At 43.0% G+C, this 288,358-nt stretch overlaps 6 protein-coding genes across 8 annotated transcripts; 4 read left to right on the top strand and 2 right to left on the bottom strand.

The window, feature by feature from the left end:
• Positions 1-73,222: 73,222 nt before the first annotated feature.
• HTR1D (5-hydroxytryptamine receptor 1D) lies at positions 73,223-74,356 on the top strand. The gene has a single exon (XM_065888789.1). It carries the CDS (start codon positions 73,223-73,225, stop codon positions 74,354-74,356), a length of 1,134 nt encoding a protein of 377 aa, XP_065744861.1.
• A 21,418-nt stretch (positions 74,357-95,774) lies between these two features.
• LUZP1 (leucine zipper protein 1) lies at positions 95,775-173,303 on the top strand. The gene is made up of 4 exons (XM_065891923.1): positions 95,775-95,873; positions 148,187-148,292; positions 168,031-171,209; positions 173,148-173,303. The coding sequence occupies exons 3-4, from the start codon at positions 168,150-168,152 to the stop codon at positions 173,301-173,303; spliced, it is 3,216 nt and encodes a 1,071-aa protein (XP_065747995.1). The 5' UTR covers positions 95,775-95,873; positions 148,187-148,292; positions 168,031-168,149.
• LOC136121283 (large ribosomal subunit protein eL43-like) lies at positions 140,674-145,683 on the bottom strand. The gene is made up of 3 exons (XM_065875177.1): positions 145,360-145,683; positions 141,134-141,245; positions 140,674-140,756 (listed from the first exon to the last, which is right to left on the bottom strand). Exons 1-3 carry the CDS (start codon positions 145,681-145,683, stop codon positions 140,674-140,676), a joined length of 519 nt encoding a protein of 172 aa, XP_065731249.1.
• Positions 173,304-178,636: 5,333 nt separating the features above from the next.
• KDM1A (lysine demethylase 1A) lies at positions 178,637-243,457 on the bottom strand. Of its 3 annotated transcripts, XM_065893108.1 has the most exons (21): positions 242,985-243,338; positions 234,940-235,105; positions 220,949-221,008; positions 209,398-209,531; positions 206,288-206,366; positions 205,627-205,719; positions 204,644-204,750; positions 202,991-203,072; positions 201,853-201,947; positions 195,699-195,710; positions 192,897-193,039; positions 192,429-192,519; positions 191,106-191,240; positions 190,271-190,344; positions 189,192-189,303; positions 185,389-185,521; positions 183,389-183,576; positions 182,850-182,964; positions 181,069-181,196; positions 180,230-180,376; positions 178,637-179,144 (listed from the first exon to the last, which is right to left on the bottom strand). In XM_065893108.1, exons 1-21 carry the CDS (start codon positions 243,336-243,338, stop codon positions 178,959-178,961), a joined length of 2,634 nt encoding a protein of 877 aa, XP_065749180.1. In that variant the 3' UTR covers positions 178,637-178,958. The 3 variants fall into 3 exon arrangements, with proteins under 3 accessions (XP_065749180.1, XP_065749188.1, XP_065749196.1); XM_065893116.1 differs by lacking the exon at positions 195,699-195,710 and having other exon boundaries at positions 242,985-243,391; XM_065893124.1 differs by lacking the exons at positions 195,699-195,710; positions 220,949-221,008 and having other exon boundaries at positions 242,985-243,457.
• Positions 243,458-247,645: 4,188 nt separating this feature from the next.
• TEX46 (testis expressed 46) lies at positions 247,646-249,522 on the top strand. The gene is made up of 2 exons (XM_065875062.1): positions 247,646-247,837; positions 249,325-249,522. The coding sequence occupies exons 1-2, from the start codon at positions 247,646-247,648 to the stop codon at positions 249,520-249,522; spliced, it is 390 nt and encodes a 129-aa protein (XP_065731134.1).
• Positions 249,523-266,343: 16,821 nt separating this feature from the next.
• LACTBL1 (lactamase beta like 1) lies at positions 266,344-277,810 on the top strand. The gene is made up of 6 exons (XM_065897770.1): positions 266,344-266,458; positions 267,629-267,738; positions 269,778-269,935; positions 270,947-271,185; positions 276,119-276,224; positions 276,829-277,810. Exons 1-6 carry the CDS (start codon positions 266,410-266,412, stop codon positions 277,808-277,810), a joined length of 1,644 nt encoding a protein of 547 aa, XP_065753842.1. The 5' UTR covers positions 266,344-266,409.
• Positions 277,811-288,358: the final 10,548 nt, after the last annotated feature.

Here is a 288,358-nt window from a genome sequence, read left to right as displayed (position 1 = left end):
GTGTCTAATAATACACACTGTTATTTCTGTTTTTCACCTATGAACATTTTCTCTTTTAAGAAGTTCTAAGACCTATAATTGCTAGCCGGAACTTTTAGTCAGTAAGGGAGAACTGAGGTTAACACGTTGAAGTGGTTATAATTTCAGTCAAAAACAAACTTGGCAGAAGAACTAATACTGAATGCTTCCAATGGGCTGTCATTGTCTTAAGTAAGTGTAAATGTGAAAACTGAGACAGAGACATTTTGGTCCAAGGTCCTCCTGACTAGAAGTGGCCAATCCTGAATTGACCCTGGTTGGTCTGATACCAGAGCTCACATTTTAACCACCACTCTGTACTGCCTTCTGGGTTTTACTTGCTGTGTGCAGTCTTATCTGGTAAATGTCATTAGGCTTCTTTGAAATATTGAATAACTGGGGTATTACTAACTAGTTGGTTAGACTATTAGTTTCCCCAGCTCAGAACTATAGGTGGGGCCAAAGACTAGTTTCATAGAAATGACAGCGTAAGAATTATTTCGTGTTGTGATGGTAAGACTAATGATAGCCTCTGAATAGCTGAGAAGCTTCCGTTTTGTAAATAAATATTGCTATCAGTGTAGCCTTCATTAATTGAACCTTCTTAAACCTATTTATGGTTAACTATTCTCTTTTTAAAATTTTTTTTGTATTTGTGGCTTTTGTCACAAGTTTACTAATCATCTTGTGATTTGAGATTTCTTTTTACCAATTTTAAAACATTTCCTAGTTAGTGTTTCAGGATTTGTTTTAAATTACTTTGAATAAAATGGAGCCAGACTGTGGTATCTTATCTGCAACCACTATGATTTTATATGGAATTCAATTTTATCATCTTAATTTTCTTTCCAGATTGGAGTTCTTACTCTTTGAAGGTAAAAGCTACTTTATTTTTGTAAACACTTCTTAGCTGCCCTGTTTTGTATGTTCCCTGGCTTTCTTTCTTGTCTTTGAAGTGGCTGCTGGAAGGTCATGAAGTATGGGTGCATATATAACCCGGCTTTGTGTAGTGTTGATTATCTTTTTTTTTTTTTTTTTAACATCTTTCTGATTACCTGCAATTGTTATCTTTCTGTTTGTTTGTATGTGTTTTAGAAGTAGGGCATTATTGTTTAACTCATGGTTTGCCTAGGCTAGGGTCATAGACTAAAGATAGAGCAGAACCAGAACTTATTGCCTTGTTGTTTTCCACTCTGATTCCTGGAGAAAGAAGCCTATATGTAGTATGCATAAGCAAAGTTGAATGGCATCCTGATTGCCTGTGAACTTCAGGAAAATCAGTTCTCAGATAGTAACTGATATGTATATGTATATACATATATGTGGCTGGTGAATAAACAGTTTCGCAATATCAGAGTTGGGACTTGTGACTGGAAGGTATTAATCAAAGTCAGGCTGGCTCTAGTTATACTTGGCACCAAGATCAGGTTCAGAATTCCAAATAGGTATCTGACAAACCAAGGTGCCCTGGGTTGCTCTGAGGTTCCATCCAGCTGTGTCCTGTCTAGGAGATTCATAATTACAGATCATTTTAATTGCTGCTCAGTTAAAGGCAGCATTGCTAATGACAGCAGTGATCTTCAGGCCATTTCAGTTGCCCTTTTTCCCAGTCATTATCCTTGATCGTCTTGTTATTTTTGACACAATTGAGTAAACCTTCAAAGCTTTTCTGGCTTTTGCTGGCTGTGGTCCACAATATGTGTATTTCCTTGTCCCTTGTAATGCCCTCTTCCTGTGTCTTTTGTCCCTCTTTAGGGACTTCAGCCACTACTAAGGCTACTTAATTTTTCAGTCTCTAATCTGATATGTACCTCCAGATCACATGAGACTTGATAATGCGGAAAAATAGTTACCAGTCATTTAACAAACGTTTAGTGAGTACATGTGTTCCTGGCACTGGGGATACAAGGAGCAGCATGTGGCAAAGGGAACAAAACCTCGCAGACGTAGCCATGAAAGAATTACGTGTTTTGGGAGCACATTTTGATTGTGTGGGTTGCAATCTTAATAATTCTCCTGTTGGATTTTCTGCTAAGTCATACTGATTCTTCTACAACGTCTTTTCCTTACTTTCTCTAGTTAATCTCCTATCCTAGGGTGGGAGTTCTTAACCTTGCAGGAAAATGACTTGGAACCAGTGCAGGAAAAAATATCAGACCAACCATAAGAACTGACAGTTGTGGGACTTCCCTGGCTGTCCAGTGGTTAAGACTCCACGCTTCCAATGCAGGGGGCGCGGGTTGGATCCCTGGTTGGGAAACTAAGATCTCACATGCCGCACTCCACACGATGCGGCTGAATAAAGAACTAACAGTTGTACTTCACTACTTCTGTTGATTGGAAATTTTGTATTAAAAGATTCTAGGAATTCAGCAATACTTTTTAAGTGAATTATTTTATTAATTACAACAACATTTACATTCAGATTTAGACTATACTTTTAGAGAGCCACTTTTATGCTAAATAATGTACTAGGATCTGAAAATACACTGGGTATAAGGCAGTCTTCTCCCATTATGGAGCTAATGTTCTATTAAGGGAGAAAATTCACATTAAGTTGGCTTGATGTACCCCCAAATCTAAAACTTACAGGTTAGGAGGCATTGCTGTGTGTCTTACAAGTCAATTTCTAAATTATTACAACTCTTCTCCTAATTTTCCTACCTGATGTCTCTCACTATTCTGTTTGTTCTATACAGTTGCCGTAATAATTGTCACACAAATACCAATATTCCCATCACATCATGGTGTCAGATCTGAATTCTTGAAATTTGAGACCTTTTATATACTTCCCAGGTATCTTTCCTTTCCAACCTTTTATTCCTTTCCTATTCTGACATTCTAGTTAAACCTTTACTGTTAACCTTAGGGAAGTTAGACTGCCTTTGTCCACCTTGCTTTAACTCATTACTTCCTAGCAATTACTTTGGCGATTATTCCGTTTTCTAAAGAGACGTGGGTTGGAATGTGATATCATTCATGAAATAACAGGAATATATGGTTGTACTATGAAAATTACTATATACAAAATGATTTCTAGACTCCAACCAGTGGCCCACTTCCGGGAGCTCTTGGGATCACTTAAGTGGCAATTTGACAACAAAATTGTACTGAAACTTATCTAGATGCAGTGGGTAACAAAATCTAAGTAGAAAATGCAGAAGGGTTAGATTTAGTCAACATGGATATGAGAGTTTGCATCAGGTTTTGAGGATGAACCTAGTGACTCACAGAGAACTTAAAATTCTCTTGACAGTTAAAGAGCAATCTTTTGCTTTACAGTTTTCAGAATTACACTTCTTAAAAGTACACAGACCAGGGCTTCCCTGGTGGCGCAGTGGTTGAGAGTCCGCCTGCCGATGCAGGGGACACGGGTTTGTGCCCTGGTCCGGGAAGATCCCACATGCCGCGGAGCAGCTAGGCCCGTGAGCCATGGCCGCTGAGCCTGCGCATCCGGAGCCTACTCTCCGCAACGGGAGAGGCCACAACAGTGAGAGACCCACGTACCGCAAAAAAAAAAAAAAAAAAAGTACACAGACCAAACAGAAAAAAGGCCTAGTTGGCCATTCCTGGCCTAAAAATTACATAGGTGGGTACATAGAATTTCACATGCTGTTGTATTTTCTGAAAGCAAAGGTTCTATTATTGCAGTACACGTCCATATTGCGGTAGTCATCCATACTGTGAGTGAGACTGTTTAAATCTGTACTTTAATCATGGTGATAGATTCCCTTAGACGAAGCCTGTTAGACCTGCTTCCTATGTTCGATGCTCTAGCTGTCTCTTCCTGGGGAAATTAAAGTACAAAAAGAAAGGCTTCTTGATATTTTTGACTTGATATCCAACCCTTCTCACAGTAGTCAAGCAATAGCTCCCATTCATTGAGTTCCTAATGTGTGCCAGTCACGTGCAGCTAGGCGCTTTATGTTATCTATAGTATTCACAGTAACTCCCGTGTTAGGCACTAGTATCCCTATTTCCAGTGGGAAAACAGGCCCAGAGGGACTGAATGACATCGCCAGGGTTGTACAGCTAGTTTGTAATAAAGCAAGTATTAGAACTAAAAACTTTCACTTTTATCTTTCTCTGGAAATATATTTTGCTTTTTAGAGCTAGAGACAAAGCAGTTTCTTAGGTTAGATTTATTGTGGGGAGTTTTGAATTACAAGCTAAAAGCAGAAGGTTTATTCTAGAATATAAGGTTTAAATTTGTAAAATTTAATTTGCTATTGTATGCTTCTATTGCCCTGCTCTTAGCCTCATAGAATATTTTCTTTTCTGCATTTTGTGATTGATATATGTTTGCTTCTTCATATATATGTACACAAAAGCTTTAGTTTTGTAGGGGAAAGGGATAAAAGAGGTTAAGTTGGTTTTATACTTGCAATAGAGTCTGACCACTTTGATTATCCTCACAGCAAACTTGAACATTTAATTCACCACATTTAACATACATATAACACTCTCTGTCTCTATATATATATATAAGGGCATACTGCCTTCCATCTCCTACTATCAATAATAATAATTGATGCCAGGCAAGAAGAGTGTTACCTCATATTTGGATCAGCTATTTCTATGTAAAGAACGTTTGAAAGAATTTGCCTGAAGCTGTTCTGAAAGTTAAGTATCATGAGATACATTGGCAAGACCTGGACTCAAATTCCAGCCATTAAGGGAGCCCATCAGGGAGATCCCTGCTTTTGCCCTTGGAAAAATAAAAATAATAGTTGATAAGGAAATAAAATTTAGGTGAATCTGTGCTCTGTTTAATGCTGATGGCTAGCATTTGTTAAGTGCTTACTATGTGTCACGTACTGTTCAAAGTGCTTTTCAGGTGTTCTCTTCACAGCTTCCCTTTTACAGACGAGGACAGTGAGAGGCAGGAATGTTTGTAGTAGAGCCATGATTCAAATACTAAATAACTGATCTGATCAGAAATAGAGCCCTGCGTCTCAATAAACTAGAAGAAAAAAAGAAAATAGAACTCCATCATGTTGTAGAGAAAGGTTTTTATTTTATTTTTAATTTTGGTGTTTTCTCTCTTCCTTTCCTCCCTGCACTTAACTCTACCCCCATGTTCTGTGTAAATTCCCCACCCCCCAACATTTAAGTTTTACTTGTTTTCCCCTCCCTTTTCAAACTATTTCAGCATCATCAGGAGCAGTAAACTGGAAGTTTATTCATAAGTTTAGAAATTTTATAAAAGACTTAAAAATAATTATACTTCATTGACCTATGTCTTGTCTTGAAATTTTTCATCTTGAACTATGTTGTTTAGGGGGAGAGCTATTAAAGTGTTTTCTCTGCATGTTTATGATACATTTTAGATCTCCCACATTTTTTCCCTGGATATTTATCAGGAGATGGTGTAGAGGTTTGGTAAGTAATACAGTTTGATTTTGTATCTCTCAAGAGTTTCTCATTAAGTCACATAATTGAATTTTCTTTATTCTGACTTTTTTCTCCTGGTGATTCTGTTTGTAGTATTGACTGAAAATCCTTACACTAATGCTAATTTTGATCTTTTTTTTCACTAGCATGTATTGGAGCCCTCAGACTTGAAGAAGGACATAGGTAAAATATAATATGGAACATTTTCTACGTTAGGGTTATGAAGTCTTTTTCCTTTAGTTGCATACTTGTGTTCAATCTGAAAAATATTTACATAACAATTTAAGTGGTATAGGTTCTGCCAAAACGATTACGGGTATTTTGATTCTCTTTTATTTTTATAAACATGTATCAGTTCTCAATCCTTCAGGTCAAAAAAGGTGGTCTCATGTTATATTAGGAAGTACTTAGAAATTTATTTCCCTTCTGTGTGAAATTTCATACAGTACTTGAGTTACTTAATTGTAAAGTGAATAGCAAATACTAATCTAAAACTAACATTTTAGATTTATCGGAATCAGGCCTTACTGCTGCTCTGTCCGAAATGCTTTCTTCCCCAGAAGCCTCAGTGGATATAAACCCCATATCATATCTCTCACATATCTGAGCCAGGTGTGCCAAAATGAACCCTGCAAGTTCTTTTCTATGACTAGAAGTTGTAGAAGAGCAAAGAACCTTGGAAGTGTCATATGCATTTACTCATAAAGTTGTTTTAAAACATCCTTTATTTTAATTTAGAAACAAGGTATGCTACACATTTAAAATTTTTCATTTAGTGACACCAAAAATTTTAACACATTTTTCTGTCAAACAAGTGTTCTTTGAAAACTAAGTGTCTGCAGTTATTTTTTTACTTGGAGTTACTTGAAGTTTGCTTAAACTCCATTTACTTGAAGTAGAACTTCACAGTGAATGAAAAGGACTAGGTTCTTCCGCAAAGTCAGTGAGAACATGAGTTTCTACGTATGGATAATACACATTCTCTCTTTTTCTTCTTTGTCTTTATAATCAAATCTCTGAGAAAAAGGCTCTGATGGCAGTCTTTTAAAAAGCTATAGAAAAAGAATACTTTTTTTTTTTTTTTGGCTGCCCAGCTTGAGGGATCTCAGTTACCCGACCAGAGACTGAACATGGGCCACGGCAGTGAAAGCCCGGAATCCTAACCACTAGGCTACCAGGGAACTCCCAATAATACATTTTTTAAAATTCCACATTTTGCATCTTATTTATAGTAACCTAATTTAGCAAGATCAAATTGGGAATTTCACCCAAGGTATCGGGTAGAACCATTAGTTTGTTGGAGAATTTACTTGGGGGAAAAAAATAGTGGATGGAAGGAGAAGGTGCTGGTTGATAGCAATCAGAAATAAATGTTGTAAAGCATCTTTGGAATTTGTTGTAAGTGGGAAATTTATCTGGTATATAAAAATTTTATGTTTGTTTGTTTATTTTTGGCCATGCCACGTGGCTTGTGGGATCCTAGTTCGCCTGAATGGGGATTGAACCCAGGCCCTTGGCAGTGAAAGCGGGGAGTCCTAACCACTGGACCGCCAGGGAATTCCCCAAAATTTTATGTTTATTCATGGGATTTTTTTAGAAATTGACCCATTTCATAAAGCAAGGAGAAACTTAATACAAGTGTGGCTGTTGACACTTAGAAATATTATGTCCATTTATTTTTAAAAGTGACACTCTAGGTTACATCACAGTCACTGGCAAAGTTCATTCAAATACAGATTTTCTAATTTTCTTCTTTGCTTTAGCATTTTTTAATAAGTGACCTGAAAGTTTAATTTAGATAGGAAAATAAGGGCTTGATTATTGGAGTTGTGTATGATGGTAATAGAGTGCCCATGTTAGTATTTTCATGAAAGGGGGACAGTGTAATAACTGATTGGTCAATGATTAAAAGATAGTGACACATTTAGGATTTCTTATTCTTTGTAGTTTGAGTTAGAAGTTTATAACCTTTGCCTCATGAACCTTGCAGCAGCTCCAGTCACTCCTCCACATCTCTGCCTAAGAGGGAGGTGAAGTCAGAGTCTCCATACTTACATTCACTTTGTCCTTGACAGTCTGTCAGTGACCATGATTTCTAAGGCTCACTCTTGGAACCAGAGGCAAGAAGAAAGGGGAGAGGGTGCTAATCAGATTAACTGCCACCTTTTTAATTTGACCCTTGTTAATAATTTACATGAAAAGTAGTATTTACTCTTTACTCTGCCTGTAGTTTTTTGGTTTTTTTTTTTTTTTTTTTTTTTTGTGTGTGTGGTACGCGGGCCTCTCACTGCTGTGGCGTCTCCCGCAGCGGAGCACAGGCTCCGGACCCGCAGGCTCAGCCGCCATGGCTCACGGGCCCAGCCGCTCCGCAGCGTGTGGGATCTTCCCAGACTGGGGCACGAACCCGCGTCCCCTACATCGGCAGGCGGACTCTCAACCTCTGCGCCACCAGGGAAGCCCTGCCTATAGTTTTAACACTGATTTTTTTTCCTGAAATTTCCAAGAGCTTAGCTCAATGTCTTTTTCAAAGAAAGGGGGGTGGGCAAAGCCCACATATGTTGGGAGAATAGAATTTCACGGGGAAAATGTTTTTCTTAAATTAAAAAAAAAAATGAAAATAGAGAAGAGGTTGCAGGAAATGGAGTAGTGGGGTCAGCATTAGAAAGGGAGGAAAAAAAAAAAGAAAGGGAGGAGATGACATAAATATTAAGTAATTTGATTTGCTTCCTGTGTGGTTTACTTATAACTAACATGAAATGAGTGTTTCATTCCTTAAGTGTGCACTTTGGGAAAAATGGGAAGCCAGGCTGGAGACACAGATCTACAGCAGATGCTCTGTATCCAGGTAGCAATGGCTCTGATGGCATTCAGTCCAAGAGCAACAGCATCTCCAAAGGAAAAATCTATAAATATTCATGAATGTGATCACCTTCACCATCATCAGCCAACTGATCCTATCATCAACCAGGATAGGATAAGGCTTCTTGAAAGGCACTTTGATGGCTTTTGATTATCAGGAAATTTTATGTAGAAAAAAAGTTGAAATTATGCTCAAGACTTCTTTTTCTGGTTTCTTATTCTCTTGATATTTCACATTTCACAACTAAAATAATCGTAACGCCTTGTTATCTTTTAAAATGAATTTTCAGGAGCTGAGGCTACAGAAATCTCCATTTTGTGGGCATAATTGACACTTGACCCTTTGTTGATAGTTATGTACAGAGCATCCCCAAATTGGGAGAGATTGCCTCTTTAAAGTTGGTGGCCATCTTGGCTCAGCGTTAGCAAGGCCTAGTCTACAGGTTCAGTTTTGCTTTTGGCTTTGTCCTTGAGTTGAGAACCAGGTTGAGAGAACCAAGTGGAAGTGTTGGGACCAAGCTAGCAACTATACTTAAAATATATATGAATCAAGTGTACTGTTTCTGAAAGACCAGTTATTGAGCCCCCCTCAGTCAGGAATACTGAATATTGGGTTTAAATGAAACAAGAATGTTACTCATTTTATATGTTCGAAATTAGTATTTTAAAGGAGCATGTAAACACTTAAAAGTGTAGTTGCATTTGTTGTAGGCCAAAAAAATATGGCTGTTATCACTAGGGTATGACTCATGTGGTTCTTGATTATTTACACTATTACAGAAGAACACAAATATGCATAGCTCCAGGTAATTTAACTTTGAAGTGAGAGATTATAAGCACCTTTCTATGTGAAAGAAAGGTGTTTACTTCAAATGAGTGATGAAAACTTGGTGCTAGGACCTCCGCTTTTTCTTAGGTCCAGTGGTCAACTTCTTATAAACCAGGCATAAAGAGAAATAAAAAATAATTAATTCTCCATATCTTGAGCTTTATTTTCTTCAACTGGTATAATGAAACAGGTATAATGATTACATTTCTCAGTTTCCCCCCCACCCCTCCCCTCTTAAGTCTGTAGGAGCAGTTGTGATGTCAGTGGAGCAGTTGTGATGTCAGTGAAGCTGTGGTTAAGTATATTAGATTATATTAGAGGACTTGAAATATAAACAGAAGTGTTTTGTAGTATAGATGTCAGAATAACCAGCTTCAAAATACAAACCCTGAAACTTAATTGTTGACTGTTAACAAGAACAAAATACTACAAACTAGGATGTCTTTAAGAGCAGAGGTCTGCTCTTGCCAACTCGTGGCTCTTAGTTTAACAAATCTGATCCAGGATGCATCTCAACCGTGCAACAAACCGTATTTTATTTTTGCCGAATTTCCAGATACCACTTTAACACAAGTGCTCTGCCCCATTGCTTAGCTTTGAGCAGTGTCCTACTTTGAAAAGAAACTCATATCTACATTTTGTCTTCCCTTTGAATACTATTTAACTGCAAACTAAGAAGCATTGAGCCTAGCATTCACACAGCTTGTTCTCAAACTCTGTTTTATGAAAATTTCTCAGCTTTTTTCAGATCATTCTAAATGGTCATTTCTTTTTTTTTTTTAACATCTTTATTGGAGTATAATTGCTTTACAGTGGTGTGTTAGTTTCTGCTTTATATCAAAGCCTTTTCTTTTTTAAACTGAATTTTGCTTTTTCTTTGTAAAGTTAAGAGTAGGTAACATGAGTCCCTCTTGCCCTTTGCAATTAGAATCTGGCATCAGAAGCAGTTGTTGCTGTGTCTGATTTTCATCCATGAACTTTTCTGGGATGGAAGGCATATTGATTCCAATGTTTATTATTTAATTGGGCAGTATAAATAAATTCACTGGCTCGCCTTCCTGTTTAGCGAACACCTAACCATGATATTTTATATTTCTTACACTTCTGGAATGCCACTTCAAAAATAGAAGTTGCGGGGAGGAAAGAGGGTACTTGGACCATACTTTGAATAAAAGACATTTTGAAATTTTTTTGTTTCTTAAAAACAAAGCCAACTCCTTAGTACCAGATGTGTTCATTATACTTTTTGAGAAATTACTCTGGTCGTTATATTTATCATTCATGAATTAGTATTCTGCCCTAGTCCCTAAAGATAGTTTTATATGCTAACTTTTGTTTTACCTTTCTAGCTGCTAAGATAGATAATGGTTATTACAAGCAGCATGTTTTTAAATGGTCTCCAGTGTGGACTGCTCAGCCAGTGATGGAGTGAGTACGTTGAGGAAGAATGTGTCATTTGGAATCCAGAGCCATTCAACGAGGATAACTGCCTGATACATGGTCGGAATGCTCAAACTAATGGCATACCGATGGCTTTCTCTTCCATTCCCCTAAAAAGCAAGTTTGTGAGCCTGAGTTCCCCTAATCTAGCTACTCTCATTTATATTCCCAAAGTAGTGACCTAATTCTGTCACTTTTGGCTGTCAAAGGGAATTGAGGTTTCAGTGTGTGAGTACAGCAAACATATTTAATGATTTATAGGAAGGAAAGAAAAATAGTTTTGTTTGCTAACTACTTGAAGTGTAGAATGTTTTGGTTTTCAGTTTATGATTTTGCAAAGCATAAAGACATTTCTTGGTAATTCCACATGAATTATTCAATATTTTTTCTCCTCTCTTACTAAGTTAATTTCAGTGCTAATTTCCTATGAAAGCAATTGAATGGAATAAGTCTTAATTTAAAGCTTGTACTAATGATAATCAGGTATGGTTCACTTTTTTTTTTCTGACTTAAGTGATACGTAAGTAAAATACTCATTTCAAATTTGACTGGCAAATTAGAAAATCAGAACAATTTGCCAGTATTTTTCATTCCCTTTCTTAGACATGTTTTTCCTTTACACATTTATAGTGCAAAATAAACCAGTGGTGCAGACTCATACTTAAATTGATCACCGTTTGTCTTGGTCTTCATGAGAATTACATCTTTTTTCACTCAACATTTATTAAAGGAACAAACAAAAATTTTAGGCTATACCAAACTAATAACTTTAGCTTGACTAAGAGCTGAATTTCATAAAGGAACAGAGTATGTAATTCATTTTCACATACTTTAAGGTATGACTCATCCCTATTAAAGTTGTGAGACTCAAAGCTACGCCCGTATCACTTAATTTTATGTCCTTCCCTGTTTACTGTGTCTAACCTTCAAGATTTCGTGACTGATGCTGAAATGGAAGCCAACCATTGCAGAAATTTGGGGGAAAATGAACCTGAAGAATGCAAGGGGAAATAGGAATTCATTTCTAGCATTCCCAAACCTGCTTTGTCACGTCAGCTCCACTACAGTCAGAGGAAAAGAACTGAGTTCATGAAAATTACCAACTAAGCCTTACATCTGTCTTTAATGTTTTTAGGAAATATACTGAAAAGGTAAGTGAGATGTCTGTTTTGAAGAAAGACTTTATTAGGTATTTTAAAACCAGTTCTGTATTAGTAAAACTGGACAGCTTCTTTATTCTGAGCTTCAAAAGTCTTGTCCCCATTTGGTATGGTTCTCAGTAATTGTGGAGAAGGTGGAGTTGTTCCAACCAACACGAAGCTTTTCCTCTACTTCTCAGCAATTAAGCTGGATCTTGCATTGAAGTGTACAGAGTGCCAGTTTTTGTTGTTTTGTGCTCAAATCCTCTCTTAAAAAATTATTTGTAGTTGAGTTTTAATTTTACCCCTTACCATTTAGAAAAACTTTTTAAATGCTTCAGAGTTCCTACCAGAACTACATTTGTATTATATGTAGTCAAATAAGAGTAAAATTACGGAGTTGTATAGATCTCTGTTAACATCCACCTATATGGGTTTATAGATAATTTTTAAATTACTAGGATTAAATTGTTCCAAATTTATTAAATCCCTATATAATAGGCATTGTGCCAGGCCCTGGAATAAAAAGATGGACTAGCACACAGTTCATGTCCTCAAGAAATTCATTTTTATTGATACAATACAGATTGAATTCTAGTTTAGGGAATCAGAATCAAATAAAACGAGGCTAATTCCATTTCCCAGTCAACAATCCACTGTAGCTAGCATGTTAATCTGATATATGACAAATTGTATTTGAAAGATCCAGCACTGCATGTGTGTGAGAGACATTTACTAAATACTTCCTATGTTCTAGGTACTGTTCTAGGCTATATATTTATTTATTTATTTATTTATTTATTTATTTATTTAGTCAGTCCCTATCCCTAAAACTATCCTGAGATAGGTGCTATTGGTTTTTTTTTTGTTTTTTTTTTTGCGGTACGTGGGCCTCTCACTGTTGTGGCCTCTCCCGTTGTGGAGCACAGGCTCCGGACGCGCAGGCTCAGTGGCCATGGCTCACGGGCCCAGCCGCTCCGCGGCATGTGGGATCTTCCCGGACCAGGGCACGAGCCCGTGTCCCCTTCATCGGCAGGCGGACGCTCAACCACTGTGCCACCAGGGAAGGCCGATAGGTGCTAATTTTAAAGCCCATTTTCTAAGTCATTAAGGCAGAAAAATTAGCTTACCGAAGTTTGCACAACTGTCATGTAGGACCAGTATTTGAACCCAGGCAGGCTGATTGCAGAGCCTGTACTCTTCAATTTGGGTGTGATATTTATATGCAGTACCTGGCTAGGAGTACCCACCAGACTTTCCAGATTCTTAATAAAATTTGCCTAGTTTTAAAAAGGAAAGTTTCAGTAATATAGAACTACTATAGATAACAGTTGTCCAACTTTTTAGAGAACCAGAATTTCCCTTTTTTCAACTCTTGGCTCCAAGACAGTCATTTTGCATGATGATCTCCCCTCTTCCCCCTCCCCTCACTCCCCCCAACAGTGTGCGTGCACACACACAAAATTTAAAGTGCTGGCACAGAGAAGCAGAGCTTATCACCCTTATATTTTCTCTTCACTACCTATTGTCACTTAGTCCACCCCTCTTTCTTTCTGTAATATGGACGTTTTCTTTAGCTGCTAAATGATGAGAAATTAAGACTGCTGAGACTTTCCCTAGGATTCTTTAAAAATAGATTAGGCTCTGTACAAAATAAAGAAAAACTGCTGTGAGAACTCCAGGTAGGTAATTTACTTCCTGTTGTATGTATAGTTTCTGAAGCCTCTGCACCTCTAGCCCCTGTTTTATATTTCTGTAAATCTGATTTGACCTTTAATAAACTGTTTTCTGAAGTGAGTGGTTTTTTGGTCTCATTTGGATGTGTATCTCCTTTGGTCACTTGATATTATTGCCACCGTTTCAAAACTGGTGGTTTACTTAAAGTAAGAGTACCTACTATATACCTAGTTTGGTGAGGGTTTAAAAAAACATATGCCAAGGCTTTGCTTTTAACTCAATGCAGGTGCCACCCAGTACTAAAACTTTGCAAATTTTTAAAGGAAAAACCTGGTGTTATAAAATCATTGTGAACGGTAGCTGATTGTATGACTCAGGCAATTGTGACAAGAAAGATCTGCCCTGGTGAAATCAAATTAACGGTTCCATAATGGTTAATAATGAAATTAACTGGAGAAGCAGTTTTGACTATTTCTTAAGCATCAGTGCTTCTCAAACTTGAATTCATATAGGAATCACCTGGTGATCTTGTTAAAATGCAGATTTTGATTCAGTAGGTCTGGGGTAAGCCTGAGAATCTGCATTTCTTTTTTAAAAACCCTGTTGAAACACAATTCATGTAAAATTCACTCCTTAGAAGTGTACGGTTCAATGGGTTTTATTAGCATGCAGAGTTGTGCACCTGTCACCAGTCTTAATTTCATTCAGGACAGTTTTCATCATTCCAGAAAGAAACCCTATGTCCATTAGCAGTTAACCCCATTCATCACCACCCCAAGTCTCTGGCAACCACTACTCTGCTTTCTGTCGCTATGGATGTACCTATTCTGGACATTTCATATAAATGGATTCATACATTATGTGGATTTCTGTAACTGGCTTCTTTCATTTAGCATGTTTTCAGGGTTCATCCATGTTGTAACATGTACCACGTACTTTATTTTATGGCCAAATGACATTCCATTGTATGGACATGCCACATTTTGTTTATACTCATCAGTTGATGGACATTTGAGTTGTTTATACCTTTTGGCTATCATGAATAATGCTGCTGTGAACATTTGTGTGTGAGATTTTGTGGTCATGTGTTTTCATTTCTATTAAGAATATATCTAGGGGTGGAATTGTTGGGTCATTTGGTAACTTTTTAAAAAATTGTAACACTTAATATCTACCCTCTTAAATTTTCAAGTACACAATACAGTTACCTGTGGGCACAACACTGTGCGGTAGATCTTAGTCATATGTTAACTTTAACATTTTGAGGAACTGCTGAACTCTTTCTAAAGTGGCTGTACCATTTGAGAGTCTGCATTTCTGATATAAGCTCCCAGGTGATGATGAGAAGCAGGCTGTAGATTACGTTTGGGCACCTACAAAGTAAACAGTTAGGAACATGAACTTTCACTTAATTCAACTTGCAGTGTCTGACTAGAAGCAAAGAAGGTGTTTTCCTTTCACAAGGCCTTGGTGCCTCATTTCTTTTAACATTAGCCTTACCGCATGTGGGCTTATTTAGCCTTTAAACTCTTCAAATGTAGATTGATACATCTAAAGGGGAAGAGAATATTCATTTTTAGTTGGAAGAGGCAGCTCTAAGTTGGGGACGCTTATATAATTGGCAGAATATTAATAAAGGTCTTTGGTAGTGTTATACAAAAGTTCTGGGTGGCTCTGTATATGCTGGTGATAATATTTGGGGAAAAATAGATGAATGAATGAACGTCAGAATGAGAGGATGTGTACATTTCCTTCCAGTTGAGTTAAACGTTTTGATCCTTTCTAGATGCGTTCAGGGAATGAAGGGTATAGTGGTGGAAGTATACACATAAACAATTTAATACATTTTGGTTAACATTGGGATAGACCAAAGGTGGGTAGGTTCAAAGAAGACTCCCAGGAGACGGGAACTCCTAAACTCAATTCTTTCACCCATTCAACTAAGATTTGACTTAATTGGAGATTCGGATTCTGGGCTTGGGAAGATTATGTGGGCAAAAAGGGGACGTTTGATGGGGAAAGATGGGGAAGATTATGTGGGCAAAAAGGGAGTATAACGCCAGAACATGAAGTATAGCTGAAAGGTCTGTGAGGTTTCCAGTGAAACAGCAATTACTTCCATTCTGTATGAGGTCGGCTGACAGTTGGGGGTAGGAGGTGGTAAGAATCAGAAAAGATTTCTAGGAGATGATACTTGAAGTAAAGCCAGGATTTTAGAAGTAGAGGTGTACAAGAAGGGTATATTCTAAAATGATACAGCAGAAGGCATTAAAATATTGAGGTCATAAGTGGTAGCATAAATGCCAGCTGTCCTTTACTGAACAGCTACCATGTGCCCAAGTGCTGTGGTAAGCCTTGGGTATGCAAAAAGGAGCAAAACAAGACCTCTGCTTTTATAAACAGCAATCAAATAAGAGATTTTAAGTGCCATACAGTGCGATCTGTGTGAAGAGCAGGAGTGTGGTAGAGGTGTAGAAGTAGTGTCAGGAAGGTGTAATTCTCTGGACTGGCCAGTAGTTCTGTTCAGCTTGACTTGGTGGTACCTGAAGTGAAAGGAGTAGGAAATGTGAATGTAAAGGTAAATTGAGATGTCCTTGTTGGCTGTTGTTTTGACAAAAGTAGTCTAAAAACGTGAACACATGGCTAGCACTAAAGATAGGGAGACAGCAGGAGTTCTTTAGTGCTTGTATGACTCGTGATCATAAATCGACGCCTTAAGGCTACTTGGTCTGGTCCTCAGTTTCTAAAAAATGAATTATCTAATATACTCTAGGGCTTAACTTCTACCCCCATAGTTGGAAATCATCAACTGTCCTGCAAAGATTGATTTATGGAGTAATCTTCAAAATAACTTCTTAAGGACAGATATTTTCAGCCTTTTCTTGGCTGTTTACAACCAAGAGTCTTTAATTGTTTTCCCCATTCCAATAGATAAAATTGCAGGACAAAACTTTTCATGCATCACATTGAACAGATTTTCACATGTTTTGGGAAGTTTATGTATTATATATTGTGGCATAACAAATTACCTCCAAAGCTTAGTAGTGTTTTGTTTTTTTAAGAATGTAATTTAAGGTTTAATTTAGGGGATAGCATTGATGATGTAGACATCAATGTTTATATGAAACCAAAAAGACTAAAGAGGAATGAGCTAGTGGCCCAAATAAGCATGGGATATTGATAAAGGTAATCCCATTCTCATAACATTTATACTTTTTGTTCTCAGTATAAATTATTTTGTGGCCACTCAGTGCAGAACTGAGGCTGAGACATTCTCACATTGATTTTATTCCTAGGGTCCCCTCCAGTATGAGTTCTCACATGTCAGTGAAGACAGGAATCACTCAAAAATTTTCCAAAGTTAATACACTTACAGATTTTGCATCGGGGAGGATTTTCGTATATTTCCTAATGTAAGAGACATCATTAAAGGCTCTCCCTCGTTCTTTATATTCACAAATTTCTCTTAAGTGTGAGTTCTCAAGTTTTCTAAGGCATGTGGAAAAATGGAAGACTTTCCAATACTGATAACATTCAATAGGACTTTCTCTCCAGAATGAATTCTCATATCTGTATAAATTGAGAGAACATTCAAAGTTTCCCCATAGTCATTATATTCAGAGCATCTCATCATCATTTGGTCAGTAATGTGAACGCTTGTGCTGCGGAGCTTTCCACATTTCTTACATGAGTGCCAAAATGTAGCTGTTTAAAACAAACATTATCTTCATACAGTTAAACTGGGTCAAGAATTCAAGAGTGACTTGGTTCAGTGATCTGGCTCAGGTCTCAGGAGGTTGTGGCCATCTAGAGGCTTGACTGAGGTTGGAGGATTTGCTTCCGACGTGGCTCACTCACATGCCTGGCAATTAGTACCGGTTGTTGGCAGGAAAAGTCATTTTCTAGCCAAGTGGACATCTTCATTGGACTGACTATGTTCTGGCATGCAGCTAGCTACCCCCCTCACCCAGGGAATAATGTAGCAAGCTCCCATCATTTCCATAATACGCCATCGATCACACAGGTCAACACCATTCAGTGGGAGGAGACTGCTACACAAGAGCAAGGCTACCAGGAGGTGAGATGTTGGGGCCTTCTTGGGGGCTGGCTGCCACAACTTGGGATGAATTTGAGCTATTTGTTGTCCTATTAAACCAAGTTTATAAAAGCTGGCCCTTGACATGTGCACTTAGAAATGCCTATTTATGATTCCTGATACATTTTAGTTATCTACAGTGATTGCTTCAAAAGTATTTTGTCCTAAATATAAATAAATTGGTAGGTGTTTAGCATTTTCTAAGATTTGTGGGCTACTGAATTTCTACACTGAGGTGGGTTCTAATATGTTTTAAGTGTGTATAACGTGCTCAACAAATATTTGCTTAACTGAACCGACAAGAAGAGTGAGGATTCTCTTCTTCAAGCTTATTTGATAAGGTAAAGGCAGGAATTAGGGATTGATGTGGAGGCAGGAGCAGGGTGATGTGTGACCACTAGGTTTCTAGTTAGACTATCTGGTAGGTAGTAGCTATTTCCTGAGGTAAGGAATGCAGGAGCGGGCCTGGGCTCAAGAGGAGCAACAAAGGATTTGAAGACAGTTAGACTGATGTGTCTGGAGAAACCAGAAACTTGAATTTGGAATCTGTCTGCCTGAATGTAGTCTGAAGCTCAAGTGAGAGATCAAGGCCGTAGATAAACCTCCAGGAGGATTGGGAAACAGGAGCAACACTGAGCCCAAGGGAGAGGAGCTTCAAGGAGGGGAAAGGTCAACAGCACCAAATACAGCAGAATGAGAAAGGCGACTGAGATGTGTCCACAGAAATTGGCACTCTGTCGCCAGAGGAACACTGGGGCAGGGGGCGGGGAGGCAAATTGCTAGTGCTTTGAGGAATAAGTGGGAGGTGAGAAAATGGGGTAGTGTAGACTACTCTTAAGCTTGCTGAAAAGGAAAGGGGAAAAACACTGATGTTTAGAGGGAATGGAGGAAGGAGCCCCCTACGCTATATATATATATATATATATTTTTTTTTTTTTTTTGCGCTATATTTTTAAAAGTTGGAAAAGCCAACTGAAAGCAGGAAGGTTAAAAATATGAGAGGGGATGATGACTCTGAAACCAAGGCCCCAGAAAAGATGGGAGTGAGTGGAATGGAAGACCCTGATGAAGCAGTGGACCTTGGACGAAAAGACAATCTCATCCTCTGAGACTGGAGGGAAGAATATGTAAGTTTGCAAGGTGAGAAGGGGAGGTTTGAGAGTCTACCTTATTAAAATGTGTTTGCTTTAAATATTGATTTTTTCAGAAATAACAGTCTCACTTTGTCTTAAAAGTCCATGAGAAGAGGAATGCAGTTTTGATTGTTGGTATCTGTGTCAGGAAGCCCTGTTAGAAGTTCAGCAAACTAAAATTAATACCTTCAGCTCTTCAGACTGACTAGCTGTGAGGCCCTGGGCATGCCCTTTAACCTCTCTGGACCTCAGAGTTCGTCTCTGAAAAGAGTGCACTTTGTGTTACTGTGACTAATCCATCTAAATCACATTTCCCAATGAATGTGCTGCAGGCGTTCAATTTGGCTCACTAATTTAACTATTGTTAAATATGCTTCATTGATATCTTTAAATTACTCTGTAGTATCAGTTATGCTTTAGTATGCCATGTATGTATTTTGTAGGATATATTAATTTCAATAAACATGAATCTCAGCTCTGCTATGTGACTAGGCAAATTACTTAACCTGTCTGAGCTTCTGGTGTCTCCTATGTAAAATAAGGTAGGCTAATGCCTGCCTTATCTAATCTTTGCAACAGGTCTATTATATATGTAAGACACCTACTTAACCATGTTGCTAGAAATATTGCAAGGATTCAATAAATGGCAGGTCCAGAATCCTGTATTCAACATCTTTGTGGCCAGATGTGTTCAAGAATTCAGAAATTTTCAGATTTAGGAAGCTATTCTGGGGCATAGGTACTTGTATGTTATGTTATTTCGCAGCACGGTCTGGGGCAGCATCCACAGTTAACCATTAATACTTCTGCAGGAAACATGATAAGTAAAAACTATAATTAGCCTTGTGTCAGTTCAGGTTTTGCCTCCAAATAAATATTGTACCAAACTTAGAAAAATTATTTTGGTTTTCATAACTGTGTTTTGGGATTACTGGTAAGGATTATGGTCCTGTACTAACCAAGCAGCATGTATTGAGACTTCCTTGGTGGTCCAGTGGGTAAGACTCCATGCTCCCAATGCAGGGAGCCCAGGTTCAATCCCTGGTTGGGGAACCAGATCCCACACGCGTGCCGCAACTAAGACCCAGTTCAGCCAAAATAAATAAGTAAATAAATATTTTTTTTTAAATCAGCATGTATTTCTTAAGCCCTACTTTGTGGCCAGCTCTGTATAGCACTATGGGTAGTACAAACAAAAAATAAGCCCTAGTGCCTGTCCTCCCCTTGCTCTTTGCTGTTTGGACATATCTAGAACCCCGCATGAGGCATTGAGTAGAAAAAAGAGCATGGGATAACTCAATAGAAAACCAGGCAAGAGACTTGAATCATGAATCAGCACACCTGAAAAAGGATATTCCAGTGATAACATATAAATAAGTGCTCCCCCTTATTAGTAATCAGGGAAGTGGCTGACAAGGGTAAGTGTTAGGACATGGAGCAATGAGAACTCTAATTCGCTGCTGGTGACAGCATAGAGTAGAACAACCACTTAAACAGTCTGTCTTAGTAAATTCGAAGATAAATACACATATACCCCATGATACAGTATTGACACTCCTCAAAGTTATACCCTAGAGAAACTCGTACACATGCACCAGGATACGTATACAAGAATGTTGTGGGGGCTTCCCTGGTGGCGCAGTGGTTAAGAATCTGCCTGCCAATGCATGGGACACAGGTTCGAGCCCTGGTCTGGGAAGATCCCACATGCTGTGCAACTAAGCCCATGTGCCACAGCTACTGAGCCTGCATTCTAGAGCCCGCGAGCCACAACTACCGAGCCCATGTGTCTAGAGCCCGTGCTCTACAACAGGGGAGGCCACTGTAGTGAGAAGCCCGCCCACTGCAGCAGAGTAGCCCCCGCTCACCGCAGCTGGAGAGGGCCCGCGCCCAGCAATGAAGACCCAACGCAGCCAAAAATAAATAAATAAAATTAATAAATTTATTTTAAAAAAAGAATGTTGTGGAAGAAAGAAGACTTGTAGAGTTCTATTTCTGCTTTGCATGGTGACTTCATGGGTGTTTTTTATAATTACTCATTAAGCTCTATGTTTAATGCACTTGTCTGTATTGGTGTCATGTTTCACAAACCAAAAAAATGTTTTCTTAATGTATGGGTTTTGGAGTCCAATCTATATCTAAACTTATAAACTTTGTGATCTTGAGCAAAGTAACATCCTTGCAGTATTGTTTCTGCCCTACTTCCCTGCTGTTACAGCTGCTGCTATATCTGCAAGGGAGTTGATGCAGAGTCCTCTCTGCTCCAGGAAGCAGGGAGGAGAGTCAAGCTAAGCCTGGTCTGCTGATCCCAGAGATGGGTGTTACTAGAAGACATAAGGAGATTTAAGATCCAATAACAAATCTACGAAGTAGTGTAGGCAGATGACATCTAAATAAAGCAGACTCAAAGGGAGTTATTTCCCAAAATCACACAATTAGTAAACTGACAGTAGATATCAGAACCCAGGCCTTTTCCTTTGAGGTGTTACTCTTCCATGGGTGTTTTTTTCTTCCTTCCTTCCTCCCTCCCTCCCTCTCTCTCTCTCTTTTTCTTTCAAGAATAGACATTATTTATTTATTTATTTATTTGGCCACACAGAGTGGCTTGTGGGATCTTAGTTCCCCGACCAGGGGTTGAACCCTTGCCCTTGGCAGTGAGAGCAAGGAGTCCCAACCACTGGACTGCCAGGGAATTCCCCCGTGGGCATTCTTAATTTAATTAGAAAACTGGAGAATTTTCCACACCCTAAGAAAGGAATTGTTTAAAGGTGAGATTTCCCATGACATGACCAAGGTGACTACAGTCATCTTAAATATATGAAGATGTATATGGAAGGCAGTTTGGTCTCTGGGCCTCTCCCCACTCCCACACCCTCTGGCCCCTAGCTGTTTTGAGATATAATTAACACACAAGATTGTGTAAGTTTAAGGTGTACAGTCTTGATTTGATACACTTATGTATTGCAAAATGATTACCACCACGGCATTAGCTAACACCTCAATCCCAACCTATAAATGCCATTCTGTGGGCCTTTTGATAATTAATGAGCAAGTCCTTGTGACAAATTACGTTCAAAACTAATACTGGAAACACAAAGGATACATAAATAAGTAGAGAAAAGAAAAAAAAAAACGAAGTAGAAATATGGTGACAAGTTATTCTAGCTCCAAGTCTTGTGCTCTTTCTAGTATTCCAGAGGTTCCTTATGTACGTTTGTTGAATAATTAAGAACAGTGGAAAAAATAAAGGACTAGTAGACAATCTTCCTCTAAAGGAGAAGAAAACGAGTAGGTAGGCAAGACATTGTTAGACTATTTCCCACTCTGTCCACTATGTGGTACTATTTTCACATGTAACAGCTCTTACTGGCTTTGTAGACTAGAGCTACGTTCCCATTTATGTACAGTGTGTTTATGAAACTGTCAGTAGTTCACAGACATTTTTCTTTAAATATCAGAGATTTTAAGTTTCGTTTTTACCTTGACACTCACTGTTTTGAACTTTGTGTGTAAAGGAATGAACATCAGCCTTGAAGAAGTTTTCCAACCGTGTATTCCACTAGCCCCAGGACTTGAGTGATAAGCCCTAACATTCAAAAGCTGTCAGCTTTAGCTTCTGTTTTGGGGATATTGGACTTCCTGACTAAAAAACACTTGTTTAGTTCTACCCCACCCTTTATAGATGCTTATTTGATTTTACATAAACATCTCAGGATAACAATAGCCAATTCAAAACATCAAGAGACATTAGTGATTGAGTGTTTTTCAAAAATTCCTTTGGGTTCCTTTTGACACCATGATCTATTTCAATAATTTCAACCCAATTCAATCAAAATCTGCTTCAATCAGTTCTCAAGGGCAGAGGTAAGAAAGGGAATCAGCTTAGGAAGGACACTGAAGTTAATCTCTTCTGTCTCTCTTTTCCCCTTTTATCTCTTTTTCTCCTTTCCTAACCATCTTTTCTCTCATACTTCTTTTTCTTCCCTGTTCTCATAATGTGATACACATTTAAGTTTATTCCAACATTTTATTATGAATATTTCAAACTTAGGGAAAAGTTCAAAGAATTCACATTGACTACCCCTATACCAACCACCAGGATTCTGCAATTATTTTACTATGCTTGCTTTCGTACATGTCTATCCATCCCTCCATCAATCAATTCGTCTTATTTCTGTGATCCATTTCAAAGTAAGTTGCAGACATCAGTACACAACCTCCCAAATAATTCTGCATGTGATAGGCCTTTCAGTTTATCTGCCAACATGAATCTTTTGGGTTTGCAACATCTTTTCTATGAAAAATACCGTGTACTTTTTTTTTTTTTTTTTTTTTTTTGCCGTACGCGGGCCTCTCACTGTTGTGGCCTCTCCCGTTGCGGAGCACAGGCTCCGGACGCGCAGACTCAGCGGCCATGGCTCACGGGCCCAGCCGCTCCGCTGCATGTGGGATCCTCCCTGACGGACCGGGCCACAAACCCATGTCCCCTGCATCGGCAGGCGGACTCTCAACCACAGCGCCACCAGGGAAGCCCCACTACCGTGTACTTTTAAGGAAGTTTAGTGGAAGTTCCTTTCACTTGATGGAGCTTAGGTTCTTAATTTCTTGCCTTGGTCCTGGCAGGCATCATAACACATCTTGCAATATGAAGACACTTTCTTGGCAGACATCTCTTCTTGGGCCCCATCGAGAATGGTCAAGGATTGGTTAATCATTCATAGTGGTGACCGTGTTAGTTCATTGTCTTTGGCTAGACAAAGTCCTTAGTAACCATTCCCCACCCGCCACACTCCATGCCATGCCTTCTCCCACCTGCTGTGTTTTCTAGGAGAAGCTCTTATTCCTTCCCACATGGATTAGGGAACAATGTCAGTTTCCAGAGCAGAGTGTGTTGCTATGGGAACCTAAAGTTATTTGGAGTTGCAAAATGGTAGCAAGTAATCAGTGACACAACCTGAAACACTCCATAATTGTCCCTGAAGAATAATAGGGTAAAATGTTTTATTCTTAGATGAGGGAACTTCTGTGCTTTTGTCCTCTGGGTAGCTTCTGGGAGCAGTGTTGAGCTGCTGAGTGAGAAAGCAGCGGGCTGGGAGAAGGTGGCTTCAGGTGGCTTGAATAGACTCCTAGTTTTCCCTGGTATGTGTCCCTTAGGTAAGTCGTTTATTCTTTCTTTTTTTTAAAAAAAAAATTTATTTATTTGGCTGCACTGGACGTTCATTGCAGCACACGGGATCTTTAGTTGTGGCATGTGGGATCTTTATTTGCAGCATGCGGGATCTAGTTCCCTGACCAGGGATCAAACCCAGGCCCCCTGCATCGGGAGTGCGGAATCTTACCCACTGGACCACCAGGGAAGTCCCGTTTATTCTTTCTGAGCTACAATTTTCTCTTCTGGAAAATGGAGTGTCAGTCTAGAGCTAAGAGGAAGCTAGGAGACAATCTGAGGTTGTTTGATTCTCTGAAACAGATGATGCCTGCACATTTTAGGAAAAAACCCTCTACCTGTGGAAATCAACAGTGAGCGGGAATGTCTGTACACACAGTCCTGGACTTTCCTGTGCCTTTCTTTTATATGACTCACATGTTCACACGGTGCACTTTGGCAGACCTTAATATTTTAATCTACATGCAGTACTCAGGAGAGCCTGTGACTAGCGCTATAGTATAGTATAATTATTAACCTACAGTCAAAAACAAACGTGATGCTTGCATTTCAAAAGATGACGATGCATTTTTTAGAAGATGTTTTTGTTCTGGTGTAAACAAAACTGTTTATGAACTTAAAGGTAGAGTAGGAGTTGAAATCAGAAAGGTGAAAAGGGTGAGGTCTATAGGATCTTAGAGGCTGCTGCAAGGATTTTTGAGAGAAATGGGAAACCAGTGGAGGATTTTGAGCAGAAATATGACTTTCTCACTCAACTGCAGCCACAGGGGTTTCCATTCCTTGAAAATGAGCAGCTTCCACAAAAATCAAAAAACAACAAAAAAGGGAATTCGCTGACCGTCCAATGGCTAGGACTCCTTGCTTTCACTGCTGAGGGCCCGGATTCAATTCCTGGTCGGGGAACTATGATCCCTCAAGCCGCTTGGCACAGCCGAAAAAAAAATCAAAAAGAAAAAAAAAAACGAGCAGCTTCTATTTCAGGGCCTTTACACTGGCTGTTCCTTCCTGGATTGCTCTTTCCACAGGTACCTGCAAGGCTCATTCTCTCCCCTCTTTCAAGCCTGTGCTTCTCCACAGTAAGGCTTTTCCTGACTACCCTATTTAAAATGGCAACCTGGCCTGGCTTGCCCTGCCTTTGCACTTCTGATTCCTCCTTACCCTGCTGTACTCTTTCTATAGCACTTATAACCATTTAACCCATATCATTTACTTACTAATTATGAACATTATTTATTGTATGTCTCCCTCTGCTAGACTGTAAGCTCCATAAAGGCAGGGATCTTGGTCTCTTTAGCCCACCAAACACCTAGAACGTGTCTGGCACATAGAAGGCTCCCACATATTTGCTGAAAGAATGACTTAAAGGAATAAATTTTGATTATATGGAAAGTTAATTTTTTTCTCATCAATGATGAGTAAATGGTTATTGAAGATTTAGGATCCTGAAGAACCTCTGAATTATTTCATAGAGGTTCAGTTCTGTTCCTTAGAGGTGTTTACCAAGAAAGTGGACTTAAATTCTAGGAATATTTTTAGCACTGTGCAGTGAAATAAAAGGTTTCTGGTCAACTATTTTTGTTATAATTTATTTTCATATAATTCAAACTTACAGAAGAGTTGCAAGTTAGTACAAGGAACTCCCTTGTACTAACTATCCTCTATCTAGATTCATCAATTGTTTACATTTTGCCCCATTTGCTTTATCTTTCCCTCTCCCTGAATGTATGTTTCTTTTGCGGTAGGCGGGCCTCTCACTGTTGTGGCCTCTCCCGTTGTGGAGCACAGGCTCCGGACGCTCAGGCTCAGCGGCCATGGCTCACGGGCCTAGCCGCTCCGCAGCATGTGGGATCTTCCCGGACCGGGGCACGAACCCGTGTCCCCTGCATCGGCAGGCGGACTCTCAACCACTGCGCCACCAGGGAAACCCCCTGAATATATGTTTCTGAAACTTAAGAGTAAATTGAAGACATTATGTCCCTGTAACCATAAATAGTGCATCTTTCAAGAGCAGACATTTTCGGGACTTCCCTGGTTGCGCAATGGTTAAGAAGCCGCTGGCCAGTGCAGGGGACGTGTGTTCGAGGTTCGAGCCCTGGTCTGGGAAGATCCCACATGCTGCGGAGCAACGAAGCCCGTGCGCCATAACTACTGAGCCTGTGCTCTAGAGCCCACAAGCCACAGCTACTGAAGCCCGCGTGCCTAGAGCTCGTGCTACGCAACAAGAGAAGCCACCACAATGAGAAGCTCACTCACCGCAACGAAGGTAGCCCCTGCTCACCACAGCTATAGAAAGCCCGCATGCAGCAATGAAGACCCAACGCAGCCAAAAATAAGAAAAAAAGAAAGAAAGAAAAAGAAAGAGAAAGAATATGAGGAGGGGCAGGTAAAGTAAAAAGAAAAAAGAACATTCTCTTGCATAACCACGGCACAACTGTTGAAATCAAGAAGTTGAACATTGATAGAATACTATTATTTAATCCACAGCTCATTTTCAAATTTCATCAGTTATCCCAATAATAATGTCCTTTGTAGCTATTTGATACCAATCTTGGATCCAAGCCAGGGTCACACGTTGCATTTAGTTATTAGTCTCCTTTAATCTGAAATTGTTCTTCAACCTTTCTCTGTGGTGTTTTTGAAGAGTACAAGCCAGTTGTTTTGTAGTTTGTTCCTCAGTTTGAGATGGTCTTAATGTTTCCTTATGATTGGGTTCAGGTCATACGTGCATATTTAGCAGACATACCACAGAAGTGATCTCATGTCCTCAGTGCATCGTATCAGAAGGCATATTTGCTGGTTTGTCCCAATATTGCTGATGTTAGCTTTAATCACTTGCTTAAGATGCTGTCTGCCAGATTTCTCCATTGTAAAGTTACTATTTTTCCCTTTGAGATTAATAAGTTATTTGTGGGGATATTCATTGAGACTATGTTCCTCATCGAACTTTCACCCACTAGTTTTAACATTATTCCTTCTATACTTATTAGTTACCAGACTACTGTAAGGCAGAACTTTTCTTTCTCCCCTATTCATTTATCAGTATGGACTCATGGGTTCTTATTTTATTCCATGATTTATAACCCATTACTATCATGCATTATTTTACTGCTCAAATTGTCCCAGACTTCTGACCAGCTGTTTGCCTTGAAAACAATTTTACATGAACCATACAGTCTCCAAGTAGGATTTTTTTTTAAGAGGAAATGGGTCCTAATTGAAAAGGTAGAGTTTAGCTTACTGGAAGGTAGAAATAATTAGGTAAGAAAAATTACTTTGGGCAATTTACAGTGACAAAAACACCCTATAGGGACTTCCCTGGTGGTCCAGTGGTTAAGAATCCGCCTTCCAATGCAGGGGAAGCAGGTTCAATCCCTGGCCGGGGAACTAAGATCCCACATGCCGCAAGGCAACTAAGCCTGAGCACCTCAACTAGAGAGCCCGCGTGCCGCAAACTACAGAGCGCATGTGCTCTGGAGCCTGCATGCCACAACTAGAGAGAAGCCCGCGTGCCGCAGCAAAAGATCCCGCCTGCCGCAACTAAGACCCACACAGCCAGAAATAAATAAATACTTTTAAAGAAACACCCTATACACGGAAGTGTGTTAAAATAGCAAGAAAAATAGCACAGCCACTCAGCAGTGATCAGAGCAGTTTCAGTCTAGCAGGTGAGGATGGGTGTATCCTTATGCGAAAGAAGAAAGAGAAAAATGCTGCTTGAGCTACTGGGTTGTTTCTGCCCCACAGCAGCTCATGGAGGTGATGGGAGGAGTGGTGGCTGACCATAAAATCAGAATGTCAGTGCTGGAAAGAATCTTAAAACTATTTGGTTTAGCTATTCTTTTTTTAAATTTATTTATTTATTTTTTTTGTTGCACCAGGTCTTAGTTGCAGCAGGCAAGCTCCTTAGTTGTGGCATGCTAACTCTTAGTTGCGGCATGCAAGTGGGATTTTGTTCCCTAACCAGGGATCAAACCCAAGTCCCCTGCATTGGGAACGCTGAGTCTTAACCACTGTGCCACCAGGGAAGTCCCCTAGTTTAGCTGTTCTTAACCTCTTTGAGGACACGGTCGTTTTTGAGGATCTGATGAAAGCTATGAACCAATGCACATACAGGGCTTCCCTGGTGGCACAGTGGTTGAGATTCTGCCTGCCAATGCAGGGGACACGGGTTCGAACCCTGGTCTGGGAAGATCCCACATGCCGCGGAGCAACTAGGCCCGTGAGCCACAACTACTGAGCCTGTGCGTCTGGAGCCTGTGCCCAGCAACAAGAGGCCACGATAGAGGCCCGCGCACTGCGATGAAGAGTGGCCCCCGCTCGCCGCAACTAGAGAAAGCCCTCGCACAGAAACGAAGACCCAACACAGCCATAAATAAATAAATTTTTTTAAAATTAAAAAAAAAATGCACATACAGTATTAGGTACAAATGTGGAGGGTTCAGAAATTTATCCATGGATACTAGGTCTACTCAATTAACTTCATTTTTCCATAAACTTGCAATTTAAAGAAGAGGGTTTAATTTAAAAGAAGAGTTTCACACTCTTAGAACAAATAGAGGTATGATGTGTTTCACTATGAGATCGTCTACAGATAGATTTTGTTTTACTCTGATGCTTCTCTGAAGGTTCAACAATCAACTATCAGCCAAGAGTTTATGTCTTCAACAAAGAAGGACCATCTCAGAATCTCCCTTTCCCTACCCACTGGAAAAGAACTGTGCTAGTTACTTCAAACCATTAACATGTTAAAGAATAGTTACAGGCTTCTGGTGTCATTGCTTAGGCAACTTTCAGACTATAACAGTGGGCCAAGTTAGGATTTCCAGAACTCTTTTTAGACAAGAAGCATGTGGCTTCATGAAATTGCACCCAAGACCTAGATTACATAGGACTGAATGAAGTGCTGAGAGACGATTATAGTTTGAAATATTACAGGTGGGTTTTTTTTGTTTGTTTGTTTTTTGCGGTACGCGGGCCTCTCACTGTTGTGGCCTCTCCCGCTGTGGAGCACAGGCTCCGGACGCGCAGGCTCAGCGGCCATGGCTCACGGGCCCAGCCGCTCCGCGGCATGTGGGATCTTCCCGGACTGGGACACGAACCCGCGTCCCCTGTATTGGCAGGCGGACTCTCAACCACTGCGCCACCAGGGAAGCCCTACAGGTGTTTTTTAATGTTTTATTTTCTGTATATAAGGAAGCCTTTTATTTTCTTCATAAGCTATGTGTAACCCATGACAATTTAGTAGACTCTGCTTTTGCAAGCTGAGGTGAAACTTCAGAAAAGGATCTTATTCTCATTGGCTCTTCCCTATTCCCCCCTCCCTCAGAAACTCTTACTGAGTCTTTCCAGTTTTCATGGCAGTATAGTTATTTGCATGGGTTTGTTAAGAATATACCCTCCTTTGTTTTTGGCCGTGCCACATGGCATTCGGGATCTTAGTTGCCCAACCAGAGATCGAACCCCTGCCCCCTGCAGTGGAAGCGAGGAGTCCTAACCACTGGACTGCCAGGGAAGTCCCCTATATCCTTCTTTTTGCCATTCTATAATCTGAAAAATTCATTTTGCAGTCAAAGGCTTGCCTTGTCATATTTGAAAGTGATGCTTATTTAATTACCACTTTCGATATGACTGACACTTTTAAGAAAATAGAAGCCAATGGCTTTCACAGCCCTCCCAGGAAAACTGACCTGGCACCCAGTGAACAGAGTTCCCAGCCTTACAGGTGAATAAGGAAGGTCACTTCTTGGTAAGCCCCAAAATCTTAGATATTTGGAGGACTCAAGAGGAGAGGAATTTACCTAAACTTAAAGTCCAATCTGAGATTCCTTATGAAAATTTGCAAAAAATTCATAAGATCTATCTGGTAGATTAACATTCTCACCACACCTATGTACATAATCAGGCCAAACCAAATGAGACCAATCTTATTCTGTGATCAAGAATAATCTTTCTTTGAGATTATTTTTTGGTAAAAGGGGATATATTAGTTTCCTATTACTGCTGTAACAAATTATCACAAACTTGGTAGCTTAAAACAATATAAATGTATTACCCTACAGCTCTGGAGGTCAGAAGTCCAAAATGGGTCTCTCACTAGGCTAAAATCAAGTTGTCGATAGAGCTGTGTTTCTTCTGGAAATGTTAGGGGGAAAGCCATTTCCTTGCCTTTTCCAGCTTCTAGAGGCTGCCTGCATTCCTTGGTTCTTGGCCCCCTTCCATCTTCAAAGCCAGCAATGGTTGTCAAGTCTTTCTCATGATGCCAGCTCTCTGTTCTGACTCTTTTGCTTACCTCTTCCCGAGGAACCCTTGGGGGGCTTCCCTGGTGGTCCAGTGGGTGAGACTCCACACTCCCAACGCAGGGGCCCGGATCCGATCCCTGGTCGGGGGACTAGATCCCGCATGCATGCTGCAACTAAGAGTTTGCATACCACAACTAAGAGTCCGCATGCCACAACTAAAAAAACAAAGATCCCACATGCTGCAGCTAAGACCCAGCGCAGGCAAAATAAATAGATAGATAGATATTTTTTTTAAAAAAACCCTTGGGATTACACTGGGCTCACCCACATAATCCAGGGTAATCTTCCCATCTCAAACTCATCTGATTAGCAACCTTAATTCCCCTCTGCTATGTTACATAACATATCTATTCACAGGTTCCAGGGATTAGGACATGGACATATATGGGGGGCATTATTCTGCCTACCAAACTGAGAGACTATAGAGAAAAATTTATGCTTCAGCAGAGAACCGCATTGTTTAGAGCAGGAGTTGGCAAAGTACTGTATATGGAGCAAATCCAATAGCCACTTGTTTTTATATCCCTTGAGTGGATTTTACACTTTTAAAGTGTTGAAAAAAAATTAAGAATAATATTTTGCGGGCTTCCCTGGTGGCGCAGTGGTTGAGAGTCCGCCTGCCGATGCAGGGGACACGGGTTCGTGCCCCGGTCGGGGAAGATCCCACATGCTGTGGAGCGACTGGGCCCGTGAGCCATGGCCGCTGGGGCTGTGCGTCCGGAGCCTGTGCTCCGCAACGGGAGAGGCCGCAACGGTGAGAGGCCCACGTACCGCAAAAAAAAAAGAATAATATTTTGCGACATGTGAAAATTATATAAAATTCAAATTTTACTGCCCTAAGTAAAGTTGTAGTGGAACTCGGCCAGGTGCACTTGTGTATTATCTATGGCTACCTTCATACCTAAGGGACAGAGTTGAATATTTGAACAAGACCATATGGCCCACAAAGCCTAAAATATTTACTACCTGGCTCTTAACAGTAAAAGCTGACCCTGGTCTGGCACACACTTTTCCAGGTTATCTGATTCTAGCTTTTCATTGCCTCCGAACTACTTTATAACTCTGTGAATTGTAGAGAACTGATAGCAAAGTAAAATAATTCTCGTCTATCCACATGCACATTCCGTCTGGCAGACGTTCCATGGATTTTACTCCTTCACTGTGGAAGAAGCTGGTTTTTCTTCCATTTGGACATTTATGTCAATATCCCTGATCAATAAATGTGTCTGTTCCTTGGATTCTCCTTTGAACTGGTTGTAACATCTTACCAGTTCCTTCATTGACAATGTGTTAAATGAAATCTTTAATATGTGTTCATTTTATACCTGAATGCAAATCATGATTTTACCCTTTTTTCAAAATGGTGTTTTAACATGGGCTATTCAGTGAGAGATGCAAAGATGCATGAGACCCAGCCTCAGCCCCTCCAAATCCAGCCTCTGCCTGGCCCTTGCTTTGGCCCTAAAATTTCCAAAGCTTCCAGAGATACCACAGAAATCGTTCTGCTGCTATCATCCTGCAGCCTGTTCTAATAATGAAAAACCAAGAGGCTGTGGCCAAACCTCCTGGCACCACCCTGGCACGGTAAACAGCAGCTGTTATTCTTATTAGGAGGTATGTGGATGACTGCTTCAATTCCAACTAGTTAATTTCAGGGGCTGAAACATTTTCCATGGAGCAGATGCCCACTGGCTCTAATGACAATCTATGGGCAAAAATCTCTGCAGGGAAAAAAAAAAAATTCTGCAGGATGCAAAGTCTAAAAATTAAACGAAGCCTGAAACTTAAACAAGCCTAAAAATTAAATGAAACAGTTCATGTATGCAGAGTGCTTTGTCCAACGTCTAGCACGTAGCGGGTGGTGCTCCAGAAATGAGAGCTCTTCCTAATATTTATAATTCAACAAGCTTTCTTATGCAGACTTAAAATGGCTTTAGCACAGTGTAAATAGCCATGATTTACAGAGGATTTTTTCAGGAATTCATCTCATGCTTTCTATCAAGGGACTCCTATCTTGTGCAACCATTTTCTCTCTCTTTACAAACCTTGTTAGGTTCTGTGTATTTTAAAGACAAGTTACTTTTTGGCAAGCTTGAATTTGTAACTAGAAAAGGGATATGATTGCTTTAGAACCAGAGAGCCCATGTGTGAGGTTGCCATGGAAACGATTTAATGTAAACTTTATTTTACAGTACGCCCATCTAAGTAATTGGTTGGGAATGGAAGAGGAGGGGAGAAGCTAGAAGCAATGTCCTCCAAAACAGAAGAGAAATAATAACTAGGAAAAGGCTGATGGGTACAGAGTAATCCTTTTCTGCTCAGGGGAAATGTAGTTAAAAGATTCATGCTTCTGATGAGGGCAGAGGCCGCATGGAGCTGGCTTTCTTGTGTTTCCGTCTATGGATTGAGATACAGGGGCAGAAACAGGGATAGAGAAAGAACGGAAAACAGTAAAGTTAAATAGCACTCCCAACTGAAAGTGTGTAGTCTTTACGGCTATGAGAACACCACTGGCAAGTAAGAAAAGCCACATGTACAGCCTTTTGTAGTTAAGGTGTTTTCAAGCCCCACAGGGATATTTAGATATATATCACAGGAAGTTTTAGACTGTTAGGAGATGAAGAGTAAATTAAAGATAACTTCTGTTCTAGCCAGAGCCCTAAGTCAGTGTTAAACCTAACAGTGATAAATAATAGTTAAGAATTAGTAAAAAAAAAAAAAAAATTAGTGATACCTGGCTACTTGTTTTAATCTAATTCTTGTTCTAATTGCATATATTTTAATACAATATATTATTATATAGAACATTAACAGTTTCCTAGTGTTTCATTGGTCTTTTTAAAAAGCAAGTTTTCTCTATTCACTAACCACCCCTTCTGCTAAACGTCTGAGTCATCAGCCAGTTGACAAATATTTACCGAGTGTCTAATGTTTGCCAGACCCTGAGCTAGGCCTATGGGTACATTCGGAGGTAATCAAAGTAAGCAGGGTCACTTCCCTCGTAGATTTTATAGCCTAGGAAGGGAGGTAAAATTCAAGAAAAACTACAGAATTGCCTTATAGTTGCAGGACAAGTCTGAAGATGTGCAAGTAGAATATGAGAAGTGTGAGCCTAAAATTAAGTACTAAAACGTCACTCATGCAGAGCATGACCTCCAGAACTCTCGAGCATGAACGCCAAGAACTAGAATCCTGGGCTTCCCCGGTGGCGCAGTGGTTGAGAGTCCACCTGCCGATGCAGGGGACAGGGGTTCGTGCCCCGGTCCGGGAGGATCCCGCATGCCTTGGAGCGGCTGGGCCCGTGAGCCATGGCCGCTGAGCCTGCGCGTCCGGAGCCTGTGCTCCGCAACGGGAGAGGCCACAACAGTGAGAGGCCCGCGTACTGCCAAAAAAAAAAAAAAAGAAAGGTAAAACTAGAATCCTACGCATGTGCTTTCTGAATTCAGCAAATTTAATTTTTTTTTTTTTGGTATCCATTATGTACAAGGTATAAAACAAATGCGATCCTTGCCCTCCACGAGCTTGCACTGTATGTGGGGAGACAGATATGTGGAAATGACCTATTGTAGTTCTGTTATTAGCGCACAGTCCTTGAGCCCTCGTTATGGGCCTGGCATGAGGCTAAGTGCTGACGTGTGTTATCTCATTTAGCCTTCACAACAACATCGTCATGTCGGTACTATTATTATCCTCATTTTTCATGTGGGGAAACTGAGTCACAGGGTGGTGGAGCAACTTGCTCAAGGTCACACAACTAGGAAGTGGTGGAGTGGGAATTTGAACCCAGGCACTGGGTTTCCAGGGCTTAGCTGCCTGGCCACTGTCTGCTGCTAATCATGTTGTGTGAGCAGCTATTTGAACCTATTTTGGACAGAGGATATTAATCAGGAATTTGGAAAAGTCATACAGTGGAAATGGTGGGAACAGCCAGAAGTCAGGACAGAAATCCCCAGGATTAAGAGGGGCTCCTGGGTAAAAAAGAGACTCCCTTCCGTTCCCCGGTGTTGGAGCACATCTGCTCCTTCCTCCTCACTTTTCGGGCAAGGCACCACCTGATCCTGCTCTGAGAATGCTGAAAAGCAGAGAGTATTTAACAAAAGCTGGAGAGGAAAGAGGGTCACGGGACACCCGGGTTAGCTGGGCACGCGTCAAGCCTGTTCCTAGGATCGCCGGAAGAGAGCAGCCATCAAGCACGTGTGTTCCTCGGAAATGAGCCTGGAAGAAGAGGGAACCACGGGAGGCCCTGGGAGGCATGGAGGTGACAAGCCTGGGTCGGGACCGTGGAGGGTCCCACTCACCAATGACCACTGAGTGACCTTGGGCAGCCATTATACCTCCCTGGGCCTTGGTTTCTTCTTCCCACTATTCCCACTGCTTCCACAGTGTAATGTTTCCAAATTCCTGACTGATAGCCTAGAGTGAGGAAATAGAGGCAAGGTGTGTGACCTTACTCAAGGTCAAGGCTAAGAAGTGGGGAGCCTGGATGCAGATCCAGCTCTCCTCCCCACCGATCACACTCAAAGGCCCAGTTCCCACACTGAGTCAGCCCCCTGAAGCAGAGGACCAGTTTGCTTTCAGGTGGTTTCCCTAAATCAGTCCCATCGCACACCACCTTCTCCCTCCCCCTCCTGGCCACCCCAAGAGCTCCCTGAGAGCCCAGTGATGTAGAGCCCTTCACCCAGCCCAACCCACCACTGAGCACTCAGTGGAATGGGTCTGTGACTGATGGATACAACCATTTTCCTGATAAATAATTAAAACCCACTGGACATTTGCAGCCTCAGCTTTTGGGGTAGCAAGTGCTGCCTCGGTTATTTCTGAAATAATTCATGAATGTGCTTGTCTAATCTCACTTCGGGTGTCAGGAGCAGGCAAAGTGGGGGGGTCGCTGCTTCTGCCCCACCAGGGACTTGGAGGGTTATTTTTATAAATTGGACCTCAGAGCCTTTGCTGAGATAGCCCCTCCCTCCCTGTTCGGCTGCTTCAAGATGGCAGATGTTCTGGCCAACCCCCCCACCCCCACCCGGAGACAACTCTAGACATGCCTTCCTCATACTCAGGCCCACGCAGCTCCACACACAAGCACTTGTGCACTGTCCCCACCAGCCACACCCCTGAGGTCACCCCACTGTGCTGAAGGCCAGTGGCTTAGCTGTCACATCTCCCATGTGCCAGGCTCACTAGCAGCCTCATTTCCTCTTAGGACATCTTCCTGGAGAGGAGTTTTATCACCCTCACCTCCATTTTCCAGTTGGGGAAACTGAGGCTTAGAGAGGGTAAGTCACCCACCCAGAATCCCATGGGTAGTATATGTCAGAGGTGGATTGGAAGACCAGGTCTGTTGGACCCTGGAGCTCTTAACCAGTAAATTAATCTGGGAGAGCCAGCAGGTCAGTGGAAACCAGGCTGGATGGAAATCTCACAGGGACTGACCATTTGAGCAAAGCATCTCGGGGTGTCACTGGGGAACAAAGCAACCAACTATCTCCTTCCAAAAATAATAAAAGTGCAACTCTTTGGAGTCCAAGCAGCTCTCTAGGGACCATACACCCGGGCAGCCCTGGGCAGCTGGAAGAGACCAGCCCATTCAGCCTCCTTGAGGGCAGAGGCTGGCACTGGGTCCCAGGAGCCTCTGCTCCTCACTCTGCTTGTGTCTCCCTATTCTGTTCCTGAAATGTGCCCCTCAAATGCCACTAACATACTGGAGAGACTGCATGTTTCTCTTGTGCGGGGCAAAGGAGGTACTTGGAGGGCCAAGGTTGTTGGGTTAAAAACCCAGAACCTGAAACTTCTGAGGACAAGGAAAGCAACAAACATCCTGCGAGAATAGGCTCAGGAAGCCAAGAGAAGCTCTTTGCACCACTTTTGAGGCACCAAAGGTTTGCATGAAGATCTTCCAGACCAGAGTCCTCTGCTCAAAATTAATTAAGCATTGTGACAAAAAAAAAAAAAAAAAAGAACAAATCAAAGCAATGGCAGTTTTTTTTTTTTAAGTAGAAATGTTATGCATGCTCATGTGTAAAGAAAAAATTTCTTTTTTTAATGCCTAAACAAATATATGTGTGTGTCTGGGTGTATAGTGTTAGGGCTTCTTGTTTGTTTCTTTTGCTTTACTTTTCTACCAGCAAAAAAATCATTTTTTATTGTTCTAGAACATACATTTTTCATTTAACAATATACTGTGGACATCTTTCCAATATTTTTAGATCTGTGTATTCTTTTAATTAATCTAAAATTTTAATAAGTAATACATTCACGTGGTTCAAAATTCCAAAGGTATACAACAGTATTCAAAGATGAGCTTCCCCCCACCCCTCCCCTTCAGGTGCCTGGCTAGCTCCCTAGAAGCAATGAGCATTACCTTTCTTGTGTATCCTTCCAGAACTGTTACGCATGGACAAGCAAATGTGTACATACATTGTGCCTCCCAGTTTACATATCAATATACATTGTACATATAATGTATTCTGTTCTGCACCTTGCCTTTTTAAATTAATACCATGTCTAGAAGTCGGTCATACCCATATGCAACATTTCATTCTTTTTCATAGTTAATAACATTCCATGGGAGGTAGGTAGACTAATTCCACTGATGGACCTTTAGGTTGCTTCCCGTTTCTTGCTTTTTGCTATTATGCAGAGTGCTTCAGTGAATCTCCTGTATGCCTATCCCTATGTGGTCATGCTTTTATTTCTACCTGACAGATTCCTAGAAGTGGAATTGCTGGGTCAAAAAGTATGCAGGCTTTAAATTTTAGTAAATAGTGCCAGATTATTTTCCCAAAGGTTGTAGCAATTTGTGAGCTCACAAACATTTCTCCATATTTTATTAGTTGTTTACATTTTTGTCAATCTGATGAGAGAAAATAGCATCTCCTGATTCATAATGTACATTTCCCTGACTTCTCTGAGGAGATGAGCATCTTTTCATAAGCATTTTGGCTATTTGCAGTCAATTTCTATGATTGTCCATGTCCTTAGCCCATTTTTCTAGTGAGTTCTTTGTCTTCTTCCTATTTACTTCTTAGGACTATTTCTTTTTAACATCTTTATTAGAGTATTACAGTGGTGTGTTAGTTTCTGCTTTATAACAAAGTGAATCAACTATACATATATATGTATCCCCATATCTCCTCCCTCTTGCATCTCCCTCCCACCCTCCCTATCCCACCCTTCTAGGTGGTCACAAAGCACCGAGCTCATCTCCCTGTACTATGTGGCTGCTTCCCACTAGCTATCTATTTCACATTTGGTAGTGTATATATGTCCATGCCACTCTTTCACTTCGTCCCAGCTTACCCTTTGCCCTCCCTGTGTCCTCAGGTCCATTCTCTACGTCTGCATCTTTATTCCTGTCCTGACCCTAGGTTCTTCAGAACCATTTTGTTTTTTAGATTCCATATATATGTGTTAGCATACAGTATTTGTTTTTCTCTTTCTGACTTACTTCACTCTGTATGACAGACTCTAAGTCCATCCACCTCACTACAAATAACTCAATTCCATTTCCTTTTATGGCCGAGTAATATTCCATTGTATAATGTCACATCTTCTTTGTCCATTCATCTGTTGATGGACACTTAGGTTGCTTCCATGTCCTGGCTATCGTAAATAGAGCTGCAGTGAACATTGTGGAACATGACTCTTTTTGAATTATGGTTTTCTCAGGGTATATGCCCAGGAGTGGGATTGCTGGGTCATATGGTAGTTCTATTTGTAGTTTTTTAAGGAACCTCCATACTGTTCTCCATAGTGGTTGTATCAGTTTACATTCCCACCAACAGTGCAAGAGGGTTCCCTTTTCTCCACACCCTCTCCAGCATTTATTCTTTGTAGATTTTTTGATGCTGGCCATTCTGACTGTTGTGAGGTGATACCTCGTTGCGGTTTTGATTTGCATTTCTCTAATAATTAGTGATGTTGAGCATCCTTTCATGTGTTTGTGGGCAATCTGTATATCTTCTTTGGAGAAATGTCTATTTAGGTCTTCTGCCTATTTCTGGATTAGGTTGTTTGATTTTTTGATATTGAGCTGCATGAGCTTCTTGTAAATTTTGGAGATTAATCCTTTGTAAGTTGCTTCATTTGCAAAATATTTTCTCCCATTCTGAGGGTTGTCTTTTGGTCTTGTTTATGTTTTCCTTTGCTGTGCAAAAGTTTTTAAGTTTCATTAGGTCCCATTTGTTTATTTTTGTTTTTATTTCCATTTCTCTAGGAGGTGGGTCAAAAAGGATCTTGCTGTGATTTATGTCATAGAGTGTTCTGCCTATGTTTTCCTCTAAGTGTTTTATAGTGTCTGGCCTTACATTTAGGTCTTTAAGCCATTTTGAGTTTATTTTTGTTTATGATGTTAGGGAGTGTTCTAATTTCATTCTTTTATATGTAGCTGTCCAGTTTTCCCAGTACCACTTATTGTTATTGAAGAGGTTGTCTTTTCTCCATTGTATGTTCTTGCCTCCTTTATCAAAAATAAGGTGACCATATTTGCATGGGTTTATCTCTGGGCTTTCTATCCTGTTCCATTGATCTATATTTCTGTTTTTGTGTCAGTACCATATTGTCTTGATTACTGTAGCTTTGTAGTATAGTCTAAAGTCCAGGAGCCTGATTCCTCCAGCTCCGTTTTTCCTTCTGAAGATTGCTTTCACTATTCAGGGTCTTTTGGGTTTCTATACAAATTGTGAAATTTTTTGTTCTAGTTCTGTGAAAAATGCCATTGGTAGTTTGATAGGGATTGCCTTGAATCTGTAGATTGCTTTGGGTAGTATAGTCATTTTCACAATGTTGATTCTTCCAATCCAAGAACATGGTATATCTCTCCATCTGTCTGTATCATCTTTAATTTCTTTCATCAGTGTCTTATATGTCTGCATATGGGCCTTTTGTCTCCTTAGGTAGGTTTATTCCTAGGTATTTTATTCTTTTAGTTGCAGTGGTAAATGGGAGTGTTTCCTTAATTTCTCTTTCAGATTTTTCATCATTAGTGTATAGGAATGCAAGAGATTTCTGTGCATTAATTTTGTATCCTGCTACTTTACCAAATTCATTGATTTCCTCTAGTAGTTTTCTGGTAACATCTTTAGGATTCTCTATGTATAGTATCATCTGCAAACAGTGACAGCTTTACTTCTTCTTTTCCAATTTGGATTCCTTTTATTTCTTTTTCTTCTCTGATTGCTGTGGCTAAAACCTCCAAAACTATGTTGAATAATACTGGTGAGAGTGGGCAACCTTGTCTTGTTCCTGATCTTGGAGGAAATGGTTTCAGTTTTTCACCATTGAGAACGATGTTGGCTGTGGGTTTGTCATGTATGGCCTTTATTATGTTGAGGTAAGTTCCCTCTATGCCTACTTTCTGGAGGGTTTTTATCATAAATGGGTGTTGAATTTTGTCGAAAGCTTTTTCTGCATCTATTGAGATGATCATGTGGTTTTTCTCCTTCAGTTTGTTAATATGGTTTATCACATTGATTGATTTGCATATGTTGAAGAATCCTTGCATTCCTGGGATAAACCCCACTTGATCATGGTGTATGATCCATTTAATGTGTTGTTGGATTCTGTTTGCTAGTATTTTGTTGAGGATTTTTGCATCTACGTTCATCAGTGATATTGGCTTGTAGTTTCCTTTCTTTGTGACATCTTTGTCTGGTTTTGGTATCAGGATGATGGTAGCCTTGTAGAATGAGTTTGGGAGTGTTTCTCCTTCTGCTATATTTTGGAAGAGTTTGAGGAGGATAGGTGTTAGCTCTTCTCTAAATGTTTGATAGACTTCTCCTGTGAAGCCATCTGGTCCTGGGAGGACCATTTTTGTATTAACCCTTTGTTTTATGTGGAACTATTTCCCCCTAATTTGTTATTTTGACTTTGTGTGTAGTGTCATGTGCCAAAGAGAAAAGTTTATTTTTGTTTGTTGTCAAATCTGTCAAGCATGATAATATTTTAAGGAAAATAAATTAATTTTTATCTTAAAAGATAAACGTTTTAAATTTAGATAGTGTAATTTCAGCGTGAATGCTGATTTGGCTTGATTGCCAGATACTTTACTATTCTAGGTTTTGTGAAAGAGAAAACAATAGAGGTCATTGGATACAACAAATCTTTTTACTCTGCTTCGTTCCAGATAATTCCCTCCTTCCAGATGGTGAAGATGCTGCTGCTGCTGACGGTGCTGATGACAAAGCACCTACTCTGTGTCAGGTGCTATGCTACACTCTTCCTTATGCTCTACTCTGCACTATCTCATTTAATCCTTAAAACAGCTTTTGGAGGTAGGTTTTTTTTTTCTCTTGAAATAGAATTCACAGATCATAACATTCACCCCTTTAGAGTGTACAATTCAGCGATTTTTAGTCTATTCACAAAGTTGGGTAACCATCACCACTATCTAAATCTAGAACATTTTTATCACCCCCCAACCCCACAAAAATACCCATGGTAAACTGTTCTCATCTCCCCTTAACAGATAAGGAAACAAGCTCACAGAGGTGATGTAACTTGGCCAAGACCACACAGCTGGGTCTGGATTTGAACCGAAGCCCCATTGTCTGGGATGGCATCTTCCTAACTGAGATCCACTATTCTAGACCAGGGATCAGCAAACTTTTTCTTTAAAGAGCCAGATGGTAAATATTTCAGACTTTGTGAGTCACACAGTAAGTAAGTATTCTTTTCACTGAATTTAGGGCAAACCAAGGATAACGCCATATGACAAAGAAATTTCTAAACGCCCAAAAGTGGGTCAAGATTCCAGGGAGGTATTCAAGCAGAGGGTTGGGTCCAGAATAATCCTACTGGAGCCGAGACTCCAGCTCAAAGTCAGGAGCACCAGACCTATGAGACGTCTCCCATCTCAGCTCCCATGTCTAAGAGTACACATGGCCTACAGCAGGCCCTTCAGAAGGTGTATTGTAAGGTCTAAAGTGTCACGTGCTGCCCTGGCATCTGTGAGCCTCCTAGGGCCCCAAAGGCAGTTCCACTGCTCCAGGTATTCCCCCACCCATCAGGAAAGGCTCTCCACCCTGCTAGTTCCCCTATTGGCCAGACCAGCTGCCCAACCTGGTCCTTAACCTAACCTATTTCAACTCCCTGCCAGCCTGAGAAATTATTCAAACAAGCCAATCGCTTCCTCCTGAGGAAAACAGGGGTCACCCCATCCTCTCGTTTACTACAAAGCCCACCCTCCCAAAGCCCCTGCTGGCTCACTCTGTTCCTGAGTGCAACCCCCATGTGGCCCTGTGTGGCAGGCCATGTACGCTTCTGGGGCCGTGCATATGTTTGATTAATATTACCTTCTCTTTGAGTTCATCTGTCCATTGTCAAGTGTCATGTGTTTGGCTATCTGTACTGTTCAGGGCAGGGTTCCTCCCTCACCAACCAGATGAATAGGAGGCAATCGGAACAGAGGCATCCACCGCTCTTTCCCTGAATAATTTTTCCGGTGTCAGCGATCTGATTTTCCCTTGCAGATGTCCCCCCCCACCCCACCTGCCACTCGGACCTTGTGGTTCAGGTAGGACTGGCTCATTAACATATTACGTCCATTTTGCCGCAGTGAGTGGTTCAAAGACAGACACATGACCCAGCTTGATATACTGAGAGTCAATTCCAGGACTTTTTCTGGAACTGTTGAGAAAGAGTCACTTTCTTTCTGCTGAGGTGGCTGGTCAAGTAAGATAATCAACAGAAGTTATTGGTGGCGGCTTTATTGCACTCGTGGGGAGCCTGTCTGAGAATGAAGCTGTTATACTGGAAAATATAGCCTGGATCCAGCTATACCTGAAGTGGTGCTGTTCTTAGACATTTTCAGCTATGTGAGTCAATAAGTACCCTCCCCCCTTTCTTTTTTGCTTAGCTCAAAAGTCGTGACTAACAATACACTCCATAAATATAAATTGAATGAATAAATGCATTCTCAGTGCTTGCTACACTCCTTGGCATATGGTAGGTTTTAATCTGTATCAAATGAAGTCACCCACTTAAGAGAGAAGAAACTTTATCTGTTGGAAACAGAGCAAGGACTAAGATAAGAAATCTAAGATGGTGTGAAATTTTCGGGGCTGTATATTTTCATGTACTCAGGCCACCCACTGAAGCCACCAAGAACCAGAAAGGACTGGTCTGCCTGGGACGAACCTCCCTGTGTCAGTATCATGCATGCCTCTCTTGGTGGTCTTGTTCCCTTGGATGGGTCATCCCAACAAAAGGCTTTTTTCCCCAGGTGTGTATAATGGGGTTGGAGAGCATCATATACTTGGCCAAATATTAGGTCTTCCATGAAACAAGCCATTGATGGGTTACCAAAGCACAACTATGTCTTATTCTAGTATAGCTCAATCCAGTGACCATAGTTACAGTCTATGCAGGGGATGTTAGCCAGGGTCCATGGACAGGATTCAGGCAGGACATGGACTTGGATAGTGGAAAATTATATCTGCGTTTTTACTATCTTTTAACCCAAAGTTAGAATGGATCAAGGCAATAAACTACATATTATTAGCAATTCCTGTGGCTCTGGTTCCTACGAATCATAGATATTTTGGCATCACATTATGGTTATTGCAGATATCTTGAAATATTGTTTATGGTCACCATGACTTTGAAATTAGAGTACGTAGTTATTACACCAGCTGCTAGATCTTGTTATTTAATGTGTTAATAAAAAAGCACTCTTGGGACTTCCCTGGTGGTGTAGTGGTTAAAAATCTGCCTGCCAATGCTGGGGACACGGGTTCGATCCCTAGTCCTGAAAGATCCCACATGCCGCGGAGCAAATAAGCCCGTGCACCACGACTACTGAGCCTGCACTCTAGAGCCCACAAGCCACAACTACTGAGCCCACGTGCCAGAACTACTGAAGCCTGCGTGCCTAGAGCCCATGCTCCATGACAAGAGAAGACACTGCAATGAGAAGCCCATGCACCACAACGGAGAGTAGCCCCCGCTAGACGCAGCTAGAGAAAGCCCGTGTGCAGCAACGAAGACCCAAGGCAACCAAAAAAAAAAAAAGCACTCATTATTATATCATGGGTTTTTAAAAAATTTTTTATTCATTCATTTATTTTTTGGCTGCACTGGGTCTTCATTGCTGTGCTTGGGCTTTCTCTGGTTGCAGCGAGCAGGGGCTGCTCTTCATTGTGGTATGCGGGCTTCTCATTGCAGTAGCTTCTCTTGTTGCGGAGCATGGGCTCTAGGCGTGTAGGCTTCAGTAGTTGTAGCTTGCAGGCTTAGTTGCTCCGCGGCATGTGGGATCTTCCCGGGCCAGGGCTCGAACCTGTGTCCCCTGCATTGGCAGGCGGATTCTTAACCACTGTGCCACCAGGGAAGCCTATAATGGGTTTTTTTTTTTGCGGTACTCGGGCCTCTCACTGCTGTGGCCTCTCCCGTTGCGGAGCACAGGCTCCGGACGCGCAGGCTCAGCAGCCGTGGCTCACGGGCCCAGCCGCTCCGCGGCACATGGGATCTTCCTGGACCGGGGCACGAACCCGTGTCCCCTGCATCGGCAGGCGGACTCCCAACCACTGCGCCACCAGGGAAGCCCTATAATGGGGTTTTTAAAAAGCATTTTGACAACTCTATTTCATTATCATTTATTTTCTTTGCAATTCTACGTATTTTATTTTAGGCATTTAAAAACATGTTCTGAGGAGGAGTCCATAGGTTTTGCCAGGTTGTCAAAGAGGTCTGAAACACAAAAACAGACTAAGAGGCCCAAAACTAGTCCTTTTATAAGTTATACCCTGAATCCAGTTCTTAGCCTCAGTGGACTTCAATGGACCTATCTATAAACAGGAACATTAATACCTATATTACAAGACTATTGGAATGTTAAAATGACATAAACATAGTATCTAGCCCACTGCTTAATATATAGGAGGAAATCCGGGCATGTTTCTTCATTTCAAGCCGTTCCCAACTGGTGAAGCAGCATAAAGCACAGGGAATTGACGCCAGAGCCTCCCGGGTGCAAGTCCCACTTCTGCTGTTTTATTAGCTGTGTGATCTTAGCTCCCTAAAGCTGTCTCCTCATCTTCGAATCGGGTCATTTTTCCCCAGCGGTGTTCCAAGCATGAAAGATTTTACATCTGTAAAATGCCCCACATAGTGCCTGGAGCAGAGGAGATTCCAAAAAGTAGAAGCTGCTCTCATCACCAACAGTCCCATCAGTTCCTGTCCAAAAAAAAACTGGACACTGCCTAGCACATTCCCAAGTCGTCCTTGCTTTGCCAGAGAACCATCCTCATCCTTAGCTCATCCCTTAATGGTCCCAGTCACACTCTTCTAAGTGGTGAGTAAGTATATGGGAATTCCTCTTCCCTGATTTAGCTTTTCCCCCAGTCACCGCCTCAGGATAGCTCTGGAGGCAGCCTGGTGCTGTCCTCATGCATAAAATACTAGGTAGTCAGAGCTGAAATGTCCTCTGGACCTTGTGTTATAAATGGGGAACCTGAGTCGCAGGAGGGTAAGGAGACTTACTCAAGGTTGTGCAGGTTTCCTTCGGGAACATAGATTAAGTTGCTGTCCTTTCTAAAAATTGTTTCATCTTTCCTCTGCATCCTTCCTCCCTGCGAAAGAGAACAAGGAGGGTCAACCATAGGCCTTTCCGGAAAGTGTAGGTGAATAATAATGAGAAAAAATAAAAGAGCTAACTCTCAAGCACTTAATCATGCCTGGCCTTGTGTTAAGAGCTGGACAGACATCCCCTCACACCTCATCACTCCAACCTAGGAAGCAGGTATTACTATCGTCATCTTACAGAAGAGGAAACACCAGAGAGGGCTACATATCTTGTCCAAGGTCACATAGCTAGTAAGTGGCAGGGCCAGGGTTTGAATCCTGAGCTCTCCAATGCAGCACCTGTGCTCTTCCCCTGATGACATTCCAAAGCCTCTTCTGCTTCTCATGTTTACCGAGTTCCAACGACACTGTGACTTTACAGTCGTGCTGTTGCATGGGGTCAGCACTGCCCCTGTTGGGGGCCCCCAATCCTGCAGCCTCTCCCTTGTACAGCACTGTGTCCTCCACCCCGCACCCCAGTGTCAAGAGCTGGTGCCAGCTGCAGTCCCTGCATGCTCCAACCGGAACCCAGATTCAAGGGGAGCCCTGGAGCTGAGCTGACCTGCTGCCCACCCCACGGGCACCACTGTCCCCCTGTCTTTAGATTACAGGGCTGCATGAACCTGCTGATTGTGTTTGTATTGGGGTTGATTTGTGTTTGTGCTCAGCACGTATCCACACCCCCCCACCATGAAAGCAGATGGGCACTTTGTGCCTTCGAAAGAAACATAATTAAGGCAATTTAGCATCTTCCTCAAAGGATGCTCTTCCTCCACATGGGAGGAAATGTCTTTGGAGCTGCATTTAAACGTTTGAGGGTTGGGCTTCCCTGGTGGCACAGTGGTTGAGCGTCCGCCTGCCGATGCAGGGGACACGGGTTTGTGCCCCGGTCTGGGAAGACCCCACATGCTGCGGAGCGGCTGGGCCCGTGAGCCATGGACACTGAGCCTGCGTTCCACAACAGGAGTGGCCACAACAGTGAGAGGCCCGCGTACCTCAAAAAAAAAAAAGCTTTACTTTTATTTTTTAGTATTTGTAGAATTTTAGCCAGAAGGTACCTTAGTAGCTCCTCATACGTAATGTGGAGCATGAAGTTGCTGATGTAATGTAGCTTTTGCTCAAAGGCCTCATAATTAATTTTTCTCATATATTTGAATATGTATTTTGAAGTCACATAAGTTATATGCTTGAAAATAATGCCAACAAGAAGAGGAAAACGCCAACGTATAAGAGAGTGAAAGGTGAAAGTCCCTTGCACTCACCCTATCGCCCTCCCTCCTCAGCTGACCACTGTTAACAGCTTGGTGTGATTTCTTCCAGTCATTTTTCTAGCATTTATGTGCATTTTTACAGCTGTACATATACACAAATGTAGTTTGGGTACCTGAATGGGGATCACAGCATATGCTGTTCTGTAACTTGCTTTTTTCACTTCAGCTTTTTTCACTCAGTGAGCTTATCACACCAATACATGGAGATCTGCCAAACTATTTCTAATGCTTTATGGTAGCTCATAATGTAGATATAATATCATTTATTTAACTAAAAGGAATACAAAGGCATAGAAGGAAATCTAAATATCATCTTCATTTTTTTTTGCGGTGATAAACACATCTGTATGCGTGTGGGAGAGTATATTTTTAGGACGATATTTAGCAATGGAATTGTCATAAGTATGCTTACTCGAACTTTTGATAGCTGGTGCTAAATTTTCTTCCAAAAAGACCACCCTCATATGCACGTCTCCCAGGAATGAATGAGGGCCCCGCTTCCTCACATCCTAGCCAATGCTGGGTATTACCAATCTTTTAAAATTTATTCTCTGATGGGTGAAAATCAGCTCTAATTTTTCAAAATTGCATTTCAAATGAATGTTTATATCTACATGGAATTCAGAGGTTTTTTATGTTTTGAAGGGAACACATGAGATTTTTAAAAAGATGCCTAGGAATCTCAAATGTATCTGTCAATTAATTTTTCATGCCAGGAGGTTCCCTTGAATTTCAGAAACTGTCAAACTTTCTTTTTTTGGAGCGATGAGAGCTGATCTTTCCAGGATACCTGAGGGTTAAATTTGGAAGCATCCTTTTTTTTTTTTTTTTTTCCAAGCCACGTTTTAGAATTAAATTCTGCCTTTCAGCTTGGCTGGGCCCTGGCGGGCATGGTATGATGGGATTATAAAGTAATGAGACTGGTTGATGTGTGGGTTTACAGCATCAGCCTTATTTCTCTCTGCTCAATTCATCTTTGAGAAAGAACCCAATACTTACTGGATTCCTCTCTGTAACATGCACACAGCCACAGGGTGGAAGAACACTCCAGGAACAAGGGGCTCGTGAGCTTTAGGGATACAAGGGGGAGAGAGGCAGGGAAGAAGCTTTGCGGAGCTCTCTGAGGGGGCAGGCACAGTGCTGGCGACTCTCCCTAATATCCTTTAATCTTGGTTCCAGAATAGCAATCCCTCACTTCATACTTTATATTTTTCCTGATGCTCCCCTATGCATTAGGATCTCCTTTGTCCCCCCCAGTCCTTTAAGAGTAGAAGGTATGAGTCCTAGTTCATAGTTGGAGAAATAGACTCAGGCTGAGTGGCGTGGGCCCCAGAGCCAGTTGCCTGCGTTGGAATCCTGGTGCAGTCATTTACTAGCTGTGAGTCCTTAGGCAAATTACCACCCGCTCTGTGCAGTTTCCTCATCTGTAAAATGGGGATAATAAAGCACAGACCTCATGATCAGTTGGGAGCTAATGTATGGAAAGTGTTCCTTGGGACTTCCCTGGCGGGCCAGTGATTAAGACTCCGCCCTTCCATTTCAGGGCGTATGGTTCGATCCCTGGTGGGGGGAACTAAGATCCTGCCAGAGGGCAGCGCAGCCAAAAAGAAAAAAAGTGTTCCTCAAGGCAGTGCCTAGCATTCAGTGAACTCTTAGCAGATGGCTCCTGTTTTTTCCAGCTCTCCCTAAGGAGACCTGGGGAGTTATTTCAGCCCTTTGAGCCTCAGATAGTTCATCCATAAAATGGGGATGATAATCCCCTCTTCAAAGGCTGTTGTGAAGATTAATTAAGGAATTATTTGCACGCTGTGCCCAGTGCCTTGTCACCCTCCTGGCCTCAGCCCTTTCTCTCATTGACATGTTCGGAGGGGTGCCGTCCTGGAATCGTCTGGGAACTACAAGATTGTGGAGGGCAGCAGGGTTGACTGAGGGTGCTCTCTGTGTCTCTCCCTGAGTCTGAAATTGGTCTGTGACAACCTACTGGGCTTCTCAAAAATGGTCCTAATTTTTCTCCCCTCATCTTCCCCACAGCCACTGCTGGAGTCAGGCCCCATACTTCCTCCTGCCTGGTCTTCCCCATTGCAGACCCTAGTCTTCACCCATCCTTTACCCTAGTTCTGGAGTTTTCTCCATATCACATACCAAGTTTGGATTACCAAACCAAACTCCAGCCCACTCGCCCACGCAGTAAAGCCAATTCACTGACCCTGGGTTGTAGTGAAGGAAAGTGCAGCATTTATCGCAGGGCACCAAGCGAGGAGTCCAGGCAGCTGGTGCTCAAAAGACCTGAACCCCCGGATGGCTTTCAGGGAAAGGTTTTTAAAGACAGGGTGAGGGAGGGAGGTTCTGGGGTGTATGATCAGCTCGTGGACATTCTTCTGATTGGTTGGTGGTGAGGTAATCAAGAGTCAACATCATCAACCTTCTGGTTCCAAGCTTTTGGGGTCTACATGCTTGTGGGCAGCATGCATTTAACTCCTTCCACCTGGTGGGGGTTTCAGTATCCGCAAAGCAGCTCAAAGGACATGGCTCAGAATATTATCTATATCCCTTGAGAAGGAACTGAAGGTCCTTGACTTTGTTTAATGGCTAAACTATTATTATCTTGACTTGCTTGACTTTTTCTCACTTCTCTGATCAAATTTATTCTTTGGAACTTGGGAAAGGCCTAGGAGGCTAAAGTTTCTCTACAAATAAGAGGCAGGTGGAGGGCACTTGCGGGTTGGGGGAGGGGTGGGTCCTGTCCCAGGAAGGCCCCATAGGGTCCTGCTCCGTTACATTGAGCACTTACTATGTACCCAGCAATGAGCTAAATACTTTATAGGCATCATTTCATGTGCCACTCACAATATAGGGAGATGCTTTTACTATGCCCATTTAAGAGATGAGCAGGGAAGTAACTCATCTAAGGTCACATACCTGGTAAGTGGAGGAGTGAGGTGAAAACACACTAAAATCCTCACCACAGTCCTGTAAGGTAAGTAATAGCCCTTTTTCATTATTTTATTCATTTGGGAAATACGTACTGTGCATCTAGCATGTGCAGGCATTAATCTAGGGCCTTGGGTAGATTGACAAACAGGATAGACAGTAGTGGAAGAGATGGACGGTAAACAATGAAAATATAACGTCAGGTAAGTGCTAAGAAAAAAACATACTGCAACAGGGTAAGGGGAAAGAGCATGATTGAGAGGGAGTGCTGGGGAGACCTCCTCCAGGAGGAGATAGCTGAGAGGAAACCGGAAAGAAGGTGGAGGAGAGAGGAAATAAGGCCTTGGAAAGATGATGGGTCCTGCCCAGGTCACCTGGCAAGAACTAACGGTCAAGTGAATGGGACTCAAAACCAGGTCCCTGTGCTTTTCTCTGCTTCTCGCCACCTCTTTTCCTCCTAAGACATCCCTAAGACTGCCTGAAGCTGGGACATCGAGGTAGAAGCTTCTTCTTGGCCATTTGGGGGGCAGAAGCATCAAAACCCTTCTCAAATGGCTTTGTCATGAATTGAACCAAGATAGCAGAAAATCTGCTCCTCTTGGGGGACATACCTCCATCCACAAATAATTGACCAGTTAGACTAAGTTGAATGTTGCTTTTTTTTCTTCTTTAAACAGAATTGATCAGTGAATTTTGTTAAAATGACTAATCTGGCCCCAGCTGGAAGTCAGGAAAATGTGTCTTCTTCTTTGCAAATTACTAACTCTCCAACCCAGCCTGGAGAAGATTCAGAGAACAGAGAGGTAGGAAGCTGTCCCAAACCACAAACAATCCTTCCTCAGAAATTCCTTCCCTCCATGAAAAATCCTGGGGAGCTGGTGGTGATAGAGGGGGTGAGGGGTGTTCAAATTTAACAAACACTAAATGAGTGCCTACTATGGGCCAGGCCAAGTGGTAGGTATTTCCATATCCTGTTTCAGTTAATTCTCACAATAACACAGGGAAGTAGGCACTAACATCTCCATTTTACAAGTGAGAAAACTGTAGCTCAGAGAAGTACTGTACCTGCCCAAGTTCATTCCATAAGAGAGTAGCAGAGCTCGAATTTTCTCCCAGGCCTAACTTCCAAGTCCGTTTTCTTTTCTCTCTGACACTTACCTCCCTTCTATTTTCCAGGTTCTGTCTTGTTTATTCCTTGCCCCCCAACTCTGCAAGAAAGATGTTATTATTCTCATCTTATAGGTAGATCAGGTGAATGGGTTGCTGGAGTTGTCCCCATTTTACAGATGAGGATACTGAGGCTCAGGGAGCTAAAGTATCAGAATTTGAACCCAGGCCCACTGGCTTTCCACTATACGCCAGCAGCCCCAGGGAAGACAATCAGAGTGATGTGAATGGAGACAATGGGAAATATCAAACTTTACCTATTTCTTTGGCTGGTTTAAACTTCTTACAAATTGTATCGCAGAATCTAAAACTTCCCAAGATCCTGTAGGGAAAGATTCTTGTCTTAGGGGTCACACCAAATGTCCTCTGTGAGCTGAACTCCTCTGCTGCAACTTAAACCCATCACGGGTTGATCTGAGTCAAGAGAGGCCCTCCCTCCCTTCCTGGCCACCGCGAGCCTCAGCCTCGCTGTCCCCTCAGATTTCTATTCCCTGGGCAAAGCAATCAAGCTCTTAATTAAATTCTCTGGTTCGAAATCAAGCCGGAGGAAAACAAACAGAAAAAGCTCTCCTGTGGGACCTGTCTCCTCCTTTCACGGAGGTTTGATGCTGGAGATATTATCTCTGACGCTCTCTGGACGGCCATCCCTCACTGCTCCCGGGGGCATTTCCTGTTGGCTCCTTCCCCGCGAAGCCCCACCCCATCTGGCCCAGAGGAAATTGCAACGGGAGGTGTAGGATGTTATCAAGAGTCTCCTGCATGTTCCAGTTAGGAGTGAGTCTCTGGACTGCAGTCAAGCGGGGAGGGTGGGGGTGGGAAGGTTTCAAAGATGGGGAGGGTCAGTGGCAGGAAGCACTGAGGCAGGGACTCAGGGACATCTGGGCACTTCTTCCCAAGGACAGCAGATACCTGAGCACACGCATCCCCCCTCCCTAGGTGACCTCCATTCTCCTCCGACCACCACTCGAATGGACACAAGGAACCATGGAGAGCTGGAAAGAGCACTGGACTGTGAGTCAGGGAGCCTGAGGTCTAGTCCAGATCTGTGACTAACTCACTGTGTGACTGGTTAATCGTAATCAAAGCACGATGTGTTGTGGGATTACTTAAGTGTTATGCTAAATCCCATGCATGGATGATCTTACTTCATTCTTATGATTTTAGCCACCCTTCCCTTTTTTTTTTCAAAGAAACTGAGTCTCAGAAAGGTTAAGTGGCCAACCCAAAGTCACACAGCTGGTAAGTGGCAGAGCAGAGATTCAAACCAAATAGTCTGTCTCCAGAGCTCAAGCTCCTGACCACATCCTCTAGTTAGTTCCTCCTTCTAGGTCTCAGTTTCCCCAACTGTAAATTAACGGGATTGGTGTACTTGCACTGTGAAGACCCTTCCAGCTCTGACAATCTGTGTGCCGTATTCAACGTTCACTGGGAATTCCCTGGGCTGAGAATACAAAGATGAGTGAGGCTTAACCTCTGTCCTCAGGTTATAAACTCCTTGAGAGTAGAAATCACATCTGAATTATCCTTGCTGCCCTGCACCATTTACCTTCGCACTGTGCAGAGCGAAGGTGCTCAAAATATTTGTTGATTAGATGCATGATTCATGCGGGGAGCACGGGCTTCGCGACTTAGATATAATCGAGGTCCCATTCTGTTACTACCCTTGCAAAAGAAAGTCCCCTAACTTCCGTGTCTGGTTCTTCATCCAGCAGCAATCCACAATGGTACCTTCCTGGCAGGATAACGGAGAGGGGAATGCATGTTAAGCACTTAGCATTGTGCTTGGCACATAAGAACTGCTCAATAAATATTGGTTCCTTTCCTTGACAGATTCTCCATCCTTCCCTTTACCCTTGCCACCAGCTCTCTTTGTTGTCCCCTGGTCGAAGCTGAGAACTAATTTCCACTGCTGGAGACTGGTAGCAAACTTTCTTAGCCAGCTCCTGAGTGGTGAGGAGGGAAGAAAACAGGGAGAAGGCTGGGCTTCCGGTTTCCTGAAAAGCCCTCCTCTGGATTCTGATTCCCACGCAGTGCCTGCTCCTCCCTGGCTGGTGCAGCTGTCACCTCTGTCTAGACTGCTCTCCCCTGAAGAAATTGCAAACCGCAGACTGTCTGATGACAAAGCTTGCCCCAGACAGTAGTCCCCTGACACACAATTTGTTCAACCCTCTTCAGAAGAGGGCAAGCCTGGCTCCCACCTCCCAAGCAAGGTGGACTCTATGGGAGCAGGAGTGTCTGGGTGGCTTCTTTCATGCATCTATCCATTCATCCATCCATCGATGCTTGAATGCCTACAGTGTGCCAGACTCAGTGCTGGGCACGGGGCATGGCTAGGTGAATAACCTCTACCCTTCAGAAACCCATGATGCTGGGGGAGATGGATGCAAAATAGTTGTGAAAGGTGTGGCATTCCAACTACAATTACAGTGACAGGGAACACTCATGGAGGGCTTACTGTGTGCCAGGCACTGGGCTATGTACTTAGATGCACAAGTTTAAGTTGGCCCTCATCATGACCCCACGAAGTAGGTACTGTTATTGTGATCATTTTACACATGAGCAAACAGGCTCACAGAATTTAGATACGGTAGGTCCCCTACATACGAACCTTCAAGTTGCAAACTTTCAAAGATGCGAACGTGCATTCGCATGTCCAACCACATAAAGTACTGTATAGAGGACAGTAGTACAGTATCTTTATTTCAAGCCCAGGATGTCCGGAAGCCAGTGTAACAGCAGCAGTGATGTAGCTGGTACATACTACTGTACTTTTCAAGGTACTGTACAGTAAGATTAAACGTGTTTTCTTTATTTCTTGTGTTTGTTTTTTATGTATTTTTTGTGTGAAAAGTATTATAACCCTATTACAGTACAGTACCTCATAGCCGATTGTGTTAGTTGGGTACCTAGGCTAACTTTGTTGGACTTATGAACGGGCTCTAGGAACAACTCGTTCGTATGTAGGGGACTTGCCATCACCTGCCCAGGGCTGCACAGCTACTGAGCAAGGTTCAAACTCAGTCTGATCACTGAGTTAACATTTTTACCGCCCACTCGGCCCTTGGACCTCCACAGAGGGAACCACCATTTCTGTTCAGGAGGAAGGAGAGGGACCCTGCAAAGAAGGGGATTTTGGAGTTGGGCCTTGAGGGATGAGTCATGGTAAGCCAAGGAGGTGTGAGATTCTGGAAATGAGGGGGGATTCTGATCAATGGAAATGAAGGTCAGAACTTTCCACATGGGAGGAAAAGCATGAGCCAGGTTTGAGAAGGCAGGGTACAGAGTGGGAACAGACTGGGAAGAGCCTGGAATGCCAGGACAAGGGAGTCAGAACCTCTTCAGGAGAGAATGGGGAGGGCCTGGAGTTGTCTGGGCAAGGGATCCATGTGTTTTAGGAAACCCGCTCTCATGAAGCATGGAGGATGGTTTGGAGGGGGGAGGAAGCTGATCAGGAATTGCCCCAGGTTTTTTCATCATGGCAGCAGTAGGGATTGTGATGATTTCCACATGGGTATCACAGTTCAGGGCACCATGGATTGCCAACCTACCCTGTCCAATCATGCCACTCCCTTGCTCAAAGCCCTTCCCTGGCTCCCATGGCTCTCAGGATAAAGCACAGGCTCCTTTACCTGGCATTCAAAGCTCTTCATAAGCTGGCCCCTTCCTGCCTCTCCAGCTGCATCTTGACTACTTCCCTCCACACTAGCAATATCTACAGACTTGCAGTTTCCCTAACCAAATTCTCTCTTTTAGCCCCTGTGCCTTTGCACATGCTGTTCCTTCTACCAGGGAACTTCTCTGCTTTCCTTCCCCCTTCTTTGCTCAGATGCCTCCTACTTGCCCTTCAAGGCTCAGCACAGGGTGGCCCTTGTTCAACTCCCAGGTAGGGCATGCTGTCCTCTGCGTTCCTTACCCGCCCCCACCTCTCTCCCTTCCGCCACACTGCGCTGTGCTTAATGGCATGTGGGTTTTCTCTCCTGGACTCTGAGCTTCCTGAGAGTAGGGACTGTACTTAACACATCCGCTGGCCCAGGGTGAGGTCAGAGAAGCTGAAGTGAACCCTCTCCTGCAGACCCAGCCTTTTCCTTAAACCAGCCTTCCAGTGGCACTGTGCATCTCCGGCTGCTTTTGTTGTTAAATGATGTCAGCTGTTAGAGTGTGCCGAGATGCTGCACATCCTCGTCCCTTCTGTTTCTCATCACTGGTCAGGGCAGCTTCTGGGGCTGTCAGGGTCTTTTCAGTGAGCACACACAGCCCGGGCATGTCTATATTTTCTCTGCCGCGTGATTTCTGACAGCAGATCTCAGGCTGGTACCTCGGCAGCAGCTACAGGTGCTTGGGCTATGTAGACAGGACCCCTTCCTCCTCTATGAAGCTTCAACTTGGGGCAGCAGCAGCAGTACCTATTTTGGGCAATGCCTACATTTGGCATTGGTCAATCTTCCTACTTCCTTTTTGGGAGAAGAGCCCAGGGCCTGAGTAGAGGGGAGAAGGCCGAGGTGTGGCTGCCGATAATGCCTGTCTATTTGCCAGTGGTTTATTTGCCTGGGATTTGTGCTAAGACAAAAAGAACTTTTTGCATTATTGATGATCATTGATCAGGGCCTTCCAAAAAAGAGAGAGAGATGAAGGTTCCAGGCCAGTCATCAAATGGTAAACCAGGAGGGTGGGGAGTGGAGAAAGGAGGGGAGGTCCAGGTGGGTAGAGAACTCATGGAGCAGAAGGACACAGAAAGACACTGGAAAGAAAGTCTGGAGAAGCTGCTGAGTTTGGGGTGTACCAGATGTCAAACAGCTGTGTGGGCTGGAAATAAACCAGCAGCAGGGGCTGCTGCTGGCCTGTCCTTACACCTAGTTAAGGAGACTTCACGACAAGAGTTGTTGCCAGGGACAGAGGGTCACTTCATAATGACAGAAGAGTCGTTCATGAAGATGATATAACAATCCTAGCAGCGGATGCACCTAATAACAAGGCTTGGAAATACATGAAGAACAAGGAGACAAAAAGTCCATAAAGGGACAGAAGGCCAGCTCCCCCTGAGGGCATGAAACTTGGCCATGCCCAGCCCTGAGCCTCTTCCTGGACCTTTCTGCTCCCTGTCATTCCTCTTTGTGCTCAAGTCTTCTCTCTTCTCTCAACCCTGGTTCTTAGAACCAGGCAGATTCCTCTCCACACCCCCATCACCTGCTGCAACCGGGGGGTTGGGTCCCCTGCTCAGAATCCACTGTTTGAATGAGCGAGGCAGCTGCCCCTCTCCCCCACCCCACCCCACCCCGACCTCAACTCCTGCTAATCACTACCCTTGCCTCGCTGCCCTCACTTGGTGCGTGGTTTCCCCGTATTTCTGCAGGGCTCACTCCGTCACTTCCTGTCTTTGCTCAGATGCCACTTTCCCGGGAAGGCCTCCCCTGACCTCCCTGTTGAAAGCCTGCACCTCACTATCTCCTTCCCCGGCTTCATTTTCCTCCACCCTATTTACCATTATAAACACTTCATATGTTCTACTTACTACATTCATGTAAGCTCCATGGGGTCCACATGCGTTTTGTTCACTGTTATGTCCCCAGTGCCTAGAACATGCCTCACCCACAGATCAATATTTGTTAAATGAAGGGAAAAAAACCTAACTAGGGCTAAGCACAGGGGACAGGGACAGATGGGGGAGGCTAGGCTTTCAGCAAGGGTCTCTGGGCAGGGCCCACCTCTCACCACCCCCTACTCCGGACACAGCCCGTCCTCTCTCCTGCAGGTGGGGACCGGGGAGCACCGAGCTGCGGACTTCCTCGCCTCCCTTCCTCAGCGTCTACCCACCCCTGGGCCTGGGGCAGCGGCGACGGCGGAGGCGGGGGTTCGGAGCTCCCGGCCGCCCCGCCGGGACAGGAAGGGGCCGAGCCTCCCTCCTGGCGGGCGGGGGGCAGAGTAGGGAGGGAGCTTCGCGGGTGTGGGGACGAGCTGGGGGAGGGAGCGAGGAGGAGCGGCGGGCGCGTGAAGGGGAGAGGGGAGCCGGAGCCGCAGGGCGCAGGGAGGTGGGGCTCGAGAGGGCGCGGGCCAGGGAAGAGCACCCGGGGCGGCGGGGCGGGCGGCGCCCGGAGCTGGGCTGGGGGTCACGGCGGAGATGAGGCAGTCACCGGCGGGGAGACGAGGCGCTGCGCGAGGAAGAGGACCCGGGAGGGCGAGCCCGCGGTCCGCACCTGCGTGTCCGGGAGGGGGTAAGCGCTCGGAGCCCGCCCGGTGCCTCCCGGTGAGGGGGAGGCGCCGGGGCCCCGGCTGCTCGTAGTCCGGCCGTCCCGGTGGAGCTGGGAGGGGAGGCGGCGCCCTCGTCGGCGCCCCGCTGGCCCGGGCGTCCCGCCTCTCGGCGCCTTCGGACGGGAGGGACACTCGCCCGTAAGGGGGTCCCGGAGGACCTGCCCAGCCGGAGGGGCGCGTCGGGGGGCGCGGCCCGGAGCCCCAGGATGGAGGGTGGACCGAGGCAGCGCCCGGGGTCGGCTGCGGAATCCCTGGCGCGCGTTCCGGGAGATCTGGCTGGGCGGGAGGCGCCCCTCGGGCGAGGGGCTGCGACGCCCCTACGTGGCCCCTGGCGGCCGAGGGCAGCCGGGCGCCGCCCCCTGCCGGCCAGGTCCGGGCGCCGCAGGGTCGCCCCTTTCTGGAGCGGAGTTGGAGGAGCGTTTAGTGTGGAGCCTCGGCTTCCAGACCCGGAGCCCGGCGGCTCTGACTTGCTTTGTGACCTTGGGCGGGTCACTGCGTCTTTTCGAGCCTCAGTTTGCACATCTATCAAATGGAGAGGATAATTCTCCCACCCTGCAGGATCTGTGGTAAAAAATGAGATGCCTTATGAATGCCTTTTTATAAACTGTAGAGTTCTGTATAAATCCCAGCTAATTACATAATGTCAGAAATGGAAGGGCACTAAGAAATCTGCTTTATCGCAGGGGCAGAGAGTGGGGAATAAATCTTGCCCTAGGTCAAACTGCTTGTAAAAGAATATAAGACTAAAGCCCCTTGCCTCACTAGCTCTGGTGAGGTTCAAGGATTAAGAGCAGGGGCTCTCAGTCAGACTGGCTGCATTAGCAAACAGGGCTTGGCTGTTTACTAGCTGTGTGACCTTGGGAAAGCCCTTAACCTCTTCTGAGCCTTGGTTTCCTCCCATGTGAAGTAGGGATTAGAATGGTCACCTCACAGGGTTGCTGTGCAAATCAAATAGGGTCATTGCCCAGCACAGCAGCTGGCATTGGTGGCCATCATGGCTCTCTTCCTTGGAGTCAGCTTCCAGGGTTTTCTAATCGGCCACACCTCGTGGGTCTTTGCTGTCCTCTGGGTGGCGCAGCCACGGCCAGGGTCTAAGCCTTCCTCACAAGGACATCAAGGGACTCTTTACCAACAGCAGCCAGCAAAACCATTTGGGCAGCTGGGCCTTCTACAGCCTTTGGTCTGTCCAGCTGGTGGGGAAAAGTGGGTGGCCTTTGTCATGGAGGCATCGGGAAGCCAGGAACTAGAGGATGGCATGGGAGGGAGGGGGCTGGCTACCTGGACATGACTGGCAGGCCCTAGGGCCTCTTCCCCTCCTAGTGGTGCTTAGGACAGGCCCAGAAATACAGAGATGCTTCCTCAGTTGGTCAGTTACCTGATGGATAAATCATGAGGGTGGATACCCCAGGTCATCCCTTCCCTCCTAGACCACAGGTAGACGATTGTTCTTTTTGGCAAGAGTGATATGAATGTGAGCAGAAATACAGATTCTCAAAGCTGGGAATTCCCAGGACCTGAGAGGTCCCTCGCTTTGTACAGACGGCTTCCACCCGAGGCCCGCAGAGGGGCAGGGGCATGCCAAGGTCATCAGTGTCCTCCAGGAAGCTGAATTCAGCAAACACTGTTCAGTCTTTGACTTTCTCTGCTGATCGCTCCTTCCCCTCGAAACACTCTCTTCTCCTGGCTCCTGTGACTCAACACTGTCGTATTTTTCTTCTTGGTCTCTGTTGTTTTTCCAGATTCAGCCTCCTTTCTACAGCCATTAGCTGCTCTGCTCTCCCAGGCCCTCCTCTCTCGTAGAAGATGCTCTCCCTGGGTGATCTCATCCACCCCATTGGCTCTAGTTACCCCCTCTGTGCACATGGCTCATAAATGCATGTTTGTTGTCAGCCAGGCACTGTTCTAGGCCCTGGGGTTATAGTGATGAGCTGACAGAAGGTGCATGGGTGGGCAGGGGCAACAAGCAATAAACAAACAGGAAACATCAGATATGGTAAAGTGCTAAAATGAGCATGAAGCAGGGTGATATAGTAAAGGATGAGATACTTTATGTTGTCTGGTCAAAGCTTTGCCAAGGAGGTGATATTTAAGGGGAGGGCTGGTAAAAGATGAGGTCAGAGAGGTAGCTGGAGGGGGCAGTGGGTGAATCAGGTAGAGACTTGCAGGCCATGGTGAGGAGTTTGGATTATATTCTGAGATGGGAGCCATTGGATGGTTTTAAACAGAAGAGAGGGAATACTGTTATTTCTCCTCGGCTCATTTGAGCCTTACATGAAGAGTTACTCCATATTGATTGTGAGCCTATTGTGCTTTGGTCACTGGAGTGGGGAGGAAATAGGTACGTCTTCAAGGAGCTTCCAGGCACAGGCATAAGAGGCACAAACAAACCTGGAGTCAGGAGAGGGTTCAAAGGATGGAGATTTTGCATCCAGTTGACCAAGGAAGGCTTCCTGGAGGAAGCAGCTTTGAGAAGGGCCTCAGAGAGCAGATTATAATAGATATGTGGGAAGGGGAATGGGAAACACTGTTCTTCCAGGCAGAGGAACAGCCTGAACCAAGACACAGATGCCCCAAATGTGTGTGGAGAAGTCAGGGGAAAGGAGACAGAACCCGTGGGGGGAGTGAGAGTCCGGCTAGGTAGCTAGGGAGTCCGGGCTCTTCAGAGCAAGGCTCATTTATTTGCTGTGTGACCTTGAGCCAATTGCGTTACATTTCTGAGCCTCAGCTTCCTCATTCCTAGAAGGGAAATAAATGTTTAAATGCTGGGGGAGAGAGGGAAGGAGGGAGGATTCCAAGTATTGGGGATGGGTGAGTAAGACCAGGATAATGCCTACAAAGGAAGCAAAGCTGGGGTAGGGTGGAAGATAGTGGCTCAGCTGAGTTTGGGTTCCCTATGAGACATCCAGGAGGGATGAACAAAGAACATTTGTGGCCAGAGGCACAAAGCACGGGGTTGGGGAGCAAAGGTAAAATTGTCAGTGTGCTTCTTTCATTCATTCTTTGAGTAAATCACTGCAGAACCACTATAAGTATTGAGCCCCAAACATACAGCTGTGAACAAAAGCAGACTCTGCTCCAGGAAGTTGCCATCTTGTGGGGAGAGAGACCCACAAGCACTGGATGCAGGATGATGAGAACTGTACAGTATGAACAATGTCATGAGGTACCGGCTGGCACAGAGGAGAGAGGCCAACCTCACTTCGGTGGAAGGAGTAGACACGTTTCTGCAAAGAGAAGACAGTTGAATTTGATCCCGAGGGTGATATCAGAGTTGGATGGGTGAATGAGGCAGAGGGTACCCCACACAGGTCCCTGGGCTTCGTGACACACATGTCCCCCTCCCTTCCGGAACTCAAGTCCAACAGGGAGACAGGCAGTCAGCAAGTGAGCCCAGTCTAGGGCAGTCCAGTGTGATGTGTAATAAGGACACCAGTGGGACAGGGAGGAGGGATGATCAATTCCATCCCTAGGGTCCAGAGGAACCTCCAGAGAGGGTGGAGGAGACAAGAGGAAGGGCATTCCAGGAAGCGGGAATAGTCCGTGCAAAGGCGCAGAGGAGTGAGAGAAGCACAGGAGGAGGTCTCAGCCATACTGGAGGTGGGGTCTCTTGCTGAGCGCAGGTCAACAGGAGGATGAGAGGAGAGGCCTGGCCTGTGCAATCTCTGTACAGGTAAGCAACAGGAAATGAAGAAAAAGGATTTGGGGTGCATGGCAGGGAAGGTTTTCCCAAGCTGTAGTCCCGTGGAATAGGTGTCATTGGCCCCAGGTCCTCTTCACTTGCTAATTCTATTTGTCCTCCAGTGCTCAGCTTCAAAGCCACTTTCACCTGGGGATCTTAGGGCTGCCGCAGCTTACATGTCCTCCCTACTTTCCCGTGGTTCCCTGCATGCACCACTGTCATCCTCTGTGGTCCCGGGTCCCAGGAGGGTTTCCCCAGGGCCATGGTGTCTCCCTAAGAGCAGGGTCCACATCTGTGTTGCTCTTGGCAACATGTGATAGGCCTTTTTTTTTGGCTGTGCAGTGCAGCTTGTGGGATCTTACTTCCCCAATCAGGGATTGATGAACCCATGCCTCCTGCAATGGAAGTGCGGAGTCCTAACCACTGGACAACCAGGGAATTCCTGTGAAAGGCTTTAAGTAATTCGCTATTGAACGGATGAGGAAACAGGCTCAGACAGCTTGAGTAACTTGCCCAAGGTCACAGAGTTAATAAATGGCAGAGCTGGGAAACAAGTTCAGTCTCCCTAACTCCAAAGCACTCTCTGACTGAAAAGCTTATGTTCTAATCACGGCTGTGTTATGCCTCCCAGCAGGGAAAGCAGGTGATGAATCCCGTAAACACCAACAAATTCAGTGTTTAATTTCTAGGAAATGAATTCCTGTTGTTAGTACCCTGCGCATCCAGTCTGGAGAAGACAGCCTCTCCTCCGTCCTGAAAACAGTTTCACTCCATCGGCTCAAGTGCTTTCTGGGGACCCCGATGTGTAGCATCTGGCAGGGAGGGGCAGGTTGAGCTCCAGGACCAGGGGATGGAGCCCTAAAAGTTTCTTGTAGACTGTGGTCTGTCCTGCCACTCTGCTCCCAGGATTGCGCCCCTAGGATGAAAACTCAGATGGGAGACGGGGAGAGGATTTGAAAATGCTAAAAGCGTATGGTGTGAAATGGACGTGAGAGCGTCTGGATACTCCTGTCCTGGATGCTGCTGCAAACAGGAGACAGTGGATGGAAAGGAGCATGGATGGGAGTCTGAAGACTTGGTCTCTGCCTGTAATTCACGGTGTGACCTTGGGCAAGTGTCTTACCCTTTCTCTCCCTATCGGCACCATCAGGGAGTTGGAGTGGATGATGCCTAAGAGTCCTTCCTGCTGTGGCATTCTGAGATCCTTCTTGAATCCCAGGGCTGACATTACTATCACCCCTCACACAACTCAGTGTGGTCAGTGGAGCAGCACATCACCTGGGAGCCTCTCTGAAATGCAGAATCTCAGGTCCTGCTCCAGACCCCCAGAATCAGAATCTGCATTTTATAAATCTATTTATTTTTATTTTATTTTATTTATTTTAGGCTGCGTTGGGTCTTTGTTGCTGCGCGCTGGCCTTCTCTAGTTGCGGCGAGCGGGGGCTACCCTTCGTTGCAGTGCGCGGGTTTCTCATTGCGGTGGCTTCTCTTGTTGTGGAGCACGGGCTCTAGGCGTGCGGGCTTCAGTAGTTGTGGCACGCGGGCTTCAGTAGTTGTGGCTCGCGGGCGCCAGAGCGCAGGCTCAGTAGTTGTGGCACACGGGCTTAGTTGCTCCGCGGCATGTGGGATCTTCCCGGACCAGGGCTTAAACCCGTGTCCCTTGCAGGCAGATTCTTAACCACTGCGCCACCGAGGAAAGCCCAGAGTCTGCATTTTAAATAAGATCTTCGGTAATGCATGTGCACATCCTTAACCACCTTCCCACCCTTCTCTTTGGGCCATGCTGGAAAAACAGGCAGAAGATTGCGTGCTGAGTGCGGGATGAAGGTGTCTGTGCACCCTCCCATCACTGGACCTGGCAGAGAGAGACGCCATTCAGGTGAGAGTGATGGAACCCAGCTCATAACAGGGACCCAGCAGAGATTTTTTGAATGTGAGCCGGCACATATGGTTAAATATTTGTGAATGCAGAAGGGAGTGGAACTGACTTGACTCGGCACCTTTTATGAGTGATGGAGCTCGGAATTGAGCAAGCCAGGTTCCAATTCTAGATCTATAGTGCCCTAGCTTTGGGGCCTTAGGCAAGCCGTTTCTCTGAGCTTCAGATTCCTTCCCTGGGAAATTACTATAATAGCACCAACTTCAGAGGGTTGTGGTCGGACTTAAATGAGTTGACATAGGGGAAGTGCTTAGAACAGTGCCTGGGACTTCCCTGGTGGTCCAGTGGTTAAGACTCCGCGCTCCCAATGCAGGGGGCCCGGGTTAGATCCCTTATCAGGGAACTAGATCCTGCATGTCACAACTAAGAGCTCACATGCCACAACTAAAAAGATCCCATACACTGCAACTAATACCCGGCACAGCCAAATAAATAAATAAATATTTTAAAAAAACCTGCCTGGCACATAGTAAGCTTTTAATAATGTTGGCCATTAATTTACTACTACTGAAAAAAAAAAATTTACTACTACTGCTATTCCAGCCCTTGCCCACACAGCACCGGGTACTGTCCCAACCCCTTCCTGGGATTGCATTGTTTCATGAAAACAGAGTCCCCAAATGACCCCTAGGGGGCGATATCACCCCTGTTGTAAAGACCGGTTCTAGAGCGGTGCTATCCAATAGGAATACAATTCAGGCCACAAATGTAATTGTAGATCTAGAAAATTTAGAGGTAGCCACGTTTAAAAAAAGTGAAATTAATTTCAATTATATATTTTACTTACTCAATATATCCAAGGTATTATCATGTAACTGATATAAAAATTATTAATGAGATATTTTACATTCTTTTTTGCACTAAGTCTTTGAAACCCAGGCTGTTTTACACTTAAAGCAGCACATCTCAGTGGCCACATTTCAAGCTCTCAATGCCCGCATGTGGCCAATAGTGACTATTCTAGAGTTTCTCAGCGCTGGCTCTGAATCCCAGCTGTGCCACGTATTGCCTATGTGGCCTTGGGCTAGTCATTTCCCCTCTGTGGATCTCAGTTTCTTCATCTGTAAAGTGGGGAAAACAACTCTGCCCCCAGGAGTAGTCTTAGGGGCAGATGGTGAGAGTTTAAAACTCTTTGCCCTCTTTCTCACAAGCATGGGAGAATTTGTACAATGCATTTAGTCCTTCAAGGTGGTCCCTTCCTTGTTGAAGGCTGGTAATTGACCCAGCGCAAGGCTGAAAGTAGGAAGGGGTTGGAGTCTCATGTTTCCCTAACTGTTACAAAGGCTTTGGAAACAAGCTTTACCTGTCTTTGACTTTTTAAAGATAACAAGCTTGCCAGTGATGAAGATAACCAGAGATCATCCAGGCCAGTGGCTTCCAAACCTGGCTACACCCTAGAAACATGTGGGGAGCTTTGAACAATTACAGTGTCTGAGCTCTAGCCCTCAGGGGTTGAAGCCTGGACATCCGTTTGTTTGTTTGTTTGTTTAACAGCATTTGTATTTTTTTAAAGTTCCCCCAGGTGATTCTGATGCACAGCAAGAGACTCTCTGATCTGGTCCAACCCTCTCATTTTCAAGATAGAGAAACTGAGGCCCAGACGAGGAACTGTCTTTTGTAAGGTCACAGAGAATTAGTGGCAGAACCAAGCTAAAGCCCAGGGCTCCCATCTCTCAGTCCATTTCTCAGGGCCCATTCCTCACCAGTTCATGGAGCCTTTTATAAACACTTATTGACCTCTTGCTCTGGGCCAGCTGTCAGGGCTATAGGAGCTAAATAAGATATGGTCCCTGCACTCAATGTCCAGTGATGGAGACAGTCCTGTGCGGCTGTGGGCATCCGGAAGAGGGGTATCTAACCCTGAGGAAGCTGTCCTGGGGAAAGCTTAGATAAGGCTTCATGGGGAGATGCCAGAGCTTAGTCTTGAAGGGTGACTTAATTTCCAGACAGAGACAAAAGTGTAGAGCAGGAAACAGCACTGGGACATGGGTATGGCAGTAGGATGCTGGCAGAAAAACAAGCAGATCTGTGCTGCTAGAGTGTGAAGGTCACAGCCAGCTAGGTTCAGAGGTGATGCTGGAAATATAATTAAAGACCAGTTCATGAAGGGTCTCTTAAACCAAGCCATGGAGCTGAGACTTAATCCCAGGTGCAGTGGGAGCCACTGTAGGATTTTAAGGGAGTGACATGGTCAGACTTTTAGTTAAAAGGAAGATTATGGGTGTGATGTGGTAACAGAATGGAAAGGAGTTGAGGCAGGGAGACCATTTAAGCCAGACAAAATTTTGGCCTGAAACAAGACAGTGGCAACAGGGATAGAAAAGAAGGAAAAGAGCCAAGGCAGAGTTAGCTTTCGGCAGTGGAACTGATAGAGTTTAGTAATTCAATGAAAGAGGGGACTGTATCAGTCCAGCTATGGCTGTGTAACAAGCCACCCTCAAACTCAGTGGATTAAAACAATAACATTTATTACTACAACTCATGCATCTGGAGATTGACTGACTTAATCTGAAATGGGCTGGGCATTTCTGCTATTTTAGCTGGGCTCACACATGCATCTACCCATCAGCTGAGGAGCTCTGTTCTCTGTGGGGATTTGCTGGGGCCTTTAGTGTGAGCAGCTCTGCTCCACATGTTTGTCTCCTCCTCTTGGGACCGGTGGCTAGCCCACACACGTTCTTCTCACGGAGATGGCAGAGTGCAAGGGGAAACATGCACAGCGTCTTGACTAGATTTGGAATCGGTTCACTGTCACCTCTGCCTCACTCTGTTGGCCATAGCAAGTCCGTGCTGAGCCCAGAATCCAGGAGCAAGGAAATATACACCTCGTCTTGACAGGGTAAGATGGAGGCAGCATGGGGTAGTGGAAGCATTGAGCTGAGCTAGGAGAAAGTTGGAACTTTGTGATCTTGGGCAAGACACCCACCTCTCTAGGCCTTAGCAATCTCAGCTGATTAGATTGGATTATATCATTTTTTAAAATTAATTATTATTTATTTATTTTTACTTTTTGGCTGTGTTGGGTCTTCGTTGCTGCACGCGGGCTTTCTGTAGCTGCAGCAAGAGGGGGCTACTCTTCCCTGCGGTGCGCGGGCTTCACATTTCGGTGGCTTCTCTGGTTGTGGAGCACAGGCTGTAGGCGTGTGGGCTTCAGTAGTTGTGGCACACAGGCTCAGTAGTTGTGGCGCACAGGCTCAGTTGCTCCGCGGCACGTGGGATCTTCCTAGACCAGGGATCGAACCCGTGTCCCCTGCATTGGCAGGTGGATTCTTAACCACTGCGCCACCAGGGAAGTTCCTGTTACGAACAATTCTTGCACATGCCTTTTGGTGAACAGCTGTACATGTTTTTACTGGGTATATAACTGGGAGTAGAAGTTCTGGGTCAGAGGTTTGGCTACTTGTTTGTTTGTTTTTTTTAGCCATGAGGCATGTGGGATCCTAATTCCCTGACCAGAGATAGAACCCGTGCCCCCTGCACTGGAAGCATGGAGTCCCAACCACTGGACTGCCAGGGAAGTCCCTTGGCTACTTTTTATTTTTTGACATTTTCCAGATTTTATAATTGGAGAAACTGAGGTGAAAGGTTGACTTGCTCAAGAAACTGATTAAATTTCAAAACTTGCATTCATTTACAGATAGATAGACTGATTGATTGATAGAAACACACATTAAAACTTCTCAGTCTTCCTCTCTTATTTATTTCACCCTCATGACACCCCCGGGAGATAGACTTGATACCCTGATTTTACAGAGAAGACCCAGACTGTGGGAGGTCCCATGAGATAGAGAGAATGAGATGAAATAACAGCTGTGGATGTACTTTGTGGAAATCATTCTCAGATTTGTGGAGAATGATTTGCCCATCCAGGGCGCACTCATCCATACCACACAGCTTCCAGAGAAAGAACAGGCATGAATTCCTCTGTGGGGGATTGATTCTACTGCAACAAATCTTTATCACAGGGCTTCCCTGGTGGTGCAGTGGTTGAGAGTCCACCTGCTGATGCAGGGGACACGGGTTCGTGTCCCGGTCCGGGAAGATCCCACATGCCGCGGAGCGGCTGGGCCCGTGAGCCGTGGCCGCTGGACCTGCTCGTCCGGAGCCTGTGCTCCGCGATGTGAGAGGCCACAGCAGTGAGAGGCCCGCGTACTGCAAAAAAACAAACAAACAAAATCTATCACAGCCTTGTTTTTTTTTTTCTTCCTCCAAAAGGATGGGACTGGCTTCTGAGAATACATTAAGCCCATACATCCTGTTTGTTTCTGGCAAGGTTTTATGACTCGCTTAGTTAAAGATCCTTCCAAAAGGGGAGGTGACTGATCTTCCTGCAGGTTGGAGGAAGCCTTAGTTAAGAGTGATAAAAAGGGCACCTGTGGTATGGCAGCCACTATGCCTTCCTGGAATCCACATAGCAGTTCTGGGAAAAAGGTTCTGGGACCCCCATTTGCAGATGGGAAGAAAAGCGCAGGAGGTGAAATGATTTGCCTCCATCCCACAGTAGGGATTGTTTGGTGGGAAGGAACTGAAAATCCTCTGTCTGATTTCTCTCTCAGGGTCTGGTGTGTCCATTTGAACTGGCTCAACTAGGAAAAGTGCAAGTTGCTACAAATGAAGTTTCCTGGGTCTAGGGGCTGCTCATGGACATATAAGGATAAGGAGTATCACTGGGCTTGGAAGGCTCCTTCCTCCTCTCCTAGGGCAGGTGGTTCCCCTCTCACTCTGCTCCTTTCTCTGTCTGCTCTGTTCTCCTGCCTCTCTCTGCAGACCTGTTTTTGTTTTGCTTTGTGTTTTTGGTTTGTTTACTTACGGCTTTTCTGCTCCCCGCAGCCGCTTGCCCTGGCTTTGGTCATGGCTGTGACCTGACTCTCGCCCCAGCATCCTTAGCTTTCAAGTTGCTTCCCCTCCATCATCTATCCACCCAGCTGCTTACAACCTCCAATCTAAATTCCCCAGAGAGAATCTGCTGGCTTGTTTTGACTCACATGTCCACCCTGGTCCAGTCAGCTGTGGTCAGAGGTGGTCTGTGGACCAAGTAGGGATTGGGACCCAGGTCTGTCTGCCTGCTTTTTCTCCTCCACCCCTCTGCAGAGATGCTGGAGCTGGAGGTTGCATGGTATGGCTAGAATCTGTGTGATCTGGATTCCAGGGAGGATGCTGCTGGGCTCTGGAGAGGCTGAGGAGGGTCCTTGCTGCTGCCGTGAGGGCTCTCAGAAGTGTGGTGGGCAGGGGAGAAGCTCCCTGGTATGGCTGGTAGTTCTGACAATGGCAGACGTCACTCACTAAAACGGACAGTGATGCCTTGTTTCTAGTGAGGGAAGAGACCTTGTTGCCTGGAGACCTGAACATGGTTGGATACATCCTAGAGAAACCAGAGAAGTCATCATTTACTATGTTGGGCGTTTGGGTCCATGTTCTTACCAGTTCTCCCCAAACTCCGGTGAGGTATGAAGTATCACCTCCATCACTGAGGCTCGGAGTGCTTAAGTGACTTACCCAATGGCCACAGGGAGGAAGTGGAGAAACGGAGATTGGAATCTGAGCCTGCCTGACCTAAAATGTATGCTTTTAGCCACTTCCCTCCAGCTCTGTTACCATGGTTACATTTGTTCAGGATGCTACAGTTACAGCACATCACATACATGATCTTACTGGAACTACTAAACACCCCTTTGGGGCAGCACAGCCATGCTAATGTTCCCATTTTACCAACGAAGAAACTGAGGGTCAAAGAGAAATCATGTCTTGCCCATGATTACCCTGCTGGTCAGTGGCAGAGATGGGATCAGAACCCAGATCTTTGGAACCAGGATGTATGGATAGGTATTAATGTATCAAAATCAATGTATCAGTGCTGGTAGTGTGGTTCTCTTTTTTTATAATGTACAAAATTAAGAAGAATTACAGATATATCATTCCCTACAAAAGAGTGTATATAAATATATATATAAAACATACTTACAGATTAAAGACTAACAATAAACCTCCATGTACTCACCACCACCTTAAAAACCAGAACATCACTGATACCTTTAAAACCCTTCCACGATGATTACATCCCCTCTTCTTTTCCCCTCTAGTGGTAACCACTATCCTGAATGTTATTTTATTATTATTATTTTTAATTATTTTATTTATTTTTGGCTTCATTGGGTCTTCTTTGCTGCATGGAGGCTTTCTCTAGTTGCAGCAAGTGGGGGCTACTCTTTGTTGCAGTGCGCAGGCTTCTCATCGCGGTGGCTTTTCTTGTTGCAGAGCACGGACTCTAGGCATGCGGGCTTCAGTGGTTGCAGCGCACAGGCTCAGTACTTGTGGCACACGGGCTTAGTTGTTCCGCGGCACGTGAGATCTTCCCGGACCAGGGATTAAACCTTTGTCCCTTGCATTGGCAGGCGGATTCTTAACCACTGCGCCGCCAGGGAAGTCCCTTTATTTTTTATTTATTTACTTATTTTTGGCCGCACCACGCGGCTTGTGGGATCTTAGTTCCCCGACCAGGGATCACACTCGGGCCCCCTGCAGCGAAAGCCTTGAGTCTTAACCACTGGACCACCAGGAAATTCCCCTGAATTTTATATTTAACATTTCCTTGCTTTTCCTTATGGCTTTGCCACATATGTTAGTATCCTTAAACAGTTTGTTTCTTCTGGCATGTTTTTGACGCTGGCACTGTTATGTTTGTGAGAATTGTCCATTTTGATGCGTGTGCTTTGGTTTACTCAGTCTTGCTTCTCTGTAGCACCCGTCATGGGAATATGCCACATTCTGCCATTCCGCTGCTGATGGACGACTGGGTGGTTGCCAGTTGTTTGCTGTTACAGTCAGTACCACCTTAACTATTCTCGTTCCTCCCTGCTGGGGAACACATCAAAGAGTTTCTCTGTCTTATATACCTGGGAGTGAAATTACTGGGTTGTGAGGTAGTCATTACATTTTTAGATTTACGACATAAGGCCAAATTGTTTGCTAACGAGGGTCCTCTAATTTATACTCTGCTAGTGGGAGGTGACAATTCCTGTTGGGCCACATCTTTACCAAACTGACATGACGTGATCAGATTAAAATTTTTTACCTATCTGCTGGATGAAGATAGTATCTCACTGTTGTTTGAATTTGTATTTTTTACCTTATTATTTGAAGTGTGATGGGAAAGAGGTGGTTGACTCTAGAGCCGTAGTCTGTATCTCCAAAGGTAGCTGGATTGTGGGAAATTCCCCCAAATTTGTTCCAGTTGGAGAAAGATGGCAGTCAGGAGATAGCCCCAGAATCGTGTGAATTCCTGCAAAGCTCCAGCCCAGCATTCCTGCCCGAGGCAATCCACCCGTCCTTCTTCCCAAGATGTCACCCACCAGCCTCTCAGGCCTTTCTGAGCCCACACCTTTCACTGGAATGAGGTCATTGGAATCCCTGGAACCCAAGGAGTGACCGCCAGGGTTTGTGGGGCAAGCCCACCAGCCTTCCTTGAGAAATGACGGCACCTCGCTCACCCAGACCGTCTGGAGGGAAGAAAATTCCAAGCAGTCCAGCCTGACTTCACATTTTCCCTGTGAACCAAAGTGGGAGGAAATCTTCAGCCAGAGGCCTTTGGGGAGAAGCACGGGGCAAAGAGAGGGCTGGGGTGGCAGGAGGGAATCACTGTTTTCACTTATCTCCGTGAGATCCCAAACCAGCTTCTCTCCTAGAAGCAAACATGCCTTAAGGCTTTGCTTCCTGAATTAAGGCAGTGTGGAGAAGCGTGGAAATTTCAGAGCTGGCCCTGGACCCGGTTTTTCCACTTGTACGTGGACGACCTTGGGCAGGTGACTTCACCTTTCTGAGCACTGATTGGTTTATTTGTAGGTTAGGGGTCCTAGGTGGAGTTGGCCCCAGGGCTAACTCAGTGCCTGGAACATACCAAGAGCCCCATGAAAGATAGTATGATAATATTCCTCAAACTTTGGGAATGTTTTAGAGCAGGTGGCTTAAGATGGGTTTTCTTAAACTGAAGCTGTTTCCCCTCCTCTAGGCAGATATTTTTTAAAGATGAAGCAGGATTTGGAAGTGGGAGGGAAACTACCACATTGCACATTTAGCTTCTTAATGTTTTAAATCAGTCAATCAATAGGCAGAGACTGTACCTTCCCAACAAAGCCCTGAGCCAAGCAGAATGAAGGAAGTAGGATGATAATGATTCTTGACACTTCTTAGCCTTTTTATGGGTTTCAAAGGCCGACCTTGCCCAAAGCAATGGAAGCTCCACAGCAGCCCTGGGTGCCATATGGGGTGGCTCCTGTTTGGGGAAGAAATCTGAGACCTAAGGACTTGCCCAAAGTCATACAGGAAGGCTGGGGTAGAATAAGGATTAGAGCCCAGATCGCCCCAGTCCAAGCCAAACCCTCCCCTGGGCCCTGATACCTCCCATGCCCGGTGCCAGCCACTGCCTGAGCACTGTCCCCTACCCACCTCTGCTCTCTGCACTCCAGCCTCTGGGCCTTTACTCTTGCCTTTCCAGCCACCAGGAATGCCATCCCTCCCGACCTTGACTACTGAAACCCTTCTCCTTAATGTAGGCAGCCAGTAGAACAATACACAGGCCTTAAGAATGATATTGTGGGGACTTCCCTGCTGGCACAGTGGTTAAGAATCCGCGTGCCAGGTCTTCCCTGGTGGCGCAGTGGTTGGGAGTCCGCCTGCCGATGCAGGGGACACGGGTTTGTGCCCCGGTCCGGGAGCCTCCCGCATGCCGTGGAGCGGCTGGGCCCGTGAGCCATGGCCGCTGAGCCTGCACGTCCGGAGCCTGTGCTCTGCAACAGGAGAGGTCACAGCAGTGAGAGGACCGCATACCGCAAAAAAAAAAAAGAATCCGCCCGCCAATGCAGGGGACGTGGGTTCGATCCCTGGTCCGGGAAGATCCCACATGCCATAGAGCAACTAAGCCCACGCACCACAAATACTGAGCCTGCACGCCACAACTCCTGAAGCCAGCGTGCCTAGAGCCCTTGCTCCACAACAAGAGAAGCCATCGCAATGAGAAGCCCATGCACCCCAATGGAGAGTAGCCACCGATCGCTGCAACTAGAGAAAGCCCACGTGCAGCAATGAAGACCCAATGCAACCAAAAATAAATAAATAAAAATGAATAAAATTATTAAAAAAAAGAAAAACAGGGGACTTCCCTGGTGGTCCAGTGGTTAAGATTCCGTGCTCCCAATGCAGGGGCATGGATTCGATCCCTGGTTGGGGAACTAAGATCCCGCATGCCCCACAGCGTGGCCTAAAAAATAATAATAATGACTAAATAAATAAATCAAAAAGCATACAAACTATGAAACAAATTCATACATAATAATTATGATCACATTTTTTTAAAGTACGTGTATATATATATATATTCTGCCTTGCCAGCTCCATCTTAGGGTCCTTGAAGCTACATGTCTGCTTCCCTTGCTGGGCTGTGAATGCTTTTAAGGCAAGACCTGTTTGCTAAGCTGACCTGGAAGAGATAAAATGAATCATAGGGATTCCTGGTGGAGTTGTAGCATTCCACGCAAGGCAGGGGGAGACACAGTGGGGTCTGTGGACGAGGCTAAAGGGTCTTGGCATTCTTCTTGCCAACCCCATATACCCAGGGGCTGCCTGCCAGGCCCCATGGACTTAAGACCCCAGGACTTGCCCCTGTCCTAAATACTGAAACCCAGATTCAAGTCCCGAGACACAGAGGAGAAAAGAAAATGATTCTTTAAAATTTTTTTCGTGACTACATTTCCAGTTTTCATTTGGAAAGCCAAATGTATTTTCTGGATTTGAACTTCACCATGAAAAATGCTCTGGGGTTTTTATTTTGGCAGTTAATTTCTTTGCTTAACAAAAAGGTGCTTTGGTTTGGTTTGGTTTTGAGTCATGCATGCTTACTCTAGGAAATTTGGAAAATTCATATGAATAGAAGAAAGTTCACTGCCCCCCTCCCCAATTTGTAGAGAAATAAACTATAACAATTTGGTATCTTTCCAAGTGGCCTCTGTGTGTGTGTGTGTGTGTGTGTGTGTGTGTGTGTGTGTGTGTGTAGAGTTATTTTGTTTAGTTTCCATTGTTGCTGAATAAATAGGATGACTTCTGATTCACAATTTACAGAACTGGTTTCATGTCCTTGTAACAAGCCTGTGATGCTTCCAACAGCTGTGACACTTTGCCCCCTCTGGGGATTGTGGGGGTGGGCACGTCGCACTCCCCTGGATTCTCCTCACACTTGTGAGAGTGCCAGTTACACTGCACAGCTGCCAACACTAAACAGTATCCTTTTAATCTTAGAGTTAATCTCAAGTGTCTAAATTGTCCTTCTAGAGCCTAACTCTACTTTTTTTTTTCTTTAACCCCCAGAACTTCTGAACACGTGCCCTTCTTGATGAACCCACAGTGATCTCTTTGTTTTGCCTTCTCCCAGCTCATGCATTCTTCAAGTCTTGGTAACCGGAATGTTTTGTCTGTTTGGGCTCCAAAGATTCAGTGGGACAGGAACCAAAGTTAAGTACCTCATGACACGTCCAGACGAACCTGAGAAAATTGTGAGCTGTTGACTGCACTGCCTCTCTGAATCAGCTGGTACTTCTTTTTGTCTCTAGTTTTAAAAGCTCCCCAGAGGGGACTTGCCTGGTGGCACAGTGATTAAGAATCTGCCTGCCAATGCAGGAGACACGGGTTCGATCCCTGGTCCGGGAAGATCCCACATGCAGCGGAGCAACTAAGCCCGTGCGCCACAACTACTGAGCCTGTGCTCTAGAGCCCGTGCTCCACAACAAGAGAAGCCACAGCAATGAGAAGCCCGCCCGCCGCAACAAAGAGTAGCCCCCTCTCGTGCAACTAGAGAAAGCCCAGGTGCAGCAAGGAAGACCCAAACACAGCCCAAAATAAATTAATTAATTAACAAATTAAAAAAAAAAAAAAAGCTCCCCAGAGGCGACCTGAAAGCCAGAATCTTCTCAGAATAGGATGGAGGAAATTATTCTGAAGTTCTCATTAAACACATTTATCTCTCAAGCTTTGGAAGGAACCAAAATGCCAAAGGCAAGAATTCCAGAGCACTGCCTACACTGTTTTGATATCCTGATAAATGTCTAACAAATCTAGCATGTGTCCTCTAGGCCTGACCAGAGTTGCTGGGCAAAGTTCCAGAACAGTGAGACATCTTGGGATTCATCTGGTTTAGGAAAGACCTTTAACTACCAGGTGGTAGTCACCTCAATGTTCTTTAAATAGTCAGGTTTTGAGGTCTTTTCACTGGGGTCTGTTCTGATGGCTGCCTCCCACCAGCGTGAAACAGAAGGATGACCTTATTCTATGAGCAGAACAACTGTGAAGGAAGTAGCTGCGTGTGTGAAAGTCTGTGGGAAGAGAGAGCCACCTACAATGTCCCCACCAAACCAGTCAGTGGAAGGCCTTCTGCAGGGAGCTCCTAACAGATCCCTGAATGCCATAGAAACTCCGGGGGCTTGGGATCCAGGGACCCTCCAAGCCCTCAAGATTTCTCTTGCTGTGGTCCTTTCCATCATCACACTGGCCACAGTCCTTTCCAACGCCTTTGTGCTTACCACCATCTTCCTGACCGGGAAGCTCCACACCCCAGCCAACTATCTCACTGGCTCCCTGGCCATGACTGACCTCTTAGTTTCCATCTTGGTCACGCCCATCAGCATCGCATATACCACCACCCACACCTGGAGCTTTGGCCAACTCCTGTGTGACATCTGGCTGTCTTCTGACATCACGTGCTGCACAGCCTCCATCCTGCATCTCTGTGTCATTGCTCTGGACAGGTACTGGGCCATCACTGATGCCCTGGAGTATAGTAAACGCCGGACAGCAGGCCGTGCGGCCGCCATGATTGCCATCATCTCGGCCATCTCCATCTGCATCTCCATCCCACCACTCTTTTGGCGGCAGGCCAAAGCTCAGGAAGAGATGTCGGACTGCCTGGTGAACACTTCTCAGATCTCCTACACCATCTATTCCACCTGTGGGGCCTTCTACTTCCCGTCTGTGTTGCTCATCATCCTTTATGGCCGGATCTACACGGCCGCCCGGAACCGCATCCTGAATCCGCCATCCCTCTACGGGAAGCGCTTTACCACAGCCCATCTCATCACAGGCTCTGCGGGGTCCTCGCTCTGCTCGCTCAATCCCAGCCTTCACGAGGGGCACTCTCATTCCGCCGGCTCCCCTCTCTTTTTTAACCACGTGAAGATCAAGCTTGCGGATAGTGTCCTGGAGCGCCAGAGGATTTCTGCTGCCCGAGAGAGGAAAGTCACTAAAACCCTGGGGATCATTCTGGGCGCCTTTATCATCTGCTGGCTGCCCTTCTTTGTTGCATCTCTGGTCCTCCCCATCTGCCGGGACTCCTGCTCTATCCACCCAGCCCTTTCTGACTTTTTCACCTGGCTAGGCTATCTAAACTCCCTCATCAATCCAATAATCTATACTGTGTTTAACGAAGACTTTCGGCAAGCATTTCAGAAAGTCATCCATTTCGGGAAAGCCTCTTAGTCTTGTTTGGTGGCAAATCTTGTTATCTTTCTTGTCCTGTAACCCAACTGGAATTGTCTTTTTTATTTTTCCTGAGAGCTGGGTTAGTCCTGATATCTTGGGTTTTGGTTCAATCAATAGAATTGTTCAGCATTCTTTTTTGCTGCTGTTTTCTTGACCTCTGAGCCACCCAAAGCTGGGCAGCTGTGTATAATGGGACAAGACCTCACTTAGTATATTTTCACAGTTCATCCATGTTGGAAAGAATGTGACCACAGGCTTCCCCATTGATGCAATTCAGGCAGAAAGCTGCCTGACTCTGTAGGAAGACCCCAGGCTCAAAGCGGGAGGCTTTCTGGTCTACGTAAGTTTTGTATGGAGCTTAAAAGAGGGTAGATGAGATTAATGACCTGAGTTGAAAGAGAATTTGGAGTCAGGTGAATGGGTTTCCATCCCATATGGCACCTTAATTGGAAATTAACACCCAAGTATCAATATTTCTTCCGCTGAGTCCTTCTTAGATTGAATCTTCCTTAGTTGTTCATGGGGAGAGATTCAGCATTGGAGGTGCCAATGCTACAGAGTGACTGAGAGAGATTCAGAAGCCAGGGGCAGGGGAGTGGGATGGTTGGAACCAGATAGCTACCCTGTGCCTATCCTCCTTCCCCAGTTTCCCTGCACCATCTTAATGTTCTGACGTTAAAACCCACAGTTACGCCCATTGAAGTAGATTGACAGGATTTGCACCTACCAAGCTTGGAATACCATTCTGAGTTTTGTTCCTATATCCCATTCTCTTTAGGGATCTTAAGCTGTTGGGTATTGTCAAATGAAAAGCATGAAACATCACGATCAGCAAAGCCTCAAAGGGGTAATTTTTCCCCTCTCCCTGGACATAGAAACCTTTCAATTCAATTCAGTCTCTAGCATTTATTGAGCACCTACCACATACCAGGCCCTGTGCCAGAGTCCTGGTAGTTATTATTTCATTGGAGCCTCATAACAATGGAAGTCAGTGTAACATGATTACAGATGAGGACCTAATGCCTCAGTTCAAATCCAAGTACTACCAATGTCTAGCTGGGTGACCTTGGACAGGTTTCTTAATCCCTCTTTGCCTCACTTCCCTCAAATGTAAAATGAGGAAAATAATGGGTATATTATTGTATATTTTAATACAGCGCTTGGCCTAAGAGCTCTTATCATTTTAGAGATACAGAAACTCACCTGCCCAAGGTCAAGCCATATAAAAATAGCAGCTGCTATGTATTGAGCGCCTGCAATGCTCCTTACATACAATTTCTGGTTTGCTTTTCATCCTCATTTTGCAATAAAGAAACTTGCCTATGGTTAGGGAAGATTTCATAAAGACGTGACATATCAGCAGACTCCCGAAAGATGAGCCTTTTGGGGGTGGGAGACTAAGGAAGGGGAGGTGTGATGAAGCCTCGTGGGGGAGATGGGGCAGAGCAAAGGAAGGTAGGGAAGGTCACACCAGGTGGAGAAAAGAGCAGGAACAGAGCCTGGGAGGCCTGTAATGCTCCATGGGGTCTCTGGGCACAGGGAGAAGGAGAGTCAGGAATATGGAATATCAGAAAGGGAGAAAAAAGGAGGGATGCCAAGATAAGGGTAGGGGAGCACCCAGAGGAGTCTTGTGCTGACCTTGAAGTTTCTGCTGGACATCTCACAGTGTGGTCCCTGGACCATCTGCATCAGAATCTCCCAGGGAGACTCCATCAACATTGAATTTCTGGTCCCCAGCTCAGACCCACTATATCAGAATCTCTGGCAGTGAAGCCCAGGAATCTGTTTTAAATAAACCTCCCTGCACTTCTTGCACTAGGTGATTTCTAGGCACTAGGTTGTTCCCAAATTTCTAAAACCACTGTGTTAGTGACTTGTTCGCCCCCGTGGGGGCCCTCCCTGAGCCCAGAGACACGTCTCAGCATGCTCGCTGCTCTCCTCTGCTCCCCGCGTGCCCTTCCCTACTTTCCTTTAAGGCTGTGCTCTTCCCCACCTCCTCCATCTCGCTTTGGGCCATCTTCCTGATCTGATCCGGGAAAGATCAGGAATCCAGAGACTGGACAGGGAACTATGTACATACAGTGTGTCTCAGTGGTTAAAGGCACAGGCTTTGAGGTCAGAAATACATGGGGTTGGGGCTTCCCTGGTGGCGCAGTGGTTGAGAGTCCGCCTGCCCATGCAGGGGACACGGGTTCGTGCCCCAGTCCGGGAAGATCCCACATGCCGCGGAGCGGCTGGGCCCGTGAGCCATGGCCGCTGAGCCTGTGCGTCCGGAGCCTGTGCTCCGCAACGGGAGAGGCCACAACAGTGAGAGGCCTGTGTACCGCAAAAAAAAAAAAAAAAAAAAAGGCATACGTGGGGTTGGATCCCGGTTCTGCCATTTATCAACTGTGTGACCTGGGGCAAGTCCCCTAATCTCTCTGTGCTCCAGTTTCTTCATCTGTTAAATGGAGTTGTCAGTATTTAAGCCGTAGGATCTTTGTGAGGATTAAATGAGGCAGTGATTTGCAAAATGCTTCACACAGTGCCTGGCACGTAAGTGCTCAGTAAAATGCCACCTGTTACTATTTGAGAACTTTGAGCCAATTACAAAAGAAGAGGCTCAAATGCCACCACCTCAAGGCCTTCCCTAACTGTCTAGAACAAAGGTTGGTAAACCTTTTAAAAACAGCTTTATTCGTAAGATGTGGCACATATATACAATGGAATATTACTCAGCCATAAAAAGAAATGAAATTGAGTTATTTGTAGTGAGGTGAATGGACCTAGAGTCTGTCATACAGAGTGAAGTAAGTCAGAAAGAGAAAAACAAATACCGTATGCTAACACATATATATGGAATGTAAGAAAAAAAAATGTCATGAAGAACCTAGGGGTAAGATGGGAATAGACACAGATCTACTAGAGCATGGACTTGAGGATATGGGGAGGGGGAAGGGTAAGCTGGGACAAAGTGAGAGAGTGCCATGGACATATATACACTACCAAACGTAAAATAGATAGCTAGTGGGAAGTAGCCGCATAGCACAGGGAGATCAGCTAGGTGCTTTGTGACCACCCGGATGGGTGGGATAGGGAGGGTGGGAGGGAGGGAGACGCAGGAGGGAGGAGATATGGGAACATATGTATATGTATAACTGATTCACTTTGTTATAAAGCAGAAACTAACACACCATTGTAAAGCAATTATACTCCAGTAAAGATGTAAAACAAAAAACAGCTTTATTGGGATATGATTCATATACCATAAATTCACCCATTTAAACGGTACAATTCCATGCCTTTCAGTATTTTCACAGAGTTGTGGAACCATCACCGCAATCAGTTTTCATCACCCCAAAAAGAAACCGTGCACACTTTAGCCATCATTGCCCTCCTCTCTCTCCCTAGGCGATCAGTAATCTATTTCTGTCACTGTAGATGGACTCTTCTGGATATTTCATACAAATTGAATCATACAATACGTGGTACTTTGTGACTGGCTTCTTTCTTTTCACAGTTGATCCATATTGTAGCATACATCACTATTACATTTCTTTTTTTTTCTTTAATATTTATTTAGGTTGCTCCAGGTCTTAGTTGCGGCACGTGGGCTTCTTAGTTGCAGCATGCATGTGGGACCTAGTTCCCCGACCAGGGAGCGAACCCGGGCCCCCTGCATTGGGGGGCAGTCCCTACATTTCCTTTTTTTTTTTTTTTTTTTTTTTTTGCGGTACGCGGGCCTCTCACTGTTGTGGCCTCTCCTGTTGTGAAGCACAGGCTCAGCGGCCATGGCTCACGGGCCTAGCCGCTCCGCGGCATGTGAGATCTTCCCGGACCGGGGTGTGAACCCGCGTCCCCTGCATCAGCAGGCGGACTCTCAACCACTGCGCCACCAGGGAAGCCCCCTACATTTCCTTTTATTGTCAGATAATATTCCATTGTATGACTATACCACATTTTATTTATTCATTTATCTATTGATGGACGTGTCGGTTGTTTCCACTTTGGCTACTCTGGATACTGCTGCTCTGAACTTTGTGGTATAAGTTTTTGTGTGGACATATGCTTTCATTTCTCTTAGGTATATAGCTAGGAGTGGAGTTGCTGGGTCATATGGTAACTCTGTCTACCCTGTTGAGGAACTGCCAGACTTTTCCAAAGTGGCTGTACCATTTTACATTCCCATTATCAGTGTGTGAGGGTTCCAGTTTGTTCACATTCTCACTCTTACTTGTTATTGTCTGTCTTTGATTATAGCCATTCTAGTGGGTGTGAAATGGTATCTCCTTGTGATGGCAAACTTTTTTTTTAAGGGCCAGAGAGTAAATATTTTCAGCTTCACAGGTCATAGAATCTGTGTTGTAATTATTCAACTCTGCCATTGTAGCATGAAAGCAGCCATAGACAATACATAAATCAATGAGCTTGGCTATATTCCACTAGAATGTTATTTACTAAAATAGGTGGCAGCTCACAGGCTGTAGTCAGAAGACCTCAGAAGAGCAGGCACCCCTCCCCTCCATCTACCCAGCCATCTCTATCCCCTTCTGTGACTTTATTATATTTATTACTGATGATGATATATATTAGTTCTTGCTTATTGTTTGTCTGTCACCTCTAGGGTGTCAGCTTCTTAAGGGTGGGGATCTTACTTATCATGTATCATTGTTTGATCGCCAACACACCTCAGTGCCTAGACATGGTAGATACGCAATAAATATTTGTTTGAATGAATGAATGAAACAGCGTTTCCAGGTTTATAAATGACTTATTCTCAATGTCTTTGTCTTTAAAGTTTTAAGAGAAGGTAACTTGTTCCTGTGGCTGGAACCTCACATATCATGAGATTTGGTGTCAGGTAGACCTAGGTCAGACTCAGGGCAGTTCTGTCCTGAGTGTAGCTGAGGCAAGAGGTGAGTGAGGAGGCTGGGTTACCCCAGTGTCCCCAAGGAGCCAGGTCTGGGCTGACCCCTTAGCCTGCACTCAGCCCAGGCCCTCTGTCGTTCTGCTCAGATGCCCCCTCCTCCACAGTTTCTACCCAGGGACTGTCAAAGGATAGACCAGCTTAGGAGAAAGGTCAGCTGTTTTCTGCTCTTTCTTATTATTACCTGAAAGCTGCCCATGCCTGGAGAACTGCACACTAATTAGGCCACATGAAGATCAGATTAAAAATAAACTTATTTCCCATGACCACAGAGGAAGCCGGTATTTGGGGCTTTACTCCTTCCCCCTCTGCCAACATCCTGGTCATGCTCCTAATTCTTTCACAATTAGTCACAAACACACGCACAGCGTGATGGCGTTGATGCTGGGGGAGAGCAGAGCCTTGTCTAGGACAGGAATTTGCTAATTTCTGACGTACGCAAGTGTGGCAGACACTGCAGGATTCACGTCTAGCAGCCAATCCTGCTTCCTGCCATCAATCAGGTCAAATGGCAACATGCCAGTTCCCCCAGGAGGTGAATCCTGATTGGTTTAAACCAGTTGGAATACTTCCATTCCCTTTACTAGGGTTTGGTCAAGGGATGGATATGTGACCCAGTTCTGGCCAATGGGTTATAAGTAGGGAAACCAACTGGTCAGATCTGCCAGAGACCAAGGGGGTTCCCAGGATCTGAGAAATTAGGTACAAAATGGAGAAGTACCCTGCCAACCCGGAGAAGCTGGTTATTCAAGATATAAGGGGAAACACAACATTGTAAATCAACTATACTTCAATTTTAAAAGATAAATAAATAAAATAAAAAGATATAAGGGAAAGTTGCTAGGGCTTTTGGAAAGATACTCCTTGAAGGAAAAGAGAGACATGGCGAGGAAAAAAAAGTTCTAAAAATGTTCTTCCTTCTTGGGAGCTGTCCGGTGAGGATGGGAAGCTTGGGCAGCCATCCTGTGATCCTGCAGGAAAACATTGTGGTTGCCCCGAGGATGGCAGAGGAGGAAGAGCAAGCCCACTTCCTTGATTGCATCACTGAGGTACCAAAGCTTCCCTGGGACTGCCTGTCTCAGATTACTTGTTAAGTGAGCAGTAATCATCCTTATGATTTAAAGACCGTTCGCTGGATTTTCCTGTTACTTGCTACTGAACGCTTCGAGACAGATAGCAGGAGGACACACCTCTCTCTTGCTACCCGGTCCTCTCATGGGTTGGATGGCAGCAAGTCTGGGCAGCACGAGGCACTCTTGGGTTGGCACGGGCTTGGCGCCTTGGGCAGGGAGGTGAGGACAGCCAGAGGATGTTTCTCAGTGTGAGCCAGCCAGTGTGATAAACAGATTATATTCGTTGGCTGCTTTAAGAGGCAACCCAGGGATTTCCAGTGCAGCATGGGTACTCCCTGAGGTCCATGGGCTCAGGGTGACTCATCTGAGGTCACACTCACACTAAGTAGTTTGAATCTAGGTCCATCCCATCCAAAGTGCACGCTCTTTCTCTTCACAACACTGTCTTGGTTACATCGTGAAGAAGGGATAACTCCTAGAACATTCTTGGTGACAGGGAGATCAGTGCCCATGAGACACCCAGGCCATCTTGGTCAGTACTGACTGTTCTTCCCACTGGGCCCAAATCTGATTTCCAGTAACTTCCACCTGCCCGTCCCTATCCTGCCTTTTTGAAACCTGGAGGCCAGGGCTGTGTCTCCCCAGGTTGATCAGCCTCATGCCTCATCAGAACTTAATGTAACCCAGGAAGGAATTGGCCCATATTGCACTTGTTGTCAAACTAAAGTGCCAAGTCTTATACACACCTAGTGCTTTCCAGCTGGCTACTCTCCTGCCCCCGGTCCCTGATTCTGTCTCTGCACAATTGAGCCCAAGGGGAGGACTTTTCACTGATCCATGTTACATTTCTTCTTGCAGGTTCCTACACATCATTCTGAAGATTAAGTGGGTTTTGAATCCTGATTCTGTCAGCCTCTATAGGTGCTATCTCTCCCAGCTTTGTGGGATCCTCGTAGTAAATGAATCCCAAATATTAAAGACAGTTACATCTATAAGGGAGAGGGTCAGGGCCCTTGGACAACTTTCTCCAGGCTAGCACTGCCGAAGGTATTGGTACTACCCCACCCTCTTTTAGTCAGGGTTCTCCAGAGACATAGAACAAATAGGATGTGCATTTATATAAAAAGAGAATTATTTCAAGGAATTGACTTACACAATTGTGGAGGCTTGATGAGTCCAAAATCTGATGGGGAGGATGACAGACTGAAGATTCAGACAAAAGGGTTCCACCTTGAGTCCAAAAGCAGTCTGGTGCAGAAGAGCCAATGTTGCTGGTGAAGCCCAAAGGCCATCTTCTGGAGAAGTCTCTCTTCCTTAGGGGACGTCAGCCATCTTGTTCTATGCAGGCCTTCAACTGATTGGATGAGGCCCACCCACATTATGGAGAGAAATCTGCTTTACTCAAAGTCCACTGGCTTCGATGTCCATCTTATCCAAAAACACCCTCACAGAAACATCCAGAATAATATTTGACCAAATGTCTGGGCACTGTGGTCCTGAGAAACTGACACATAAAGTTAACCACTACCCCGCTCTGCTTCCACAGCCAGGCTCCCTGACAGCACATCATTCTGGCCTATGATCTCTCATCTTGAGCCCCACAGGGACTCTCATTGATCTTTGTACTCTTAGTACCTGGCACGCAGCCAGTGCTGAATTAATGATAACAATAACTAGCATTTATTGAGCTCTTGCTGTGTACCCAGGTACTGCCCTAAGTATTTTATGTGCATTTAACTCATTTAACCCACATGAAGATGGTCCTTTTCCTATCCTCCAGATAAAATACTGGAAGTCCCAAGAAATTAGATAATTTGTCCAGTGTCACACTGCTAGTAAATGCTAGTAGAGCTAGAATTCCAGCCCTATAGTTAGTTATACCTCAGAATTCACACTCAACCCCAGTGGATGTGGTCAGGGCCAAAATGGCATGTGGCTGTGAGGGAAAAGCACAGGTTTGGGAATCAGACAAACTGGGCTATGCACGCTAGCTCTTCCATTTACTTGCTTAATATCTCTCTGTGCCTCCGTTTGCTCTTCTGTATGGTGTGTATAACAATAACACTAGCCTCATAGGGTGATTGGGACCTGGCACTGTGCCCAGGACTATAGCATTCAAAACCAGGGAGAGTATTGAATGAGCCTGGGCCGTGGTATACTCACAAGGAATTTTTGTTGAGCACCTATGTTCCAGGTGATTTACAGACATTTTCTTAAGTAATCTTCATATCAGCTCTGGGAGGGATCTGTGTCCTTCTGCCCCTTTTACAGATGAGGAAATGGAGTTCAGAGCACTCATGAATCACATAACCAGGCTGGGATTTGTCTCATTGTCCTTAGATATTGCTTAGATATCCCTCTATCCCAGGGATCATAAACTCAAGGGACTAAGGCTCAGAATGGTTAAGTAATTTGCACATTCATAAGTGAGTGAAGCTGACTGGTGTGATACAACTGGGAGGTGTGGGGACTCTGGTGACTGGAGCTCGTATGCCCTAACTAAAGGTGGCAGCTACTACTCATCTCTCACTAACTTGTGCCATACAGAAATGTGTCAGCTCTGCTGACTTTGAAGAGAGTAAGGAATTGGGATTTTTAATGCAATCCCCTTATTTTTAAATGTTGACAACTAATTTAAAAAACAAACCACGGTGCAGACAACTAAACAAACCTGTGAGCCGGATCTGGCCCCTGGGCTGCCATTTGGCAACTTCTGATCCTCCCTAGGCTATTGGCTAATTTCTGTACCCTGTACAGCAGTTGGATCCCTCACAGAGCTCACAGTTTATCTGGGGACCAAAGTGCACAAGCAGATTAGAAAACCAGACAGCCTGTCCACCACTGTCCTGTCCCGTAACCCATCCTGTGTCCTGCCCCCTCAGCTTCCTCAGATGCCATCCTAGCCACCTTCCTGTCACAGGAAGGGCTGGCTTGTGGGGGAGGGAAAGGGACAGTGCCCTGTTTACACTGCCCCTGGCAAGGAGCAGATGCAAGGAGTCTTCTGCATCTGGGAGTCTTAGGACAGTGCATTTACCTGCTTCCCCAGGGCCCCCTGCAGTCTGCTCCCAAGGGCAAGAGCAGGGATTCCAGACCTGGAGAATATCAGATGGGAGGGGACCTTCAAGGTCATCCAGGACAATTCCAATCAGATCATTAACATCAGAGAAGCCGCTCACATTTTGACTGCTTCGTCCCCCAACAACTCGGTGAGGTGGGAACTACTTATCCCCATTTTGCAGCTGGGGAGATTGAGGCTCAGAATGGTTAAGTAATTTGCACAGCAATTAAATTGCAAAGCCAAGATAAACATCTAATCATTGTGACCAAGAGCCAGTACTACTAGCTACCAGCCTGCACCACTTCCCCGAGCCACAGTCCCACTAGCTGCTTGACTCCTTCCCATTCCTGCCACGTTGTCCTCGAACCTCTGCTTACACTTCCAGTGACAGGGTACCCACTCCCTCTCTATGTTTTTAACCACAGCAACATCCTTCAGCACTAACCAGGCACTAGGCCTTGCACTAGGCACTTTAAAAATGTTTTATATCATTCTATCCTCGCAACAGTCCTGTGTGCTCCACATTATACCCATTTTACAGATGAGAGAACCAAGGCTTAATGTGATAAAGAAACTTGCCCAAGGTTACAAAACTAGTTAGGGACAGACTGGGATTCAAATTCAGGTCTGTTCTTTATGTAGCTCAGACTGAAAACTTCTTTTGGTTTTGGGGAAAGAAATATCTGTTCCCTTAAAGTAACAACCCTAATTCCTAGTTCTCCCATTTCTTTTCCCCAGATGCCCTCTTCAGATATTTAAAGGAAGATGTACCCCCTGAGTCTTTTTCATACCAGATTCAATATTCTGGCTTCTTCAACTGTTCCCCCATACTGTGTAGTTTTGTGGTCCCCCTTTCAGCTATTATTTTCTTCATCCCCCTATGAATGACTTACACTTTCTCCATGTCCCTTTCAAAGTTCTGATCCCAAATGGAACTCGGAACTCCAGACACGGACAGGAGTGTTACCTCCTTCATTGTACACACAGTGCTTCTATTAATACAGCCTCAAACCCAGTAAATCTCTATGTTTGAAGCACTGTCCCATGCACTTGTGATAGAGAGTGAATAAGCCAGCAACTTCCCTGCCCCCCTGGAATTTACATTCTTCCCATTGAGCTAAAGAAGGAAGCAGAGCCACAGGTCACTTAAGTGAACTTTATTTATTATTATTATTATTTTAAAATTTATTTTCTTTTTCAGTTTTTTGGCTGCGTCAGGTCTCCATTGCTGTGCACAGGCTTCTCTCTAGTTGCGGCGCATGAGCTTCTCTCTAGCTGTGGTGTGCGGTTTTTTTCTTTTTTTCTCTCTCTAGTTGTGGCATGCGGGCTCCAGAGCACGTGGGCTCTGTAGTTTGCTGCACGCCGGCTCTCTTGTTGAGGCATGCGAGCTCAGTAGTTGTGCGTGGGCTTAGTTGCCCCGCGGCATGTGGGATCTTAGTTCCCTGACCAGGGATTGAACCCGCGTCCCCTGCATTGGAAGGTGGATTCTTAACCACTGTGCCAACAGGGAAGTTCCCACTTAATGAACTTTAGACACAGATCCTAGAATGTCAGAGCTGGTAGGGCCCAATTTCTTCAGGTCCTTTTTTTATAGATGTGGAACCTGAGCCCAGAGAGGGGCCGTGACAGACCCAAGATTCCACAGTGAGACAGAATCAGCTTCTGCATTTTTCAGGACCTCAGGTGCAGGTGAGCCCTGGGGTCTCAGAGGGGAATGTAGACTGAGATGAAAATGCCATCCTGGAGAATTTGGCTAAGGGCACCTACCCTAGGCCTTCTTCCTCAGAGCTGTCGGCAGAAATCCTGGTCTATTCCATATATGCCCACCAGGTGGCACAGGGGCACCGGAGAAAAGCACAGGAATCAACGATGAGTGGGCGCCTTCCTCATTCAGAGCAATTATTCTTAGCAAGTGGAAATAATGAGGTGGGAAGACTGCCTGCTCTGGGACAGCACTCAGGCAACTGTATACATTATATACATATACAGAGGTGAATTCTGCCTCAAATAAGGAGACTGCCTTGGGGAATTGTTAAAAACTTGGATACAGGCGTCACGTAGACTTGGTAGGAAATCTAGCTCCCCACTGCTGCTTTATCATGACACCTAGCTTCTAACACGTAGAGTGGATGCAAGACAAGGTCCTCATTTCCCAGGGCTCTACACAGAGCCCGAGTTGCTTATGCCCTCTTCCTGGCTGGTCCCTTTTCCAGGTGGATGGTGGGCAACTCCTGCTGGCAGAGACGTCTCGGTTAGAGGGCAGGGAGATGAGGTTAATGGAATCTGACAATCTCACAACACAGCTTAGGCCTGGCAGCTCGTTCACCTCACATCACACAGGAACCTCATGTGCAAAGGCTCTGGGGCTGGGAACTATGAATGTTTGGGGTGATGGGGGCCAAAGATGCCTGAGAGCAAAGAGAGGGTTGGAGAAGTAGGCTAGGCCTTGAGGGCTATACCAAACGATTGACTTTGAACTTTATCCTGGGAGCAATAGGGAGCTACTGAAGGTTATTCAGAAGGGGGATAACTTGGTTAGGTAAGTGTTGAGAGCCATCACCCTGATTGCAGGTGAAGGGAAGAATGGAGGTGGGGGAGCCTGGAGGCAGAGAGAGAGACCAGCCAGGAGGCTGAGCGAATGAGAGCTGAGACTGGACTCTGTGATGGCGATGGTGGCGGGTTTTCCATCCACTCAGAGCTTCTGACCAGCTTAAGGCACACCATTAACACTTGTCTGTCTTGTCCAGGAGATAGTTCTCACAGGGTAAGGGGCTGCCCAGACAGGAGGAGAAGGTGGTCCCTACAGTGGGTGTTTCCTAGAAGATCCTTGAGGAAAACAGATAGCCTAGGCTAATGAGAGAGACAAGATCCTGGGCCAGGGTGCAGGGGAGATGCAGTGTGGTCTAATGGTTAGAAACACACATCTCTCTCGTGTCCCAGCCTAGCCAGTTCTTAGCTGTGTGACCCTAGACAGGTCACTTTGCTTCTCTGATATTCAGCTTACTCATCCATAAAATGTGGTTGCCAGTAGGGCTCACCCCTTGAAGCTGTTGTCATGGCAACGTAATATGCTCAGTGCAGTGCTGGGTACCGAGGAAGCACCCAACACATGGAAGCCCAAGGGGGAGCTTCCGGTTCTCAACTCCCCTCAAAAACAGTCTTTTGCTGTGGCACGGTGGTCCTTTTGGCTCTGCAGCACCTCATCAGGCCAGGGTGGCTCCAAAAACAGGCCAGCCTGGGCTGTACACCACACTGAATCAGGCCAAGGGAATTCCAGCCAGAAGCAAAGAAATGATGCCTTGGTCAGCCCAGGGCCACATTCTGTGGGAAATTACCATTTCTGTTCCACTTTTAAACACAATTTTATGTTTATTTATTTATTTATTTTAGCCATGCAGCATGCAGGTTCTTAGTTCCCTGACCAGGGATCGAACCCATGCCCCCGGCAGTGGAAGCCCGGAGTCTTAACTGTTTCAATTTTTAAAGCATTAAAAATGATTCTCCGTACTCCAGGGATCTCAGGTGAGATTCCTTATTTTAATTTTGTCAGTTTCTCCCTTATTTTTGTGAGTGCTGGTGTAGTACAATCTTCCCATAGTTCCGGTCATTGTGGTAAGGGTTTTGTATCTATTCTTTCATGGAATCTTTATAGAAGCTCTCTTAGGTAGGTACTATTTGTTGTTGTCTTCACTGTATGGATGAAGAAACTGAGGCTTGAAGAGGTTAACAAATGTACCTGGGTCTGACACCAGCCCCTTTGCTTGTCACCATGACACTCACCTGCCTTGTGGACAGGTCATCAGAAAGGCACTTAGGGCACCCGAACAATCTGCCCCCAGAGTTACCTAGTGAGTAGAATGCCAAGGCTTGTCTGGACCAAAAGCCAATAAGAGAAATGACCATGGGATACAGGGCCCAGCAGTTGTCATAAGTCTGATTGAGGCACAGACCATTGTATTAGTTGGGGTCCCTTATATAATACATACCTCTGAGAGTTTAGTACAGGGAAAAAATTGTCTCTTCCACATCACTGACCTGATTCTTCCAATCAGACTGTAGCAATAGCTAATTCTTATATAGAATTCACCACGTGACAGGCCTGTTATAAGAACTGAATATGCCTTGGCTCATTTAATCCTCCCAATGACCCTAAGAGAGGGGTATTATTATTATATCATCCCCATTTTTTAGATGAAAAACAGAAGCACAGAGAAGTTAAATAACTGCCTAAGTAAGTGGTAGAGTTGGGCTTCAAAACAACACAGTCTGGCTCTGGGGTTTGTGTGCTTAATCACATGTTTACTACTTCCCATATAATTTGTAACTCATCCTGTTTCCCTCTTTGCTTTGACTGCCAGGAAACTCAGAGCCATGGTTTTTGCTCTGTCACAGTTGCTGTCCTTAGAAAACTTGACCTAGCATTTCTGCTATTATTAGTCAATTTTTCACCTTTCTTCCCTCCTTCTCCACTGCCCTTTGGTCCAGGCTTTCATTACTTCTTGATTCTTGCTCTTTAATTATCCATCAAATAGGCTTGCAGCTGCAATGCAAAACCCTTTTTGGAATAGACAAGACATAATGCATCAGTGAGATGAACAGACTATTTCTGCCCAGCTGAACCAGGTGGACACAGTCAGTGCTAGATGGATGTCTTTTGAGCAACTTTTCTGTGACCGACATCATGCTTTGTGAAGTGGAGGACATAACAATGAACCTAAGTTGGTCCCAGTGTTAGTTAAGTTATGCTAACTGCTGTAATAGAGAAATCCTGAGATCTCAATGCCTAAACACTAAATAGAAGTTGGTTCAATGTGGGTACCATTCAGTCGAGCGACTTGGGTGAAACCCAGGCTGACCAAGGCTCTGCTGTGTTCAGCATGTGGTTTCCCAGGTTCATGTGGTGTTGGCATCCAGTTAGCAGATGGGAGAGAAATGAGAGAGCTTTGAGAAAGCATACATAGTTCTTAACTTGTATTTGGCCTGGACACGGCACACATTGTCTCTGCCCATATCCCATTGTCACATACTTAGTTGCAAGAGGTGCTGGAAAATGTAGTCTGGGCTGGCTGCTTTGCTCTGAAACAACTCTACACATGAAAGGGGAACATCTCTGGTAAATAGCTGGCATTGTTCCAGTTCACAAGGACTTAAAATTATTGAACCCTTATAAAATGGCTAAGGATACCATGCGGTGTGTATAATGCCCAAGAGGAGGGAAATGTTCTTCCTCTGTTTACAAGGAACCATGAGCAAAATGAAGTATTTATATTTTAGACCAAACATATTTGTCCAACAGGGGAATGGATTATGATGCGAGAGGGAGAGTTCCTCATGACAGGAAGTATTGAAGCAGAGGCTGAATTTTCACTTGGCTGAAGGTTCTAGAAGTAAGTCAGGCTAGATGCTTCCTACTAGTCCTTCTAACTTTGAGCTTCTGTGCTAGGCTCCAGAGTCATCTCCGAGTGCCTATTTTGTGTCAGGTTCCAAGTGGGGTTTGGGGGACCCAAAGACAAAGGAGACAGGGTTCTGATTCTCAGGTTACTCGCTGTAATGCGTTGAAATAGGACATCTGGGACGCAGGATAGTGGAATGGCCTGAGCTCTGGAAACAGGAGATTGGCATTTAATTCCTAGCTGTGAGACATCGGAGAAGCCACTTGGCTTCTCTGGTTCTCAGTCTCCTCATTTATAAAATAGGGACAATAGTTATCTTCATAGGTTCTGAGGACTCAATGATACAATTACATTTAGAGCATTTGTAGCGCAGCGCCTGGTAGGTAGTGAACACTTTATTTGCAGTAATGTTTTTATGAAGGCCTTGGGTAAGTCACTTCATTTTTTCAAGCCTCAGTTTTCTCATCCGTAGGATGGAATTAACTTCAATCACGGGGCTGGAATCTTGCTGTGTTGTAGGGTCTGGGGTCTGCCTTTTCAGCTCTCAGCTTCCCGAAGCGGTAAGCGGGTCGCATCACACCCAGTGGGTAAGTACGAGAAGATTACGGACCGCAATCGGCACCTTCCCGGACAGAGGAGGAACCTGAGCGAACCAGGACGCGATTTCCTGGCTGCGCTCCCAGGAAGGACGTTTGTGCTGGGTCCCATCCCCCGGCCGGTCCTGCTCAGGAAACGTGGAGAGAAAGCCAGGAACCAGGCCTGCCGGGCCCCGCGGCCCCTCCGCGCCTCCCCCCTCCGCTGCCCCCGACTGCAGGAAGCCGGCCGGCGGGAACGCCCTGCCCGGCGGGTGGGAACGGCCCCGCCGGCTTCCCAGGCTCGCGGGGGCGCGGCGCGGCGCTGTCACTGCGGCAGGCGCGCCGCCTCCCGCGCCGCCCCCAGCGCCGCCCGCACTCCCGCTGCAGTCGGCCCATTAGCATTGCAGGAAGGTGCTGCAGTCCTGGTCCCTCCCGGGCGCCGGAGCGGAGAGACTGGGTCCCGCAGGCGCCTACACCCCACCCGCTCCGGAGCCCACGCCGCGGGGGCTTGGACTGGGGAGGGAGAGGTGTCCGACCCTTTCTTTTGGGAGGTGAGACGCTGAGGCCTGAGGGTTTGTAGGTGAGTGGCCCAAGGTCATGGCTAGTAAACAGCAGGGCCAGAATTCGACCCGTGGTCTGTTTGACCCTAGAGTTTGTGCCTTGAGTCTGTGGTCCTGGTCCAGGTTCTTGAGGGGCTTCAGGTTCTTGTGGAGGCCCCTGATTCTGGGGGTTACTGATGGCCTCCTAGAGGTCTGTGAAAGCCTTGATTTTGTGTACAGCATCTTGTGTGTTGCATTTTTCCTCAAAGGTGTCAGTGACCCAAAAAAGGTCTTACCATAGCTTTCCAAGGCCCACGGGTTCCCCTGTGGGGACACCAGCTTTGTCCAGGCCTGAGCCTCCTCTGCAATCTATGTGGCATCTTAACGTCTCTGCAGGGGAAGGACTTGGGGTCTCTATAGGATCCCAGGCTCTTTCGCCTGGATCTTCAGAATCTTTTTATAGAATCTTGGGGTCTGTCTCTGAATTTGAGGTCCCCATGGGGCCCTGGTATCTCTTTCTGTGGTTCTGAGAATCTCACTGTAAAGTGCTATGGTCCCCATGGTGTGAGTTCTAAACCTGGGCGTCAGGATGCCTATGAACCCTGAAACTGCAGGCAAGACTTTGTGGGTCTGTCTGTATACGTGTATACATGGGAGATGATTCATGGATTTCACCAGATTCTCAAAGGGGGCCCTGATCCCCCAATCTTGGAAAAACATTGCTTTTGAGCATCCCGTGTTAGACAGACCTTGCTCCCTTTCACCAATAAGAGCCAGGGAAGAATAGGAGGGAGGAGATAAAAGGCAGTGTTGTTTAGTAGAAGAATATGGGTGTGGAGTCAAGTGTTCTGGGTTAAAATCCCAGCTTTTCCACTCAACAGCTGTGTGACACTGAACAAATTTCTTAACATCTCTAGGCCTCAAGGCCACCTCCTCTAGGAAGCCTTCCCTATGTCCTGGATTCACTTAGGTCCCCACAACACGTCCCCCAAGCTCTCATTGCACCTGGGCTGATACTTTGTGAGATTTTTTTTTTTAATTTATTTTTGGCTGCGTTGGGTCTTCATTGCTGCGCACGGGCTTTCTCTACTTGCGATGAGTGGGGGCTACTCTTTGTTGCAGTGTGCAGGCTTCTCATTGCGGTGCCTTCTCTTCTTGCGGAGCACGAGTTCTAGGCGCCGGGCTTCAGTAATTGTGGCATGCGGGCTCATTAGTTGTGGCTCGAGGGCTCCAGAGCGCAGGCTCAGTAGCTGTGGCGCACGGGCTTAGTTGCTTCATGGCATGTGGGATCTTCCTGGACCAGGGATTGAACCAGTGTCCCCTGCATTGGCAAGCAGATTCTTAACCATTGTGCCACCAGAGAAGTCCCACTTTGTGAGATTTAATGCAGTTAATTAATGAAGTAATTAACTGTGCTTAATATTTTCTTGTCTCTCCACCCCACCAGTCTTAAGGTCTAAGAAGGCAGGGACCTTTGCTGTCTTACACATGTTAGGCTCTCAGCCATTTGTTATGAAATAAATGAAAGAGTGAAGGAATGGAGGGACTGCCAGACACTGCACTAGGGGCAGAAAGGAATTAGAAATGAATAAGCATTGTTCCACTCCTCGAGGAGGTCCCAGGCTAGTGGGGGGTATAATATGAGCTTGTGCAAGGAAGACTGTCCTAAATGTGTTAATGGGGGGTAAACATTAATGGGGATAAACACTAATGGGGAAAGCACCAAGAGATCCAAAGATGAGTGAGAATCAGTCTCAGAAGAGTGATATAATGACTTCCCTTTGAATTATGTGTTATAACTTACAAAGCGCTTAACTTACGTAAAATATGCAGGTATGTCCTTACTCCACAGAGATGGGGAAACTGCTGCTGGGAAGAGTTCAGTGACTTGCCGGAGGCCACCCAGCAATCATGGCTGCCTAAGTACACAGGTACTCACTTTGGAATTTAGCCCTCACCCTTTAGGAATTGAGTTTTGATGTTGTGAAGGTCTTGGTTTAGATCCCAATAGATGTGAGACTTTGGGCAGTTTACTTTACCTCCTTGAGTCTTGTTTTTCTAATCTGCAAGATAGGAATAATGACCTTCATAACCTATATGATGCTTGGTTTATAGTAAAGGATCCATAAGTGTTTGTTGAATGAATGTATGAAATACATGTGTTGGTGGGTGGTCTGAAATGTGAGAGGACTTAAAATTATGCCATTTGGGAGGTGGTAGGAGAAACTGAGGGTGATTCTATCCCTTCCCACTCTTACTTTCTATGATTCCTGTGAGACTTAAGCATTGGCCTCAACCACATTGTTCTAATTTATTGTTTGGAAACCAACAAAAGTGAACCAGCACGGGCTTGGTTAGCTTTCTTATTATATACATCTTTACTGCCTTTTTTCTGATGACCAAGTAATACATCCTCTTTGTAAAAAAATTTAAATTGCAGAAAGATATAATGAGGAGAAATGAAGGTGCAGGCAGGTTTAGGGACTGTAGCCACAAGATGCGGTCAGATTGGGAGGTGGGGATGGGGCACAGGACAGGGAGCAAAAAAAGATTCTTCCTGTTTAAAGGTCTCCTACTGGCCTTGCTATGGTTCCTGGGAGTTCTGTTCAGAGTCTTGCCTCTGGCTATACCATTGAAAGTTCAAGTGCAACTAAGGGCTGGGGAGACGTGAGAAGATGAGAATTGTCTGGGCTGGGGCTTTCCCTGGAATGCGATGAAGAATGAGGTGGAACCTGTAGAATTTTCTATGGCGTATGAACAGTTGGTTCAGATGCCCATTGCTGATACACCTTGTAGCTGTGTCTTCATCCTCTTTCTCCCTCTTAGCATTCAGTAGAGTCTTTTTTGAAAATTCCCGCTATACACACACACACACACACACACACACACACACAAAGAAACGCAAAATAAAAAGAAAGGAAAAAAGGTGAAGGCATCGTATTTAGTTTTCTATATATAAATTATAATTATGGGATCCTACTACTTCTGTAATTCTGCAACTTATTCTTACTCTTTTTTTTTTAATTTAACAATACCCAGTAGACACTTTTTCTTGCCTATTCATGAAAATCTATTCCAGTCCTTTTACCAAATGAGCTTCTTATGGTTGGAACTATTACCTCCAGTCCAGAGGCCAGCACATGAGAGGACTTACTGGGAGGCCATGTTGGAATAGTCACAGCAGCCACCATATCCTGGCATGAACTAGATGCCAGGCTCTGAACTAAGCTCTTTCACATGTGATTTCATTTGATCCTCACAGCCCCTGAATGAAATAAATACTATTATTATTCACATTTTTCAGATGAGAAACTGAGGTGCAGAGACTTGAAAGCCCAAGGTCACACAACTGGTAAGTAATGGAGCTGAGATTTGAATCCTGATCTGTCCTGTGCCAAAGCTTTTGCTCTGAATGAATGAACAAGTGGCTGATCAGTTCATGGGTCCCAGAGAGAAGGTTCTGTCTTCAGAACCTCCCCCGTATGTCCTGGGTTCTCTCTTCCAAGCGTCTGCAATGCTTGGAATCAGCACATAGCAGGAACTCAGTAAAGGCCCTTTCTTTGCCTGCAGCAATCCTGTGGCCATGCCTTCCTTTCATGGGAAGTTGAATTTTGAAATCTCTTATTCTAGAAATAAGCTGCGATTTGTTAGGGGCTCTTGAGGACCAGCCCAGGCAATTCAGAACAGCCATTTGCCTGTCCCCCCTCGCAGGAAATTAATCAGAACCCCAAAGCCCTTTCCCTCTTCCCACAGGCCAGCACTCTGGAAACACCCAGGGCCTTGCTGCAGTTCTGCTAGAAGACTGCGGAGTCGCCAAGGGCAGTTTAACACAGATCCACCTCTCTGTAAGGAAAACGAGAGGAGAGAGGCACAAGGGAGAACCAGGTCAGCTCTGATGCAAAGGATGAGAACTTGAAGGCGTCCCCAGCCTGGAGGGGTGCTGAGTGACAGAGACACTCTGGGGTATCAGCTGTAACTCTGCAGAATCCACCTGGGGTCTAAAAACTGCAGTTTCTATTCCAATGGCCATGCTCTGCAGGGCCCCTTTCAGTGAGCCTCTTCCTCTCTCAGCACCTCAAAGTCTTCCACTATGAAATGATTAGGTGGATTATCACTAGGGATGCTATCTGGTGTTAGGAACTAGAAATAATATTGATGATAATAATAATAATAATGAAGGGCTTTCCTGGTGGCTCAGTGGTTAAGAATCCACCTGCCAATGTAGGGGACATGGGTTCGAGCCCTGGTCCGGGAAGTTCCCACATGCCATGGAGCAACTAAGCCTGTGTGCCACAACTACTGAGCCTGCGCTCTAGAGCCCGTGAGCCACAACTACTGAGCCCACATGCCATAACTACTGAAGCCCATGCACCTAGAGCCCTTGCTCTGCGGCAAGAGAAGCCACTGCAATGAGAAGCCTGTGTGCCACAAGGAAGAGTAGCCCCTGCTCGCTGCAACTAGAGAAAGCCCGTGCCCAGCAATGAAGACCCAACACAGCCAAAAATAAATAAATAAATAAAATTAAAAAAAAAAAGAATGAAAACAAGAATGACAGGTACATTGTGGAAAACTGTGCCTGGTGCTTTCCACACAGTGTCTTATATAATTTTAAACCGAACACCACAAGGACTGTATTAATATGCCCATTTTACAGATGAGGAGAATGAGGCTCAAAGAGAGCTAGTACGGGCCAGAACACGGGTATATAATCCCAGGGTTTTCTGGCATCAGAACCTGAGCTCCACAAACATGTGTGGGCTCTGACCTCAAGGAAGTAAGGAAGTGCTAAGAAACAAAGGGGAGGTCAGTTTGACACAAGTTAAAATGTGTTCATGCCCACATGAGAGTTAACACAATGCCATGGGTATTAAGAGTAGGGAGAGTAGGGAGAGAGTCAGCTTCTGGCTGGGAGAAACTAGGAAGAGTTGTAAACTGAGAAGAGACAGCAAGGGAAGAGCATGAGCAATGCGCAGATGTGGGAAAGCAGTGGGTGTGCTAGGGGAAGTTTGGATAAACTTTGTGTGTGTGTGTGTGTGTGTGTGTGTGTGTGTGTGTGTGTGTAAAGGTAGGAAGAGATCACACCAGGCCAGGCATTTGGCCTTTATTCCATAGGCAATAAGGAGCTTACACAAGAGATATCTCAAGAGACCAGCTATGCTGCTGCAGTCAAAGAGGAAGCAGCCCTCAGTGCATCTGTGTCTGACCTTGTGAATGCAACCCTGTGTCAGTATGTGGGAGGGCATCTGAGGGGAGAGTGTCTAGAGCTGTGTTCTGTACCATGCTGGATCTGGGTCTTAGGCTGTCTTCAAAGGACCCCTCTCCCTTCTCTGGGCTCTAGGTACCTTGCACATAGTAGGTCCACAGGAAAATGTCATAGAATTATTGGTGGGCCCTTTGAAATCATCTGGTCATTGCCCCTTGCCATTTTAAAGAAGGCAAAAGGAGGGAACATAGATGGCAAAGGACTTATCTAGGATCACACATGGAATTAATAGCAGAGCTGGGGACTGGAACCCATGCCTCCTGAGTTCAATCTGAGTTCCTTTTCCACACTTTGCTGAGTAATAGAAATAGTATTTTTTGAGATTACTCCATACTAGACCTTGGGCTAAATACCTTTACATGGATTATCTCATTTAATCCCACAATCCCCTGAGGGTGCCCCTTTTGAAAGCAGGACGTCTTGTCTTCCATTTCGATTTTCCACTGCGCGTAGCACAGGACCTGGGCACCTAGCTAGACAGGCGATAAAAACTTGGAAAAGTCCAGGTCCCGGGAAGGGGGAGAAGACAAAGGAGGCGGGACCGTCTGTCAGCTCCGCCCCCACGAAGACCCCGCCTTCCAGGACGCTGACGTCACCTTCTGGCTCCGCCCCTCATTGTCAGTCTTGGGAGCCGGAGGAGGCGCCGGCCACCGGGAGCCGAGCGCCGGAGCCCTTGGCGGGCGGGAGCGCGGGCCGTAGCCGCCGAGGTGAGGAGTCTGTGGGGAGGTGGCGGGAGCGCGGCGCGGGAGGCCGGGCGGGCGAGCGGAGAGAGGAGGGCGCCCGGACGAGGAGGCCTGCCCCGCCAAGGGGTCGGGGCACCCAGTGGTGACCGGGCAGAACCGGCGGGCGCACCCCGGCGAGGGCTGGGGGGTTGTGGAGTTGAGGTGGGGGTAGAGTTTGAGCGGAATTTCGGAGAAGGAGCTCGGAAAGGGAGATCTTTGGAGAGAGACCTTGAGAATTCTTTTGGAGTTGGAGATTTTTCCTTTGAAGGGGGAGGGAAGGTTTTGAGAGACTTCTTGGTGGGAGCGAGAACCTGAGGAGAAATGTTAGGGGCCAAGAGCTGAGCAGAGGAGAGTTTTAGGGTCGAGTTTGGGAGTTGGGGGGTGGGGAGGCGCGCGGGGCCCGGTGGGGGCGGGGAGCGGTGCGGCCGGGCGGGGGGCCGGGACGCCGGGGAGGGGGCTGCGCGGGGCCCGTGGGCACCCGGGGAGGAAGGAAGTGATCTTACAGGAAGAGCCCGGGAGCTCCCGAGGAGGAGGAGGAGGAGGAGAGGTGGAGAAGGAGGAGGAGGAGGGAGGTTTGGGAGCGCTCAGGCTGGCGTGCGGGCCGGGCTGCGGGCCCGGCGGCGGGGACGCGGGATGGGCGAGGAGGGGGTCCCGCCGCGGCCGCCGCAGCTGTCCGCCCGCAGCGCCAGCCCGCGTCCCGGCCGATGCTGGTCTCGCAGCCAGACCGCTGGGCCGGGAAGGAATTCGAGGCATTCGCTTTGTTTAAGTTGCCAGTAGACAGTCCTTAGGACTAATTAATGGTGGAATCTGCTGGGGGACGCGGGCGAGCCGGGCCGGGGCCGCCCCCGCCCGCAGCCGCGGTGAACTTTCCGCAGCGCGAGCGGCCCGCCTCCCTGCGCGCCCCCACCCTTGCCCGGGCGGGGAAAAACCCATGGCTTCCCGGAGCGCTGGAATGAAGTGCGGTTTCTGGGGCCGGTGGCCTCGGGCTGCGAGGGCTGCTGAAGGGAACCCGGCGTCCCGGAGCGGCCGGGCTGGGGGTTCGGAGCCCGCTGTAGAGCTCCCTGGGGTACCTGCGGTTTCTGTTAATAACCTTGGAGGAGGCTCTGCGAGCCGAGAAAGACCATCTTGCTTTGGAGCATCTGTTTCTTCGTCGCGTCAGCCCCTTTCCTAACACTGCAGAGCTTGTTGTGGCTTGTTTCGGAAATGCCTAGACCAGTGCTCACACTTGAGGGTGGGAGAGGGGAAGAGAATAGGCAGCCCCCACTTCAAAAAAAAAAAAAAAATCCCTGCAGTGTGATCTCCGTAAAGCCCGAGAGACTGCAGATTTCTCCGTCGCACCTTCACTGACTTGGATGACCTTGGGAAAGGAATTGTGCTTCTAGTGTTTAATCTGTCCATTAAGGAGAAAATACTCTCTGAACCTGCCTGCCTTTTGGGGGTATTTTGAGAGGTGGGGTTTGTTCAGGGCGTTTTACGGACTGCTGCAGTTCTGGCCTAAGGAGTTGGACTGGTGTCAGAGCCGGGGGAATTCAGATCACCTATTAAGATTTTACTACCTAAGGTTAGGGAGGGAGGTGTTTGGATTTTAGGGGGATGTTTCCCTTCGGAGAATCTGTACGGTGTGTTCCAGACGGCTTTCTGTTACTTTGCGTGCAGCTTTGGCGGCATTCATGTGGTTAAATTGAATAACCCCCATAGAAAAAAATTCTTTTCTTGTTAGAAATAATTGTTTTGCTCAGAATTCCCCTTGGGGCAGATGAAGGTTTTGCTCAATTTACTCAGAAGAATTTTCCAGGTTTCTAAAATTAAATCACTTCTAAACATAGTAACTGAAGTTTGAAAAACTGGAAACGGTGGGATGGGAAGGGAGTTGATCTAGAGTGATGAACAAGGAGCAAATACAGGTTCATTGTTGTCCTGTGATTACTAATAGGGATTGTGAATTAGCCTTGATTAATAGATATTTTCTTACTCTTACATAATTTAAGACCAAGAAAGGGAACTAATATTGTTGAGTTGCCTACTCTATGCCCAGTAATTGTGCTACATGGTATAGATCTCATATAGTCTTCACAACAATGCTGTGAGGTGGTAGTTGGCATCCCTGTTTCACAGATGAGCAAACTGAGGGTGACTTTCCTAAGTGTATGCATACAACTAGTAAGAAGTGGAGCTGGAATTCAAACCGAAGTCTGTTTCTAAGATCCACTCTGCATAGTGGGTTGGGAGCCAGGAGGCCTAGTTTCCAGGCCTTTGACTCAGCCACTGGGTCACTGTGGTTGCTAAAATGAGTCAATTAAGTCTGTACCCCAATAATATTACCTTTTCTTCCAGCAATGTTATCAGTAAGCTTTTGAGATATTCTAATTTTTTTGATAGAAAGACAAACATATAAGGCTGTGGTAGAGGTATGTTCTGTATGCTTAGGTGCTTAATTTTTTTCTTAAGTTGGAAGCATTTGTATTACAATAAAGAGCATAGAATTCATTTATGTAATGGAAGATGACGGATAGCCAATGGTCCTTCTGCTGTAGAGGGCATCATTAAGGAGACATTCATAATCAGAAATGGAACCATTTTTCATGGAACATGGCTTTTTGGGACAGTGTTAGTTTATGAGTAGAGCACACACATTTCATACAGGTAGGACCCAAGTAGTCAAGCTGAAAGATTTGGTATAAACTTTGATGCACATGATAGATGCTCAGTAAATATTGCTGGATGAATGAATGCATGCATTCTCTTTAAAAAAATCAGCTTTATTGAGGTATAATTTACATACTATAAGATTCACCAACCTGAAGTGTACAGTTTAATGAGGTTTGACAAATGCATACATTTGTGTGATCACCACAAATGCTCTCATTTGTTTAAACTGTGTGTTACCTCTTAGGTGTTGGTTAGCAGAGTGATCGTTGGGAATGTTGTGAAGTTTCTATGTTCAGAATCAATACTGGTGAGATCAGAGTGAATACTAGAAAGTCAGTGTGCCAACTTTGTAGGAAACAGGGAAACCTTAGGTATCTAATGGTGAGGTGCATGAGAAGAGTAAGAGAGGTAGAGATGAGGACACTTGTCAGATCAGCAGAAAGATAAATTCGTGAGGAACCGGGTTTTCATTACTTTTTAGGATAGGGGATACACTGTGGGGAAAATAAAAATTACCCAAAGATTTATTAACAACTTGAATTTCTATTTTTGTTTCTTTTTTGAAATAGTAGCTCTTGAGATATAAAACTTAACATCTTTGGGGCTTTCCTGGTGGCGCAGTGGTTGAGAGTCCGCCTGCCGATGCAGGGGACATGGGTTCGAGCCCAGGTCCGGGAGGATCCCACATGCCGCGGAGCGGCTGGGCCCGTGAGCCATGGCCGCTGAGCATGCGCGTCTAGAGCCTGTGCTCCGCAACGGGAGAGGCCACAACAGTGAGAGGCCCGCGCGTACCGCAAAAAAACAAAAAAAAAAACTTAACATCTTTGGCTATACTTAAGAAGTGCTTTACACAATATGGTTGTTCAAATAATTCTTAAGGGTGGGGATGCTATAAAATGATTAAAGGCCTTGCCCTTCCACCTATGACAGAATATCCTTAGTGTTAATCTCTAACTTGTTTTAGCTAATATTGCACAAAGGGAATACATTAGGTAGGAGTTGTGTCTTGCTGGGAAAACATAGATTATTTTTTCCTTCTCATAATTTCTGAAGTCACTGAACCTGTCCCAATCTGCTTCAGCTCAAGTCCCTGTCTTAGAAAATGCTTGAAACTACTGTATCTGACCTGCTAGAAGAAACCCTAGTTTTATCTTTGACTCCTCGTTTTTCTTTTTTTTTTCTTTTTTTTGGCCGTGCCACGCGGCATGCAGGATCTTAGTTCCCCAATCAGGGACCAAAACCTGTGCCCCCTGCAATAGAAGCTCAGAGTCTTAACCACTGGACTGCCAGGGAAGTCCCTTTCTCGTTTTTCTTTATTCATTCTATTTTTATTGTTGACTCCTACATAATCCTCTTCTCCCATTTATGAATCTTGAGAATGGAAACCCATCAACCATTGGCCCTCCATTTACCATTAGGAAATGATAATTAAATTAAAATACCAGTCTACCAATTCAACATTTTGGGTGGTGATAGAGAGAAAATAACAACTATGAGGTAGTCATTATCCTCTTTATACATGAGGGAGCTGGGCTCAGAGCAGTTACTGTCGGAGCTGTGAGGGACAGACCATTGGTTTCAGCTCAGATGTGATTGATGCTCAAGTGTAGGATCTTTGTGTTTCATTACACTGCTGTATTGGAGTTGGGGTGGCAAGGGAAGAGCTTGAAAATACCATATTAAAATATAAGCTAAAAGATAACGAGCATGGCTCACCTTTTTAGGCATTGCTGTTTTCATCTATTCCTTTTTTAATTTCTAGAGATACCGTCTCACATTCAAAGGAATTTATAGCTCATCCTTTATTGTATAACTCCCTTTCTAGACCCAGCATTTATTCTTTATAAACATGGTACTTTATATTCACTGGCTGCTTGACTTATTTTATGAAAAAGCTCCTCCTGTTTTATATGGATCTGAAAGCTTCCACCAGGTTAATATGTCAATCAAGTCCTTCCATATTTGCATGTGCTCCTCTGTTCCCATTTTATCTGGACAGACTAATATTTTTAAAACATATGTTACTAAAAACTTGCAAAAAATTTAAAAAATTATTACAACTTTTAATTGAAGTATATACTATTTATATGTAGAAAAGTACACATAAGTGTACAACTTGATGATTTTTTTCACAAACTGAATATACGCATGTAACCAGCACCCAGATCAAGAAGCAGCATTGCGAGGACCTAGAAGCCCCTGTTGAGTTCCCTTCGGGTTCTCGCTGCCTTTCCACCCACCCAGGGTAATCACCATCCTGACTTCTAACAGCATAGATCAGTTTTTGTACTTCTGTAAAAATGTTTGTAAAACATTTTTACAAAAGTACAAAACATTGTAAAAACAATGTTTTTACAAACAGTTTTTGTACTTTTGTAAAAATGGAATCATACAGTATATACTCTTGGGTCTGGCTCCTTTTATTCAACAGTATGTGAGTACGCAGAAACTTTTAATGATTATCTTTGGGGCTTGGAATAAAATTAAAACTCTATCTTGGCCTATAATGCCTTGTATAACCTGGCCTGTATGTACCAATGTCATCTTATGTTAGTTTCACGGTCCATTATGCTTCAGTCACCCTACCTGCTTATTTTTAAACACAAGTTCTTTCCTACCTCAGGGCCTTTGTACATGTGGCTCTCTCTTTCTTGAATACTCTCTCCCCTGCTCTTTGGCTTCCTCCTCAAAGCTTCAGCTTATGATTCAGAGATACTTTCCCTCATCACTTTTTTTTTTTTTTTTTAAATAAATTTATTTATTTATTTTTGGCCGCATTGGGTCTTTGTTGCTGAGCGTAGGCTTTCTCTAGTTGCTACTGTTTGTTGTGGTGCGTGGGCTTCTCATTGCGGTGGCTTCTCTTGTTGTGGAGCACGGGCTCTAGGCGCGCAGGCTTCAGTAGTTGTGGCGCACGGGCTTCAGTAGTTGTGGCGCACGGGCTAGCGGCATGTGGGATCTTTCCAGACCAGGGATCGAAGCCGTGTCCCCTGCATTGGCAGGCGGATTCTTAACCACTGTGCCACCAGGGAAATCCCTTTCCCTCATCATTTTATCTAGCTAATCCTTTCCTGTTATTTCCTATTACTGGCATCTGTTAACTCCCTTTATAACACCTATTACAATTATAATGATATATCTGCTTGCCTGATTATTATCTGTCTTCCCAACTAGACTTCATGGGAACAGGGAACTCATCTGCTTTGTTCACCAGTGTATACCTAGTACCTAACACAGTGAATGACATGTAGTAGGTATTTAATAAATATTTAATGACCACATTCCCAATTCAGCACCTTTATTTCCATTATCTTCTGTCCTTTTCTTCTCTTATGCTGTTTAATTATTTCATTTTTTTCCATCCTTCAAGACTAAGCTCAATTCCCCATCTTTGAAGTCTGTCCTGACTTTGCAATAGTAAGTCTCTCTTCTCTAAAATTTTGTGACATTTATTACCAATATGCCTCACGTTCTTGGTTAAGTCACACTAGCAGGTATCTTATGTCCTTAGTTGGGTCAGAAGCTTCTCACTTTCTCAAAAATCTTGCGGCTTGTTACGCTAGTACCCTTCATGTTCTTGATTAACTTTATTAGCTTGTATCTTAATTACCTAATTTTATCAGAAGCTTTTGGATTAGAAGCTAAGTTTGTCTTGGCTGGTACTCCCCTCAGTTCCTTTCGCTGAGCTTTGCACATAGTAGGCTCTCGGTACAGTTTTAAATGATTGATCATAATGATGCTTATGTAAGTAATAATTTAATTTCTCAGGCTTATTAACATTTTAATTAGAATTCTGCTTAGTGTTTTCTCTAATCAAAAGGCTGAGAGTGCCCCGACTGCTTCAGGTGCTTAGGGTGTGAAAGTACAGGAGTCTAGACCTGCTGCAGATACTTCTGGAATCTGTCACTGGAAAAGAACTATGCACAGTTTCTTCTTGGAATGACGCTTAATCAAATGTTTGTCTAATGCTCTCAGATTGGAGCTATTAACTGACATGAGATACTAGGTACTACCTCATTTGAATTACTCTGTTGAGTAACATTTTATTTTTGATATCAACAATGAAAAATTTAAGCCAGTTAAATCTGCTTCAAGCTACCTTCTCTGACTTGCCAATAAGCTCTCTCAGTAGTTATTTTTTCTCTTTTATTAGTGGTAGAAGAATGTATGTACTAATTTCGTATGTACTTACTTTGAGCCAATTTAAGTGCAAATTTGAATTAGTAGTAACTGGGATGGTTTAACTTAATATACATGTAACACAATTGAGTGATAAATGTAAACCCATTTTTTAAGAGATGCGTACTGTGTATTTTAAGTTTCTTTTTTTTGGCCATGTGGATTGTGGGATCTTAGTTCCCTGACCAGGGATCACACCCGCGTCCCCTGCATTGGAAGACGGATTCTTTACCACTGGACCACCAGGGAAGTTCCATGACTGCTTTTTAAAAACAAATATTAGAAGTTTACAAAATGAGTAGTCATATATTTATTTTAGTGAGATTTCCAAACTGAAATATTTGGTATACTACTTTTGAACTTGTCTGTAGAGCGTATTTCATGTTCTTAATCCTGATAAGTGTTCATTTGGGGTGAGTTATATTTAACTTTTGGAGATAAGTCTGTGAATGAAGTGAGTAATCAACATTGTTTTTAGTCATAAATGAGATGTAATTCTAAAAGGTGGAGACTAGGATTTTTTTGTGTATGAGGCTTGTCTTTGAGACTGTTACAAATGGAGTTTCAAAAAGGTTTTGAGCCTTGGTGGCATTGTTGAAAGCGAGTCTTGCTTCCCAAGATGACTTGAATAACAGCACTCATTTTGAACCTCTATAAATAAAAATAATTGCTTGACTATAACTTGTTTAACTTGTATTATGATTGAATTGAAATTCTCTCTAATAAAGCTTTATCTTGTATTAATATCAACATGGTTTTATTTGTAGCCTTTTAAAAATTCGTCCTTTTTTTTGTCTAAAAAAGAAAATTTTTAAAAAGGGGGAGAAAGGAACATTTTTAGTTTGCTGAGAGGCATATCTGTATGGGAACAGATTTGAAGTTAATTACAGTTAAAAGGTATTTTCCTTTCCCACTTACCAAGGCATTATTTGTATAGGTTTTCTGCAGAGGCTAAAGAGTTTAGATAGAAAAATGACAGTATTTTCCTGTTTCTAAGTGTAAAATCGCTGCTTTTATCCAGTTTCAAGGATTTAACTGGAAAAGTTAAATGCCAGACAAGGTAGTAGAAGTAATTTTTTGGCTCTTTAAATCCTGAAGCAGCTTTATCATAAATGTGCTGTCTTTCTAATTACCTGGGGTAATTTATCTGGTTTAGGCCATCTGAGTGATTTATATCTAACATCAGTGAATAAACAGCTCATTTAAGTCTTATATCAGTTCTTGAAAATTCTTCTAAGGATTCTTTCTTATTGAGGACTAATAATAAAACCTAACATTTATTGACTACGTGCCAATCACTGTACTTAAGTGCTTTTTATGTCTTTATTTAATCTTTCTCTTAACAACCTTTTGGGGTAGATACTGTTAATTATCCCCATTTAACAGATGAAAAATCCTTAAGATATGAGCTGTTTGCCCACAGTCAACACAATTGGTGAATGCCAAGCTAGGACTTGACTCTGAGCTTATTCTTGAAAATTACATTGCTCGAACCAGAACACAAAATGATTTTATGAACTGTGTGCATTTAAGGTCATTATTCCTTGAGTAAATGAGGTCAACATTGGCTTATGTTTCTTAGGATAGAAAGAATACCATTTTTAGGTCATGATAAATTTAAAGATATAGTAAATGTCTTTAAAATGGAATACTGTTACAGAATACACGGAAGCTGGTTGAGCATAGAAGATATTACAAATGTAGTTACGCTGTTTGTGTAACTAAGTAATGGTCCCTGGTAGGTTTATATCAGGAATACCAGTTTTTTTTTTTTTTTTTAAAGCTTCAAGTGAGCTTTATTAGGGAGCGCTCCCGGGCGAGGTCCACTGGTCTGAGAGAAAGGGAGCCAGAGAAGTCGCCAGGAATACCAGTTTTAATGCTTTTTGCCACAGCTGTACTGGAGTGCAATATGATATAGTCTTAATATAATTTGATAAAATTATATACTTCCCAACATAAGCTAAATTTTTTTTGGTAGGAACCTTGAGGACTGGTGATTATGTTAGACTTTTGTTTTAAGACTAGATCCCAAGACAGTTTGAAAGAGACTAGCAGGATCTTAAAGTAGCATGATGGAAAACTAGGTGGGTGGGTAGTGAGGCAGTTAATGGAACAGGGAGAAATAATAAGGTAACTGAGGGATAAAATTTCAGATCATAAAGAGAGGCAAGAGGAGTGGGATTTGAGCAGAAATATTAGAAGGTAGTGGTTGTTCACTAAATAGCTACAATCCACAGGGATGCAGAGAATCTTTAGGGAAGAGGAGTGGAGAGGAGACAAACACAGGTTTTAGTTACATTTTTGGTCAGTTTCACATCAAATTTAAAAGCCAGGAATTTGGGGACTTCCCTGGTGGCCCAGTGGTTAAGAATCCGCCTGCTAATGTAGGGGACACAGGTTTGATTCCTGGTGGGGGAAGATCCCACATGCCGTGGGGGGACTAAACCCATGCACCACAACTACTGAGCCTGCACTCTAGAGCCTGCAAGTCACAACTACTGAGCCCACGTGCTGCAACTACTGAAGCCCGCATGCCCTAGAGCCTGTGTGCCGCAACTACTGAGCCTGGGCGCCTAGAGCTCGTGCTCTGCAACAAGAGAAGCCACTGCAATGAGAGAACCCTGCGCACCGCAATGAGGAGTAGGCCCCTACTTGCTGCAACTAGAGAAAGCCTGCATGCAGCAACGAAGACCCAATGCCGCCAAAAGTAAATAAAATTAAAACAAACAAACAAACCCTGTAGGGCTTCCTCGGTGGCACAGTGGTTAAGAATCCTCCTGCCAAAGCACGGGACACGGGTTCAATCCCTGGTCCGGGGAGATCCCACATGCCACAGAGCAACTGAGCCTGTGCGCCACAACTGCTGAGCCTGCTCTGTAGAGCCCGTGAGCCACAACTACTGAAGCCTGCGCACCTAGAGATCGTGCTCCGCAACAGGAGAAACCACCACAATAAGAAGCCTGCACTGCAATGAAGAGTAGCCCCCACTCGCCGCAGCTAGAGAAAGCCCGAGCGTGGCAACGAAGACCCAATGCAGCAAAAATAAATAAATAAAACAAATAAATTTATTAAAAAAAAAAACCCTCTTAAAAAAAAAAAAATCAGGAGGGCTTCCCTGGTGGCTCAGTGGTTGAGAATCTGCCTGCTAATGCAGGGGACACGGGTTCGAGCCCTGGTCTGGGAGGATCCCACATGCCACTGAGCAACTGGGCCCGTGAACCACAACTACTGAGCCTGCGCGTCTGGAGCCTGTGCTCCGCAACAGGAGAGGCTGCGATGGTGAGAGGCCCGCGCACTGCAGTGAAGAGTGGCCCCCACTTGCCACAACTGGAGAAAGCCCTCGCACGGAAACGAAGACCCAACACAGTAAAAATAAATAAATAAATTAATAAACACCTACCCCCAACATCTTCTAAAAAAAAAAGCAGGAATTTTGTTAATTTTTTTCAGTTTACAGTACTTGTTATATATTTGATCCAGGCCTAATTAATATGGAGAAAAGAAAAAGGCAAAAGAAGTGCAGTATATAGCCCTTGTTCTTAAAGAATTTAAAATTCTCAATGGGGAGACAGTACCTAGATTTTAAAATAGTTCCATAACAGTCTTGGGCCATATATAAATGCCAAAATGGGGGATGTAGACTTGTGGTTCCAGAGTTTGGGTTTCATAAAACCAGTCATATTTCAAAAGAGGTTTTTGTTTTCCAAGTAAGGACATGAAAACGAAAAACAGTCTTTTCATCTAATACCACCATTTTGTAAAAGATGGAACATTTTATTTATTTTTATTTTTTTTAAATTGGGGTATATTTGTTTCACAATGTTGTGTTAGTTTCTACCATACAGCAAAGTGGAGTTCCCTGTGGTATACAGCAGGTTCTCAAGAGCTATCTATTTTATACATATTAATTAGTGTATGTATGTCAATCCTAATCTCCCAGTTCATCCCACCCCCCCTTTCCCCCCTTGGTGTCCATACGTTTGTTCTCTATGTCTTTGTGTCTATTTCTGCCTTGCAACAGGTTCATGTGTACCATTTTTCTAGACTCCACATATATGTGTTAACATATGATGCTTGTTTTTCTCTTTCTGACTTACTTCGCTCTGTATGACAGTCTCTAGGTCCATCCATGTCTCTACAAATGACCCAGTTTCATTCCTTTTTATGGCTGAGTAATATTCCATTGTTTATATGTACCACATCTTCTTTATCCATTCGCCTGTTGATGAACACCTAGGTTGCTTCCATGACCTGGCTATTGTAAATAGTGCTACAATGAACATTGGGGTGCATGTGTCTTTTTGAATTATGGTTTTCTCAGGGTATATGCCCAGCAGTGGGATTGCTGAGTCATATGGTAATTCTATTTTTAGTTTTTTTTTTTTTGCGGTACGCGGGCCTCTCACTGTTGTGGCCTGTCCCGTTGCGGAGCACAGGCTCCGGACGCGCAGGCTTGGCGGCCATGGCTCACGGGCCCAGCTGCTCCACAGCATGTGGGATCCTCCTGGACCGGGGCACGAACCCATGTCCCCTGCATCAGCAGGCAGACTCTCAACCACTGCGCCACCATGGAAGCTCCTATTTTTAGTTTTTTAAGGAACCTCCATACTGTTCTCCATAGTGGCTCTATCAATTTACATTCCCACCAACAGTGCAAGAGGGTTAAAGATGGAACATTTTAAAACAGAGAAATGAAAGGGCATCATCTCAGATGAAAGGAGTTTTTTATACTGAATAATTCAGCCTTACGAAAAGTTTACTTAAGTTTTTTTTGTGTGTGTGAAAATGCCATTGAATCTATGGTACAATGGTGACTGCTCTAGGAGGTCTGTTGTTATGCTGTTAATTTATGTCAAAATGACAGATCATAGTTTACTGGGATTAGTCTGGGCTGAAGTGACCTGTGAGGGCTTCATGGAGGCAGTTAGACTAGAGTTTACAGTGATGGATGGATAGGATTTGAATAGGTGGAAAGGAAGGGGATAGTTTTCCAGGCCCGGGCAGAGCAAGAGAAAAGATACTGAGATTGGAACAAACTTGTATTATTGATTGGACCTGAGAATACTTGTCTGATCCTATAATAGAGTTAGATTATGGACTAGGAGGAGATAAGATCAGTGAGGTAATGCTCAGTCAGATTATGAACAGTCTTGAAAGTTATACAGAGGAATTTGGACTTGATCTTGCCAACATTTGGGAATCATTGAAGGATTATAAGTAGGGACATGACTTGATAAACTTGGAACTTGTAGAGTGATTAATCAGGAGATATTATGTAGATTATTAGAAAGGAGGCCAGTTAAGAATTGTCATAGAGGGGGCTTCCTTGGTGGCGCAGTGGTTAAGAATCCTCCTGCCAGTGCAGTGGACATGAGTTTGAGCCCTGGTCCGGGAAGATAACACATGCCGCAGAGCAGCTAAGCCCGTGCGCCACAACTACAGAGCCTGTGCTCTAGAGCCTGTGAGCCACAACTACTGGGCCCGCGTGCTGCAACTACTGAAGCCTGCGCGCCTAGAGCCTGTGCTCCGCAACAAGAGAAGCCACCACAGTGAGAAGCCTGCGCACCACGACGAAGCATAGCCCCCGCTCGCTGCAACTAGAGAAAGCCCACGTGGAGCAAAGACCCAATGCAGCCAAAAAAAAAAAAATAGAATTGTAGAAATTCAGGTATGAACACTATTGAGACCTGAATTTAGGGAGAAAAAAAAAAAAAAGAGGGATATGTTGGAGAGAAGATTTGAAGAAGGAAGAGATAGGACTTAATGATGATGTAGAGAAAGAAAGAAATGATAACTCTAAGATTATAGGATTGGTAAAACTGAGGAGCATTTGTGATATTAGTTAACTGAAGTTGGGAAAAGGAGAAAGACATAGGCTTTTGCCTTGAATTCTCTGCTAACTACTTTACATCCATGTGATTTTACAATTCCATTTATTTGAGATATGTTGAGAGTCTCTAATGTTGCCCTGGGATTGAATTGGAAGTTAAAAGATTTCCTCTATTTTGGAAGTAGTGCTTATTTGGAGAAAAAAAAAAAAAGTATGTTTCAAACCACTAAGTTCTTAGTTATGGAAATTATACCCCAATAAAAAACATCATCATTAGTTAGATTATCAAGTGAAACAGAATTTTTGGAATGCTTTTTTTACTTTAGGTTTTTTAAAACAGAATTTGTCCTGTGTAAATTAACAGCAGTGTAGCAATAAACTGGTTCGCCTTGGATGGCTTAGTTTATAATATTAGTTAAAATAGTCTTTGAATTTCTGTTATTGCAGCATGTTTTAGTAGAATATATTACCTGCCATTTCTTTAGCATCTGCTCTGTATCAGATACCTGATGTCTGTTAACTCTTTAATCTTGACAACTACTTCATGAAATAGGTACTATTATTCCTACTTTATAGATGAGGAAACTGAAGCTCATAGGGGCTTAAGAAATATCCCTGGGGGACTGGTAGAGTTAGGACTCTAGAGTACCGTGACACAAAACTTGTCTTCTTTATACTATTCTGTTTTTGGGTTAGACCTCATAAGAATAGGGGTGAAGTGTGGGTCAGTTGAGATAATTGATTAGGCAGTAATTCAAATCAGTGAAGTGCTACCCAAATTTAACTGGTGTTATCTATCCTTTTCCATCCTGTCTGGGTAGGTGGGGGTGGGATGGAGTCAGCTTAAAAGACCAAATAGGATCTGTAGCCCTAGTTCTAGTCAATTACATTCACTTATGTTTTGGATAATGTCTCTCTTATCCTTTTGTAGAGCTCTCAACAAATCCTTATTAAAAACAAATGTTTGATTCGGAAAACAAAAAAATCCCCAATTTTGACACAGTTCAGCTAATTGCTAATCTTGGCAAATGAAATTAAAGGAAGTTTCAGGGTCCAGCTTCTGGGAAAGTGGGACTGAAGATCATTCTACTTGAAACTGTAGCTAGTACTGGAGACTCACTGTCAATGATACTTAGCAAGTTTTTGGTCTGTTCCTCTCTCTTCATTCCTTTATCATCTGCAGCCATAAAATTCTTACTCTTCATGTTTGCCATTGATAATTACTTCAAAGTTCTATTTTTACTGTCTCCTCAACATTATAAATCTAAGCCCCATCCCTTTCCGTCTCATTCCTTTACCAGCTGCTTCTACTGGGTCTGATAGAACCTGTGCACAAATGTGAGTCGAGTCCTAGGTTTTTAATCTTTTCTCCCAATATTTCCTCCATCTCAACCTATAAATGAAAACAACTCTTCTCTCTAATGAATACTGTTATTCGTGTTTTTGCTGGTTGAATACTCTTTGACTCCTTGGACAGCGGGAATCAATCAGTGTACGTTTTTCTGATTCTTTTTTTTGCGGTACGTGGGCCTCTCACTGTTGTGGCCTCTCCCGTTGAGGAGCACAGGCTCCGGACGCGCAGGCTTCGGATGCACAGGCTCAGCGGCCATGGCTCACGGGCCCAGCCGCTCTGCGGCGTGTGGGATCCTCCCGGACTGGGGCACGAACCCGTGTCCCCTACATCGGCAGGCGGACTCTCAACCACTGCGCCACCAGGGAAGCCCATGCCTTAATCTCTTAATCCCTAATCTCTCTGCAGTATTTAAGCTATTGATCATCTTCCTCCTTGAAGCTCTGTTCTTTGATTAGGAGTTAAAAATGTGTGTGTTTGGCTCCATCTAGCCTAGTAAGGCCATTTTGCCTGGAACTTGGCTTGTTGTTGGACTCTGGTGTTCATCTTGTAGCCTGTACTGACTAGCAGGGAAGGGGTGGAGCAGATTGGCACTGTGCGTTTTATAGGGCTCTGTACCCCTGTGGACTTCTAAGAAAATAATTGATTTGACTTGCCAGTCTTCCTTTTCTTTCTCTTCTCTCTCTCCCTGATCCTTCTGTGGCTTGTGTGTAAAATGGATTCTAGTCTTGACTCTGGTTAAATACTTACAATACCTAAAACCAAACATGTCTTTTTTAGAGCAGACTTGTGGAAAGAGTGATATGAGTTGAGTTCTTTGGTAACCTCATGTGAGATTTGAAATGCTCCAAAAAATTTGGGAAACTTTAATGAATATCAATAAGTGACCTTAATGAGAAAAATTTTATGTCTTCTCTCTTATTTCGGTATGATTTGAATGGAAAGTTATTTCTGAAAAAACAGATCGGCTCCTATCACAGCAAAAATAACTAAACTGAGAATCTCAATATAATAGAATTTCTAAGCCCTACTTATTTTCAGGAGTATTTGCTATAATAACACTGCTCTGTGACAGTTGCCTGGAGTTTATTAGGATTTTGACCTGAGTTTGCCAAGACAGTTTCAGAAAGTTACAGAGATGGCTCGGAAGGCATAGCATGAGCAAATGCGGGTTAGCTTAATACAAATGCAGTAGAGCAAATTTTTGAAATGACATGATTTTTTGAGAAGGAAGCAGTACTGAGTAATGCCACTTTTTTTGTTGTTTTGTCTTGTTGTGCTGTGTTAAATGAACGTTGAAGCCTTGCATCCTGAATTTTTTTTTATAATCCTTAGAAGTTTTGAGTCATTCTCTGTCCTCTGATATTTGTCACATTGTCCTGTCAGGAAATGGAATTATTCAGCCTAGAGAGATGACAAAGAGCTTTGGACTGGGTCTGGAGGTTCTGGTTGAGTCTCTGTCATTACCTAGCTATACAAACTTGAGCAAGTTACTTTACAGTTTGGACTTCAGATTTGTCAAGTGAGAAGGTGGAGTAATTAATTTCTAAGAAGACACTACCATTTTAATTTGAGGGGTTTTGCAATGTGTCATTTGACATGTAAGAAATACAATGTAGCTTGTATTCTTTGTGGTAGGTATTGTCGCTGTTTTACACGAGGACACTGAGGCACAGTTAAGTTATTTGTGCTCCTATTAAAAGTGACATATTGTCTGTGACTCCAGCTCTTATGTCCCACATAAGTGTATCTGTTACATGTTAATCTCAGAAGGCGTACAAATGATGGCATATGGTGGTGGGAACAAAGCAGAATTCAAACATTTGTTGAATGTTTGACTAAGTTATTTATTGTGTTGTTTCCTTAAGCCATGTGCTATTAATATCCTAACATAATTTTCATTACACATTCTATTAGTATAGAAATATATACTCACAATTATTAACCAATATGCCTGGGTTTGAATTTCAGCTCTACCATATATTTGTGTAAACTTAGAAAGAAACTCTACCTCTTTGTGCCTCAGTTTACTTAGCTGAAAAATGAGGTTAATTGTATCTGCCTCATGGCGTTGTGAGAAATAAAGGAGTTCACACGAAGGATTTAGACTGACACGAAGTAAACATATAATCAGTGCTGGCTATTGTTATTATATTATGCTTTTAACTTTTCCAAGTACTTTAAATAACATTTCCTTCAAGTAACATTCCTATGAGGAAAATAAGGTCTGGAGTTAGCATATTTAGTCTCATTTTACAAAGAAGAAATCCATGAAGAAACTTGTGTAAGGATACTAGAACAAAATTCAATGGAATAAAATTTAAAAGATTATCAAACCCCAATCTGAAAGAGAAAAAAAATGATTTGGGATGAGTGTCATAATAGTCACCTCTCTTACAGAAGGAGGACACACCTGAGGTGTTTGGAATGAGAAGGAAAATCATACCCCGCTACTCTTTTCTTCTGGTCCTTGATTCTCTTCCTGCTGTTAGAAGGGAGCTGGGGAGGATGTTGCTGCGTCATTCCTGTGTCCTAGTCTAGCCATCTAGCAAGCTGAGAAACAGCATTTGAAGGGTATTGGATTTGCTGCGAACTGAGAAAAGAGCTTACCTTTTCTATGTTGGAAAACAAGGTAAAATGAGTGGGAGATGGGAGTTACCAGCGTGAGCTGTTGCTGTCGTGTGAGTAGTTTTCACGTATTTGACTCTTGAACTGCTTCAACTTAATACCACATCCCACTCTTTTGTCCTGTGTCAGTTTCCTGCACTTGTTTAGATCTAAGTGCTTCTCTCTCTCTCTCTCTCTGTGTGTGTGTGTGTGTGTTTTCTTTCCTTGCACAGCTTGTTATCTCTTAGCTGTCAGCACCTGATTTTGCTGCAGTATGTACTGCATGATCTCTGCATTGCTATAACCAGATCGTGGTCAGACTTGTCCTTTCCATCTTTTTGATGAAAAGATTTCTTTGCATCTCTCTCCCTCAGGGGTCTGCTGTAGTGGGCTGTAGCTTTGGAGGCTCTTCCCTACCCCTTGGAAAAATCGGAAGACAAAAGAATTTTTGAGAAGTCATCTTGTTTGGGGGTGTCTCTTGGCTAGGATTTCTCCTGTTAGCCTTCCCTTAGGTCTAATACATAGAAACAGTGTCTTCAGCAGATGTATATTGTGCCTGTTCACGTAAGAGACCACTATTCCTAGTCACAGGAAATGCAGAGTATAGACATTGAAGGATATTGAATTAGACTGAATAATGATTAGGGATAGATGAAGCAATATGTCTAGTAGTAGAAAACTTTAGGAACTGGCAGGCCTGGGCTTAATTCCCAGTTCTGCCTTTTATTGCCAGTGTGATCCTGGGCAAATTGCTTAAATTCCCCGAATCTCAGTTTTCCCATCTACAGAATAGACGTACTAATAATACCTGGTTCTTAGGGTTGTTTTAAGGATTAATTGAGAGAATGAATTTATGACACTGAACAGAATGCATACGTATAGTCCTGTGAGCTGTTACTAACCTTTCTGAAGTTGAGTTCCTTGTTAAAATTGGTATTAGTACTTAGCTCAGGTATGTTGTAAAGATTAAATGAGGATAGAAGGATAGATATCTGGCACATACATTTTACATGTGCAAGAAACATCTGAGGCAACTGAAATACTACAGGCAGTATTTCTTTGGAAGAAACAAATTAAAATGCTGCCCAGGTCATACCAACACCAGCACCTAGACAGTGCTACTTTAGCGGTCTATCTAGGTTACTCTTGCTGTCCTGAGCTAAATATGTGCATTTCTAATTGTATTTTGCCTTTGATTCATTGTTTTCTCAGTTTATCTCAGAGTCCAGTCCCTTCATTTTTATAGATACTCATATTCTACTCATTCTCAAAGATAAGCTTAAGTTTCACTATGAAGGTCTTTTAGATCACTCCAGAGAAATTATTTGTCCCACTTCTAAATGCCATTATGACACAGCTTGGACCGATATGTATAGCATTTTTGCTCCCATTATCTGCCTGGAGATAATCTAGTTTAGACATCTTCTATGAAACCTTTCCTGACTCCATAATAAATCATCTTCTGTACTTTGTACACCTTTTGTTATGGATGTATCACATTGTGTTATAATTGTTTGTTTACCTTTGTATACTTATAATCTTATGAATATCATAAGAACAGAGTATCTCTGAATTCCCACTTTGTAGCATATGCCTTGCTCAATAAATATTGAGACTGATGCATTAACCTTGTGTTGGTATTTTTCTTTTTCCAACCCGAGAGGGAAGGAGGGAGTGGGAAGTTCACTTTGGTGTCTCTCTGTGTGTTTTAAAACAACACAAACAAAAATATGTATTATGTAATTCACATACTATAAGATTCACAATTTGAAGTTGTGCAATTCACTTTTTTAAAAAGTATATTTACAGGGTTTGTGCAGTCATCATCACTATCTAATTTCAGAACATTTTCATCACCCCACAAAGAAACCCCATGCCCATTAGCAGTCACTGTCCATTCTCCCCTACCTCCAGTCTCTGGCAACCAAAATCTGCTTTATATCTCTATGGATTTATCTCTTCTGGACATTTCATACAAATGAAATCACACCATATGTAGACTTTTTTGTCTGGCTTCTCACTTACCACAGTGTTTTCAAGATTCATTCGTATTATGGCATGTATCAGTGCTTCATTCATTTTTAGAGCTGAATAGTATCCCATTGTATGAATATACCATATTTTGTTTATCTGTTCATCAGTTAATAGACATTTGGGTTGTTTTAATTTTTGGCTATTATGAATAAAGATTGCTGTACAAGTTTTTGTATGGATATAAGTTTTCTCTTCAGTATATACCTAGAATAGAATTGCTGGATCATATGATAAATGTGGTTAACTTTTTGCAGAGCTACCAAATTTTTGTTCACAGCACCCGCACCATTTTGCATTCCCACAAACAAGGGGAATGCAGAATGTACAAGGGCTCCAGTTTCTCCACATTCTCGCAAGACTTGTTATTGTGCTTCTTTTTGATTATAGCTATAATGGTGGGTGTGAAGTGGTATCTCATGGTTTTGATTTGCATTTCCCTAATGACTAATGATGTTGGAGCATCGTTTCATGTGCTTATTGGCCATTTTGTATATCTTCTTTGGAGCAATGCTTGTGCAAATCCTTTGCCAATTTTTTTTTTTTTCCCCACGGTACACAGGCCTCTCACCTTTGTGACCTCTCCTGTTGCGGAGCACAGGCTCTGGATGCGCAGGCTTAGCGGCTATGGCCCAGCCGCTCCGTGGCATGTGAGATTCTCCCGGACCAGGGCACGAACCCGTGTCCCCTGCATCGGCAGGCGGACTCTCAACCATTGCGCCACCGGGGAAGCCCCTTTGCCAATTTTTTAATAGGTTGTCTTTTTTTTCTTTTTTTTTTTGGCCACCCCGCATAGCTTGTGGGATTTTAGTTCCCCAACCAGGGACTGAACCCAGGCCCTTGGCAGTGAGAGCGCCGAGTCCTAACCACTGGACTGCCAGGGAATTCCAATAGGTTGTCTTTCAATTGTTGAATTATAAGAGTTCTTTCTATATTTTGGATACTAGTCTCTTATCAGACATATGATTTGCAAATATTTTCTGTGAGTTTTTGGACCTATTTGCCTAGAATTCGTTGCCCACCTCAATATATATATATATGATATAGTAGAACTAGAGGCCCTGAAAGAGCATATATTGATTGAAGTGATTGCTATACTACAGGTAGCACTGCAGTTAGGCAGTTCTAGAAGCCTTGGGTTACAGGAAAGGTAGTGAACATTTGACTGGGAAATGGGAAATTTTGGGTTTTCATCCTAGCATTGCCACACCCAGGTAGTATGAGCTTGAGCATATCATGTAATTTTTCAGGGTCTCAGTTTTCTGTAAAGTGATTTGGACTAGATAGTCTTTAAGGTCACCACTAAAGTTGTTTGAGTTGGTAAGTTCCTTGTGGGCAACATGTATCCTTTTTTTAAAAAATTTTTTATTTTATATTGGAGAATAGTTGATTAGCAGTGTTATGTAGTTTCAGGTGTACAGCAAAGTGATTCAGTTATACATATACATGTATCTATTGTTTTTCAAATTCTTTCCCTATTTAGGTTGTTACATAATACTGAGTAGAGTTCCCTGTGCTGTACAGTAGGTCCTTGTTGGTTATCTATTTTTATTGAAATATAGTTGATTTACAGTGCTGTGCCAATCTCTGCTGTACAGCGAAGTGACTCAGTTATACACAGATAGACATTCTTTTTTTACATTCATTTCCATTATGGTTTATCACAAGATATTGAGTGTAGTTCCCTGTGCTCTACATTAGGACCTTGTTGGGGGCACATGCATTATAAGTCAGATTATACTCCATCTCACTTGTTCCTAAAAAGATCTACATTTTTTTACTCCCTTCTCCCATGGTTTGTTTTTTTATTTTATTTTTTAATTTGTTTCTTGGCTTCACCGCATGGCATGTGGGATCTTAGTTCCCCAACCAGGGATCGAACTCGCGCCCTCTGTGTTGGAAGTGCGGGTCTTAACCACTGGACCGCCAGGGAAGTCCCCATGTTTTGGGTTTTTACTGTCATATTTTATATCTTCATGTTTATCCCTTCACTGTTTATTGTGGTAATAGTTGCTTCCTGCCAGTTTCCAGTTTGTTTTCAGTGAGACTTGTTCCACATGTGGGTGTATTTTTGATGTTTTCATTGGGGGAGGTGAGCCTCCTACTCCATCAAGTTGATTTCTCCTCTATCTTATTTGTTAACACAGAACCCTTCTGCATGCTCTTACCTTTGGGGGAAAACTTTGTGGGTTCTTTTTTCTCTTTGATCAAGGATGCTCTTTTTTTTTTTTTTTAAACTAGTCATAATTAATTCTGACCACCTCCAGTCATATTAATAAACCTGGGTTTTGTTAAAGAATTTATAGCTTAAAAAAGACCTTCAGAGATCTTTTAATCCAGTGTTCTCTATAACAGATGAATTAGAGGTTCAAAAAAGTTAGGTTCATGGATTTAACGTCCCATTTGCTGGGTATTTACTATGATCCTGGCTCAGGCTGTGTAACTAGTTAGTGGCAGAATTGAGAAGAGAATTGAGGTGTAGTATCAGGAATTTGCTAGTGTTTCAACTAAGGGCAACAATAATTTGTCTCCGAATTCTGATTCCTAACTAATTTGTAGCCTCAAGTAGAACTAGCATATTTGTTACATACTTTAGGTGTAAATGGATGCATAGTTTTAATTTTTAATCATCTTTCCTTCCTTTAAGGGCCTGTTTTCAGCCTTAGAGAGTTACTTATGGCTCTAAGGTCTTGAAGTGGCTACCTGTGATTTATTTTAACAATTCCAATCCAAGACCACTGGTTACAATTTCCCAAGCTATGTTCTTTCTGGTTACTTTGACTCCTGATGAAAATGATTTTATATTTGCACTGTGCCTCTTCCTAACCACCTGTTCCTGTTAATGTGATTTTTCCAAATCTTCAATGGAATATGCAACTACATTAGAATCACAAATAAAACTTTCTTGAAAATCTCAAAAGCCTCTACCTAACCCCCCTCTCCAATAAATGGGTATGAGGATAGGCTGATGAAATTATTTGAATAGAAGTATAGCATATTCCCAAGGAGCCCACAGTTCTTTTGAAATATGCAATTTCAAAAACAAAAAAATAATTAAAAATGAAAAACATAATCCACTTCATGGCAAAACCTGACCTGAACTAAAGTGAAGCTATTTATAATTTTATTTATCCTACTTAGTATGATTATTTAACTGTAAAAATATTAGTGTGTCTACCTACTGGGTGCTACCCTGGTCCCTATTGTATTATCTTTCCAAAATCTAAAGAACTCTGAATTCCAAAATATATTTAGCCCAAAACGTGGATCTGTATTTGTTTTGTCAGTGATAGTTCCTTGTTACATGGATTCTTTTGAAATAAACCCAGGGAGTTGAAATTTTATATTGAGCCTTCATTGGTTAGTAAAGCCTGACAGCTAATTCCACTACCGTTCTTTGTTTTTCAAAGGAACACTGCAGTGCCATGTATTCATTAATATTAGGGTAGGTATTTTCTTTTGCTCTTCAAAACAGTTGAGAATTTTTATGGTTTCTTTTTTTCTTCTTCAGTTATTATTTTTTTTGAAATTCTAAACCTACTGAAGAGTTGAGTAAATAGTATTATGAGTACTCATATATCTTTCACCTACATCAGTGGTTCTCAAAGGGTTATTCACAGATTGCCAGGGGTACCCAAGACCCTTTAAGGGGATTTGCAAAGTGAAACTATTTTCATAATAATACTAAGACATCATTTGCCTTTTTCACTGTGGTGACATTTGTGCTGATGATATAAAAGCAATCAATGGGGATTAAGCTGCTGGTGTATTAGCACAAATCAACATAACGGTATCAAATTGCATTAGTAATAATTGTGTTTGCAACACACTTGGTAAAACAGAAATGCCAGTTTTACTTAAGAATGTCCTTGATAAAGCAGTAAAAATTATTAATTTTATTAAACCTTGAATCTTGAGTACACATCTTTCAATATTCTGTGTGATGAAATGGCAAGTTCTATGAAGTACTTCTTTATATATCAAGGTAGAGTGGTTATTTGAGGAAAAACACTAGTATGAGTGTTTGAGTTGCAAGCTAAGCTAACCTCTTTTTTCATGAATCATCATTTTTTACTTGAAATAATGATTGACAGATAAACTGGTTATGCAGATTTGGGTATTTGGCAGACATTTTTTTGGAAATGAATGAAATGAAGCTTGTTACTTCAGGGAAAACAACTGACAGTATCTGTTGCCAATGATAGGATTAGAACTTTCAAGCAAAAATTAGAATTTGCATAACTTTATTTGCCACTGTGAGCTTGGCAGCTTCCCAGTACTTAGTCTTTTTTGATGAGATTGATGATGATATTAACAAAAGTGATTTTTTGATATTGTACAATGAAATGTGTCAACATTTAGAAGATCTGCATATCTGTCAACTTAGTGAACCAGTATTTTCCAAATGACCAATGCATGATTTTATAAGATCATGCTTGGGTAAAAGATCCATTCAAAGTGCAAGATAGGGGGCTTCCCTGGTGGCACAGAGGTTAAGAATCTGCCTGCCAACGCAGGAGACACAGGTTTGAGCTCTGGTCCAGGAAGATACCACATGCCGCGGAGCAACTGAGCCCGTGCGCCACACCTGTTGAGCCTGCGCTCTAGAGCCCACGAGCCACAACTGCTGAGCCCGTGTGCCACAGCTACTGAAGCCTACATGCCTAGAGCCTGTGCTTTGCAATAAGAGAAGCCACCGCAATGAGAAGCCCATGCACTGCAACGAAGAGTAGCCCCCATTCGTCGCAACTAGAGAAAGCCCGCGTGCAGCAACGAAGACCCAACACAGCCAAAAATAAATAAATAAATAAATTTATTAAAAAAAAAAAATACTAAACCACTAATTACAAAACAAACAAACAAAAACATTGGGGGGCATGTATCCTTTCAGTATTTTTGTTTTTTCCAGATACATACCCAGAAGTGGAATTGCTGGATCATGTGGTAATTCTATTTTTATTTTATTTTATTTTATTTTTTGTGGTACGTGGGCCTCTCACTGTTGTGGCCTCTCCTGTTGTGGAGCACAGGCTCTGGACGCGCAGGCTCAGTGGCCATGGCTCACGGGCCCAGCCGCTCCACGGCATGTGGGATCTTCCCAGACTGGGGCACGAACCTGTGTCCCTTGCATCGGCAGGCGGACTGTCAACCACTGCGCCACCAGAGAAGCCCTATTTTTATTTTTAAAGGAACCTCCATACTGTTTTCCATAGTGGTTGCACCAATTTACATTCCCATCAACAGTGTACAAGGGTTCCCTTTTCTCTACATCCTCTCCAACAGTATGGTTTTTTTTGTTTGTTTTGTTTGTTTGTTTGTTTGTTGTTTTGGCTGTGCCATGCGGCATGTGGGATCTTAGTTCTCCGGCCAGAGATCTAACCCACGCTCCCTGCCTTGGAAGCATGGAGTCTTAATCCCTGGATCACCAGGGAAGTCCCAGTACAGTTGTTTTTTGAGAGATATTCTCTTGAAGAACAGTAATAGATGAGAGATTGATATATAATTGAATAATATGTGGTCTCTGACATAAAAAGTAACTACAATTGGCCTTCTGCATCTGCAAATTCAATCAACCACAAGTGGAAAATATTTGGGGAAAAAACTTCCAGAAAGTTCCAGAAAGCAAAACTTGAATTTGCCATGCATGAGGCAACTATCTACATAGCATTTACATTGTGTTTACATAGCATTTACACTGTATTAGGGATTATAAGTGATCTAGAGATGATTTAAAGTATATGGGAGACTTCCCTGGTGGTCCAGTGGTTAAGAATCCATCTTTCAATGCAGGGGACATGGGTTTGATTCCAGGTCGGGGAACTAAGATCCCACATGCCTCGGGGCAACTAAGCCCACAGGCCACAACTACTGAGCCCACGTGCTCTTGGGGCCTGAGCACCACAGCTAGAGAGAAGCCCGTGCCCTGCAATGAAAGATCCCGCATGCTGCAACTAAGACCTGGCGCAGCCAAAAAAAAAAAAAAAAAAAAAAAGTATATGGGAGGATGTGTGTAGATTATATGCAAATACTATGCCTTTTATATAAGAGACTTGAGCACTGGCAGATTTTGGTATCCAGAGGGTGGGTGATGGTCTTGGAATGACTGTACTAAGTTTGAATGGTGCCCTGCAGGTAGCTGCAATTAGTTGCATTTCATTGGTCAATAAAATGAGGTCACCTGACTGTGCAGAGGGGGTTCAGGCCTTCCTTAGCTTGTGATCAAGTGTTGGACCTTTCAGAATATCATTGATGAACATGATAAATAAAAAAAGTAAGAAATTAGAATGATGCCTAGCCTAGTGCCTGGCTCATAATAGGTACTTAATATTTGTTGACTTAATTAAAGATGTAACTGGAAGGGTGTGCCGGAAAACACTATACTTGATGATTTATTGAGTGATTTAGTGCATTTAGTCTGCTAGGTGCTGCAGGAGGTAAAGAGGTAGAAAACAGTATATATGCTCTTGAGGAGAACCTACAGCATTAGCTGAGAGGAAACAAACTCATTTAAAAAATGTATTTATTTATTTGGCTGCACCGGGTCTTAGTTGTGGCACGTGGGATCTTTAGTTGTGGCATGCGGACTTCTTAGTTGCAGCATGCATGCAGGATCTAGTTCTCCAACCAGGGATTGAACCCGGGCCCCTTGTATTGGGAGTGTGGAGTCTTACCCACTAGACCACCAGGGAAGTCCCCATTGTTGTCCTGATAAATATTTATTGACTGTTCCCTACATGCCAGGTAGTGTTTTAGGCACTGGGATACAGTGGTGAACAAAATTCTTGCCTTCATGGAGCTTACAGACTAGTTGGAAGAAATAAACAGTAGACCTATATCAACAAAATAATTTCAGATAGATATAAAGGAAAATAAAACAGTTTGATACAGTAGGGAGTAATGAGAGGAGAGGAGTATACCTTTAGCTGGGATTGTCAGGAAGGCATCCTGAGGAAGTGACATTTGAACTGTGACTAGAATTACGAGGAGGCAGCAGCCATGGGAAGATCTGGGAGAAGGCAGAGGAAGCTGCAAGTACAAAGATCCTAAGGTTGTGATTGAGCTGGCCTTTGTGAGAACTCAAGGAGGCCAGTGTGTATGGAGCAAAGAGAGGGATCAAAAAAAAAGGGATCAGAGAGAGTGGTAAAAGAGTATGATAGGAGATGAAGTAAGAGAGGAAGGCAGTGACCAGATTGTGTAAGGTTTTTATTTTTTTAATTTTAATTTTTTGGCTGCGTTGGGTCTTTGTTGTTGCGTGTGGCCTTTCTCTAGTTGCAGTGAGTGAGGGCTACTCTTCGTTACGGTGCGCAGGCTTCTCATTGCGGTGGCTTCTCTTGTTGCGGAGCACGGGCTCTAGGTGCACGGGCTTCAGTAGTTGCGGTGTGTGGGCTCAGTAGTTGTGGCTCGTGGGCTCTAGCGCGCAGGCTCAGTAGTTGTGGTGCATGGGCTTCGTTGCTCTGCGGCATGTGGGATCTTCCTGGACGAGGGATCGAACCCGTGTCCCCTGCATTAGCAGGTGGATTCTTAACCACTGTACCACCAGGGAAATCCCAGGCTTTTTATTTTAAGTGATAGGAAACCATTGAGAAATACAAATTGTACTATGTAAAACAACTGAAGGATTCAGGTCATTGATAACGACTTGATTTTAATATTAACTTGATATATCCTGAGGATACTGCCCTCTCCTTTCCTTTTTTTGCTGTTTTCCTTAAACAGATTTTTATTGAAAAACTGTTATATTCATAATATTGTACTAGTGGAAATACAAAGAAACAATAAGTCCACACTACGTCTTTGAAGAATTTTGCATTGTAGTTGGAGTTATATGGTGTAAATGCAAAAAATATGTCTATGAGTGCATTGTATAAGAGGACAATATGGGACTTCCCTGGTGGTGCAGTGGTTAAGAATCCACCTGCCAAAGCATGGAACACGGGTTCAGTCCCTGGTCCGGGAAGATCCCACACTCTGGAGCAACTAAGCCTGTGCGCCACAACTACTGAGCCTGCACTCTAGAGCCCACGAGCCACAACAACTGAGCCCACGTGCCACAACTACTGAAGCCCACGTGCCCTAGAGCCTGTGCTCCGCAACAAGAGAAGCCACCAAGATGAGAAGCATGCGCACGGCAATGAAGAGTAGCCCCCGCTCACCACAACTAGAGAAAAGCCCAGGTGCAGCAACGAAGACCCAATCCAGCCAAAAATAAATAAATAAAAATAAATAAATTAAAAAAAAACGACAATACATCTGTCATATAGTATATGCTAAACAGCAGAAGGTGCCCCAGAAGGGAGGAGTTAACATGCGGTGGGTGTGGAAGACCTGCACTGTAGAGGAGATGGCACTGAACTGTTTCTTGAATAGATTTGATGAGATGGAGATCATTCCAGGCAGGGGAAATACCTGAGTAAAGGTAAAACGTGAAGCACTTTGTACTCAGGAAATAATGAGTAGGTCTGTCCAGGGAAGGAAAAAGGTAATGGCTGGCATGCCTTGAGTAACAGACTAGGGAATTTAGACTGTAGTCTGTAGTTGTAGTGGGCGCGCCTCACAAATCTGATTTGTGCATTAGTCACTTGTATGCTAACTGTTTATTCAACTAATATTTATTGTCTACTGTGTTCACTTGTATTCTTTGAAATTCTAACAGCCTTGATCACTTGCAGATGTAAAATTGAGTTGTGATTCTGGTACATGGTTTGTACATAGATATAAAAACATGCAGAAAATGAATGAACCAGGAAAAAAAGATTCTTATAAGTGATCTTATTTCCTTAGGCAAGTTTGACGGGGTGGGATTTGTATCACTAGTAGGTGGTGAATAGTTGGAGGATTTTGTTGAGAGGGGGGTTGGGGGAAATGTTGAAACTGTAGGAAGGCTATGCTGATGTTAAAATGTGTTGCAAGATTCCAAGTCTCATTGTCATCTTGGTATTCTGGATCCTGATAGAGCAATGGTCATTTATGTCTGAGGGCTGCAAATAAGAGGATAGTGAGCCTAATGATGAGATTTTCCTATCTTCTTCATTATTTAAAATGCAGCCACAGGGGACTTCCCTGGTGGTCCAGTGGTTAAGACTCTGCACTCCCAGTGCAGGTGGCCCAGGTTGGATCCCTGGTCAGGGAAGTAGATCCTGCATGCCACAACTAAGAGCCCACATGCCACAACTAAAGATCCCACATGCCGCAACGAAGATCCCACATGCCACAACGAAGATCCTGCGTGCCACAACTAAGACCCAGGGCAACCAAATAAATATTAAAAAAAAAAGAAATGGATTGTTGGAAATAAAGATTGTTTTAAAAAAGATACAACCACACACACATACACACAATCCCAATAGCTCCTTAACTAATTCATTCCCTCTCTCTTTCTCCCTCCCTCCCTCTCCCTCTTTTTCTCCCTCTCCCCCTATCACCTACCCAAGCCCCACTGGCTTTAAAAAGATTTTTACCATTCCTGACCAATCTCAGCAATGTCACAGATAAATGTACTTTATGGCATTAATTAGGATCACTGCTGTAGTCTTTTATTTAAGATTATTGAAAGTCTTTACTCGCTTATTTTCTCTTTAGCTTTTGGAGGACTAAGCCAATATATAGGCTTACGCTGATAGTGTTTATCAACTGTTCCTAAGGATTACAGCTTTTATAACTGGAAGAAATCGTCTGGACTCTTTTTTTTTCACCCCATTTTATAGATCTGACAACTGCTGTTTCTTAGCCTGAAGGAGGGAATTATTATTTGGATATAAAGGAACTTGTCTCTCCCCATATCCCAATGCACTGTGGTGAGGTCACTGTTGGTCCTCAAGCAAAGCAAGATATTGATGTTTATATCCTAGTTCTCTGTCATCAAGAGACTTAATATTGCAGTTGGAGAGATAAGACTTAGACATAAGAAGATTGATAATGGGTAAGCCACAACCTTTCTTTATTAAGGATAAATTAATTAGAGTTTAGGACATTTACCTCTTTCCAAGCTTGAGATATAGTGGGACTTTTAATAATGCTGGCCTTAGAGGTTAAGAGTCTTACTTATATCAGGTGTTTATTCTGTCATCAAGGTTCAAATTATACTAATAATTATCTTTGTATAGCACTTTACAGTTTTTGAAGTGTTTCTATAGGCATTAATACGTTTGAATTTTAGGGCACCATTGTTAGGTGCAGGGACGAGAGCATTTGTCACTACTTTGTAGTTGAAACTTGAACTCAGATTTTCCTTCATATCCACCTCTTAGCGTACTAAACAACACTGCTTCTGTGATTTCACTTGCTTTATATTCAGGTCTCCATAGTAATGAATTATGTTTTGATAAGTTCCATTTTGGAATAAACCCAGTATTTTTTAAACTGAAAAAGCTATATTTTCCATTACTTTTTATTATTCATAAGGAGTTGAATGAACTTGATTTTTTTGTTTTTAAAAACTGAAGGACTGAAGAATTTGATCTTAGGTGGTTTCTTGAGTTTGAATTAAAATATCCCATTTAACTCTCATGGATTCAGCAAACATTTATCAAATGTCTTTTATGTGCCAGGCTTAGTGCAGGGGGAGGGAGATGTTTGGGGTGAGGTGGGGCAGAGGGGGAAGACTTAAGAATGAAAGTGTTACCATGAAAAAAAGCAAGAATTTAAAGTCAAGTAGACCTGCATTCAAATCGCAGCCTGCTACTTATTTATTAGTTGCAATTGCTTAACTTCTCAGAGTTTCAATTTCCTAATCTATAAAATGAGGATAATAATACCTATTTTGTAGGACTGTTTTGAGGATTACGGTGATGTTTATAAAGCATGTAAAGTATGTGCTTTATAGGATATTATTTCCCATAACAAATGAATAGACAAGTGTGTGTGGTGAGAGCTGAGTTTTTTTTTTTTCTTTTTTTGCGGTACTTGGGCCTCTCACTGTTGTGGCCTCTCCCGTTGCAGAGCACAGGCTCCAGACGTGCAGGCTCAGCGGCCATGGCTCACGGGCCCAGCCGGTCCTCGGCATGTGGGATCTTCCCAGACCGGGGCACGAACCTGCGTCCCTTGCATCGGCAGGTGGACTCTCAACCACTGCGCCACCAGGGAAGCCCCGAGAGCAGAGTTTTGACAGAAAGTGTTTGGCTGACCTAATGTAGAATAGAGTGAGGTGATTTTGGCTGCCAACATACTGTGTTCTGCTTTTGCTGAAACTTGCAGCTCTCACATTGGTGTTTGCCAACGTTGCATTTGACTTCTCATATAATAGAAGCCAAGTCATTCCCAAGGAGTGTAAGTCATTTGGAAACATCTGTAGGCTAGACCTTTAAAATTCTGTTGTAGTTTAGTTGGAAAAATATCTCACATTACCATAGGGTAGTGAAAGTCATGTGGCGGGGAGCCTCCCTGGGCTGACGCCTAGATTTAATTTTCTGAATGATGTAACCATCAAAAGGAAGAAGAATTACCAACTAGGGTGTAAAGTCCTATGACAGTAAATATAGCTAGTAAACTGAATAGGATGAAAGACCAAGAGCCTGCTTCGTTTTCTTTTTTTTTTTTTTTTTTAATTTTATCTATTTATATTTTTTGCTACGTTGGGTCTTCGTTGCTGCACGCGGGCTTTCCCTACTTGCAGAGAGCGGGGGCTACTCTTCGTTGCGGTGCGCGGGCTTCTCATTGCAGTGGCTTCTCTTGTTGTGGAGCACAGGCTTCAGTAGTTGTGGCTTGCGGGCTCTAGAGCGCAGTATCAGTAGTTATGGCGCACGGGCTTAGTCGCTCCGCGGCATGTGGGATCTTTCCGGACCAGGGTTCGAACCCATGTCCCTTGCATTGGCAGGCGGATCCTTAACCATTGTGCCACCAGGGAAGCCCCTGTGCCACCAGGGAAGCCCTTGCTTTGTTTTTTGAAATGGTGCTTTATTCATTTATAAACATTTATCGAGTACCTACCGTATGCTAGGCACTGTTACGGTGCTAGGAATACAATGGTAGCGGGGTTCAGGACCCCGTTTTCTTTAAAAAAAGTTTTTTTTGATGTGGACCATTTTTTTTAAAGTCTTTATTGAAGTTGTTACAATATTGCTTCTGTGTTACTTTTCGGTTTTTTGGACGCCAGGCATGTGGGATCTTAGCTCCTCAACCAGGGATTGAACCCACACCCCCTGCATTGGAAGGTGAACTCTTAACTACTGGATCACCAGGGAAGTCTTCCCCACGCATCCCCCACCCCCTCCATTTTCTAATAGAACTTACATTCCAGTGAGGGAGAGGGTAAATAAATATTAAATATAAAATACAATGAATCTCAGGTAATGCTAAGTACCATGAAGAGAAATAAAGCAGGAGAAACAAGTAGCAAGTTAGAGAAGGGGTGCCTACTTTTAGATAGGCTCTGTCTTTAGGTAGGATGACACAGAAGACTTATCTGAGAGGTTTCAGAATGAAGCCAGCGAGTGACCCTCTAAGATAAGGAGCAAGGTTCTTTGGTATAAGGAGTGGAGATAGCTCTGACTTGAGAAGTTGCTTTAGAAGGTGAAAGGGAGGATTACCTTGTTAAGTGATTGAAATCAGCCCATATTAATTCTCAAGTGTCTACTGAAGGGAAAGGAGTAGGTCTAGTTCTGTTGAAAATCAGTCTGCATGCCATCTTTGGAATACATACTGTAGATTACACCGCTCCAGAAAATGTACATTTAGGTGTCTAGGAGACCTAACAATTTTTTTTCCCCTTATAGTATTTTTAAAAGTATAGTGTTCGGGCCATCTGTATCAGAATACAAATGCAAACTGATGTGCACAACAGGTCCAATTAACCAGAATATTTGTGGATGGTAACTGGGAATTTGTGATTTTAACAAGTAATTCCATATCCATACTGAGGTTTGAAAATTACTGTTTGTTATCTTGCTGATAGAAATCATCTTCATTTCAGGCTTAGTGGGTGGGCATGCTAATCTCCTGCTTTTTTAAGATTCATTACTTTTCATAATCTATGCTGGAGCTTGCATTTCCTTTTGCCTTGATTTAGTTCTTGGCTTTAATCTCTGATATACTACAGCTTCCTCATTAAGATGTGTTGATGTGACAGCAGAAAATGAAACTCTTATCCTCTTTGCTTACATTATTTTGCATTTTCACCATCAGCCACATCCCTGGGAAGGAGCAACCACTGAACAAGAACACTGCGCTGGCTATATAAACTGATATGATTTAGGACAAAGCTTGCTTACGCTCAGTAGTGTTTTCATTTTCTGTTAATTGAAAATTCTAGTTTTTTGTGATTAAAGTTCTTTATTTCTTTCATAGCTCTTTAAATCTCTAACATGCAAGATGCTAAATGAAAGAAAAAACAAACAGAATGAGGATATTGAGAAAGTATTTAATATGTTTAATAGTAGACACTCAGTAAATATTCAGTTTGATTTCAAGGGAGGGGATGGAAACAATCAACAATGGCAAATTTAATCATCTGTAGATGGTCAAACCAGTTCCTAAAGAGGCATCACAGCCAACATTCTAGTGGGCACAGTGTAGAAGAAAGTGTGCACTGTTTCTCCCATGTTTAATTTTAGTGATACCACTGATGTTCATTGTCAGGTTGTGGGAAGACTGGTAGCTGGGAAGACTGGTAGCTTGGAAGCCCATCCGCCAGGACCCATCTCCAGGCCGGTGGTCAGGCTTAAGAATTTTGTACCTTGCCTTTTGGGTACTGTTATGGCTAGTGTCTTCCTTTAGTAGGGGCCTCTTGGAAAGAGGTTGAGCCTTTTAGAACTTGAAAGGGTCTTTGAATGAATGAAAGTCTATACTTTTCATTTTACTGTTAAAGAAAAAGATTCAGAGAACTGAAATTTTCTCTAAGGCCTAGATACAGAATATGATCTGATAATGTGGCTTCTTTCAGTGGTGTCATACAATTGAGTCGTCTTTTAAAAATGTGCCCTCTTCCCCCAAAGGATGCCATCTTTCTATTTAAGGGTTCTTGTAGTCGTTCCATCCTAGTATTTGGTTGATTTTGATTTTGCCTGTCCAGTGATTGGGAGGCCCCATTAGGGTGTGAGTGGCAATTTGTATCTTGCTTTTAGTAAAAATTATGTAATGTTTAAGAGACAAGCTCTTTATTTTATTTAATTTATTTATTTTTGGCTGCTTTGGGTCTTCGTTGCTGCGTGCAAGCTTTCTCTAGTTGCGGCGAGCAGGGGCTACTCTTCGTTGCAGTGTGCAAGCTTTTCATTGCAGTGGCTTCCCTTGTTGTGGAGCATGGGCTCTAGGCACGTGGGCTTCAGTAGTTGTGGCTCGTGGACTCAGTAGTTGTGGCTCACAGGCTCTAGAGCGCAAGCTCGGTAGTTGTGGTACCCGGGCTCAGTTGCTCTGCGGCATGTGGGATCTTCCTGGACCAGGGCTTGAACCTGTGTCCCTGACATTAGCAGGCTGATTCCCAACCACTGCGCCACCAGGGAAGTCCCTAAGAGACAAACCCTCAAAGTTAAGGCATTTGGAGGAGCAGTAACTGGTCCCCTGAATTCTCCTCCTCCAGTAACAGAGGAGGGGAATTCACAAAGAATTGGTCTCTTTGCTTGGTACCTTTTTTTCCTTTCTTTTTCCTCCCTTTTCCTTAGCTACTTGACTCCCGTAAACTCAGTCTTCTGCAGAGGTATGGTGTGGCATAAGAGGCCTGAGTTGGGAGTCTGGATACCTAGGTCTTAGGTTCAGTTTTGCTCCAAGCTTCCATTTCCTCTCTTCTGGTCATATTTTCCCCATCATTAAAATGAAAATTGGGGAATTCCCTGGTGGTCCAGTGGTTAGGACTCTGCACTTCTACTGCAGGGGGCATGGGTTCGATTTCTGGTTGGGGAACTAAGATCCCATAAGCCGTGAGGTCTGGCCAAAAAAATAAAAAATAAAATGAAAATTAGGACTGGATAATTAACCCCCAAGGATTTTTCCAGCTTTGATATTCTTTGATTTCATGAATCCTGGAAGGACCACAACTTGCAGTTTGCTTTGATGCACAGCATAGATCTGCACTGGAACTTTACCACAGTGCACCTTGGGTGGTCGCAGGCTAAAGTTTTCTTTTTTCAGGAGGAATGTTTCTGAGAGTGTGGATTTTATAGATAAGCCAGGTTTTGTTTTGTTTTGTTTTAAAGAGATAAAAGGATAAAAATAGGGGTGAGAGAAGACTTGAAAGTTGGATCTGTGGGAAGTGCATTATGTATATCCCAAGTAACTGTTTTACAATAGCAAATGCTTTGTTACATCTATATAGGGTGGCAGAGTATTGTGGCATTCTCCTGAGGCTACTGCAGGGCACAAGGGGCCAAAAGGAAGTTCAGAGTCCATGTTAGTTTCCACCTTTGGAAAAGGAGTGTTAGTTTACCCTAGGGCCTGAGAGGAGGAGAACTGCTGATGATTTGAGCACCTGTCTCAGCACTTTATGACTAGAAAATCTGCAGTTTATGCCTGACTTGTTTGGCTTAAATTATGGAAGCTTGTTTCCCCTGAACATGTCACTTCAACCCTAGGACAGACTAGTGATTCTTGTGGGATACTCAGAGCTCTTTGGGTATTTATCTGTCCCCAGAGCAGGCTTGATTGTTATGTTGTAAGGTGGTAAAATACAGTCTGCTCTGTATTGGAAACCATTCACCCTTATGCTTTATTCTTCTAAGTGGGTGGGGTTCCTTCTATTCCTGCCTGAATGAAAAGCATTTAGCCAACTTCCTGATCATGCCCTGTCTTGTCCTTCATTTTTTCTTTGCTTTTCATTATTCTTTGCTGCAGCTCAGCCCATCATCCATTTGCGGCTCTACAAAAGGCAGGAGCCACAAGCTTTGTACATGCTTATTATTAGAAAAGAAACTTAAAACGCTTGAGTTAGGAAAGGGTTTTTGTCTCTTGCAGTAGTCACAGGATTAGGATGAAGGGGGAAGCTGAGGGACATGGGGAGACTTGGATCCAATAAAACACTGTAGATTAAATGAAGGATTTGAGGAAATGGAACTTCGGGTAGCTGACAGGGCAAAAATACTTGAGGAATGCTCCGGATTTGATAAATAGGTTATTTTTAGTTTGCAGAAAAAGAGTAGTTTCATCAGTGTAGTGGAATCTTGCAGTTGTGTTTGTAACCTAAACTAATCGGCTTAGGCTGTGCCTGAGAAGTGTCAGGTGGCATGCTAATTTCCTCCTCACTTTTAGTATTGCCTGGTTTAACTCCTGCAGTCCTGTGCCTGGACCTCAGGGCAGTGGTAGTGGGGAGTAATTACCCGAATGCTTGCACTTGGGCTATAGATCTCTGCTGTGGGTGTAATGCAGTGCTTAGATCCAGTGTTCCCTTGTGGGACCCCAAGCATGACTTTGGGTGGTACTGCCTTAGAGTCTGACTTGCTGTTTTTCCAATTAATTTGGCATTCTCTATCCATTTCTCTTGGTTCCTGGTTACTTCATTCTGCTTTAAGTGATTTTTAATGGATTTTGAGCTCTCAGTTATCATTCACACAGTTCACCTTTATTGAGTTCCCACTCAAATGTGTGCCTGCCATTATTGTAGATGCTGTGTTCTTTGGTGTTTGTTTCTTAGAGACTCTAGATTTTATATATGTTATTCTTTTGAAGAATGTCAGCTTGTTAATTACTTAAAGTATTTAATAACTTAAGTACTTAAATTAAAAAAGTATTTAAATTTTTAATTTTGGGAAAGACAGTTTATATAAATTACAGGGTCAGAAAAACATGGTCCAGTTTTAGTTTGGGTACAGTATGCTCGTTTATATAGGAGATGGACCGTCTTAACTGGAAGATGTGACCTTTGCCCTTGAAGAATTTGCAATGGTGAGGAGAAAACAATAGACAGTACAAATTATTGAAGAAAATATAAAAGCAAGTACAAACTAAATCAGTTGTGCATAACTGCCTGAGTACTGTAGGGCCGTTTGGTTGGTAGGGTTTATACCTCCCTGCTGGAGCAAGTTTTTCTCCTATTTCTTTAGCTTTATACACAAGGATGTCAGCTAGAAGCTTTTGAGTGTGGCTGTTTGTAGACTTGGGATTTTTCTACTTGGGCTGGACTTATTTTTTGCTTAACATAAAAATCATATAACTGATTCTCATAGAGACAAGGAAAATTTAAGAGGTAGTCAGCTCAATAAAGCAAAAGCAGCTAGTGGACTGATCCATCTCACTTGGGGAGGCCAGGGGAGCAGAGGTAGTGATGTTCCTGTTTCTCCTCCCTCTGGGCTCCGAAGAAAGAGGGTACATATTGAAAGCCCTCCTTTAGTTAATTTCAGTTTACCTTAGGTCAGCAAATTATTTAAAATATGAGCCTCAGTTTGCTCATTATATAAAATGGATTTGATAATACCTCCTTATAGACTTGTTATGAGGATTAATTGAGATTATGGGACTGCAAGTACTTTGAACTATGAAATAATGTATAAGCATTAGATATTATTAGGAGGTATGTTATTTGGGGAGGAGGAGGCATAGACTTTTGAGGCCTTCTGGTAGGACAACACTAGGGAGCCTTTCTGATGATTCTGGGTATTTTAGAATCTGGACTCCCTTTAGTTGGTATCAATAAGGAAAATAATATTATTCAGTGTTATTTGAAAGGGGTGTATATGTGGGAAATGAATCATTCTTTCTTATAAGTCTATATAAGTGTATCTGTACTTATAAGAACATAAGTATAGGCACTCATAGTTTTCAGCTGTTTAGCTATTGAACATTTACTGAGTTATTATCATGTGCCAAATTCTATGCATGTGCTTGGATTCAGAGGTGATATACATAATCCTGGCCTTTTAAGAGCTCTAGGTTTGGTGGGAAGAGATAAACCAGTAGATAATTATAGTACAGAATGGTAAGTGCTATGCTAGAGATAAACCTAGGGTCCTTCAAAAGGGCTTGTTTTTACTTGATTCCTCTCACTTACCTCTCCAGACTGTTTAAAAACTGTAATAGGTCTTAGAGGGGTCTGGAGAAAAGAAGCAGTTTGCCTAAGGCCAAGCCCATAGCTAGCCAGTAATAAGCTAGAACTAGAATCTGAGTTGTCATACTCACTGTCTCTTTCAGCTATGTTCTTAGCTCCATCAGCACTGACCTCAGTTTTCCTCCCTTGTCCTGAATTCTTACTCTTCTAAGAGGTGCCTCTCGCTTTACTCCCCGCACCACCATCTTTCCAAGCTTCTGTTTTTATTACCTTGTTTCACAGTTACTATTGCAGTGGAAGTAGGAAGACCTGCGAGTCTTTTTTTTTTTTTTTAAATATTTATTTATTTATTTGGCTGTACTGGGTCTTAGTTGCCCCATGCGGGATCTTCGTTGCCCCGTGCGGGATCTTCGTTGCCATGTGCAGGGTCTTTAGTTGTGGCATGCGGATCATTAGTTGCGACATGAGGTATCTTTTGGTTGCGGCAGGCAGGGTCTTTAGTTGCGGCATGTGGGGTCTTTAGTTGCGGCATGCGAACCCTTAGTTGCGGCATGTGGGATCTAGTTTCCTGACAAGGGATGGAACGTGGGCCCCCTGCATTGGGAATGTGGGCCCCCTGCATTGGGAGTGTGGAGTCTTAGCCACTAGACCACCAGGGAAGTCCAAGACCTGGGAGTCTTGATAGGTAGAAGTTTGTTGAGGTAGAAGAAGGTAGAAGAACAGTTTTTAGCGTTGGCGTTAAGTTCTTAGCATTAGGATTGCTTACAGAGCTTTTGTAAAACACTGGTACGTAAGATTCTGATTTTTACTCTAATGTTTGTTTGTTATTGAATATATCTAAAGTACACAAAAATTTCAGTAAAATACTCAGTGAATTTTTATATGTGTAAATAGTCATGTGAAGACTACTCACAGGGATTTACCTGGTGGTGCAGTGGTTAAGAATACACCTGCCAATGCAGGGGACATGGGTTCAATCCCTGGTCTGGGAAGATCCCACATGTGGTGGAGCAACTAAGCCTGTGTGCTGCAACTACTGAGCCTGCATTTTAGAGCCTGCGAGCCACAACTGCTGAGCCTGCATGCCACAACTGCTGAAGCCCGCATGCCCTAGAGCCCACGTGCCTCATCTACTGAGCCCACGTCCCTCAACTACTGAAGCCCGCGTGCTCTAGGGCCTGTGTGCCGCAACTGCTGAGCTCATGTGCCGCAGCTACTGAAGCCCTTGCACCTAGAGCCCGTGTTCTGCAACAAGAGAAGCTGCTGCAATGAGAAGCCTGTGCACCGCAACAAAGAGTAGCCCCGCTCACCACACCTAGAGGAAGCCTGTGCGCAGCAATGAAGACCCAACACAGCCAAAAAAAAATAACAACAAAAAACAAAAGACTACTCACATCAAGATATGCTCTGGATCAAAATATAGAACATTTCCAAAACTCCAGAAGGCTCCCTCATGCTTCGTCCTCATCAGTTACTGGCTGCCCAAGTAGTCACTTATTCTGACTTCTATTTCCATTGATTAGCTTTGTCTATTCTTGAGTTTCATATAAGTAGAATCAGATAGCATGCACTCTTTTTGGGTCTGGATTTTTTTGCTCAGTATCATATCTGGGTATTCATCCATGTTGCATTCATTCATCTAGTATGTAATAGCTCATTGTTTGGATGTACCACAATTATTTATTTATTCTACTGTTATGGGACTTTTGGGACAGTTTTAGCTATGTGACAAAGCTGCCATGAACATTCTTAGTCTTGTACATGTCTTTTTGGTAGACAGGCACTCATTTCTGTTGGATATATACCTAGGAATAGGATTGCTGGATCATATGCTCAGCTTTGGTAGAAGCTGATAAAGAGTTTTATAGTTGTACCTAGGTGTCAGCATTAAAAAAAGTATTTTTTTATTATGAAAATTTCAAACATTCGCAAAGCTGGAGAGGCTAATACAGTGAACCTGTATGTATCTATCTAGATTCAATAATTTTCAAGATTTTGCTACATTTGCTTCATTTGTTGAAGAACTTTAAAGCAAATCCCAGATATCATGTAATTTTACCCCACATACTTTAATATGCATCTTTAAATATGGACATTTTCTCACATAACCGTGCCATTATGAAATTTAATGATGTTAACAAATCCTTAATATCTAAGTCCTAGGTCATAATCAAATTCCCTTGATTGTCTCAAAAATGTCTTTGCAGTTAGTTTGTTAGAATAAGGATCCACCCAGAGTCCACACATTAAGTTATGTTTCTTAAGTTTCTTTACATCTAGAGTGGTCCCTCTTCCCCTGCTCCCCCATCCCTTGCCTTTTTCGAATCATTGACCTCTTATAGAAATTGAGTCAGTTATCAGACAGTAGTGATAGTTTTGCAAGGTCCCCAGGTTTTTCTAATATTTAGCCAGAGTTGGAAACCCCTCAGATAGAGTATTATCTCAGGACTATTCATAAAGAGAGGGTGAAGGGTAGGGGGTAGAATATAAATATTGTGTGGGTGATTGAAGTTATCATGACGGATTAGAGCATGGACATCTTATACAATAGAAGTGGGATGTGGCAGTAGCAATGGTGATGTACCTCAAGGAAGAGTGTGGGAACTAGTTACTGAGTTTGCATTTATCTATCCTCATTTCACTTTATTGTGTGAATCTTCTTGTTTAGTAGGAACTTCAAAGATTGATTCTCTAACCGAAGAATCAGAGACTCTGACAAGAAAAAGCAGATATGATTTCTTCCCTGTTGAAGTTCTTTTCTTGTGGAACTGTAGACCATGAGATTTTCTTTTTTAATTAGCTGAACAAAACTGGAAATTAGAAAATAGGTCATTCATACCAATTGAGATACTTGAGGCATAATGAAAGAAAACTGTAAGTGATTAAAAAATTAAGTTTGTACACAGCATAGGGAGGAAATGTTAAAATACCTATACTGGCCAAAGGCTGGTGTGTCCTAAGGGTGGCCACAATAAAGTACAACAGGTGATGGTTTCCTACACGAGGAAGCCCTAGGGTGGTTCCTCCTACTTTGTGCCAAGTACCTTCTAGCAATTAGCCATTGTATCACTCGATTCTCTTCACCTACTAGGGCCAAATTGTCCAAGTAATCTTATTTTAACTAACTTATCAGATGTGGGTGCTCAACAGAGTTTTTGTGGGAAAGTGATAATGTAGGTCACTGGCATGGATTGAAATGGTATACTCAGTTCAGCAAACCTAGGGAAGGTCAGAGCATAGGATTTGAGGTGTTGTGGGATCGTAGATCGTCGGAACTTAGAAGGGCCCTTGGGTTCTTGGATTTTGCCCATCCCTCCCTGCAAGAAGGCTTTTTGTTATAGAGAATTTCAAATTTAAACGAAAGGAAACTTCATAACGAACTCCCACGTACCCATACACAATTGCAGCAGTTATAAACTATGGCTGATGTTGTTTCATCTATACCCTCATTCACTTAACCCCATCTGTATTATTATTATTTTTAAAATTAATTAATTAATTTATTTTTGGCTGTGTTGGGTCTTCGTTTCTGTGCGAGGGCTTTCTCCAGTTGCGGCGAGCGGCGGGCACTCTTCATCGCGATGCATGGGCCTCTCACTATCGCGGCCTCTCTTGTTGCGGAGCACAGGCTCCAGACGCGCAGGCTCAGCAGTTGTGGCTCACGGGCCCAGTTGCTCCACGGCATGTGGGATCTTCCCAGACCAGGGCTCGAACCCGTGTCCCCTGCATTGGCAGGCAGATTCTCAACCACTGCACCACCAGGGAAGCCCTCCTGTATTATTTTGAAGCAAATTCCAGACGTATCATCTGTAAGCATTTCGGTATGTATCTTTAAGAGTTAACAGCTTTTTAAATTTAAAAAAACCCACATCACATCAAAAACTTCACAGGAGGGACTTGCTCACCTCCAGTGTGCCTGGGGAAGGACCAGCTTCAGAGTTCTCTCAGTGGTCATTGGTAAGATTCAGTTCCTCCAGGACATGGGAGTGAGGCCCTCAGTTCCTTGCTGGTTGGTGGGTGGAGGCCACCTTCAGTTCCTTGCCACATGGACCTCTCCAGCATAGCAGCTAGGTTCATCAAAGCAAGCAAGAGGTGGTGAGAGCAAGAGAGAGGCAACAAGAAAAAATTCAGTCTTTTATACCTAATCTCAGAAGTGACATCTCATAACTCTTGCCATATTCTCTTCATTAGAAGTAAGTCATTAGGTCCAGCCCACACTCAAGGGAGGAGCCCCCATAGAACTTGGATACTAGGAGGTGGACATCCCTGGGAGCTGTTTTAGAAGATCCCCCCCACCACACTCCCTCAGATGAGCTTAGAGTCCAGGTCTGGCTAGCTGTCAACATATTTGCCTTTTTACCACATTATTGATGTCACTGGGGAGAAAAGGGCCTTTAACTCCTGCATTCCATTTGCCTCTATCCGTGTAATAACTGTTATACAGTTTCCTGTGACAGTCTGATAAATGTCATGTTTATATATGTCAGTAACCAGAGGCAGTTATTAAAAATCGTAGGTAGGATAGGTTGATTGGCTCTGAGCTTTTTTTACCTTGATCAAGAAATGAACCAGTCACCAGTCCTTAAAAAAGTATAGACTATGTGTTTCACATTTTGCCAGGCCTATGGAGCTACAAAAGGAATATAAAAGGATAAGAAGATAGTCTATAATTATTGTGTGGTATGGACAATAAGTGCAAAAAATGAGAAATCAGCAATAAATCAATTCAGCCAATACTTTTTGAGTACTTTCTATGTACAAAGCTCCATGTTAAGTGCTGTGGGGAATATAAAACTCATTTAAGACAACCTTCTGCTCTCTCCTTAGGGGATAATATAAGATAAAGCTATAATGCAAAGTAGAGTGGAAATTGCTCAAGTAGGGAGACAAAGTGCTTTGAGAGTATAGGATAGAGAGGCTTAGAATGTCCAAGCCAAAAGGGCCCTTAGAGATCATCAGGTGTCATGGTCTTTACCATTTTGGGGACATGGAGCCACTTAGCCAGAGAAGTTCAAGAAACCTTGCTAAGATAAGGGAATCAAGTGGAATTAGAATATAAATTTTTCACCTGCCAGGGACAGAGGGACTTGGGTTGGAAATAGGTAGCCTTGGGTCATAGAATAGAATACTCCAGAGCTGGGGACTTTTTCAGTCAAACTTACACCTAAACTGGCCAAATGTAGACTGTGTAACTGCTTTGTATACCTATAATATAACAATAACCATGTTTTATAGTGTGCAGAGTACTTTCACATACATTATTTCATTTGATCCTTTCAGTCTTGTAGTGAAGACAGATTGTTATTTTTGTCTTACAAATGAGGAAACTTTGAGTAAGAGTTTCTCTGAGTAAGAGAATTAGAATAATCCTACAAGGGTCCAGAACTAATAAATTGGAGAGTCAAGACTAGAACTCAGGACTCCATTGCCCTTTTGTACAGCTCCATTGCCCTTTGTACAGCCCAGTATGTGTGTGAGTATAAGTGCTGTTTTGCTTTTTTTAATACTGAAGACATTGACTTGAGACTTGTTGGCAAACGTGACTTACTAAAAGAGCATGATACGGAGACACAGCCTTAGCTGCAAAGAAGGAACTTGGAGGGGGACCCAGGAGAACCTGGCAGGGAGCCTGACTGTTTCTGGACTCCTCCCTGCCCTTTCAGATGCTGCTTGGTTATACCTCTGGCCCCACCCATCCACCTCTCTTGGTACTTCTTTAAAACTCTTTCAGTTGGAACTGGGCAAGTTGATTTCTCAAGGTTCCTCTCCTTTTCCTGGTACAACATAGACAGAGGGAAAAAAGAAACTAAATAAACTTGTGCAGAGGATGTAAGGCTTAATCAGAATGGTAATGAGAAGAGAATTGAATTAACATTTATAGGATGTGTTTTAAGCTAGGCCTTATGTGCTTAGGCACTTAATGTATATTTTCATATAGCCCTTACAACACCTCCATGAAGTTTAGATATTATAATCTCTATATCCACTTGAAAACACTGAGATTGTGAAGTTTAGTCACCTAACCTGATATGTGACTGAATTATAGTGGGAACCCAGATTCTCTCACTCCCAAGACCGTTGCCATTATAGTGTGTTGCCTGGGAAGCAGGCAGGGTGGACAGGGAGTGTGGAATGGAGACAAAAGGGAAGTGCTCTAGGGGCTATAAAATGGAAAAGAAGCTTCTTGTTGGGGTAGAAATAACAGTGATCCCCATATATGCCTTGAAGTTAAAATGGCAGCAGAAAGCCTTTTAAACTAAGGCCCTTTAGTAAGAAAGCCCAGTGTTCTGTCTTGACAGCACCAAGTGAAAGAATATAAAAGGGTGTTTTTATCTTCCACTGTATGTAGTAAGGGAGGTGAGATGTACATGTAAACAAAAACTTCTAGATACTCCGGGCATTTAGGAATCAGTCCAAGGGAAATGGCATCCTAAGTTGGGTGTGAGGGTGTGAGACCTTTGGGTGACTTGCAGCTTGTGAGTGCAGCAGTACTCTGATGAGTGCACCCATTAAACAGAAACAGGCAGAACAACTCTGCTTCCTCAGCCCTGCATTCTCTTTAGTCCATCACCTTCACTTTCAAATAGCCAAACTTTTCTAAAAAGCTGTTTATACTCACTGCCTCACTCTGCTCACTCAGCCTGCTCTAGTCTGGCTTCTGTCCTTATCATTTCACTGCAACACCTCTTGCTAAGGTAACTGATGTCCTCCATGAAGCTGAATTCAACAGATATTTTTCGTTTTTAATTTTCTCAGTGAAGTTAACACTGTTGGCCGCCCTTTTTTTCTGGAAACACTCTCTTCTCTTGGCTCCAGTGACATAACACTCTCTTGTTCTTCCTCATAGTTCTCTGTTGTTTGTGCAGGCTCATCCTCTATTCTTCAGCTATTAAATGTTCTTCTCTCCCTGGCTGTCCCCTCTCCTCATAGTGGACACTCTGCCTGGGTGATCACATCCACCCCATTGGCTTTAGTAACCACACCTCTGCACATGACTCATAAATGCATGTCTCCAGCCTAAATCACTCCCCTGTGCTGTAGACTCATCTACTTATTGTCAGTCAGGCACTGTTCTAGGCCCTGGGGATATAGTGATGAGCTAGACAGGGAGTGGGGAGGAAGAGGCAAGCAATAAACAAATAGACAAACTGTCAGATAAGGTTGAGTGCTAAGGTGAGCATAAGCCAGGGTGATATGTTAGCGGGTGAGAGCTACTTTATATCGGCTGATCAAGTCTTTATAGAGGTGGTAAAATTTAAGCTGACTCTTCAATGAACAAAAGGAGCTAGCTGTACAAAGGGAAAAGGGAACAGTGCAAAGGCCTTAAGGCAAGAATGAACAGTGTGTGTGCAAGGAACAGGAAGTGAGGAGGGGACCTGGTAGGAAATGAGGCCAGAGAAGTAGATAGGGGTCAGATCATGTAGGGCCTTGTAGGCTATGGTGAGGACTTTGGATTATTCTAAGTGAATGGGAAAGCCATTAGAGATTTTGTTGTTTTTAAGCAGGATAGAGTCTTGTTCTGATTAAATTTTTAGAAATTAATTCACCATTATTTGGAGAATGGGGACAGTTGGTAGTAGGGAGGCTTAAGGAGAGGCTATTGTAATTGGTAGGGTGAGAGTCCAGGAGCTTGGACTAGGGTGCTTAACAGCAGTGTAGAGGGCAGAGGGACAGATTCAAGAAAATTTGGAAGTAGAGTTGATAGAACTTGCTGATGGATTTTCATGTGGGATGTGAGGGAAAGAAGAATCCAGGATGATTCCAGGTGTTTGGCCTGGACAGCTGGGTGAATGGTGTGGCTGTGGACTGAGATGGGGGAAGATCTGAAGAGGAATGGGTTTGGGGAGAGAAGAGTAAAAGGTGAAGGCCATCAAGCATATGAGAATATATGGATTTGTGATGTCGATTAGATGTCTAAGTAGAGATGTTAGGTAGCTTGTTGGATATCCTTTTGGAGTTCAGTTCTGGAGGTAAAAGCTTTGGAAGTCATTGATATTAAGTCATGGTACTGGATGAGATTACCCAAAGAAAGGAAGGGTACAGATAAAGAAAAGAGGTCCAGGACTGTCCCTTGTCAAGCAGAGGAGAAGGAGCCAGCAAAAATGTATAAGGGAGAGCCAGGGGAGGAGTAGGAAGAAGATCAGGAAAGCGTGTTATCCTGCATCCAAGGAAGAAAGTGTTTTGACGGAGAAAGAGTGTTTATTTGTGTTAATGCTATTTAGAGGTCAAAGAGGTGACCTTAAAATTTGGCGATATTGAGGCCTTTGACCCTGACGAACAGTTCTAGTGGAATGTTGAGGATAGAAGCCTGGTTGGAGTGAACTGAGAGAATGAGAGGGGAGGAAATGAAGAGTGTAGACAACTCTTCCAGAGGTATTGCTTTGAAGAGAAGCAGAGACGTTGGGGCTGGAGCAGCTGGAGGAAGTGAGCTCAAAAGAGAGTTTATTTCAGTTTTTTTTTTGTCTTGTTTTTTAAGATGGGTAATTCTAGAATCTTGCTTCTCAAATGTGGCCTCTGGATCTAATCTGTCGGGGATCTACATGTGGTAGTACTGTGTACGATTTGTACATAGTTTACTTCACACATGACTCACTATTTGGGTTCACCAACTTACTGGTGTACCATTTGAGAAGTCCACTGATCATATGCTTGGATGTTGCAGCAATGTCACCTTGCTACACAAACGTCTGTATGCTTACTCTCAATTTCTGTACCTATAATGGTAACAGTTTGTGAGCCAGTGCTGGTTTGTGGACCACACTTAAGCGTAGTGCCATTCTCAAGCATATTTGTATGCTGATGGGTATGAGTCTGTAAAGAGAAAAATGATGATGTAAGAGAGAGTGGGGATAACTGCATATGAAGATAAGAGGGGAGGGCTTCCCTGGTGGCGCAGTGGTTGAGAGTCCACCTGCCAATGCAGGGGACACGGGTACGTGCCCCGCTCCGGGAAGATCCCACATGCCGTGGAGCGGCTGGGCCCTTGAGCCATGGCCACTGAGCCTGTGCGTCCGGAGCCTGTGCTCCGCAACGGGAGAGGCCACAACAGTGAGAGGCCCGTGTACCGCCCAAAAAAAAAAAAAAAAAAAAAAAGAGGGAATTGGATCCATAGTAGATATGAAAGTTCGTACTTTATATACTAACAAAGAGTCTTCATTGTAGCAGTAGGGAAAGCAGAGTGCTCGTGTGTTTGTTAGATTTGGAGTGGAAGATGACGGTTTCTTGTTGCTTCTTTGTGGCAAAGTCATTAGCTGATGGGAGCTGGAGGCTTACTGAAAGGGAAAAAGATGTGAAAGAGTCATTTTGGGGGAATAGAAAAGTGAACCTACTAAGGGAAATGCAGTGGGATTGCTGGCAGCACTGAGGGGGCCCGTTTGAAATTTGTGGTGGTAAATTTAAAATGATACCAGTCAATGTAGTTATATTTTCTCTAGAGATACAAATTTATTTCAACTTTATAACTTTGCTGCTTTGGTGTAGGCCTGGAGAGGTTGTTAGTTTGGTTTAACAAGGATTGAAGTTTTACTAGTTGAAAAAGAAGAAATGAATTAAAGTTGTTTGCAAGGGACTGATTATGAGGGAAGTGAGGACGCCAAGCGGGGGCATGGAATTCGTTAAATTACTTAACTTTATAGTAGTATCTGTTCAGTATTGATAATAGTATCTGTTTCACAGAGTTGTTACAAGGATTAAATTCATTCATATAAATTACCTAGAACAGTGTCTGGCACATAGGAAGTGCCCTGTATGCACCCAGTATTGTTAGCTATTATCTCTCCTGGACCACAGAACTAGCCTCCTTACTGATCTCTTGGCATCATCCTTACCTCCTTCCATCTGTTGTGCATACTAAAGCCAAAGTGATCTTTTTGAAATGTACACATGTTACATCTTTTTAACACTTAAATGACTTAAATTATTTGGGTAGTTTAATAATAATTTGGGGTCCAAAGGCCTGCATGGTATGGCCCTCTCCAGTCTCATCTCTTGTGTCTATTGGTTCTCCCTTCTTTGGTTATACAGATTTACTTTAGTTCTTCAAGCTCACTGTACTCCCTCTTCTACTTGGAACGTTCTTTGCGAATTGGAGCCTTTCTAGACCTCCCCCAGTGGGTCACTTTCTATTAATTGTACTTCATAGATTTTATATGATTCTTCAGTCAGTGCTTTTCTGTTGTACTGTACAAAATGCCTCGAAGACAGTCAGTTTCTGTTCACTGTTTTATCCCCAGTGCTTGTCCCAGAGCTTGATGCACTGTCAGTCAATATTAGAATGAATGAATGAATGAGAAAATGAACACACTACCCATCGACCTCATGTAGGTTTGTGATGTTTGGACTGTGGGTCAGGACTGACTTTTTTGAGGGTGAGATCTGAGAGATGATTCCTTAGAGAGGAGGTATAATGGAGAGGAGAAAGCAAAATTTGGGGCAGAAATATGTAGGTGAGAATCCACTTATCAGTTATCACTTATCAGCTATGTGACTTCGAACCTTTAATTTTTCCTCATTTATAAACTAAACATGATGGTATTTTCCTGATAGGTTACCATGAAGATTAAATTAGGTAATAAAAGCCCTTTGGTTCCTTTCTCCGTAGGGTGATTTCTGTGACTTGCTGTTTAACTACATTTGCCATTACTTGCTGTAATCCTTGTGGCCCCTTGATATCCTAATTATAGACTTCTAGAGGTTAAAGGCAGCCAGCATGTTCTTCTGATTCAGCCAACTCTGTTAAAACAGGTGAATAACCAACAATCTCAGGCATGTGGTTCTGTTGCTAAACCCCACAAACATGGGCTAATTGCAAGGATGCCTGGTCTCAATTATAACCTACTGGTTAAGGAAGGAGACAGCAGAGCCAGGTGGCCTCCTTGAGGGCCTGCATTTACACAGATATGCTGATCACAAATGAGTCTTATCAATTGTTTATTAATACTAAGTTCTTAAGTCCTTTCTTTCCAATTGCAATCTTTATATTTTTGGGTCTATGTTGGGTAAGGCTTCTTTAGTGAGGTGAAGAAACCCTGAAGCTCAGAGATGGGATTATTGGGTGCCAGTCCTGCCTCTGTTTGTAGCTTTCCTAAAAGGGTCACAAGTCTCTCAGTCTGTTTGCTCATCTGTCATATGGGGGATAAGAGTATCTTCTTCTCATCTTAAAAGGTACATGGGTAAAAAGTTATCCTGGGAGAATTAGAAAAAGAAAGACATTATTTTAGTAGCCCTCCATCATAGATAAGTGTTGAAACCTCTATTATTAACACAATTTAAGAATTAATGACAGGACTTGAGAAAAGAGCACTTGCACTGGATTCTCTTCCCTGTGGGGAGGTGTGTGGGTGGGGAGGAAGGGCATGAGAGAAAGGCAGGGTTTACAGAAATGCACGTGTCTTTTGCAGCTGAACTCCAACATGGTAACCTGAGTGTGGGACGCTGGTCAGTGGCAGTGCCAGGTTAGCTGCTTTCGCCAATCCAGGTGGCACTAGGTTGACTCTCACCAAGCTGCTGGTACTCTTCAGCTCCAGACCACCGGCTGGTTCCACCCCATCCTGCTAGCAGCCTGTTTACCAGGTTGGATTTTTGTTGAAGAGACCACATAGGGCAGAAAAAAATGTTAAAGATCCCTCCTGGCTTTTTTCGCCAACAATCCTGAGAATGCTACCTCAGCAATTATAGGGGAAAACATGACGATCTCCTTGCTTCTCAGTACACACAGTGGGGCACTAGATTTGACTCTTAGGACTTTGGATATTATGGTTATCTCAGGTGTACATTTTTATCCTGCCCTCTCATTTTCTACCTTTATACTTTCTTCTTTGCTTATATTTGAAAGAGTTAATTAGTAGATGAGGGGTGGCCTGGTCCAAAAGAATTGCAGGTAATGGTTTCTCTGTGATTCCTAGTCATTCTGGTTCTCTCTGATACCTATTTTTCTGATAACAGAAAGTAATCATTGCATACACTTAGGTGAAAGGCCTGAGGGTGGTTTTTCTAGAGACTGTGGATGACCCAGTTATTTCAGTTTGATCTACAAGTTTCATTGACTCTTTTCTCTGTCATCTCCATTCCGTTCTTAAGCCTGCCCATTCAGAGAATTTTCAGATCCTGCATTTCTGTTCTAAAATTTCCACTTAAATTTTTTTCAATTTCTCTGCTTTTAATAGATGTTCTAATAGCTGCTTTAATATCCTTGTCTGATAATTCCAACATCTGGGTCATCTTAGAGTTGCCCTCTCCTGATTGTCTTTTCTATTGCAAATGGGTTTAGTTCTTTTAGTTCTTTATGTAACTTGGGATTGTGTCCTGGACATGGATGCATGTGAATGTTATGTTGTGGAGACTCTGGCTTCTGTTGATGTTTTTTTGTTTTAGCAGATAGTTAAGTTGGTTAGACTCAAAATTGCACTTTCTGTCTCACCTGTGGTGGGTGGCAGTTCAAATCTCAGTCCAGTTCTTTTGTCCTTAGCTGAGGTCCTTGGACTCTGCCCCGTGTGGACATGGTTCAGGGGTCAGCTGGAGACTGGGCAGAGTGTCCTACAGAACCTAGGCTCTCCATCTCAGCCTCTCTTCTTTCTTCTTATTGTCTGTGGCTTCTCTGGTCTCTCTGCCTTCTGGACAGAAAGTCTAGGGTTTAACTTTTAATTGGATCTTCAGCTGGACAACCCTCAGGTCAAAGCTCCAAAAATGGGGAATTCTTCCCCTGCCAGTCCCTTCTTCCAGTTTTTAACTTTTCTAAAATCTGCCAGCCATTGTTCACTTCAGATAGTTGTTTTTTATATTTTATTCAGAGTGTTTAGTTGTTTATCTGTGGGAGGAGTATACTGGAAGCAGAACTACCCACTAGCATTTTTATCTATTATCAAAGTGTTTTGGGAACAAAAGTGATATACATTTAAGAGAGTTTTTTTTTTTTTTTTTTGGTTACATAAATTAATCCATTTAGGCTGCAGTGTTTCAAATGGTCTTGCTTCTGCTGGGCCTTCAATTCCTTCACTCTTCTGATGGCAGACTTTACTGTGGCAGCAGAAATGGTGTTGTAGGTCCAGGCACCACCAGCTACTGTTTTCATGCAGGAGCCACAGTGCCAAATGCCCACAGCTCGTCTCTTCATCTTGGGTTTGCCACAGAAGGAGCAAGTGTACTTGGCGTGCTGGCTGATTTCAATTTTCTTCACCCTTTTCCTGAAGGAGGCACCATAATGGGTCCCATATTTACCCACCATTCTGACCTTCTTGGTGCGTTTAGCCATGTCACCGCAACCTAGGTCCGAGCCCAGAGAGTAAGAGAGCTTTAATCTTCAATCAAATGAGGATGGACTGATGCATTTCCTTAATGTGGCTTGTGAACTATCTCAGGTGGACTCAACCGGGTTCACTTCAACCAGCTTTGCAACCTTGGGCCAGTCTCTTCTCCTTGCTGGGACTCATTTTCTCCTCTGGAAGATGAGGCAGTTGGGCTCTTCCATGATCTGTAAGGGTCCTGTTAGCTCTTCTTCTAGACAGAGAGCACATGCACCCAGAACCCTCACTATTGCTGCCAGCAGTACTAGCCAGGAGCACCAGAGGAGATGCCTGGGGCAGTGATGTGGCTGGATCTGCTGGGGTGAGAGGCTCTGAAGGGGCAGCACTACAGAGTTTGAGGATGTTTACAGTCATCCTTTGTCTCTGGGGACAGAGGACCAGTACACTGAGGATGCAAGAAGTAAATGACATTCAGAAGCAAAGGAAAGAAATCATTTGCCCTTAGAAATAAGGAAAGGCTGTGTGATAGTTGAGAACAAATCAGGATCATCTGGAGTTCCTGTTTGTTTGATTTTTGGCAATGTATTCTATCCTGTTTTGAAGAGAATAGGCTCCTGGGCTTTATTACTATGCCAGCAAATTTGGCAGTAGGTGGAGGGGGCAGCAGCTTTCAGTAGAGGTGCTGCTGTCACTGTTAGGAGTTTAGAATTTTTGTGTAGGAAAGGTTCTAGGCTCTGCAAAGGAAGGTGCGCGTGTGTGTGTGTGTGTGTGTGTGTGTGTGTGTGTGTGTGTAAGGTGGGTGGAGGGGCAGGACAGAAGGTCTGTGGGCCAGTCCTGATGCTGTTTGAATAGCAACCACACTTAATCTGCGTAGACTGATTCTCTTTCTGAAGTGTGTGGTGGGGGGAGAGAGAGCTAAAGCTTCTGCCACGCCCACCCAAGCCATCCCTTGGGCGCTGCCCCTGGTACAGATCCTTTTTTCTACTTCTTTTCTAGCTGTTTTCATTGCTTATCAATAATTCTTCTCTCTTAGGTCTTAACTGGCTTGAGACTTAAATCCCTCGTCTTTTTTAAAGCCAGTTTTAAAAAGCTATCATTTTATTACTTCTTCATCTGAATTCTAGCCTTCTAGCTCCCTAGGAGGATGGAGGTAGGGGTAGATTCTGTATCCGTATGTATGTTATGTGGTTGGTGGTGGAGGTGCGGAAATTGGATTAAAGGGACCAACAGGGCTTCCCTGGTGGCGCAGTGGTTGAGAGTCCGCCTGCCGATGCAGGGGACACGGGTTCGTGCCCCAGTCCGGGAAGATCCCACATGCCGCAGAGCGGCTGGGCCCGTGAGCCATGGCCTCTGAGCCTGCATGTCCGGAGCCTGTGCTCCTCAACGGGAGAGGCCACAACAGTGAGAGGCCCGCGTATTGCCAAAAAAAAAAAGGGACCAACAGCCTGGGAAGGAGGTCACAGGGTGGTCAGTGGGATATGTAAGAGAGGGATGGGCGGTTGTGATGAAAGGAGGGGTATAGTGTGAGTGTAAGATGATGTACAAAAGCTTTAGTTTTGCCACTAGCTTAGAAGCCATTTTTCTGTTCTTCCTCAGGACTGGGATGGACAGAAGTTTGACCCAGATCTTCCACCTTCATTTACTCTTCTCCAATGTTAGGGGTAAGATTCAATGGGTTAGGAGGCTTTTCAGCCCTCCTAGAGAAGGTTTATTATAAAACCAGGGGTAAAGTTTGCAGACAGGCTCTGTTTTTGTTCTAAATGATATTGAGTAGTTCAGGACTGTTTTGAGGACCAAGTCTAGAAGGCACCCCAGTGAGAATCAGCATGATGACTTGGCTTTTTGTAGTTGGACAGACTTGGGTTTAAACCCTGACTGTCACTTACTCCCAAGCTGTGAGACCTTGGAAAAGTCACTTGACTTGTTGAAATTTAGATACTTCATCTATAAGGGGGTAACATTATTGTGTTATTGTCTGGTGTAAAACATAAAACATATTGCCCAGGGTGTGGTGGATACTTCACAGATGTTTGGTTTTATTATGTTTTTCCTTACACATATTCCAGAACATCTTATTTTTAGTAGAATCCCAGCTTTAGCCCTAAGCAATTGTGTGACTCAGCCTTTCCAAGCTTTAGTTTCCTTCCTTAAAATGAGGGCATTTAACTAGTTGATTTCTGAGATCCTTCCTGAATGTAAGCTGTCATATGAATTTTTAGACTGTTGGGGAATGTATAGGTCTGTTAATTTCAGGAACAACAATGTAGTCTATCCTGGGAGCATATCATCCAGTAGGAAAGGGGAAGTCTCCTAGAGCCAAACTCCCTCTCTCCCCTGAGGAGAGAGATAGCCAGCTTCCTTCAGAGTCAGGATCTGCACGCAGATTCTCCCTTATCTCTTTCTGACACTGCAGTGTATGTGAAGGTCTTTGGGAGAGGCCTTTGGGTCAGCCCAGTCTTGGTGCAATTCACGTTTTACCTATCTTTTCCCTTCTGTTTATATTCTCTCCAGGTCAAGAGGCAACTGCCATTAAAAGATAGTGAGTGACTGTTGCCAAGACAACAAGCATCAGGGGAGCAGCCAGAAGCATTGACAGAAAGCCTAAATTACCTAAATGGTAAGTATGTTGTACAGTGTTGTAGAGCCACACTGACAGGATTGGGTGGTTTCTGAAGTCTCTACAATTTTACCACCATTACATGAGAGGGAGGAAAGTCAGTATTTGTTGATGACCTATTCTGAACCAAATACTGTGTTAAGTACCTCACATGTTTTCTCATTCAATCCACCCAGCCAACCTTCCGAAATAGGCCTAGCTACCATTTACTGAACACTTACTATATGCTAGGCATAGTCCTGTTCGACAGACATTATCTCCCTTAATATTTACACCAGCACTGTGAGGTCAGTGCTGTTATTTTCACCACAAGGAAGTGAGCTTAGAGAGGTTAAATGACTTCTCCAAGTTCATACAAGTAGTAGCTGGTAGGACTAGATTTTAAACCTGGGTTATTTTCATTGCACTATAATGCTTCTCTTTTGTGAAAGTTACTTTTTGGTTGAGGCAGTGACTGACAGCTAGTTCCTTTTCCTAGCCCTTTCCGGATTGTGTATGCCAGTATCTTATTGGTGTTGTTGACTGAGGCAGTGGAGAGTACTAATGAAATAGAAGAAACTAGAGCAGTGAGTGGCCAGAGGACCTAGTGGTCTTGGTCACCAGCGGTAGCTGTTTAATAGTTAGAACAAGGTTCTCTGGGAAGGAAGAGCAATGGGGCAACCAGAGAATGAGTCTGGGAAATAGGTTCTAGGCGTAGGAGTGACTGGACATAGGAAAGGAATCTTAGCAAGACCTCTCACTCTCATGGGAACCCCTCCTGGAAACAGGCATAGTTTGGGACAGGCTCTTCTTGAGGGAGTGGGAAACTTTGAGGCAAATTCTTGCCCTGTTCGTTGGTTCAGGATTCTCGTTCTGTTCCTTTCCCTGGAGCGTTTTTCCTACCCCAGGGAACTGGGTAGATAATGAAATTCATTTTTGGTTGGGTGGGGTGGCAGCCAGTATTCATTTGTTCATTGATCTTTCTGAGGGTACTTAAGTCTCTCTTTATTGGAGCACCAATGTTTTTTTCAATACACTTGGTGAATTTGGGAGGGGGCAGTAATCATTTTCATCAACAAAATTTATTACACATACCTCTTATACATAGAGTGTTTTGCTATATACTGGGACTTATGTTCTGATGGTACCACTTACCACGTGGCTAGCACAGTTCTTGGAGCTAAGTGTCCAGCCTTAAACAAAACAGGAAAAAAATCCTTGTTCTCAAGGATTATATTCTAATGGGTAGAAATATTTTAAAAAATGAATAGCTAGGTATAAATAAATAAGTAGGTAAATAAACAACACCCATAGGTGATAGTTGCTCAGAAGAACCAACAGCAGGGTAAGGTGGTAATAGGGAGTGATGGGGAGCTGAGAGATTGTTACTTTATGTAAGGTCATCAGGGAAGGCCTCTGATGAGGTGATATTTTAAGCCAAGATCTGAAAGAAGTGAGGAACACACCCAGGGAAATACCTGGGAGAAAAGCATCCCAGGCAGAGGGAACAGCAAATGTAAAAGCCCTGAGGTATGAGTGTGACTTGTTCTGTCCAAGTCCCGACAGGGCCGCCAGTGTGCTGGAGTGGAGTTAGTCGGGAAAGAGCAGTAGGGGATGAGAGCAGAGAAGTAATGGGACTCAGATCACCTAGGGCCTGAGAGCCGGGGGTAAGACCTTTGGAGTGGATTTTATTTATTTAAAAAAATATTTGTTTGTTTGCTGCATTGGGTCTCAGTTCCAGCACACAGGATCTTTTGTTGTGGTGCGCAGGCTCTTCGTCGCAGTGTGTGGGCTTCTCTCCACTTGTGGCGCATGGGCTTCTCTCTAGTTGTGGCACGCTGGCTCCAGAGCTCATGGGCTCTGTAGTTGTGGTGTGTGGGCTTAGTTGCCCTGCGACATGTGGGATCTTAATTCCCTGACCAGGGATCGAACCAGCGTCCCCTGCATTGCAAGACGGATTCTTAACCACTGGACCACCAGGGAAGTCCCTGGAGTGCATTTTATTCTGAGCGAGATGGGACCCACTGGGGAGGGGACAGCAGAGGAGAGACATGATTTGACTTACGTTTTAAAAGGCTTATACTCTGTTTGCTCTTGGGGAACAGACTGTGGAAGGTGGGGTAAAGTGGGCATCGGCGGAAGCAGGGAGACCAGGTAGGAAGCTTTTGCCTTCGTTAGGGCAGGGATGATGGTGGCTCAGACTAGGGTGGCAGTGCTGTGTAGCCAGAAAGGAATGGTTTCTGGACATATTTTTTTTGAAGGCAGAGTCAAATTCTAATTCTCTCTGTAGAGATGTTTGATTTATTTGGAGTTAACCTCTAGGTCACATGGGCTTGAGGGTATCATTGGAAACTTGACAGTGATCTCTGGTAAAATTCTAAACCTGATTGAGCAAAGGATAAGAACACAGGGATGACCGTAGAAATCACTAAGAGTAACTCAAGCTAACTGATAATTTTTTTTTCTTTAAGTTTTGCTGTGATTTTACTTAAATTGTAAAATCAGTACAAGTTTGTTATTGAAATATTAGAAAACAAAGGAAAAAAATCATACCATCCAGGGGTAATTACTATCTATATAGCACTTTGATGTATATTAGGGCAATTCATTTTTGAAAAGGTTCCTAGGCTGGGGAATCAGGAATATGCTACAAAGGTAATATGTCTTAAGTGCTAAAATTAGGTATTTAACATTTTCTCATGTGATCCCAAGACAAAGAAAATTTGGGGCTGGCTCGCATGCAAAGGATATACAAGTACTGATTAATGGATTGATGTTTCTCTAGAGGGGTTGTTTTTAGTGGCATTCTGGAGGGCTGTTCTTGGTTATATTTTGCTTAACAACTTGAAAATCAATTTGGATGAAGATACAGAAGAGACATGCCTGTTAGATTAATAGTGAGTGAATGCTTATAAACTGGAAGGTGTAGAAAATACTTAGACAATTGAAACTATTGATTGAAACTAACTTTCAAGTTGAAATGAAAAAAAAAAGGTAAATAATGTAAGCTTAAGATGGACCAATCAACCAAAAATATTAAACGAAAAATTTCAGATATAAACAATTGATAAGTTTTGAATTGCATGCTCTTCTGAGTAGCGTGATGAAATCTTGCTCCGTCCTCTTGTCCAGTTGACCCTTGAACAACGTGGGTTTGAACTGTGTGGGTCCATTTATATGTGGATGTTTTCCTATAGTAAGTACTACAGTACAGCACGATCTGCAGTTGGTTGGATCTACGGATGCAGAGCTCAGGATACAGAGGAACTGCATGTATGGAGGAACTGCCTCTATGAAGGGCCAAGTGTAAGTTATACATGGATTTTGAGTGCTCGGAAGGTCGTTGCCCCTAACCCTAACATTGTTCAAGGGTTAACTGTATAGGAGAAAACATAATACATATAGGGTTCTGTACTGTGTGTGGTTTCAGGCATCCACCAGGGGTCTTGAAACATATCCCCCGTGGGTAAGGGGGGATACTCTATCTAGAGGTTTTAGGGCTGTGCACTTTTTGTTGGGGGAGGGCCTGTTTGAAAAGGCTTCAGAAAACTGTAATGACAGATGATCACCGTCAGAATGGTGCAGGGGAGGCTTGGAAGGAAGAGGAAAAGGGAGAAAGGGGGAATTCTAAACTTGGTCCTCAAATATTACCACCTCAGCCTCTGCAGTTGCTGTGAGATTTCAAGGGCTTCTCTGTTGCACTCAACCATATCAGTTACCTGCTCTGCTCCTCCCCTTGTGCCTGTCGTGTCAGTACTGCTGAGTTACTTAAAGTTCCCCAAATGCAGCATTGTTTTGTTTGCCTGCCCTCCCTTCCTTCCTCCCTGTAAACAATTACTTTATACCCTTTATGTACCACTGTTCAAAGTGCTGGAGAGACAGCAGTAAAAAAACAGCTGCAAATACAAAAAAACATTTCTGATCTCATAGATCTTACAATCTAGTAAAAAGAGTCACACGGTAAATAAATTCTCAAGCAATTAGGGGGTAAAATGTGCTAAGAAGAAACAAGTAGAATATCTTACCTTAGAGCTGTCTGAAGATGAAATGAGCTGCCTTGGGAGGAAATGAGTACCCTTCCTGTCATTGAATAGGAGCTGAATGACTACTTGCTAGATAATTTCTTCATTGAGTGGGAAGTTGGATCAGATGATCTCTAAATCCTTTCCAACCTGGAGAATCTCTACATACTAGTTGGGCTCCCAGCCCTGAGGTTTGCATATCTAAAATACATGAATTTGTGATTCTGGGAAAAATCTTTTTAAGTCCAGAAATTAAATAGAAACACTCAAGAAGTGCTGGTGAGATGTGGACAGCTGAAGGTTTTAAGACAGGTAACTAGAAATTGTCAGGAGGAAGCTGCTTTAAAATAGTTTTCCCGTTTTCCTTTAGATGAGGGACTGGCAAACTGTGGTCCACAGGCCCACTGCCTTTCTTTTTGCGGTACGCGGGCCTCTCACTGTTGTGGCCTCTCCCATTGCGGAGCACAGGCTCCGGACGCGCAGGCTCAGCGGCCATGGCTCACGGGCCCAGCCGCCCCGCGGCATGTGGGATCTTCCCGGACCAGGGCACGAACCTGTGTCCCCTGCATCGGCAGGCGGACTCTCAACCACTGCACCACCAGGGAAGCCCTCCACTGCCTATTTTTGTAAATAAAGTTTAGTTGAAACACAGCCGTGTCATTTGCTTATGTATTGTGTGTGGCTGCTTCACACTACAGTGGCAGAGTTGAGTAGTTGGGACAGAGACCTTAGGCCTTACAAAGCCTAAAATATTTGCTATCAAACTAAGTTGTATACTTATATGGATACTATCAAACTTTACAGAAAAAGTTTGCTGATCCCCTACTTTAAGTGACTGTTGGGAACAGGAAGTGAATCATGGCAGCTGTGTTGGGGGAAAGGGCAGGGCAAGTTTGATTCTGTACTATTTCAGACCTTCCTGGCCCACTAGGACAGGAAAAAGAACCAGCCTCCAAAATGCTGGATAGGGCCACTTGGAACTGGGTTCAAGACCTTTGGCAGAAAGGAGGTCTGAATGAGAGACAGTGATGTATCTTTCTAGTATGAGTTGGAACTGAGTTAGACACTGGTATGTGTGTTGGGCGGGGGGAGGAAGTTGGCATTAAAGAATGGACTACTCGTCCCTTTCTTCACTTTCCCATGATTTCTGAGGCTTAATATAAACAATTTCCTTCCCACACCCCACTCTTGGGTACAATTAATCACTTCTTCTGAGCTTCTAGTGCACGTACATCAGGTGGTGAAATGTACTAAGTGAAAAGAAGCAGGGTAAGAGGACAGGGAGCAGAAGAGTGGGTGCTATGTTTTGTGAGATGGTCAGGGAGGCCTCTTTTTTTCTATATATATATTATTTTTATTTCTCACTTATACCTCAATGAAGCTGTTATAAAACATATAATAAAAATATTAGGAAATAAATCCAGCAACATATAAAAACATAATAACACATAATCAAGTTTGGTTTATCCTGTGAATGCAAGGTTGGTTTAACATTTCAAAGAATCACTTTAATTCACAATATTAATTGAATAAAGGAGAAAATCAACATGATCATTTAAGTTGATGCAAAAGAAAACCATTGTGTAAAATTCCACACCCTACCTGATTAAAAAGAAAAAAAAAATCAGCTAATTAGAAATGAAGAGGTACGTCCTCAAGCTGATGAATGACATTTACCAGAAAACCTCTAGTAAACATTATAAGTAACATTGAAATACTGAATCCTTCCCCCACCCAAGGTCAGTAGCAAAGCAGTATGTCCACTCTCATCATTTTACTTCAACATTGTATTTGGGGAAAATAAATGTCTCACAGTTTGGAAAGGAAAAGGCTAAATAGTCATTATTTGCAGAAGACATACCATATATGTAGAAAATCTAAAGGAATCTGCAACAGTTACTAGAAATGATAAGTGATTTTAGCAATATCACCTAATATAGTTAATGTTTTTTTTTCAGGTGCACATATTTATTTTTAAAATAAATGTATTTGTTTTTATTTATTTATTTTTGGCTGCATTGGGTCTTCGTTGCTGCGCGTGGGCTTTCTCTAGTTGCAGTGAGCGGGGGTTACTCTTCGTTGCGGTGCATGGGCTTCTCATTGTGGTGGCTTCTCGTTGTGGAGCATGGGCTCTAGGAGCACGGGCTTCAGTAGTTGTGGCATGTGGGCTCAGTAGTTGTGGCTTGTGGGCTGTACAGCGCAGGCTCAGTAGTTGTGGCGCACGGGCCTATTTCCTCCGCGGCATGTGGGATCCTCCCGGACCAGGACTCGAACTCATGTCCCCTGCATTGGCAGGCAGATTCTTAACCACTGCGCCACCAGGGAAGCCAGGGAGCCCTCTTTATTCTTTTTTTTTTGCGGTACGCGGGCCTCTCACTGTTGTGGCCCCTCCCGTTGCGGAGCACAGGCTCCGGACACATAGGCTCAGCGGCCATGGCTCACGGGCCCAGCCGCTCCGCGGCATGTGGGATCTTCCCGGACCGGGGCACAAACCCGTGTCCCCTGCATCGGCAGGTGGACTCTCAACCACTGCGCCACCAGGGAAGCCCCTCTTTATTCTTATTTTATAATTGGTTCTAGCTTTCTGATTCTTGAAGGCAAGGGTTGGGTCTTAATGATCTCTCTCTAGCACTTGGCAAAATGCTGGGTGCATTACAGATGTTCCATAGATGTCTACTAAATGAATGCATTTTACCTGGATAAACATACTTGATGGGGAGTGCAGGAAGACTGGAAAGAGAGGCATCTGTCTCTTCCCTTTGTGGATGGTCCTGGAGGTAGCAAAGCATTTCTTTCTCTGGCTGTGCTTAGGGCCAAAAGGTCAGAGATAAGTGAAACTCTAACCTCATTTTTGATCCATTTCCTTATTTATTACCCTGGGTAGAAGGGCTGATTTTAGTGAGTCTCTCTTTTGAGGAGGATTCTGCCTAGTGAAACTTACCTTAGGTATGCACAGGGCTTTTCAAAGAGCTTTTGCTGACTTTAACTTTTGCTGTGAGGTAGGTGGGGTTGATATTCTTTTATTTTTTCAGAGGAAGGGTCTGAGACATGAAGAAGATCAATGACTTGGCCAAACAGGATAGCATTCTTAAAGGAATATGGTATTTGGAACTAGTCTTGGGTTCACCATCTGGCTGTCGTTACTAGCTGTGTGACCTTGGGCAAGTTTGAGGGTACCGATCCCATAAGGTTATTGTGAAGGCTGAGTAGAATAATAGTAATAGCTACTGTTTGTTGTGACTTATGTGCAAGGCATTCTGCTGAGTGCTTTACATGCCGGGGGATTACATATTGTCTTTGTATGGATGAGAAAACCTCAGAGAAGTAATTTGTTCAAGTAGATAGTTTGGGATTCCTAGAGAAAGCATGTATAGTAAGTACTTACTATATTGTCTGTAGTATAGTCATGCTCAATTTGGGGTTGTCCTTTATTTGTTCCCTTTATACCTTTCTGTTTTTATTGGTCTATATATAATCAGAATGCCTCACTTTGTAAAAATGCTCAAGAATTTGTAGGGAAGTGCTTTTACACAATGGGAAGAGTCCTGGGTAGAGTCAGGAGACTAAAGTCCTTGGCTTTGCTAAGTTGCTGGAGAAATATTGAGTCTCAGTTCCTTCATTTTTAAAATAAAGGGATCGGGCCAAACAGGCAGTTTTATTTTAAATAAAAGCGGTAGAACACTTTCGTGAGTCATGTGGGGGAAGACCAATATGTTAAGAAGCTGAAATCAGTTGCTTTGGTTGACTGAGTGAGAGAGGGAACCGGACTCGGCCTGCTCAGACCTTCACCCCTGCTCTCTTTTCGCAGGTGACTCTGGAAGGGGTTTGTTCAGTCTGGTTTGAAAGTCAGTGGACTAAATGATCTTTTAGCTGTGTTTTGGCTATGAAATCCCATTCTAAGGAGTGGAAGAAGATCCAGAAATATTTTCTGCTTCAACACTTCCTCCAATAATTAGAACCTCTATGAGTGGTGTGGTTTTCTGGTATTTATGTCATATTTCCATGGCATAGACCTGAAAGCCAGATGGGTCATTGTCCAACGGGAGAAGCACTGTGCAAGTGGCTTGAGGCTTGGGACGAGACCTTTCAGAGCATTACCACGGGACCTGATATCTGTGCTGGCTGTATCTGTTATTGTTAGTTGTTTTCTCCATTTGTAATCCATGAGTAAGTAGCTCCTCGACATCATTTTTATTATTTTCTGTTAATGGTTAGTGCCAAAGGGCTGACCAGCCATTTAATAGTTAGGGGGCTCATTTAGCCCTATTCATTCATCGAATTTTAAACATTAATTTATGTGCTAGGCTTCCTGCTGGGTGCTGAGAATACAGTGGTGAAAAAGAAACAAGTTGGAGAGATAAAATGAATAAATAAAACTTGAATACATTGTGATAAGTGCTGTGATGGGACCAATACAGCAGACTAAAGCGCAAGAAAGAGGCACCCTGATCTAGCCTGGGGTTTCAGGAAGGAGGTGCTCCAGGAGCTTCCAGGAGGAGGTACTGCCTAAGGTGGGATTTGAAAAACTGAAAAGGAAGTATTATCAAGCTAGTGAAGGCCTGGAGGTGGGAGAGAGCGCAAGGTTTGTGGAAGAACGTCGAGAGTGAAGAGCTACGCGGAGTTTGAAGACGAGGCTGAAGGGGTAGGCAGGGCGGATCGTTAGGACTTCACGTGCCGTGTGGGGAGTGTAGGCTTTGTCCTGAGCAATAAAGGCCCTTTAAAGGATTTTGAGCAGTGGCCAGTGATAACTCTCTTCTCTATATATTTCAGTAAGTATTTGCTGTATATTCAGTGAGTTTCACTTTTTCATTCCTTGTGCTACCCTGGTTGATTCATATCAGAGTCTTGAACAGAACATATAAAATTGGCACTAAAAGCCAAATGAATAAAAAAGCAGTGTAATTCCTGGACTCTGCTAATTCAGAAATATCATTTATAGATGGGGCTGTACTTAAGTTTAACATTTTCCTCTCTGAGAAAGAGATTTGTTTATGTAGTATAAATAAGACTTGTTGAGGAGAATGTCTGTTTGGGGTAAGCTGTTTTTTGTTTTTTTTTTTTAAAACAACTTAAGATATAATTTATGTATCATAAAGTTCCTCTCTTTAAAGTATACAATTTAATGACTGTCTAGCATACTTACGAGGATAAGCTGTTTTTTTTTTTTTTTTTTTTTTTTTTTTGGTACGCGGGCCTCTCACCGTTGTGGCCTCTCCCGCCGCAGAGCACAGGCTCCGGACGCGCAGGCTCAGCGGCCATGGCTCACGGGCCCAGCCGCTCTGCGGCATGTGGGATCTTCCCGGACCGGGGCACGAACCCGAGTCCCCTGCATCGGCAGGCGGACTCTCAACCACTGCGCCACCGGGGAAGCCCGATAAGCTGTTTTAAAGCTCTTTGTATTATAGAAGCATCATATATCATTTGTCCTCCAATAACTGCTGTGCCAGTACAGATCTTTTGTATCTACTCATTTAAAAGTGGTTTATGGCTCCTACTTTTAGTTCAGTCCCCCATCCCCTCCACCCTGTGTATAAAATTGGTAGTTAAGGGGCTTCCCTGGTGGCGCAGTGGTTGAGAGTCCGCCTGCCGATGCAGGGGACACGGGTTCATGCCCCGGTCCGGGAAGATCCCACATGCCGCGGAGCGGCTGGGCCCGTGAGCCATAGCCACTGAGCCTGCGTGTCCAGAGCCGGTGCTCCGCAACGGGAAAGGCCACAACAGTGAGAGGCCCGCGTACCGCAAAAAAAAAAAAAAAAAAAAAAAAAAAATTGGTAGTTAAGAATTGTTTTTTGTTTTACTGTACCACTAGGTAAAAGGCCAAAAACAAGGTTTTTTTTGCATGTAGGAAAAGGAGATGGGAATAAGGGAAATGATTTCTTTCTTATAAAAAATATATAGATGTAGGGTTTTTTTTTCCTCTCCATTTTTGGGAATAAAGAAGCCTGTAAGCTGGAAAAAGGAGAAGGGGAGACCAAAGGAGGCACAGGTGAGAAGACAGAGAAAGACAATACCCAGGGAAGCCGAGTGGTGGAGAGGGAAGAATAGTCAGGGAGCTGGGCGATGGAGAGGCTGGGAGGGAGGCAGGCCCTGTGATTTCCAACGCTGCGGAGGCCTTGGTGTTTTTTAAAAGCTGAGCATGGGCTCCACCTGGTGGCTCTAGGCTTTAAGTGCAATTGATGGAGGAGATCTTGGGGTTGGAGAGAAGTGGCATTTAGCATCTCCTCAAATCCTGCTTAAGGTTGTTTCTCTTTTGCCCTGAGCTTTCTCATGGGATCATTGTTGAGTCCATTTTTCTCTCAAATGGAGGCTGTTTTTCTCTTATGGCTCAGACCTTGTTCCCTCCATCCTTTCTCCTAGGTTTAAATCTAATACCAGACTGCATCACCCAGTGCCCTTATTGTTGCTGTCATATTGAACCCCAGGGTCACCGCCTCTCATTTCTCGATGACTATAGTTTCTTGTTTAATGTCACAATTTGCAGCACTAGTCCTGTTAATTTGTGGGCTTTCAATGTACAATTCAGGAATCCTTGCAACACCTTTGCCTCTCAGTATTTCTCTCTTCCAGTGATCTCACCCCTCTCTGTAGCTGGCATTCCCAGAATCGTACTTTAGTTTTTTAACTTTCAAAAAGTTAAGACTACTTTTTTGGAGCAGTTTTCGATTCACAGCAGAATTGAGGGGAAGGTACAGCAATATCCCATATACCCCCTGTCCACTTCCCTCCTCAGTTTCCCCCCCATTATCTCCCATGTACGTTTGTTACAGCTGATGAACCTCCATACACATCATGTTCACCCAAAGTCCATAGTTTGCATTCGGGTTCACTCTTGGTGTTGTACATCCTGTGAGTTTGGACAAATGTATAATGACATGTATCCACCATTATAGTATCATACAGAGTAGTTTTACTGCCCTGAAAATCCTCTGTGCTCTGCCTATTCATACCTCAGTTCTTGACATTATCAATTACTGCAACTCCTTGATAATTTCAATTCCCTGAGATCCCTCTCTGATTACCGTCTCCTATCTTTTCAAGCTCATTCCTCCTAGTACCCTGACTCCAACAATCCTTTAGTCCTCATTGGTACCTTCAATTTATTGGTCCTGTTACATTTTCACTGTTCTTCACATGTTCTTGATGTTCGTGTTTCTCTTTACTGAAGCTCCCTTGTGCACACCTATAATTTCCTCACTCTTTTCTTGCTTTGTTACATTTGCAAACTTCCAACCCTGTTTTCAGTCCAATTCTTTCTCTCTGTGCCTTCACCTGGTCAGCAGAACAAGACTGAATATAAAAATACAACCTTGCTGATTGGTTTCACTTTAAATCATAACCATGAATTTCAGGTGGGCCCTTAATGTTGCCTGGCAATCATTCTATTTTCCATTCACCTAGATGACCATTTCTGAAACCTGTACTACTGTACCCCCTGCCCTTGTCATCATTTTAAGATGATGATCTTGCTTTCTACTTCAGTGAAAAAGCAAAAACAGAAGAGAACTTTATTAGACTACTACCACCACACCTTCCTTCCTACCTACCCACTAACACTTGTACCCATATACTCTGCCTTCCTGCCTCTTATAGATGAACTATCTGTGCTTTTTTGTTGTTTTTGTAATATTATTTTTAAAAATTTGTCTTACTGAAGTATAGCTGATTTACAATGTTGTGTTAGTTTCTGATGTACAGCAAAGTGATTCAGTTATATATATATATGGTTTATTACAGGATATTGAATATAGTTCCCTGTGCTATACAGTCGGACTTTGTTGTTTATCCATTCTGTATATAATATTTTGCATTTTACCTGTGCTGCTATTGCTACGTCATATGGCTGAGTATGTTTAGTTTTTTAAGAAACCACCAAACTGTCTTCTAAAAGTGGCTGTACCATTTTGCATCTTCACTAGCAAGGAGAGTTCCTGTGGTTCACATCCTTACTAGCATTTGGTGTAGTGGTAACTTTAAATTTGCATTTCCCTGATGACAGGTGATGTTGGAGCATCTTTTCATAAGCTTATTTGCCACCTGTAGGTCTTCTTTAGTGAAGTGTCTGTTAAGGTATTCAGCCCATTTTAAAATCAGATTTTCTTATTGTTATCAGACGTGTCCTTTGCAAGTTTTTTTTCCTTCAGTCTGTGGCTTGTCTTCTCATTCTCTTGACATTGTCTTTTGCAGAGCAGTTTTTAATTTTAATGAAGTTCATTTTATCGATTACTCCTTTCATGAATTGTACCTTTGGTGTTGTATCTAAGAAGTCACAGCCAAACCCAGGGTCACTAGGTATTCTCCTTAGGATATCTTCTAGGTGTTTTATAGTTTTATGTATTACATTTAGGGCTGTGACCCATTTCAAGTTAGTGTTTGTGAAGGATGTAAGGTCTGTGTCGATATTGATAGTTTTGCACGTGAATGTCCAATTTGTTCTAGCACCATTTGTTGAAAAGACTGTCTTTCTGTTGTATTGCCCTTGCTTCTTTGTCAAAGATCAGGTGACCATATTTCTGTGGGTCTATTTCTGGGCTCTCTGTTCTGTTCCATTAATCTATTTGTCTTTTCTCTCACCAGTATCACACAGTCTTGAATATTGCAGCTTTTATAGTGAGTCTTGAAGTTGGGTAGCATCAGTTCTCCAACTCTGTTGTTCTCCTTCAATATAGCATTGGCTGTACTGGGTCTTTTGCCTCTCCATGCAAATTTTAGAATCCATTTGGCTATATCCACAAAATAACTTGCTGGGATTTTGATTGAGATTGCATTGAATCTAGAGGTCAAATTGGGAAGAACTGAATTTGGATAATATTGAATGTTAGAATCCACAAACATGGAATATCTTTTTATTTATTTAGTTCTTCATCAGAGTTTTGTGGTTTTCTTCATATAGATCTTGTACATATTGTGAGATTTATACCTGTGTATTTCATTTTAGGAGGTGCTAATACAAAGGGTATTGTGTTTTCAATTTTGAATTCCACGCGTTCATTGCTGGTATATACAGGAACTTGATTGACTTTTGTATGTTAACCTTATATCCTGCAACCTTGCTATAGTTATAATTGCTTATTAGTTCCAGTTTTTTTGTTGATTCATTTAGATTTTCTACATAAGACAGTCATATCATCTGTGAACAAAGACAGTTTTATTTCTTCTTTCCCAATCAGTATACCTTTTCTTCTCTTTTCCTGTCTTACTGTGTTAGCTAGGACTTCAGTAAATTTTGAGAAGCTGTGATAGGAGGGGACATCCTTGCCTTGTTCTTGATCTTAGCGAGAAAGCTTTGGACTTCCCACAATTAGGTATGATGTTATCTGTAGGGTTTTTTGTAGATGTGAGGAAGTTCCCCTCTGTTCCTACTTTGCTGAGAGTTTTTATTATGAATGGTTATTGAATTTTGTCAAGTGCTTTTTTGCATCTATTAATATGATCATGTGATTTTTCTTCTTTAACCTGTCAGTGTGGTGGATTTCATTTATTGATTTTTGAATACTGAACCAGCCCTGCATACCTGGGACAAATCATGCTTAGTTGTGGTGTATAATTATTTTTATACAGTGTTGGATTTCATTTACTAATATTTCATTAAGGATTTTTGTATCTGTGTTCATGAGAGATATTGGGCTGTAGTTTTCTTTTCTTGTAATGTCTTTGCTTTTGTTGTTAATGTAATGCTGGCATCAAAGGACAAGTTAGGAAGTATTCCCTTTGCTTCTCTTTTTGGAAGAGGTTGTAGATACTTGGTATAATTTCTTGGTATAATTTCATCAGTGAAATGATGGGCCTGGCGCTTTCTGTTTTGCAAGGTTATTAAATATTGATTCAATTTATTTAATAGATACAGGTCTATTAAGATTGTATTTTTCTTCTTGTGTGAGTTTTGGTAGATTGTGTCTTTCAAGAATTGATTTCATCTAAGCTATCAAGTTTGTGTGCATCGAGTTATGCATAATATTCCTTTATTATCCTTTTAGGGTCCATGGGATCTGTAGTGATGTCCCTCTTTCTTTTTTTAAAAAAATATTTATTTATTTGGTTGTGCCAGGTCTTAGCTGTGGCAGGTGGGCTCCTTAGTTGTGGCAGGTGGGCTCCTTAGTTGTGGCATGCGAACTCTTAGTTGCGGCATGCACGTGGGATCTAGTTCCCTGACCAGGGATCAAACCTGGGCCCCCTGCATTGGGTTATTAGTAATTTGTGTTTTCTCTCTTTTTTTTTTTTCTTAGTTAGCCTGGCAAGAGGCTGATTGATTTTATTGATATTTTCAAAGAACCAGCTTTTGGTTTCATTGATTTTTTTTCTCTATTGATTTTGTTTTCAGTTTTATTGATTTCTACTCTAATTTTTATTATTTCTTTTCTTCAGTTTACTCTGGTTTTAATTTGCTCTTCTTTTTTCTAGTTCCCTAAGATAGGAGTTTATTGATTGTAGATCTTCATTCTTTACTAATATATTCATTCAGTGCTATAAATTTGCCTCTAAGCATTGCATTTGCTACACCCCACGACTTTTGATAAAGTTGTATTTCATTCTCATTTGGTTCAAAATACTTAAAACATTTCTCTTGAGATTTCTTCTTTGACCCATGTTTAATCTCCACATATTTTGGAATTCCAGCTATCTTTCTGGTACTGATTTCTAGTTCCATTCCATTGTGGTCTGGGAGTAGACATTGTATAATTTCTTTTAAACTTGTTTGGGTGTGTTTTATGACCCAGAATGTAGTCTGTCTTGGTGAATGTTCCATGTGAACTTGAGAAGAATATTTATTTTGTTGTTGGATGAAATAGTCTATAGATGTCCATTATATCCAGTTGATTGATGGTGTTGCTGAGTTCAGCTATGTCCTTACTGATTTTCTGCCTGCTGGATCTGTCCATTTATCATAGAGAGGTGTTGAATTCTCCAACTATAGTAATTGATTTATCTATTTCTCCTTGCAGTTCAATCAGTTTTTGCCTCACATATTTTGATGCACATACACATTAAGGACTGTTGTCTTCTTGGAGAATTGACCCCTTTATCATTATGTTATAGCCCCCTTTCCCCTTGATAACATTCCTTGTTCTAAAATCTGCTATCTGAAATTAATGTAGCTACTCCAGCTTTCTTTTGATTAGTGTTAGATGGTATATCTTTCTTGATCCCTTTACTTTTAATCTATATATGGCTTTATTAAAATTTAAAGTGGGTTTTAAAAAAATTTTTATTTATTTATTTTTGGCTGCATTGGGTCTTCGTTGCTGCACCTGGGCTTTCTCTAGTCGTGTGAGTGGGGGCTACTCTTCACCGTGGTGCGCAGGCTTCTCACTGCGGTGGCTTCTCTTATTGCGGAGCATGGGCTGTAGGCGTGTGGGCTTCAGTAGTTGTGGCATTATTGCTATTATTATTTTGAAAAATTATCTGTTAGATAAGAATAGGAACAATTAAAAATTTTATTTTACTTGGACTTATTCCTTCTCTAATGCTCGTCCTTTTTTTTATGTGTTCTGAGTTTTTGACCTATATCATTTTCCTTCTTACTGAAGAACTTCTTTTAACATTTTTTGTAGGGTGGGTCAACTGGCAACAGATCCCCTCAATTTTTATTTGTCCTAGAAAGTCTTTACTTCTCCTTCACTTTTGGAATTGACTTTTTTTAAATTTATTTTTTATTTTTGGCTGTGTTGGGTCTTAGTTGCAGCATGCGGGATCTTCGTTGCGGCATGTGGGATCTTTTGTTGTGGTGCATGGGTTCTCTCTAGTTGTGGTGCATGGGGTTTTCTCTTTCTAGTTGTGGTACACAGGCTCCAGAGCACATGGGCTTTGCAGTTGTGGCATGTGAGCTCCAGAGTGCATGGGCTCTGTAGTTTGCAGCACGCAGGCCCTCTAGTTGAGGCACACGGGCTCAGTAGTTGTGGCGCGTGGGCTTAGTTGCCCTGTGGCATGTGGGATCTTAGTTCCCAACCAGGGATCAAACCCGCATCTCCTGCGTTGGAAGGTGGATTCTTTACCACTGGACCACCAGGGAAGTCCCTCTCCTTCACTTTTGAAGGATAATTTTGTAGGGTACAGCAGTCTACATTGGTGGTGTTTTTCTCTCAACATTTAAAATATTTCACTCTACTGTCTTGTCACTTGCATGATTTCTGAGAAGTCAGATGTTAATTCTTATCTTTGTTCCTCTGTAGGTAATGTGTTTATTCCTCTGGGTTCTTTTAGGATTTTTCCTTTATCTTTGATTTTCTGTAGTGTGAATATGATATGCCTTGGTGTTTTTGTTTTTGTTTTTAGCATTTATCCTGCTTGGTGTTCTGAGCTTCCTGAATCTGTGGTTTGGTGCTGACATTAATTTGGGGAAATTCTGTCATTATTTGCTTCAAATTTTTCTTCTCTTCCTTTCTTCTTCTGGTATTCCTGTTACACATGTGTTACACTTCTTGTAGTTATCCCACACTTCTTGTAGTTATCCCACACTTCTTGTAGTTATCCCACACTTCTTGGATATTCTGTTCCATTTTTTTGCAGTCATTCTTTCTCTTTGCTTTTCAGGTTTAGAAGTTTCTACTGACATATCCTCAAGCTCAGAGATTCTTTACCAGCTGTGTCTAGTTTACTAATGAGACAAAGGCATTTTTCATTTCTCTTGGTGTTTTTGATCTCTAACGTTTCTTTTTGATTCTTTTCTGTAATTTCTGTTTCTTTTCTTACATTACCCATATGACCTTGCATGTTGTCTAATTTTTCCATTAGAGTCTTTAGCATATTAATCATAGTCATTTTGAATTTCTGTCTGAATTCTAACAGCTCTTCCATATCTGAGTCCGGTTCTGATGCTTGCTCTGTTTCTTTAAACTGTGTTTTTGTCTTTTAGTATGCCTTGTAATTTTTTGTTGAAAGCTGGACATGATGTCCTGGGTAAAAATAACTTAGGCAAGTAGGCCTTTAGTGATGTTGTGGTATAGTGTTGGGGAAGGGGAAGTATCCTGTTGTCCCATGATCAGGTCTCAGTGTTTTAGTAAGCCTGGGCCCCTGGGCTATGAATATCACAAGTACTTCTCAATGTCAGGTCCTACGTGCCACCCCTCTCCCTACCCCATCCCCTAGGTGGTACAGGATGGCTGGAGTTGGGCATATTCCTTCCACCATGTAGAAAGTTAGAGGTAGCTGGAGTTGGGTATTTTCCTTCCCCCAGGTTAGTTAGGCTCGGATAAGACTCTAATAGGTTAGACCCTGGTTTCAAAATGGTTAATTTACACTCCTCCAGCTGGAAGCATGAGGGGATTTTTCCCCATCTTCACTGTGGGAACCTGGTACAGCTCCTGGAGGTAAAGCTCACAAAATGTGGTGCATCCCCCACCTAAGACTGAGACAGCCTCTGTTGTTTTTGACTCCCAAAGTTGTCCACCCTGAGCCTCGAGAAGTTTGTCAGTTGCAGTTTAGGTTTTCCTACCCTGGTATTAGTTCCTGTGAAGGTTTCTACTCCTGCATTTCTGCTCTGGTAAATTGTGTTCTCTGTATCCACTTGTCTGTTTAACTTTGGGGGAAGCAATTTTCTCTGTAACCTCAGTTCTCTGATGGATCTAAGAAGAGTTGCTGATTTTGTTTGTTCAGCTTTTTACATGTTAGGAAGAGGTGATGACTTTAGAAGCTCCTTACATGCTGGACCAGAAACTGAAAGTATGCCCTACCATCTCTATGTATTTTACTTCTTTTGTGCCTTAATGTTTTTAAAAATTATTTTTTATTTTGGCAAAAAATGCATAACATAAAATGTATCATCTTAACCATTTTTAAATGTACACTTTTTTAGTAGTGTTAAGTATATATACACACTGTTGTCCAACCAATCTCTGGAACATTTTTTATCTTGCAGAACTGAAAGATAAAAATGGTTCTATACCCACTGAACAACAAGTCCATATTTCCTCTTTCCCTCAGCCTCTGGCCATCACCATTCTACTTTGTTTTTATGAATTTGACTACTCCAGGTACCTCATATAAGTGAAATCATATAGTATTTGTCTTTTGTGACTGGATTATTTCACTTAGTACAACGTCCTCAAGGTGCATCCATGTTGAAGCGTCAGAATTTCCTTCCTTTTTAAGATTGAATAACATTTCATTGTATGTATAAACCACATTTTGTGTATCCATTCATCCACTGATGGACATTTAGGTTGCTTCCACCTTTTGGCTCTTGTGAAAATGCTGCTATGAACATAGGTATGGGGACTTCCCTGGCGGTCCAGTGGTTAGGACTCTGCGCTTCCACTGCAAGGGGCCTGGGTTTGATCCCTGGTTGGGGAAGTAAGATCCCGCAAGCTGCACAGTGTGGCCAAAAGAAAAAAAAAAAAAACAGGTGTGCAAACATCCCTCTGAGATCATTCTTTCATTTTTTGGATATATATCCAGAAGTGGAATTGCTGGGTCATATGATAATTAGTTTTTAATTTTTTGAATTAAAAACTAATTATGTTTTTCCATAGTAGCTATAGCATTTTCCCACCAACAGTGTACAAGGGTTCCAGTTATCCACATCTGTACACTTTTTGTTTTTTCCATAGTAGCTATAGCATTTTCCCACCAACAGTGTACAAGGGTTCCAGTTATCCACATCTGTACACTTTTTGTTTTTTGATAGTAGTCCTTGGATATCATCTTTGGAGAAATGTCTATTCAAGTCCTTTTCCCATTTTTTTTTTTTTTTTCCTTTTCCCATTTTTAAATCAGGTTCTTTTTCGCTGTTAAGTTGTAGAAGTTCTTTATATATTCTGCTTATTAATGCCTTATCAGATATATGATTAATATCTATTCTTAACAAGGTCTAACGTTAGTTATAATAACACTATCCTCTTCGCAAAGAATATAACATTCTAAGAACACTTGAATTCTGATTTCTCTCTTTATGATTTACATGTTATTACTGTTTAGTGTTTCAGTTCCACTTTGGGGAGAAGGAGCAGGATAAAACCAATCCCTAATTGATTTTTATTGTTTAACTGAATCAATCAGTGCTTGTCTGGGTTAATTTCTTTTCCTTCTTGCATCTAATGCCTTCTTTAAATGATCAGTTTCTGTATTCTGAAGTACGTCTATCAATAGTTTTTTCAGTGATAAACACTTAAATTTTTATTTTCCTTTTATTTGTTCTTAAAGTGTTTCTGACTAATTATATCTTTCTTTCATAGTTTCTCTTGGTATTTACTTCTAGGAGATTTACTTCTAGGTTAGTTATTTTCTCTTATAACTTTTAAAGATGTTATCATGTCTTTTTTTTTTTTTTGTTATCATGTCTTTTATCTTCTTGGTGTCCACTTAAAAGTTTCTGCTGAGAATCCAGTTCAGTTGTTATTTCTTCATAGACTATTTGCTCCCCCCCCCCCCTTACTGCTTTTAAAATATCTTGTGGTATTCTGCTGTATCCTTATGATGCTTCTAGGTGCAGATTTTATTTTTATCCTTCTTGGGTTGGACTTTTGCTTCCTGAATATTGAACAGTTGGTCATGTAAATGAGGCATTTTTCTGCGTCTTTTTGCCATGCTGCCATTGGTGGCATTCTTCATTAGGGTGAAACTAGGCATCAGCCGTAAAGAACCAGTGTTTTCCTGCAGGTTTAGTCAAATTCAGTCATTCAACAAATTTCAACACCTGCCATGTTCTAGGCACAAGAATTACATATGGGAACTCTTTACAACTGGGAGTTGAAGTAGAGGTTTTAGATTTGCTTCCTGACATGCTTTCTGCTTTTCTTCTGTAGACTGATAATGGTCTCGAGCTGCCAAAGAAGGTTGTGGATGCCAAGAGAAAGGTAACCGTTTCTCATCCCCTCGAGTGGAATTGGGTGCCTCTAGGAGCCCACATTGGCTGGCAGTAGACATGGCTGAATTTACAAGCTACAAGGATACTGCTTCCAGCCGCCACCTGCGGTTTAAGTTACAGAGTCTAAGCCGCCGTCTTGATGAGTTGGAGGAAGCCACTAAAAACCTCCAGAAAGCAGAGGATGAGCTCCTGGATCTCCAGGACAAGGTGATTCAGGCGGAAGGCAGCAACTCCAGCATGTTGGCTGAGATTGAAGTGCTGCGTCAGCGAGTGCTGAGAATCGAAGGCAAAGATGAGGAAATTAAGAGAGCAGAGGATCTCTGTCAGCAGATGAAGGAGAAACTTGAGGAGGAGGAAAACCTCACCCGGGAGCTAAAATCTGAGATTGAGCGGCTTCAGAAACGAATGGCTGAACTGGAGAAGCTAGAGGAGGCCTTTAGCAGGAGTAAGAATGACTGTACCCAACTGTGTTTGAGCCTGAATGAGGAGAGAAACCTGACAAAGAAAATCTCCTCTGAGCTGGAAATGCTCAGGGTCAAAGTGAAAGAACTAGAATCTTCTGAGGACCGGCTGGATAAAACTGAGCAGAGTTTAGTGTCAGAGTTAGAAAAGCTGAAATCATTAACTCTGACCTTTGTAAGTGAGAGAAAATACTTGAATGAAAAGGAGAAAGAAAACGAGAAACTGATAAAAGAGCTCACTCAAAAATTGGAGCAGAACAAAAAAATGAACCGAGATTATACAAGGAATGCTTCTAACCTTCTGGAAAGGAATGACCTACGAATTGAGGATGGTATCTCTTCCACACTGCCATCCAAAGAATCAAGAAGGAAGGGAACTCTGGACTATCTAAAGCAGGTAGAGAATGAAACAAGAAACAAATCAGAAAATGAAAAGAACCGAAATCAGGAAGACAACAAAGTAAAAGACCTTAACCAAGAGATTGAGAAACTTAAGACACAAATCAAACATTTTGAATCTTTGGAGGAAGAGCTTAAGAAAATGAGGGCCAAAAATAATGACCTTCAGGATAATTACTTAAGTGAACAAAATAAAAACAAACTCTTAGCCAGCCAGCTGGAGGAGATAAAGCTACAAATCAAGAAACAGAAAGAACTAGAGAACGGGGAGGTAGAAGGGGAAGATGCTTTCCTGTCCAGCAAAGGCAGGCACGAGAGGACTAAGTTTGGAGGGCATGGGAATGAGGCACCTGTGTCCAAGCAGACACCCCGGGAACTGTCCCCTCAGCATAAGCGGGAAAGGCACCGAAACAGGGAATTTGTTCTCAACAATGAAAACTATCCTCTGAGCAACAGGCAGGTTTCCTCTCCCAGCTTTACCAACAGGAGGGCAGCCAAAGCTTCCAACACAGGGGCAGGTGCAGACAGTACGACTCAGGAGACAAAGAGAACTGAAGATCGACTCGCATCTGTCTCCTCTCAGAGTGAAGGGAAGAAGTCCAGGGAACAGCCGTCAGTGCTTAGCCGCTACCCGCCAGCTGCCCAGGAGCACAATAAAGTTTGGAAGGGCACTCCCAAGCCAGGTACTGAGAGTGGGCTGAAGGGGAAAGTAGAGAAGACGACACGAACATTTAGTGATACCACCCATGGATCTGTTCCCAATGACATATCAGGGAGAGGTGACAAGGCTTCTGACACCTCCACCGAGGCCCTCTTTGGCAAGAGGGGGCAGGTGCCTGGCAATGGAAGTCAAATAACTCAGGCTGCAGACTCTGGCAGTTCTAAGGCCGTGGGAGCTCTGGCAACATCTAGAAGATCTTCCTCAGAAGGGCTCTCTAAGGGGAAAAAGGCTGCCAACGGCCCAGAGGCTGATACCAGTTTCCCAAATTCCAAGGCTCCACCTTTATCAAAGTATCCTTATAGCTCCAGAAGCCAAGAGAACATCTTTCAGGGCTTTTCAACCCCCAATAAAGAAGGAGTTGATCAACCCATAGCAGTTGTGATGGAAGACAGTAGTCAGCATGAGGCCCTGAGATGTCGAGTCATCAAATCCAGTGGCAGAGAGAAGCCAGACTCAGATGACGATATGGACATGGTGTCTCTTGTTACTGCCAAATTGGTAAGCACAACCATTACTCCAGAGCCCAAGCAACAGCCCAACTCTAGAGAAAAGGCCAAATCCCGAGCGGGACTTAGAACCTCCCTCTTTGAGAATGATAAAGATGTGGGAACAGAAAATGAATCTGGGAAACCTGTCAGAGCCTCCACCAATGCCATGGAGCCCCCAGAGGCCAATGGTGCCGGGGTAAAAAGCCAGCGGCCCTTTAGCCCCAGAGAGGCCTTGCGATCTAGAGCCATCATCAAACCTGTCATCATTGATAAGGATGTGAAAAAAGTCATGGGAGGATCTGGAACCGAGGCCACATTGGAAAAACAGAAGTCTACTTCCAAACCAGGGCCAAACAAAGTGACAAGCAGTATAACTATCTACCCCTCTGACAGCAGCAGCCCGAGAGCTGCTCTAGGCGAGGCCCTGCGGGAGAGGCACACATCCACCAGCAACATCCAGGTTGGGCCACCAGAGCTCATGTCGGTTAGTAACCATGTCAGCTCCCCCTTTGAGCTCTCCATTCACAAACATGACATCACCCTGCAGTTCACAGAAGCTGAAAGAATGGGAGATGGGGCCCCGAAGAACAGGCCAGAAACGGTGGTCTCTCGGAGCAGCATTATAATCAAGCCATCAGATCCTGTGGAGAGGAATAGCCATGCACCCACAGCGGAGACAATCAGGTGGAAAAGCCATAGTGGCCCTTTAGAAGTGGGCTCGTCAGATGCCAGACACGTTACTGTGAGAAATGCCTGGAAGAGTAGGCGAGACTTGAACTCTTTAGAAGACCCCCCAACTCGAATAGGTAAAAATGTGGAATCTACCAACACGTACATCCAGAGATCTTCCACAGACTATTCAGACCTTGAACAGCCCAGCTCATACCTTGTTGAGCAGGGCACTCGAAGGGTAGGCAACTCAGGGGATGCCCCTGAGCTCTCCTCCAGAAGAACCCAAAGCAGCCTCACCGTGTCAGAGGTGCTCACTCGTCGGAATCGGGTAGGAGATACTGTCACGGCTGAAGCCTGGAACCACTTGGCAGGCATGGTAAGTCCCACTTCTTTCCCTCTCTCCTGTTCTCCTTCCACTTTCCCCTTTTCTCCTTTCCTTTCTTTTTTGTTCCCCTCTGCCCTGGCCTGTGTGACTCAGGATTATGGAGACTGGGGCTGAGAAACACTGAATAGAACTGGGTAGTTCAGAGAACTGTTGAAAATAATGTGGATTTGGCCTTAAAGAAGAATGAAGTACCTTGAAGAAGGTATTTGGCAGAGAGCAGCATGAATTTCCAAAATCTTTTCCCCAATTTGTCTCTTTCATTTTGCCTTCACATATGAAGGCTACAGAAAAGGAGAGAGATGTGGCCTCTGTTCTCTTGGTTTGCCAGGGTCGCCAAAGGAGCTCCCCTTATAGCCCCACAGAGCAGTACCTAGAAGCACAAGAATCAGCTGCAGCTGCTGGGAGGTTCCGGGGTAAAGGAGGAAGCACAGTGGCTTTCTGTAGAGCAGAGATGGAGCCAAGGAAATGAGTTCTTTGGCTGCCTCAGTTTAGGCAATCTTTGCCAGCTGCTGGCATGTAGGGGCGGAGGAGAGCTGGGGCTTACACTGGGCCTACTTGGATAAGCGTCATGCCCGAGCATCCCTTTTTGTCCCAGACACCTATGTAGCCCATTATGTCATCAGGCTGAGGGCAGGGCTGGTTCAGTGTGGCTTGTTACTGGGTAGACAAATCTAGAATCTCTCCTTATATGAGGGTCAGAGTGCCAGCGCAACATATGAAGGGGAAGCCCCCAGGAGTGTCTTTTAGATGTGAGTCCTGTGATGAAGAAAGATGTTTTTGACCTGGAGATTGTTCCCTTCTTTTATTATTTGTTTAAATATTTATTTTTGGCTGCGCCAGGTCTTAGTTGCAGCACGCGGGACCTTTCGTTGCGGTGTGTGGGCTTCTCTCTAGTTGAGGCGCGCGGGCTCTAGAGCATGCAGGCTTAGTTGCCCCATGGCATGTGGGATCTTAGTTCCCCAACCAGGGATCGAACCTGCGCCTCCTGCATTGGAAGGCAGATTCTTAACCATTGGACTACCAGGGAAGTCCCTGTTCCTTTCTTTTAAAAGGCAGGTGGTGACTGTGTGAAGTTGAAAAGCCCTGAGTTTTACAGGGTACTTTAAAGCACTTCCCCACCCGCTGTCTTATTCAGTCTCTCCAACAGCCCTGGTGTGTGTGTGTGGATATTATCCCCATTTTTTAGATGTAGAAACGGAGGGTCAGTGACACAAAGGGTCTCTTCACCAAGGCCACCCAGGTGAATTACTGGAAGAGCTAAGATTTGAACCCAAGATTCTTGTCTCTAAATCCAATGCTCTTTTTTACCTTGCCAACCAGACTTTCTCACTCATTCTTTGATCTGCATTAGCTGGGGAGGAGCAACAAGAACATTAAAAAGGCAGAATTCTGGTAGAAGACGAGTGCAGAGAAAGTTGGATGAAGCTGAAACTGTGGATGTCTGAGAAATATAGGGTGAGGGGCACATATGAGATGAGATATGGTAGGAAAGGTAGGAAAGGTATACGTGAGCTTTTTGGTAGTCTGTAGGTGGGAAGTAGGATAAGAGCTGTCCAGCTTCCTTTTCATACTTCCCTGCCTCTCCAGCAAGCAAATGGCTCTGACCCTGAGAGGCCTGCAGCCTGCACGTGCAACACTCCAGTAATGCTGGCCCCTACTTGGAGGTCCCACCCCAGTGGCCCTGTTCCTGGTCCTGTCCCTTTTTAGGGCTCCTGTTCAGCTGTGAGCCTCCCAGTTCTACCCTAGGAGCTCTCGGCAGCTTGGAGTTCGTAGGTGGAACTTTGACACTGGCCAGTCCTTTGCAGTTCTGCTGTGGTTGGTCTGCACCACATCTCCCTGTTAGAGAGGGCCATTGGGGTGGGGAGTGAGGGTGTCTTATTATTCACTGTATCGTTCTCTGCAGCTGACTTTTGTCATCTGTTGGCACAGGAGGAAGGTGACGACTGCACACTCAGTGTCTACAGGCGACTGCACAACTCCCTCGAAAGGTCTGAACTGTCTGCAAAGCCGGGGCTGCCCGAGCCTGGGCGACCCCAGGCTGAGGAACGGTTACGGCCAAACAGGCCCTGTGCTGAGGAAAACTGAGCCCGCTGGTGAGGTCTGCTGTCTCCTCTGCTCCTGCTTCTCAGCTCTTGCGCCTTCCTGCCCTGTGAAGGAGCCAGGCTAGAAACCAGGCCTTGGCTGGGAGACTGGCAGAGAGCCAGGCTGTGGCTTCTTTTTTGCCAGTTGGCCAGAGGGAATCAGAAACTACAAGCTGGACATGGTCACCCAGGGCCAGCTTTCCCTGATGCATGAGTCTTCTCTCCTTGTCCCCGTCTCCCAGGTAGGATGGGCCACTCTGGCCCCCAAATGAGGAAAGACATAGAAACCCCTTGTATCCCCACCACACAACAGCAGTCAAATCTCTTCCTCTGCTCCTTGGTGGGTTCTGTGTCATAGGGCAACCCCTTCTGTGGTTAACGTTCTGATTTCTTAGTCTCTTCACCGCATCCAGTTCACTCCTCATTTGCCCCAGGGGCCTATGCACCCACCAGCCATCAGCTCCATCTAGGGGGTTCCATTTCTTCCCCTGTGGAGTTCCTCAGACTTTCACAGGGGTTTATGGAATTACCCTTTAGGTTGAAGTTTCTCTGACTGGGCCCCCGGGCTGACCATTGATTCCTGGGGGCAGAGCACACGGGTACCCACCTACTGGAATGACATCACACCCCCCCCCCCCAACCCCGGCTCTCTGTTCACCTTCCAAAGGCACCTGGAAGTGCACGAGCCTCATGCATCTCCTTCCCTGGGCACCAACATGCTGCTGGCCTTGCCTGCTCCTCTCCTGTGGCTGGAGACTTCAGGCTGACTTTGTTGTTTTCTCCTTTGGAATACTCCCAGACTAACCTGGGCCTGACCCAGCATACTCTGCCTTCTAGGAAGCGCCAGCACAGGGGAAAGTAGACAGGAAGAAGCGATTTCCCCTTAGTCACTCCACAAAGCAATGGCTCCATGAAAGGCATGGACTTTGTTCCTCCTCCTCATCCCCCGTGGAGGAGGTATCGCACTTTACCAAGCTGATGCATTCCTACAGAAGTGGGCCCATGATTTCTGCAAACCAACTATCATTATGATGACTTCATTGGAGGAAAGGTAATACGTGCCATCAAGGGCCCTAGATTCATACATTTGAAAATGTAGCAAACCTTTCAGGAAGCCACATAAAGAAAAATTGATTAGATTCCTTATACCAATCACTTGGGGAAAGAACCGTACATTCTTGGCACTGCTTTTTCTATAGCATTCTTTCAGTTCAAAGAAGGGATCCCCTTTCAAAGGCTACCTTTATGAAGCAGACACTGTTCCTTCATAGTGAAAGAGCATTAGAGTGGAAGTCAGGAAAGCTGAATTTTCTTCATGGCTTTGTACTTCCTTGCTACGTGACCTTGGGCAAGTCATTGTCCTCTTGGGGCCTCAGTTTCCCTATCTGTAAAATGAGTTCTTTGAAATGGATGGTCTCTAAGGATCCTAAATCTGGCATTCTAAGATTTTTGTTTCCTCCCTGTGGGGGGTGATTCTTAATCGTGGAAGGTATTGTCCAAATGGGTTTACATGTGTCCTTCCCATCGCCTTTGTTTTCCTGGGCCTTATTCTTTCCAGTTCCCCATGTTTTAATGTCATGAGGATGAACTCAGAGAAGTTCCCTTGGCATCACTTTTCCAGTTTATACAGTGAAAGGGTGAGGTTAGATGGTCTCTGCAGCCCTTTTCAATACCAACCTTGCCCAGTGCCACATAGCAGGCCATGTGCTTTCCACAGCACAAGGTGTGTATATCTCCTGTTCCAGTGCTTCTTGAATCTTCTCTGCCTCCGCTCAGGGTGGGAACCAGCGTTTGCCCCTCCCTTGTCTGCATCAGATTTGGCGATCCTGGAGGAGGCTTGGGGAGCACCTACTTGACTTTCATGGACAGGAGTGTTTTGCTTATACTTCCATTTCCTGGAGTTTGCCAATCTAAGGGTATTTGTCACATGGCTTTTGCCTTTTCTTCACATTGCTGCCTCAGATACTCAAGATGCTGTTTTCAAAATCTCTTCCTGCTGCTTTTCCTGGGTCATTGGCTCAAGGCTACAACCTCTCACTTGTAGCCTTCCTGCCATTCTTCTTAACTGGTTGTCAACCCTGAGAGTCCAAAGGAAACAGACCCCTGTGGCGGTCAACTGAGGCTATAGGAAATTAGGTCTGTGGTTCGTTGCTGGTGGAAACAGAAGGGTGCCAAACGATGCCTATAAAGATCTCGCCAGTAATTCTTGTCTTTTTGGGCGTTGGGAGCCCTGGATTCTGGTGCTGTAGCTCCTGGTGCCAAAGTCTGGATCTTTCCACATTTTAGCAGCACCAACATCTGCCACCACCCAGAATGCTCTGTGGAAGAGGGGCAGCTATGGTGCCCTTTTGCTGGGGCTGCTGTCTTAAAATCTGAGTGCAATAGGGTTTGATTGTAACAGTTATTTCAGGATAAATATTGTTTCCTTAATCTGCACACTTTCTAGAGCCGCTGTAAAATAGATTTTATTTTTAAATGTCCTCAGCATTGCAGAAAATATATTTGTAATAGCAAGTGAACGCTAGAGGCTCAGTTCCTCTGGGCTTCAAATGGCTGGCAAGGCTGGCTGTCAAATTCCAAAGTTGGAAGGCCTGTTTCTGAAAAGCAACCTAGGTGTGACCGTCTGGACCCAGGCCTCACCATCAGGGGTCCTGGGGGAAACTTCCAAATGGGAGCCCTGGTAGTTGAATAGTTGTCTAATCAAGCCAAATATTCCCTCTGTCCCAGCCAACAAATCCACTTTTATGACCAGCCTCTTCTGCAGCTTGGCTCTAACTCGGAATTTTACTGGCAGGTGCATGGGGTGTGGGAGGGTTCCTAGTAAGGTCTGGGAAGCTGGCACTCCAGAGCTGCTTGCTTGGAGGAAGTAGAGCTGGCTCAGTGCTAGGAGCTGGTCTCCTCCACCTGCCCCCGCCTGTCTGAGAAAGCTGCAGGGACGGTGGGCAGAGAAGTTGCGGCTGTTTCTGCTTTTGTGTAGCAAGGAAACAGTTCCCGGGTGGGCCACAGGGATTTGCAGTGGGGCCAAGAATTCCAGCCTTGGTCACAGGCAGGCCTGCACGTGACGCTATCACCCTCGTGGGGTGTGGGAGCGTCTGTGTTGGTCTTGGACTTGCCATCCTGGGGCAGTTTTAGTTCTTTATATTTAGTGGGTTAGTGCCATGTGCTATCGTTTCCCAGTAAAGGAATAGGGACCCTGCCCCTGGGTCCCCAGCTGCCTTTGTTGGTGTGGGTTTATCATTACTCTGACAAGACTGCTTTGGAAGAGCTGCTTTTAGGGATTACCTTTTAAATACCCCAGGGTGGGGAACAACAGGGTTCTCCTCAAAGCCTCACAACCAAGGTCATAGGGAAAGGGGCCCTACTTTCCTGCTGCTTCACAGCTCAGAACATGTACTGAATGGAATGTATTTTTAAGAGAATAAAGTCTATTTTTTTTTTTTTTTTTTTTTTTTGTATTTTAAAGATCGGGAGGGCTAGGGAAGTAGCCCTCAAATAAACTGTTATCACATTATAGGCCCCCTTGCTAGGGGACACATCAGTATCTGTCGGTCCACACCTACTTGCTCAGGCAGGTGCTCCGGTCTCTCCCCTGCCCCTTGGAGTCTAGGTGCAGCAGCTTCTCCTACATTCCTGCTCCAAGCATGGGACCAAGGAGGCCAGACCCTGTCGCTGGAAACCAGGGCGAAGCCATGAGCAGTGACTCAGGGCTCCTTGGGTGCATGTGTATAGTTGAAGCTGCCTGTCTGCATGTATCCTCTGGCTCTAATGCTGCCTCTGTTGGCTCTGCAGCACAATATGTAACCAATAAAGCTCCCTAGTTTCCATGTGCTTTGTGTGAGTGTGAGTCAGTGATGCCATTTTTCTTGATGTCATCTCTGTGTACAGCTGTTGCTGTGCACTGGTGCAGCTAGTATATTTCATTTACATTTACTGAAAATACTCAGCCAATTACTGATGCCGTAAGGACTGGAAACATAGCTGAGGCTTGGGAAAGGACATTTCCTCGGACTCATGTAACTGGACTTAGAATCATATAGCAGTTATTTCATTGCTACATTTTACTTTTAGGCTCTTCTCTCATCACACACACAAAACAATCATCTGTGTCGTCTCCCAAGCTGCCTATGTCGTTTATTTAAAAAACAAAAACTCTTCAAAGACCACATACCACTGGATCAGACACCCTAACCTCCTGAGGTAACAATATTCATGGGAAAGCTAGGATTCAAATATAGGTTGTGGTCCAAAGTCAATATACTTTCTACTACATGCTCTTCTCACCTTTACATCATAGTTACACCACTTGCCCTGATCCTGGTGTGCAAATTTTTCCCATGGTTGTCACTCATTCCAGGACGAGGGAAAAAGCCCTCTCCATCTTCATCTTCCAGTCAGACCACCAATGTAATGTCCCTTAAATCTTACTAAGAATAAAACCTCATTTAAACTAATTATAGGGAAGAATTGACTAACGGGAGTAAAATCCAACTTCCAGAAGCAGATTATATACATAACTTACAGTAACATAGTCTGTTAGGAACCCCTTTGGAAGAAAAAGGCACTGTTCCCTTTTTGTAAAAATGTTTTAGTCTTACGTGGCAGAAACGACTTTGCAAATGTGATTAAGGATTTTGAGGTGGGAGAGAGATCTGGGTGGGCCTTAAATGAAATCACTAGTATCCTTATAAGAGGGAGATAAGATCTGACTACAGAACAAGAGAAGGTGATGATGGAAGCAGGGATTGGAGTAATGTGCTTTTAAGATGGAGGAAGGGGCCACAAGCCAAGGAATACACTCACTAGAATCTGAAAGAGGCAAGGAAATGGAATCTTCCTTCAGAGTCTGCTATGATAATTTGTTACAGCAGCAATAGAAAATTTCCACTATGTTACCTAAACCCTTGATCTCCTTAAACTTTTATATCAATACCTTGGACAGAAGTGGGAAGTTGGCACATACCCATGGAGGGAATCTAGGGGAATAAAGCCAGGATGGTATGCCAGAGGCCCACCCAAACTTTGTGTCAAGGCTTGTGTCGTATCTTGAAAATTCATTCAGTTTCCAAATATCCATATGCTTGACCTGCAGCTTCCTACCCCTGGCACACGGTCACCCCACAATCCCAATGGGGAAGTCTAGCCCCACAGACCAGGAAACAAACACTTTGCTTCTATGGGAACCCCCCTCAATCCTGTCTTCTGACCAGACCAAACCATTTTCTCCTTTATATAAACATCCTCTTTATTTAAACATGGATAAAAACTGGCATTTTCAAAGGAGTAACACCCCTGCCTTATATATAACTCGAAACCTAAGGGGAAACAAAGAGATAAGACTAATTTTCTATGAAGTTTTATTCTCAAAATATAAAAAACCACCACACACGAAGAGACTAAGATGTTCTCTCGCAGCACTTGCTTGCCTCAGTCCTAACGAAGAACACAGACTCCCACACTAATGGACAAGTGCTTCCCTAGCTCTAAGTCACTTAAAGACGGCAACCTCCTTGGCCACCTGACCACCAGGAGCTCTAGCAGTTGATCTGGAGCCCAGATGCCAGGGTGAGTTTCTCAGTAGAATCTAATATTGCTAGAAGAGCTTTGCTTATGCAGCAAAAGACACAAACACATCGGCCTCTTCCCTTAGAACACATCCATCTCACATGCTCGGGGACTGCTGTGCAGGGACGCCTGGTGTGGCCTGGCGAGGCAGGGTATACATGGCCCCCAAGAACTGGTCTGCAATCCTTCCTGCTTCTCTCAGCCCACTCAGCAGAGCACCATGGACCGTGGCTGGGTAGTTACGGATTGTATGTTCTCCAGCAAAGAAGAGTCGTGGAATAGGCTATTGCAGGAAAAAAAATTAGAGAAAATCAGCAGGCTGCAAATATGCCTTATTGTTGTGTTTGAACTGCCAAATTCCTGTTGGATTTTGAGGGCTCACTACCTGCCCTCCCCACCCCATTACTGGCCGGTCATTCTCCCAAAAAGAGTCTCCCTTATCAGCAGGCATCTTCCTAGAACAAACAAGTAGAAATGGGGCAATAAAACTCAGCCCAGGGCTTCCCTGGTGGCGCAGTGGTTGAGAGTCCGCCTGCCGATGCAGGGGACACGGGTTCATGCCCCGGTCTGGGAAGATCCCACATGCCGCGGAGCAGCTGGGCCCGTGAGCCATGGCCGCTGAGCCTGCGCGTCCGGAGCCTGTGCTCCGCAACGGGAGAGGCTACAACAGTGAGAGGCCTGCGTACCAGAAAAAAACGAAACAAAACAAAAAACTCAGCCCAGCCTTAGTTCTACGGTGATGATTAACTGCATCTGTGTTTATTTATCGGTTTAATTCTGGGGGAGACCCAGTTGTAGAGCTTCCTTTGCCTAATGTATCCCCTACTAGAGGTGTGGTGTTCCCGACCACTCTGAGCCAGAGAGAACACAGCACTTGTTCTCACTCTGGAACACTTCGGCCTCTCAGCTTAGAGCAGGCCTTACTTACCACAGGGTCCTGAGAAACCCTGACTACTCATAAAGACGTCAGGTTATTTCTCAGGGGCATTCCTGGAGGCCCCTAAGTAATTGGGATCCTGCAACAAACCTACGAGCCAGTACAAAATGGGGCACAATTAAAGATGGTTTTGTTTTTGTTTTTGTTTTTTAGGAACAAAAGTCTGAATAAGGAAAAAGTAATTGGTTTTTACTCTGGACTCTTGCATTCTGAACACAGACTGTCTAGACTGACAAGGCCAACATGTAACGAATTAGACACAAACAATATTGCCCCTCCCTTTCCCTCTGCTTTTGGTTATCTGAAAGGATCCAAGGGTCTAAGACTGACTAAAATCTAAAAAGAAAGCCAGTGGCACTATTTTTACCGTGAAATCCTGGGATACTGGCCTTCTTCCAAATAAGCTCAGGTATAGTTTGCCAGTTTCTCACCTGTGGGGCACCTGGAATTGAGGGGCCAGGAGTGATTGGCTGAGCCATTAAGTCATAGTCATTTCCAGATGATCCTGCGGCTACATAGGAGTAGGAGCCCCGGGCCCAGGGATCAGCACGCCAGCGAGACACCACTGTTTCCTTGGGCTAAAGGAGAAACCATGAGTGGAAGTTATTACTGGACACCAAAGACAAATCGGTCGTTTCTGAAAGGTGGAAAAGCTGTGATGGGTGGGGGCTACAAGTGAGAGAAAGGCAAGAGACACGAGAGTTAGCCAAGTGATGAATGCTGCTGCTATAAAATAAAAAAAATGCCTTCAGGCTGCAAGGAAGCCTCCAGATTGCCTTCTCGCTATGAATCCAGAGATATACCCAGGGACTGATCTCTGTTCCCTTTTAAAATTCACATGAAGCATTAATATGCCTTCTCTCAAAGGAATCATTAGGGACTTAAAAGTGTTCAATGGACCTAAAGAAAGAATAACAGAAAAAAGTACCAAGAGATTCTCTTGAGACTTCCCTTGGGGAGTTGGCCACTTCGTCTGAAAGGTGGTTGGGGAATTGGGGGTGGGGATGATTCCACAAGCAGAGACAACAGACAACACAAGCAAAGAAATGCGGCAAATAGCCTTCTCAATCCCCTGGCCCATGTACTGGGGGCTTTTCTCAATCCCATACTTAGGGCATGAACTCTAAACATTAGCATTAATGTAAACCCAGCACACAATTCTGGCTGAAACTGTCCTGACCAAGAATCTATGCTGCAACTCGAGATACATCAAACCCTGCTTTAGTCTAAACCCCAGATCCTCACCTGCCCCCACCCCTTACTTACTTACCTGGGGCACTGCACTGCTACCAAAAATCCCTTTGAGAATGGCCAGGCATCGGCCAACAATCACATCATCACTTATGTTTTCCATGATGCCAGCAGCTTCTCCTGCCACTAGTGCCAATAGTATTGGAGCTAGAGAAACAGAAAGGACAATTCCAGGGTTTTCCTACAGACTTTTCTCAAGTACCTCCTTATCAGGTCTCACATTATTCTTGGCTGTTTGAAATCTGATGACAGACATGCACCACTCATGCTAGACACATGTTTCTGAGCCAGCAACTTGAATCCTATCCCCAGAAGGGTGCTGGCAAACCACAGTGAAGTGTGACTCATGTACTTCATTTCTTACAACCTGGCAGAATACAGAAGTCCTGAAGATATAACTTCAGATCTTGCTATCAAGTGTCCCTATATTTAGACACAGAATTCTTAGACATCTCCATGACCAGGGCTGCATCCTCTTAGCTGTCATCCCAGGCCCTTCCATACTCATCATCACCCTTACTCACCCATTTCGTGACTCTGTGTGCAACAGGCTTATGTGATAGCCACAGTACTAGATGCTAGGGATATAAAAACTATAAACTAGACTATATACTCCAAAAATAAACAACAACAAAAATAATCATAGAGACAATTACGAACTGTGATAAAAGCTATGAAAACACAGAATACAGAGAAAAGAATACAAGGACATAATTTCATTTGAGGCAGCGGGAATACATGTGTCCTGGAAAGTCTCTTTGAAATCGTGACATTTGGGCCAAGCCCTGAAGCTGCATAGAGTATGCCATGTTGGGAAGGAAGAGAAGGAGAAAAATAAAAGCGCCCCAGGCCCAGGGCACAGTACAATGCAGAGGCCCCAGAGCAGAAGACAGCATGGTACATTTTAGGATTCCAGGAGAGCAGACAAGTGTGCTTGGAGGCTGGGGAGGGCATGGACAATGAAGAAGCTGAGTAGAAAAGAAGGGTCAGATTATTCAGCCTTCATGATGGCCACGATAATGAAAGCCATCAAAAGAAAGAAGTGGGGATAGCAGTCAGTGGCTATTGGCAATTGAACAGGTATGAGGTAAGAGTGGCCTGGACTGGGAGGTAGGCAGTGGGAAAGAAGTAAACAGGTCTGAGAGAGAGAGTGAGGCCCTGACAGGACTTGATGGCCTAGATCAGGGAAGAGAAAGAGCACTCAGCTGTTGCTGGAAAACAATGTGCTCAGGGAGCAAATGGCTCCTCTGCGGGGTTAGTGGCCCTGGCCATGTGAAGGATGTTCAGTACCAGGCAGTGAGGAGTGATGGAAAGAACCACGTGTCAGTCAAACTGGTTAACTGATGTGTCTGCACTGTCCAGGCCAGGCCACATCCTTTTCCTGGAATGAGGTAAGATCTAAATATACTTCTTTTAAAAAAAAAAGCTCTATATAGAACTAAGAACAACCCAATTACAGAAGAATGTAAAACAGGAGGTAGGAGTCTGATAAATACATTCTAGGGAAAGTGATCAAAGATTCAGGGGCAAGTCAGATACAAAAGTCTGAGAATGAGGAATACAAGGAAGTTTCCCTAGGCCTGAGCCCGAGCCCCTGGCTGAGTTGATTTCTTCTTCTATGTTTTCTCTTGCAGTGCCTTGGCTTTCACTCTCACTCCTCTACTTCTTGCCCTGTTCTGAGGCTGCCAGCCTCTTTACTGTATCCCCCACTAGGTTGTGAGCTCCTTGAAGGCAGGTATAATATTCCTAATTCTCTATTCCTATAAGGATGTAAAAAGATTAAAACTAGAAAGCCGTTACCTTTATAGAGGTTCCAGAAGAGGAAGAGCTCACCCCTGCTGGCAGTCGTACTGCCAACATGTCCGAACAAATTGACACTTGGATCCCAGAATACCCGGTCAAAACACAACACGACCTATTTGTAAAAAAGCAGCGCATAAGCTGGTGCCAGCACTCAGAGAACATGGCTTTAAGCTAAGCACAGCTGTGCCTCAGCAGGAAGTACTTCTTCCTCAGACCTTTTACTAAAGTAAGTTCCTTCTAATCTACTCTCAGTATAAGCCTAGAAAGCCCTATTATAAGTGTACTACTTAGGAAGACATTTAGCACTCTTTTTATAGGCTTGGGTTTGAGAAGTGACCCCAGAAGACAGTCCTCATGGATACTTTATATATAATTAGGTACTAAAGTGAATGCACTGACAGGCCTCACCCTGATATCACAGAGTTGAGAGCACAGCAAAATGTTCAAAAACGCAAACCTCTCTCCTTTCTAAGTGGAGGGCAATCAGACTGATATTTGTACACTGGGTATGTAGAGAGGTACCTAGGGCAAGTTACCTTGTTAAGGTTGCCAAATCCCATCCTTTGGACCGCAGATGTTTTCCATTCAGGAAGAGGCGGCACAAACTGAACAGCTGGTGGCTGCTGCTTCAACACACCCAAGGGAAGGGTACAGAGAACTGCATCACACTTATAAATAAACGTCTGGCTTGTGGAGCGGGTATTCACAGCTATCACCTCACATCCTAGACAGGTTAGAGGAAAAACGTTTTATTGGTGATAAGGATGATAATGACAAGGGTACTGAACATTTAGTGCACAGGAGAAGCTACATGCTGTCTCAGTTAATTCTTACTACAAGTTTGTGAAGTCAGTTCTGCTCATTTTCTACAAAAGAAAACTGAGGCAGAGGTGAAGTAACTTGTCTAAGGCCATACATGTAACAAGTGCCAGGATTTAAACCCAACAGTCAACTTCAGAGTCCTCGATCTCTACCACCATACTACCCCCCTTCCCGACTGATACACCGGGGATCTTTTGGACTAATAATAGGACCTTATCATTTACCAAAGTTAAGTAAATTTAGACCAAAATTAAGAGTAAAATGCCTATCCTGATAGAACCAATATCTCTCCACTGTGGTTAGGCGCTCACTAAGGACCAAAAGAAGAATGATATCAGAAGCTTGTGGTGCCGATCTAAGGGATGCAGCCTAAAACCACAGAGCATGCTATCCCTGAGAATATACAGTGATACTTAGCTTGCCAGGAAGTGAATGAGCTCAAAGCTGACCACAGAAAAGGTACTGAAAGTAGGTTAATGTAATTCTCCCTCATTTGTGTTCAATTTTTTCTTCAGTAAATGCCTCTTTACATAATTTCTGAAAAATACATAGATAGCTCAAAGTAAGTATGACAGCTCCATACACGCCCATTTTCTGTGGCCACAGAATTAGGGAAAATGACACAAAAGCTAGTCTCACTGTTCTCCACCTGCCTGCAAATGGCTATTTAAGCCTGTAGATCTTCTCAACACCAGCAGCCAGAAGCTGCCTCTGAAGGGAAAACTAAAATCAAAAACTGTTACACTAGGGGCTTCCCTGGTGGCGCAGTGGTTGAGAGTCCGCCTGCCGATGCAGGGAACACAGGTTCGTGCCCCGGTCCGGGAAGCTCCCACATGCCGCGGAGGGGCTGGGCTGGTGAGCCGTGGCGGCTGAGCCTGTGCGTCCGGAGCCTGTGCTCCACAACAGGAGAGGCTACAACAGTGAGAGGCCCGCGTACTGCAAAAAAAAAAAAAAAAAAAAGAAAACCCCAAAAACCCCAAACTGTTTCACTGGTTGTTAAAAAAATGATCTGTGGTGATCTCAGCAACTCTAGAAAAGGGGCCATGGAAGGCAAGACTGCTGGCCACATCTCCACTAGTCATGAGAGCCCTTAGAGAGCGGGGGTGACTAGCTTTCTTAAGGAGTTCAAGACTATTAATTCCAAAGGTGGGTGGATGATGGGCTCTCTGCACTCCACATGAAATGCACCCTGAAAGCAGCAGTAATGAGCACAGAGCCTACTGCCAAAGGAATCACAGGGCAATTTCATCTCTGAAGTCAACCTATCAGCAAAACTGCTCCCAGAATGAGAAACCAGCCTAAGCAGTTAGCCTGCCTGAACAGGAAAAGCCAAAAACCAAGATGCAGATGGTGAAATACAAGGGGTGGGTCCCACTGGAAGCCCTAGGGGCCCAAATCCTGGTATTTAAGAGCATACTTAGCAAAATTAGATCCAAACTCCCTGGCTGTTTACTATAATACCAAACTAATATGCACAAACTGGAGACTCTAAAAATTGCCCCAATTTTCTGGTTTATACTATGATGGGGTCAGAGCCTCTAAAGGCTCTATAGCCTCAGTACTTTTGTAAATGCAAAATTTTAAATTCAGGAATCATAGTTTATGAGACATTCTATCAGGAGATGTACCTAAATTTTTTTCTGTAGGTCAAACTCAACGAAAGATCAGTATCATGTTTCAAAGTAAGAGATTTATCTTACCAGTAAAGACGTACCTGAAGCTGTGTAGCGAACCTGCCGAACCGCTGTATTCAGTTTAATGTCCAGGCCTTCTGCTAAAGCCACAGGCACACATGAGTAGCCATTCCTCACTGTCAGGTGGCTGCCAGTAAACTCAAAGTCATCATCCTAAAGAAGACAGAAAAGAACATATTTTCACACTTTCTTTTTTTTTTTTTTTTTGCGGTACGCGGCCCTCTCACTGTTGTGGCCTCTCCCGTTGCGGAGCACAAGCTCTGGATGCGCAGGCTCAGCGGCCATGGCTCACGGGCCCAGCCGCTCTGCGGCATGTGGGATCTTCCCGGACGGGGGCACGAACCCGTGTCCCCTGCATTGGCAGGCGGACTCCCAACCACTGCGCCACCAGGGAAGCCCTCACACTTTCTTAATCTAACTTATACCATTTATATTGAGTCCTATAAAATAACACTGAAAAAACACCAGCTTGTGTAAAGTCAATATTCTAAGACAGAAATTAAAGAATAATCACTCAGTCTTCCACTACAGCTGCCCCAGGAAACTAAAGGGAAAACAGAAAAAACGCCAGAATGTCAGTAATAGCTGTCTCTGGGCAGTGAGATTAGGGCAGTTTCGTTTTTTCTGTGATAGACTTTTTATCATCACAGTCCTACACCACCAAGTCCAGACTACCCACGGCGGGCAGGAGAGGGAAGGAAGCTTATTCAGTAAATTCAGATGATACCATAAAAGTTTGTTTGGCTTTTGTATGCACTATAGATGTGGTAGGATATCAGATTCACCATCCTAATTACATTTTCTTCTACATAACAGCAAAATCAGTTTTTATGGCTTAAACTTACAGGTTTTAAAGTTGAGGAAGACTTCCAAAACTAAAGTTGGTCAAACCAGACGTAATCTAGGATTATAAAGATTCGCCCAAGATAATCCATAAAGAAGTCAAGATTTGGCCTGGAAGAATTCCCAAAATGATTTCATGTCTTTGAATTTACTGAAAACTTTTCCAAATAGAGAAACTTCTGAAGGCTAGTTGATATTTCTAATTTCATGAAACTCCTGGGGAAAACATACCACGATTCTTAGGAATTAGATAAAAATATACTGGGCTGGCAGCACAACTCTCACTACTTAGTGACTGACTCATTTGTTCCCCATATGGATCAATTCACATCACCTACATTCAAAATTTAATACGATTACAGATGAATACATATTGCAACATCAAATGATACATCAGTGACTAGAGGTAATTTAGTATTTACATGAAAAACCATAAAGAAACTGGATATTCTACAAGATTTGTACCACAAGCAAGTGCAATCCTTGCCAAATTCAAATTCTAAAGAATACCAGGACATAACCTGAAGATGAAGAAGTAAAAATAATTTTACTAGGAAAATGTATAATGAAAATGAAAATATGTAAGCAAAATATAATATTTACTTCTATACAATCTTAAGTCTGGCCAAAGTCTCAGATTTAGAGGTCCATTCAGCATCTAAGAAACATGGTGATTTCTCACTAGTTCAAGAGTAAATCACACTGAAAACACTTAAAAATAATTTAACAAAAGATGTGTGTAAGACTGGTACACTGAGAACTATAAAGTACTGCTGAGATAAATTAAAGGAAACCTAAAAAAATGGAGAGATATACCATGTTCAAGGATTAGAAGACTCACTATTGTTAAGATGACAATCCCAGAAGGTATTTTTTTGAAGAGACTGATAAGCTGATTCTAAAACTTTATAGATCTAAAATAGTCAAAACACTTTCAAAAAAGAACAAAGATGAAGAACTTATACTACCTGATTTCAAGATGTACTATAAAGCAAAAGTAATCAAGACAGTGTGACAGTGGCATATGGATAGACAGATATTGAATGGAAGAACTGATTTTCAACAAAGGCTCCAAAACAAATAAGGAAAAAAGATGGTGCTAGAATACTTAATTAGATAACCATATAGAAAAATATGAACCCTACCTCACCTCTCACTATACACAAATTTTTTTTTTTTTTTCTGGTACGCGGGCCTCTCACTGTTGTGGCCTCTCCCGTTGCAGAGCACAGGCTCCGGACGCGCAGGCCCAGCGGCCATGGCTCACGGGCCCAGCCGCTCCGCGGCACGTGGGATCTTCCCGGACCGGGGCACGAACCCATGTCCCCTGCATCGGCAGGCGGACTCTCAACCACCGCACCACCAGGGAAGCCCTATATACAAAAATTTAACTCAAAATGGGTCATACAGGGCAAGAGAGAGTCATGGACATATACACACTAACAAACGTAGTAAGGTAGATAGCTGGGGGGAAGCAGCCGCAAGGCACAGGGATATTAGCTCGGTGCTTTGTGACAGCCTGGAAGGGTGGGATGGGGAGAGTGGGAGGGAGGGAAACGCAAGAGGGAAGACATATGGGAACATATGTATATGTATAGCTGATTCACTTTGTTGTAAAGCAGAAACTAACACACCATTGTAAAGCAATTATACCCCAATAAAGATGTTTTAAAAAAAAAAAAAAAAAATGGGTCATAGACCTAACATAAGAGCTAAGCTCATAAAACTTCAGGAAGAAAACAGGAGAAAATTTTTGCAATCCCAGTTTAGACAAAGATTTTTCAGGACACAAAAAGCACAAAGCCTAAAGAAAGAGTTGATAAACAGGACTTCATAAAATTAAAAACTTTTGCTCTTTGAAAGATACCATTTAGAAAATGAAAACGCCAGTTGTAGACTGGAAGAAAGTATTTTCAAAACATAAATCTGACAAAGGAACTGTATCCAGAATTTACAGACCATAATGAACTCTTACAAGAGGACAAACAACTGTTTTATAAATTTAATTTTTTTAACTTTTTATTTTATATTGGAGTATAGTTGATTAACAATGTTGTGACAGATTTTTTTAAATAGGCAAAAGCTCTGAACAGACTTTTCACCAAATAATTGACATATGAATGGCCAATCAGCACATGAAAAGATGCTTCACCATTACTAGTCATCAAAGGAATGCAAATTAAAACCACAATGAAAAACTACTATACAACCATTAAAATGGTTAAAATTTTAAAAACTGGCGATACCAGGTGTTGGTGAGGTTATGGAGCAACTGGGGCGGGCATATACTACTGCTGCTGAGAATGAGATGTGGAAAACCGTTTGGAAGTTTCTTATAAAGTTAAAAATCTACTTCCCACAGACCCAAATATTTTACTTCTAGATATTTACCCAAGAGAAAGACATGAACGTTCACAGTAGCTTCAATCATTTATAGCCAAAAACGAAACAACCTAAATGTCTGTCCATGTATCAGTGAATGGGTACATTCTGTGGCCGTATCCATACAATGGATATGAATATTACTAAACAACAAAAAGAAACAAACTATTGATATACACAACAACAATGAATCTCAAAATCAAAAAAAGGTACAGACAAAAGGCTACATACTGTACAATTATATACTGTATGGTCCAATTTACATGCAATTCTAGAAAAAGCAAAACTATAGTGACAGAAAGCAAATCAGTGGTTGCGTAGGGCCAGGAGCAGGAGGGCTGGGGACTGACTGCAAAGGGAAAAGAGGACTTTTCAGGGTGACAGAAATGTTCTGTATCTTAATTGTGGGTGTGGTGGTTCATGACTATGTAAGTCTGGCAAAACATCAAATTGCTCACTTAAAATAGGCGAGTGTTATTGAATATAAATTATATCTTAATAAAACTGTTTAAAAACACACATACAAACAAATTAACAGTTTATCTTAGGAGCCCTCTCAAAGATATGTGCAACAAAATACATGGTAAGGGAATTTTACCTGATCCCAATGTTTAAGGGAAAGTGTAGAGAGAGGTGTGGCATTAGCAAATTCAAGATTTGCAAAATGCCAGTCAAGTATTTGTCTGTCTCTTGACGAGAGATACACATCACTGCAAAATGAGAACAAAGGAGCACAAGGTTATTAAAGGACATTACTACGATTCTCAATGGGCTGATGTGGATGATCTCAGTGGGACTATGCCTTATGTGAAGAAATTCTAAGTCAAAAAGCAGGACCGTATCTGTTTTATTAAGTCCTTTATTCCCGCTGCCTAGAGCAGGCCAAGCTTACTGCATAAAGCAAAGGCCTGACTGTAATTCCGGGAAAAAAAAAAGTCTTCTTTATACTGTTACCTTGCATTATAAAAGCTTACTTAAAAAATTTTTTTTTGTTTTATATTTTGAATAAAGCATGGACTTTTTTTTTTTAAGCAAGAATGGGTAGCATCCCTGACTACAGAAAAGAGTAGATGTATGTGGAGGCTGGATGCAACATGCAGCACACTGTCACCATGTAAGAGGTGAAGAGTTTAAAGCAATACCACCTTCTACACCACTCAAAGACAATTTTCATTCATGTATCAAATCTTATGGGAAAAGGCTATCTTTTAAAAAAAGATACCTAGATTCAAGTATCTAGGACACCGTTACACATTAAAATATAAGAGCAGAGGATTAAGGAACCTGACAAACAGTCCTATGTGCACAGATACCTTCCATTCATTAAACAATTTACAATACATTCACTGAACATAAATAAAAGCCCAGGGTGCTTTGTAATTTTTCTTTTAAATCTAACAGAAGGAACAGTAAAAGCTATCTTTCTTTTTTTTTTTTTTTTTTTTTTTTTGTGGTACGCGGGCCTCTCACTGTTGTGGCCTCTCCCATTGCGGGGCACAGGCTCCAGACGCACAGGCTCAGCGGCCATGGCTCACGGGCCCAGCCGCTCCACGGCATGTGGGATCTTCCCAGACCAGGGCACGAACCTGCGTCCCCTGCATTGGCAGGCAGACGCTCAACCACTGCACCACCAGGGAAGCCCAAAGCTATCTTTCTGAGCGTTTGTGTTTTCCTTACCTTGGGGGATTGGCTTCCAATTCTTGAAGTTTTTCTTCTAGCTTTCCTTGTGTTTCAGCTAATTCATCATATTCCTGATAAAATTAAGAGAACTGGGTTGATCTTGATGGGTCAGAGACCCACCTAGTTAATTATACCACAGGGTGTAAGGCCTGGACCATATCCCTGTTCAGGTTAATCTACAAGTGTGCCTTAGCTGAAGGCTAGAGGTTGGGTCAGGGCTCAGGGATGGTTGTTCTTGGAGACAAGTTACAATGTTAGCCTAGAATTAAGACTGAGGGGGGTGGGGGAGGATGCAGAAGGAGGAAATAAAGAAACATACTAGTATGCTACACAGTAAGGATGAAAAAGAATAGTGACTACCACTTCTGGTGCGTTTACTGTGTCCCGAGCATGGAATAACCACTTCACGCCCCCTACAAGTGAGGTAGTACTAACACCATGTCACAGATGAGGTGACTAAGGAGTCTAAGGTCACATGGCTAGGAGATACTAAGTTAGGGATTTCAACCAGACAGTTTGACTCCATTCAATAACTCTGAAGTCCATGTTCATTATCATTATTTTAAATTGTCAGAGATAAACTATGACAGAGGGCTAAACTGAAATGTGGGTAAGCTAAAGGATGACACTGTGAAAACAAGGCAGGAATTCTGCAGAAAAAGCAGACAAAATTAACCCATTAAGTTCCCACAGCTCCTGTGTACCAAACCCTCTTCTTCTTCTTACTACAGGCACCTGTGATTGGCTAGTGGCTCTCTCTTTTCCAAAGTTTCCCGGATCTATACTATTTCTTAGGATCCCAAGTTAAAACCAATGAGGCATGTATGTATACCTTGCATAAGGCAGTTAGATCCCTGTGTTTGCTTTTCACTAAGAACTCAGCAGTGATATCTCTGGGTGGCTTGACTTCAGATGCTTCTTTGTATTGCTGATGAAGTTCTTTAATTTTCTCTTTTAAATTTACCATCTAAGAGGGAAAAATACAAATTTACCATTCCAGACAGTAATTGATCACCAAAGCATGTACTTTGGTTCCTCCCCTAAACTGCTATTATACCAAAACAGGGTTATACTGCAAGGTCTATAGAATTCTTAAATACCTCTTCCAAATCATGATATTAAAAAAAATATTTTTAATGACATTTTAAAACAGGAAAAAATCCTATATGGCTCAACATAGAGGTATCACATCACTATCAGATAAGGAGGATTGGCTCTGTCTTCCAAAACAAATGGGAGAACTAGGAATGTCCCATTAATAAAAATATATAATTAATTAAAAATTAACTACCAGGAAAAACAAACTGTCTCCAATTAAACTTATTGCTTTGGGAAACAAATTGTCATGATTTGTTTTTTAAATATGTAAAAGGTCGAATCATCGCACAAAGAACCTTAAAGAACCATTCCCAATGTTAGTTTTTTCGGATTTCTGGTGGTGCTACACAAGACTAGGGTGAAGGTTAAAGCTTGAGACTGGGAGCTTCACACCAGCTGGCCATGTTCTAGCCACTCTTCTCACTTCATCCATACCACAATCCATGAAGAAGGTGTGCCAGAGACCTCTTCATTTGACAAGATGAAGAAATGAGGTACAGTGAGAGAATGAGGCAAGAGTCCAGTCACAAGATGCACCCAGATTTTGCATCATAAAGCCCCCAAGTTTGCAGCTGGCAGGATGAGGAGAAACAAATGGTTTCCCAATCTGGAGCTGGGGCTCTGGAAGGTGGCATAAACAAAGGCCCCCCTATAGGTACCACATATTGGCACCTCAAGTGAAATAATTATGCCAATGAATTATGGTACTGGCTGCTGACATGTTGTCTTCATCAGTGGGAACTTCACCCCAGCGCAGCTGATCTCCTTCTCATCCTAGACTTCAGCAGAGGGCACTAGGCCAGCTTTGCAACAGGCAACAGCCACCTGACACAGGAAAGATCTATTTCCCCCAGCATCAATTTACCAATAATGCCATACAGGAAGACTGACAGATAATACAGTGCCTTTTGCTAGTCATTATTTTCTTAACAATAATGAGCTGTGCAGACTTTCTCTCCCATGGAGAAAAAAAACCAGAAATGCTTTTAAATTTCTAAATTAAAGGCCTTTCCCCCTACTGATGCATCTTCAGCTATGAAAAAATATAAAATTTCACCTTATTAAGAAGTTCTTTCAGTTCCTCCTGAGTTTTCACTATCTTCTTCCAATGTTCAATCTGCTCATCTTTGACATGCTTTTCTTGCAACCTGAAGAGATAATATATATGCTCTGGCCACACAGCCAGCCTTGCTGAGTAAGACAGGTGCCCATCAGAAACATTTGATGGCATCAAGGCCCTCTAAAATTTCTAATACTTTGGAATAAGAAAGTTGGCTGGTGGCAAATTATTTTCTAGGCTATGTTAAATACAGTTAATTCAATACCATAAAAGACATGAATTTTACAATCCAGAGAGCCTTAAGGATCATGTAATTATTTTAAATAGCTTTACTTTTGGATTTAACTATTTCACAAGAAAATAAGTGAAAACTAGCTCAAATAAGATTTGATGAAAACTTTAAACATTAAATAGCAAATCTATAAACGGAATCTATAATACAACAAGCGGTATCAAAGTACTTACTGAATGACAACTTCCAATGCCTGGCCAAGGGACACAGGCTTATTATTGAGGACATTGAAGTCTAGTTGATGACTAAGGTAAGATGTAGCTTCTAGCAACCGGTTAAACTCTTGCTCTACCATTTCATCTTTCTCTTTAGGAACCTGAAAATTTGAAGTATGGCAGAGTTGGTCCTTACACGACTAAACATAACCATCCGTGAAAACACAAATGCTCTACAGTTTAAAAGGTCAAAATATGTATCTCAAAGGGGAAACCTTTGAGGACAATGATTCAAACTGTCTTTTCTATGAAGTGGTCAATTCCATTAAATGAGATATGAAATGTTTCAGCCCAGATATTTTCCTATTCTCACGATTTTGCCCTCAGAGCTGGGACTCTACCTCTATTAACAGCCACAGGATTCACATTGGTGCTGAGTGAAGTCATGTGGAGCACAAGATGCCCTGGAGTTGACATGCACTGAGATAAGCTGGGCTGACATGCAGACAACACACTGGAGAAGTCCCAGAGAACAAAGACTATGTTAACACACCTGAGCACCTTCCAGAATAAGGACAGGATGAAAAAATAAGCCCAAGGTATCTGCTTCCCCTCAAAGACGACAATTTCAGGTAGGAGTAGGGAAGAGAGAAGTGAAATTCATGGCTATTAATAAGAACACAACAGCATCTTAATTCTTTCTCAGAGTAATAGTGTTTTATGGCACCAATTAAGTTCAGAGTTGAATATCCAATGCTCTTAGACTATGAGTGACTGAGGTACCAGGTCTGGCTCACTACTGTGGAGTAAGAGAACAGATTGCAAAGCAGATCATCAAGCTGCAAGACCATGCTCCTAATCCCTGCTGTGCCCCTACCTAGTGATACCATCAGTTAGCTGACACAAATTCCTCTGCTACTGCTTAATTCAGCCCCAAAGTGAACTGTATCTACAATCCTATTGCTGAATTCATGGGAACAGCAAGAAGGAAAAAGCATGTCTAAGGCAAGCATCTCTTGCCATAAAAAGCTAGGCATCGGGACTTCCCTGGTGGTCCAGTGGTCAAGACTCTGTGCTCCCAATGCAGGGGGCCTGGGTTCAATCCCTGGTCAGGGAACTAGATCCCGCATGCCACAACGAAAGATCCCACGTGCGGCAACGAAGATCCCGCGTGCCACAACTAAGAGCCAGCACAGCCAAATAAATACATTAAAAAAAAAAAAAAAGGCGCTAGGCACCAACTGGGAAACAGGATTCAAAATTCGGATTTTCACTTTACCATCAACCTAAAATTGGTAACAAGAAAACAAAACATGAAAGTAAGCCCTAATAATCACTAAGGCTGAGGAAGAATGATCTACAATTAGAGGTAACTATTATGGACAAGATCATGACAGTAAAACTCTGCTTCTCATCTGCAACTCCTTCAGTTCTGCCCTTCCCAGTTCAATGGATGCTTTCGAAGCACTAGCCTCTGCCCCTTCACTGATGAGCCACACACTAACTCTTATCAGATGAGCCATGGTATAGCCAGAAAGAATATGGTGAGAAGTATAATCTGCACCAAAACAAAGGGAAAAGGACTGCAACTCTCCTTTGGAACTATAAATGATGACAAGACACTATAACTAATTCAATCAAAATAATATTTTAAAGCATCAAGTTCTAAAAGATCACACATGGGAGAGATCAGGAAATCTTTATGAATTAGAGAATCCCCCTTAGCCTTAGAAATAGAAACCCCTGAGAATCTTTTGGTTTATGTTGAGAAATAAGGCAGTGAATCAGGCTTTAGATGCTTGGTGCCATTTATATATCAGGGTGGTACCTAGGACTTGGTGGATCAAACACATCTGACCTACCCATTCAAGTCCAGGGCCAAAGAAAGGAGCTCTTGGTGACATCGCTACTTGTTTTGATTACACAGCTATCAGAGCTGATGGAAGTGACCCTCTTGTCAGGAATTTCATTTACTTTCCCGTCAGTTACATATACTCTATATATGATGGTCACATAAAGAACAGCTCAAAGCAATGCTGAAATTTTGCTTGGTGTTAATTCCCGCAGTGATGTTACAAAAGATGGTTCTAAATTTGGTGCTCCTTTAAAAAGGAAACAATCACATTTTCAATATGAAATCTACAAAGTTATGAGATCTTCACTGATCACAGATGCAATATGAATGACTGCTTTTCCTGGAGTACAAATGGTGATATTTCTACATGTGGCTTCTAAAATGCCTAGCAGGAGGATGCTATAGCAGCAAGAGGGGCCAGATCACATATTCCTCTACAATAGGATAGAAAGTGCCAATACGCCAAGTTTGCAAATGGTACAGATTAAAGCTCTTCCAGTGTCAACTGGATGGCTTGCTTTAGACAAGCTCTAATCTTTACAGCTAGAGTGACAGTTACATAGGGAAGTTCATAGTGAAAAAGTACACAGCACTCAAAGGCTCAGTATCTGGGGTCCAGGGTGTGTGGTACAGAAATATTTAAAGGGACACTGTCAAGGTTAGAGGGACCAAATTTGAACTTTTGTTTCTTCCCTCTGTTTGCTGAGCAGCCCACTTGATTCGTTACACTTTCCCCTTTAGTCCACCCACATCCCCGACAAAAAACTTGACTTTTTACATGCGCTTTCAATGACAAATACTCAAATGGCACCAGCCCAACATACAGGTGCAACTCTACAACAACAAACCAGTGGGAATGTATGATGGACGGGATCTTTGGAAGGGAAAGATTTAAGTCTCAAGCTTTTAATGGGTTACTGTAAACAGTGAGGAAAATGAATTGAAAAATTATGAAAGAAAAATACCTTGACAGTGTCCTTTTAACCAGTGCAGCAGAGAGAGAAATAAACTGTAAATAAGAGCCCACAGCCAAGCCAAGTTTCGTTTTTAAGACGGCAGTAAAATCAAGGCTTTAAACACACAGCATGACAGAAGCGTTGTGAGCTCAGAAGCTGCAACTACCACAGAGATAAGGAACAGACTGTACAGAGACTAAAATGAGAGAGTCAAGGCACAGAAATGGGCAAAAGAAAGGCACTTTGGGTGGGGGTGGTAAAGGGAGACAGTGCAGAAAGCAGAGAGGAATAAGCAAAATTCAGTACAAGAGAAAAAGAACAACAATCAAACCAAACAAACACCAAACCAAAAGATCACTGCTGCATCTGATACCAGAATGACATGACTGCATCTCCAGGACACCCCCTCTAACTCAGGGCTCCCGTCAGCAGTCAGGTCCCATCCATTTTCTGCTAAGCAGTTATAGGAATGTTGTCAGTGACACCAGGGGTAGCTTTGAAACCTGGATTTTTTCCCATTAATTTTAAAATTACGCTTTAAAATTAAAGAAATATTTGGAAAATAGTAAATAAAATACTTGTCTATTAGGACACCAATACTGACTGGGAGAAAACTAAAATGTGTTTTTGATGTATTTAAACCTTGACTCTGTTTCTAAAGTTAATCTATTAGATATATTCTACTTGACACACTCAGACAATGACAAGAACTTTAGCAACTGACTACCCTAAGCACCCCCTACATACCTGTTTCAGGTCACTTCTTTCCCTTTGGTGAGAACCCTTGGACTCTGTTAGTTCCACAAATAATTATGAAAGGATGTTGAAATACTGGCAATCTCTAACACAAGTCACAATAATTTTAGTTTAACCTGACCATTCATTCTTTTTTTAGAAAATAAATTTATTTATTTATTTTTATTTTTGGCTGCGTTGGGTCTTCGTTGCTGCGTGGGCTTTTTCTAGTTGCTGCGAGCGGGGGCTACTCTTTGTTGTGGCGCGCAGGCTTCTCATTGTGGTGGCTTCTCTTGTGGAGCAGGGGCTCTAGGTGTGTGGGCTTCAGTAGTTGCGGCACACGGGCTCAGTAGTTGTGGCTCACAGGCTCTAGAGCACAGGCTCAGTAGTTGTGACACACGGGCTTAGTTGCTCCGCGGCATGCAGGATCCTCCCGGACCGGGGCACGAACCCGTGTCCCCTGCATCAGCAGGCGGACCCTCAACCACTGCGCCACCAGGGAAGCCCTGACCTGACTGTTCTATTGTATATTCTTAAATTGCATCCTCAGAAAGGAACTCAGCAAATGATTACCAAGGCTTAAGCACCACATTTTACGCAGCTGGATTTTTTATTACAACACAGTGACAACACATAACAGCAAACGAAGAAGCAGTCTTTCGGGAAAGGACCTTTGATACAGTTTCCTAGCAAAGAATCAAACAAAAAGGCTATTGCTTGAAACGGATTTTATGATTTTTCAAAACCATTTATTTCTCAATGAAAGGCTCCAAATAAATGGTTCCTTCAAGACTAAAAATTTGGTGAGTCTCACTCCTCTAAATGGGGTATAATCCTGACTGTTTTGATCCTATTATACGCAGCATCCATATATGGAGGATGGATTATATGGAGCATCCCTGAACATGGTCTGGGTGGGGAAGCCTGTGTGACTGGCTCATGCAGAATAAATTTTGGGAGAGCCAAACAACTTTCTGGACACAGTCCATGATTCTGTAAGAAATCATCTCAAAGGAAGGACAGCTCTCCTTAGTTCTACCTCTGGTTGCATTCTATCATCACAAGCTTGGTAGGTCTTCAAAAACATTGCCCATCTGTCATACTTCCAGTCTGCATAAGTTCTCTAGCAGCAGAGCAAAAATGGAGTTAAGTGTACCTAGGTTCCAGGTACTCAAAGTTCTGAGATTTAGCCAGAGAAATGCTCAGAAAGAATTACACGTTGAAGAAAGTTGTAATGGCAAAATCTGGCCAACAGAGGCCACAGTCAACCTCCACCTCTCCCATCCCCATGCACTTCTACAATTACGGTAAACGAAAGATTAGTGGAAAAAGAAATTTACATCTGAGGAGTTTCTAACCCAGATTCCCAAATAGCTAAGGGAAATGAGATATTGTTATTAACCCTGAAGGGAGAATAAGGACAACAGGTATATCCTTAATTCAAATAAAATTCAATGTGATTCTATAAATGGAGACTGTTGCCTCCCTCTCCTTCTTTTACCTCATAAGGAATCTTTTAGGGGATGTAAATAACTGACTTTCCTAGAGCAGGGACTAAGCCATGTGGAGAAGGCACACATGGCATGTCTAAGGAGTGCACCCCAGCAACTTCTAGCACATAGCAGAGGTGCTCAGTAAATTCTTGTTAAATAAATTAATATAGTTTGGAAAAGAAAAGTCAGTATTATAACTATATTTGAGGGGAAAAAACTTATTTTGCAACTTCAAAAACATTAAAGGAAGGCATGAGATTTTTACATTTATAAAAAGCAGGGATTGGCAGTCATGATTTTAAAGGGTAGAGAAAGACTTCATTAAAGATACCAAAGATGTTTCCAAAAAGGAAGATGAAAACTGAAACGGCCAGGATACCTCTATCAAAAGTATAACCACTTAAGCACCACTCTCTATGAATAAAAGTGGAAACTTGCTAAGTTATGGTAGGTACTGAGTGTATCCAATCAATGGTATTTCTAAGAAGCCTGGCATGCGTTACCTTTCAAGTGTTATCTTTCTTCCTCATAATCAGGTTCTGTTTCTCTAAGTAGTTACTGAGTCTTTTGATCTCACTTAATAATCACACACACACACACACAGAGTCTCTCTCTCTTACACACTCACTCACTTCAGATACCTTTTCATTACTCAAAAAAAGTCAAACACAAAACTAGAATCTAAAGCCCCCAAGTTACTAGCTATATAGGAGATGCAGAAAACACTCACAGTCATTTCTCCAGTCTCCCCCACCAATCCATGTTTTCAGTCCTCTCACTGGTGACTCCCAAAATGCTCCTGAGATATGAGTTACCCTATTTCCCAACCGTACCCATATCTATTTAAAACTGCATAATTCAGAGGATAACTCCATCATCAGTTAATCTGAGGGCACCTGCTTTATTAGCTCTGATTATTTTGTTTTGTTTTGTTTTTGCGGTACGCGGGCCTCTCACTGTTGTGGCCTCTCCCGTTGCGGAGCACAGGCTCCGGACGCGCAGGCTCAGCGGCCATGGCTCACGGGCCCAGCCGCTCCGCGGCATGTGGGATCTTCCCAGACCGGGGCATGAACCCGTGTCCCCTGCATCGGCAGGCGGACTCTCAACCACTGCGCCACCAGGGAAGCCCTCTGATTGTTTTTATAGGCTTGGAAGATACTTCTATTTATAAGAATATCCTATAGTAGAACCAGATTAGAAAGCCCTGTTCTAGTAAACCAAAGCCATAAAATAAGCTTCCTTTGTCAAAAACAAACATACAAGCTCAATATACTAGCTGCCAGTCCAGGACCAGAGAGAAGAGAGAGGCAAACTCTTTCAGGGATTCTTGTGACTGTTATTAAAACAATAACAAGGTAACAAAACAAAAACCACTTACTACATGATTTTTTTTCTATAGCAGCAAAATGGCTGAGTATGGTGATATGTCCTTAAGACAATATTACAAATGATATTAATAACTCTGAGTTAACTTCTGGCCTTGTATAGGATGGAATAATTAATTTCTATGTACTAACAACAGAACCATCAAATCAATCACCCTCTTTTCCACTGAGGCTATCCACAGAGAATGGAGGAACACATCCCATTTCGTTCAACGGTTCACTGAAGAAAAATCAATGGCTGAGTGAATATCATCACTCTAGGTGGGCCTCCTTAGAATAACTATTAAAAGAAAGCTCTCTGAGAAGGAGACTCAGCTGATGCAGTCACACTGGCAGTCAGAACTGCACACTCACCCCTGCCCCACCTTCCCTGAACTATCAGCTGGGCAGAACAGAACAAGTGCGGGCATTAAAGCTGCAACACCAGACAACGGACCTTGGCTCTACAACTTATTGACTATAATGATCTCAGGGAAACATGCATGTGCTTTAGATTCTTCCCCTGCAAAATGGGAGAATGAAGCAACTGACTGAGCTATTCCTTAGATTTCTAAAGCCACGTCACATATCTGTGATTATAAGCATAAATTAACCAGGCTATAAGCTCTTAGTGCTTGTCATATAAGCCAAAAGCCAGTCTACTGGTCACCGGTTGTCCATTCCTACTCTGAGCTAGACCACTGGGAACAGCATGATTAAAAAATATTAATACGTCTTCTCATGTTTGATTGACTAACTTAAGGCAAGCAGAACTCAAAGCTGCAAAGAATTTTTTCCCAAATTTGAGAATGCTTAAAGAATCCTCCTTACCATTTGGCTGCTTCACCAAATACAAACAAACAAACCTAGAAAAATCCTATAAAGATCAGAGTTGAATGACAACAAAATGCTGAAAACCACACACCAGCTTAACAACTGTGTACCAAAATGCTACTCAAAGGGCTGGTCCTGGTGAGATAAGGAGCTTATGCCAGAACATAAACTAAATGCACCACCACTTCTTTCGTTGACAAAGTCTTGTTACCAAAAAAAAAAAGTCATCATCTGAACAAACATCGTGGTTAAATGATGTGGTTTATTTACATTCTGGCACAAGATATTAATCTCATCCCATACTAGTAACCAAGAGTTCATGGATTGGCAGCTGGCTATAGGCCACACTTCAGCAAATATTGGTATGTTATTTAGAGACAAGTGTTTTAAAAAATGTTTTACAGCTTATCTAATACCAAGAAAGCAGACAATTTCTTTGGATATCTCTACTAGGAAAAAAACCCTCACTTTTTACTGTTAGAAAGACTAAATGAACCTGCTCTACATTCAGGAAAGTCTAAAGAAAAAGATAGTGTCTCCAAGATCAGTGATAATCTTTGGTTTGGATTCCATTACTTCTTGAGGACTAATGTAGTATCTACTTCAGAGACCCTGCTTCCTCAATTCAATTCTCTAAATTACTGTCTATCTACCTTAAACACCTACCTGGTCATGTCACTTCCCCTGCTCTCAACAAGACTGGAAAAATGGGAGTCCATTATAGTACTCTTTCTACTTTTGTATATGTTTGAAAATTTCTATAATAAAAAGGTGGGAAAAGATAATTATTTGTGTACAAGTACCACCAGACTACGGGGTCTTACATGGCAGGGACTGTCTTATCTCTTTATCTTTTACAGGTCTTTGCAGGGTAAATAGAAGTTTATAGAATTGTTGAATTAACCTCTACTTCATCCTTTTCCTTTCTACTTCGTTTATTTTGCCAGAAGGCTGCCCGCCCTTTCCCCTCACCCCCCAAAAAGCCCTGGGAGGAAATATGGATCCAGAATGGTGGGGATGGGAACCAAAACATTTCCTAAAAGTTTGTACTTCTCTGATATGAACTGCATATCCTAAAGATAGACAGGAAAAGGTGAGGATGTCCCATGGGACCTATCACACAAAATTCTGGAGTCGGAATCTAACCACTTTTAATAACAGTAGGCTAAACTGCCATATACATAGCAAGCTTCTCCTCCTTCAAATATAAAGATGATAGTGTGTTTACAGCCTGAGAATTGTAGACTCCCTCACTCCTAACAGGGGAGTTGGCAAAAATTCTACTGAATACAAACTTTTGAGTTTCACAGACCCCTAAAAATTAGGACTGACTTACATAACCTGTAATACAGCTGTTAAAACACTCTCACTCTCCCATACTGAATATCACTTCCACACTATCATACCAACCACAGGAAGCTCCTAGGCCTCTGATCAACAAACACCTTTACCTACCTAAGCATCAGGTTAGTACCGCCATTTCGCTATTAGCCCATCAAAAACTAAAAAACTCAACAGGCTAGCTAGCCTAATCTTCATTATTTAAAGATAAATGCCTAAAAAGGCATGTATAACCCCTTCCTATACAGCTCAGAGTTAAGAAACAATCACAATAATGTCACACCATTTCTACTCTCAGTTCATATTTATATGTGTGTATATTCATTCACATATTTCCCCAAAATTGTTTTCGACTGAACCAAAGAAATTGTGAAAAGTAGTTTGTTGTCAACTTACAGCTTGTCCATTAGCTTCATAAAGTGGGCATTTTTGCTTGATCTTGGCCAGTTCCATATTTACTTGCTTGCTAACCACAGCCATGGGATTCCCTCCTAGAAAAAACTCCAACAATTAAATTCAACATACCTATGAAAAGAGAACAAAAACCTCAATGCAAAAATATTTTTACTCAAAATTTAAAATATCAAACCTTAGGGTACATGAATTATATATCAACAAAATGCCCAAAGTAAAATAAATATTTAAGTTAAGCATAAAGAAGAAAGCAAAACATTACCTATTACCAAAAATTAGTTAACATTACAGACCCTTCTAGATTTTATGTGCATAAAATTACAGACATATACATACAAAAGGATCATAACACATGTATTGTTCTGTGATCTTTTTCCAACTTAGCAACAAATGTGGACATAATTTCATGTTAATATGCAGCTACATAATTTTTAGTGGCTGCATAGTTCTCATTGTATAATAATTTAATCTTTTAATCTGTGGTTTCTAACATCTGCTACGTCACTGTCCAGTTGTCTATTTTCTTAGGATAATTTCCTAGAACTGGATCCGCTAGGTTAAAATCTATGTACATTTTAAATTATGCTCATATTGATGTATCTTTTCAGGAAGACTATTTGTCAATTTACCTCTCACTAATACTGAGAACAGTATCCTAACCAATATATTTTAAAATTGTATCTATAGCTTTAAAATATAAGATTAAACAGGGACTTCCCTGGTGGCGCAGTGGTTAAGAATCTGCCGGCCAATGCAGGCAACAAGGGTTTGACCCCTGGTCCGGGAAGATCCCACATGCCAAGAAGGAACTAAGCCCATGCGCCACACTACTGAGCCTGCGCTCTAGAGCCCGTGTGCCACAACTACCGAAGCTGGTGCACCTAGAGCCCGTGCTCCACAGCAAGAGATGCCACTGCAATGAGAAGCACGCGCACCGCAGCAAAGAGTAGCCCCTGCTCGCAGCAACTAGAGAAAGCCCGCGCGCAGCAACAAAGACCCAACGCAGCCAAAAAAAAAAAAAAAAAAAAACCATACATACATATATATATATATATGTAAGATTAAACAATTTTATGAGTCTCAGACCTTGTATTACAGCACAAAACTAAGAACTACTTACCAAGACCTGTTACTACCATGGCTCCAAGATCAGCTACATAGTTTCCTTTGCGAAATGTAGCAACTCGTCCACCCACACGATCCTGTTTTTCAGAAATTAAATGGCTAAAGTCATAAATTCTAGTTTAACCATAATAACCTGGCAAGGTACCATCTCAGGGCTCTTTGATAACTTAAAAAGAAAGGTGTAGTTAGAGTTTACATGGAGTACAATGTGAGCACAAAGAGCAAATGAACTTTTAACTATTTGAGAGAGTGGTAGGTAATGAATGACATATAAAAGGAACAGAATTAAGTTATGTGAGGTAGGAAACAATTTGACACCCAGAAGACATACTTAGTTACTGGTACTATTAGCCACCTACCCTAATGTCTCTAACGCCAGTTGTACAGGCTGAGCAAGGGCCACTCACATAGAAAATATCTGTTCACAAATTTCAACACTAAAGGCCATTTTTCTACCATCATGTTCTGACTCTTGCCCCACAGTGTCAAAGTCAGCTGTGAATGATTTCATATCTATCTGACAAATGCCTCTCCAGTGCAGCCCCATGCCCAAGGGCAGAGTGTCTACTGAGCATGAACTGTTGACAATACCTCTCATTTCTACACAGGCCCAAGTGTTATCTTTGCTGACTGTAGATTTTCAAGTATGGGGAAATCTTACTGAGCTGCGGTGATACTTCAGTCATGGATTACATGAGAGTACTCTGTAAACTCCAAACAAACAAATGAAAAAAAGCAAAACAAAAACCTGCACACATGGGTAGGAATCATAATGATCCCATTATTCCTTGCTGTATTCTTTGTACATAGGAGACAGAGGGCACACAAATGTTTTCTGAATTAATGAAAAAAATATTAAAGTAAGACTGTATCAGGAATTATTTAATTTTGATCTCTCCATACTCTATTTGAAAAGAACATTTTAAAAAATTAGGAATTTGTAAAAAGCAATTTAGATTGCTCTGCACAAAACATTTTGAAAGCTTTTATAAAATTTTAGATTGTTCAGGTTATGTTAGAAGTGTTTTGTTTGGTTTTTGTTTCTTTAAATGGTAGGAGTCAAGGGAGGTCTTTAAGCCACTGAAAAATAATAAATCTCAAAAATTACTCATGAAAATGATTTGAATAGTAACATCCTAATGGGATGTTCTTTTTTTCCACTCTGTGCCATCATCCCCACCCTCTTTCAGTTTCCATTTCTCTCTCTAGGACTAATGATAAGGAGCCAATATCTTGGCTTCACCAGGCTGTAAAAGATGGCTGCTGTCTGAGAAGCAACTCCTTTCCGTTTACAATCAAACAGAATACAATTCACTCTGTCCCACCACTAAAAATAACTGCATCCTGTAAAGGGTATGCCCGAGAAAGCCCCCAAATTGAAAGTTAGCTGCAAGAAACAATGACCTGAAAATATACATCAAAGGGCTATATGGATTATTTATAAACTCTAAATACTCACTGAGCACTCTGCAAAGTTTTACTGTCAAAAATGCTTTATCCAATGTAGTTAACACTGTCAAAATACTTTGAGTATTATTTAAATCAGTTTGGTTTAGTTCAATTTGTAAGATTCCTTAATTTGCAACAGATAATTTCCTTACCATATTTCCATTAAGCTGGGCTTCTAAACCCAAAATAAAATTCTTACCCTGGCTTCCAGAAGTGTGACATCCATTCCAAAACTTTGTAACTGACGAGCTGCTGCCAAGCCCGAGACCCCAGAGCCTATAATGATTACCTTTCCTGTCTTTTTAGCTAAAATTAAAAAATGAACAAAAATTAAAATACTTTGTTGTAGGTTTAAGAGTTATTTGTTATTTTTTTATCAAGAAAATTTCTAGGTTCTTAACATGTTATGATGTCTCACAAAGTAACAATTCAGAGTTATTTTCAAAATATGAAAACTATATGAATACAAATTAGTAAATATCTGAAACTTATAAACTTTAATTCAATGTTGAAAATTCATAAATGAAACCCTTTATCTTAAGATTTACTTTTTCATTACCTCAGCCATGTGCTTCAGCGTCTGTGACCCTCGGTTAATTTATTATGAATAATCTCCCACATTTACCTCACAATTATACTTAGGACAATTTGAGCAGTCAACCAATCGATTCTTAAAGCTATTTTCTTTAAGCTCTACTTCTGCAGTCTTTAGTTTCCTTTTATGAAAAATTATTAAAGCATAAATATAAATTTATTATAAATAGATAGATGTGTTAATTCTCAAAATATCCCTATCTTCTGATTCCTGGCAGACATTATCCAGACACCATTAAAGGGGTAAAAAGCATTTAAAAAATAAAAATGCAACCTTTAGCATTGCATTAAAGAACTGGTTAATGAGAGAAAACAAACTTCCTACTTTATAACTGATTTTTTTCATAAATTTTACTTTAATTGTTTTTTCTTAAATTGGAAATTCAGTATCTTTTACCAAGTATTTATCAAACCAGAAATTATAGGAAATTCACATTTACAAAGAGATTTTACTTTAAATTTGACTTACAAGAAGATAAACTTGGGAATATTTTGGTTCTAAATATGGATTTAGAAATCAAAATAAAATGCTAAAAAGCCTGCTGGAACCTAATTTAAAACCATAAAATTCATTGGCCAGGTCCTTACTTGGGAGGGGCTTTATCCTCTTATAGATGCCGAAGTTGATAAGACCGTGACGCTCTAAATAACTGTGAACTCGGTGGACAAGCACGGTATCACCTACAGAAAAATGGATTTTAAAACATGTTTATCTTTTTAGCACTTTAAATGGAAAACTCTTAACTCTTCTTCTATTTCTCCATCATGAAGTCATTCTATTCATCTTTTCTATAAGCTTCAAGTCATGTGACTCCTTTAGAAAAGTGATTCTTAGAACTATTAATCTGTGTGGTAGTCCAAAATGCATATCACATAATTTCGAATTTTTAAAAATGACATCCCATTACAGATGAAATGAAGGACAAAACCAACCCTTTTAAAAGTAGTATTATGCTCATTTACTTTGGCAGAAACTTTACAAGACTGCTGGTGGCAAGTGGGAAATGAGAAAGCCAGATAGACAGGCTGAATGCCAGCAAAGTACTATGTGGATTAAAGCTGGAACATAGGTCTGGAGAAATTATTAGCAATCTCTGAACTCACTCACCTGTCAACACAATTAAAAAATCAGAAAAACAATTACAAACACACAAAATAGTTTTGCTGCAAGGCTCATTTTTGCATAGCACAAGAAGATGAAAATTCATTATCAAATTCATTATCAAGGAACCATGAACACACTACTTACTGTTGTAAGGCGCTTCTAATTGTTGGAGAGTAGCTTCAAAGGTCAGCTGAATCTTTGGATTATCTAACCACAACTGCAACTGTATTTAAATGATAGAAACTGTATTACAATCAAATAGACATATACCATTTGATCACTTTAAAATATCTTTTTAACTTTAAATCCTCAAATATAGGTTTTCCTTTCAGTGAAACAGTAAGGGTTATATTCCTGACAAAGAAACTAATGAAACACAAAACTATGTCAAATGAGTGAATTATTAAAGAAGCTAGGAGATAATTTAGCCTGCCTAGTAACTTGCCAAGATCATACAGCTGGGGAGCAACAAGAATTTAAACCTGGGTTAGATAACTCCAGAGACCGAGTAGATACAAAATCAAATGATCAATCAGATATGTGGGGAGGTGTGTGTGCAAAGGATAACTCCTCAGTTTTGGGCTTGCACAACTAAATGAGTTGGTATGCCATTCACTGAATGAGGGACACTGAAATAAGAGATAATGAGTTAAGTTTCAAGACAACAAGAGGAGGTGAAAGACTGGCATCTAGATACATAGCTGGGGTTCAGAGGAGAATTAAGGTTTAGAGCCACTTGCTTATGGGTGATAACTGAAGCCAAGTGTGTAGAACAGGGCTCCTAGTGGGAAAAAACAGGGGAGAGAGGAGAGGACCTTAAGGAACTCTAACCAGTTCACATAGTGGCCTGTTAAGGATAAGGCTATAAAGCATTCAGAGAAGACAACCAGGGAGGCAGGAGAAAAACTAGAATAATGTGTTAAGCTAAGGGAGCTGTGTATTTCAGAAAGGAGGAGTCAATCATTTTGAATACTGCTGAAAAACCAGTAAGATGAGGAATAAAAAATATTATGGTACAATCAATGGGCTCTAACATGAATTCTTTTCAAACTGAATATATATCTACAAAATGTAAGACCAGCTGAATACCATCATATTTACATCTTAGCTAAAAGTTAATAAAGACTGCTCCATAAACAAGTTTCAAAGAAGGAACTAAAGTGTAAATAAATTCAGGGCTTCCCTAGTGGCACAGTGATTGAAAGTCCGCCTGCCGATGCAGGGGACATGGGTTTGTGCCCTGGTCTGGGAAGATCCCACATGCCACAGAGCGGCTAGGCCTGTGAGCCATGGCCACTGAGCCTGCGCGTCTGGAGCCTGCGCTCCACAACTGAGAGGCCCGCGTACCGCAAAAAAAAAAAAAAGTGTAAATAAATTCAATTACAAAGAGATATGACCAAATCCATATGGACCCTCTGCTTTTCTCTGTGGCCACTGTCAAAGGAAAATGGAATTCCTCAAGCACACAGTGGGCCCAAGTCCATCACTCCTCAACACAAGCCTTCTTCCTCCTTCCATCTTATAATATAAAGGTCAGGTCATAGGTTCTAGTTGAATAATCCTAAAGTTGTGATTTTAAAATCTGGAAGCAAAAGATGCAGTTTAACACGAGAGAACTGACACAATTCTTACAGGAAAGAATGACTTAAGTTCCGTTTTATAGCCAGAGACCACAACTCTAGCCTGGGCTAGTCCTTCCCCAAATCTGGATTTCTGGTCACAGGTAATGAATCAGAGAAAACAGAGATCACTATAAATCCACCACTCAAATTCAAGTAAAAAGTAAAAACTCCCCTCAGGATGAAACAAAAAAATGACAATTTTGTCTGAAATCCACTTAGAACAAATGTTGACATGCTACACAAAGAAGCTGATTCAATTATAAGACAAATCAGCCTCAGAAATGCACATTAAGAATTTTCCATTCACTTTAAAAAAATCACCCATTTTCCTTCACAAAAAAGAACCTTTATTCTGTACTACAAAAACCTACCAATCACTCTAGATGAATGGCATTTAACAATCCAAATTTAGCAGTAGTTTAGCAATGTAATGGTCAAAATAAAGACGTTAGTGGTGGCTAAAAAGACATCTCTGAGCTATATCCAAAATAACTGAAATTACAACATGAATTTCTTCTACTTTGTATCACTCCAGAGTACAATGAATATGTTCTGAATAGTATATAAAGAATTTCTGATGAATAAAGGACATTAAAGAAAAATTCAGAGAAGAAATACAAATGACTAATAAATGTGAAAAAGCAATCAGTCTGGGGCTTCCCTGGTGGCGCAGTGGTTGAAAGTCTGCCTGACGATGCAGGCGACACGGGTTCATGCCCCGGTGCGGGAGGACCCCACATGCCGCAGAGCGGCTGGGCCCGTGAGCCATGGCCGCTGAGCCTGTGCGTCTGGAGCCTGTGCTCCGCAATGGGAGAGGCCACAGCAGTAAGAGGCCCGCGTACCGCAAAAAAAAAAAAAAAAAAAAAAAAGCGATCAGTCTAAGTAATCAAAGAAATGGAAAATAAATGAAATGATTTTGGTCTACTACAGCAGCACAGATTATCACCGTTTTAATCACAAAAACAGGACAGGGTAATGAGGGTGCCAACTGGGTCAGCCTCTCTGGGAAGCAATCTGACAACATGTATCAAATCTTTAAAAGCGTTCATACTTTTTGACCAGGTAGTTTTCCTTCTAGAACTCTATCCTAAGGAAATAACCAGAGATAAGAGTCAAGAATGTATAAAGCTGTTCAGAGCTTCATTATAATAAGCAAAAATGGACATTTAAATGCCCAACAGTTAAAGTATGACCCAACTGTCAGACAAAAAAATATTTTGCCGACATTAAAATCAATCATTTAGCCAAAGGAGGAAGATGAACCAGATGAGAAGAACAGAATAAGGGTTTCTCTTACCCTGGGAAGGAAAGACAAAGTGATTATTTTTAATGAATTATTAAAAAAAAAAGTGTGTAAAGATTCTTATTGTGTGTTTATGAGGTTATGAGGAAAGAAAAGGATCCCAAGAAGGCATGGAAGTAGGATCTCAATTTTGTAAAAACAAAAATTAAATATACCTTTAAAAAAATACCTGGAGGATAAAAACGCCTAATTTTTAACAGTGGTTATCTCGGAATAGTATTACAGATAACTTAAAAATTCTTTCCTCTCTATTTCCCCCCCCATATTCTATATAAAAGTAATATGTACCTTTTACAATTCAGGTGGAAAAAAGCTGATTGGAAACTTACTGTGCGGTTTCTAATGAACAGAAAAACCTTCTGGGTCTGCTGTGGTCCACTGATGATATCTGGAAAACAGGCTGCTTCTTGAGAAGTCATTCGGTCATGAGGAAGTCTACTCTGGAAAGCTGCACCCTCCACACCTAACAAAGAAAAGCAAAGGACTTCTGGGAAAAGTGAAAGTGAACACAAAACTAGGGATAATGATTATGCCTCAAACTCCTTTCTTGCCTGAAGAACCTCTGTAAAGCTTTGCCTTATTTGCAGACTGATCTCACTTCCTTTTTTAAAAAAACTTTCAATTTGCTCAAAAGCTGAAACATCCTTAGGATTTAGTCATTCTTTTCAGCTTAACATTCCAAAAATCAGTTAACTAATGAGTGAAACAATATAGCTTATAAAGCACAAGGCATTTAGAATATTTTCTTCATCCACAAAAAAACTTTAAAATATTGGAGGATACTCTAATTAAAATTAGCATTACTGATAATATACAATAAAATTTAAAACTAAAGAACCAGAGTAAAGGAAAATACACTAACGAAAGCAAAAGAGGTTATGGAGTGAAAAACACAATCACATGCCTTCTTTTAGGACTACAGCAGGGAACATGAAGAGGACTCTAAGGTTTAATAACCAACACATGATTTCATAAATGGCACCATCCATCAGTTCTCATAATTCAGTGCTGGCAAGCAGTGAAAGAAACTAAGCAGACTACAATGAAGAGACAAAAGAAAGCAAGGAATTCGCCTTTTCTGGCAGAAACATTAGAAATGCTTTACTACATATTGCAAGTAAAATATTTTACTGCATGTACTATATAGTAATATATATACATAGTATATATATAACTTATATAACAAGTATAATTCTTAAAATTGGGTATTAAATTGATATTTTTATAAGCTGATGGTTAAGTACATCTTTATAAGATGTCCTCAGAAACATTCACATATATTTTACTTTTATTTCTAAGATGATCTCTCCCTGGTGGTCTAGTGGTTCGGATTCGGCGCTCTCTATCTAAGATGATCTTACAAATATATACTTCCATCAGCTTCTGAACATATCAAGAAACAATTTAAAGAGTTTCAAAATTCAATACCACTGAAGTAATTATATAAGTAACAAGACAGGCACCAGATATCCATATTTAATCATTTTAAAGCACATAAAACAAGAAGTTGGAAGCACTGATAATGGAAGCAACTTTAAAGGAAAGGCATTAGTAAGATTAGGAGAATAAAAATAACAAGGCAGAGACCTTCAATATGGTGGAGGAGTGAGACGTGGAGATCACCTTCCTCCCCACAAATACATCAGAAATACATCTACACGTGGAACAACTCCTACAGAACACCTACTGAACGCTGGCAGAAGACCTCAGACATCCCAAAAGGCAAGAAACTCCCCACATACCTGGCCATGTGGCTGACAGGGTCTTGGTGCTCCAGCCGGATGTCAGGCCTGTGCCTCTGAGGTGGGAGAGCCGAGTTCAGGACATTGGTCTACCAGAGACCTCCCAGCTCCACATAATATCAAATGGCGAGAGCTCTCCCAGAGATCTCCATCTCAACACTAAGACCCAGCTCCACTGAACAACCAGCAATCTACAGTACTGGACACCTTATGCCAACAACTAGCAAGACAGGAACACAACCTCACCCATTAGCAGAGAGGCTACCAAAAATCATAATAAGGTCACAAATACCCCAAAACACACCACCGGATGTGGTCCTGCCCACCAGAAAGACAAGATCCAGCCTCATCCACCAGAAGACAGGCACTACTCCCATCCACCAGGAAGCCTACACAACCCACTGAACCAACCTTAGCCACTAGAGGCAGACACCAAAAACAACAAGAACTACGAACCTGCAGCCTGCAAAAAGGAGACCCCAAACACAGTAAGTTAAGCAAAATGAGAAGACAGAGAAACACACAGCAGATGAAGGAACAAGGTAAAAATGTACCAGACCAAACAAATGAAGAGGAAATAGGCAGTCTACCTGAAAAAGAATTCAGAGTAATGATAGTAAAGACGATCCAAAATCTTGGAAATACAATGGACAAAATACAAGGATCGTTTCACAAAGAGCTAGAAGAACTAAAGAGCAAACAAACAATGATGAACAACACAATAAATGCAATAAAAAAATTCTCTACAAGGAATCAATAGCAGAATAACTGAGGTAGAAGAACAGATAAGTGACCTGGAAGATAAAACAGTGGAAATAACTACTGCAGAGCAGAATAAAGAAAAAAGAATGAGAAGAATTGAGGACAGCCTTAGAGACCTCTGGGACAACATTAAATGCACCAACATTCAAATTACAGGGGTCCCAGAAGAAGAAGAGAAAAAGAAAGGGACTGAGAAAATATTTGAAGAGATTATATTTGAAAACTTCCCTAATACGGAAAAGGAAATAGTCAATCAAGTCCAGGAAGCACAGAGAGTCACATAAAGGATAAATCCAAGGAGAAACACACCAAGACACATATTAATCAAACTGTCAAAAATTAAATACAAAGAAAAAATATTAAAAGCAGCAAGGGAGGGCTTCCCTGGTGGCGCAGTGGTTGAGAGTCCGCCTGCCAATGCAGGGGACACGGGTTTGTGCCCCGGTCCGGGAAGATCCCACATGCCGTGGAGCGGCTAGGCCTGTGAGCCATGGCCGCTAAGCCCGCACGTCCGGAGCCTGTGCTCCGCAATGGGAGAGGCCACAACAGTGAGAGGCCCACGTACTGCAAAAAAAAAAAAAAAAAAAAAAAAAGGAGCAGGAGCAAGGGAAAAACAACAAATAACATACAAGGGAATCCCCATAAGGTTAACAGCTGATCTTTCAGCAGAAACTCTGCAAGCTAGATGGGAGTGGCAAGACATATTTAAAGGGATGAAAGGGAAAAACCTACAACCAAGATTACTCTACCCAGCAAGGATCTCATTCAGATTTTACGGAGAAATTAAAACCTTTACAGACAAGCAAAAGCTAAGAGAATTCAGCACCACCAAACCAGATTTACAACAAATGGTAAAGGAAATTCTCTAGGCAGGAAACACAAGAGAAGGAAAAGACCTACAATAACAAACCAAAAACAATTAAGAAAATGGTCACAGGAACACACATATCGATAATTACCTTAAATGTAAATGGAATAAACGCTCCCACCAAAAGACACAGACTGGCTGAATGGATACAAAAACAAGACCCGTATATATGCTGTCTACAAGAGACCCACTTCACACCTAGGGACACATACACTGAAAGTGAGGGGATGGAAAAAGATATTCCATGCAAATGGAAATCACAGGAAAGCTGGAGTAGCAATTCTCACATCAGACAAAATAGACTTTAAAACAAAGACCATTACAAGAGACAAAGAAGGACACACATAATGATAAAGGGATCAATCCAAGAAGAAGATATAACAATTGTAAATATTTATGCACCCAACAGAGGATCACCTCAATACATAAGGCAAATGCTAACAGCCATAAAAGAGGAAATCGACAGTAACAGAATCATAGTAGGAAGCTTTACCACCCCATTTTCACCAATGGACAGATCATCCAAAATGAAATAAGGAAACACAAGCTTTAAATGATACATTAAACAAGATGGACTTAATTGATATTTATAGGACATTCCATCCAAAAACAACAGAATACACTTTCTGCTCAAGTGCTCATGGAACATGCTCCAGGAAAGATCATATACTGGGTCACAAATCAAGCCTTAGTAAATTTAAGAAAATTGAAATCATATCAAGTATCTTTTCTGACCACAGTGTTGAGACTAGATATCAATTACAGGGAAAAATCTGTAAAAAATACAAACACACGGAGGCTAAACAATACACTACTTAATAACCAAGAGATCACTGAAGAAATCAAAGGGGAAATCAAAAAATACCTAGAAACAAATGACAATAAAAACATGATGACCCAAAACCTATGGGATGCAGCAAAAGCAGTTCTAAGAGGGAAGTTTATAGCAATACAATCCTACCTCAAGAAACAAGAAACATCTCAAATAAACCACCTAAACTTACACCTCAAGCAATTAGAGAAAGAAGAACAAAAAAACCCCAAAATTAGCAGAAGGAAAGAAATTATAAAGATCAGATGAGAAATAAATGAAAAAGAAATGAAGGAAACAATAGCAAAGATCAATATAACTAAAAGCTGGTTCTTTGAGAAGATAAACAAAATCGATAAACCATTAGCCAGACTCAAGAAAAAAAGGCAGAAGACTCAAATCAACAGAATAAGAAATGAAAAAGAAGTAACAACTGACACTGCAGAAATACAAACGATCATGAGGGATTACTACAAGCAACTATATACCAATAAAATGGACACCCTGGAAGAAATGGACAAATTGTTAGAAAAGCACAACCTTCCGAGATTGAACCAGGAAGAAATAGAAAATATAAACAGACCAATCACAAGCAGTGAAATTGAAACTGTGATTAAAAATCTTCCAACAGGGCTTCCCTGGTGGCGCAGTGGTTGGGAGTCCGCCTGCCGATTCAGGGGACGCGGGTTCGTGCCCCGGTCTGGGAGGATCCCACATGCCGTGGAGCGGCTGGGCCCGTGAGCCATGGCCGCTGGGCCTGCACGTCCGGACCCTGTGCTCCGCAATGGGAGAGGCCACAACAGTGAGAGGCCTGCGTACCGCAAAAAAAAAAAAAAAAAAAAATCTTCCAACAAACAAAAGCCCAGGACCAGATGGCTAAACAGGCAAATTCTATCAAACATTTAGAGAAGGGCTAACATCTATCCTTCTCAAACTCTTCCAAAATACAGCAGAGGGAGGATCACTCCCAAACTCATTCTACAAGGCTACCATCACCCTGATACCAAAACCATACAAAGATGTCACAAAGAAAGAAAACTACAGGCCAATATCACTGATGAACATAGACGCAAAAATCCTCAATAAAATACTGGCAAACAGAATCCAACAGCACATTAAAAGAATCATACACCATGATCAAGTGGGGTTTATCCCAGGAATGCAAGGATTCTTCAACATATGCAAATCAATCAATGTGATATACCATATTAACAAATTGAAGGAGAAAAACCACATGATCATCTCAATAGATGCAGAAAAAGCTTTTGACAAAATTCAACACCCATTTATGATAAAAACCCTCCAGAAAGTAGGCATAGAGGGAACTTACCTCAACATAATAAAGGCCATACATGACAAACCCACAGCCAACATCGTTCTCAATGGTGAAAAACTGAAACCATTTCCTCCAAGATCAGGAACAAGACAAGGTTGCCCACTCTCACCAGTATTATTCAACATAGTTTTGGAGGTTTTAGTCACAGCAATCAGAGAAGAAAAAGAAATAAAAGGAATCCAAATCAGAAAAGAAGTAAAGCTGTCACTGTTTGCAGAGAATCCTAAAGATGCTACCAGAAAACTACTAGAGGAAATCAATGAATGTGGTAAAGTATCAGGATACAAAATTAATGCACAGAAATCTCTTGCATTCCTACACACTAATGATGAAAAATCTGAAAGAGAAATTAAGGAAACACTCCCATTTACCACTGCAACTAAAAGAATAAAATACCTAGGAATAAACCTACCTAAGGAGACAAAAGACCTGTATGCAGAAAACTATAAGACACTGAAATTAAAGACAATACAAACAGATGGAGAGATATACCATGTTCTTGGATTGGAAGAATCAACATTGTGAAAATGACTATACTACCCAAAGCAATCTACAGATTCAATGCAATCCCTATCAAACTACCAATGGCATTTTTCACAGAACTAGAACAAAAAATTTCACAATTTGTATGGAAACACAAAAGACCCCAAATAGCCAAAGCAATCTTGAGAAAGAAAAACGGAGCTGGAGGAATCAGGCTCCCTGACTTCAGACTATACTACAAAGCTACAGTAATCAGGACAGTATGGTACTGGCACAAAAACAGAAATATAGCTCAATGGAACAGGATAGAAAGCCCAGAAATAAACCCATGCACATATGGTTACCTTATTTTTGATAAAGGGAGCAAGAATATACAATGGAGAAAAGACAGCCTCTTTAATAAGTGGTGCTGGGAAAACTGGACAGCTACATGTAAAAGAATGAAATTAGAACACCCCCTAACACCATACAAAAAAATAAACTCAAAATGGATTAAAGACCTAAATGTAAGGCCAGACACTATCAAACTCTTAAAGGAAAACCTAGGCAGAACACTCTATGACATAAATCACAGCAAGATCCTTTTTGACCCACCTCCTAGAGAAATGGAAATAAAAACAAAAATAAACAAATGGGACCCAATGAAACTTAAAAGCTTTTGCACAGCAAAGGAAAACATAAACAAGATGAAAAGACAACCCTCAGAACGGGAGAAAATATTTGCAAATGAAGCAACTGACAAAGGATTAATCTCCAAAATTTACAAGCAGCTCATGCAGCTCAATATCAAAAAAACAAACAACCCAATCCAAAAACGGGCAGAATACCTAAATAGACATTTCTCCAAAGAAGATATACAGATTGCCAACAAACACACGAAAGGATGCTCAACATCACTAATCATTAGAGAAATGCAAATCCAAACTACAATGAGGTATCACCTCACACCAGTCAGAATGGCCATCATCAAAAAAATCTAGAAACAATAAATGCTGGAGAGGGTGTGGAGAAAAGGGAACCCTCTTGCACTGTTGGTGGGAATGTAAACTGATACAACCACTATGGAGAACAGTATGGAGGTTCCTTAAAAAACTAAAAATAGAACTACCATACAACCCAGCAATCCCACTACTAGGCATATACCCTGAGAAAACCATAATTCAAAAAGAGTCATGTACCACAATGTTCATTGCAGCTCTATTTACAACAGCCAGGACATGGAAGCAACCTAGGTGTTCATCGACAGATGAATGGATAAAGATGTGGCACATATATACAATGGAATATTACTCAGCCATAAAAGAAACGAAATTGAGTTATTTGTAGTGAGGTGGATGGACATAGAGATTGTCATACAGAGTGAAGTAAGGCAGAAAGAGAAAAATAAATACCGTATGCTAACACATATAATATGGAATCTAAAAAAGGTTCTGAAGAACCCAAGGGCAGTACAGGAATAAAGACACAGACGTAGAGAATGGACTTGAGGACACGGGGAGGGGGAAAGCTAAGCTGGGATGAAGTGAGAGAGTGGCACGGACTTATATATACTATCAAATGGAAAACATAGCTAGTGGGAAGCAGCCACATAGCACAGGGAGATCAGCTCGGTGCTTTGTGACCACCTAGAGGGGTGGGATGCGGCGGTGGCACAGGGAGGGCGGGAGGGAGATGCGAGAGGGAGGAGATATGGGGATATATGTATATGTACGGCTGATTCACTTTGTTATAAAGCAGAGACTAACACACCATTGTAAAGCAATTATACTCCAATAAAGATGTTTAAAAAAAGAAGAAGAAGAAGAACAAAGCAGGTAAAGATGTAACTTAGAAAATTATAACTAAGCTATTGAGGTGTTGTTTTCACAAAGACATCCAAACACTATCTAGGAAAAAATAATGGTTAACAAGAGGTTAAGCAAAAATGTCTAATGCTACTGTGGGCTGTACATTAAGAAATACTGTTGTTGGAGACAAGAAGAAAAATTCATCCATTCACAATAGATTATGAGGGCACAAATACTGTATTCACAACAGTAGATCAAATCAATAATCCTCACATTTAATGAATCTCAACCTAAAATTAAAGACTGTCAGGAGAATTAATTACTCCTTAAGGAAAAAAATAATCAGTAACAGCCATATTGTGGAGGGTGAAGCATGAAATTAAGGCATGAAAAGAAGAAATGCTGACTATCAGACGTATAGGTTATTTCAGTAATTTGAAAGCTTCTAAAACTATACAGCTTTTTTTTTTTTAATTTATTTTTTGGCTGTGTTGGATCTTTGTTGCTGCACGTGGACTTGCTCCGCGGCATGTGGGATCTTCCCAGACCAGGGATCAAACCCATGTCCCCTGCGTTGGCAGGCAGATTCTTAACCACTGCGCCACCAGGGAAGCCCCAACTATACAGCTCTGATGTCCCCAGTCCTGTACCCCCAAATCAAAATAAACAAACAAAAAACAAAGCCAAGTCCCAAAACATGTCACATTTATAAGAAGCATTATCTACCCAATAATCCTGAGTATTTGGAACAAATACCTCTTAATAGGGTACTTCTTGGTATATTTCATGAGTGTATACTATTAATAAGACAACCAATGAACTCTGTAAACTCTACTTCTCCCTCCCCAAAACAGGGTAGTTTTCTTTCTTAGCTATATTATCTTCTATATATATGTTTAATAAGTGGTCAATGAACATCAATCCTACTGCAAAATACTATTGTCAATGACAGCCAGAAAAATCATGTGGGGAAAAAGCACTAAATTTTACATTATATTTGGTTCCTCATTCCAAGTGTTCTTATCAACAGAAATCGCTCCAATATAGTTGGCTAATTTGGGAAATATGTAACAACTAAGAAATTTTATATCAGTTATGACAGTTTTAAATTATCTTTGAATCAAACATCAAAAGTTTAACAAAAGGAATTAAAGAAGCCAAAAGTTGTAACATTAATGTATATGTGGAATAATACTGTTCTCCATCTCTCTTCTATATAACATCGGAAAACAACCCCAATTATTCTTAAAAATAAATTTTTAAAAAATGAAAAATGGTCCCTAAAAACTCAGTAATTATTGCCTTCCTTCTGGTTTTTAGGGATGAAAATTACTATCCCAAAGAAGGAAACCATTATCAAAATCAAGGTGAAAAGTGTGCAAGATGAAAAAATCTAACTTTTTTCCAAGGAAACAAAAAATGTTAATTTGGAACTTAAACTGCTCAGAAGCTATATCAAAACATTCTTTCTATAAAATATTTCAAAATGAACTAACAAACCACTCTGGATAATCTAACTCAAGTATCTCCTTTAGAGGGAAGAACCTTACAGAATACAATTGTCTTCAGTATAATATCCTGATTAAAAGTAGCAGTAGTACATATAATTCAGAAGTATTTACACTTGGCTCTGGAATACAGTTTTATACTTTGGTGTTTGTGTGTACTTAACAGAGTCTGGTATTCTGGAAATTTAGAATATTTCAAAGATGTTACCTAAATTTTTTAAAAGCCCCAAGGCTGCCTACATACCAATCTTGCCCTCTGTTCAATTCCTCTTTCTCACCACTTAACACAGGAAATTTCCAGCATCACCTTTCAAAATGCAGTCATGCTAAAGCATAATTGCCTTTTCTAATGGTCTGATTGGCTAATGCTTTCTCTCAAAACACAGTAAAAGTAGTTAAATATTTAAGGGACTAATTTAGATCTTTCCGGATATATCAATTAGGCAGAAAAAAGGAGGGGGGGAAGTGAGTATATAGGACTGCTATTCCATGAAATCATTTCCCCCCAATTCTGATATGATACAGGTAGCATCTTGAGTGAAGTAAGAGAGATATAACAGAAAAGAAGGCCTCCATGAGTTTCTTGCCTTTTTCCCCCCTTTATTAACGTAGATAAAATGAACTACAATTAGATTTCTAGCTAAAGAGGGAAAACAAGAGCCTGATAGGATGCACATATAAACTTCCTAAAATCAGTAAGTTTAGATGCACCATATCCAGTCCTATAATAGTTTAAAAATAAAAGAATAAAGAATAGGGAGAGAAGAGAGAAAAAGGAAAAAGAGGAGAAGCCTATGATTTCTTATGCTTTAGATTTTTTATTTTTAGCGTAAACGCACACTTTAAATGATTCTATAAGGGAAGGTGTAAGGAATAGTATACGCATAAGAAACGAGACCTCTGGGTTCTCACTCCTCCACAGTTGGGTATATTCCTGGTCGAGTCATTTAACTTTGTGTTTCAGGACCTGATAAAACAGGGGTGATACAAATACCACCTGTTTGAAGGCAGAAAGCTAGGCAAGACGACCTCAAGTTCCCTTCTAACTTTCAAGATTTAGGATGTAAACACCAACTTGCTATGATTTTTTAAAAGTCAAGATGTGATCCTGGTCCCAAGATACTCATGACAGTCATTTGGTTTTGTTAAGAAAATAACATTGATCACTTATAAGCATACGTTTCTAACTCTGGCTGATCATCTCACAAATACATGCTTCTGAACAAGGTGAAAATCTAAAGAAGAGACCTTGAAGGGTTCAGAATAGTCACCACCATTCCTGGAAACACTTAAAACTCATGTTCTACTAATATTAAGTCAGTAGCACCACAGTTCTATAAGAAAGTCTGCTTTTACTTTCAGCAATACAACATGTTGTTTATTTAAGCAAAAGAGTAAACTTATTTATTACTCATGTAAAAACAAAACAAAAAGAAACAACAAAACTCAATTTATTTCTTCAAGATTAAAGCTCTAAAGGCTATCCCTGACCCTCAACAGTTCCATGGAAGATCCAATTGTGCATCATTTGATGAAAAGCATTCTTGAAGATTTATCTGCCAGATACAGACTCTGAAAGAGAATTTTAACTCCTCTAAGACAACCATGTACTGATTATCAACCTCCAATCCTTCAAATAGCATTTAAAGAAGTCTACTTCTAACATTCTGGATCCCCTAAGTACTAATTTCTGTATTAACACTGAACTATTTTTGATCTAAGAGAGTAAAATACAAAATATTCCCTGGACCTGCTGTACACAAACTATAATAAATAATTTTAAAGTAGACTTAAGAGTTCAAAAGTGACAAACTCCATAAGTGATACCTATTCCAAGTCTATCAAAATGTATATATAAACTAGTTTTGAGCACTGGCACACACAATTGCATCCTTTAAGAGGTAAAGGATGAAATCCAGATATTCTACTTTGGATTCTTGGAACAAACTTTAACTGTTCCAGATAGGCCCCTATAAATCATTTAACCCTTTACTTTTTCCAAAAGTTAAAATCTCATAGTTTGGTCTGAAAAGAAACAGCACTTCAAGCAGACTTTTTAACAAAGATTAATTTTCATGTGAGAAGCAAAATGTTTAAACTGCAAAATGATTAACTATGTAATGTTAACTGAAAAAACTGTATCCAATACCACTTAACAACCATTTCTCTTGCCCACATAGTTCCTCTGACTAATCCTAGAAGGCCTTTCCATCCTGTTTTTCAGCCTATGGCTTCCCCTCTGTGTATAAAGTTATTATTCTTTGTAAAGGTCCCATGATTTCTAAGTCTATGTTTTATATCATGTTTACTTTTACTATAAAGGCTGCTGGGGAGAAAAGTACCCGCCATCTCCTCAAAAACATGAAGAAGAGTGGAGGGCTGAGATCGGCCTGAGGACTTCAAAAGGTTTTGCTTGCCTTTGTTCTGTCTACATTTTCTCCTATTATACTACTCTGTCCTGTGGGTTAAAGTTCCCCTGCGCTTCTGGCTAAAATGTGGGTACTACAGCCAAAAACACTTGCAAGCATCAAACCCTGACTTGGCGGCTCTTGCTAAGTGGCAAGCATCTAATGCCACCCTCACCTGATGCTTGGCCGTCTCCATACCCTCCAGAACTGTCGTCTTGAAGTCCTCCTGCTTGCCCTGTGGAAGGAAAGAGGAGAACTCAGGGACCTTACTCCATAAATTGAGATAATATCTGGACATAAAGGCCTAATAGTTGGCGACTCACGAATCCACCACCAACTAGTAAACGCATATTCAGAGAGCTCCTTCTTCTGGAATCAAGGCCCAGGGAGTCACATTATAGTCTTCCAAATTCTGGTCAGGAAACTTCAACTTTACATGCTGATTCTTGTTGAAAGGTAGGAGAACAAAGTACGCAGTATTTCTAATTGCTAAATCCTTGCTGTCAGTCTTAATAGTCAAGGTTGGATGGGGGAAAAGGGATTCCAAATGTCTTTTACTACTTGTTGCTAGACTGAGAGTGGGTGTGACATGGGCTCTAGGACCTGGAGTTGCAACAATTCAGCATCCGCTCAATGTCTCTTAAACTTTACCTTTCTATCTAAAAAGAATATATATAAGACAACAAGCAAGACATAATTTTAATGAAATATTCTCCCCTTGACTTCAAAGAAGGGATGATAACTAAGAGATTCAGTTCCAAAAGAAGTTTCATTCACTATACATACTAGACAGTGCCAGAGCTGAACGTGCCAGTGCTTCCTCAGTAACACTTTAATTACAACACCATAAAACACCTCACAGCCATATGCCAAGTACTGTAGATAGACATAACACAAGGGGGAAGGCTGGAGCAGGCAAGATGATGGGGGAGCTTCTACCTCAAGCTTCAAAATAAGCCCTCTAAGAAATTTTCCTCATTGATTAATGTACAGAAATAACTTTAAGAAAAGTATCACAGCTTGAAAGTTAAACCTGAGAAAGTTAGGATAGATCATCTTCCAGACTCTTCCAAAAATCAATCACCAAGACAGATGCAATGATCCTCTTAAGCCTCTCGCCACCTGATATACTAGGGAAAACTACTACCAGTGTGATCTTTGGAAGATATGAAACACCATCCCCCAAAGATCTAAAACTGGACACTCTTCATTAAACAGTTTATTCTAAAAGAATCTCAACTAGAAAGCAGATTGATTATTCTACCATTTGAGTTAAAAGGCAGCAGGAAAGTAAAACTAACATAGCCCCCTTACTATAAGAATGATCCCAGGTCTGTGAGACTTAAAATGACATTTTCATCTTTAAGTATATGAAGGTATTCGTATATAAATGATTTCTGACAATATTACAATGTGTTGCTAGATGGTATATGGTCTGCTTTGAAAGTAGAATAGAATCCCATCCTAAAATTATTTCACATTGCTCTTGTATAAACGGTACTTTAGGTTCTAGAAGGTTATGCTTCTCAGACAAGGTACAAGGTATATGATTTGCTGTTTACAGCCTTTGGAAAGGGCATATAATTATGAAGAGATAACTCCAATTATGAAATCCAATCTGTAAACGTATCTTAAAAATGCAGGCTGTACATTTAAATTTTTACTTTTAAAGTTTAAATTAAAAAATGTTCATTCTTAATGAACTTATGGATTTATTCATTTAAAAGTCTTTCAGAGTTAAAAAGCTTCAGAGTTAAAATTGTCGTCATTATTTTCTTTGGTTCCAAATAGCACCAAACTAGACCAGAAGATTAAGCTATTATTTTAGAAGGGGGGAAAGGGGCTGAAAACAATGAAAGAGTTTCCAAGAAGAACATTTAGGCATTAGGAATAATATAGCTCTTCTTTCTCAAATTATGTTTCTGGCTTCTTTAAGAAAGAATGAAAACAACAGTCTCTTCTAATGATGGCATCTCACCACTTCTTAATAAGTAAAAACAAAACCAAAAAACACTTTCAAGCTTGCCATTAAGACTGAATTATTTTACCCTTTCTATTTCTATCATTTTCCTTCTTCTCCCACTACATGTCATACAATATGCTATTTACTGATTTTTTTTTTCCTGTCAATGTTTTTTCTTAATAGAAATATGGATTTCTTACCCCTGACTTATGTGCTCAAAAGGTCAACAAGGTTGCTCTTTTACAACAAGGTAAGGCAGTCTTTTTTGCTGTCTGCTTTTGAAAAGAGGTACTAACAAAATTCTTATAAAGACACTGTCCTTCGATAAAAATACGTAGGAGAAACATGGGAAATATTCAATACTCTGGAAGATTTTTAAAAGGTATCTCTCATAGCAACAGAAAGTCAAAAAAGAAATGAAACTCTAAAATACTACTTAAGCAGAGAAACAGGCGAAAACCAAGCAGAAGATGATATAAACATGAAAGAAATGATGGAAAACAAAAAGTGCTTAAAATTAAGTAAATGAACAATGTATTTGTCTCTTGATGTATATTTATAACCTGCTTGAAAGTAAAGTTGCTATTTTTTCTCTAATCACAATATACTCATGAGTATTTTGAGGGTGCCTACTTCTCCAAAGACAGCAGAAAACAGCACCATTTTTATTAGTGGTATTCTAGACCAATTCTTCCTCTTTTTTTTTTTGCTTTACCAGCTCTCAGATCCTTTGTTTTGCCAGCATGCTATAATGTTCAAAGCACAGAATCATGCAATACAATTGGCATAAGAAACGGTCTTATAATTACATATTAATTTCCTTTATTCTTTAACAGAATATTCATTTTATTAAGAACAGCACACATACAAATGTTTGCAGCTAACTTTCCATCCAGGTAGTGTCTCTGATTAGAACATATAAAATGCCATATTCATTTGCTCTTCGGGTCTTTCAGGCCTAGAACTCTGCTTCTGACAGTGGCACAAAGACACGGAACCGCAGGCAAATGTGGTTGTTATCTTCCATGAGCTCAAATTCAAAACAGAAGATGAAAATATACACAGCAACTTTTTAATATCACCCTGATTTTGGCACTACTGAGCGAGCAGACTTCTTTTTGTTTTCATACACCCCCGCCGACAACACACACAAAATCCTCAAGTTTGAAGTAGAGACCTTAATACAGTTTATTTGTGCATATCTTCTCCAAGTTGAAAATAAAATCTTTTCAGTTTATCTTACATAGCAGCCTTTCAGTTGTCCTCTAATAAATCTACAGATCTGTTAAGTTATTCTTGAAGAACAGTTAAGTATTTTAGTTATAGTCACACTACTGAATTGTTTTTTCATCTTGATTCAAACTCTCAAGAGACCACTCTTTCAACATCTTAAGAGGAAGTATTACATTCAAATACTTTTATCTGGCAGGCATGGAGGCGAGAATCATTGGTGTGTTGTTCCCAGGAACATACTGAACAACATATTCATCACATTTCTTTTTTTTTTTTTTTTTTTTTTTTGCGGTACGCGGGCTTCTCACTGCTGTGGCCTCTCCCGTTGCGGAGCACAGGCTCCGGACACGCAGGCACAGCGGCCATGGCTCACGGGCCCAGCTGCTCCGCGGCATGTGGGATCCTCCCGGACCGGGGCACGAACCCGCGTCTCCTGCATCGGCAGGCGGACTCTCAACCACTGCACCACCAGGGAAGCCTTTCATCACATTTTGACTATTTAGTTTCTTGGAATCACATTAACTGATAACTTTGTAAACATTTTGAGGAATTACTAAATCTTCTAGGAAGCAATGATCTTTAAACAGAAAATCAATTCATCAAAATTTATTGAATCAAAATTTTACCAAATTTAAAGAATAAAAATAACTGCCAAGGATTGACTTCAATTGAACCTAAGAAACTAGCAAAGGAAAAAAACATCTCAAAAGTTAAAACCATCTTTGAACACACAAGTTTGCACTATATTAACACACTAGTTGAGTTTCTTACTTAATAAGCTCACAAATTTAATGTTTACTGAATACCCATCCAAACTGCCAAGCACAAAATCAAAAGTAGAAAAGGCTGAGTCCCTCTTTTCAAAGGGTTCATAATCTAATTGGGGAAAGATGAAAAATATCCAGAAAGAAACTTTTTTTTTTTAAAGGAAACAAGAAACACACACTTGGGGGAATCAGGGAAGCTTTTCCGAACAAATCCAGAAATTTGGATAGACTGGGGTGGGGGGTGCGGGGTACGGTGATACCACAGCATGGTCCAGAACATTTACAAAAGCAAGGAGAAAACCACAGACATGGTATGTACGAAGAATCGCACACAGCACCCTGCTTAATGAAGGAGATGATCTCAAAGAGCAGTGGGAGACACAAAGGATAAGCAAAAATGGGCCACTTTCAGGGCCAAAACTTAAACTTGATCTTAATAGTAATGCAGGAGAATAGTATTTTTACCAGGAAAGCAACAAAACAAGTGATACTTTAATCAGTTTGTACTAGATGGATTAGAGGAGAAAGGTGATCTAGATAAAGGACATCCAGTCGAAAGACTACTGAAATAATTTAGATGTGAAGTGAAATCCAGCAGAATAAAAAGGTGACAGTAGGGCTTCCCTGCTGGCACAGTGGTTGAGAGTCTGCCTGCCGATGCAGGGGACACAGGTTCGTGCCCTGGTCCGGGAAGATCCCACATGCCGCAGAGCGGCTGGGACCGTGAGCCATGGACACTGAGCCTGCGTTCCACAACAGGAGAGGCCACAACAGTGAGAGGCCCGCGTACCGCAAAAAAAAAAAAAAAAAAAAAAAAAGTTTAAAAGGTGACAGTAAAAATGGACAAGGTGAAGAGGCTGTGCACAGGAAGACACATGACTTTACAAGAGACTTGATGAAAGAGATAAGGGGCTTTCAAGACTCCAAGCTTCCAAAGTTCAGGAGAATAGTAATACAATGGAAAAAATGGGAAATCTGGGAGACAGATTAGTAAAATTAAATGGAAATACTCTAAAGATGGTTGGAAATTAAAGACTAGAACTCACAAGTGAGAATGGGTATAAGAAATTTTAAATCAACATGGAGGTAAAAAATTTTGAAGCAGCTGTATGATTAATCTCATAAGGAAAGTCACAGTTTCAAAGAGGAATTGGTCAACATAAATGATAAAAAAAGTAAAAAAGAAAAAAATTGAGAAAAATGAATTATTGGTGACCATCACCAAGTTGTGCTGCCTTCCTGTCCCTGCTGTAGTGAGAGGTGGCTTAAAAAACACCTTCAAGTATACCACTCTTGCTTGATACATCTCTTTCCTGCTAACTTTTTGACTATGATTTTTGGCAGAAGAATAAATCATCTACAGCAGCTCAAAGAAACGCAAAGCAAAGTAAACTGGGCTCAGAGAGGTAGACTAAACTATCCTGAAGGAAGAGCCTCGGGGGTTCCTCTGAAGCACATTAGAGGCGCTTTAAAACACCTAACACTGATCAATACTCCCCAACAAAATTAACCAAAACGAAATCTCCAATTAGAGCAGCAATTCTAGGGTTACACTCTTGTTTAAAATAATGAACTGGGACTTCCCTGGTGGCACGGTGTTTAAGAATCCGCCTGCCAATGCAGGGGACATGGGTCCGAGTCCTGGTCTGGGAAGACCCTACATGCCGCAGAGCAACTAAGCCCGTGCGCCATAACCACTGAGCCTGCGTTCTAGAGCCCGCGAGCCACAACTACTGAGCCCACGTGCCACAACTACTGAAGCCCGCACGCCTAGAGCCCGTGCTTCGCAACAGAAGAAGCCACCGCAATGAGAAGCCCACGCGCAGCAACAAAGACCTAACACAGCAAGTAAAATAAAACAAAGAACTAAAATAGATAGCCTTTAAGTCTAGAAAGCAGGAAAACCATGCTTCCTGAGGTAGGAGCCTGCCTGGAATTTTCTCACTGTACCACTGGAGGAGCTGTAGCACTGCTTTGCTCCTGAACTTAACACTGGGGCAGAACTGAGAAGCTCAGTAGCAGGGATCCTATATAAAAGAAAGTAAAAGCCCTACAAGCTAGGGAAGAAGGCAAAGGTTTTGTAAGCCAATTGAAAGAACCGACTTTCTCACATGCTATTTCCCTCCACATTCCATAGATTTTCCTTACTTATTTTGTTGCAAAATCTTGGTTTGTAGTTCACTTTTCAAAATATTGCAAAGAAAGCCCACAATTCAGATGCTATGTTATGTTGCTCAACTACCAAGCTTAAGCTGTGTTTGAGTACAGGTAGTTTTTTAAAAACAAAGCTTATTTTTCTAGTTATTTACCTGTTTTTAAAAAGGCCAATATGGAACTTTATTCTGGAGCTGCTATTAAAGGAACCATTATAACTTTTCACAACTCATAACCATGAATGTACTTCTCAACAAGAGAGTCCCCCTTTCCTGCTCATGTAACAGTTTTTCAGAACTCTGGCTATCTATATCTTCCCGGGCTATGATTAGAGGCTCCTTCCATCTTAAACATGATTTGAGTCTACAATGCTATGAAAAACATACAACTTCTTAGGCTTTAATTAATCATATGTATTCGTCTATCTTCAAATATCAGAAGATGCTAAAAAACAGGAAAATCAAAAATAATCCTATTTTCAAATGTTTAAAACCTCTGTGCTCAGCAAATATGGCAAAATTTAATGTTATATCTCGATAGTTGATACATGGATTTACATTGTTATTCTCTGAGGAGAGAAAGTCTTTATTAGACAGTACCAAGATTTGCCACTCCTCCTATGATTTAACATATAAAAGCTTAAAGAATTATCTATTTTGTAAAAAATGATCTGTTCACATTATTGAAAATGGGCTACCACATACAATTTCCAGTTTCCAAAAGTGACAGAGTATGTATGTCAACCTAGTCCATTACCTAACCTGATTTTTTTCTGACGAGAACACTGATCTGATGCGACTAGAGATTACCATACTAAGTGAAGTCAGAAAGAGAAAAACAAATACCATATGATATCACTTATATGTGGAATCTAAAATATGACACAAATGAACCTATCTAAGAAACAGGATCATGGACATAGAGAACAGACTGGTGGTTGCCAAGGGAAACGGGGTTGGGGGAAGGATGGAGTGGGAAGTTGGGGTTAGCAGATGTAAGCTTTTATATACAGAATGGATAAACAAGGTCCTACTGTACAGCACAGAGAACTATATTCAAAATCTTATGATAAACCATAATGGAAAAGAATATTTTAAAAAAGAATGTGTGTGTGTGTGTGTGTGTATACGTATAACTGAATCACTTTGCTGTGCAGCAGTGATTAACACAACACTGTAAATCACTTACACTTCAATAAAATAAATAAATTTTAAAAAAACAACACCGGGCTTCCCTGGTGGCGCAGTGGTTGAGAGTCCACCTGCCGATGCAGGGAACACAGGTTCGTGCCCTGGTCCAGGAAGATCCCACATGCCGTGGAGCGGCTAGGCCCGTGAGCCATGGCCGCTGAGCCTGTGCGTCCGGAGCCTGTGCTCCGCAACGAGAGAGGCCACAACAGTGAGAGGCCCGCGTACCGCAAAATAAACCCCAAAACATCACCACCAACAACCCACCGTATTCCTGGTTCAACTGTGTTTAATAAATACAAGACATCTGTACACAAAAGTGGAGCCCATATCTTCTCATATGATCCTCATATCAAGCCCCATTTTTCAGATGAGAAAATCCTCAAAGTATCCTGTTCTTCTATTATCCATGATCACACCAAATAAAGGATGGTAGCAAAAGAATACGAGGAGATTACAAAAATAAAGTTGCCCAGCTAAACAAATTACTATTTTGCCTTAATAAAAAATAAAGCAAAATTATCAATAAAATAAAATCATTCATTAAGAAAAGCAGGTCAATCTCTAAAGACCAAACATAACTTGGTAGCATCTGATTCAATGGTTCTTATCAGCCAATAGCAGTAAACAGTTAAAAATCAGGGCTCTCAAATTGCTTCATAAAAGCCTAACTTCATTCCTTCATGTTTAAAGTAAAACTTCCAAAACCCAATTTTGGGAAAAACATCTGAAAACAATTTCTGCAGTCTCACCATACTTTGTATATACTTTTATCGTATTGTTTCTTCATTGTTGTCAATTAATATCTGTAACCCTAAACTGGACTGTGAATTCTTTGCAGGAGGACCTAGTCTTCAGCCTTGAACCCTCAGAATCCAGCACCATGCCCGGAACAAAGCACTACAGTTTTACAATTAATGTATGTAGAATAAAGTGAATGAGGAGCTGCACATTTGTGAAAATCTTATTTTGTGTGGAAAATGTCTCTATAAAAATTTTCCCCTCCACACCACCAATCCCCTACCTTGTTGGGTTTCTTTTTTGTTTTTTTAACTCTTCCTGTAAGTAAAGAAGGATCTGAAGACTTCCTTCCTTTCCACCCTTTCTGCCTCTAAGTCTCTCTAAATTTTTACCCTGAAATGTAACATCTAAGAGTATTTTGCCTTCTATTATACATTTATGTATACATCTGTATCTCACATTAGGTTATAAATTATCTGAGAGTGGGGACCATGTGTTGGAGAGTAATACACATCTTGGCCCATTTTTAGTAATCTCTCAAAATACAAAAATTTTGTTGAATTGATCTAGGTTACCTTTTCGGCCTGTGACATTTTCCCCCAGCTCTCTAGTAAGTTATTCTGGAGCATAGTTCCAAATCAGAACACTGAAATGATGCTATAACCAAAAAAAAAAAAAAAAAAAAAAAAAAGGTTGGGACTTCCCTGGTGGTGCAGTGGTTAAGAATCCACTTGCCAATGCAGGGGACACGGGTTCAAGCCCTGGTCCGGGAAGATCCCACATGCCGCGAAGCAACTAGGCTCGTGCGCCACAACTACTGAACCTGTGCTCTAGAGCCTGAGAGCCACAACTGCTGAGCCCGTGTGCCACAACTACTGAAGCCCACACGCCTAGAGCTTGTGCCCCACAATGAGAAGCCACTGTGATGAGAAGCAAGCGCACTGCAACGAAGAGTAGCCCCTGTTCGCCGCAACTAGAGAAAGCCCGCGTGCAGCAACGAAGACCCAACACAGCCAAAAATAAATAAATTTATTTTTTAAAAAAAAGGCAAGAAAATTAATCCTAGGTCTGTTTTCTAAATGTATACACCATACTTCATATGATGAGAAAATCAAATGATTTCAGGCACTTAGTTGACACTAGCAGGCCAAAATGGCAACATAAACAACTCTTCAGGGATCAATTTCCTAGCAACTTCTACTAAACCTACAAAGAAGGGTCTCCTGCTGGGTATGGGGGCTGTGCACTTGTAGGCATGGAGAGAGAAAAGGCTGGGATGTGCCACTTGAGAGTACTTACAGCCTGATAAACGAAAGTATTCACCTGAACTCTGACCATAACTATCCACGCTGCCAAATCCAGCACTTTTACTGACTGCAATCAGTATGACTGACTCATAGGAGAGATGATCAGGGTACTTTATAAACAAAGAATTATGAAAATATAAGGACCACTGTACAAATATTGGGACCGACCATTGATTTTTTTCTTTTAAAGTAAGGTCCAACTTCAGCTCTTCTCTGGTCAAATTCTATTATACCGAGTTCTAAAGGATAGTCCAAAAGACTCTGCCTTTTAGATTTTTGCTACAGCAAATAAAGCAACTCATCAAGTTTTCGGTCAATCTCTTGTCAACAGTATTTGTGATCAAATTTCACTGAATTTTAAGCTAAATTCTTCTACCCATACATGCATATTTTGTATATTTTATATAAATTTAGTATTTTTACTAATTCAGGTTGCATCTCCTTTTGTGTGATTTTTAAAAATACTTTCAATCTACAGCATGACTATTACATGAACAAGGCCTCCAAATTATTAAAACCATACAGAATTTTTTGTCATAGCAAGCTCTCACATCTCATTGTTTTGTAATTTGTTTAAAAGCCTACATATCTTTCAAACACATACACCAAACATATCCAAAATTACCATGCACAACAGAGAAGAGAGCAAACACTTTCCTTTGTTATATTCTCACCAGAATCCTTATTTTAAACAAGGAGATAAAGTGATTCTTCCCACAGTCATTCAATAAAATGGAATATAATAAAGTCGTCACCGACCAGCTAACAATATCTAACAAAATTGATTTGAAGAGTTAATCAATGGTTAATGGAAGCCTTTGAGTTTCATTAGAGTATTAGCACAGCACTGAGCCTGGAAAAATGGTACACATACAGACACGTGCACATACATACATATATTTTAAACATACTTCTGATGTCTCTATTGAGAAATCCATTAACGTGAAGAAGCCTTAAGAAAGGCATCTTAAGAACCCATTTCAAATTTCATTTTATTTTAGAGTAAGTTTCCATACAAATCTTAAGCTATATACAACTAAGCTACTTCTAATACCAAATGTTAGAGTTCCTAAACAGTAATCCCAAACCAGAGTTCCTAAACAGTAATCCAATACAAAATTTAAATACAGGAACTACTTAGTGAGATTTTTCTGGAAAATTTCAACTGCTGAAAGGCAGTGAAGGGAAAAAACTATGTTTTGTATGAAAATAAAAAAGTTAAGTGCTAGCAAATTAGTTAACTTAGTAAAACCTCACTGAGGAATAATCTAAGGTATACAGGGTAACAACTGAGTCAAGAAGGGAATAAAGCTTTTCTCCAATAGAAAGCTACTTTAACAGAGCAGCAATTATTCTAAACCAGTATGTAAACTCCAACCGAGATTTTACTCTATTTTGTAGACGCTCACTATTATGTGACACCACTAATAACCACTCAATTCCAAAAACAACCTGTTCAGGCTCAGTTGCCACTTTTATCTTGATAGAAAAGGTACTGAAAAACCAAATAAAACCATCGTTTGTTAAAACAAATATATTCAGAAGTGTATAGTAAATATAAAAATACATGGAAATGTTTAAGAAAACAAATTAGGTGAATTTTAAACATAAGCAGTAATATTTAGTATGAAAAATATATTTACCTATGTGACTACCATAGAACTAAATGCCACATTGTTATAATTAAAAACTGACAAATCTACAAACAGTGTTTAACCCAGAACAGAGAACTTTTTCTCAATTAAAAAACCTCCTTTTTTTTTGGCCACGCCATGCAGGCTTGCAGGATCTTAGTTCCCAGACCAGGGATCGAACCTGGGCCCAGGCAGTGAAAGTGCCGAGTCCTAACCACTGGACCACCAGGGAATTCCTGAAACCCAAACCTCGTTTCCCAAAAAATTCAACTTTGATATTGAGAACATTTTTCCATTGATCAAAATCTAGTAAATTCAATTACCAAAATAGCCTAAATTACCTCTCCAATCCCAGTCTCTTTACTCCTTTACTTTGCCCTTATAGAGCACATAGATTGATTTTTCCAAAACACGTATTTTGATACAGCACCTTCACTCAAAAAACCTCAGTGTTACCCATGGCCAGATCCTCCCAGTGCTTAAAGGACATCAAGTTCAAATTCCTTAGCCTGGTAACCAAGGCTCCAACCTTCCTTTTTGGTCTCCTCTTAGAAGTCTCCTAGAGGAATCTTCTCCAGTCAAATCATTTTACCCACTGACTTCAGAATACCTCGTGCTTTCATAATTAACAAAATATTTTATTCTTCTTAACACTGTGGAAAGCAAAGCAAAATTTTCTAAACATGTTTAAAAGCTGGTAAGAATGAAATGTATTCAAACCTTATAGATTTTAAGAGAGTAGGTTAATGTCTAGTTATCACCTAAAATAACTGAAAAGATTTGGTAAAGAATCAGACCCACATCTTCTCTCAAGATTTTAAATACGCATATGGCAAGGCTTCCATTCAATTTCTGAATGAAAACTTAAGTGAAAGAACTAGTTCGGATAAGACAAGAGATTTTGGAAACCCTGGACAGTTTCTACATACTTGAACTTCCCTGATAATATTTATTCACCATGAGGACCCAAACTATTTCTAAATTCTGCAGGCCAGTAAGTTACCACTACTTTTCCAGGGTAAGTATTCCCTAATTCACCCTACAAATGTTTAAAAAAATTTTTTTGAGTTGTTTTAGAGGAAAAATAACTTTATTTTCATAACCACAAATAATTGGTAAGTTTTGGCTGTTATCAGCACACCTCTGAGCACTGAAGATATCCTAAACTTAAGAAACAAAACTTTAACTTTCTCCAAAATATTAAATAGTTTAAAACTTAAACTAAACCACTGGATTAACATTAACTAGAACATAATGGCATAAAGACAGTTCCCCAGATCCTAAATCCCTTTGCTAAGATATTTACTTTTGGGGACTTCCCTGGTGGCGCAGTGGATAAGACTCCATGCTCCCAATGCAGGAGGCCCGGGTTTGATCCCTGGTCAGGGAACTAGATCCCACATGCATGCCACAACTAAGGAGCCCCCGAGCTGCAACTAAGGAGCCCGCCTGCCGCAACTAAGACCCAGAGCAACCAAATAAATAATTTTTAAAAAGATATTTACTCTTTGTAGGAACAATATCTGACATTTATGGAAGAAGGAAAACAAAATAAAAAACCTCTTTCACAAAAAAGAAAACACCAAGCCTTGGTTTAAAATTCTCAGAGGACAAAGTATATATCAACTTGATACCTTATGGTAAATCAGTTTCTTACTGGAGACACTGACAACTACACAAAAAAGAGGGTGAGGCAGTATCTGAGATATCAGATCATCTACTGAATAATAGAGTCCTTAAACTAAGAGATCAGCAGCCTCTGGAGCTATATAACAGCTATCAAAAGGATTATCCCCATGTATCTCATTAGCAAATCTACAGCAAAGGTAGAAAAAAAGAAAGGCAAGAATCAAAGAAGAATATAGAAGAAAGGAGTAGAGAGTCAAGGGAAGAGTTGGGAGTAAGGACAGAAAGAAGGGGAGAGAGCTAAATGTAAAAGACTAGGAAAAGGAGGAAAAAAAATCAACAAAAAGAGAGGAGGTGTTGTTGAGGTACGTTTGCCTCAGGGACATTACTCCCAAAGGTAATATACCACTCCCAGTAAGTAACTCTCCGATAAGTTATTTTAAGAAAGTTTTAGGAAAACCATTCTTAAGAAATCTGAGTCCTGAGAAGATTTAAACCCAGAATCTATCTTTTTCTAAATGCTCTCAAACTGTATTCTTTTATCACATTTTATTACAATTACTGTAAATTATAAAATTTTGAGTTTTAGCTAGAATCTGTTTGATAAGTTCTAAATCTAAGTTTAAATTAACACCTGATTTGTAATGCTCTCTAAAGAACTGGTGAGGTGAATGGGCCTGGAGCTACTGGAAATACAGAAAGTATTTTAATGAGAAGAACTTAGTAAAAATTCAAAGTCAAGAAGAGTTAAAGAGTAGCCATTAAAGGCAGAATATATGAAATATTAATTAAGATTCTACTTTTGTTTGGTCTCTGCAAAACAAAAGGGTATTCCTAATTGGTCTGGGTATCCTCAGTAGGACTCACTGAGGGGATGTTAGTGAGAATTCTTTTAAAATGTTTGAACCTCTGAAAACAGTACTATAGGCTCCAATAATCTTTCAATGTCATGGGGAAGACTGTGTGACCTTAGAATCTCTTCACAGCCTTTTCTTATACCATTCTTTTGACTGGAGGGCTCAATAACTAAACAATAACAGGCACTCAAGTCTTTTCTTTTTGACTTCAGAATGTATTTTTATCTTTGTTCACCAGGAAAAGATGCTTTTCAAAACTGATCCACACCAGGAAGGTTTTACCTGAAAATATCTAACCATGAAGTAAATGGCATAATTTAGCCAGAATAATTTCTGAATCATTCTATCTCTAAATTCTGAATCAGAGTTATCACTGAAAGGTTTGGTTCTTCGGGTTTGGCTTTCTGTGCACTTTCTCCAACTTTTCAGTGACCTTACACAGCCATTATCCTTCTACCCTCATTCTTTACTTTCCTCCTATATGTACAGACACACACAAAAAGAATGTCAGTACCACTATGTATATATGCATGTATATTTATGTGTGTATACATGTATATGTGCATACACACAAAAATACACATGGCCAATATAAGAGTATAAACCAAAGACATAAACAACATTGCAGAATAGGAATAAATTCATTTATTCTTATTTCTAAGATAAAACAAAACTGTGGTTAGTTACTACAACTCACCAGATGGTTCCTCAGGCTCACTTTCATTTTCTTCCTCAGGTGGGGCTTGAGGGGGTGGTGGGGGAAGCTTCTTTTCCTTCTCTGCTTTAGCATTTCTCTCTTCTTCTGAATAATACTCATCTTCTGAGAGGTTGGCCAAACTTTCATCCATCTCTCTGTACTCTACCTATATGGAGATTATACCAGGGAAAGCTAAATACAATGGACATCTAAAGTCAGAAACTCAGTTTGGAACCATCAGTAAATATGAATTGTTTTCTAACTTCAATTTTTTCAGGAAAATAAGCAAATAACAAGGAACAAGCTAGCTCATAATAGGTAACCATTAAAAACAAAATCTCTCATGAAATAATCTTGTGTCAGTTCAGATTTAGCCCAAACTGTAACTTTTACATCATAGTACTGAAATTCAAATCAATGACTCTGAGGCTCTCTACAAATAAAAATTAATTGTGTTTGTGTGTGAATCTATACATATGTATATATCATGTTCACATACTGGAAGTTTCAACAAAAGACTAAACTAGCCCTCAGTCAGACAAAAGTACAGTTAGCTAGAATAACAAGTCTGTCTAATGCCAATCTGTACTTCTAACTACTATTCCATAGGTAGATAGCAAAAGAATTCTAGAGGGCTTCCCTGGTGGCGCAGTGGTTGAGAGTCCGCCTGCAGATACAGGGGACATGGGTTCGTGCCCCGGTCGGGGAGGATCCCGCATGCCTTGGAGTGGCTAGGCCTGTGGGCCATGGCCGCTGGGCCTGCGTGTCCGGAGCCTGTGCTCCGCAACGGGAGAGGCCACGGCAGTGAGAGGCCTGCGTACTGAAAAAAAAAAAAAAAAAAAAGAATTCTAGAAACCAAATTGAGGAGTGGGGAGGGTGGGCAGGGAATAAAAATTGCAAATGGCAATAGTCAAACTGAAACGATAAAACGGTACATTTGCTTAAAACAAAAACATAAACAAAACACTGGTGACCTAAGAGAGTTGAATGATGAGAGCAAAGAATCCTTATTACAACAAATTAAGGAGTAAGTCATGTGGATATGGAGACTACAAGCCTTACTACTAATTCACACCCGTTACAAAGGGGAAAACCAGGTAATAAGTAGAAAGAGGAAGCAGTCTTAATGAATGTTTTATTGGGGGGTAAAGCAACTTAGGATAGGGAAGATTATTATGGACCGCTTTGTTAAAATGTGTAATGTGGTATTACAAATAGTCATCAACCTTGGAACACTGTCAAATCATCATTTTGACCCCTACCCTAACAAGGAAGCTACAGAAACAAGAGCTCTCTATTCTGGACTGAATGAAAAGATAAAACGAATAAAATAAAAAGTATTTATTGGAGATGGAGACAGGGCAAAGACAACATGGCTTCCAAATATATTAGATTTCTGTGGATTATAGTGAATGTAATCTATTTTAACTTTTGAAATATCTTTGAAATTGCTCCAGATGGCTGGCTGCTATTATCTGTCTTCTTTTTTTTTTTTAAATGACATGACCACAGGATTTGGGTGGTGGGGGAGTACGTAGCTAGGGGAGGTAAGAGTTTTACTGAAAACAGGGATTGGGTTAGAAAATGGAAACAATTATGGATAAATTGAATAGTTTTGACCTGTGCTCTAAGAATTTTATTTAACACATGAATAACTGTATTTATCTATCAAATACTGAACTGAGAACATGGCACAATGCAGAAAATGATTATGAATGAGTATCTCTGCCCTTAATAAACTGAAACTCTAGTTGCAAACAAAAAAACCTGATCAGGTAAACATCTCAGAGACTTTACAATAAAATCTCCCAAAAATGCAGATAACAAACTTTATCCTACTTAACTGAGATTAAACTGTTAGGAACAGACCTCAGGATAATGGGTAAAGCAGCAAGGAGGGAAAAAAGTTTCAGAGGGAGCTGGGTTAGAAAATGTAATACATGTTTACAGTATGCAGCTTCCTTTCACCTTTTACCCCTCAACAGTGCTTGATCTCTCCCTGACCCAAAGATTCAGCCCTTTAATCCTCTGCCCATCAATCCTACCCATTCAATCAATAATCACTTAACAAGTGCCTACTGTGGAACTGGGCAATGTGCAAATTCTGAGACAAACACAAACAATAATATACGATCCTCTCTACTGAAGTAGTTCAGCTTTTGCCTAAGACACCACGCCCTTTGAAGGAAAAATGAATCCAAGATTAAAGTTAGGGAAACACTGCATTCTTTATAGGCCCCCTCTAGGAAAGTCATAATACATGTTAAAAGTAATGAGAAGTTTCACAGCAAAAACAATCTTTTTAAATATTGTTTAATCCAATGTTTTGATGTAGTAACTACTAACAAGGAATACACTTGGAAGAGGCTGGTCTAGAGCTCTTAGCTTTCAAGAAAAAAAGGAGATCAGAAAAATACCTAGAGATAGGAGTAAGAATATCTAAGGTAGTATTTAACAACAACAGAAAAAGAACTGTGTTCCACAGAACCCTTGGATTTTGGGGGGATTTCATTTACTAATTTTAAAATGTATTTTTAACATGAGTACTCATATGTTAAACTAAACCATAACCCTTTAGAGATCACCAACACATGAAGTTGTACTACTTAGGTAACTCAATTTTGGGTAGACTGAAGAATAAAATTTCTTCTGCCATCTCTGTTCAACTGAGAGAGTGTCCTGAGATGGCAAGACAAGCTAAAAACAAAGGGAACAACCTTTTGCACTACCACTACTTGTCAATCAGTACAATACTTCATAAACAAAATAAACTATTTATTATGCTTAACCTCCACTCCCAAATTTGGCTCTACCAAAACAGCCTCATTGTCTCAAAGACTGACAACTAAAATAAATGTTATAAACTTAAACTTCATATAAAACAGGCAAGTAGTATTTTATTTTGGGATTGTGCATAAAATTATATTTTGTAAAAAAAGGATTTCTCCACTTACAAAAAAGTTTAAAAACCATCTGAAAGAATAATACAAACTCTAAAAAATAAAAATTATTCCCCTGACAGAAAGAATGGATGCTATGAACAGAAAGGATTGGGAATCTTTTATCCCTAAGTAAAATCCTCCGACACTTCAGAGGTTCTACAACTACTATAACCAAGTACAAAAAGGTGTCCCAACAGGCAGATGAGTCAGTAGGGTACTTGTTCTTACCTGTACACCCGTGACTCTCAAATTTGTATCTCTAGTCTCTCCTATCTCTTCCACATCCTTGCTACAGTGATTCATTCACTTCCCAACCACCTTAAAGCTCCAGTCTTTTAACAGTTCTTCCTTGTAATTCACCTAGGGTACAAGTGCCAGATTAATTGTCCAAATACACTGTATTTTCAGATAGTTTAACAAATGAATGCCCAAACTGTCAAAACAGCATATAAACTCTCTAGCTCTAACTAGTCAAATTTACCTCTAATCATTTTCTAACACACTCGTCAAAATCATCCCTAAACTCCCTAAAAGCTACTCCCACCTTTTCTGTAAATCCAATGCCTAAAACTCAAGGCCCACCTCCTCTGCAAATTACTCCCTAAGTCTTCCAAACTTACAAATGTATCTTTCCCTTCTCTAAATTCTCATAGCACTTATGCTTCATAATCTAGTGCAATGCTGTCTGACAGAATTTTCTGAGATAATGGAAATGTTCTGTATCTGTGCGTCCAATAAGGTAGCACTAGCCACCTATGGCTATTGAGCACTTACCATGTGGCTATTTAGGATTAAATTAAAATTAAAAATTCAGTTCCCTCAATCTACTAGCCACATGGTAAGTGCTCAACAGCCATAGGTGGCTAGTGGCTACCATCCTGGACAGCACATATTTAGTATTTGGCTCTCTACAACCTAGATACAACTCTGCAACATACTGATCCCTCCAACTTATCTTGCTCCTAGAAGAACCTCATTTCCAATTAAATTCATTTGCCCATTGTTCCCAACATTCAGTTGTCCACTCTGGACTCCCTGTTGCTTCTCAAACCACTTTCTATTATATTCCAAGCATTTTTCACTTCCTTTTCTTCCCTAGTAATACTTAATCACTGGGTACCTACTTACTTATGCCAGACACTGCAATAAGCATTTTATTTACATTATATCTAAACCTAATAATGTTACAAGGTAGGATTTATTTTTCTGAGGAAAAGGAATCACAGGAGGATGAGTTAACTCCAGAAGTCCATCCTTTTCCAGAACACTTTTAAAAACTCTGTCCTTTTTCAAGGCCCAGCTCAAGACACCATTCCTTAAGCTGTGTGGTGTTCCCAAAGTCTCAGCCCAATTTAACAATTTCAAACCTTAAATAGCTTGCCATAATGTTAGCATAGACATTCAGAGGTGAATTTATGCTGAAACTAATGAAACTTAACCCTCAGGGACCCTCAATTGCATGGACTCCTTCCAATACCCTGAACCTAATTTTGATTACATAATTATATATATATATTTACTTATTTATAGAATTATATACATGTTTATGCATATATAAATTTTTTAAAAAAGAGGGCTCCCCCCAGGGACTTCCCTGGCAGTCCAGTGGTTAAGACTTATTGCTTCCACTGCAGGGGGCATGGGTTCAATCCCTGGTCGGGGAACTAAGATACCATATGCTGCACGGTGTGGCCAAAAAAAAAGAGTGTCCCTCCCCAAAATGAATAAGCTCCCAGGCTATAAAATATAGATATATCCTCTGCATAAACTCTTGAGGCAAGGTCTTGAAGCAAGGTCTATCTACAGTGGACTCAGCTTCCATTTTACTCCTTTATGGATACTCTATCCTTTGAGGTCTGCTTCCTCTGGTTCCCAAGACTAGCTATGAATACGTAGGTCAGCTTCCCCAGTTCTTTACTTCCTAGTTGCTCACCAAATAAACACATAACGCATTTTTCTTTTGAGAGTTTCAGAGCTAATCACAAAGGAAAATTAAACACAGGAGAATTACAAAGAAATCTTACAGCAAGCCCCAAATTAATCTAGATTCAACACAATCCCAATCAGAATTTCAGCTGCCTTTTTGCAAAAATTGATAAACTGATCCTAAAATTTATATGGAAATGCAAGAGATACAGAATAGCCAAAACAATCTTGAAAAAGAACAAAGCTGGAGAACTCACACTTCCTGATTTCAAAACATATTTCCAAGCTACAGTAATCAGGACAGTGTGGTACTGGTATAAGAACAGAAATATAGATCAATGGGATAGAATTGAGAGTGGAAAAATAAACGCTTACATTTATGGTCAATCAACAAGGGTGTCAATCATTCAAAGGGGAGAGAACAGTCTTCAACAAATTGTGTTGGGACAAGTGGATACACACATGCAAAAGAATGCCACGTACAAAAATTGACTCCAAAATGATCACAGACCTAAATGCAAGAGCTAAAACTCTTAGAAGAAAACATAGGAGTAAATCTTTATGACACTGGATTAGGCAATGGTTTCTTAGATGGGACACTAGAAGCAAAAGGGACAAAAGAAAAAATAAACTGGAAATCAAAATTTAAAACTTTTGTAATCACCGTATATACAGAACTCTAACTACTCAACAATAAAAAGACAACACAATTTAAAGATGAGCCATGGCTATGAATAGACATTTCACCAAAAAAGATATATAAATGGCCAATAAGGACAAGAGAAGATACTCAATTCAACATTTTTAGCCTACATATTAAAACCACAATGAGATAGCACTTCACACCCACTAGGATGGCTATAATAAAAAGACATTATCAAGTGTCAATAAGATTGGAGAAATCGGAACTCTCAAATATTGCTGGTGGGAATGTAAAATGATGTGGCTGCTATGGAAAACTGTTTGGCAGCTCCTCTATAAGTTAAACAGAGATACCATACCACCCAGCAATTCCACTCCTAGGTATCATACCTAAGAGAACCAAAAACATGTTCACACAAAAAACTGTACACAAATGTTCACAGCAGCATTATTCACAACAGCCAAAAAGTGGAGATGTCTATAAAATGATGAATGGATAAACAAAATGTGGTATATTTGTACACTGGGATATTATTTGGTAAGTGAGCTATCAAGTACTGAATGGAAGTACTACAACATGGATGAACCTTGAAAACATGCTAAAGCCAGACACAAAAGGCCACATGCTATATGGTTCCATTTACATAAAATGTCCAAAAAAGGCAAATCCACAATGACACAAAGATTAGTGAATGCCAGGGGCTGGAGCCAAGGATGAATGGAGAGTGCCTGCTAATGGTACAGGTGTCTTTTGGGGGTGATGAAAATATCCTACAATTGACTGTAGGATATTGTGCTGGTTGTAAAACTTTGTGAATATGCTAATAATCACTGAATTACATACTCAAAAATGGTAAATTTTATGGTATGTGAATTATCTCAATAAACCTGTTTTTAAAAAAAATATCTGAGGGACTTCCCTGGTGGCTCAGTGGTTAAGACTCCGTGCTCCCAATGCAGGGGGCCTGGGTTGGATCCCTGCTCAGGGAATTAGATCCCACATGCATGCTGCAACTAAGAGTTCACATGCCACAACCAAGGAGCCTGTGTGCTGCAACTAAGCAGCTGGCAAGCCACAACTAAGGAGCCCATGTGCAGCAACTAAGAGACCTACCATGCAGGTATGCATGCATAAATATATGAGACACCTTGTTCTCTTAAAAAAAAAAAAAATCTTATCATCTGGTTTCTGGCCAAATTTTCTATTGAAATAGTTAAATCAAAACCCAATTGGGCTTCTGTCCTCTATTTCATTTCAGAGAATTGGGAGTTGCCAACCTATGCGTTGGTTAAACCGCCCGCCCCCCCAAAGACTTCCCTCCTTTATACTTGGAGCAAGGTATTCTTGGAGAGAGATCTCTCAAAACTGGGCAATTCAATCTGAGGGCTCTCAATCTGGGCAATACTCAAGAAGCTCCTCATACACACTGACTTGGTATATCCACTTAAATTATATAGAGATAGAAAACTTGTAATATGCATAAATTACATAATTTTAAATATTTACTTAAAATTATATGTACATATACTTCCAGTTTTCTCAACTGCACAATGAAATCTCCAGAAAAGGGCCATGTCTAAAGTCTGTGCCCTACTACTGCCCCAGTGCCCTGCTCACTGTTGGTGTCACATGTGGTCCTTTGTTTCAGAGGCTGATGCCACCTTATCACATTTTAAGTGTAGGGCTTACATTCCAGTTCCACCACTTACTTAGTTTTGCGACTCTGGGCAAGCTGCTTAAACTGCATGCCTCGGCTTACTCATTCCTGAAATGGGGCTAGCAAAACCTGCCAGTTGGTGTTTAGCAAAAATAAAAAGTTGGTGATGCTTTGAACACAGCATCTGGCACCCAGAGATGTGAGTCTGTATATACTGTCCTGTGACAAAGCCTTTTCTTGTCGTATATTTACACCTTGACTAATTGATATTAACTCTATTAATCAGCTTCCTCATTTGTAAAACTCTACATCAAAAGATCGTTGACAGGATAAAAGGACAAAGAGCAAAACTCTCTAGCACACAGCAAAGGGCTCAAAAAAAAAGTTCCTTTTTTTCGGTCTTCGAGGCTAAGGCAATTTCTTTAGCATCACCCTACAGCCTCAATGTGCTCCCGGCCGAAACACATAAATATTGCTGAGCAGCTTCCAGACACATCTGTGGTCAAACAAATGATGTATGTCTCCAGCAAGGCCAACCATAACTCCACGTCAGGGAGCCATTTTTCCCAGTCAAGAAAATGAAAAGGTGTACGAGATGTAAATGAGTAAATACCCCTCCCCGAGATCCCCCTTTCCCAGGACGGCCCGGTCCCGGCATGAAGACGCATTCACCACACGCAAAGACCTTCCCTTCTCCCACCTCACCCAGCCAGCTAGTGGAGAGGTGGGTGGAGGTCGGTGACTGGGGAGGTCGGGGGGGCATGGGGCTCAAGGCCCAAGACCGGGGCTCGCGGGGGTGGGGGGTAATGCGGGCTGGACAACCTCGGGGAAGCTTGGCATTGGGATTTGCGGTTCGAGGGCGGGGATCGGGCCTCACCTTCGCCCGCTTGCGCCGACTGGTCCGTCGCCCCTCCGGAGTCTCTGCGATTCCCGTTTCCATGGGGGTCGCAGACCCAGGCACGACGGTAGGCCCAGCTTGAGGCCCGGCGGACCCCGGCGGCTCAGCCAGGCCCCCGGGGGGCGAGGCCCGCGGGGGCTCCTTCTTGCGGGGAGTGCGCTCCCCGGCCGCCCCCGGCCCGGCTTCGGCAGGGCCGGACAGGCCCGCGGGCGGCGCGGCCACCTCAGAGCCGTTCTCCGAGCCGCCCGCTGCCCCGGCACCGGCCTCCGACCCGGCCGCCGCCGCCGCTGCCGCCGCCGCCGCCGCGGCTGCTGCCTTCTTCCCAGACAACATCTCGGGCCGCCTGGCTGCGGACGGCCGTAAGGGCCGCTCGGTCTGTCGGTCCGTGAGTCCGGAGTCGCCTCGCTTCACTTCACACAGTCCGCGCGCTGCCAACCGCCGCCGCGTATGCACGCGCTAAGCGCGCTCCGCGCGCTCCCGCCGCGCCAGAACAATAAAGCCCGAGACGCCCATGGCCCCGCCCTCCCCGCTGCCATAGAGCGGCGTCCTCGAGGCTAGAGCGGCGCCATGGCAAATTGCACGAAGCTTTCCTAGAGCGTCTCCTTAGCCGTCGGGGTCGGTCCCAGCACGGTCCCCATTCTAGGGCTTCTGGGCCAGATTGTACCTCCGAGAGCAACCATTTCCTCCAGGGACTTGCGTGTATTCATAAATTCATTCGTTCATTCACTCATTCATTCATTCACCTACTCATTCGTCAGTTCAACCAATATTTATTAATGCTTACTACGTGACAAGGGTTTAATTATGAAGTTCTTGCTCTCAAAGAGTTTACAAGGGAAAACACTGATATGTAACTGGTAGATCATTGTATTTACTATTCATAATTGTCCTGCTTCGACTGGGGAAATCTTGGAGAGCAAATGAGTTTCGAGGTAATAAAATGGACAAAAGTTAGGAAATCCAGATATGAGTCCAAACGGGATTGCCATTGCCTCCGGGGCTTTGTTTATGCTCTGTCTTCTGTCTGGACCCCCTCCCCATTTGCACTTCCTCACTCGCACCTCTTCCCACTCCTATGCTCCCATCCCCACATACACGACGGCTTTCCACTCCAGGTTAATTCTTTCTTTTTTTTTTTTTTTTTTTTTTGCGGTATGCGGGCCTCTCACTGTTGGGGCCTCTCCCGTTGCAGAGCACAGGCTCCGGACGCGCAGGCTCAGTGGCCATGGCTCACGGGCCCAGCCGCTCCGCGGCATGTGGGATCTTCCCGGACCGGGGCACGAACCCGCGTCCCCGTCGGCAGGCGGACTCTCAACCACTGCGCCACCAGGGAAGCCCCAGGTTAATTCTTTCTAATGTCGCTGATGGTGGTGGCGGTTTATTCTTTTAATACCTCCAGGAATCCTTCACTGACCCAACACTGGAACAGGCCTTGTGTTCTTCAAGCTTATTTCCTCTGGGACACAGAGCTGTAATCGCTTTTTTACAAGTTTGTGTCGTCAAAGTATAATTCTCAAAAAATACTTCCATTTATACGTGAAGTTCAAGAACTGGTAAAACTAATCTCTAGTGATAGAATCCAATCAGTGGTTGCCTGGGATGAGGGTGGGGGTTGACTTCAAAAGAGCTGGAAAGGACTTGCTGGGGGTGATGGAAATGTTTTCTATCTTGACTTGGGCGTGTATACATTAGTCAAAACTCATTGAACTACACACGTAAAATAGATGGATTTTATTTTATGTCGATTTTACATCAAAGAAGTTGAAATTTTTTTAAAAAACTAAGCTAACAGAAAAAAAGAGACTTAAAAAGAACTTAATAAGTTCAGGAAAACTAAAAGCTATGCCAGAAAGAAAGTGTAATCATAATACAACACATGGTTCAGCTGTGAACTACACTGACAGGTCTATAATAACATAAGCAATGAATATTGTTTTAACCAAAGGGATAGAATTATATGGGGAGAATGGAGGAAAGAGAAACTTTGTGGAGGAGAGGGGTGAGAGGGGTTTACAGAAGAGGGGACAAAGTGGGAATGGAGGCAGTTCTACATAGGAGCTAAATGCCCAGATTCCATCATGAAAAGATAGTATATAATTTCAAAATTGAGAAATTCAGAAATAACAGTATAAGCATACTACTCAGATATATCAAGATAAATACCAGGAGAAATAGCTAAAAGAGTTGAAATTGGTTGTTTGAGTCGTAGAATGTGAGGGTGGGAAGGGATGAGATAAGAGATGGAAACTTGTTTGTTTTAAACCCTGTAGTTCTATCTGACTGGCTTGCATGTTTAGTAGTTTGATAAAATTTAAAATTAGATTTTAAAAATATGCATATCCTTTGACCCAACAATTCCACTTTCAGGAAAACATTCTAGGGAAATGTTTAAGTATGTGTAGAAAGATTTAACTTTAAAGTGTTGGGCTTCCCTGGTGGTGCAGTGGTTAAGAATCCACCTGCCAATGCAGGGGACATGGGTTCAAACCCTGGTCTGGGAAGATACCACATGCCGCAGAGCAACTAAGCCCGTGTGCCACAACTACTGAGCTTGCACTCTAGAACTCACAAGCCACAACTACTGAGCCCATGTGCCACAACTACTGAAGCCCGCGCGCCTAGAGCCTGTGCTCTGCAACAAGAGAAGCCACCTTAAGGAGAGGCCTGTGCACTGCAACGAAGAGTAGCCGCCTCCGCTCGCTACCACTAAAAAGAAAGCCCTCATGCAGCAACGAAGACCCAAGGCAGCCAAAAATAAATAGATAAATAAATTTATTTTTTAAAAAAAGTGTTTATCTCAGGTTCCTAAGACCCAACAAGTGACAACTAATTGAATATATTAGAATAACATAATCATTAAAATTTACATTTGAACATAAAGAACTCCCATACAAAATAGTAAGCACATGTCAAAGATTTATTTAATTCATTCTTTGTTTTTTTAACTTTTTAAAAAAATTTATTTATTTTTGGCTGCGTTGAGTGTTGTTGCTGCACATGGGCTTTCTCTAGTTGCAGCGCAGGGGCTACTCTTCATTGTGGTGGCCTCTCTTGCAGAGCACGGGCTCTAGGCACCCAGGCTTCAGCAGTTGTGGCACGTGGGCTCAGTAGTTGTGGCTTGTGGGTTCTAGAGCTCAGGCTCAGTAGTTGCGGCACACAGGCTTAGTTGCTCCACGGCTTGTGGGATCTTCCTGGACCAGGGATCGAACCCACGTCCCCTGCATTGGCAGGTGGATTCTTAACTACTGCACTACCAAGGAAGTCCCTTAACTCGTTTTTGAGAGAACAGCAGGAGGATAAAGATGGGTCAAAGGAAAATATGAGAAACATAATATAATCACTGGTCAGTGGAACACAGAATGCTGGAATAAGACTGCAAAGTTGAATAAGAAAAAAAATAATGTCCTACAAGGCCATAAAACTGTAAACTTTGAGGTTATCTTTTCTGTCAGACAGAATTCATTTGCATCTATTTGCAAACAAAAATCATTTGTAACTTATCCATTTTTTTCCCAGAAGTAACTAATTCATTAAAAATTTTTAATTTAATTCACTTTAAATTAATTTTTTAAATTGTAGTAAAGTACATATAGCATAAAATTTACCATCTTAACCATTTTTAAGTGTACAGTTCACTAGTGTTAAATCCGTTCACATGGTTCTGCAAAGAATCCGCTCACATGGTTCTGCAAACAATCTGAAGAACCCTTTTCATCTTGTAAAGCTCTGTACCCACTAGATGACAGCTTATCATTCCCCTCTGCTCCCAGCGCCTACCAACCACCATTCTACTTTCTGTCTCTATAAATTTGACCGCACTAGATAGCTCATATAAGTGAATCAAATAGCTTTTGCTTTTTGCTTATTTCACTTAGCATAATGTCGTCAAAGTTCATCCATGTTGTAACGTGTCAGAATTTCCTTCCTTTTTAAGGCTAATCCCACTGTATGTATATACAACATTTCGCTTGTCCATTTATCTGCTGATGGATTTTGGGGTTGCTTCCACCCTTTGGCTATTGTGAATAATACTGCTATGAACGTGGGTGTACAAATATCTCTTCAAGACCCTGCTTTCAATTTTTGGGATATACCCAAGTGAAATTGGTGGAGCAACTTTTCCATCTGACTTTACAGAGTCAGGACCCTAATCAATATTAAACCCAATAAAATTTCCTTCCCCTAAAGCATCAGGTGACAAACAAGTGGGCCAGTTAGCCAATATCCTAATCTGACTGTGAACGAGCTTGCAGAAATCTTTTTGCCTTATTTCCAAGTTTTGGATAATTTTTCTTCGCTGTCTCCCTCTCTACAAGGGTAGAGGCTCTGTACTGCTGGCCATTTGATCCCCAGCGACTAGGCCCAGAAGTACTGTTGAATGACTGAGGTATCATGAAAGCCTACATCATTTGGCTGTTGTGAGGATGTCACGAGATGATGCTTGTGAACTGCCTGTCAAAGTCTGGCACATAGTGGCTGCTTAAGACCTAGGAGTAGTCAATATTATTGTTATGTGGCAGCTGGGGGTGGGGGCCGGTTATGACTCAGAGGAGGGGGCAGCCGTGACTCCTGTCATGGAGGGCAACTGTCCTAGATGGGAGACAGGCAGGGCCTTGGGGCCTGGGTGCTTCCAAGCCATAATGCTGGGGGAGCTAATGTCTCTTTTTAGGAATCTCCACGGGACATTTGCTTCCTCAGGCACCACAGGAGCACTGATGGCTTGGCTGATCAGCTATAAGCCAGCCTTGTTTGGGTTCCTATTACTTCTGCTGTTGCTTAGCAACTGGAGGGTCAAGTACGAACTCAAGCCCACGCCCGCAGAGCCCCAGCAGGTGAGCAAGAGGGACCTTAGTTTCAGCTGAGAGTGATGGGATAGTCGCAGCTAGATTGGGGGGCGGGAAGACAGAGAAGGTGTCAGGACAATGCGGCAAGACTAAGGAATCCGACTCTGGTCTAAGACCTTGCTCTGCAGCTCCCTCTCGGGTGATAGAGGACAAAGCACTTCCTTCACAAAGTTTCAGTTGCCTCAGCTGAAGAATAGGGCCCATCCCAGACTCTTCTACTTCATGTTTGATGACAACATGCTTTGACAACAGTAACGACTGCTTTAAAGTGGGAAAAATTAAAATGGATAAATTTAAAAACATGTATAACGTAGATAAATCTCTAAAACTGAATAATGAAGACAGCAGAAATGTACCTAGATTATGACGTCTTTTATGTAAAGTTAAAAAACATGCAAAACAATATCCTGCCTAGTTTATGGATGCCTATGTATAGTGAAAGTACATTCAGGCAGGATTTCTCAGCCTCTGCACGATTGACATTTGGGGCTGGAAAAGTCTTTGTGATGAGAGACTGTTCTGTGCAATGCTGAATTTTTGGCAGCATCCCTAGCCTCTACCCACAAGATGCCAATAGCACTCCTCACCCCTCTTGTGGCAACCAAATATTTCTCCACACATTGCCAAATGTCCCCAGGGGAGGGCAAAATAGCCTCCCACTGAGAACTGGTGTAAAGTGGTGTAAAGAAATGCATGGAAAAAATAAATACCACACTCAGGATTGCAGTTGAGATAAGGTTCAGGGAGGGAGGGGAACACTCTAGGAGCAGAATCCACAGAGGACTTCAGTTACCGTTGTGATATTTTAGGGATCATGGGTATTTGTTGTAATATTTACTTTTTTTGCATGTCTGAAATATTTAATTCTTAAATGGTTTTAAAGACTAGGACTTTGTAGCTGAATCCTAAAAAAAAAAAATTGTGTCCTTACCAACTGCATGCAGTGGTGGGGGAGGGAGCAGATAAAGATGACAGAGATAAGAGCATTTCATGAGACCACTGAGACTTGGAGATTTTATGAGGCCGGACTAAACTCTCAAAGAGGCATGTTGAGAAAAGCACAAGCTCTGGAGACACATATATTTGGGTTAAGTGTTTTAAGTCCTCGGTGGGTGCAGATTAGCCGGCCGTTTCACTTATTCCTGTGAACCAAAGGCAGCTCTGGATCCTGGGAGTTTGGGGGCTTTCATGCAGGCTGGGTGATGCTGAGAAAGGGACCTTCCCTCACTGGGCCCCATTCTCTCACCCACAAGATGTAGCAAAGAGGCTCTCCTTAGATGCTGGTCGTGAAATTGATTGAGATGATTGTAACTCAACTGGCATGGGAAAGGATTATCACTATTAACCAAGGTTTCCTCTTTTCGTGGTGATGGGGAGTTTAGGAAGAGAAGACAAAGACTTGCGAGGCCAAACCCAAGAGCAACTGCCTGAACACAAAAGAAGTGGAGAGGTTGCACACCTGCTTTTCCCTCCAGGACAAGATCCTTGAACGGCTTATGTTCAGTGAAATGAAGCTGAAGGTCTTAGAAAATCAGATGTTCATCGTATGGAATAGAATGAATCACCACAAGCGGTCAAGCCGACAGTGGACTTTTCCAGCGGGGAAACACAGAATGAGGAGACGGGAATCTATGTTCTCCATCATCTCTGACTGCACTTCCAATTCCCCCTAACGAGGTCCCAGAGACTGCGGTGGGCTAGCCTCTTCTGTTGTTACCTTTCCTCAGTAAAGCCCAGTCAGAGACTATTTTCTTAGTAAATCACACTGGAGAGGAGGATTAGAGGCTGAAATTCATCGCCTCTTGAAAAGAAGTTTGTACTCACCAGGTCAGCCACATAGCACCCTATGACACAACATGATGGGAGCTCTTGAACCCAGCCCTTCCTCTCTTTCAGTTGGACCACCTTGACCCTGGTCCAGGGCCCTCTACCTGTTCACCTTGAGTCTTTCAACAGCCTCCCCAGTGCTGTCCCAGCCTCCAGTCTCCCCCTCCCCCTGCACTCAGAGGCCACAAGCAAGCCCTGCCAAGCACAGCTCTGAGCATGATCATTGCCTATTCTTGAGCCAATGTCTTGCCGTGATTGACAGAATAAAAGCCACACTCCTCACCATGGTGTTCAGGCCCCCCATGATCTGACCCCCTCCCCAACCTTTTTCCCCCATTATTCTCCCTCACATGATTTTTACCCTATACCAGAGTATCCTGAACATCAGTCAGTAGTGTACCACCTTTGTGATTTTTGCCATAGCTGTGAACCACCTGAATGCGTAACTAAATATTGTCCCTTTAAATCAACTATATTTTCCTTAATAAATTTATCTGTAAAGGAAAATAATAATAAAAATAAATAATTTATCTGTAAGTTAAAAAAAACCCAGTATCATTGTTTGAAATAGAACCTAACACTCAAAATAAAGACAGTGAAAACAAAACAATGTTGTGAAGTTCCAACCAGAGCTTGGTTGCCCACTTGAAGATCTGAATCTGTAAAATTTGGGTTAAAAAGGGAGATTAGTGAGTGTTAGTGTTTGCAAGATATGCCAGCACTCAGCTGAGACTTTTCTCCATTAAGGAGAATTGAGAAGGAAGCCTCTGCCTCGCTGTGGGATCCAGTGTGGCTTAATGCCTTATTGGTGTCCCACTTAAAATCATCTCTCTTAGCAAAAGTCTCATGCGCTCTCATCAAATTAGGTGATCAGCCATCCCCTGAATGCAGCCACATCTTTGCTCACATGGTTTCTTCCCCTGGAATCCCTTATCTTCCCCTTTCTGCTGTTACAATTCTTTGCTTCTTTCAAAGCCACCACCTCCGGAAAGCTTCCCTCAGCCCAGCTGTAAAGAGTCTCTTTCCTTAGTGGTCTCCCAGCATTTTATCTGTAATTCTACGATAGAATGTATGACGATCTGCTGGGATTTGGTTTGTATATGTTTCTATACTCCCTCCCCACTCTCCAACTAGATTATAGACTCTTTGAGGGCAAGCACAGCATCTTTTTTTTTTAAATAAATAAATTTATTTTATTTATTTATTTATTTTTGGCTGCATTGGGTCTTTGTTGCTGCGCGCAGACTTTCTCTAGCTGTGGTGAGCGGGGGGGCTGCTCTTTGTTGCAGTGCACGTGCTTCTCATTGCGGTGGCTTCTCTTGTTGTGCAGCATGGGCTCTACGCGCACGGGCTTCATTAGTTGTGGCACACAGGCTCAGTTGCTGTGGCGCATGGGGTTAGTTGCTCCGCGGCATGCGGGATCTTCCCAGACCAGGACTCGAACCTGTGTCCCCTGCGTTGGCAGGCGGATTCTTAACCACTGTGCCACCAGGGAAACCCAAACACAGCCTCTTGTTCATCTGTATATCCCCCTCATAGCACCTAACACAGTGGCTCGTATACAGTCAGTGCTCAATAAATAACATCTATGACTGTCAATCACAGTCTTATATGTCTTGACATTTTCTCTGCCCTTTCATTTTATGATTTTTCTATATCCTATTTTGTTTAGAGCAGGATACCTGGAGCTAAACTCCCTGGCTTTAGATCCCAGCTCTATCAGCTCTTAGCTGTGTAATCTTGGATGATGAATAAACTGAGTGCTGTACCTCAGTTTCCTCAACTATAAAATGGCCTTATCAATTGCTGTGAGGCTTCGATGAGTTATGACACTTCTTCAGGTCTTTGCTCAAATGATCCCTTCCTAGTGAGGACTCTTGTGACTGCCCTGTCTAAAATCGCAACCCTCCCTTGTGTGTTGTATCTTCTACTTGCCCTCCAGGCCCACTCTCCATCCTTCTGCCTTTTCTGCCAGGGGGCCAACCTGCATCATCAGGTTCCTATACCCTGTGGCTTCCAGTTGAGTTTGGCCGACAGGGATCCCTGGCAGAGGATGAGAGGGAAGGAGGAGGTTGGGATGCTTATGCCTCTTGTGGGGTTGCCTTGGGCTGGTTTGAGGCTGGCTGGGTCATCACAGAGAACGCTCTCTCTACAAGACCTTCTTCCAGTTCCCTTCTGACCAAAGGGCAGTAGCATCCCCCCAGTTACCAGTCCAGGGGTACTGCACCACACTTGTGGGTTCCCTATAGCCTGCCCACACCTTTGTAAATAGTCCCTTTTACACAGCTTCATGGGCCATTGCTAACGGTCTTGCTGTATGGCCAGGCCTTTGGACCACCCAAAACGGGACCATTAGGAGAATGTCCATATGGTAACCCCTGCTGTGGAGATGGATACAACAATTCAGCCACAAACTCGATCTATATGTGACATATGAATGAGCCCACAGTAAGGCACTGCATCTTGAAGAGAGCATCTGGAATGAAAAAGCTGATTAAGACTATGTGGCCATCATAACCACTTTAGTTCACTAGATGCACGCCTGGACCTATCACAACAGTGAAACTACCACGGCGGTTTGAGGGAGTCCAGCGAGGACTCATTTGACCTATGAAGTCACTGGTGCTCACGGAATGTGTATTACTTGCAGGAACGTTGGCCTGTGGCTCAAGGTGGCTCAAAGTGGCACAATGACCTTTGGATCTGACTAGTTCACAATTGCCATGGATTCTGACTACCATGAACATGGTTTAGGTACATGGGGTGACTGTTCTCTTCCACCAAGCAGGTAGAACCTAGACTCTTAAGGCTCTGATGGGCATCTTTTTCACGTGCTGGAATTCCCAGGTATGATATAATATGATGATGGAATTATCTTTACGGCACTGCCCTCCATCTGTCTACGTGGAATTCACTTGCTCTTCCACTCTTCCCACCTGCAGGTGGTGGGTACAAATGAGCCTTGGTATGGTTGGCTCAAGGAGCAATTACCTTAGCCACTACCTCATCCTCTGTGGGCACCTAAGAGGGGAACAAGTCCCCCTGATGTGTCAGGAAGTATGGTGACTCCTGGGTTCCTAGGGAGGTAAATGTTCTGAGAAAGGACAGATCAACTAGCTCATCCCAGGCACACGACAGATCCCAGAAAATCTAGCAAGAACATAGGCAAGCAATCTCAGGAAATAGACTGGGGTGGAGGGGTAAATAACCTCTCTCCTCTTCTTCCAGATCTGAACAGGCAATGCTAAACAGCCTTGAGCAGCTGCTCAGGCCGGGGCCCGTGGCATGAACCTGTCACAGTACTGAATATGCCATTCCTACCCCCTCCCACCATGCCCAGCTACGGGAGACCTTATTGGTATCTCACTCTCTTGACAATGGCAAGGACATTGCTCCCAGCTGCTGTGCCTTGGGCCTTCACAATCATGTTCTCATCCTCTTCATGGATAATGTTGAGGCCAGCTGGAAGAATATTGAGCAGTGCGCTTTGTAACCCCAAAACTATTTTGTATTCTAGATATAGGTCCTTCATTGCTTTCTCCTTGGACATAATGCCACCTGCATATCAACCTTCATAATAACCCAAGATCTGTGGGCAAGGCAACCTTCCCAGCACCAGCCTCTGATACCATTGACAAGACACTCCTGGGTATTAAGTACATGGGTTTCCCTATTTTATGCAGGTTTTCCTCCCCTAGATAGGTGGAACCATAGAAAGGAAATTACTATGGGGATAGCCAGGGTTCTCACTGTCAAGGTTATCATGAATCCTTAGCTCAGGATATAACCACATAGCTTTGGATTATTTGCTGGCCAACCAGGGGCATAACCATACTCACTGGCCAATACCTCCTGCTGCTTCTGGGTTAACACCTTCAGACAAGTCAAGAAGCTCATGCAGCTACCGTAGGAGCAAGTCCAATGCCTGCAGACCACTCCTCCATCTGAACCTGGGGCTCTCTCCCCAGGCTTGGTACAGACTCCGTGACCAGATGGCTCAGGCCTCCACAATGGGCTTTGCACTATTACTCCAGGCCTCCCTCTAGCATTAATGTCTCCTCCAGCATTGCCAACACCACTGGAAGTACCTTATAAGCTCAGCTGATTTCTCCCCTTGTTGATTTCTATGCCCGTTTGGCAGGCTTATGTTTCAGGAGCCCCTAGGTCAGGGGGTGGACCTTGGAAAAACAATTTGGACTTTACTGGAAAACTCTGGGTACTCACTCCAGGTTCCTAGCAGTGAGATAGCAGGTGGGCTCCAGAGGGGCCTCCCTTCCCAAAGCAGAAATGATTCCACATGGTCTCTACTTCCCCTGGGGTCTCCAGGGGCCCTCAGCACTGCAAACAATTCCCCTGGTACCTGAGCTCAGACCACATCTTCTTTACTTGCAAGACTGACCTCACATTTGCCAAAAAAAAGTAGTGAAGGGAATGAGGGGTCCCTCTCCTGGAGCACATTCCAGGATGTTTCCAGCTATGCCCTGACCCCCATATCTCTCTCCACATGATGACGAGAGGTTGGATGGACAACCAAGTGCCTCATTCAGTGGCTGACCCTCTGCCTCCAAGTTTTCCCAGTAAAGCCCCATTTGCACCTGTGCTGCGTGTACTTTCAGTACTTCACCCAGTACTCTCCTGGACCTCAGGGCTCAGTCCTCAGATCCCTTCTTTACTCCTTCTCACTCCCTTGTTAATGGCTTTAAATATCATCTACTGTTACATGTCAATGCTTTTCTAAATTGTGTCTTTGTTACAGACCTCTACATCCCAGACTCAAATGTGTAACTGCCTACTTTCACACCTTCACTCATACATCTCAGAATCTATACAGTCAATCCTGAACTCTGTCCCTCCGCTCAAACCCCCTCCCACGTGCAGGTTTCCCCATCTCATAGTAAAAGTCAATTCCCAGCTTCCAGTTGCTCAGGCCAAAGAGTTTGGAGCTGATCCCCACTCCTCTCTTCTCTCATATCCAGCTCTAATTTATTGGCAAGTCCTATTGGCTCTTCCTTAGAAGCATATGCAGAGTCTGGATATTCTCCCTGCCTGGGTGCACCAGGCCACCACCATCTCTCAGCTGAACAAGGCCCTGGTCTCCCTGCCCCCACCCTTGCCCTCTAGTCTGCTCTCAGCACTGAAGCCGGAGCGCTTCATGTCTTCCCTGGTGGTACAGTGGTTAAGAATCCGCTTGCCAATGCAGGGCACACGGGTTTGAGCCCTAGTCTGGGAAGATCCCGCATGCCGCAGAGCAACTAAGCCCGTGCGCCACAACTACTGAGCCTGTGCTCTAGAGCCCGCGAGCCACAACTACTGAGCCCGTGTGTCACAACTACTGAAGCCCACGTGCCCAGAGCCCACGCTCCACACCGAGAAGCCACCGCAATGAGAAGCCCGCACACCACAGCGAAGAGTAGCCCCCGCTCGCTGCAACTAGAGAAAGCCCGTGCGCAGCAACGAAGACCCAACACAGTCAAAAATAAATAAATAAATAAATTTATTTAAAAAAAAAAAAAAAGTCAGGTCATGCCACTCTGCTCCAGACTCTACAACAGCTCCCACCTCACTCAGAGTGAGAATTATAGTCCCTCCTGTGGCCTGGGAGGTTCTCCATGACCTGGCTCCCCAGCTACTTTTCCCACCTCGCCCCTACTCTGCCCCTCACTTAATCTGCTCAGCCACTGGCCTCTTCGCTTTTCTGTACACTCTCACCCTAAGGCCCTACCATGGACTCTCTTCCTCTGTTGTCCATATACCTACCTCCCTTACTTCCCTTAGGTGATTTGCTAAACATTTCTTTCTCAAGGAGGCCATCCTGACCGCCCAATTTAATACTATAATCTACCTCCCCTTACTTGGCTCTACTTATTTTTCCATAGCATGTATCGCTTTCTAATATACGATTTAACATGCTGTCCCTGCTAGAATAGGTGGAGAGGCAGGGGAGAGAGTAAAAGCAGAAAAACGTGGGGAGAAGGAGAGATGGAGGAAAGGGAAGAGAGAAGGAGAGATTCATGGGATTGTGAGGGGGAGCCCTCCAAGTCTAAGGGTAATCAGAGTGGTTACTGTGTGCACTTACTGTGTGCTTTAGGAGTCTTATCTCATGTAATCCTCACTCTCACCCCAAGGGGGTAGGTTCTATTTCATTACCCTATTTTACAGATCAGCACATTGAGGTCCAAGAGAAGCCAAGAAATCTGACCAAGGTCACATAGATAATAAGTGGTGGAGCTGGGTTTTGAATCCCAGTAGTCTGACTCAAGGGTCCAGCGGGTAGGGTTAGACTATGCATGTAAGAATTTGGATTTTTCCATAGAGCAGTGGGCAACCTTGGAAGGTTATTTAAGCAAATGATTAATATGATCTCTCATCTTTAGAGAGAATGAATGCATGGGGCTGTTGCGGGGATTATCTTGGTGCACGGATGGAAAGCCCTTGGACAAATGCCTAGAGAGAGAGAAGCATTCAGTGATTAAATAAATGATCCTTTCCAGGAGGCTGGAAGATTTTACGTGTGGGCATCTGGTGCCACTGTGTGGCCATTGTCCTCTATGACAGGGTATGGATTCTGGTCTGGCTAAATTTGGTAGTGCAGGGGCTGGTCTGGGTGGAGAGAAATGGCTGCATTAGGGCTGAGGGAAGGGGCGAGGGAGGAACTCCCAGAGAGGAGCCGGTGTCCTGGGGGTGAGGACCCTTGTCAGCAGAGATGCAGAACCCTGGAATGGATTAACTGATTCAGATATTTAGCCCTGGTTTGGCAGCACAAACAAGGATGAGACGTGGTCTTTACCCTAGAAAACCTTATAGTCTGATGGGGAAAAAACATGGGAGATGCATTAGTGTCTGGGAAGCAGAGAGGACTCCTGGGTTGGAATCCCAGTCCTGCCACTTCTGGGGGACTTCACTTCTCAGAGCTTCAGTTTCCTCACTGTCAAACGGGGACAGAATAAAACCTGCCTCATGGGACTGTTGTGAAGACCACAGAGGGTAACACAGAAGGCACTAAGCATCTATATGGGGCACACTGTCTGCATTCAATCTGTGACCCAGAGGCAGGCTGCCCAGCCTGCTCAGAGCCTCACTAAAGATGAACAAAGCAGCCAGCTACAATGGGAAAGAAAACCTGGGTCCCAGCTCCATTGCTGTCACTAAATTTTCCATGTGACCTTGGCAATTCATCTCCCCTCTCACAGTCTGTTTCACCAGCCATACAATGTGGAGCTTGGACAAGATTACTCAGACCTCTTCTCTCTCTAACTTATCACGCCCCCTTTCCGGGTCAGCCCAGATTTTTGGTCTTGGGGGATACAGAATTAGATCCATGAAGGCTGGGCTTCCCTGGTGGCTCAGTGGTTAAGAATCCATCTGCCAGGGCAGGGGACACGGGTTCGAGCGCTGGTCTGGGAAGATCCCACATGCCGCGGAGCCACCAAGCCCGTGCACCACAACTACTCAGCCTGTGCTCTAGAGCCCGCGAGCCACAACTACTGAGCCTGCATGCTGCAACTGCTGAAGCCCGTGCTCCTAGAGCCCAGGTTCCGCAACAAGAGAAACCACTGCAATGAGAAGCCCGCACACCACAACGGAGAGTAGCCCCCGCTCACCGCAACTAGAGAAAGCCCATGCGCAGCAACGAAGACCCAACGCAGTCAATAAATAAATAAAGAGAAGCTAACCTTAACAGAACCCTTACTAGGTGCCAGGTCCTGGGCTACCTGCTTTGTATACACATTGCAGTTTAATCCTCACACTAGCATAGATATCATCCCCATTTTATAGATGAAAAATCAAAGAGGGCCTGACTTACCCAGGCTACACAGGTAGTCACAGAACTGGGATTTGAACCGAGTTATCCGAATATGTAACAACTAGGCTGACCCCAGTGGTCTTCATACTGTGTTCTTTGGAGCCCAGGGTTCCTCAGAGGTAGCTGAGGAGCTGGTGTGGGGGATGGCAGGTCTGGGAGGCCTGTGGGTCAGGCCGAGGCTGTTTCCTGGCAGTTCCCATCATCTCTCCTACGCACATTGGGCTTGGCAGACACTCCTTCTGGAGAGAGCATACGTTTGCCCGCTAGCCTGGAACATTTTGGGTCACGAGGCGCCACACAGTCTCCCTGACAGATGTGCCCCACTCCCGGCTGCTCGGGGACCCCAGGAACTAATCCCCATAGCGTAAGACACACAGAGGGATTAGCGCTGAGAAATCAGGCACCACGCACCACATCTGCCAGCCCCTGGGGAGCCTGGGTGAAGCCTGCGCCTCAGAACCCAGGATGTCATTCCTGTCCCCTGGAACACGGGGCTCCCGGAGGCACTGGCCAACCATGGCTGGGTCTGAATTGCCCCGTCCTTCCTGAGCCTTCCAGAAGCGGGTGAGTTGGGACCAAGCACCCACGGGTATGACAGGGTTGTTTCTGACAGGGTTGTTTCTGAGGCTTGAAGAAGGAGGAGGAACTGGAAGCAGAGGCAATGGCAGGGAGAGGGTGACCAATTGTCCCAGTTTCCCCTGGACTGAGGGGTTTGGGACTTTCAGTGCTGAAATCAGGACAGACTTGGCAGACCTGGACAGTTGGGGTTTTTTTGAATTTGTTTCCCCTTGCCTTTGAGGTGGAGCTTCATGAAATGGAGACATGATCCCTACCCTAGAAAACCTCAGTCTGATGGGGAAACAACATGGGAAGATGCATTAGTGTCTGGGAAACAGCGAGGACTTCTGGGTGCAAATCCCCCATCCTTGTCTTCTTTCATTTCTCCAGCCCCCTCTTCTCTTTTCCAGCCTCCAGGACCTCTCTTTGCCTTCTCTCCACTGACTCAGTTTCTTGTTTACAGGGTCTCCTGGGCTATAGAGCTGACTCCTCAAGGGGCTGGAATCTTCCACACCATGGAGAGAAGGAAGACCCAGGTGAGGCATAGCCCCACAAAGGCTTGCTTCAAGCATTGACCTAAATCATAAATCACCCTTCTATCACCTTCATTGTCATCACTAACGTTTCTAGAGTTTGTACCGCAGGCCAGGAACCATTTCAAGTGTTTGCTGTGTATTAACTCATCAAATTCTCAAAACAAACCAGAAACAGATCCTCTTCTTCTTCCTGTCTCAAGGGCCCTGACTGGAGTGCCCCAACTCATCCCCAACTACCTGTTCTATGAAGCTTTCCTCCCCCTCCCACCCCGAGGCTGAGCTCATGGGTACCTCAGAGCCCCCAGAGCCCTCTGATATGATCTGTTTACATCTCTCTCCCAGAGAAATTATTATGACCCCACTAGATACCAGTCTGTGAGCAGCTAGTTTCAAAGGGCTTTGCATGCATTTTCTCATTTACCCTCATCTAAATTCTATGAGGTGTAGGAATGATGGCCATTCCCATTATACAGACAAGGAAACTGAGACTCAAAGAGGGGAAGTCATTGGTCCACAGCTAATAAGGGCAGAGCCAGAATCAAGTCTCAGGCCCCAGAGCCCTTGTGTCTGACCTCTTCACCATCCTGCCGGCTCCATGAGGGACAGATGTTAGCCAAAGGGCGTAGCACTGTGCCCAGCACACAGCCAGCTCCTGGAGATTGTATTCTGAATGAATGACTGGACAAGGAGTGCTGTCCCAGAGTGGCCAGTTGGGAGAAGAAAGGTGAAGGTTTCTGGGCTGCAGACCACCAGGGGAAGGAGCTGGGTGAACCGCGTTATGGGTGGGGTTTGGGAGAGCCTGGATCTCCCTGAGCAACCCCTCCGCCAGCGTTTTCCAGCTGGGAAGAGAGAGGGGAGAGATGCCAAGTGACATCTGCAAGTGTCAATGTGAGCAGCTGGTGAGCACCTTCGACATTAAATACTCACCCCACCTTTGTGTCTATTGGAATAAATTCTGAGACTGGAGACAGACATGAGATGAGGCTGGGCCCCAGAGGAGGGCTGCGCATTGGGGATGCAGAGAACCCAGTCACATGTTGTGGGGGCATGCATAGACAGGGCTAGAATCCCAGCTCCATCATCCACTGCCAATGACCTCATCGAGTCATCGAATATCTGTGAATTTCATTCTGTTCCTGAAAATGAGAGGATGATGCTGTGTCATAGGTACTTGTTAAGTGAGATCAGGCTGCCCTCGACCAGGGCACCCTCACAGGGCTTGCCCCAGTGGTCCTTTGCTCACGCTCTAAGAGGGGCACCTTCCGACTCCCCTCCCATACAAACCCACGGCAATGCCAGAGAGCCTCCCCATTCACTCCTGTGGCTGAGGCACAGACTTGTGTCTGGTGTCACTCCTCTGACACCCAGGTGGAGACAACCTAATGCTCTCGGGATCTTTAATGGCTTCATTTAAAAAAACCTGAAGTACAGTTTATATGCATTAAAATTCACTCTTTTAGGTGTACAGCTCCATGTGTTTTGACAGATACATATGGCCCTGTAACCACCATCACAATCAGGATAGAGAACAGCTTCATCACCTTCCCAAATTCCCTTCTGCCCTGTTGTAGGCTATACCACCCTACTCCCGGGTGGCCATTGATTTGTTTTCTGTCCTTGCAGTTTTGCCTTGTCCAGAGTGTTACGAAAATGGAATTATATAGTCTGTAGCCTTTTTTAAAAAAAAATGTTTTCAAAATGTATGTGTTTATCTATTTGGCTGCACTGGGTCTCAATTCCGGCACATGGGATCTTCGTTGCTGCGGGCCAGATCTTCGTAGCGGCATGCCAGATATTCATTGCTGCATGCGGGATCTTTAGTTGAGGCATGTGGGATCTTCAGTTTCAGTAAGAGAATTTCTAGTTGTGCAAGTGGGATCTAGTTCCCTAACCTGAGCCCCCTGCATTGGGCGTGCAGAGTCTTAGCCACTGGACCACCAGGGAAGTCCCTATAGTCTGTAGCCTTTTGAGTCTGGCTTCTTTCACTTAGCATAATGTATTCAAGATTCATCCACATGATTGCGCATATCAATAGTTTGTTCCTTTACACTGCTGAGTAGTATTCCATTGCATGGATGTACCATAGTTTGTCTATTCATTCACCAGCTGAGGGACTTTTCCAATCTTTAGAAATTATGAATAAAGAATGGGGGCTTCCCTGGTGGCGCAGTGGTTGAGAGTCCGCCTTCCAATGCAGGGGCGCGGGTTCGTGCCCCGGTCTGGGAAGATCCCACATGCCGCGGAGCGGCTGGGCCCGTGAGCCATGGCTGCTGAGCCTGAGCGTCCGGAGCCTGTGCTCCACAACGGGAGAGGCCACAACAGTGAGAGGCCCGCATACAGCAAAAAAAAAAAAAAAAAAAGAATGGTTTTAATGTGAACCCTAAATTCTAGAGCTGGAAGATACTTTTGAAGTCAAATGAGGTTTCAAGATGTAAAAGTAAACCCTTTGTAAATAACCCAGCCCTCTCCAACAGTTAAAGAAGTGGAGGTTCAGAGAGGGGAAGGGACTTGTCCAGAGTTATAACTGACTCAGGAAGGTAGGGCTGAGATTTGAACCCAAGTCTTTCCACTTGCAGGACAACATAAAGTTCAAAACATACTTCCTGAGAACCTGCCAGAGCCAGGTGGAGTGCCGGGTGTTGCAGGCATCAAAGCCAAGGTCTTGGCGCTGGAGACACTCACCACCTTATCAGTAATCAAGAAAATGCAAACTAAACGTAGCAATGAGAATCACAGGTGGTGAAAGTATAAATTGGAACAACTTTGGAGAGCAACTGGATAGTATCTGGTTAAGCTGAAGATGGCTATATCTTACCACCCAGATATTTCACTCCCAACTAAAATGTATAAAATGCTCACGTCTTTAAGGCAGCCTGGCCCCAGAGTCCATGCTCTAACTATTACACTATGAATTATAGTCATACAGCAGCATACTCTATAGAAGTTAAAATGGATAATCCAGAACTACATGTATCAAATTGGAAAAAAAGTAAGTTGAAGGAGGATAATACAGTAGGATATCATTTATATAAGTTTTAAAATCTGAAAAACAATACTATGTGCTGCTTATGGATCCATAAACACATAGTAAAGGAATAAAAACATGCCTGATAATGATAAACACCAAGATCAGAATGGGTGTCACATGTGGGGAGAGGGGGAGAAGATTGAGATCTGCAAAGGGGACAGAGGGCTTCAACTCTACCTAAAATGTTTTATTTTCATGCGTTCATTCATTTAACAAATATTTATTAGGGACTGCTATGTTCCAGGGACTGTTCTAGTCACTGGGAATACTACAGTGAACAAAACAAAAAAAGTCCCTGTTTTCTAATGGGATGGGATGAATAGACAACAGACTCAATAAGTAACATAGTATTTTCTATTTTTTTTAAAAATTATTTATTTGGCTGCACCAGGTCTTTAGTTGTGGCACGCAGGATTTTTTTTTTTCTTTTTTTGGTTGCAGCACGCAGGATCTTTGGTTGCAGCATGTGGGCTTTTTAGTTGCGGCATGCAGGATCTAATTCCCTGACCAGGGATCGAACCCAGGCCCCCTGCATCGGGAGCACAGAGTCTTAATCATTGAACCACCAGTGAAGTCCCTAGTACTTTTTAAATATGAGGAAAATATGGTAAAATGTTAAGATTTAATCAAAGTTGGATGGTGGGTGCTCAAGTGTTCATTATATTCTCCATATATTCTTCTCTATGCTTGAAATATTTCATAAACTTAACAGGCCGGCAGGGCTTGGTGAATGGCTGGGGGTGGGGATTGAGGGGCAAGGAGCGGCCAGGGAAGACCCTGAAATTTCTAGCTTGTGTGACTTGGTGGAAGCAGGTGCCATAAAGTGATGTTGAAAATATTAGAGGAGGAGGAGGAGGAGGGAAGATAAGCAAGTTTTGCCCTGGATGTTGGGTTTCAGAGGTGTGGGGACTTCCAGGTAGAAATATTTGGTAGGCAGTTGAAAATGGTAGTCTCAAGCTCAGGGGAGAGAGCTGGGCAGAAGCTGTAGAATCAGTAATCATTAGCACATGGCTGGTATCCTTGTGCATGAGATCACCTGGGGAAATTACGTCTTTCAAGAAATTTGTCCATGTCATTTAAGTTGTCAAATGGATTGACATAACATTGTTCACTATACTTTCCTGTAGGATCTGTAGTGGTGGCCCTCTTCCACTTCTGATTAGGTAATTTGTCACCTAGGGATTGTGTGTGTACTGAGGAAAGAGGAGGAGGGGAGCCAGGTACACTACGTTTGTAGGACAGAGGTGAAGGAGGAGCCCTTGGAAAGGGAGATAGGGAAAGAATAGTGAATGCAAGATTTGGTTAATACCCACCTCCTCCGAAAAGCGTAATCCCCAATAGGGTAGGAAACATTTTCTTCGCTGTTTATCAGTATATCTCTAATATCTGGCTCAGTGCCTAGCACATAGTAGGCATTCAATTATAGCTAATGCATTATATAGTGTTTACCACGTGCCCACCACTGTTCTAAGTGATTTATATATATATATATTTTGTGTGTGTGTGTGTGGTACGCGGGCCTCTCACTGCTGTGGCCTCTCCTGTTGTGGAGCACAGGCTCCGGACGCGCAGGCTCAGCGGCCATGGCTCACGGACGCAGCCGCTCCGCGGCATGTGGGATCCTCCCGGACCGGGGCACGAACCCGTGTCCCCTGCAATGGCAAGCGGACTGTCAACCACTGCGCCACCAGGGAAGCCCTAAGTGATTTATAAATATTAACTCATTCAATCCTTGCAACTGAATACAAGTAGGTACTATTATAAAAAATCATTATTGTGATATAATTCACATACCATAACATTCACCAATTTTGTGTAGAATTCTGTGGTTTCTAGCATATTCACAATGTTGTATAACCAGCACCACAATCAATTTTAGAATATTTGCATTACCCCCCAAAAGAAAACTACCCGTTAGCAGTCACTCCCCATTCCCCTACACCTCCAGCCACTGGCAACCGCTAATTTACTTTCTGTCTCTATGGATTTGTCTATTCTGGACATTTAATATAAATGGAGTCATATAACATGTGGCCTTTTGTGGCTGGATTTACCATGCTTTCAAGGTTCATCCATGTTGTACTACTTCATTCCTTCTTATGGCCAAATGATATTCCATTGGATATATCATATTTTGATTACCCATTCATCATTTGATAGACATTTGGTTTGTTTCCACTTTTTTGCTATTATGATAATGTTGCTATGGACATTCAAGTACACATTTTTGTGTGAGCATATGTCATCTCATTCACCAGAGTCAGTAGAGATAGCCTAGTGGTTAAGGATGCCAGATTCTGGAGCCACCCTGTATGGGTTCAAGGTCCAGTTCTGCCACATAATACTGTGTGGTTTTGGGTAAATGGCTTAGCATATGTGACACTCAGCTCCCTCACTTGTAAACTAGTGGTAATAATAATACTGTCTCATGGGATATTGTGAGAGTTAAATGATTTAATATGCATAATGTACATTAAAGTCCTTAGAATATTACCCCTCACACAGGTGCTATGTTTTTTGTCTCAAAACAACTTTGCAAGGTTATTACCTTTCCTACTTTACAAATGAAGAAACTGGGAGTTGCCAAAGGTTTTATGGGTCTTAGGGTGGTGTATCCTGGATTTGAATGTGGGTTTTGCTTTGCAAGGTTATCTCCTGTGACTGAACATTTCAGAGGCCTGAGTTTGAGACCCAGCTCTCCAGCAGCCGGCTGATTCTCACTCTTCAATGATTTGTACTACTCTCACCCACTCACTCAGCAAATCCTCACCACGCCCCGAGCACAGGTCAGCCACTGAGCACAGCAGAGAGATTGTGCAGAGTTGGGCTGGCCAGGAGAGCTAGGCCTTAAACACCAGCACGCTAGCTCCCCAAGGGCGGGAATTCTGATACTGGTACACTGCTGAGCCCCCAGGGCCTGGAACAGTGCCTCTCACCTAGTAGGTGCTCAATACAGAGCTGTTGAAAGGATGAATAAATGAAACAGAGCCCTCAATCCTGGGACAAGGGTCCTGAGTTTTGAATTCCTTCCCAGCTCTCTCATTCTGCAGGCCCTCTAGGAGGGACAGAGAAGGATTAGGGGAGATCAGGGAAGAGTCCTTTCACATCACAGTTTAGGTTACAGCAGCAATGAAGATAGTTCAAAAGAGACGTAAGACACATTAAGACATAAAGGTGGAGAGTCAGGCAGATTGGATCTGAATCCCAGCTTTGCCATTGCTGTGCCCTGTGACCTTGAGCAAGTCCCCTAACCTCTGCGAGCCTCATTTTATCCCCTCTAAAATGAAAGTTCCCAAACCAACTTCATGAACAGACTATGAAATGTGGTAAGATAATACCTGTTAAGTGAATAGTGCAGGGCCAGGCTTAAAGCTGGCACTCAACATATGATATTTATTATTTTTTAGACAAGTCCTTTCCTTCCTGTAACTTCAGTTTGCCAACCTGGAAATGAGAAAGTTCAACAAATGACTGTGAAGGCTCTTCCAGAACTTTGGTTGAGCAGGCCAGAGACAGAGATCAAATGCTAGCTCTGCAACTAGCTGTGTGACCCTGGGCAAGTCATTTAACTTCTCTGAGCCTCATCTGTAACATCAGGGCACTGAGGGAGCCTACCTCACAGGGTGCCATGATACGCCTCTTAAAAGGCTTTTAGCACCGTGTCTGGGACACTAACTGGAGGTGGTACTGTGTTTCCAGGATTCTAAGTTGGCTGTGAGGGAATACATGATTCTTCCTGGGGGCCAGGTCGCCACACACACTTTCTCTTTAGATTCCTTGCCACCTCCCCACGCGGCCTCTTCCTCCTCCCTCTCTTGGACTTCAGGCCTTGGTCTCATCGTCTTATGCTCCCTGCTTCCTGCCCTCGCCCACCTCCCAAGCCACACTTGCTCAGCCCCCGCACCTGTCTGAGGAAAAGGCCCCATTTCTCTGAGCCCCACCCTTTCTTGAGCTTTCCAGGCAGGTCCCTTTTCACTGCAACGGTTTTTATACTCACTTGGCAGAGAAACATGGGGGGCGTGGCGATGAGACCAGCCACAGCTGGGAGACACCAGCCACACCTTGGGAGCCTTACGCAGGCCCGCTGCAAGAACACACCGTTGGTGGAGGCTTGGGAAAGCGGGTGTGTGGCGAGGCATGGGGCGAAGCGAGTCTCCTGGGAAGCCTTGTCCTGTGTTCTCAGGACCCACACATTCCCTCCACAACATGTACCGAGCAACCAGGATAAACCAGAGGCCGTGGAGGACAGAGAGTGAGGAAGTGGCCCCTCCCTGGGAGAACTCACACTCCGTGAGGTGGATCAGCTAACCGTTGTAGAACAACTGTGTTAGAGAGAAAGCTGGATGTGCACCACAACGGAGGCTTGTGCCTAGTGCCCTGTTGGGGACTTGGGTGAGGAGAGTTGGGGAAGGCTTCATGGAGGAGGTGGCATTTCAGCGGGTCTTAGATGTTTCACTAAGTACATAGGAGAGAGAGGGCACACCCAGCAGAGGGAACAGGCTATGCAAAGGCACAGAGGTGCAGAGGTAATATGGGGCAGAGCTGTTGAAGGGGCAATCCTGGGAAGGCCCTTGGTTTTACAGGTGTGAAACTTACCCCGAGCTGTGGGCTCTCCTGATGTCTGGGTGAACCTAAGGCATAGGAGGGGCCAGGGCAGGGGTCCCTCTCTCCTCCCTCTTGCTGACCCCCTTGGGGGTGTGCCTTGTCCTTCCCCTTGCAGGCTGGCCGGCAGCTCAGCCTGCTGAAAGGGAAACAGAAGTGGCTCTTCCCGGTTTCCTGCAGCTTCTTCTTTGTGCTCTCTGTGCTCATGACTGGCTGCTTCCTGTGGCAGTATTACCTCCCCAAGCTGAAGACCGGTGAGTGCAGGAACACCCTTGAGTTTCCCCCCACCCCCGGAGGTCCCTGGGGGCTTTGAGCCGCCACTCCTGATCTGAGACAGGAGGGAGGACCATTCTGACTCCAGCTCTCACTAACTGTGCATCTTCGGGCCAGTCATGTGATCCCTCTGCGCCTCGATGCCCTTCTGTAGTAACTGAGGATCTAATACCACTGGGGGTCCCCTAAGCCATCGACTCCAGGGGTAAAACTCAGGGTCCCCCCAAAAGTGCAAACAGTGTTTGCCTTGCTCTTCCTTGGGCCCCCGAGGTGGGATCTTCAGGCCCTACCTCCCTTTAAAGGCACTGCCCCAGCTATATATAAGACCCCGGGAGGAACATGTCCATGTGTCCATGGACAGCAGCTGCCATTTCTTGGTCTCTTCATCCTGGGCTGGTCAAGGCTCAGCAAGTGAACCACCACTGCTGGTAACGCCAGGCTCATGCCCTAGGGCCAGCCCTCCCAGCCGGCACAACCTCACCACAAGATACCAGCCATGGGCAGCCAGGGGCAAAGGGCAGAGCATGCCCAGGAGGAGACAGCACAGTCCTACACTCACTACCTGCTGCTTGGCCTTCGAGACACCAATCAGGCCACAGGCGCCTGTTGGTAGCCCTTCTCTCTTCGCATGACGAGCTTCCTCCCTCCATGTGGTCAGCAGACTTAGACAAGTTCCAGCTCTGTGGGGCAGGCTCAGCCACATCTCTACCGTCCCCCTTTCTCCAGTTCTGATTATATATTTGGGTGGAGAAGTGGACTCAGGACCCCACTTAGGCTTCAGGCTTAAACCACCAGGAACAACTCATTTCATCCCCAGAGCTGTGCATCCGGGCGTTAGGGTTTGAGTCCCATCCTACTTTTGTCCAGGTGTGTGGCTTTCTTGGAAACGCAGGGGGAAGGTGTGGACCTTGGCAGGGCAGGATTCAGGCTGTGAGACCATCACAACGGCCTCCAGACCTCCCTGCATCCTCTAAGGACAGTGTGGGGTGGTAAGGGTATGAGAACCCCCCAAGAGTACAAGAACCACTCTTCTCTAAACCTTCCACTGCCTCCTGAGATCACCCAGAAGTGAGAGAAAACCCAGTGGGCAATGGCCCCTAGACTACTAACCTGATCTCTGTCCTCCACTCACCATGTGATGTTCCCTCCAGGCTCCTTGGGACCAGAGGTGACTTCTGCCCCCGTGAGGATGTGTCCCCAGCACCCTGAGCCTGTGCCCCTGGCCCACCCCCTCCCCGTGTTGAAGGAGGCCCTGAAAAAGGTCAGTGATGAGCCAGGAGAGAACTGGCTGTGTGGGCTAGGCCCGATTGATGAAGGGGAGGGCATATCCTCTGAGCTGGTAGTGGCATTCATTCATTCATTCAACATATAATTCTTTTTTTAAAAATTAATTTATTTATTTGGCTGCACTGGGTCTTAGTTGTGGCACACGGGATCTTCGCTGTAGCAAGATCTTTAGTTGCAGCTTGTGGGATCTAGTTCCCTGACCAGTGATTGAACCCAGGCCCCCTGCATTGGGAGTGCAGAGTCTGAGCCACTGGATCACCAGGCATGCCCCCCAACATATAATTCTTGAGCACTTACTCTGCGCTACACACCAGGGATATGGCAGAAGAAGATACTGTCCTGCTCTCAAGAAGCTACTAGTCTTGGAACAGTCAAGATAGTAAATATTTATAACACAGGGGTAAGAGTGAGGATAGAGAAAGTTTAGGGTACATGGTGACACAAAGGAACTGGACTGGGGGTCAGGGAAGGCTTCTGGAGGAAGTGGTGTCTAAACTGAGAGGTGAACAAGGAGTAGATACCCAGAGGATATGTGTGTGTATAATGAGGGAGCTTGGGGGTGTGAGAGGTGTGCTTTAGATAGAGGGAACAGCGTGTGCAAAGGCCCAGAGGCAGCAGAGTCAGTATGAGGCATATACAGAGAGGATATTCAGTCTGGTGGGGCCATTAAGTGGGGGTGGAGAAAGATGAGATAGGAGAGGATCACAGAGGCCACTGAAAGATGATTAAAGACCCCACAACACAACTTTTACCATTGCAGAATGGCTTAACACTAGAGGGGGCTGTCAGCCAGCTCTTGTCTGTGCCATTCTGCCATTCAGACCCTACCCACTTGGGTCACTCACCTTAGGAGACACACAGATCAGAAGTGTATGTGCAGCAGCCTGGTGGTGGTGGTGGGAGATGGTTTGAAACTTCATCCGAGGAACAGCTGAAGGGAAGGAGGGTGATGTGTCCACATAAGAGCAGGCGTGGGCCAGTGCAGAGAGACACAATCCCTGCCTGCAAATACACAAAAAGCTTTTGTGAAGGAGAGAGAGCAGAAGCGCGCTATTTGGCTCCCAGGGGTCAGAGTAATTAAAAAAAAATAAAGCAACAATAATAACCATAGCAGCCTTCTAGTGAGCACCTGGTACATGCCACGCACTGTGCTATCTTCTCTATGTTACCACCTCGTGAATCCCTAGCTAAAGAGGAGGAAACTGAGGCTCAGAGAGGCAAAGTTAGTGCAGGGGTGGAAACTACAGGTAGACTGAGCTCAATTCAGGGAATGTAAAATCTCTTGGCAAAGGAGGTGCTGGAGTTAGCATAGGGTTCTAATCCTGATTCCACTAGCCATTAACCACCGGGGCAAGTCACTTCATATCTCAAATTTTCTCACCTGTAAAAGGGGGAGAAATCAGCAATGACTTATGAGGATTAAGTGTAACAATGTATGAAAATCATTTTATACTGTGTCTGGCATGTTGTAAATGTCCAGTAAATGTTAGCTGTTAATCACCATCATTATACTACATAACTGAAAATAATGAGGTATTTTCAATAAATGTTCAAAGACAGTGTTAGGGGCCCTCTATATATACTGAATTCTCCAACACTAGGGGGTCAGACTCAGCCTGTTGGAGGTTTTTTAGGGCATCAGACACAGGTTTGATTAGATCAGGGGTTTTAACCCCTCCCTCCTCTTACGTATTTCCAAGGAAATGTTTCTTTGGACAAAGGTCTTATGAGGAAAACTTACATACAAAACAGTTTCCAGGGGATCTGCTCTGATTGCAGCTGGGTGGGGTCCCTACCCCATAGGACACGGTCTGAGAACCCGAGGTCTGGAGGCTCACTGGGCTCCCTTCCAGCCACTAGGGGGAGAGAGTGGAGGGGAGTCAGGCAGGGGGTGCTGTGTACAAGGTGTGGTATGTGAATGGCACGGTGTACAGAACCACATGGGGCCTGTGGGTGGGGAGAGAGGCCTGTCTCTGCACCTGTACTCTGAGGCACCCGCTCTTCTCTTCCAAGGTGGACAGGCTCCTGCGGCAGGCACTGTCTGCCCCAGGCCTGGCTGCTATGTCTGCAGTTGTCATCCACAACGACACTGTGCTCTGGACCGGGAACTTCGGGAGGAAGAATGGTTCAGACCCGGCTTCTGGGCCCCCCAATGAGTACACCATGTACCGGTCAGCTGGGGGACCACCAGGGTCTTGTGGAGGGGGCAAAGGGTGGTAGGACAAGGGGGACTTAGGAGGTAGGGGGACTCAAGAGAATCATGACTGGGGGTCTTAGCTGCCAGGGCCCTTTATTAAGTCTTGGCAATTTTATAGATGAGGAGACTGAGGTCCAGAGAGGACCAGTGAGTGCCTAACATCACACCACAGTGGTAACAAGTCAGGAAGGAATTCCTTCTGGAGAGCCCTTATCCTAATGCCTCCCAAACTAGAAAAGGCGCCCTTATGTCCCACCCCACGCCCCTTCCACGTGACACTAAAGAACCGCAACCAGTTCCTGGGCCCTCGACCTGGGTCTCTGCCATTTGGCAGCAGTGGCCCAGATGGAAGCAACTTGGGACAAACTGCTGCACACCTAGAGTCTCCCCTCCTGGGTGCTGCCTGTAGGCTCCTCAAAGCTCACAGTGCCAAGTGAACACATTTGCTCCCTGAGATGCTGTGAGGATTGCAGGGCTTCCACTCACACTGCACCTGCTATGTGCCAGGCTCAGGGCAACAGCTATATTTATCACTTATTGAGCACTTACTACCTTCCAGGTGTGTTGCCAAGCACTTTGCCAGCACAATCTTGTTCGATCCTTTCTACAACCCATAAAACAGACAATGAAACTGAATCTCAGAAAGGTCTAGCACTTGCCCAAGGCAACTAAGCTGGTGAGAGGCAGAGATAGGATCCCAACCCAGGTCTGTCCCAGAGAGGGAAGTGCCTGGTGAAGGGCCTGGCATGGGGGAGGTGCTCGAGAGTGTCCATCTGGCCCAGCCCCACTTCCCCTGGTAAGTTCTCAAGCATCCCAAAGGCATTCTACAGAGGCTGGTGGATTTCTGTCTGAGATGCTGAATAAGGGTGGACTCAGTGCTTTCCTAATTATACTAGAAAGTTGGAGGCTGGGGGGTGCAGGGTGGAGGTGGGTTGTGAAGCCCACAGGATACCCTCTGCACCCTTGTGCCCCCCACATTGTCCAGGATCTCCAGCATCTCCAAGATCTTTCCCGTGCTGATGCTGTATCGCCTGTGGGAGGAGGGCATCGTGGCCTCTCTAGATGACCCTCTGGAGCGGTACGCCAGCACCTTCACCATTAACAACCCACTGGGCATGGCATCAGCGCCCGAACAAAAGAGCCTGATGGATGGTCTGGAGGAGGTGGGCCCAGCCCCAAGGCCTTCACCCGTCACCCTCCGAAGGATGGCCAGCCAGCTCTCAGGTAAGTGGCTCTGAACTTAATGTAGCTCAGCCCAAACCATTTCAGGTAGGGGAACCAAGGAGCAGGTTCTCATCCAGCCAGGCTGGGCCCACTCTCTGCTCTGCTTCCTGAACTGGCCATAGCTCCCTCTCATCCTTCCTGGGTGGTGGGTCAGGGGTAGAAAGATTGGGTGAGTTAAAAGCTGAGGTGGGGCTTCCCTGGTGGTGCAGTGGTTGAGAGTCCGCCTGCCGATTCAGGGGACACGGGTTTGTGCCCCAGTCTGGGAAGATCCCACATGCCACGGAGCAGCTGGGCTCATGAGCTGTGGCCGCTGAGCCTGCACGTTTGGAGCCTGTGCTCCGCAACAGGAGAGGCCACAACAGTGAGAGGCCCGCGTACTGCAAAAAAAAAAAAAAAAAAAAAAAATGCTGAGGTAAAACCTGGGAATTTAGGTCAAGTGGACAAACTGTTGGAAGGTCAAAAGCAAGCTGACAGGTCAAGATCTGCTTATCAGATCAAAGAACAAGTCAACAAGTGAATATTTGTTGACAATTCTACAAATTATATATTTTATATATTATTTGAATATAATATATATTCTACAATTATACGTTAATTTCCCTTAATATATAAACCATTACAAAGACCAAGAACCCAGAACCCAACAGAAAAATGGGTAAAGGATAGGAACGGAACAGACAGTTCACAGAAAAGGAATATAAATGGCTCTTAAGAATATTACAAAATATTAAAAGATGCTCAACCTCATTCATAACAAAATAAATGCAAATTAAATCTCCTGACAGACATTTTCCTCTTATCAGATTGGTAAAGGCCATAATGGTGGGTGTACTGAGTTGGTGAAGTTATGGTGAAACAGGCCCTCTTATACATCAGTGGTGGAAATTTAAATTGGTGCAACTTGGGACTTCCCTGGCGGTCCAGTGGCTAAGACGCTGTGCTTCCACTGCAGGGGGCACAGGTTTGATCCCTGGTAGGGGAACTAGGATCCCACGTGCTGCGCTGCATGGCCGAAATAAAGAAAAAAAAATTGGTGCAACCTGTGCAGAGGGCAATTGGTAATACCTGTCACAAAAATGTATATATCCTTTGACTCAGAAATTACACTTTTAGTTAATTCTCTTACAGATGTATTCACACATGTGCGGTATGAGGTATGTACACAGTTATTCACTACAGCACTGTTTGTGATAGTGAAAAAAAAAAGATTGAAACAACCTAAATATAAATAGGGGAGTAACTAAAGAAACTATGACACAGTTATACTGTGTATATCAGATTATATATTATAATTATTATGATTATACTGTGTATATATTATAATTATTATGATTATACTGTGTATAATCAGATACTATTGTAGCCCTAAAAAATGGGTAATAACGTTCCTTGTGTACTGAGATGCACATACAATCTTAAGTGGGTAAAAAAGCTCATAACAGCATATATTGTAGCTACCATATGAATAAATAATATATACACATATAATGTATATATGTATATGAATGTATATGTATAATCCATTTGTAATGTATCTGTTATATAACATATATATTTATATACACATATATTACGTGTGTGTGTATATATATAAAAATGTGTATCACATATTTTTGGAAGGGAAAGGGATTGAATCACTGGGCTGCCTCCAGGGAGGGGAACTTGGTGGCCGCGGAGAAGAGTGGGAGGAAAATTTTTCATTGTATACCCTTTGGTGTCTTTGGACTTTTGAATCATGTAAATGAATTACTTATTAAAAACAAATTATATAATAATAATGATGATAATAAAAGATGTGCTAACAAGCCAAGATGAAATCTACATGGTGGAAGGGCAAGGGCAGGCTGGTATACTGGAAGACAAAGCCAGTGAACAGGAATTGGGCAGGAACGGGTGGGAGGGGGGCTGTGCTGCATGGTGACTGACCCAGCCAAGGAGGAGAAGGCAGGCACCAGCTGCACCACCCCAAAATGCCTTCTATTGTTCATATTTGCAGTCACCAACCCGTCAACGCTAGATGGTAGGAATCCACCATAAGTGCCTACTATTTCATCATTTTACAAAGTGCATCCAGGCCTGAGGTCTCAGTCTGTGGACATGGCTGGTTAGCACTCCCATTAGCAGATGGTGAACCTGAGGCTCTGCCAGATAAGGGAACCTCCTGAAGTCATCCAGGCAGGACAGGATCAGAGCCTTGGGGGAGGGTGGCTTAGTGGCCAAGGGCATGAGCACTGAAATTAATTCCAGCTGTGTGATCTTGGGTAAGTCACGTAACCTCTCTGAGCCTTGTTTTACTCCTCTGTAAAAAGACTGGTTCATGCTATTTTGCTGTATTAAATGTGCTAATGAATGTCAAGCACTTAGCAGAGTACCTGGCACACAGCAGGTACTTGTCAACGTAGCTCTGGTTGTTACAGCCAAGGGTAGACCTAGGTTTATGGAGGCCTGATGTAGATATAATTTGGGGGTCCTCTTTAAAAATACAATATTATAAATTCAAACTTGGATACAAGCCTTGGAAGGGGTCATACAGGTGAGAGGCTCTGAAGCTTTTGCTCCATGAGCCTCCTATTAAATACACTCCTGTTTATAACCTGACCCCAGGGCTCCCTCTAGGGGTACACTGTGGATTCTTCTTCATCTGTACCCAAGGGACCCAGCACAGGGGTCTTGTGGTTGTGGTCAGTTTAAAAACACCCTACACGGGCTTCCCTGGTGGCGCAGTGGTTAAGAATCCGCTCGCCAGTGCAGGGGACACAGGTTCGAGCCCTGGTCTGGGAAGATCCCACATGCTGAGGAGCAACTAAGCCCACGAGTCACAACTACTGAGCCCACGAGTCACAACTACTGAGCCCACATGCCACAACTACTGAGCCTGTGCGCCGAGAGCCCATGCTCTGCAACAAGAGGAAGCCACCACCATGAGAAGCCCATGACCGCAACGAAGAGCAGTCCCTGCTCGCCGCAACTAGAGAAAGCCTGCATGCAGCAACGAAGACCCAATGCAGCCAAAAATAAATTAAAAGAAATTAAGAAAAATGCAACCCCCGCCCAAACAAACAAAAAAGCCCACCCTACGTGTCCCAAAGCCCACCAATTGAGCATACAGCTGCCTGAATGACTCTGTTATACGTTCCCAGTATTTTTTTAAAATAAATTTATTTATTTATTTTTGGCTGTGTTGGGTCTTCGTTTCTGTGCGAGGGCTTTCTCTAGTTGCGGAGAGCGGGGGCCACTCTTCATCGTGGTGCGCGGGCCTCTCACTGTCGCAGCCTCTCTTGTTTGCGGAGCACAGGCTCCAGACACGCAGGCTCAGTAGTTGTGGCTCACGGGCTTAGTTGCTCTGCGGCATGTGGGATCTTCCCGGACCAGGGCTCGAACCCGTGTCCCCTGCATTGGCAGGCAGACTCTCAACCACTGCGCCACCAGGGAACCCCCCCAGTATCTTTTATGATTGACCTTCACCCTAATCTAGAGCTTTCTCCCATTCTTGGAGCTTTTCATCCATTCTTAGTTAAGTTTTGTAACACCTCACAGGGAAACCACTGCAGGTGCTTCAGCCCACTTCAAGGTGAGCAAGTAGAGGCTCAGAGAGGTAAAGCATATGGTTTGGGCCACACAGCAAGAAGTGTTAGAGTCAGAATTTAAACCCAGGACTTGTGACTCCATCCCCCAGCTGCTCAAGCCAAGAGCCTGGAGTTAGTTATCCCTGATTTCTCTCATTCCCACACCCTGCACATCCCCTCCAGTAGCAAATTCTGTTGGCTCCATTATCAAAATATGTCCAGAATCCAACCACTCCTCACTCATCCAATCCACCAGCATTTAGACATGGATTTTTGCAAGTCTCCTTACAGGCTTCCCGGTGTCTGCCATTGCCCCCCAAAGTCTGTTTTCACAAAGCAGCCAGAACAACCCTGATATATGTCAGATCACATCGCTCCTCTGCTCAAAGCCCTACAGTGGCCCCATCCCAATCAGAGAAAAGGCCAAGTCCTTGCAGTAGCCTATAGCACCCTACAGGATCTGGTGCCTGCACCCCAATATCTCTCACCTCCAAAGTCTCCCCTGTTCTCAGTCCTTGCCAGCCACACTGGCTCTTTCCTGCTGATCCTCAAACATGCCAACAGACTCCTGCCTCAGGGCCTTTGCACCTGCTCTTTCCTCTGCTTGAGACATTCTTTTCCTCACAGAGCTATGTGGCTCTCTCCCTCACCTCCTCGAGTTCTCACCTGCTCAAGGGTCACCTACCCTGTGAGGCCTTTCTCTGACCACTCTGTATAAAATAACAATCCCTCCTTTCATACATGGAATTATTTCCCTCCACAGCATGCATATTTATTTGCTTCTTGTCTGTCTCCTCTGCTAGAATGCAGACTCCACACGGGCAGGGACTCTGTTTTGTTCACTACTGAATTCCAGTACGCAGAACAGTCTTTGGCACGAAAGAGATGCTTGAACACTATTGTTGAGTGAATGGGTGGGGAGGATCCTAATCCTGTGATCCTGTCACATCCAATAAACAGAACATTCCAAGTGGCCGGAGCAGCCAGTTCCACAAAACCTATTGCGGCAGTGACCGCAAGAATTTTATGGAATCAAATATCTATGGTTGATGATAACAATTATTTTTTGAGCAATTACTATGACCAGGAACCATGCTAAGCATTTGATTTCACCAAATCCTCACACCGGCCATATGACGTAGCAATTATTTCCCTCATGTTACAGATGAGGGGACTCTGGCTCAGAGAGGTTAAATGGCTTGCCCAATGAAACACAGGCAGGATTAGAGTCTATGCCAGAGCTTTTTTTTTAAAGGTGATTTTGTTGTTATCTCTCAACTCATGGAAGGTAGGGGAGGGGGTACAGCCAGGGGCCCATCATCCCACCATCAGCTGACCCAGCAGGTCTGACCACTGCTCCTCCCTAGGGCTGCCCCGAAGGCTCCGTTCCACTTCGCTGCTGTGGAGGGGCAGCACCCAGGAGGCCCTGAACCTGCTCAAGGATGATGTGCTGGTGGCAGACCCAGGAACCAGGTAAGGAGTGAGCCCTGATGCCCTACCAATGTTAGGAACCTCACAAGGTGACATACCCCTCCTGGGAGAGAACCTATGTCACCTCATCCTAGGTGGTCAGAGCCAGGAAAGACCTCGCAGATCACTGATGACAACCCCTGTTCCACAGCTGGGGGGTCTGAGGACCATAGAGTGATGGCAGAGCAAGGCAGCAGGGAGCTGGGCCCAGATCCAGTCCTGTTTGAATCTCATGTTTTTCCCATTAATCAACTCAACATTTATTGAACACTTACTCTGCGCTTGGAATCTGTTAAACTGAGATATAGCAAGCAAACGAATCCAACCAGGTCCCTCCTCGTGGAGTTTGCATTCTTCTGAGTGAACAGTGAACATTCTTATCAGTGAACAGATAAACAAGATAAATACAGACTTTGCCAAGCGCTGGAAATAAATGGGATGCTGATGAGATAGGGAGTGGATAGCTGGTGTAGCCAGCCACTGAACAGAGAAGCCATCAGAAACTCTGATGGCTTTGCAGACAGTCTGAGCAGGTGGGAAGGGTTTATTTAGGGCCTGGAGATGTCCATCCGAGGCTGCATCCTAGCTTCCACCCCTCCTCTTCCAGATGCCATTACAGCACGCTGGCCTTCTCGCTTCTGGCCCATGTCCTGGCAGCCCACACCGCCCAGGGTGACTACCAGCACTGGATCTTGGAGAACGTGCTGGAACCGCTGGGGATGGAAGACACAGGCTTCGATCTGACACCTCCTGTGCGTGCCCGCTTGGCAGCTGGCTTTTATGGCAGCGGGCGGCCGGCGCCGCTGTACGATCTCGACTGGTACCGCCCGTCGGGCCAGATGTACTCGACCACCGCTGACCTGGCCAAGCTGGCCATGGTGCTCCTGGGCAGCAGGCCCCAGCGGCTTCTGCGGCCAGACGCGGCTAAGACACTACTGGCGCCGCTGCTGGCCTGCCCGGGCGCCTACTTCGCCAACGAGACTGGCACACCGTGGGAGTTCCATGCGCAGCGGGGCTACCGCGTGGTGCGCAAGGACGGTGACCTGGACGGCTACGCTGCCACCTTCTCCCTGGTGCCGCCGCTGCGCCTGAGCCTCGTGCTGCTCCTGGCCGGGCCGAGGCCGCCAGGGCCTGACCTGGTGGCTCAGGTCTACGATGTGCTTCTGCCGGCTATGGAGAGTGCCCTCCGTGAGGCCGTGCTCAGCCCGGCTCCGCCGCCCAGCGCACGACCCTTCGCTGGCTACTTCACTTTTGCCAATTTGACTTTCTACGAAGTGCGCGCCGGGCCGGCGGGCGAGCTGCGCCTGCGCCAGTTCGGGCCCCGCGTGGAGGCGCTGGTGCCCCCGGCGTTCCGCACGTTGGCTCTGCGCCACCTGCGTGGCCGCGTCTTCCAGCTGTATGTGGCCCGCGAGTTTCCGTGCGCACTGCCGCTGGGTGACTCCTGGCTGTCCCTCGAGGCCCAGCACGGGCAGCTCGTCAACTTCTATCCCTTGGACCACCACGGGCTTTCCCCAGGCTTCGACGTGCCAGGCCTCAACACGTACCGGGTGATGCGGCTGTCTCACAAGCCAGTATTCAAGACCCAGTGACCCCTGTTCAGAGCCTCCCCTTCTCTCGCCTGGCAGCTTTCCATCCTAGCTCTGCAAGGTAAGGCTGCAGGGATGTCTATTAAAGAACTAAGGAGTTTGCAAAGTGGGATAGGGCCGTTCTACTCAAAGTGTGGTCTGTGAACCACAGCCGGTGGCGAACTGTTTGTTATCCATGGGAGAGGAAGAGTTTACAGAAATTTAGTGAGCATTTAGAAACTTTAATAGCAAATTGACAGTACTTTTATGTCTGTTGAATCTAAGAATATGGTCTAGCATTGTGTCTTTTAAAAATCAACCTTATATGTATGGAAACACAAAAGACCCCAAATAGCCAAAGCAATCCTGAGAAAGAAAAATGGAGCTGGAGGCATCAGGCTCCCTGACTTCAGACTATACTACAAAGCTACAGTAATTAAGACAGTATGGTACTGGCACAAAAACAGAAATATAGATCAATGGAACAGGACAGAAAGCCCAGAGATAAACCCATGCACATATGGTCACCTTATTTTTGATAAAGGAGGCAAGAATATACAATGGAGAAAAGACAGCCTCTTCAATGAGTGGTGCTGGGAAAACTGGACAGCTACATGTAAAAGAATGAAATTAGAACAATCCCTTACACCATACACAAAAATAAACTCAAAATGGCTTAAAGACCTAAATGTAAGGCCAGACACTATAAAACACTTAGAGGAAAACCTAGGCAGAACACTCTATGACATAAATCACAGCAAGATCCTTTTTGACCCACCTCCTAGAGAAATGGAAATAAAAACAAAGATAAACAAATGGGACCTAATGAAACTTAAAAGCTTTTGCACAGCAAAGGAAACCATAAACAAGATGAAAAGACAACCCTCAGAATAGGAGAAAATATTTGCAAATGAAGCAACTGACAAAGGATTAATCTCCAAAATTTACAAGCAGCTCATGCAGCTCAATATCAAAAAAACCCAAACAATCCAATCCCAAAATGAGCAGAAGACCTAAATAGACATTTCTCCAAAGAAGATATACAGATTGCCAACAAACACATGAAAGGATGCTCAACATCATTAATCATTAGAGAAACGCAAATCAAAACTACAATGAGGTATCACCTCACACCAGTCAGAATGGCCATCATCAAAAAATTTGCAAACAAGTGCTGGAGAGGGTGTGGAGAAAAGGGAACCCTGTTGCACTGCTGGTGGGAATGTAAATTGATACAGCCACTATGGAGAACAGTATGGAGGTTCCTTAAAAAACTAAAAATAGAACTACCATACGACCCAGCAATCCCACTGCTGGGCATATACCCTGAGAATACCATAATTCAAGAAGAGTTGGGCTTCCCTGGTGGCACAGTGGTTGAGAGTCCGCCTGCTGATGTGGGGGACATGGGTTTGTGTCCCAGTCTGGGAAGATCCCACATGCCATGGAGCGGCTAGGCCCATGAGCTATGGACACTGAGCCTGCGCGTCTGGAGCATGTGCTCCACAACGGGAGAGGCCACAACAGTGAGAGGCCCGCGTACCGAAAAAAAAAAAAGAGTCATGTACCACAATGTTCACTGCAGCTCTATTTACAATAGCCAGGTCATGAAAGCAATGTAAGTGTCCATCGACAAATGAATGGATAAAGAAGATTTGGCACATATATACAATGGAATATTACTCAGCCATAAAAAGAAACAGGATTGAGTTATTTGTAGTGAGGTGGACGGACCTAGAGTCTGTCATACAGAGTGAAGTAAGTCAGAAAGAGAAAAACAAATACCGTATGCTAACACATATATATGCTAACACATATATATGGAATCTAAAAAGCACTCCTAAAACCCCAAAAAACTGGTCATGAAGAACCTAGGGGCAGGACGGGAATAAATGCGCATACCTACTAGAGAATGGACTTGAGGACACGGGGAGGGGGCAGGGTAAGCTGGGACAAAGTGAGAGTGGCATGGACTTATATATACTATCAAATGTAAAATCGATAACTAGTGAGAAGCAGCCACATAGCACAGGCAGATCAGCTCGGTGCTTTGTGACCACCTAGAGGGGTGGGATAGGGAGGGTAGGAGGGAGGGAGACGCAAGAGGGGAAGAGATATGGGGATATATGTATATGTATAGCTAATTCACTTTGTTGTAGAGCAGAAACGAGCACACCACTGTAAAGCAATTATACTCCAATAAAGATGTTAAAAAAACAACCTTATAGAGTTATAATTTACATAAAAGGAAATGTACACATTATCGGGGTACATTTTGATGATTTTGACAAATGTATACCCCTCACCACAATCAAGATATAGAAAATGTTCATCATCCCCAAAACGTCCCTCCTACTGCTTTGCAGTCAGTCCCCTCCCCTGCTCTCAGGCCCGGGCAGCCACTGGTCTACTCTGTCACTTTAGATTAGAATTTCTTATAAATGGAATCATATAGTGCAGCCTTTTGTGTCTGCTTTCTTTTGCTCAGAAGGATGTTTCTGAGGTTCATTCATGTCCTTGTGTATATCAGTCTTTTGTTCCTTTTTATTGCTGAATGCTATTCAGTTGTATGGATATGCCACCAAATTGTTTATCCATTCACCTTTTGATGGATATTTAGCTTGTTTCCAGATTGGGGCTTTATGAAAAAGCATTCCTGTATAAGTCTTTTGTGTGTGTGAATACATGCTTTCATTTCTCTTGGGTAAATATCTAGGTGTGACTGCCATGCAGTATTCCAAAGCACTGGTACCGTTTTATGCTCCTGCCAGCATATGCAGTGGTTCCGTGTCTCCACATCTTTGCTACCACTTAGCATTGCCAGTCTTTTCAATTTCAGTCACACTAGTGGTTGTGAAGTCCTGTCTCACTGTAGTCCTGTGGTTGTTTTGTTTTGTTTTGTTTTGTTTTGCCAAACCGCGTGCCTGCGGGATCTTAGCTCCCTGACCGGGGATGGAACCCGTGCCCTCTGCAGTGAAAGTGCTGAGTCTTAACCACTGGACTGCCAGGGAAGTCCCACTTTTTCCTTGTATTAATGGTGTCTTTTGAAGAGGAAAAGTTTTAAAATCTTGAGGAGTCTTATGCCTGATGAGTCTAATACAAAATTTGGGCTTGCATTTTGCATGTCCTTTTAAAAATTAAACATTTAATTTTGAGATAATTGTAGATTCACATACAGCTGTAAGAAATAATCAGTGTACCCTTTATCCATGTTCCTCTCATGGAAACATCTTGCAAAACTATAGTACAGGGCCTTCCCTGGTGGTCCAGTGGTTAAGACTCTGTGCTTCCAATGCAGGGGCCTGGGTTTGATCCCTGGTCAGGGAACTAGATCCTGAGTGGAGCAACTAAAGATCCCGCATGTCCCAACGAAGATCCCTCGTGCCGCAACTAAGACCTGGAGCAGCCAAATAAATATATAAATAAATATTTTAAAAAACTATAGTACGATATCATAAGCTAGTTATTGATGTTGATACCGTCAAGATACAGAACATTTTCATCAGCACAAGAATCCCTCCTGTTGCCCTTTTCTAGCCACACCCACTTGTTTACCAACCCACCCTGTCCTTAAGCGTTGGCAGCCTCCAATCTGTTCTCCATTAATGTAATTTTCTCATTTCAAGAATATTATATCAATGGAGTGATGGAAGAAATTTTCACATATTGAGGTACGGGGAAGTCATTCTGGCTTATACATACATGGTTTAGCTTGACTTTGTGGCTTATCAAACATACACTGTTGCTTTCCTCTAACCATTAAAGAAAAGGGTGCATTGTCCAGAAGTAAAGAATTCCGTTTTGAAGACAGAGATAACTGCCTCCCTTCCTGGGATGTCAATGCTACTACTTCTTTGATGATTAGTCTCCCTCCCCAGGCACCAAAGCCATACTGACTTCCTATGTATGTACAAATCTGTATTTTGGGAGAAACTTTGAAGGAATGTACCCCTGTCATGTTTGATGTTCTTTGTTCTGACAAGATATAAAGTTGCATTGAAAAACACGCTCTCTGGAGCAGTTCCTCAGAGCTATCCGAGAGTCTGTCTCCTGAGCTTTGGTCCTCAGTTTGGCTGAAAACTCTCCTTTATTCTTTTTCGTTTTTAATTAAATTTATTTATTTTATTTTTGGCTGCGTTGGGTCTTCATTGTTGCGTGCGGGCTTTCTCTAGTTGTGGCGAGAGGGGGCTACTCTTCCTTGTGGTGCGCGGGTTTCTCATCGTGGTGGCTTCTCTTGTTGTGGAGCACAGGCTCTAGGTGCGCAGGCTCAGTAGTTATGGTGTACGGGCTTAGATGCTCTGCCGCATGTGGGATCTTCCTGGACGAGGGATCGAACCTGTGTCCCCTGCATTGGCAGGCGGATTCTTAACCACTGTGCCACCAGGGAAGCCCCCTTTTCTTTATTCTTATTACAGATTGGTTATTGATTATTTCTGTTGACGGGAGTCACACAGTGTGTAATCTTTGGGTTTTTTTTCTCACTCAGCATAATTCTCTGGAGATTCATTCAAGTTGTTGCAAGTGTCAATAGTTTGTTTCTTTTTGTTGCAGAGTAGTGGTTGGTTGCATGGTACGGACGCACCACAGTTTATTCAACCATTCGCTTGGTAAAGGACATCTAGGTTGTCCAATTTTAGATTGTTACGAATAAAGCTGCTTTGAACATTTGTTTGCATGTATTTGTGTGAACATAAGTTTTTATTTCTCTGGGATAAATGCCCAGGAGGGCAACTGTTGGTTGAATGATAGCTTTTTAAAAAAAAGCTGACAAACTATTTTCCACAGTGGCCGTACCATTTTATATTCCAACCAGCAATGTATGAGTGGTCTAGTTTCTCCACATTTTGGCCAGCGTTTGGTATTGTCACTATTTTTATTTCTGTAATTCTAATTTCCTGATGACTAATGATATCGAAAATCTTTTCATATGCTTTTTTGCCATCTGTATATCCTCTTCAGTGAGATGTCTCTTTATGTCTTGTCCATTTTCTAATTGGATTTTAAAAATTGTTGAGTTTTGGGACTTCCCTGGTGGCCTAGTGGCTAAGACTCCTGGATCCCAATGCAGGGGGCCCGGGTTTCATCCCTGGTCAGGGAACTAGATCCCACATGCCACAAGAAAAGATCCTGCGTGCTGCAACTAAGATCTGGCGCAGCCAAATAAATAAATAAATACATAAATAAATTAAAGGAATATTTTTTAAAAATTGTTGAGTTTTGAGAATTCTTTACATATTCTAGGTACTATTCCTTTGTTAGATATATAGTTTGCAAATATTTTCTAGTCTGTAGTTTGTCTTTTCCTTGTCTTAACAGGGCCTTTTCACAGAGCGAAAATTTTAAATTTTGATCAAGTTCAATTATGGTAGGCTGAATAATGACCCCCCCCAGAAATGTACACATCCTAATCCTTGGAACCTGTGAATGTTAACATTATATGATAAAAAAAGAACTTTATGGATGTGATTAAGTTAAGGATGTTGAGATGGGGACACTACCTTGGGTTATTGGTGAGACAGGCTGGGACATGGGACACTTTGCTGGGACCTGGGACCCTTTGCTGCAGTGCTGCAATGCTTGCACCTGGATATACCTCTCCTTGTGCAACAAAATACGAAGAAACTGTATGGGACTAAAAATAACTGCATGCATGGGCAGTTGGGGCAAATTCTGGACCCAAAAGATACAAAGAAATCAAAAAACCCAACTGTCACTTTTGAAGAGCCTGGAGCAAAAACAGGGTGTTGGGAGCAAAAGCAGGGTACTGAACATGCCCCTTGCACACAACACCACTAGAGGGGTGGACAGAACACCTAAGCCACCCCTCTGGCCCGACGCCTGGACACACCCCTACCCTCACCCCATGTAAGGAACAAGCTCGCTCCTGCCTCAGGGAGCCAGCAAGCAAGGGAATCTCTTGTTTGTTCTCACCCGCCCCCTGCTGCAGCAGGGTCCCCAATAAAGCCATGCCTGAGTCTCTTGACTTGCCTCTAGTCAATTTCTACTGATTGGGGAAGGCCAAGAACCCTGGTCCGTAACGTTGGTATTACGTATTAAATGGAATCACAAATATCCTTGTAAAAGAGAAGCAGAGGAAGATTCAACACAGATGGAAGAGGAGAAGGCTGCGTGACCATGGAGGCGGAGACTGGAATACTGCCACCATAAGGCAAGGGGTTCTATCAGCTGCCAGAGAGTATAAGAAGCAAGCGATGAGTTCTCTCCTAGAGCCAAGGGAGAGAGAGCATGGCCCTCCCAACACCTTGATTTTGGCCCAGTGATACTGATTTCAGGCTTTTGGCCTCCAGAACTGTGAGAGAATTAATACCTGTTGTTCTAAACTACCAATTTTGTGGCCACTCGTCACAGCAGCTCGGGAAACTAATATACCAGTTTATCAATTTTTCCTTTTATGGATCACGCTTTTGTTGTCAAAGCTCAGAGCTCTTTGCCTAGCCCTAATGCTCAAAGATTGTCTCCTGTGGTGTTTTCCTAAAAATTATCATTTTATGTTATGCATTTAAGTTTGTGATCTGTTTTGAGTTGAATTTTGTAAAAAGTGTGAGATTTAGGTTGAAATTAATGTTTTGCATATGGATGTTCAATTACTCCAGCACCACCTGTCGTTACTCCATTGAAATGCTTTTTTGCACCTTTGTTAAAAATCAGTAGGGCATATTTGTGGGGCATATTTCTGGGTTCTCCATCCTCTTTCATTGTTCTGTATGTCCTTCCACCAATACCATGCAGTCTTGATTGCTATAGCTATATGTAAGTCTTGAAATTGGGTAGGCTGATTCCTCCCACTTTATTCTCCTTTTTCAAAGTTGTTTTAGCTATTCTTTGTCTTTCCATATAAATTTTATAATAATCTTGTCTATAGGTACAAAAAAGTCCTGCTGGGATTTTTATAGGAATTTTATTAAATCTGTATAACAATTTGAAGAGACTGGTATCTTTACTCTGTTGAGTCTTCCAATCTATGGATACACTAAGTCTATTTATTTACATCTTTTTTGGTTTCATTTATCAACCTCCTGTTATTTTCAGCATAGAAGTCCTATATATGCTTTGTTAGATTTAAGCCTAAATATTTCACTTTAGAAGTGTTTGTAAATGGTATTATATTTTTAATTTTAGTGTCCACATGTTCATTGTTGGTATATAGAAAAAGAATTGATTTTTTTGTTAATCTTGTATTCTGGGACTGTTTTTTAGAAGGTTTTTGTTTTTTAGATTCCTTGGTTTTTGTTTTTTAGATTCCTTGGTTTTTTTCTACGTAGACTGTTATGTCATCTGCAAATAGGGATAGTTTTGTTTCCTCCCTTTTAGTCTGTATGCCTTTTATTTCATTTCCCTTCCTTATTTTGCTGGCTGGAACCTCCAGTACTATGTCAAATAAGAGTGATGAGAGTCTGTGGCCTTGCCTTGTTCCTCATCTTAGAAGGAAAGCATTCAGTCTTTGACCATGAAATATAATGTTAGCTGTAAGTTTTTTGAGAAAGATGCCCTTTCTCAAGTTGAGGAAATTCTCATCCTGTTCCTAATTTTCTGAGAGTATTTCTTTTCTTTTTTCTTTTTTTTTTATTTTGGCCACGCTGCGCGGCATGCGGGATCTTAGTTCCCCAACCAGGGATCAAACCCGTGCCTCCTGCAGTGGAAGTGCGAAGTCCTAAGCACTGGACTGCCAGGGAAGTCCCTGCGAGTATTTTGAAAAATCATAAAAAGGTTTGAATTTTGTAAAATGTTTTTTCTGCATAAATTGATACGATCATGTAATTTTTCTTCTTTAGTCTATTATTCTGGTAAATTTCATTGATTGGTGTTTGAATATTGAGACAGCCTTGTATCCCTGAAGTAAATAAATAAACTTGGTCATGATGTATAATTTTTTTTAATATATTGCTGAATTCTGTTTGCTAATATTTTGTTAAGGATTTTTGCATCTATATTCATGTGAGGTATTGGTCTGTAGTTTCTTTTTTTTTTTGGTATTTGTCTGGTTTTGGTATCAGGGTAATACTAGCTTCATAAAATGAATAGGGAGGTGTATTTTCCTCTCCTATTTCCTGGAAGAGATTGTATAGAATTGGTATTAACTCTTCTTAAAACATTTGGTAGTGTTCTTCAGTGAAACTATCTGGGCCTGGAGATTTTCTTTATTGGGAATTAAAAAAAACTATTAACTCCATTTTTTAATGGTTATAGGGTTAGTCAAGCCATCCACTTCATGTAAGTGAGTTGCGGTAGTTTGTGCTTTTTCAAGAACTGATCATTTCATCAAAGTTGTCAAATTTATGCATGTAGAGTTGTTCATCCTTTTGACATCTGCAGGATCTGTAGTGATATCCCATTTCATTTCTGAGATGAGTCATTTATGTCTTCTCTCTCTTTTTCTTTGTTAGTCTTGCTAGAGGTTTGTCAATTATTAATCATTTCAAAGAACTACTTTGTGTTTCATTGATTTTCTTTATTGCTTTTCTGTTTTCAGTTTCACTGATTTCTTCTGTTATTATTTCTTTCCTCTGATTGCTTTGGATTTATTGTGCTTTTCTTTTTTCTAGAATTTTTTCCCCTAGATTCTTGAGGTGGAAGCTTACTTTATGGGCATGAAGCTTTCCCTCTTCTCTGATGTAAGCATTTAGTGCTACAAATGTTTGTTTCAGCACTGCTTCAGCTATGTCCCACAAATTTTAATATGTTGTATTTTTATTTTCATTAAGATCAATGTATTTTTAAATTTGTTTTGAGATTTCCTCTTTGACCACATGGATTATTTAGAAGTGTGTTGGTTGGTTTCCAAGTGTTTAGAGATTTCCCTGTGATCTTTCCACTGTTGATTTTTAATTTGATTCCACTGTGGTCAGAGAACACACTTTGTATGATTTCAATTATTTTCAAATTTGTTTAGGGTTTTTTTTTTTTTTTGGTGGCTCAGGAAATAGTCTATTTTAGTAGATGTTCCATGTGCATTTGAAAAAGATGTGTATTCTGCTATTGTTGGGTGGAGTGCTATATAGAGGTCGATTAGACCTGTTGGTTGTCAGGTAGAGTTCTTCTCTACCCTTACTGGTTTTCCATCTAGTTGCTCTGTCAATTGTTGAGAGAGGGAAATTGAAGTCTCCAATTATAACTGTGAATTTGTCTATTTCTCTTTTTTTTTTTTTTTTTTGCCGTACGCGGGCCTCTCACTGTCGTGGCCTCTCCCGTTGCGGAGCACAGGCTCCGGACGCGCAGGCTCAGCGGCCATGGCTCACGGGCCCAGCCGCTCCGCGGCATGTGGGATCTTCCCGGACCGGGGCACGAACCCGCGTCCCCTGCATGGGCAGGCGGACTCTCAACCACTGCGCCACCAGGGAAGCCCTACAGTAAGTTTTGAAGTTGGGTAGTGTCAGTCCTCCAACATTGTTCCTCTCCCTCAATATTGTGTTGGCTATTCAGGAATTTTTGCCTCTCCATATAAGCTTTAGAATCAGTTTGTTGATAGCCACAAAATAATGTGCTGGGATTTTGATTGGATTGCATTGAATCTATAGATCAAGTTATTTTTAATTCTATTATATTAAAGAAAAAATGTTGGTGTGGTAAGTAAGAGATGACCACATATTCCTTGCTGTTCTTCTTATAGAGGTGAAATCTGTTTCCTATTCTTGCATGTGGGTGGGCTCTGGCCCTGCTTGACCAATAGAATATGATAGAGGTGATGAGATGCCAGTTTCTGGACCATGGCGTGAGACACTGACAGCTTTCACTTCCTCTCTTGGACACTCCCTCTTGGGGCCTTGAGCTTTTAAAGTCTGACTACTCTGATATCCGCTGTATTGGGGGGCTACATGTAGACACTTAGGGTTTACAGTCCTAGAGGAGCCCAGCCTCCCAGCCAAGTCCAGCCTCCCAGCCATGCCTGCCAAGACTCCAGACAAGTTGTGAGTAAAGCTGTTTTGGATTTCCAGACTGGCATATCCACCTGCTGTAAACTCCTGCATGACTTCTTTCAATGCCATGTGGCATCAAAGAATTGCCCATCAAAGCCCTGACTCACAAAATGAATAACTAATTAAAATAAATAATAATACAATAAAATTAAAATAGTAATCATCAATGAATTGTTAATTAAAAATTGAATAGTTATTTTAAGTGACTAAGTTTTGGAGTCCTGTTACACAGCAAGAGATAACTGGAACAGTGAGTCATGAGGCACCCAAAGGAAACTGAGTCATGGCCATGGTTTGAAAACACTGATATAAACTGCACCGAGCCTTTACGCTCCTGTCTGTTCTTGTGGAGATGAGTGTGGAGCTAGATAATATATTAAAAATGAATTTGTGTTTGTTCTCATCATGTTTTCTCTCTGCTTTTAAAAAGGAATCCAGGGCTTTAGTATTTTTCTTCTCTCTTTGGGAATTTTGCTAGGTGAAAACCAGAAGATGCATAAAAGCAAACACAGCCTGTGCTAGGTGGGGTAGGAGGTGAGCATCTCTGGGAGGGGAGAAGGGAGACATCTCTAGGCTGGAGAGGGGGTGGAGGCGGGCAGCGGCCAGAGCAGTACCCTGAGGGCTGAGTAGGCACGTA

Source organism: Phocoena phocoena, chromosome 1 (assembly GCF_963924675.1).
Source record: "Phocoena phocoena chromosome 1, mPhoPho1.1, whole genome shotgun sequence".
Classification (NCBI taxonomy): domain Eukaryota; kingdom Metazoa; phylum Chordata; class Mammalia; order Artiodactyla; family Phocoenidae; genus Phocoena; species Phocoena phocoena.
The sequence above is the reverse complement of the archived record's forward strand: the minus strand, read 5'-3'. Positions and strand labels throughout refer to the sequence as shown.

Coding starts and splice junctions, on each gene's coding strand:
- HTR1D (XM_065888789.1), top strand. CDS start 73,223: ATGTCCCCACCAAACCAGTCAGTGGAAGGCCTTCTGCAGGGAGCTCCT.
- LOC136121283 (XM_065875177.1), bottom strand. CDS start 145,683: ATGGCTAAACGCACCAAGAAGGTCAGAATGGTGGGTAAATATGGGACC. Junction 141,246..145,359: donor GCCTAAATGGATTAATTTAT/GTAACCAAAAAA, acceptor TTCTCTTTACAG/ACTCATACCCATCAGCATAC. Junction 140,757..141,133: donor TATAGGTACAGAAATTGAGA/GTAAGCATACAG, acceptor TCATTCTCTCAG/TTCACTCCAACCAGGCTTCT.
- LUZP1 (XM_065891923.1), top strand. CDS start 168,150: ATGGCTGAATTTACAAGCTACAAGGATACTGCTTCCAGCCGCCACCTG. Junction 171,210..173,147: donor GGAACCACTTGGCAGGCATG/GTAAGTCCCACT, acceptor CTGTTGGCACAG/GAGGAAGGTGACGACTGCAC.
- KDM1A (XM_065893108.1), bottom strand. CDS start 243,338: ATGTTGTCTGGGAAGAAGGCAGCAGCCGCGGCGGCGGCGGCGGCAGCG. Junction 182,965..183,388: donor GATTTGGCAACCTTAACAAG/GTAACTTGCCCT, acceptor TTTTACAAATAG/GTCGTGTTGTGTTTTGACCG. Junction 181,197..182,849: donor CTTCTGGAACCTCTATAAAG/GTAACGGCTTTC, acceptor CTGTTTCTCTAG/CTCCAATACTATTGGCACTA.
- TEX46 (XM_065875062.1), top strand. CDS start 247,646: ATGCTGGGGGAGCTAATGTCTCTTTTTAGGAATCTCCACGGGACATTT. Junction 247,838..249,324: donor CGCCCGCAGAGCCCCAGCAG/GTGAGCAAGAGG, acceptor TTTTCCCTCCAG/GACAAGATCCTTGAACGGCT.
- LACTBL1 (XM_065897770.1), top strand. CDS start 266,410: ATGACTGGCTGCTTCCTGTGGCAGTATTACCTCCCCAAGCTGAAGACC. Junction 266,459..267,628: donor CCTCCCCAAGCTGAAGACCG/GTGAGTGCAGGA, acceptor TGTTCCCTCCAG/GCTCCTTGGGACCAGAGGTG. Junction 271,186..276,118: donor GATGGCCAGCCAGCTCTCAG/GTAAGTGGCTCT, acceptor GCTCCTCCCTAG/GGCTGCCCCGAAGGCTCCGT.